The 256660-nt window shown below is 51.0% G+C and overlaps 15 protein-coding genes, 1 non-coding gene and 1 pseudogene across 27 annotated transcripts; 10 read left to right on the forward strand and 7 right to left on the reverse strand.

Moving 5' to 3' along the window:
- Nucleotides 1-29891: 29891 nt before the first annotated feature.
- On the forward strand, nt 29892-29995 carry LOC134374185 (U6 spliceosomal RNA). Its single transcript, XR_010023060.1, has one exon. It is a non-coding gene; the product is annotated as a U6 spliceosomal RNA (small nuclear RNA).
- Nucleotides 29996-36637: 6642 nt separating this feature from the next.
- Nucleotides 36638-61798, forward strand: AGFG2 (ArfGAP with FG repeats 2). The gene is made up of 13 exons (XM_063090469.1): nt 36638-36956; nt 48599-48692; nt 49527-49642; nt 50776-50929; nt 51512-51677; nt 52361-52486; nt 53158-53190; nt 58216-58336; nt 58549-58634; nt 58826-58909; nt 59878-60006; nt 60306-60391; nt 60743-61798. The coding sequence occupies exons 1-13, from the start codon at nt 36736-36738 to the stop codon at nt 60797-60799; spliced, it is 1473 nt and encodes a 490-aa protein (XP_062946539.1). The 5' UTR covers nt 36638-36735; the 3' UTR covers nt 60800-61798.
- A 6723-nt stretch (nt 61799-68521) lies between these two features.
- LOC134372104 (histone deacetylase complex subunit SAP25-like) lies at nt 68522-70369 on the reverse strand. Its single transcript, XM_063089267.1, has 6 exons — nt 69927-70369; nt 69578-69669; nt 69379-69485; nt 69125-69278; nt 68929-69026; nt 68522-68848 (listed from the first exon to the last, which is right to left on the reverse strand). The coding sequence occupies exons 1-6, from the start codon at nt 70070-70072 to the stop codon at nt 68555-68557; spliced, it is 891 nt and encodes a 296-aa protein (XP_062945337.1). The 5' UTR covers nt 70073-70369; the 3' UTR covers nt 68522-68554.
- A 3114-nt stretch (nt 70370-73483) lies between these two features.
- On the forward strand, nt 73484-75253 carry LOC134372502 (insulin receptor substrate 1-B-like; annotated as a pseudogene).
- An 829-nt stretch (nt 75254-76082) lies between these two features.
- Nucleotides 76083-77878, reverse strand: LOC134372103 (histone deacetylase complex subunit SAP25-like). Its single transcript, XM_063089266.1, has 6 exons — nt 77488-77878; nt 77139-77230; nt 76940-77046; nt 76686-76839; nt 76490-76587; nt 76083-76409 (listed from the first exon to the last, which is right to left on the reverse strand). Exons 1-6 carry the CDS (start codon nt 77631-77633, stop codon nt 76116-76118), a joined length of 891 nt encoding a protein of 296 aa, XP_062945336.1. The 5' UTR covers nt 77634-77878; the 3' UTR covers nt 76083-76115.
- Nucleotides 77879-78007: 129 nt separating this feature from the next.
- LRCH4 (leucine rich repeats and calponin homology domain containing 4) lies at nt 78008-89142 on the reverse strand. 3 transcript variants are annotated; one of them, XM_063089262.1, is made up of 19 exons: nt 88873-89142; nt 85339-85483; nt 85051-85177; nt 84752-84857; nt 82388-82524; nt 82145-82257; nt 81908-82007; nt 81541-81631; nt 81374-81450; nt 81201-81262; nt 80958-81089; nt 80760-80828; nt 80579-80676; nt 80371-80454; nt 80061-80146; nt 79759-79896; nt 79589-79666; nt 79106-79295; nt 78008-78336 (listed from the first exon to the last, which is right to left on the reverse strand). In XM_063089262.1, the coding sequence occupies exons 1-19, from the start codon at nt 89090-89092 to the stop codon at nt 78116-78118; spliced, it is 2274 nt and encodes a 757-aa protein (XP_062945332.1). In that variant the 5' UTR covers nt 89093-89142; the 3' UTR covers nt 78008-78115. The 3 variants fall into 3 exon arrangements, with proteins under 3 accessions (XP_062945332.1, XP_062945334.1, XP_062945333.1); XM_063089264.1 differs by lacking the exon at nt 79106-79295 and having other exon boundaries at nt 78147-78336; XM_063089263.1 differs by having other exon boundaries at nt 78249-79295.
- A 2338-nt stretch (nt 89143-91480) lies between these two features.
- Nucleotides 91481-98468, forward strand: FBXO24 (F-box protein 24). Its single transcript, XM_063091646.1, has 10 exons — nt 91481-91567; nt 91808-91906; nt 92002-92185; nt 93145-93383; nt 93604-93838; nt 94500-94658; nt 94928-95049; nt 95304-95435; nt 97600-97770; nt 98115-98468. Exons 1-10 carry the CDS (start codon nt 91496-91498, stop codon nt 98466-98468), a joined length of 1767 nt encoding a protein of 588 aa, XP_062947716.1. The 5' UTR covers nt 91481-91495.
- Nucleotides 98469-99742: 1274 nt separating this feature from the next.
- On the forward strand, nt 99743-104777 carry PCOLCE (procollagen C-endopeptidase enhancer). Of its 2 annotated transcripts, XM_063090900.1 has the most exons (10): nt 99743-99882; nt 100742-100850; nt 101282-101540; nt 101757-101831; nt 102420-102544; nt 103043-103179; nt 103523-103767; nt 103992-104069; nt 104237-104407; nt 104541-104777. In XM_063090900.1, exons 1-10 carry the CDS (start codon nt 99788-99790, stop codon nt 104705-104707), a joined length of 1461 nt encoding a protein of 486 aa, XP_062946970.1. In that variant the 5' UTR covers nt 99743-99787; the 3' UTR covers nt 104708-104777. The 2 variants fall into 2 exon arrangements, with proteins under 2 accessions (XP_062946970.1, XP_062946972.1); XM_063090902.1 differs by lacking the exon at nt 101757-101831.
- Nucleotides 104778-106028: 1251 nt separating this feature from the next.
- Nucleotides 106029-108615, forward strand: MOSPD3 (motile sperm domain containing 3). Of its 3 annotated transcripts, none has more exons than XM_063091374.1 (6): nt 106029-106097; nt 106568-106835; nt 107031-107106; nt 107225-107547; nt 108143-108307; nt 108425-108615. In XM_063091374.1, the coding sequence occupies exons 2-6, from the start codon at nt 106631-106633 to the stop codon at nt 108454-108456; spliced, it is 801 nt and encodes a 266-aa protein (XP_062947444.1). In that variant the 5' UTR covers nt 106029-106097; nt 106568-106630; the 3' UTR covers nt 108457-108615. The 3 variants fall into 3 exon arrangements, with proteins under 3 accessions (XP_062947444.1, XP_062947445.1, XP_062947446.1); XM_063091375.1 differs by lacking the exon at nt 106029-106097 and adding an exon at nt 106147-106216; XM_063091376.1 differs by lacking the exon at nt 106029-106097 and having other exon boundaries at nt 106421-106835; nt 107318-107547.
- Nucleotides 108616-114838: 6223 nt separating this feature from the next.
- TFR2 (transferrin receptor 2) lies at nt 114839-127675 on the reverse strand. Its single transcript, XM_063091858.1, has 18 exons — nt 127643-127675; nt 127120-127372; nt 126829-127015; nt 122882-123022; nt 122703-122814; nt 122474-122596; nt 122010-122126; nt 121743-121882; nt 121208-121371; nt 120323-120442; nt 119816-119898; nt 119672-119735; nt 119509-119576; nt 119339-119415; nt 119183-119267; nt 118867-119094; nt 118346-118486; nt 114839-115123 (listed from the first exon to the last, which is right to left on the reverse strand). The coding sequence occupies exons 1-18, from the start codon at nt 127673-127675 to the stop codon at nt 114839-114841; spliced, it is 2421 nt and encodes an 806-aa protein (XP_062947928.1).
- A 1695-nt stretch (nt 127676-129370) lies between these two features.
- ACTL6B (actin like 6B) lies at nt 129371-140652 on the reverse strand. Its single transcript, XM_063091712.1, has 14 exons — nt 140628-140652; nt 140091-140167; nt 139716-139881; nt 139311-139411; nt 135147-135244; nt 134251-134345; nt 134077-134183; nt 133257-133346; nt 133043-133104; nt 132809-132923; nt 132620-132700; nt 132425-132520; nt 132128-132214; nt 129371-129451 (listed from the first exon to the last, which is right to left on the reverse strand). The coding sequence occupies exons 1-14, from the start codon at nt 140650-140652 to the stop codon at nt 129371-129373; spliced, it is 1281 nt and encodes a 426-aa protein (XP_062947782.1).
- Nucleotides 140653-147367: 6715 nt separating this feature from the next.
- On the forward strand, nt 147368-152595 carry GNB2 (G protein subunit beta 2). The gene is made up of 10 exons (XM_063090318.1): nt 147368-147532; nt 149755-149900; nt 150142-150180; nt 150296-150402; nt 150744-150807; nt 150892-151054; nt 151147-151213; nt 151529-151730; nt 151818-152034; nt 152115-152595. Exons 2-10 carry the CDS (start codon nt 149844-149846, stop codon nt 152219-152221), a joined length of 1023 nt encoding a protein of 340 aa, XP_062946388.1. The 5' UTR covers nt 147368-147532; nt 149755-149843; the 3' UTR covers nt 152222-152595.
- Nucleotides 152596-155136: 2541 nt separating this feature from the next.
- GIGYF1 (GRB10 interacting GYF protein 1) lies at nt 155137-168188 on the reverse strand. 5 transcript variants are annotated; one of them, XM_063089069.1, is made up of 27 exons: nt 168065-168188; nt 163579-163822; nt 162706-162856; nt 162329-162441; nt 162100-162229; nt 161894-161989; nt 161603-161714; nt 161381-161489; nt 160817-160857; nt 160444-160614; nt 159970-160223; nt 159725-159833; nt 159074-159211; nt 158791-158891; nt 158411-158582; nt 158135-158301; nt 157869-157969; nt 157663-157779; nt 157427-157527; nt 157116-157198; nt 156862-157002; nt 156552-156782; nt 156108-156286; nt 155852-156012; nt 155592-155758; nt 155382-155511; nt 155137-155278 (listed from the first exon to the last, which is right to left on the reverse strand). In XM_063089069.1, the coding sequence occupies exons 4-27, from the start codon at nt 162361-162363 to the stop codon at nt 155226-155228; spliced, it is 3099 nt and encodes a 1032-aa protein (XP_062945139.1). In that variant the 5' UTR covers nt 162364-162441; nt 162706-162856; nt 163579-163822; nt 168065-168188; the 3' UTR covers nt 155137-155225. The 5 variants fall into 5 exon arrangements, with proteins under 5 accessions (XP_062945139.1, XP_062945138.1, XP_062945137.1 ...); XM_063089068.1 differs by having other exon boundaries at nt 156108-156289; XM_063089067.1 differs by having other exon boundaries at nt 161381-161507.
- Nucleotides 168189-174190: 6002 nt separating this feature from the next.
- On the forward strand, nt 174191-175374 carry POP7 (POP7 homolog, ribonuclease P/MRP subunit). Of its 3 annotated transcripts, none has more exons than XM_063091639.1 (2): nt 174191-174281; nt 174679-175374. In XM_063091639.1, the coding sequence occupies exons 1-2, from the start codon at nt 174211-174213 to the stop codon at nt 175109-175111; spliced, it is 504 nt and encodes a 167-aa protein (XP_062947709.1). In that variant the 5' UTR covers nt 174191-174210; the 3' UTR covers nt 175112-175374. The 3 variants fall into 3 exon arrangements, with proteins under 3 accessions (XP_062947709.1, XP_062947710.1, XP_062947711.1); XM_063091640.1 differs by lacking the exon at nt 174191-174281 and adding an exon at nt 174288-174450; XM_063091641.1 differs by lacking the exon at nt 174191-174281 and adding an exon at nt 174453-174537.
- A 9004-nt stretch (nt 175375-184378) lies between these two features.
- On the forward strand, nt 184379-186205 carry EPO (erythropoietin). The gene is made up of 5 exons (XM_063092292.1): nt 184379-184391; nt 184946-185088; nt 185337-185423; nt 185707-185886; nt 186050-186205. The coding sequence occupies exons 1-5, from the start codon at nt 184379-184381 to the stop codon at nt 186203-186205; spliced, it is 579 nt and encodes a 192-aa protein (XP_062948362.1).
- An 8638-nt stretch (nt 186206-194843) lies between these two features.
- Nucleotides 194844-226370, forward strand: ZAN (zonadhesin). Its single transcript, XM_063089984.1, is given in 46 exon segments — nt 194844-194920; nt 195942-195994; nt 196487-196633; nt 196828-197099; nt 197282-197369; nt 198086-198238; nt 200305-200469; nt 200798-200889; nt 201071-201149; nt 201251-201397; nt 201895-202166; nt 202461-202586; nt 203005-203890; nt 204582-204766; nt 206610-206751; nt 206914-207033; nt 207571-207695; nt 207971-208116; nt 208770-208919; nt 209229-209336; nt 209449-209618; nt 210189-210391; nt 211608-211749; nt 212073-212320; nt 212577-212757; nt 213043-213154; nt 213585-213679; nt 214006-214182; nt 214982-215190; nt 215467-215611; nt 215981-216222; nt 216322-216486; nt 216690-216814; nt 217163-217482; nt 220241-220452; nt 220984-221125; nt 221522-221769; nt 222392-222521; nt 222732-222903; nt 223159-223338; nt 223531-223605; nt 224122-224275; nt 224277-224321; nt 224421-224559; nt 225038-225178; nt 226261-226370. Coding segments are annotated over 46 exon segments (7815 nt in total).
- A 2909-nt stretch (nt 226371-229279) lies between these two features.
- EPHB4 (EPH receptor B4) lies at nt 229280-245174 on the reverse strand. Its single transcript, XM_063091943.1, has 17 exons — nt 245048-245174; nt 242077-242147; nt 241574-241861; nt 240439-240835; nt 239131-239286; nt 238545-238877; nt 238036-238160; nt 237354-237519; nt 236085-236187; nt 235818-235882; nt 235582-235695; nt 235228-235475; nt 232415-232630; nt 231986-232135; nt 231387-231580; nt 231071-231226; nt 229280-229934 (listed from the first exon to the last, which is right to left on the reverse strand). Exons 1-17 carry the CDS (start codon nt 245097-245099, stop codon nt 229805-229807), a joined length of 2964 nt encoding a protein of 987 aa, XP_062948013.1. The 5' UTR covers nt 245100-245174; the 3' UTR covers nt 229280-229804.
- Between the last annotated feature and the right edge of the window lie 11486 nt (nt 245175-256660).

The following is a 256660-nucleotide window of genomic DNA, read 5'->3' on the forward strand; positions in this document are numbered from 1 at the left end:
TTTATCTTACCTAATGCCCAGGATGTATATGTATTTCTCTAATGATCTCCCAAAGTGTCCTGGTGTTTTAGTCATCTAGGGCTGCCGTAACAAGATACCGTAGACTGGGTGGCTTGAACAATAGATATGTATTTCTCACAGTTCTGGAGGTTCCTGCAGGTTAGGTTTCCTAGAGAGGACCCCTTTCCTGGCTTGCAGATGGCTGACTTTTCGCTGTGTCCTCACATGGCAGAGAGAGAGCTCTGGTCTCTCTTCTTCTTCTCATAAAACTTTAATGCCATCTTGGGGCCCCACCCTCATGCCTCATTTAAACCTAATTAACCTCCCAAAGGCCTCACCTTCAAATACTATCACATTGGACGTTAGGACTTCAACATATGAATTTGGGGGGTGGGGACACAAACATTCAGTCCATAACACCTGGCATGGTGGGTTTATGCCAACTGAGATTCTATCCAGAACCATGCATTGCATCTGATTTTGTTTCTTCATCTCTACTAATGTGGCGCGGTATCTTTGTTTCTTTCATTACCATAAGCTTGACTTGTGGAACAGACCAGGCCAGTTACCCTATAGAATGTGGAAATCCCTGCACCTGCTTGGTTGCTTCCTCAAGGTGCCATCTACAGTTTACAGATACCAGGAATTAGAGCATCTCAGCGCTTACTGTTCAGACCCACATGTCCCTCATGGATGCACCTGCAGACTTGCTCCTCTGCCACCTCCAAACCATCCCCAGGATGGGGTGAGCAGCATGTTGGCTGGGACTCATCCAGCCTGCACAGTCACCTCTGCCACCACCCCGGGGCAATCTTTTGCCGCCAAAAAATGACTGAGAGCCAGAAACCATAAGCTGGAACCACCAGAAATGGTGTCACCACCATTTTAAAAAATTTCCATTGACCAAGTAGTGAACTTATGCTGTTTGTGTTCAACATTCCTGCCTTAAAGCCCAGGGATGGGTGGGACGGCAACATGTACACATTCCAGAAATTTCAGAGTAATGAGGGGAAACTTGGAAAAATTAGAACTAGAGGAAAAAATTTAAATATACGCATTACTTATTTTACTGCCCATTCAGATCCGAAGTCACTTTGCTTGTCTAGTAACCTAAAATGTAGCCTAAACCTAAGTATCACAGTTGGATACTTAGAGATGTGAAAATCTAAAAAAAAACGAGAACACAATTCCCCCCATTTTGAGGTTGGGCTGGGCGAGTGAAAAGGTCTATGGGGAAAAGTCCCCCTCCTCTCCTTTGTTTTTCTTTCTTCCTTTCCCACCTGGGGGGCCTGAAGATGAGAGAATGAAGACAGCTCCTAATAGGAACTTCTTACAGAGGCCAACCCATGTGCCTGGGGCCCCTGACAACAAAAGGGCCCTGAGCTTCTAGAATTTCCTCCTGGGGTGGGGAATGTCCACCCTCTTCCCGGGAAGAGAAGTAGGAGACTGCTCACCCAACCTACTGCCCTCGATTGTTGCTTTGAAAGAGACCTGCCCCCATCCCTCCCTTCCGTAGTGGATGGACGGTTTCCCTTCCTCTAACATTCTGCAGGAGAGGGAGGGGGCCTCTGTAGAGAAGGGACATTGACCCTGTCCACCAACAGACCACCACTCTTTACACCTTAGAGCAGGAGACCACTCAAGCTTTACAGAAGGTATGTGGGGTGGCGGAGGGTACAAGAGAACAGCAGGGAGGCCAGCATTGCCCCAGGAGGGGAATATGAGAAAATGGTGTAGGATTGCCAGACCAGGCACAGGGAGAGCACAGATGGGGCTCAGGGGTTGAGGTGTCCTGCTAAGGAGTCAAGCAGCAGCTGTCCCTCTCAGAGGGTGACTGGGATAAGCCCAGATTGTCAGGAAGTGACCTAGGGATACTTGGCCTCCTGGGTGGGCCCAGTGGACGTGACTCCTTGATCCTGGTGGTATTGCAGCCCAAGAGGAGACTGCAACACTAGGTGATGTGCTAATTGGTAGTTTAGAGCATAGTTCTCAACTGGGGACATTTTGCCCCCGTGGGACATATGGCAATATTACTGGTTGTCATAACTGAGGGTATGTAATTGAGAGGTGGAGCCAGAGATGCTGCTAAACATCCTACAATGCACATGACAGTCCCCACAAAAAAGAAGTACTATCTGGCCCAGTATTAGTCCATATCTGTTGCTAATAACAGACTACCTGAAACTGGGTAATTTATAAAGAAATGAAATTTATTTATTTACAGTTTTGGAGGCTGGGAAGTCCAAGGTCCAGGGAACACATCTGGTGAGGGCCTTCTTCTTGATGCAGAATCCCTTGGAGATACAGGGTATCACATGGTGAGAAAATGGCATGAGCAGGAGAGAGCTAACCTCACTGGCTCTCCTTATAAAGCCATCAGAACCATGCCCATTATTCCATAAACTGACCAATCCATTCACAAGGGCACAGTTCTCATGATCTAATCACCTCTTAATGGCCCCACTTTCCAAATACCATAATTAGATTTCCCACCCTCTTAACACTGTTACAATGAGGGTCAAGTTTCTAATACATGAGCTTTTGGGGGACACATTTAACCTAAAGCAGGCCCAAAATGTCAATAATGTTGAGGTCGAGAAACCCTGAGTTTTGAGGCTGAGAAGCCCTGAGTTAGAGTATCTTAACTCTTAGAACATGACACCCTCAGGTTCCTGTTGTAAAACCTAACAACTGTATTCCATCCACAAGTTTTTGTGGTTTTTTTTTAGTGTGCCAATAAGAAATAAAATTTATTTCCAATAAATTTTGATAAAATCTGATGAAGGCCTTTTTCTTGGTGATGACTCTACAGCAACACAGGGTATCATGTGGTGAATATGGCAGAAGCAAGATAGAGACTCACCTCCTCACTTGCTCTCCTTTTAAAGCCATCAGAACCACCCCTATGACCACCGTTAAACCATCAATGGCTCAATCCATTCACTAGGGCACGGTCCTCACAATAATCACCTCTTAGAGGCTCCACCCTTCAATTAGCATAATAGGATTTCCCACCCTCTTAATACTGTCACAGTGGGGATTAAGTTTCAATCACAAACTTTGGGGGACATATTTACCCATAACAACTTCTTATGTCCATTTCGGACCTGGGTGGGGGAGGGTAGGGGAATTACAAAAAGGCTTTTTTTTTTCTTTTGGTGGAATAGGAAGTTGGCTTTTATTCAGGAATACTGGTGACCTGAGGAGACATGTTAGGTTAACCCATCTCTCCAGTAAACCTGAAGGAGAATGGCCAGGCTAAAACCATCTCAAAGACTTAGATTTACTGAGGGGTAAAAAACCTTCCTTAAATCTAACATTAGTCACTTGCTAACACGTTAAATTTATATTATCTCTTGTCCACAACTGGTTATCGACCCCTGATGCATACACAATGAAAGCTCTGAAATCATATTTCTGTTTTTTTTAAATAAGTTTTATTGAGATATCATTTACATATAATAATATGTACCCATTTTAAGCCTACAGATTGATGAGTTTTGACAACGATATGTATAGCCTGCATCCACAAGTGTTTTAAAAATATGTTTAGGGCCAGGCCATGGCTCACTTGGGAGAGTTTGGTGCTGACAACACCAAGTCAAGGGTTAAGATCCCCTTACCGGTCATCTTTAAAAAAATATATATACATATGTTTAGACTTGTGGAGTAATGGCTAGAAACCACTGGAGTTGATCAGACCCTAGGTTCAGATCCCAGCTCTACCATACACTAAGCCTCAGTTTCCACCTAAGGGGTTACTGTGAGCATTCAATCTATGATATACCTGAAGTATTGAGGACAGTGCCTGTCTGGCACATGGCAAAGTACTTCATCAGCAGTGATAATTATCATGGTTATTTAATGTCCTCACCATTTCATGATATACTTGGTGGAATACACTGCATGTCTTTGTCCCCCCAAAATTCACATAATAAAATCCTAACCTACAAGATGATGGTATTAGGAGGTGAGGCCTTTGGGAGGTGAGTAGGTCATGAGTGTGGAGTCCTCATGAATGAGATTAGTGCTCTTATAAAAGAGACTTCAGAGAGCTCTCTCACCCCTTCTGCAAAATGTAAAGATGCAAACAAGAAGATGGCCTTCTGTGAACCAGGAACTGGGCCCTCTCCAGACAGCAAATCTTCCAGTGTCCTGAATCTGGACTTTCTAGCCCTCAGAACTGTGACACATAAATTTCTGTTGTTTAGAAGCCACTCAGTCTATGGTATTCTGTTATAGCAGCCCAAATGGACTAAGTCACTGCCTAATAGAGTCTTTTTTTCTGTATCCACGTGTCTTCCCAGGATGATCACACCTTTTCCAAGGTTACAATAATCATATATACACATGTGATTCCCAAACCAGTATTTCCAGCCTCATCCCCTCTCCTGGGCTCCAGAAGAACAGGGCAGTTGACCTTAGGCCCACATTGAAACAACATGTCAGCAATTGAACTTATTATCCTCCCTCTCCCCGACCCCTTAACCACCAGCCACGTCTTAGATTGCCCATCTCAGCCAATGGCGTCACATTCAGTCTCCCAAGGAAAAATCTCTATGCCGAAATAACCTGGTTCCTCACTGCATCTCACACACCCTTTATTAATTAGAATATCAGCCGAACTGCTTCACAACAGACCCAAATAACAGTGGTTTAACCTAAATGGGAGGTTATTTCTTGCTCATATAAGTATCTAGACATCAGCAGTCCATAGCAGACCTGGAGGCTCCAGTACATCAGGGGCCAGGCTCTTTCTATTCAGTTGTTTGGTCATTCCTGAGGAGTTGCCTTTGTTCCACAAGGTCTGAGCGGCTTACTACCAGGCCCACTTTTCATGCAGCAGGATGGCACTTGCTTATGATTCAACACACACTGCATTTAATCTTCATACCACCTAAGAGGTAGTGGTTTTATTAGGCTGAATCATATTAAATTAATAGATGACTGGCAATTTTATATAGTTCAACCCAATAGTATCTCTGCTTTACAGATAAGGACTCTGATGCACAGAGAAGTCAAGTAACTTGTTCAAAAACACACAGCAAGTGAATGGCAGAGAAGGCCATTCAAGGCTGGAGCCTCCCTGGAAGCTGGGCCCATGGAAGATTCTTCAGTGAATAAAGTTCAGTTCCTCTGTCCCCCATGCATTTATAAGCTAGTCGAAGGGCACTAGAAATGCCCTTCAACTAGCCAACAGTGTTCAACTATGAACACTGGAAGGCTAAATAGCAGTTGAAGAGAGAAACAGTATAGTTTAATACAGCTATATGAGAATGTTGTAATGCCATAAGAATGTCAAGAAGGTCATTGCCAAATGAGTGTCAGGACAAGATATTATTTTTCTAGAAGTTGTAGAAACAGAGTGGTGCCTCCAGACTAATGTGGTCTGGAAGGTTCCCAAGAAGAGGGGAGATCTCAGCTGGGTCTTGAAAGCAGATGAGGATTAGTTCCATGGTGTGGTGGTGGCAGGGAATGTGAAGTGCTAATAATCTCATCCTGTGCTATTTAACAAAAGTTTGAGATGTTATCTATGAACTTAGGGGGACATATTTACCCATAACAACTTGGGTCCTTGTCATTAACTTGGTTGTGTGTGCACACGTGGGCATATATACTCCTAGAGCATACCTGGGCATTTCTTTTTCTTTTAATATAATGTTATTAATATTATTTTTTACATGCTAGGATGTTGTTGTGGAGCAGCTGGGAAGGAAGAGGAGAGAGGAAAGGGGAAGGAAATGTGACAGAAGAAGGCGGAAGGAGGAGGGGCAGGATTGAGGCCTGTGGCACCCTGGATTTCTTTGTTATGTCTCTCCACGTTTCTCACTTTGTGTTTATGAGTCTGGGTTACATCTTTCCTTGTCTTTCTGGGTATTGGTATTTGTTTCTCCCCTGTCCCTTCCTTCCTTTCTTTATTTCTCTATCACATTCCTTCTCCCAATATCTTTCTCCATATATTCACTCTGTAATTGTCAAATATAAATCTTAAGTATATCTTTTACTATTCATTGCACATATTAAATAGTTTGATGTGCCCTGCCCTTAATTTAAAATGCAAAGGAATGGAATGTTCCACCACTCTACTTAAACCTCTCTTCCATTTTATTGCTCCTTCTCCCTGGCCTTTTATTTAATTAATTTGTTTTTGTTTTTGTCAAGTTAGACATATACATGATTTTTAAAAAGTCAAATTGTACTAGAAGGTTAGTCATAATGAAAAGCTTCCCCACGTCTTTACACTCCCAACTCGCTTCTCAGATTCATCCATTTTCAAGTCTTTTAGCTGTTTCTTCTGGTATGTGTTTCCCTGTTTCTAAATAACATGCTTGAACAACTATGTCTTGGTTTTTTGGTTTTAGATATGATCTATGACTTTTTAAAACAGAAAATGAGAATTTGACTCTTACACCCCCACCCCCACACAAAACTCTTCCCCTTCCTCCATCTTCCCAATACAATTATATCATAATTTTTGGTCAGATCAGAATTCAGTCTCTATAATATTATTATTATATAAATATTATTTATAGCCAAGCCATGTGATAGACTATGATTTATTTTTTCTTAGTTTTCTTTTCTTGGAGTAAGCTGTCTCAATTGTTTATTTTTAAAAATTTTAAAGACAATATACATGAGGAGGTAGCTGTCTCAATCCCATAGGCAATCAATTGGCCTAATCTTTTTCCTGGAGACATTGGTCCCACAGTCCTTATCCTCTTGTGGCTCTCTAGATGGCTTACTCTAGACAGTGGTGGCATGGCTGTCATTCCGGGATCACTTTTCACCTCTCTCCCCAGTTTCACCTCTCTCCCACCTACTCCTGAGTTTCATGCTTCCTCTTCCTTGAATTATTACCTCATTTTATTGGAGTCTATCCTCCAATAGCTTTCCATTAAAGGGTTCTACTGATATCATTTTTTTGAGACTTCACATCTTCTACCCTAACTGGATAGATAGTTTAGCTAGGTACAGAATTCTAGGTTTGCAATCATCTTTCCACAGATTTTCAAAGGCATTGCTTTATTGTTTTCCAGTTTTCAATGATGTTGAGAAGTCTGAAGTCATTGAGATTCAGATTGGGTCATTTCTCTCTATAAACTTACAAGATCTTTGCTCTTTGGCTTCTGTGTTCTGAAATTTCAAGATGATTTGTCTTAATATGGGTTTGTTATAATCCATTGTATTGTGTATACATGGGGCTTTTCCACCTAGATTTTTAGATTCTTCAATTCTGGTAATTTTTCTAGAGTAATTTCTTTGATAATTCCTTCCCTTTTGGATCTCTCTTTATGGAACTTCGGTGTTTTTATGATGGGTCAATCTCCTAAACTGATCCTCTAATTTTCTTATCTTTTTCTCTCCTATTTTTTATATCTTTGTTCTACTATCTAGGAGGCTTTTTTTAAAGCTTTATATTTCAACCTGTCTGCTGAAGTTTTCATTTTAAATACCATATTTTTAATTTTCAAGAGGCTTTTTTGTTCTCTGGATGTTCCTTTTTTATGGACTTTTGTACTTGCTTCAAGGATGAATTATCTATTCCAAACTATCCAAAACCCAACAATATTAATTTTTAAAGCCTTTCTACTTTTGCTCCTGCTTCCTGTAAGGTAATTTTTCTCTGTGTTGTTTTGGTTTCTCTCTTCATTCCAAAGGATAGTGTAACTATCAGCTCCCTATTTATATATCAATACCTGAAGGTCTCTTGGGACCATTACTATAGAGAGGACTCCACCAACCATACCTGGGGGTGGTGGCAAGAAGAAGTAATAATCCTGGCTTCCAGTGTTGCTTTGCCTCACATGGATTTATCCCTCTCTTCCCCTGGGTGATGGAGATGCAAAGGATTACTCAAAGCCCATCTCTTCTGAGCAGTGAGAGACCCCTAGGGGGTTAATTTCCTGGAACCCTCAAGAGAGAGGCATTCCTTCCTTTGGAAATTAACCATGAACTGGGGTTCTTTCCCAGCATTTATTCTCAAAACCAGGAAGTTACAGGAAAAGAACATAGGCGGGGTTATGGCTAAGTATAGTTTAACAATAGAGGCTGGTAATATCAGTGAAACAAGCAAAGTGACATGCCATAATGCAATTTGCAAAAGGTTGAGTCCATCCACCAACAAAAGCTTGATCTTAGCAAACACTGCTTTTCCCTACAGAAAGTTCCCCAGTATTTTACATATCAGTCAAGTAACTTGTCTGTCCTTGAGCCAGCAACTTTGATGGGTTACAAAGACTTTAGCCTGAGGGAAGTTTCCTGTTTTTTGCAAGGTTAACATTTCAATACATAATTCCAAAAGGTTAGGCTAAACCTGAGACTACAGGGCTTTTGAAAATAGGCCCTGTGAGATACATTTGCTTTATAAATGTCAGTATATTCCACATTCCAGCACTTAGAAAAGTGAGTAAAGGGAGAGGGGCTGGCTGGAGGTCTCACTTGCCCTGTTACACACCCTGCCCTCTGCATGTAACTGTGTTATGTTCTTTGGCCTGGAGTTCCTCTTGTTTAACCTCTCCAGAAAGTCAGCATCACACGTTCAGCCTGAATTGTGGGATGAACTGTCATCATGCTCAGGGTGGGAAAGAAAAGCTAAGAATCTGCTTTTTGTAAATTTCTTTAAAATTGTGGTAAAATACACATAACCTGAAATTTATCATCTTAACCATTTTTAAGTGTATAGTTCAACTGTTGTGCAACCAAACTCTAGAACTCTTTTCATCTTGCAAAACTGAAACTCTATACCCATTAAATAATAACCTCCATTCTCCTTTCCCTCTGAACCCCTGGCAACCACCATTCTACTTTCTCTCTATGAATATGACTACTGTAGGTACCTCACAAAAATGGAATCCTACAGTATTTGTCTTTTTGTGATTGGTTTATTTCACTTAGCATCATGTCCTCAAGGTTCATCCATGTTTCCTTTTCAAGGCTGAATAATATTCTATTTTATAGATATACCACATTTTGTTTATCCATTCATTGATCGATGGACACTTGGGTAGCTTCCACCCTTTGGCTATGGTGAATACTGCTGCCATGAACATGGGAATACATATCTTTTATAAACTCTAATTTGATCCCTTTTGTTCATTCCCACTTGCACAACCACTTTCAGGAATACCTGGTATCTCCAGCATCCGAATCTTTCTGGAGTTCCATGACACCAGTCAACTTCCTACTGGACTTCCCATTGCTGTCTCAGGTCTTGGCTTTCTCTGATCTACTGCAAATCAGTTACCACTGTCCATCTGTGTTTCAATGTCAAAATATTTTACTATAGTTTTCTTCTTTCCATCTTCTTTGTACAAGAGATCTTACATCTTAAAAGAAAACCTCTTCTACTATCATTTTAGTGGGGTTTTAGGAGGGAGAAGAAGTAAATGTTAAGTGTTCAATCCTCCATATTTACCCAAAGTCTCTAAATTGTGTTACTTTAGAGCAATATGGTATCTGATTTTTTTTTTCATCTTGTGGATAAGTGGCACTCAATTCAACAAAAAGTTATTACCTTAGTGTAAAATATATGTGATTGTAGAAAACAATTTGGCATTTGCTCAAAAAGTTAAATACAGAATTTACCTTATTACCCAGCAATTCCACTTCCAGGTACATAACCAAGCAAATTATAAACATATTCATGTGTCCACACCAAAACTTACCCATGAATGTTTATAACAGCATTATTCATAATAGCCAAAAAGTGTCATCAACAAATGAGGGGATAAACAAAAGTGGTATATCTATACAGTGGAATTTTATTCAGCCATAGAAAGAAATGAAGCACTGACATGTACTACATCATGGATGAACCTTGAAAACATTATGCTAAATGAAAGAAGGCAGACTCAAAAGGTCATATATCATATAATTATATTTATATAAAATGTCCAGAATAGGAAAAGTCACAGAGACAGAAAATAGATAAGTAGATTAGTGGTTGCTGGGGGATGGGAAGGAGGGTGCAATGGGGAATACTGTTAATGGGTACAGAGTTTCTTTTTGGTGATTCAAATATTCTGGAATTAGATGGTGCTGATGGTTGCATAACCTCGTGAATATACTAGAAAGCAACGAACATTTTAAGATGGTGAATTTTGTGGTATATGGATTATCTTTCAATTTTTAAAATGTATATGGTTAATAACAGGAGTGAGAGCTAGAACAAAAAAAATAAAGGTAAGAGACATGAAACTGCAATATTACACTGAATTCCCTTTCTGTAATGGACTGTAGAGGGGCAGAATGTGAAGATCAGGGTCCACATTGTAAGCAAAACCTCTCTAGATCACACAGTTTTTAACTAACATGCAGCTGGGATTTGCTGGAAGCTGACAAAGGAAGATGCTCCTCTAGGTGGCAGAGGAATAAGGCAGCAAAAGCACAAATAAAAGTGAAAAAGCCAGGTTTCTAGTCTCAACTCTGTCCTGTGTGTTTTCTGTTCTCATCCCTAAAGAAGGAAGGTTGGATTAAATCCTGAGTCCTATCCAGATACGATTTAGTAGGGTGTATTAGTTTGTGTTGCTATAACAGAATCACCTGAGACTGGTAATTTATAAAGAACAGAAGTTTATTTGGCTTATGATTCTGGGACAGCTGCATCTGGCATGGACCTCAGGTTGCTTCTACTCATGGCAGAAAGTGGCAGGTACAAGCAGATCACATGGTGAGAGGAAGCAAGAGAGAGAGAGAGAGAGAGGAGGTGCCAGGGATCTATAAACAACCAGCTCTCACAGGAACTAATAGAGTGAGAACTCACTCATTACTCACCCCTCCCCCAGGGAGAGCATTAATCCATTCATGAGGGATCCACCCCCATGACCTAATCAGTTTCCAACACTGCCACATTGGGAATCAAATTTCCACATGAGTTTTGGAGGGGACAACACATCCAAACAGCATCAGCTGGGCCCTAGAAATATGATTTTTTTTTTTTTAATGTTCCCAGGTGATTTTGATGCTCATCTAGGTTTGGAAGTCTCTTTTTATAAAACGGAGCATTCCAGTGTTTAAAAATTAATATGTCAAACTTACTGAGATTCTTTTCATGAAAGTTCAACAGATTTTTGAACATATGCTAAGTATATTTGCCAGGAAGAGACTCGTAATTATCACAGTTATTCTAGAGCCAAACTGGGTATAAAGTCAATTCATCAGCCTCCCCACCTTCACCTGTGCTGTCCCCTAGGCCTGTAATACCCTTCCAACTTTTCCAGACAATTCTCATGCATTCTCCAAGAGAGTTGAAGTTTCTTTTCTTTCAGAAAGCCTTGTAAACCTCCCCTGTGGAGCTTAGCACCTATTCTTTGCACTCCTTTGGCACTCTGTAGACACTGGCCAGCATTATGTCAGTTATCTTTTGTTGCATAACAAATTACCTTGAAGCATAGTAGCTTCAAACAACAATTTTCACATATTCTAACAGCTCTATGGGTCAGGTGTTCCCGGCATGGTGGGATTGTCTGCTCCACATTGTCTGGAGCCTCGGTTGGAAGACTCGAAGGATGGAGGGTTGAAGTCGCCTGAAGACTTGACTGAGGCTGGAGGATCTGCTTCCCAGATGACTCACTCACATGGAGGGAGAGCTGGTGCTGGTTATTGGCAGCTGGCCTCAGTTCCTCCTGTGCAGGCCTCTCTGTAGGCTGCTTGAGTGCCCCCATGATGTGGTAGCTGGCTTCCCCCAGAATGGGCGATCGAGAAAGAGCAAGGTGCAAGCACATGTCTTCTATGATCTAGCCTCAGAAGTCACACAGGATCATTGCCATCACATTCTATTTGTTAGACGTGAGTCCCTAAGTTCAGCACACATTTAAAGGGAGGGGAGTTAGACCCTACCTTGGGAGGGAAGAGCATCACAGAATCTGTGGACATAGTTTAGGACCACCACACCACTAGCATTACATGGTATTAAATCACATGTTTCTCTGTGTATCCACTACTACTCTGTGAGTACCCACATACAGCAGGGCTCCGATACATGGCCTGGTACCCAAGGAGATGCTCAGTAGATATTTTGCTTGGATATCAGGGAACCCAATCACCCTGACTATGGAGCAGTCAGACCTTCTCTGGCTTCTGAGAATAGGCTCAAGAAACTCAGATGCAGTGGTCCAGGCTGTCTGACCTCTTCTCCAAATGCCCTCGACACTCTCCCAGCAAATCCCTCAGGCTTGGTTAGGACATTTATAGGTTTAAGGTGGAATTTAAGTACAGTACCATAGAGCTTAAAATCCAACATATATCTTAGAGACACATTAAACTCAACATGGCCAAAATATGTGCCTATCCTTTTCCCAAACCTGCTCTTCCTCTGATGTTCATCATCCTAGTGAAGGATATCAAAGATCTGGGCACCATTCTGTATTCCCACCTCTGCTTTTCCCCAGCAACCACTCAGATACTAAGTCCTGTAGATGGGGGGCGGGGACCCACAGAGGAAATTCCCAGTTAGTGCAGGTAGGTATTTGGATCCATGTGCACACCAAGCGTTGTCTGTGGACTGGATAAATGATATTTCATATGTGTATATGTGTGTGTATATACATATATTCAAATATATGTAATTAACATGTTAAAGTACAAATTCACCTAGCAGTATTACTGAATCATCAGAGCAGTCTTTTGTAACTATATTTTTTCAATCGCCAGGTAGCACAACTATCTTCATGATATCAGTGTAACTTTTTGGTGTTAAAAGAGATTTCTAAAATTAGTGCCAAAGATGTACATGTGCAAAATGTAAATAAATTTTGGAACATCCCTATGATGAAATACTAGACAGCATGAAAAGAATAAAGAAGCTCTTTAAGGACTGATATGAAATGATCTCCAAGATATATGAGCTGAAGAAAGCGAGTTGCAAGAGCAGCGGGCTGCAAGTTGTGTATGTGTCCATAACATACACGGAGAATCGAATTACCTTGGTTTCCCCCAGAGAAGGGGCTAGAGCTAGGGACCACACAGTCCATAAAATTAGGGCCAGGAAGAGAGTGTTTTCACAACATATTCTTTTGCACTTTTTGGATTCTGAATCAGATGACCATTGTGCCTATTTTTAAAAAACAAATTAAACTGAAAAAAAAATTTTTTTTTTAAAGATGACTGGTAAGGGGATCTCAACCCTCGGCTTGGTATTGTCAACACCACGCTTAGCCAGTGAGCCAACCGGCCACCCATATATTGGATCCAAACCCGTGGCCTTGGTGTTATCAGCACCGCACTCTCCCGAGTGAGCCACGGGCCGGCCCTTAAACTGAAAATTTGAGAGCCCTCTAAACAGGTTGGAATCTATGGATTTAGATTCTGTCTCTTTGACATCACTCACACCCTACAGGGTTCTCTCATAAAATCCTTGAGTAGCTCCCCGCTGCTTTTTGCATCAATTTCAAATTGATCAACACAGCATTCACAGCCCTGTTGATCTGGCCCTTTGCAGCTTTATCTCTGCCTTCTCTTCCAAAAACTCTGGTTCAGGGTTGCTGATCTTCCAGCTCCCTGCGGGGGCTGGGTTTCTCATACCTCCACTGCTCATGCTTCCTCTGCTTGGAGCACCCTGCCCCCATTAACCTCCCTGCTTATCTCTACCTGTGTTCCAAGATTCCACTCATGTGTAATCTCCTCTAGGAAGGATTTCTTGCCCTTCCTCCAAGGTGAGTTAGACACCCCTTTTCAGTCATTCTTCTGTAAAGATTTGTTGTCACCATTCTGGCTAGGAGCCCTACTAGGTGCTGTAGGTATAGAACTTAGAAACATAGCCCCTTCAGGGTTCAATCCCTATACCTGCCAGCCACCAAAAAATAAAAATAAAAAAGGAAATAGCAGATTAGTGGAAAGGTATCCATCAGGATGAAATCAATGCCTCCTCTCAGAGTTCTAAGCCCTCAGACTGGGAAGTCAACTCGAGTGTGGAATTTTCTCTTTCAATTAACTGAACATCGTGCTCCCTTGCCTTCCTAGGACACTGTGAACGTACCAGCCAGAGTATTACCACATTGTAATACAGAATCCAATTGTCTCCTTTATCTCCTCTACCAGACCATGTGCTCCAAGAGTGGGGAGTACGATGAAAAAAGGGTTACATGAAGATGGTGGAATTATAATCAGGCCTTGAAGAAGGGAGATAATTTCAACTGTTTGCTGTGGATGTGGATGTGTTCCAGCTTGAGGGAATAGGGTGAGCAAAGGAGGGATGTGGCAAGATCAAAGAAGACATGTGGTTCTCTGTGACTATCATGGAGGATGTGTGTATGTGCATGCACGTGTGTGCAGGGGTGGTTGTGGGACAGCTGTGGGAGATACACTGGGTTCAGATTCTCTGAAAGATTTTGGGAAAGAGAGGGACACAATGAGATCTGAGTTTTAGGAAGGAGACTCTGGTTGAGATAGAAAAGATTGATTGAATGGGGGCTGAGACAGGCAACAGGGAGATCTGGTAGGAGACAGCAGGGCTTGGTAACTAACTGAGCATGGGGAGTGACAGAGATTCTTACTGGACCTTTCCCTTTCCCTTGGTCCCCATGTGCATCAAATCATCACCTGCTATTGATTTTAGCACCTCCATTCCCACTGCCACCGCCTCAGGTCAGCCTTCCCCATCTGGCCTCTTCTGTGGGTCACGCCATGCATCTTCATGATGCTGTCTGGTTATACTGCCAGCTGTGTAAAGAACTGCTAAAGAAAAGCAGGCTTTGGGCCTTAAAATTGTTTTGTAACAGGCTTATTGAGATATAATTCACATACCATACAATTCACCCACTTAAAATAAATATTTCAATGGTTTTTATTATAGTGACAGAGTTGTGCAACCATTACTACAAACTGTTTTAGAACATTTTTTAAATCCCCCAAAGAAACCCCATACTCTTTAGCTGTCACTCCTCAACACCCCCATCCCCTCCTAGTCCTAGATGACCACTAATTTACTTTGTATCTCTATTGACTTGCCTACTCTGGACATTTCAGATACATGTAATCATACAATATGTGACCTTTTGTGTCTGGATTCTTTCACTCGGCATAATGTTTTCAAGGTTTATCCACATTGTAGCATGTACAAGTACTTCATTCCTTTTTATTGTTGAATAATATTCCATTGTATGGATATACCACATTTTGTTTATCCATTCATCAGTAGATGGACATTTGGATTGTTTCCACTCTTTGGCTACAGCGCATAATGTTACTATGAACATTCATGTATGAGTTTTTGTGTAGACATGTGTTTTTATTGTCACAGTTATACCCCTAGAAGTGGAACTGTGAGTCTGAGCCATTTGAGTAACTGTCAGACTGTTTTCCAAAGCAAATGCAAATTTTACATACACACCAGGGTGGTTCCAATTTCTCTGCACCCTCACCAAAACGTCTTATTATTTATCATTTTTATTATAGCCATCCTAGTGGGTGTGCAGTGGTATCTCATTGATTCGCAGTTTTGATTGGCATTTCCCTGATCACTAGAGGTGTTGAGCATCTTTTCGTGGCTTATTGGCCATTTGTATATCATCTTCACAGAAATGTCTATTCAGATCCTTTGCCCATTTTTAATTGGGTAATTTGTCCTTAATTATTTTTTTTTTTTTTTTTTTTTTTTTTTTTTTTTTTTTTTTTCTTAAAAGATGACCGGTAAGGGGATCTTAACCCTTGACTTGGTGTTGTCAGCACCACGCTCACCCAGTGAGCAAACTGGCCATCCCTATATGGGATCCGAACCCGCGGCCTCGGCGCTCCCAGCGCCACACTCTCCCGAGTGAGCCACGGGCTCGGCCCATGTCCTTAATTATTGAGTTGCTCTTCCTTTACCAGTGTCTTAAGGTGAAAGGTTGGTTATTGATTTGAGATTTTTCTTCTTTTTTTAATGTAGGAATTATTTACAACTATAAATATCCCTCTAAATACTGCCTTGACTGCATCCAATTAGTTTTGGTATATTGATTTTCATTCATTTCAAAGTATTTTCTAATTTCCCTTGTGATTCCTCCTTTGACCGATGGGTTATTTAGGACTATGCTGTTTAATTTTCTACATATTTGTAATTCCCCAAATCTCTTTCTATTATTGATTTCTAATTTCATTTTATCACAGTGGGAGAACATATGTTGTATGATTTCAATCTTTTTAAATGTATTGAGACTCGTTTTATGGCCTAACGTATAGTCTATCCTGGAGAATATCGAAGTACACTTAAGAAGAATATACTTGTATATTCTGCAGTTGGTAAGTGGAGTATTCTATGTCTGTTTATACTGTTGTTCAAGTCTTCTATTTCCTTATTGACCTTATGTCTATTGTCTCTTCATTATTGAAAGTGGAGTATTGAGGGCCGGCCCATGGCTCACTTGGGAGAGTGTGGTGCTGATAACACCAAGGCCATGGGTTCAGATCCCTATATAGGGATGGCTGGTGTGCTCACTTTGGAGAGTGTGGTGCTGACAACACTAAGTCAAGGGTTAAGATCCCCTTACCAGTCATCTTTAAAAAAAAAAAAGAAAGAAAGAAAGTGGAGTATTGAAGTCTCTTACTATTATTGATTTATCTATTTCCCCCTTCGATTCTGTCAGTTTTACTTCATGAGTTTGGGATTCTATTGTTACTTGCATTATCTGATTATAATTGTTATATCCTTCTGATGAATTGACCCTTTTATCATTATGAAATTTTCCTCTTTATCTCTAGTGACATTTTTGTTTTGTTTTGTTTTAAAGTCTATTTTGTCTGATATTAGTCTGGCCTCTCCATCTTTCTTGTTGCTACCTGCCTCGTAACTTTTTTCATCCTTTTACTTTCAGTCTTGGTCTTTGAATGCATCCTAACTGGACCATGGCCACAGCTGACTGGACTAGGGGCTGCCTAATAGGGATATTGTGAGTCTGAAAATTACTAGCTAACCTAATGAGATCCCCACTGCTTTAGGGGCTACAATGAGACATAGAATAAGGATGCCATGTGAAAGGTTATGTGGATCATGTGAGATAGAAGAGACAATTGCCAACCCAACCTCAGATTCTGAGTAGATTTTCAGTTCTGGCCCACCTATATCCTTACATTATACCCAAACTGTTTTTCCCCCTAAACTTTGCAGTTATCCTTTTTTTTCCAAACAAAATATCAAACTTCCCTAACAAACAGAAGTTTATTCCAGGAGTGTGGTTGCAAGCAACAGAATATTAGAAGAGGTGTGGTACCTTTGTACTAACACAGTGGAGAGGGAGGGAGAGATCATCTCCACATCCCTGAATGGGAAGTTAGAAGTCCATGGATTGATAAAACAGTTAATGAAGTCTTGGTATCCAGATACAATGTCCACTGAAGGTAAAGCATTGACAGATTTTATTGCTGCTCCTTTAGAGCACATTAGAATCACCTGGAGAACTTTTAAAAAGTATGGATGCCTGGGTACATCTCCAGATATTCTGATTTAATTGTTCTGGGGCAGGACCAGGGCATCAGGATTCCTCAAATCTCCCCAGTTGATCCTAATGTATATCAAAGTTGAGAACCACTGCTTGAGAGACATTCTAAGGGAATAAGGAGTATACAGACTGAATTAAATGGATATTTTTCTTTTTCTTTTTTTTTTTTTTTTTTTGCAGCTGGCCAGTACAGGGATCTGAACCCCTGAGTTTGGTGTGAGAACATTAGATAATTTGCATGAAGAAGGAACAAATTTTAGTCCCAGGATGCCTGAGTAGAATCAGATAACAATATTCAAGACCACTCTTTGAACCTGCAACAAGAAACACCTTTTAATGTCAGCCAGAGGTTGGAAACCACTGAAAATTAGATCCCTGAAGTGTTAATGTTTAAATTCTATTTCTTGAGTGGTGAGTTTAGCAGAATTCATTTATTTTTATGTATTATGAATAGCATGCATAATATATATTCTTTGTATATTTTCAAATCTGTTATAAAATTTTTCTGCCAAATATTTTATAATAAAAAGTGATCCTATTAACTGCCAAATTACAGCATTTGATAAGTTCACAACTGTACTGAGTTTCTATGGTTAAAATTAAGGTCTTGATTATCAAGTCTGAAATCATCAGCAGTCAGAATAGCAATATCTTGAGAGGATGGGGTTCCTCAGGCCCCTGGGCCCCTCCAAGTAATTTCTACTGCATTTTTGATTGCCAAACAAATGTGATGAGTCACCTCATAATGAGGAACATCTGGTCACAGGAGTTTGGAAATACCATGAAACCAAAGATGGTGTGCAAAATCCAAGCGGGGAAAAGAGGGAATATAGGCAAAATTTTCTAGGGAGTTGTTGCAGGAGTAACTATGTGGACTTGAATCCTGTGGGTTTGTAATTAAGAAGAAAAGATTAACTCAAGGATGATAGAATATTTATTTCCTTTCTGCCCCTTCCCACCCTTTATTTCTTGTCTCTGTCTATCTGTCTCTCTCCATCTCCAACTCCTCATTTTCCTTCTCTTCCTGCACAGTTTGGTTGATTATACTTCTTTGTCAAGCTGATGCTGAAGAGCCTGTTGGCTTTTGTCATATCATAGGTGAATAAATACCAAGATTGAAGGAGAAAAGAATGACGTGTGTCACCAATAACCAGCTAACTGCTGCCTATCCCCACTTATATCTTTAACCCTGTGTTCTTGGTCAGGACCCAGAAAAATTCACCACTGATGAAAGACTAATTATCAAAGCCCCTTTGTTGTTGGGGGGTGGATGGAGTTGTCCCAGCCAGGAACAGGAAGGAGAGTAGTTAACCACATGAAATTTCTGCTAACACTGGGAAAGAAAAAAAGTAGGTGGTTAGATCTCAGAAGCGGCAGGTGTTAAGCAAAGTGAGTGGATCATCCAGGCTCTCCTGCTTTGCTGAGGTCAGGCTGACATTCTACCTGTGGCCTTACTGGTTGTTGGAATACTGAAAAGCTTGGTAAATTGCTTGGTAAACCAGTTGGTAAACTGTTGCCCAGAGTCTCCTGAGTGCCCTACACACATCTACCTGCCTCCAGGCCACCAGACCTCCCTCCCCTTCGGCAACTAAAGAGTTAACACCCAGCACAGTAGTTGACCTCCAGGAATCTAACTTTAGTGCTAAAGTCAGTGTCTGTTCTAACTGGCTGGTGGCCATGCGGTAACCAGCTGCTAAATATTTTGAATATCACCCCAGGCTGTGGCCACAAAAAAGCAAAAGCCAAGTAGGTGTGGTCAATTTGTTGCAAGAAATAGCCTAAAACACTGAGTTGAGGTTTTGGCTTCTGCTTGAAGTGTTGGCAGGAACAGAACAGATGGGCGGCCCTGGGATCTGCTTGATTTGAATAGCAAAATAATTCCTTAATTTAATGAACAAAGATCTAACTCAGGCCAGCACACTACATAGTCACAGTCCCTGTGGCCATAACTATCCCTGAGTCAGTTTCTAGACCCAGAGCTCCTTTAAGAGAAGGATGAACTCTGGAGGAAGGCTGCTATAACATCATTCAGTTCTCCAGGCTTGTCGTACCAAAGATCAACCTGATTTGAAAATTAATGGTGGATTACTTCAAGCTTAATTAGATGGGTTCTTGCTGTCTTTGATTTGATAAAGGAATTTTTTCTGTTTCTCTTTACCCACACCATCAGAAGCTATTTATCTACAGGTGGCAAGTGCAGCAGTATACTCTCACAGGGACCTAATCCACTTTACCTGGGGTGACCAGCATCTGAGTTTGCTCAGGACAGTTGTTTGGGCACCAAAAGTTCTGCAGCCCAGGAAACACCTGGGTCCCTGGAAAACAGATATGGTTGATCACAACAATTGATTCCTCCATAGGATGTCACCCTAAATCTCCTACATTGATGATATCATGCTGATTTGCCTGGGACATTAGCAAGTAGCAAGGATCCTCCTTGTGTTGTTGAGATATGAATATAATGGGGGTAAGAAATAAAACTTGCAGAAATGCAAGGACCTGCCATATCAGTGAAGTTGTTAGGAGGTCATTGGAATAAAGTATAATAGAATAGCTCCTTCAAAATGAAAGTGGGGGGTGTGGAATAAAGGACAAGTTGCTACATTTTATACCCTTTCAAGTAATAAGGAATTTTGGAAGCTGCATGCCTCTATTTTACAAGGGCTTTTCCACTACAGGAAACAAAGTTTAGTCAATGTAGCTCAAGTAAGAGAAACAGATAGATGAGGGAGACCAAATTTCTTAGATTTGGAGCCATAGTAGGGTCAGGCTTCATATAGATTGAAACCCATGGAAGTTCTGCATCTAGGAAAACTCCACATGCTTCACAATAGGAATTTATAAATTTTCCCTCCAGCTCAGATTGTTAATGTGATTTAGCCACTGTCTATCACTTCTTGGTGTTTGTCTCCTTCTATCTGATTCCACATTTCTCACCTAAAAAGCCCAAGAAAAAGATTATAACTAACTTATCTTTTCTTTTTTATAAATTTGTTTTTTTTTAAGTTTGACATGTATATAATTTAAAGAGTTAAATACTTCCAAAGGCTTGTTAGAAAAAAATAAAAGACCCTTTTCATTCCCCCTCCATTTCTAGCTCCTCAGAAGCAAACACTTTTTCAGTCTCATAAGAGGGCACTTCCAAAAGTTTATGGAAAAATGGAATTAAAAGATAATATGAATTTTTCCATAAACTTTTTGAAGACCCCCTCATAGTTAGTATGAAGTATTTTGGTGTTTTGGTATCTCCATATTTCTAAACAATATGGTTATATTTTTAGCTCTTTTTTTTCAGTCTTTCCCATTATCTATTGACTTACCACTATGGACAATGAGGCTTAGCTCTATTTAACTTCCCAGTCACACACATACTTCCCATATCACTATCCTCTGAATATACGTTTTGCCATTTTAGTTAGAAAAATATTTAGGATTATATTTTTATAACCACGTAAATGCTATTTATAATGGAGCCATATGTTATAACATTACTACTTTTCCATTTGTTTTCCCTGGAGTTAATAATTGCCTTGTGCTTTTGTTTGCCTACTTTTCTAGGTATCATTCCTAATTGAACCCCTAATATATAAATGTCTTCTCATTATATTCAAACATATGGAGTAGACTGTTGCAGGACAGTGAAGATATGTTGCTGCACCTGCCAGGTGAAGGCAAACTATTAGATCTTCTATCATTTCCTCTTCTTGAAGAAATCCCTCCTAGAACCTTCTGACCTTCTCTACTCTGTACTGGCTGCCTTGTAGGCCAGGAACTCAGCTATTGTCTTGGGATGACACTTTCACTATCATCCTAGGGATTCCCTTTATCTTTCTTGCACTGATATCCTCATTCATTGATCCTAAGTCTTCCTCTTTCTTGGTTTTTTTCCCTGCATGTAGGTAGTGTACTCCACCCATAAATTCCTAAGAAAGAGTATTCAGGAAATGTTCAGGACTGTATAGCAGAGACTGCTACTTATTTCACCAATGTCTGTCTTCCTTTCTTCCATACTAATAGAGTTTTTAGCTGAGCACAAGACCATCCAAAATAAAGTCTATATTTCTACATTTTCCAGGCTTCCCTTGTAGCTAGGTGTGGCCATGTGACCAAATTCTGACCAAAGGGGTGTAAGCAGAAGTGTTATGTGGCCACTTCTGAAGAACTTCCTGAAGAAATAGTTGGTAAATGCCCCGGCACATTCTTCATTATCCCTCCCACCATCTGGTGTCTAGCACTCATCCTGGACCATGAGAATGAGGGCCATACCCTTGACATGGCAGAGTAGGGACTGGAATGAACCCAGCTTGCTGAGAGTTTCATGCAACAGGGACACTCTACACTCTACTGATCTAGATTTTTATGTGAGAGAGAAAGAAAATTGTAACTATTGTTTTGGGTTTTCTGTCACTTGCATCTGACCCTTAAATTACTGAAAATGTCTTCATTCTAGAGTAATTCATAATTGTAGATTGGCTATGTATGGAATTACATGTTGAAAATTACTTTCCTGTAGAATTTTGGATGCATTGGTCCTTTGCCTTCTAGCTTTCAGGGTTGCTATTATAAATTCTAATATGGATCATCTGTTTGTACCTTTAGAAACTTGTAAGATTTCTTTTCTATCTTCACTATTCTATATTTCACAAGGATATGCCTTGGTGAGTGTATTAGTCCATTTTTGTTGCTTATAACAAAATACATGGAACTGGGTAATTTATAAAGAAAATGAAATTTATTGCTTACAGTTTCTGACACTGAAAAGTCCAAAGTCCATCTGTTGATGGTGACAGTGATCCAAGGGTCTCACATTGCAGGATGGTGGAAGCAGAGAGAGGAGAGAGAAAGAGAAAGACAGACTCTCCTCTTCTTTTAAAGCCCTCAGAACCATGCCCTTGACCATGATTTTTAATCTACTCACTACTGCACAGTCCTACAATCCAATCACCTCTTTAAGGCTTCACCTTTCAATTACCATAATAGGATTTCCCACCCTCTTAACAGTCACAGTGGGGGCTAAGTTTCTAATACATAAAACTTGGGGGACACAATTCAAGCTTCAGGGAGTTTTGGGGAGACATAATTCAATCCATTACAGTGAGGTTCTTAGTTTTTATCAACTGTGCTGTGGCCCTTGATAGGTCTTGTTAATCTAAAAACTCATGCCCTTCTATTCTGGAAAATTTTCTTAAATTTTTTAGTGATCCTTTGTCCCCCCATTTTTTTCTCTTCTCTCTATTAATCATATATTAGATCTCCTGGGCTGGTCTTTTCATTTCCTCATATTTTCTTTCCATCCCATTTTTGAGCTACTTTTGGGACATTTCCTCAACTTTATTTTCCAACTATTCTTCTGAGGTTTTCATATTTTTAATTGCCAAGATTTTTTTTTTTCTTGTTCTCTGAATATCCTTTTAAAAAGAGTATCCTGCTTTTGTTTCCTGAATAAATGTAGTATCTTATCTCTCCAAGAATATTTAGCATATTACAGTGTTGTGCAACCACCACTTCTGTCTAGTTCCAAAACATTTTTATTATCCCCAAAGAAAACCCTATAGGTATTAAGCAGTCACTCCTCATTCCCCTCTTCCCTAGCTCCCAACAACCACCAATATGCTACCTGTCTCTATTGTAGCATACATCAGTACATCTTTCCTCTTTATAGCTGAATGATATTCTCTTGTATGTATATACCACAATTTCTTTATTTTTTCCTCTGTTGATAGATATTTCGGTGGTTTCCACCTTTTGGCTATTGTGAATGGTGCTACTATGAACATTGACATACAATATTTATTTGAGTAGCTGTTTTCAGTTCTTTGGGGTACATAACCAGGAATGGAACTGCTGATTCATATGATAATTCTATATTTAACTATTTGTGGAATTGTTTTATAGTTTTCCACAGTGGCTGCACCATTTTACATTCCCATCAGCAATGTACAGAGATTCCAATTTCTCTGTATCCTCACCAACAATAGTTGTTTTGTTTTTTTGTGTGTTTTCGGCAGCTGGCTGCTACAGGGATCTGAACCTTTGAACCTTGGTGTTAGCAGCACCACATTCTTTTTTTAAAAAGAAAGATGACCAGTAAGCGGGTATTAACCCTTGACTTGGTGTTGTCAGCACCATGCTTGCCTAAGTGAGCCAACTGGCCATCCCTATACAGGGATCTGAACCCGTGGCCTCGGTGTTACCAACACCACACTCTCCCAAGTGAACCACGGGCCAGCACCACATTATAACCAACTAAGCTAACTGGCCAGCCAACAATTGCTCTTCTCCCCTTTTTTGATTATAGTCATCTTAGTGGGTATGAAGTAGTATCTCACTGTGGCTTTTATTTGCATTTCTTAATGACTAATGATGTTGACCATCTTTTCATGTACTTGTTGGCCATTTGTATATCTTCTTTGGAGATATTGTTTTAGTACATTTGTGTTGCTATAACAGAAATACCTGAGACTGGGTAATTTATAAGGAAAAGAGGTTTATTTGGCTTATGATTCTGGGACAGCTGCATCTGGCATGGGCCTCAGGCTGTTTCTACTCATGGTGGAAAGTGGCAGGCAGCCGGTGGGTACAAGCAGATCACATGGCGAGAGGAAGCAAAAGAGAGAGAGAAGGTGCCAGGATCTTTTTAAGCAACAAGCTCTCGTGGGAACTAATAGAGCAAGAACTCACTCATTAATCCCCCTTCCCCCCAGGAGAGCATTAATCTATTCATGAGGGATCTGCCCCCACGATTCAATCAGTTTCCAACACTGCCACATTGGGGATCAAATTTCCACATGAGTTTTGGAGGGGACAACATATCCAAACCCCTTCATTCCGCCCCTGGCCCCCCAAAACTCATTTTCCTCTCACATACAAAATACAATCACTCCATCTCAACAGTCCCAAAAGTCTTAGCTTGTTCCAGCACCAATTTAAAAGTCCAAAGTCCAAAGTCTCATCTGAGACCAAAAGCAAAAGTCCTTCCATCTGTGAACCTGAAAAACAAAGCCAAATTTATTTACTGCCAAGATAGAATGGTGGAACAGATACTGGGTATACGTTCACATTCCAAAAGGGAGGAATAGGCCAAAAGAAAGGAAAAACAGGTCCCAAACAAGTCTGAAACCCAGCAGGACAGGCATTAAATCTCAAGGCTGGTGAATCAACTGCCTCTGGACACTGGTGTGGGGGTTGGGTCCCCAAGTCCTTGGACAGCTCTGCTCCTATGGCTTTCCTGGGTCTCAGGCCACACTTCTCCTCTCCCAGGCTGGCGTTCCACTCTGGTAGCTCCACAGGTCTGGGGTCTCCATGGCGGTCCCACTCTCACGGCTCCACTAGGCATGGCGCTGTTGGGGTTTCTCTGCTGCAACTCTGACGCCACATTTCTGCTCGGCATTGCTCTAAGGAAGGCTGTCTGTGGTGACTCCACCCCTGACAGATCTCTTCCTGGGCCCCCAGACTTTTCCATACATACTTTGAAATCTGGGTGGAGGCTCCCAAGCCTTCCCAGCTCTGGAATTCTGTGAGCCTGCAGACCTAACACCACGTGGATGCTGCCAAGTCTTCCGGCTTGTATTTTCCAAAGCTGTGGATCCAGCCACACCTGGGACCAATTTAGCCACAGCTGGAGCAGCCAAAACAGCTGGGGTGCTGGTGCTGGAAGCAGCTTCTCGAGGTGGCCCTGGCAGAAAGCCCATGGAGGGTGCCTTGGGCCTGTTCCCCAAGACCATTCTGTCTCCCTAGGCCTTTGGGCCTGAAATGGAAGGGTTGGCCCCAGAGGCTTCTGCAATGCCTTCGGGGCCTTTTTCTCCTTCTCTCGATAATCCCTTTCCTTTGTACTAATCTTCTTAGCTAATGGCCACTGGGCTGCACCATTGCATGCTCTCTGCTTTTCTACCACATGGCCATGCTGCAAATTTCCAAATCTTTACACTCTGTTCCCTTTTTAAATTCTGGCTTTACATCATGCCTATTCTGCCATAACTCAGCATAGGCTGTTAGAAATAACCATGCAGCATCCTTAATGCTTTGCTGCTTTGAAATTTCTTCCACCAGATACTCTGGTTCACAACTCTTCACTCCCACCTTCCACAAAGTCCAAGGGCATGGACACAATGCAGCCAGGTTCCTTGCTATGGTGTAGCAAGGGTTATCTTTTGTCCAATTCTCAATAAGTTCCTCATTTCTATCTGAGACCTCATCATCCACATGGCCTTTACTGTCCACATTTCTATCAGAATTCTGCTTGCCACCACAGAAGTCTCTAAGACATTCCAAACTGTCCTCATCTTTTTATCTTCTTCTAAGTTTTCCAAACTCCTCCAATCTTTGCCCATTACCCAGTTCCAAAGCTGTATCCACATTTTCAAGTATCTGTATAGCAACACCCCACTTCTCTGGTACCAAATTTCTGTTTTAGTCAGTTTCGTGTTGCTATAACAGAAATACCTGAGACTGGGTAATTTATAAAGGACAGAGGTTTATTTGGCTTGTAATACTGGGACAGCTGCACCTGGCATGGGCCTCAGGCTGCTTCTACTCATGTCAGAAAAGCGGCAGATAGCCAGCAGGTACAAATAGATAACATGGTGAGAGAGAGCAAGAAGGAGAAGCAAGAGACAGAGAGAGAGGAGGTGCCAGGGTCCTTTGAACAATCTGGTCTCGCAGGAACTAGTAGAGCGAGAACTCACTCATTAATCCCCCCTCCCCCAGGGAGAGCATTAATCCATTCATGAGGGATCCACCCCCATGACTCAATCAGTTTCCAACACTGCCACATTGGAGATCAAATTTCCACATGAGTTTTGGAGGGAACAACACATCCAAACTCCATCATCTATGCAAGGTCCTTTGGCCATTTTTATTTTATTTTTGAGACATGCTTTATTTATTCAGATTATTTAATATACAATGATGCAACTGTGACCCAAAGTGTGCAAAGTTAAAGCCTTCAACTGCAGCTGAGAGGAGACGGCAGGAATGGTTCATCTGGGGCTGGTGGCAAGTCAGGAAGGATAGGCAGGTGGCCATGACCAGGGCAGTCTTCTCCCCAGGGCCAGGGATGGGGGAGTGGCCTGAGGAGCACGGCCCAAGAGTAGCCTATGGTGAGCAGAAGGGGGCAGAAACCTCCCCCTCGCCCATATCAGAGGTCTAGAAGTGCCACATGGCTGAGGGTGGAGCAGCCTGGGAAAGGGGCCAGAGGCAGGACAAGGAGAACACCATTTCCTGGGGTGGGGGTTAGGGAGGGAAGTACCCTACAGGAGAAGCCAGGAGGGACCACCTGCCCCAAGGGTGGGACCCAGGCCAGACCAGCCTTGGCCATTTTTTAAATTGGAATATTTTTGTTGTTGAGTTTTAGGAGTTTTCTATATATTCTGGATATTAATCCCTTTTCAGATACACGATTTGCAAATATTTTCTCCCTTTCCATGGGTTATCTTTTTTTCTCTGTTGATATTGTCTTTTGATGAACAAAATTTTTAAATTTTTCATAAAGTCCAATTTATTTTTGTTGTTGCTGTTGCCTGTGCCTTTGGTGTCATATCCAAGAAATAATTGACAAATCCAATGTCATGAAGCTCTTCCCTTATGTTTTCTTCTGAAAGTTTTTAGTTTTAGGTCTTACGCTTCAGTCTTTGATCCATTTTGAGTTAACTTTTGTATATGGTAGTAGGTAAGGGTTCAATTTCATTCTTTTGCATGTGGATATCCAGTTTCCCCAGCAATATTTGTTGAAAAAAAATGGTTATTTTCCCATCAAATGGTCTTGACACCTTTGTCCAAAATCATTTGGCCATATGTGTGGATTTATTTCTGGGCCCTCTGTTCTATTTCATTGGTCTAAATGTCTGTCTTTATGTCAGTGCCACACTATTTTGATTACTGTATCTTTGTAATAAGTTTTGAAATCAGGAAGTGTGAGCTCTCTAGCTTTGTTCTTCTTTTTCAAGATTGTTTTGGCTATTTTGGGTCCCTTGAGAGCCCCTATGAATTTTAGGATGAATTTTTCTTTTTCTGCAAAAAACATCATTGTGATTTTGATAGGGATTGCATTAAATCTGTAGATCACTTTGGGTAGTATTGATATCTTTTGTTCTTGTTTCTGGTTTTGTTTGTTTGTTTGTTTTTTGCAGCTGGCCAGCATAGGGATCAAACCCTGGGCCTTGGTGTTATCAGTACCATACTCTAACCAACTGAGCTAACTGGCTAGCCCCTACATTGTAGCAATAGTAAGTCTTCCAATCCATGAACATAGGATGTATTTTCGTTTATTTATGTCTTTTTCAATTTATTTCAGCAATGTTTTGTAGTTTTCATTGTACAAATCTTTCACCTCCCTGGTTAAATTAATTCCTGAGTATTTTATTCTTTTTGAGGCTATAATGGAATTGTTTTTGTGATTTCCTTTTTAGATTGCTCATTGTTCATATATAGAAATGCAACTGATTTTTATGTGAGTCTAATGCCTTTTTAAACTTTCAATTAATCTTGTTTTTAGCCTCCGCATTTACCCCACTTCCAGATGTACCTGCTGCCACCAGTTCTTGAAGGGATCACTTGTAGTTGTATCACAGATCATTGGTGTTCTGTTCATCTGTGGGTGTTTTTCAGTCTTTCATATCCCCATACTTCATTTTCAATAGTTTCTATTGTCATGTCTTCAAGTTCATGATATTGTTTTCTGTACTGTCTAATCTGCTGTTACTCTCATCCACTGTACTTTTCATCTCACACATTATATATTTCATTTCTAGAAGTTAGACTTGGGCCTTTTTAAAATCATCTTTATTTACCCTTATTATGCTCATTCTTTTTTCTACCTTTTTCAACATAGGAAGTATATATATATATATATATATATATATATATATATATATATATATATATATATATATATATATATACACGCACACACACACTTAGGGTTATAAGGCTGTGTTCTAACCAACTGAGCTAACCGGCCAGCCCCAGGAAGTATATTTTTAATAGCTGTTTTGATATCCTTGTCTACTAATTCTATCATCTGTGTCATTTCTGGGTGTGTTTCTACTGTTCGATTTTTTTTTCTTTTTTGGCTCACTATGCGTCATGTTTTCCTTATCCTTTGCACCTATGACTTTTTTTATTGATGCCAGACATTGTGAATTTTACATTTGGATTCCTTTGTATTCCTTAAGTATTTTTGACCTCTATTTTGAGATGCAGTTAAGTTATTTGGAAATAGTTTGTGATTTTTTTCAAGGCTTGCTTTTAAGCTTTGTCAGCAGAACCCAAAGCAGCCTTTAGTCTAGGGCTAAATACCATTTGGCATACTCTCAATGCCTTGTGTATCATGAGGTTTCATCATTCTGGCTGTTAGGAATGTGAACTACTTCCAGTGATGTGTGATCCCCAGAAATTGTTTTACTTGTTCCTTTCTGGTGGTTCATTATCTGGACTTGAGTAGTTTCATCACACACATATGCTAAGTACTCAGCTGAACACTCAAGGGAAACCCTCTAAAGATTTCAGGAGCTGTCTCTCTTTTTTTGTTTTTTCTTTTTTGGTAGCTGGCTGGTTCCTCCCTGTTTCTGTCACTGTCTCTCTTTCTCTCTCTCTCTCTCTCTCTCTCTCTCTCTCTCTCTCTCTCTCTCTCTCTCCAGTACTTTGACCTGTAAACTCAAGTTCTCTTGGTCTCCCTGAATTTTCAGCTGTCTCCTCAACTCAGAGAACCCAATGAGCTCTGCTGACCCAGATGGGGAACTGCAGATGGGGAACTCTCTGCAGGCAGTCAGCTGGGACAATGTAGGGCTGACCTCATTCTTGCCCCTTTTCTCAGAGATCACTGTCCTGTGCTGCCCATTGTCAAGTGTCTGAAAACAATTGTTTTATATATCTTGTCCATTTTTTAGTCATTTAAAGTGAGAGGGTGAATGTGGTCCCTGTTATTCCATCTTGGACAGAAGCTAAAGTCCACTTGCTTGTCTCTTTATATCAGATGACTTCAAAGGCCACAGGCTACCCCATGATTTGCCTGTGTTAGGATCATCTGCTTCCAATCAGCTGTGGCCAGGGACACTTAGAACAAAATTTTGCTGCTACACTGGGCTGCCCACTCAGTAGGACTATGGTAGGTTGATTTCCTTAGAAGAATCTGTGGGCATGGAAGATGCCATGGCCAACATGCACAGAATAGCACTTACTTAGGAGTCCTTTGACTCATTTACTGATTGGCCTGAAAATATTTCCATTTGAGTGGGGAGGTGAAGAAAAAGGAAGTTTTGAAACTAGTCCAGGCTGCAGGGCAAGATGCCCTTATGCCCTTGCTAACTCAGTGGCGCTAGAGGTGAACCTTTGGCACACCCAAGAGACAATCACGGTGGAGGCCCCCAGGGTTTTGAAGCAAGACCACATTTCAGCAGATAATTATTCTTCTTTCAGGAAACATCTCCTAGCTTGCTCCTGAAGTTTGGTGGAAATGTCTGAAATAAAAAGTTACCATGAGTGCTCACTTTGGCAACACATATTCTAAAATTGGAATGATACAGAGATTAGCATGGCCCCTGGGCAAGGATGACACGCAAATTTGTGAAGCATTCCATATTAAAAAAAAAAAAAAAGTTACCATGAATCCTGAACTGAGCATTGCTCACTTCAAAATTGGGTAACCTAGAAGCCTTTCATTATCAAGTAGAATCTAGGGCTGACCAGTTAGCTCAGTTGGTTAGAGTGTGATGCTGATAACACCAAGGTCCAGAGTTCTATCCCCCGCCCCCTGCCAAAAAAAAAAAAAAAGAATAAGACTACTACTAAGTATAACCTAGACCCTGAAGGTCTAAGTAAGCTACCAGAGCAAGCTGTTCAAAGTCTAAAAGTTTCTACCCTCCCCTGTCAAGTGTGCCTTCCCGTGCCCCATTTCTCCCCAACCTAAACTTAAGCCCTTGGTTGCATGGGAGGGCTTCCCTATGATTACTTAGACAAGGGCAAGAAGACTTTAGCCAGGTTTACAGATGGTCTGTGTGGTATGCTGGTACCACCCAGAAGCGGACTGCCTAAGCATTATTACATTAAAAGCCCATGGAAAGTTTTGAAGATGGTAGCACGAAGGCAGCATTTCCCTTTTACCTTCTTGGGAACCATTCAAGAGCAATACAGAGAATAAGAAACAAAAATACAAACCCCAATTTCAGCAAAACAATGAGCTAGCTAAAACTTCAAACCCCAATTCAGGTGGAAGGGCTGCCAAAAGTGGTGGGGTTCTAGCAGAGGTGCATGTGGAAGGAGGAAGGCAAGGTCACAGCTACTGCAGATCTCAAAAAGAGCAGGCGAAATAACTTTCTCAGGGCGAGGGGCATTCCATGAAGTGCAAAAGCCACTATGGCGCCCGTTTCAGGTGTTTGAGACAGGGGAACTGAGTAGAGGCAATGGCAGCAGAAGCTTCCTGTACCTAACTTAGCTCTGAGAAGCAGAAGAGGAGGGGCTGAGTGACAGCAGGTGAGCCATTGCATGAGGCCGTCTCTCTCTGGGGTAGCAAGGTAGAAAGGGAATTCGCATTATGAAAAGCTCCACAAATAAGTGAGGAGTTGGATGACCTTAATAGCATAATTAATAAGTTAGATGTGATATTATCAAACACACCTTAGATTCAGGTACCCAGAGCAAATTCACCAAAGTTGATTGAATTATGCTACAAAGAAAGCCTCATTAAATTTCAGAAGATAGAACTAGTGCATACGTCATTCTCTGATCACTATGTAATACGACTATACATTAATATTAAAACTAAGAAGGGGAAGTGTCCCTCTCTGAAAATTTTTTATTGCTCTCTTTTTTAAAAAAAAAAACTCTTTAGTCAATAAAAAAATACAAATCAAAATGCAGAATATTTAGAAAATAATTTTAAAAACACAACATATCACAATCTATGAGACACAGCTAAAATAATGCTCATACGTTTTTGGCCTTAAATACAGAAAAAATTACAATAAAATAAGTAAGCATCCAACTCAAGAAATTTTTTAAAAAGAAAAACAAAATAAACCTAAGAGAAGCAGAAGAAATAAATTAATAGATACAATCAGAAATTAAGTTAGAAAACAAAAAACGAAACCAGTAGAGCTAATAAATAACATGGGAATAAATGGGTGCTTCTTTAATATGATAATATTTATGTTAACCCAAAAGTCGGCATCATGCTCTATGGGGAAATAAAGATACAGTCCCATTAAAGTAGGGAATGAGAAAAGATATCCATCATTATTTCACTTGTTCTAGACATTCAAATAACTTGATTAGACAAAAGAAAGTAATTAGAGATAGAAAAAAAAATCAAAATGAGGTTAAAACTATCATTATTTGAAGATAATATGATCTCTACTAGAAAAATGAAGAAAATCAACTGAAAAAAGGTATTATAAACAATACGTGAATTCGGTAGGAGGCTAGATACCATCCTGAGGGCCAAAAAGGTCATTGGTTTTCTTGGGAATCTGTCAGAAACCTGGCAGGTAGCAAGTCAACTCTATCAGGTTCCTTCTGTCAGAGAGGATTTATACATTCTGCAAGAAACTTTTATTCTATATTTCGGTTTTCTTCTCCTGCAAATCATACCTCAGACTATTTCACCACCTCTGGAATTACTGACTCCACGTAACACAGAATGGCCCAGAAAAAAATTGTCTCCAACCAAGAAACTTGCCTCAGTTAAAAAAAAATAAGACAGTTGGCCAGCCATGGGCCATTATTATATTTCTCATCCACCAGAAGCAGCTGGCCTTGTAGAACAATGGAATGGTCTACTGAGAACAGATCTAGCAGTATCCGGGAGACCACACCTATGAGGCTGGGATGCTCTCTTGCAGATAGTGATATGTGATCCGAACTGTGCCTGATACACACTGCCAGTTCTCCCTCAGCCAATACAGAGATCCAGAAACCAAGGGCAGGCGGGGTGGGGGTGGGGGGGGCGTGAGGGGTGGGGTGGCAGCTCTCAATATTACTTTTCTCTCTAAAAATATTTGCTTTCCATCCCCCAAGTCACTTATGCTTTGTGGACTTAGCTGCTCAAGGGCTACATGTTCTCACTGGGATACCAAATAAAGATTCCACCTCCCCATTTAGGTCTCCTCTGACACTAGGGCAGCTAGTGCCAAGAAAGGTTGTCCTCATGCTGGCTGTACTCCCCCCGATTATGAAAGGGTAACAGGGTTGTTGCTCTCCGATATGACCTGGGTGGAGTAGAGATGGGAGGTGGATGAGCCCCTTGGTTGCCCTGGCACTGCCACACCCAGTGGCAAAAAACTAACAGAAAATTATCACAGTCTATATTAATGTTCTAATTTTTTTCACTCACTATTTGTGGTAGATAAATTTACCAATTTGTTCAAGGTTTCAAGATGGTAAGAAATAACCCTTGGCTAACAAGAAATTATAGAAGGAATGGGTAGCACTTGGAAATTGTGAACTCTGAAATTCAGAAGGAATGTTTAAAGTGGACTGAGATGTCCCATCTCCATAACTGAATGTGACCTCATGTTGCCTTCTTTTAGGTATGTTGAAATGCATTTGTGGCTGTGGTAACTGGAGAGGTGAAACAAAGTACATTTTGAGGTGCCCAGGGCTTACTCCTGGGCTCTCTTCTGTTCTCTGTCTCTATGGAATACCTTAGCAATCTCATCCAGTCCCATGACCCTAAATAACAACTATATACTGATGACCCCTAAACCTACAATTCCAGCTCTGGCCTCACTTGGAAGTCCAGACTATACATCTACCTGCCTATTTATGAATCCCATGGAGGCCTCACAAGGACCTCAAATCAGCATGACCAAAGCAAAACTACTGACTTCTGGCTATCAGCCTCCCCTAACCTGCTCCTCATTCAGTCTCCCCTTTTTCAATAAACGGCACCGTGAGCCACCCAGTTGCTCAAAACAAAAATATAGAGCTACTCTCTCCAATATAGTAACCACTAACCATATGTAGCCATTTAAATTTAAAATTTAATTAAATAAAATTAAAATTTCAGTTTCTCAGTTTTGCTAGCCACATTTCAAGTGCTCAACAGCCACACGTAGCTATACCTACCATATTAAGGCAGTCAGATATAAAACATTCCATCATCACAGAAAGATCTATGGGACAGCACTTCTCTAGAGAGGTTGCCATTGGTTCCTCTTTCCCTTACCTCCCACATCTAATCCATTAACGAGTCCTGTGGATTTTACCTTCAAAATATTCCCTGAATCAATCCCTCTCTCTCCAACCAACTTCTACTATTCTGGTTTATTCACCATTATCTTTCACCTGGACTGCTGAAACCACTTCTGAATTACCCTAGTTCCAGTCTCATCCACCTATTAACCATTTCTCCTTCAGGTAGACAGAGTGATTTTTTTCAAAACTGAAAATCAGATCACATCTTTCCCCTGCTACAACTCTTCTAACAGTTTCTGTAGCATAGACTGTAGTTTTCTCCTAACATCCCTTCTTTCCTTCTGCCTCTTAATAGAACCTCTGTGTCACCTCTCACAGAGTGACGGAGACGCAAAAGATTACTCAGAGCCCATGAATTCAGAGCAATGAGAAGCCCAAAGGAACTGCACCAAGGGAAAACTCCTTCAAGAGAGGAGAGCCCAGGCACAACCCTGAGTCAGATTGTGCTTCAGTTTTTATTGTAAAGACAAGAAAATTACAGAAGAAACACAGGTGGTTAATCGATCATAGTGAAAACATAAACAAACTGTTTATGTGACAATCTTCATTAAAGCAGATAAAACTTAAAATAGTTCAAGCAATTTACCATCAAAAGGAGTCATAAAATTAAGCTATGTGACGTACAAAAAGAAACAATGGGATAATCACCATAGCACTTAGCTCCCCAAGAAACTCAAAGGAACAGCTTAGGGCGTGATGTGGAACGTCCCCCAAGCACTAACTAGCAGAATATCTTTGAAGATTTTAGCTTACACACTTTCCCATCATTTCTGCACCAAGGGCAAATGCCCCCAGAGCAATCACTTTTTGCTGTGCTTTAATTCTCTTATCTATATCAAAGGCTTCAGTCCTGTGAAAGTTTTCTGGTCTTTTCTAACCTTAGAATTTCTACATGTTTTCCTAAAGGGTTGGGCTCATGGCCCCGTAAGCTACAGGACTTTGATCCTTCTAAGCTATAGGATTTGGCTTAAACTAAGGACTTTGGTCCTTCTAAACTAGAGGACTTTGGTCCTTCTACACTACAGTTAACCTAAGGACTTTGGTCCTTCTACACTACAGGCTAAACTAAGGACTTCAGTCCTCTACACTACAGGACTTTGGTCCTTCTACACTACAGCCTAAACTAAGGACTTTGGTCTTTCTATGCTATAGGCTTTGGCCCTGTGAAATACATGTGTTTTATTTCTATCTCATTAATGTCAATATCCTCCACACCTCTGAAGTTTAGGTGAGCACATGGAAGGCCAAAGAAAAGAATACATTTTTCAGGTCCCTCCTTGTACTTAGGTGTGGTCATGTGACTAAGTTCTGGCCAGTGAGATGAGAGCCAGTGAGGTTGTGTGCAGTTTCTTTTTTTTAAAAGAGCAGGCTCACCCGGGGTCCTGAGACAGGAGCCAAGGGCCAACCCCACACCCCAGCTCCCAACCCTGCAACAACATCTTAGAATATTAAAAAAAAAAAAAAACCCTGCTGTTCCCAGGAGGCAGGAATAGAGATGTACATTTGTCCTACCATGTGTTACCTTCTTATTAATTCCCCCAAAATGTTGTTACATATTTTTAAAATGTATATTAGAATCTACAAGTACATAATATTACTTTAAAAATAAATAAAAGAGCAGGCTCTTCCTACTGCTGTAACAGGCATGATGGCTGAAGCTGGACTAGATCATGAGGTGAATTTGGGAGTGCAGGTAATGCACTATGTGGCAACGAGATAGAAGCAGCCCGGGTCCCTGACGTAGTCTGGGGTTTTCCACTATAATGGGACCTAATTCTAACTAATATACCTTCCCATCACACTTAAAATACAAACTCCTTACCAAAGTCTTGAAGGTCTACATGACCTCGTCCCACTCCAGTATAATCCCCAGTATACTCTCTCCTTACTCACCACACTCCAATCACTTTGGCTTTCTTTTTTGCTGCTTCAACACACCAAGCTTCTTCTTGCTTTAGGGCTTCTGCACTTGCTTTTCCCTCTGCCTGGGATGCTCCTCCTCAGAACTCCTCATGACTGACTCCTTCTTGTTATTCAGGTCTCAGCTTAAATGTCACTGTTTTAGAGATGGTTCCCCTGACCGACCCAATCTACCCAACTCACTCTTTTCCAAGACCATATTTTAATCCTCCGCATAGAATTTATCACTAACTGATGATTGTTTATTTAATTTGGTTATTGTTTGCTTACCCCCACTAGAATGTAAGCTCCACAAGATAAGAATTTGTTCACTCCTGTATTCCCAGCATCTAGAAGGTGCCTCAAACCTAGCAGACACTCACTAAGTATCAAATGAATAATCAAACACTATTCCACCTAGAGGGGTGGTTAAAAGCAGGGTTTCTAAAGTCAGAAGACCCAGATTCCAATCCTGACTGGGCCATGTACCAGTCGTGTAATCTATGGCAAGTTTTTTAACCTAAGACGGTGTAAAATGAGGATTCTATTTAGCCATAGGGTAGGAGTAAATGAAATAGCATTTATAAAGCACTCCCTCTCCTTCTCCCTCTCTTCCCCTGAGAGCTCTCTTCTTTCCTCTTCCTCCTCAGCCCCTCATATGGCCACTTCTCTTGCGCTTTGCGTGTCACTCTGAACAGTCCAGAGTGGGCTTTTGAAATTTGGCGGGAATTATCGACTTCAGTCGGGAGGACGAGAGCTGCGCAGGCGCGGGACATCTCCTCTGTCTCGCGCGCTAACTTTGCAGCCTTGACACCCAATCAGAGCTAGCGTCGGAGCCAGAATGCTGAAGATTCACCAATCACAACTCGGAGGCGGGCCGCAGTGGAGGCAGTGGCGAGAGGGGGCGGGGACAAGGAGAGGGCACGCACAGTTCTCGCTGCCGGGGTCTCCGCCAGCCAATGGAAGAAGCCTGAGGCCTTAAGGCTGTAGGGCGTGGCGTTTGAGGCTCCAGCAACCGGAGGCCGTCCCAGGCCGGGCCAATCACAGTGAGAGGTGGGAGAAGACTAGCCAATCAGTGCGCAGGACAGGCGAGGGGAGGGGAAGGGTGGCGGAGTCTCTCGCGGACGCCGCCGGCTCTCGAGCTGCTGTCAGGAAAGCCGGGTGTGCGGAGGCGGTGGAAGGAGGCAGTGGTTGAAGGGGCAATTCCTGACTTGCGGGGAGGGAGTGGGCAGCAATGGTGATGGCGGCGAAGAAGGGCCCAGGCCTGGGTGGCGGGGTCGGCGGGGGGAAGGCGGAGGCGGAGGCGGCCTCGGAGGTGTGGTGCCGCCGGGTGCGAGAGCTGGGCGGCTGCAGCCAGGCCGGGAACCGCCACTGCTTCGAGTGCGCTCAGCGGGGGGTCACCTACGTGGATATCACCGTGGGCAGCTTCGTCTGCACCACCTGCTCCGGCCTCCTGTGAGTGGACCGACGCGGGCGGAGGACCAGGAAGGAGGGACTAAGTCGGCCTGGGGGACGGCGGGGACCGGGGCGGGCGGGGAGGCCTGGAGACGCGCCGGCTGTGGTGAGAGGGTCGTCTGCCGCAGAGGTGTCGTGGGGAAGGGAAGGGGAGAGAAGGCGAGGCTGGAGTCGCGTTGCGGAGGGAAGGGTGGGGGGTGAGAAGGACACCCAGAGAGGAGTGGAGAAACTCCCTGAAGGAGGCGAGGCAGACTGCGAACGGGGAGGGAGAAAGTGTGGAGAACGGAAGGAAACTCGGGGTGCGGTGGAGGTGGGGGGTAGGGATTTAAAGGGCCAGAAAATGATATATACCTTTGAAGGGAACGTCATGTAGGTGGAAGGCAAAAAGGAAAGAGGTACGCAAAGCTGGCCTCAAGATGAAGGAGTACCTTTCTTCTGGCTCGTGTCCCTCCTGGAGTGTGAGAATGCAGAAGCCAGTTGAATATGGGTAAATTAACCCAGATTGACAGCCTAGAGACAGTGGCAGATAAGGAGCCATGGTTCAGGTTTCAGGTGTACATCTTAATCTTGCAGGACTTTGGAATGCTATCTAGAGGACCGATTTCTTACAAAATCCGATGTTACCCTGGTAGAGAGCTTAACTTTTCCAAAGGTTTGGGGATCTGAATGAGCCGTCCTTAAGTATAATCCTTTACACCTTTAAACTCCTTGATGCTGGTGGTGGCATCAGGTAAACTCTAGATTTGGAAGGAGTGGGGAGGAGGGGACAGGCTTTGTTTTATAATCTGCAGTGGTACCCTTGGCACTCACACTGTATTTGGTCATGCTGGAGCCAATTTAGAGCCATAGTTCTAGCCAAACTCTGATTATATAGTAGGGTTCCCTTCCCAGCCTTAGGGAATTATTTGGTTAGATGCATGATTAACATCTGATATCAGGCCTGGATCTCTGTTTTTTTATAAGTTTGTCGAGGAATTTATTTTGACTAGGTTTTTAATATTATTTTAATACACTGTTGTTTTTGTTTTGTTTTTAACAAGGAAAGCTTTCCTTGTTCTTATGCCTTTAAGATCCAAGGAGTGAGCAGTATTCTTGCATGACAGATGGGAGAACAGAAGCAAAGAGAGGTTTAGTAACTTATCCAGTGCCATGTAACAGTTGTTTTCAGCATTTGTTCTTTGATATTAGTTATGATCACGGCAGACCAGAAATGAGGATACAGGTCTCCTACGATACAATTTGGAATTACTTCTCAGTTTTTGCCCAACTTCTGTTTTATCAACCTCACTCTTGTGTTGTGAGAATGAACTTGACTTTGGTCTAAGTAAAAGCCATTGTGGCCCTTGGGACAGTGATTTAGAACCCTAACAGGAATGTGTCATAAGTTGAGATAGAGATTCAAATGAAGCAAGAGGGTAGAGACTTGAGACCAGGACAAGTACTCAAAGGAGAGAAGAAGCAAAGTTTGGTATAAGGTAAAGTAGAAAGAGAAAGAGCAGATTCCTAAAGATCCTGTTACGAAAAGGGAAATCTGATTATAGAGTCTGGAGAGAAATAAATGGAAGCAGGGGGATAAAATTGATATATCAGAGCTAGGTCCTAGGAGGAAAATGTTAGGAAAGAGTGTTAATTCATTACCACGGTTAGTGGTGATGGCTTGAAACATAAAACTGAGTAAATGGGAAGTGCTGACATCATTATCATTATTTTCTAGATCTTGGTTTAAAGTATCCCACAGATAACATTTCTCTTCTATAATGAAATCCCTCAATCAGGACAGAAGGAAGGCCAAGGGATCTGGGACACATTAAAAACCTGGTTTCTTTTGCTGAAAAAGTTAACTCCTTAAACATCAGTGCACAATGTGCAGAACCTTACCACTTTTCCCTGTGATCCTATTATTAATCTCATTAATGAAAAGTCAGACACTTGTGATATGGTCATGCACTGGATGGAGATGGCTATGGCCTAAGGATTAATTACTTAGTTTAATAGAGAAGTACCGCAAGAGGCCTGGATCTGTCCAGGGTGCATGTACTTCAAACGGTGGGGGATTAGCTCCTTAGGAACTTTAAGTTCCCATAGGACCAAGTAAAAATAATCTACCAGCCCTTTTCTAGATTCAAGAAATTCTAGAAAGGACATTTTTGCTTTAATATTTTGGTAAAGCATTATAAGAATCACTCAGAGTGATTCTTGAAGTGGTAGACTTTAGGGAGCGTATTTTGGTGGCTGGAAAATGAGAAGCTAGGCCAACCCTGTGATAGCAGGACATGAGAGTAGAGTGAAGGATCAGGAGGCTGGGCCAGTAAATAAAGCTGAACCAAAGACACACTGAGATTGTTAAAGAGAGAAATATCAGGAGAAACTTAACAAGAAAGTTGGAGTTTCCCTGGCTGTGACTGCCTGGATTTTGGCAGTACTTCTCATTTGCTAATTGAAATTCTAGTTAGCATGGACTAGGGCAAAGCATATAAACCTTTTAAAGAGGTCCCCCTTTGAGGTACTGTGGGAAGAGCAGGGACCTGGCAGGTGAGCCACATGCAGAATGTGTGAGGCAAGGGACACTTTTTACTGGCTGCAGAGTGAGGAGAGGGCATGCAAAGTCCTGCAGGCAAGGGAGAGGCATGGCTGCATGGTGGCACAGAGACCAGTTAGCATCTTAACTCCATGTGGTCGATTGCCCATAAATTAGGTGGGAAGTGAAAGTTATGGCAGGTCCAGCCTGCACATTCATTCAGTGAGTCAACAAACATTGAGTGCCTATCAAGCCCCAGACATTCCCATCTTCATGTAGCTTACATCCTAGTGGAGGCCATAGACTATAAGTAAATCATTCTATATATAACCGTAGGTAGTGATAAGTGCTATGAAATAAAGTAAAGCTCAGTATGGTTAGAGAGTGATGGGAGCTTATACTGAGATACAATGCAAAGAGAAGAAATATTCTAGGAAAATGAAGAGAATATTGAGGGGGGAAATTGAAATACCCCACTTAGCACCATAGACAGAGAAAGGAGACAGCAGGATTGGCTTTATTTTAAAGGCCAGTTTTCTGTTGACTGTTACAAATCTCTCTCCCTCTCAGGGGGTAGAGTCTTCTGGAGGCAGTGAGCAGAATTACTAGAGTTCCCAGCTGGCTGGTTTGGCTGATTTAGCAAGGTTGACTGTTCCAGCCAAAGTTGAATTTTTTTTTTTTTTTTTTAAAGATGACCAGTAAGGGGATCTTAACCCTTGACTTGGTGTTGTCAGCACCAGTCTCTCCTGAGTGAGCTAACCGGCCATCCCTATATAGGAATCGGAACTAGTGGCCTTGGTGTTATCAGCACCATGCTCTCCCAAGTGAGCCACGGGCTGGCCCCAAAGTTGAATTTCCTAAGATCTGAAGAAAAATTCACATTTTAATATTGGTGGGTGGGTATGACTATTCCTCCATCCCTGCATGTATGAGCTCATTCTCTCTCTCTCTTTCTTAGTGAGAAATATTTTTTCAGCTATAGCCTAAACCTACAGCGTTGGCATGAGGGCCTAAGAAAGGCTGCTAGTTTCTGCTGTTTCTAAATTTACATACAAACTACCACAATTGCAGTTCCCACATTCGACCTAGTTTTATTCATTTGGTTTTCTTCCAGTACCTAATTTCCTCAACCTAGATATGGATCCTTTTAATTTCCCCAATATATATGTATGCTTGTTTGTTTACTTAAATTTCTAACTCTTCTACTAGAGGATAAATCAGCCACTTGAAGCTTAAGATAGGGTAAAAATTGCCACTAAAAAGTCTATTTCCAAAGCAGTGCCTTCAGTGTTCTTTCTTCTGGTTTGCTTCAGTGCTTCTGTGGAAAAAACACTGTTCTTTCAAAAGAAAATGGACATTGAGGCCTGAAATCTCGTTGACATTAGGGATGGGCACTAACTTTGACACCCAGTTTTTTCAGCAAAGTATGACATGCTTCCCTGACCTGGCTGTTTGGGTTCATCCTTTAATCTATCCTTTTTCAGGTCTTGGTAATGGATCCTTGTCTCTTCTACTTCTGCCCAACCTTACTCTGATAGTGGGAGTCAGGATTAAGGTGGGCAGAGTGCTGGGGTGGGTGCCAAGAGATGTGCTTGACAGCTCTTTATTTGTGACAAGTTTCCACCCTCCATGTGCCTTAGTTTCCCTTTCTGGCTTGCTAGCAGTGGTTTCTAGTTGAACCATTTTTATCTCCATAGAAGGAAAGGTATAGTATATTGTTACACTTCCCACTGTGTAACAGAGATGAAAAAAGGATTACTCAAAGCACCGTGAATGCATTGAGAAGCCCAAAGGGTCTGCATCCATCCACAGTATATCGTTGAATAATTCAGTACTTTTCCATCTGTCTGGGTTGGGGAGGTACACTTGTACCTTGCCCCTATTTTAGTCTCATCCCTTGCTCTTCTTCTACCTCATCTTTCATATTCACCTCTGCTAGGCAGAGGTGAACATAGTCTCACTAAATTACAGATTTATGCACTTTATCATAAGGAGCCCATGAACCACTTGAAAATTCCCTAAGGAAGTAATAAATTACCAAAGAGATGGGAGGGAGCGGGGGGTGGGGTGGGGGGTGGAATGTAAAATCGGATTGAGATTGAGCCTGAAGAGGGCAGCTAGTAATGTTATCAGGACTCTACCTGGGTCTGTACAAGAGGACAGCTGTTTATCATTGCTACTGAGGTAGAACACAGGAAGTGGTTTGAAGAAGAATTTAGATTAGGAAGAGGTTTCCTAAAATTAATGAAATGGACCCTGGAGCAGGGTAATAGGAGAGCCCTTCTATTAAGAACTATTGAAGGGCCGGCCCGTGGCTCACTCGGTAGAGTGTGGTGCTGATAACACCAAGGCCCCGGGTTCGGATATTTTAAAAAATATAAAAAAAAAAAAAAAAAAAAAAAAAGAACTATTGAAAATCCCTACTAGAGACTCTTGGTGATTTTTGGGTCCAAGATAAGAGCTAGACTGGTTTAGCAGCTCAGCGGCAGAGGAGTGGAATCCCAGGAGCAAAGAAACAATCTGGAGTTTATGATTTTGAATATCAATATTCAGAGGCAAGGAGTTCCCAAGTCCAAATTTGGCACAGATAAAAGAACTTGGGTGCTGAGTAGAACTGGTTTTTCTCCATTGTTGATCTAGCCAGAACCTTCTTATCTGAGCAGCTGAGCGGATTTGCTGCTTTTATGAAGCAAAATAGAAGCAGAATTTGGGCCAGCTTGAGGTTGATGACCACAGAAAAACAAAAGGTGTGGTATTTGGGGAAATACTAGTATGCTTAATAAAATCAAAGGAGAGGAGGGAGAGAAGGAAAAAGAAAGAGAATTGGGCAGACTTTAGCATCAACACATACAAATGGCTTTACTTGCTGAATAATTCAGAGTACTTCAAATGCTGGTTAGGTGCCCCCTTTTTGTGGGGTGGGTGGTTGGCCTATACAGAGACCCTTGACCTTGGTGTTACAACACCGCGTTCTAATTGACTGAGCGAGCTAACTAGCCAGGCCCCGTTTAGGTACCCTTTAATAAAGAAACAGAAGTAGATAAAGACAAGTCTGGCTGGAGGATTGATTACTAGTAATGTACTTGCTTTCCATTGAAAAAACTTGCCCTATTCTGTCTAATAAATTTATCTGTATTTCTCCAATGCCTGGTTAGAGATAACAGAATGGACTTGCTGTAGTAACTGAAGCCTCTTTCTAGCTCTTACTTCTTTTGCGAAGAACCTGAGAGTTCTGTTGGGGAGACTGGCTGCAAGCTGGAGAGTTGGGTGTGTTTAATTCCAGGCCAATTGCATGACCCTGCTACATACCCAATAAAGTGCAACACAACTAGACTATTTGATTGCAGCTACTGGGAAGAGATGAGTTCTTGCTTCTAAGTTACTTCTCTCAGCCAGCAATGGCCTCTCTATGATTCAGAAAGAGGGCTGGCTGGTTGGCTCAGTTGGTCAGAGCATGGTGTTATAACACCAAGGTCAAAGAGTTCCAATCCCCTTACTGGCCCACCATCAGAAAGAAAGAAATACTATGACTCATAGGTCATGTAACTAGGCCCTCTTCCTGGGCCGCAGAGTGTTGCCTTGTAGAATGTTACACTTCTCTCTGTGTAACAGAGACGCAAAAAGGATTACTCAAAGCACCATGAATGCGTTGAGAAGCCCGAAGGGTCTGCATCCCAGCAACTCCTCTGTTAGGAGGAGAAAACTGGGGTACAGCAGCCATTCAAAGTTAGCTTCTGTCTTTTATTGTAAAGACAAGGAAGTTTCACAAGAAAATTCAGTGGATTCAGTCATTTCTAAAGGACACAAGGACATGGGCAGAGTTACGAAAGTTATCTGTGGCTAAGTATACAATTAGTGAAAAGCTAAGTTGATCAAACTGGCTCATTATCTAAAGTATAAACTCTCCTTAAGCAAAAGTTACATTCTCATGAAAAAATCTAAATACAGTTATCTCTAAAGTTTCTCCCAACAGACAGCTTACTCCTAGCAAACATTTTTTCCACAATTTTCCCTTCAGCAATTCTTAAAATCTCTTAACAGGATTGTTAAAGTATACAATCCCATACCTAAACAGTGGTTACAGTTGATTAGATGGGCTTTTGCCATGCTATCTTTGGGTTATGGCCCCCTACCCAAGGGCTTTTGCCCTATGCATGCATTTACCTGAAAATCCTATTCTAAAATAAAATGAGAATCAAGATTTCTAACCCCTCAACAGTAGAGAATTCTCCCTGCCCCCAAATGTGGCTCTGGTTATACATAATCCCATCTACAGACATCAAGGTCAGAGCAATGCTTTTTGTACTGTGCTGTGGACACATCCTGTTCCATCAGATTCATTTGGTCCAAAGCACCTAAATCACTTCTTATTTTCTCTGCCTTTCCTTCATCCCATCATTCCTCCCCGCCCCCCCCCCAACCCTCCAGTCCAAACTCAGCCATAAGAAGTTCTGTTGTTCTAAGCATCTCCTCTTGATTGATGCCTGCTAGATCCCTCCTCCTCTCCCTAACAAGAAAGCACACCTCCCTGTTTGTACTTTGCTAACAGTTCCTGGTTGTCCTTTCAGGAAATGTCAATGACCTTTTGTGATAGGCTTAGAATCTGTGTTTTTAGTGTAAACAATACGTTTTATTTTTCCTGTGAGCATTTCTCTTCTCCCACTGCTGCATCCTGGAATCACATTCCCCTTGATCCGTCAGTGCCTGACTGAATGCCACCCTACTTCATTGAGAACTACCCTTGTCCAGGCTTCCTGGGTCCTTCTTGTAAGCTCCTGGTGACCGAAGATTAGATCTTATAATTTTTGTAGCCTCCAAGTGCCTACCACAGTGCCTTGTATTTTGGCAAAGTAAATATTTGTTAGTAGGAGGTAAAGGGGAGTACTGAGGTCACAGGGACAGTGAGGTCTGCTCTGGTTAGACTACAGAAAGGCCTGGCATTCTGAGGGGGAAGGGCTTTGTGGTTAAGGTGAGAAAGAGCAAGGGAAAGGGTACAAAGCAGGCTGGCTAGAATTAAAAACAAAACCAAGCCATTAGCAAGAGAGGCTTCAGGAGAGGAAACTGGACTGTCTGAAATGTGATCAAAAGAGAATCTTCAGGGCAGATCAAGTTTAAGAACTTTTGTTAGATATATAGTAACAAAGCCTTGCTTTTGGTTTTTCCTGCACTTATCTTTCCTTGGGGCATCAGTCCTCTTTGCTGTTGCTTGTCTTGTATAAGGATATTTTTAGACCCTTTATTTAAAAGTCTAGAAGCAGAATTGCTGAGAAACGACCTCAACTTTAGTTTCCAGTGTCCTATCCTTTGTTGGATTCCCATAATGAGTAATTTATCATCCAAAAGGGCAGCTGCACTTGACTGTTCACTCCGTACTGTGTCATCTATCCCCCCACCCGCTCCCTGCCCCACCGCCTGCACTTGCACTAACAGGTACACTGCCATTCTTCCAGACTTGGCAGGAGCACTTTTATTCCATGTGTGTACCTGTGAGTGTGAATGTAGAGGTTTTCCCCACCTTCTTTATGCATTTTTAGGATTTCCATTTTGCAAATTTTGTTGTCACTTTCTTTTCCCTTTGCTTCCCTGATGACATCAGCCAGGACACTATTCTAGATATACTTTTATTTTAACATCTAAGTTTGCCCATTTTTTCTTTCTTTCTTTTTTTTTTTTTTTAAAAGATGACCGGTAAGGGGATCTCAACCCTTGGCTTGGTGTTGTCAGCACCACGCTCAGCCAGTGAGCAAACCAGCCATCCCTATATAGGATCCGAACCCGTGGCCTTGGTGTTATCAGCACTGCACTCTACCGAGTGAGCCATGGGCCGGCCTGCCCATTTTTTCACATGACAGTAAAAGTCTAAAGAGACCCCATCAGCTGAGACTGTCTTTCTTGCATATGTCTGTGGTCTTTCACTCCTGGTCCCAAGATCTAGTTTATTTGTTTTGGTTTAGCTAGTTTTGTTTTAATCTGATGAGGGCAGTAGGTCTAGAACAGAGGAAAACTTAAGATGTAAGGAAATCGAGGAACCTAGGAAGCCATGCCTGCCTTAGCCCCAAGCTTCCCCTGTTAGATCACCCTGAGACTGAGCTTCCAGTCAAGATGGTGGAATAGACAGTCCCCAGCGTCACTCTCTCCCACACATCAACCAATTTACAACTATAAAAAGCAACGACAGCCAAGCTGGGGCTGCTAGAGCTCAGGGGAAGAGGAGGAGAGATCTACAGAGTGCATGAAGGCAGGAGAAGCCACGATGAGAGAAAGAAAAAACTGCTCCGACCATTTCGTGCCATGGCTGCTATAAGGCTGGAGCTGCTGAGCGCATGGAACAGGAGCCAGCAAAAGCTGCAGCTGTGCCCTGCAGATGCTTGGAGGCAGCAAGGGAAAAGAGGTCCTTAGTGGCCCCCAGGCCAGCAAGACCACTAATAGGGTTCCCAAGGACCCACATAGGAGCAAGGAGCCACAACAACTGAAAAAAATGAGCCACTCAGAGGCTGATGAGTCATCGCAAAGGATTGGTGCATGGCCCATTCCATGGGAAGTGTTTGCAGCACTGGCAGTGGGGGACACAGGCCCACCAGGGGAACACTGGGGCACAGCAAGGACAGCTGATTGGCACTCCAATCAGTGAAGGACCACTCAGAGGAGACTGGTCAGGAATACAGAATTGCATGGGGTGCAGCAGTTTGATGAAAAGACTCAGGCCCAGATCAGAGTTCTACACAACCCAGGTATACTGGGTCTCTGGAGAGCCAGAGGTACCTTTAAAGTCAACCATAAAAACCTGAGCTGCACAAAAAGCCTTCTTTAGGAAATCAGCAGCAAAGCAGCAATTTAGCTAAACCAAACACCTCAAGTACTGGTCCCCACAGGAAGTTCCCCCATTTTAGAAGTAACAAAAGACAAAAAATTAGTTCAGGCCCAGGCACACTGCCAGTGCCTCGGGGCCCACCCAGGGACATGAGGTATGGAGTGGGGACTGGACCCCCCCCCACTACCAGGCACACCTCCAGTGCCTTGGGGCCCACCCAGTGAACTGAGGCTTGGAGCCCGGGACCAGACCCCCCTTCCACAATCAGGCACACTGCCAGCAGCAAGGAGCATGCCAAAAACATCACCTCCATATGGGTAGCCCACCACAGCCACCACAATAACCATGGCTGCCGCAAAAGTGGCTAGATACCACAACCACTATGCAGATGGTCTGCCAGGCACTGGAGTGCATTGATACAAGAGAGTCACTAGCAGAGAGCAAAGAAAAGAAGAGGATATCTCTCTCCACAAAATTCATTCCAGAGTTACAGAATTGTCTGCTTTATGATTATATTGGGGGACCTGAACACACCTCTCAGCATTGAACAGATCATCGAGGAAACAAATCAACAGAGTAACCATTACTCTTTCAGAAGGAGAGAAGTAATCTAGGGTAATTAGAGCAGGGGAGGGAGAGGGGGATGGGAGAGATTGGACAGGGGGCATAAAGAGTAATTACAATTTGTAACAATATATATGCTAGTAATATTGATTTGATCAACATGTCAGCATTGAAACCCAGAAATATGTATAATCAAATATGATTCAATAAAAATTTTTTTTAAAAAAGAAGGAAAAGAAAGAACATCCCTAGACCAGCTGAGTGGGGCAAGGAAGCCTTCTTTTCTGCTGTAATCTCCACAGGGATTCTGTAGGCAGAACTGGACTCATAGGAGTTAACAGAACACACAGAGCAGGCACAAAAGCATTGCTACAGGATATATATTTCCAGCCCGTGCCAGTCTCATATCTCATGGTTGAACTACTATTTCCTGCTTTATTGAAAGATCTAAGAATAAGAAAGTCTGGAATACTTTTCCCCCAGAGATGCCTTCCTGAAAGAGAGGGACCCTGTCCATCCCTACCACCACTCCACCCTTCCGTGTAGGCAAGAAGAGGGCAGCCAGCCTAAGGACTCTGGTTTTTGTCACCAAATCTTGTCTTTGTTAGTGTTATCAGGAATAGTCATGGGGCTTTCATTTTCTGTCTTCCCTCATGCTTGGGGGATTTGTGTTGTGGGCTCTGGGACCTTGGGGATTTGCCACAGGTCTAAAACAATGATAAAACAGGAAATAGGAGTGTCGCATATCTGAGTTCCTGAAGTATCCCCTTGGCCTGCAAGCTGAACACTGAAACTGGTGGGATCTGAGCCAGGCCAGAGAAGCCTTCTGGATGGGCAGACTCTGCCTTTCCTCTCCAGAATGATGGAGATCACAATATATTCCTGACTCTCTCTTGCCTGCCTCTCATTAGAAGTCTCCAAAATAGTCTGTTTCCCTTCTTCCTGGAAATAGAAAGTAGCTTCAGGTAGGGGTTCTGTCTGAGCTTGGTTTATGTGCTGCTGTTTTATCCTTCCTCCCTTCTCCTCCCATAAAGAGATCTGCAGTGCTAACAGCATTATACTTCTCTTTCTTTTTTTTTTTTACGAATTCATTGGATGGGTTTAATAGCAGACTGGACACAGGTTATAAAATTAGCCAGCTTGAAGACAGGTCATTAGAAAATATTCAAGCAGAATATAAAAGAATAAAGAATAAAAAGTTTTTAAAAGAATAGGACATAAAAGATATTTGAGCTCTATCAAAACACCAATATTCATGTAAATGTAGTGCCAGAAGAGAGGAGAGGGTTTATATAAAGAAATAAGAGCCAAGAATTTTTCTTGAAAGACCATGACCCACAGAATCAAGAACTTCGGAGAACCCCAAGCAGGATAAAACAAAACAAAGCAAAGCAAAACATAACAAAACAAAAAACAATAAACAGCCAAATCAAATCAACAAACAAAACAAAACATCATAGATACATCAAAGTTGAACAGCTAAAATCCAAAGATAGTAGGAAATCTTAAAATTATATAGAAGGTAAGATATGTTACAGTCAACAGAGAAATAATAAGATTGATAATACTTTTCCAAAGAAAATATAAAAGCTAGAAGACAATGGAATGACATCTTTAAAGTGTAGAGGGGGGAAAAAAAACCTGGCAAAGTAGGAAAAAATTCCCCCCAAAATAAAGGTGAAATAAAGAATTTTTCAGACAAACAAAAGCTGATGACAGTCATTATACTTCTCTTTCTATTTCCCACAGGAGAGGACTGAACCCCCCTCATCGTGTAAAATCTATCTCCATGACAACTTTCACTGAGCCTGAAGTAGTATTCCTGCAATCCCATGGAAATGAGGTGAGTGCCACTGATGGAATGGTTAGAAGGCTGTAGTTTCCTATCTGCCCTTGGAGCTTTGCCTCAACATTGTAGAAAAACCCTACAGTTTTCTTTTTTGGTTGAGTTTCTCTTAATTTTTTAGTATGTAAGATTTCTTGTCTTAGGTATATTTGTATATTTATAGAATCTAAGTTACTACAAATTGTGGTTTTTCTAGGCCCCATGTGAGAAAGTCAGGAACATATTGTGATCTCCATCATTCTGGAGAGGAAAGGCAGAGCCCGTCCATCCAGAAGCCTCCGCTGGCCTGGGGGCTCAGATCCCAACAGTTTCGGTGTTCAGCCTAGAATATCTCTGTAGGGGGTGGCGCCTGGGCACTCGGGGGGAAAATGGTAGGAGCTCCACATTGATGAGCATTCAGAACTGCCTGGGCCAACCCCTCTGAGTGAGATCTCTTGGACCTGGCTCTGTTCACTTGAGCCTTTACAACCCAGATTTAAGTCCATGTCACATACTTGAAAGTGAGTTAAACCCCTTCTCCAGCTAAATCTGCTGATTGGAAGTTGCCACCTTTGCTGGTAGCAGTAGCCCTAGCTTACAGGCAATTGGCTTAGAGGATGCCATCAAGGGCCACATTATGTATCACAGTATATAATTATAAATTTATTTTTATTTATCTAAGGCATGGCATCCCCATTAGATTATAAACTCTGTGAGGACAGTGGATCATATGTGTCCTAGGACCATGTCCATTCTCAATAAATATTTACTGATGAATCAATTAGAAGTGATATCTATCATATTTCATGCTTTCTGTTGCAACTCCTCTGTCACCTAACTCCATTCCTTTAGGTTTGCAGGAAGATTTGGCTAGGTCTGTTTGATGCTCGGACATCTTTAGTACCAGATTCCAGGGATCCTCAGAAGGTGAAGGAGTTTCTACAGGAAAAATACGAGAAGAAGAGATGGTAAGGGGGGAGGAAAGAGATTGCTGTGAAGACGTGTGGACAAGACATGCTTTGTCTGATAGGCCTGTTTCCAGAGGGGACTTTGGGATTCTCACAAAGGCTAGACTCGGGTTGAGTTTGCTCCACTCGGATTCAGTTAAGGCTAAATTCTGACTTCAGATTGGTTACATCTTCATGAAAGGACAACTTGTTCTCAGTCACTAACCCTGCATATTTGATGTCCCCTCTTTTGGGGAGACAGTAGACTGATCAGAGTGGGGAGGTGGGCCTGTGGGAGTGGGAGTTTGTTTTTATAGCTCAGCTGATCTTGTGTATGGGGAGAGGTGGGTGGAAGTGCACATCCTGTGCCTTTATACTCTTAATTCGTTGCTTCCTGATTTAAATGTATTCTGTTTTCCTGATGAAGAAAACGGCATCTCCATTCTCTCTTGCCTTTTCTGTGTCCAGGTGTCATGTCCTATTGTTTGATCTTTGGGGTATATGCATTCTGGGGGTTAACTATAGGTGGAGAAGAAAAAGCAGAGAGCAAGGGGATTGACATGGATAAAACCACATTTTGGAGTCCCTCCTAGGCATGTACTCAGGATTAAGAAGATACTTCTATAGTTGGGACTGCATACACTGTAGTGGAAAGGGATTTTATCAGAAGTAGCAGGAGCTTGCAGGATACAGAGATAGATTGTGAACACTTAGAAGATGAGGTGGCAGAGACCTTTTCAGTGGGACTGAGGAGGAATCTGAAAAAACACCCAGAAAATAAAAAAAGGGGGACCTTGAGTAGGAAGTTGGAAAACAGGATCACCTGTCTGTCAGCATTATTGCATGTGTTTTTTACCTGAAACCCAGATGGTTTGAAGTGTCAAAAGGAAGAGGGAAAAAGTAGGCACAAACCTGAGCAAACTAAACATTCCTGTAGAAAAATAAGCATCCAGACACTCAAGGGGATGTTCAAGGTAGGCAGAACTTTGCCAAGTTGCTAAATTCCTTTTACTTCAAAAAAAAAAAGTTAATAGAGAACAAATGAGAAAGGACCTTGATTCCTGTAACCTGTGTTTTCCCAAGCACCTAAGCTGAGCTGAGCATGGTCCAAGGTTTTACTCCTCTCTTTACAGCCTAAATATTCTTTCTCAAAGGTATGTCCCCCCAGACCAAGTCAAGGGGCCCACTTTTACCAAAGGCAGTGCCTCCACTCCTGTGCAGGGCTCCATCCCAGAAGGGAGGCCCCTGCGGACACTTCTGGGTGATCCTGTGCCATCTCTCTCAGTTGCTGCCTCCACCTCAAGCCAGGTAACTCTCATATCTGCCCTTCACGTTTATGTTGAGATTTGGAAGATAGGGGTATCAGTTTCCTAGATCAAATCTCCTGAACTTAGCAGACAACAGTACAGGAACTGTGAGTTGGTTCTCAGACCTTCTCTTACCCATATCTTGCCTTTGTCACCTCTGGACCTTGTATCTTTTGGAAGACAGAACCCAGCAGGAAGTGGTATTTAGGGAAGTCAGAATATCAACTCTAAACCTGGCCATTCTCTCTAAGGAAACAGAAGGGGCTGGGACACTGCTTCCAATACCTGGGAAAGATGGGGAGCTAACAGCTCCAGGGGCACTGTTGGGCACCATTTCTGTACATCTCAGGGTTCCCTTGACTGATGTGCTCTAAAATGTGTGGTTCTGGGAGCTGGTGTACTGAGAAGGTAGAGGATGACATGAGGAATGAGAAGGGCTGAGGCAACTTCTGCCCAGGAAACCTCTCAGTAGAGGGCAGTTACTTGCTCCCTTCTCTCTCCGCTTGCCTATCTGGGAGGAGCCAGGAGGGGTCTGGGTTGTGTCTGGGATTCTAAGTGCCATATGCAATTCCTTCTCCCCAAGTCTGTCAGTCAGTCTCAGGCGCGGACACCACAGGCCCGGAGCTCCCAGCCACCCCCACCCTCCTCTGTCAAGAAAGCCAGTACCGACCTGCTGGCTGACATCGGTGGAGACCCCTTTGCTGCTCCCCAGCTGGCACCAGCTTTTGCTGCATTCCCAGCCTATGGGAGTAAGTGGGACTCGGGATGAGAACCTCCCTACACCATATGTACCTGTAGCACAAGAAATGCAGTCTCTTGGGGTGACCAAGTTTCCCGTGGCTCTAGATCTCTTCACGTAAACAAACATGATGGTCATTCTGAAACAGCAAGGCTGGGAGGGTTGGTGCTGAATAAGCACAGCAGAGATTATGCTTGGGAGTTTGGCCATAAAACATAAGAGTTGGGGACTCCTAGTACTTCCTTTTAGAACAGTGGGAATAGCCTGTTTGTTACTTTCTCTCTCTATTAAAATGGGAAGAGGGAGATTACCATGTGTTCCATATCCCCCGCCCTCTTCCCAAAACTCAGCAATAGTCAATAGAGAGTTCAGCAAAGAGGTAGTTTCCCTTTTTCTTTTCTGAGTCCCTTCCCCTACCCTACAAAAAAAAAATTTTTTTTTCACATGATTCTGCCCCAAACTAGGCCCTGAAAAAAATGTTAATGCTTCATGGAGTAAGGATAAAAGATGGCAGGAAGTGAACTTGCAGGCCTCTGGATGCCCCTGAGTGGGTCTAGCTCTCATAGCCAGGCCCCACCATCTCCTTCTGAAAAGGACCCTATGGAAAGGCAGGTGTCCCATGAGAGTGGCCTTTGGCATTAGAAGCTATATTATCTAGATATGCATGTACATTTTCTTATTTTTCCTCCATAGGTCAGACACCTTCCCATGGGGGCTTTGCCAACTTTGATGCCTTTGCTGGTAGCCCCAGCTCTTCAGCATTTGGAAGCATCCCTCCCATTGGCCAAGCCCCGTTCCAGGCCCAGCCAGCACCCGCAGGTAAATTCTGCCCCACTGGTTTTCTTTCTCTCTTCCACCAGCATCCAGTTGTCCACATCCACACATCACCCTTCATTCATACCGCACCAACCTAAAGAACCATGCGAAGGAGACAAAGCACAAAGAGAAGCAGCTCCAGGAAGGGATGAGAGTGGGCTGACACATTCTTGTCAGGAAGAGGGGTTCCATGTTCGGTTTTTTTCACATAAGGAAAATGGCTAAAATTGCAGGCAAGAACTGTGTAGGTTATGCACGAGGAGATTTCCGACAGGGAAGATGGAACACCTGAGTCCTGGAAAAATTGAGACAGACATGACTTGTTCTCTAACGTGCTCTGATTATGTGGTATACTGCCCCAAAATGTCAAGGGGCTGGGTCAAAGTTCAGGGTAGTCTCCAGAAGTCCACACCCATCACTATAAGAGCAAAAGCCTGTAAACTCTGTGTTGTGTTGTTTAGAAACTGGCCTTCTTAAAGCATTTAGTTCCTCCCTAAGCTCCCAGACCTCGAGTCTTCATAGCCTTTGGGCTGCCCCTCTTCCTTTGAACATCCTGGATGCACACTTGGGCAGCTGGAGTGCTGTGAAGGCCGGACATCTGGGGACAAGCCAGTGACTTACACTCTCTCTTTCTCCCTTCTCTCACCCTTTCCCTTCTACACCCTAACTGCCAGCCAGTCGGATGCTAAGTGGAAGTTACAGCTTTGGTAAGTTATTCTTCCCACCCCACAGCCTACCAAAGGTCTTCCGATCATAGAGTTCTGAGGTCTGGAAGGAATCTTTAAATGTAGCCATTTTACAGATGAGCCATTTTACACATTTTACAAAGTGGCAGAGCTGAGACCAGAGCCCAGAGTTCTTGACTCTCACTGTGCTCACAGCCTTCCCACTGTGCCACTGTGAACTGATTGGCTGCTTTTGTTTTTATTTATTTATTTATTTATTTATTTTGAATGGGGACAAAAGACATTTTATATTGATAAAAGTTAAAATTCACAAAGAAGTTTTCACAATTATGTACTGAAAATAACTGACAATTGTTTTTTGTTTTTTTGTTTTTTTTCTTTTTCTTTTTAAAAGATGACCAGTAAGGGGATCTTTAACCCTTAACTTGGTGTTGTCAGCACCACGCTCTCCCAAGTAAGCTAACCGGCCATCCCTATGTACGGATCTGAACCCGTGGCCTTGGTGTTATCAGCACCACACTCTCCCGAGTGAGCCATGGGCTGGCGCCGTACCTGACAATTGTAACCTTGAGATTCATAAGCAAAAACTAGACACAATGAGAATTTAATAAACCGATGGAGTAGGAGACTGTAATACACTCTCACAAGATTAACAGATAAAGTAGACAAGTAAGAAAGTAGACAATTTAAGTAAGCATTTAACAAGTTTGATCTAATAAATAAAAGTAGAACTTTGTAACCAACAGACAGAATATATATTATTTTCAAACAATATAACCCTTTTATAATTTGACCATTTATTAAGAAACAAAATCTCCATAAATTCTAACAAATAGAAATTGCACAGGTCAAGTTATGTATGATAAAAGATATACTAAACAAAGCCTAAAGGTGTGAAACAGAAGATACAACAGGGAAAACAGACAAAAGTTAATATCCATAAATTTAAACTCTGATAAATAAAAAAGAATAGAATAATGGACAAGAGATACAAGCAGATAAAGCCCAGAAAAAAATATGAAAATATCCTTAACTACTCAGAGAAATACAAACTAGGATTAGATAATTTTGCACATTATATTGGCAAAGATTTTGAAGATTGATAATGGCCACTGTTATGTTGGGAAATGGAACCGTTTGTGCACTGTTGGCAGGAGTGTAAATTGGTACAGGAATATCCAGTTTTGCAAGAGAGATGCGTTCTGGGAATGAGAGCACTAGGTGAAACAGCTTATATAAGTCTGTTTTAAATTGGACCCTTCAGAAATGCACAATGGATTGCTTTTAAATCTACAAATCCTAGCACAATGGATTGCTTTTAAAGACAGAGCTTATGGGGCAGACCCAGAGAGGAGGAAGACCTCAGCCCCACAGCCATCCCAGGCTTTGAAACCTTTGTCCAGTATCCGGTCATCTCAGAAAGCACACAGTCTGCAGGCAAACCCAGAGCCAGCCAGTGTTTAAGAGGATCCTGCCATTGCTAGGTGTTTTCATATAGCATGTCCGTGAGGAAGGGAAGATCTCCACTTGGCAGCTGAAGAAACTGGCTCAGCTTGGTCAGTGACTTGGCCAAACTGAATGCTGATAAATGGCAGACCCCATTCATTTCCCGCCACACCACGATCATGAGGGTGTTCCTGTGAGTGTGACATGAACAACTCTTGGGTATGAAGTAGGAAACTTGAGAAGTGGGTGGCTCTTCTGACAAACTTGGTTTTATTTTTATATTTCTGAGGGGGAGTATGGAGAGGGGAGGTTTCTAAAACTACAGCTTCCCATGAAACTGCTATAAGGCATGTGTACAGATAAGGAGCATTTGAAAAGCAAACCAGATCTGTCACAGGTATTCCTAGTGGCATCAGCCTCCTGTGAGAAAGTGCTGTCTGTGTAGGGACAGACCCCACCTGGACTAGGGACAGCTGTGCCCCCTAGTGTCCACATGGAGGCACAGCATGCCCTACAGCCCCAGGAGGAGCAGTACTTCTCCCAGCATGGTGGGGTTGAAGGCCTGGTCCTCACTGAGGGAGGAGCAGTACTGAAGAATCTGACCCATCTGAGGAGAGGGAGCTGGATTTGCTCAGAAAGTCTACAGATTCTGAGTCAGTCAGGCAGGGGAAAGGCCTGAGGCCTGGAGACTCAGTAGAAGATCAACACCCGCCTGCTGGCTTTCCAGCCTGCCTTACATCCTGTGTAGAGAGATATGCACAGTGCACAGGAGGAAGCTTAGAGCCAGAACTTGTTCCTCTAGAAGGCCTGGGCATTTGGGAGGGAGGTGGCAAAGGAGAGCACTGTCCTGCAAGCACTGACACTCATGAGACGAAGCTGGTCTTCAGGACCTGGCAGCAGGTCAACACTGGGCACTCTCTTCCCTGCCGGATTCTGAGCTTGTCCAAGTTACAGCCCTGGTCGTGTATGCTTAGTGTCTGGCATGTGGAAGAGCCCCTTAAAAAGGATAAATAGAGCTCTTAGAAAAGGAAGAGCATGGAGATTCAAATTACAGTTCTGGGACATTCAGAAAAACCCAAAGCTTTACTGACAAGGAACCAGGCTGTGGTTTTACAGGACCAGGGAGCAATGAAGATTTTAGAACCAGCTTGGCTTTGCCTTTTCCTTGTCTTATGTCTTTATTTTTCTTTTTTCCCTTTTTCTTCCTCTTGTCTTTCCTTATGAGTGTTACACCCCACCCCTGAATCCTTTCCCACTTTCTGCAGGGTTTTGATCCCATCAGCTATCTTATCTGAATTTCACCTCCCCTTTCTCTGGCATATTCTCTCTTTCCTACAAATATGCTTGATTTCCCATCCTACAAGATGTTTCTGCAGTCTTACCCATGCTAGTCTATGATGTCTTGCTTTCTCTTTGCAGCCATGCGTCTGGAAAGAAGAGCCTGTGGTCTGGACTTAATTCATTTGTTATTTTCCTGTTTTCCCTTTTTTTCACATTTTTATGGCATAATGTACATATTGTTCTGCACCTTGACTTTTTTAACTCAGCAGTACTATTAACTCTTTTTTTTATCAGTACATTAAGAGCTTCCTCATTCTTTTTTATAGGTACATAATAGTCCCTTGTATGTACAAGGGTACATTAAAAAGTTTATGGAAAGATTTTTATTATCTTTTAATTGTTTTCCCACAAACTTTTTGAAGTGCCCACGTATGTGCCATAAACTATTTAATCAGTTCCCTATTGATGAATATTTGATATGTTTCCAGTGTTTTGCTTTTAAACAGTACTGCAGTTAATAACCCTGTATGTGTCATGTTTACACATTTGCAAGTTATGTCTGTAAGAAAATCCCTAGAAGGGGAATTGGCCTGGTGGGTACATAATTGATACAAAAATAAGCAAAAGCATATTGCCACAAATATGTCAAATACCATGAAGGAAAAAGACAGGGTGCTCTGAGAGGAGAAACCCAGGATCAGATTCAGATTTTCAGATGAGAAGGTCCATTTGAAAGACATGTTTCTGTTGTGCCTGAAGGATGAATGGGAGTTAGCAGGCCAAGGCCTTGGATGGGGTCTCTTGTTGAAGGTAAAAGCCGGAAGCTGAGGGTTCAGGGGGAGCTCTTGTTCACTTGTTTTTCAGTCTGAAACATCCACTGTGTGTTTCATTGAGACTTGTCTTGTCTCTGTGACCCTGGAGGTAGTTTCTTATATTACAGTTGTATGACAGGTATAGCATATGATACATACCTCATATTTGTGTTTTACTTTACAGATTTTAAAACCCTTTCACTTATTTCAGAGAGTCTTTACAAGCACCCTACGAGAAGGCAAGAAAATAAATGGGCTCAGGAGAGTGAGATGGTTTACCAGAATCAGAGCACGTGGTAGCAAGTGGCAGAGCCACAACTAGATTCCAGTTCTCCTGACTCTACTGATTTAGATATTCATTCAGCAAACAATTACTGAGCACCGTTATGTGGCAGACACTGGGCAAAGTTTGTTTCACTTCAGTAATCTCAAGTCTTTCAGCTCTCATAAAAATAAAGCCTTTTTCCATTTGTGATCTCACTTACCTTTACAGCAGTCCAAAGTGGTCGACAGGGTTCCACAATATAAATGAGACTGTGAAGCATAGATAGAGGCCTTCTTAAAATAACAGAGACTCAGGCTTCTTCCCGTGAGATGAGATTGCCTGGAATTTCCAGAACTCTTGCTCCTCGGGCTGTTTTGTAAAACTTCCACGTGGGGCCTTCCCTTGGTGCTTTTTCTTTGTGGGTATGAAGACGAGGGTGGGCAGGGGAACCTGCAGTTAGCCTGGTCCCATGAGCAGCATGCCCAAGCTCAGGGCATCAGGAGTCTCCTGAGAGAAGGTGGCTCATGGGAGAGGGGACACTGCTGACAGTGGAGACTTGGGCTTCTTAGCTCCAGTGGCACGGCACAGTCCATGAGTCTCCTGAGGGTCTTGAGACTTGCCGTCCTTCTCAGCTCCTCCACCTGCCCCTTCATAGGACATAAGGATAAATGCAAATGGGGGCTGGCCGGTTAGCTCAGCTGGTTAGAGCATGGCCTTACAACACCAAGGTCATGGGTTCAGATCCCCATACCAGCCAGCCACCAAAAATAAATAAATAAATAAATAAATAAATAAATAAATAAATAAATAGAGAGAGAGAGAGAGAGAGAGAGAAAGAAGGGAGGGAGGGAAGGAAGGAAGGAAGGAAGGAAAGAAAGAAAGAAAGAAAGAAAGAAAAACAGACCTTTCCATCTCTGGAGGGGAAAAAGGGACGTGTAAGCCAAACTAGAGTGGGAAGGAAGGTGTCCTGACACAGGAGGTGCTGCCTGTCTCTCAGCACTGGCGGCTTTGAGCACTTGGAAGGTTGAAAAGAGCTGAGTCATCACCATGAGAGTTCTCTGGGGGACAAGCCCTCCTGCACTGGGTGGTCTGTGGGAAGATGAGCTGGCTCAGGGAGCCCCGTCGGTGCCTCTCACACCATCACTCCATCTCCCTCCAGCACACCCCACCTCCATCTCCTTCCCCACCCCTCCCATCCTGGCTCACCCCAGCACTCCCCGTTTTCTTTCCTGTGTTGTCCAGGGAGCAGCCAGGTGGCTCCATTTGGTGCCACTCCTCTTGCACCTGCCAGCCAGCCAAACAGCCTCACAGATATGGGCAGCCTCCTGGGGCACGCGGTGTCAACCGGAGGTATCCGGAGCAGGTAAGTCTAGCCACTGGGACTTTGCCTTAGGGCAGAAGAGCACTGGCCCTGCTGTCATAGCCACTCACCTCCTCCTGGCCTGCTCTCTTCTCCCTCACTCACCCTCCTCTGCCTTCTGAGAGCAGGACAGCTGGCTGTCTCCTGGTCCCTCACTCGGCTCGTTGCCTTGGTCCTGGAGAATGGGCATGCTGACTTCTCTCCCTGTGTTGCAGTGTCTTCGGAATAGCCGGCCAGGTCCCCATGCTCCAGTCTGCCACGACTGGTGGCAGCAGCAGCAGCACAGGGCTTGCTTTTGGAGGTGAGTCCTTCCTGTGGAGACCCAGGGAGAGGATCCAAGGCCAGGAGGAGACTGGGGACTCTGGACAGGGAGGGGAGTGGAGAGAGATGCACACCACGGTTCAAAGGACTGCTAAGTCATCACAGGATTAAGAAAATGAAAAATAAAATAACCATCTGTTTGTCCCACCTCTCCCTTTCCTCTCTGGGCAGCCTTTACCAACCCTTTCACAGTCCCTGCCACCCAGCCCCAGCTGCCTTCCACCAACCCGTTCCAGCCTAACGGCTTGGCCCCAGGTAAGCCACCAGCACTGGCCCTTGGCCTGACCTTTGTAGACTCTCTCTGGGGCACAAATCCCCCCGCAGATCTGTCCTTTAACCCTGCATCTCACATCATCAGGAGGAGTGAGGCAGCCCATCTCCTTCCCATGCCCTGCCTTCCCCAGCCCAGGCCGGATACATTTGTAGTTCCAGGCCTCCTAGTGGGCTGAAAGTAGAATCACCCAAGTCACAGAATCAAAGTTTTAGAATTAGAAAAAACAGACTGCTGCTTACCTGAGCAGGTTCTCATGATTGTTTTAGTGTTGCCTAATAGTGGCAGTGGTTATCCTGTCTCCAGCCCTTAGCCCTTGGCCTCTGGGTACCCAGCCTCTCTCCCTACTGTGTTCCAAGCTTAAACCACCCGAAGCCGTGCCCCTGTTCCCTGCCCTAATTAGCCAGAGTCCTGTGATCCCCTCTCATCCTGGCCTTCCCTAGCTTCTGCTTTTCTCTCCTCAAATTCATGCTCATGCCCACTCCCCCACCCCCACCTCCCTATGGCTCTTTGAAACCTGGAGGCCAGGAAGAGAGAAGAATAATAGCTACCAGAACTGACCCATGAGGCAGGACCAGTGCTGATATCCATTATTTAATTTTCACAGCAGCCCTGTGAGATAGCTACTGTCCCATTTTAGAAATGAGAAGACTAAGACACAGAGAGGGTTGAACATTTGCTCTAGTTTATGCAGCTTAATAGGTAGCAGAAAGCTGGCCCCCATTCTGTGCCATGCCCATGTTCATGACTGCTGTGCTGTCCAGGCCCAGCCCCTGTGGGTGGGGTTGCAGGAGAAGCTAAAGAGTTCCAGGTCTCATTTGGGGTACTTCCACTGGGTATCTCGCATGAGGGAAAAACTATAACCAACTTTTTATCTTGGAGGGATTTAGGGAGAACTTCTCCAGCTCACCTTCAAGAAGTTCTCCTGAGCCTCCTGTCTCTCACTCCACAGGGTCTGGCTATGGGATGAGCAGCGCAGGGCCTGGCTTCCCCCAGACAGCGCCAGCCACCGGGGCCTTTGCCAGCGCCTTACCAGCACCACTGTTACCCCCTCAGACCTCGCTGCCTCAGCAGCAGAATGGTAAGGGAGTCCACATCCTCCATTCTCACCTCCCACTCCCCTCTCTGTGCCTAGACCCCTACATTCTCAGGCATCTGAGCCACCGCCCTTTTCTACTGGTAGGGAGACTAGGGAAGCAACAGGCCTGCCTGTGGACTCTGACTGCTCCCTACCTTTATTCCCCGTATTTAGGAAGGCCCCCTCTTGCTGTCCACCTCGGGATGTAGCGAGTGCCTAACCTACAGGAAAGGGGTGGAGCAGCTCGGCACAGCACAAGGGGCTGGGCTCATGTCAGCTGAGTTATTGCTCTTGCCTCCCAGGCTCTTCCTTCGGGGACTTAGGGTCAGCCAAGCTGGGTCAGAGGCCACTGAGCCAGCCAGCCTGCATTTCCACCAACCCCTTCATGGTGAGTGGCACTGTGGCATGGGACTGTGGGGTGTGGTCTTTCACTCTGGGGGTTGGGAACAGAATCCTTCCAGAAGAGAGTGATGTGAGGTAGAATTCATACCCCCTTCTCTTGAAGTTCTGTGCTGTCCAAGCCTGGGGTGAGTGAATTAGTTATTGGGCCTCAGTTGTTCCAGGCCCTGTCATCTCCCTCATTGCCCCACCTCAACCCCACTGGCCTCTTTTCTCCCTCACTTTCCCACCTCCCCCAGCACAGGAATTTTGAAGGAGAAGGGGGATCCAAAACTATATTTCTTCCATGGCTTCCAACTCTTCTCCTCTGATCTAATAATTTGTTGTTGTTTCTTTCCAGACTGGATCCTCGTCAAGCCCATTTCCCTCCAAACCTCCAACCAACCCATTCTTGTAGTACTGTGTCCTTGGGGGCCTCTGCCCTGCTTTTTGGGGCCGTTCTCCTCCTCAGAGTTCTGGGGACCACTTGCCTGTGGGTATTTCTGTGGGTCTGAGAGCAGAATGGGCCCTGTTTGGCAGGGTGGGGCTGTGGAGATGGTGGATGCTTTGCTTGGGGCTTACCGATGAAAGGCAGGAGGCCCAGGAGGAGTGAAGGCAGGGCCTGGCCTGGAGTAACGATGGTGATGTATTTTTTTCAAATTCTTAGTTATGATGACAACCCTCCTCCTCTCCTGCCCTCACTCCCAGCCCCGTGGGTGGAGGAAGTTGGGGACACAGAGTGACCATCCTTCCCCCATGGGACAGTTCTTCCCCACACCCAGCTCTGCAGCACAGCGCCTCATGCATAGATGCACAGTGGGGAAAGTAAAGATGAGGTGTGGTGTCGACGGGAGGCAGTGACCAGACAACCCTGGGGCCCAGGAGACCTGTGTGGCCCGAATGCCGTGGTGTCCCCCTCCCCGTGGTTTTGCTTCCCCGGCTCCACTCCCTCATCCTGGGCCGTCAGGATGAATAGTTTTACCTGCGTACTTACACACGCCCAACTCCTGTCAAGCACTTTAGTTAGCCATTGGTGTCATGTTTGGATACCAGTGTTTTATATTTATACATAGAGAATTTTCTAATATAGACTATTATATCTATATATACACATACACATACATACATATATATACATATAAACATATGCACACATATACACATCCAGCCATGTTCCCTCTCCCAGACAGCTCTTCAACGTGGAGAATGGGATGAATCCCCTTCTGTGCCTGGACCGTCAAAGCTGGATCTCCAGGTGGGGAGGGGGAGGACAGCCCTCCTGACCACCCCAGAGCTGGGGCTTTTCCAGGGAAAGGTTTTCTGCAATTGGCTGGGGTTTTTTTCTTTCCTTTTTCCACATGCCTCCCCTGCCCCCAAATCTCTGTACCAAAGCTCATCGCAAGCAATGTTGGAAAAGAACCGCGTTTGAAAGAAAAAGAAAATGGCTCTCGTGGTCTTCCTTTGGGCCAGCTTGAGGGGCTGCAGGTTGAGGAACATGACAAGCCTCGATGTGGCTCTGCTGGTCTGGACTGCCTGAGTTGAGGACGATGCTGCCATTGGCCAAGGATAGGACTCACTGCCAGACAGAACCAGTCCCTGTCTGAACCAACTTGAGTCCTGTGCTAGTGATAGGAAGGACCGTGGATAGGAAGGATTGGAGTTCAGTACATGTAGCGAGGGGGCAGTTCCCATGGGGGCTGGTGGCGAGCAAAGGAGGTAGGTGCCCAAGTAGAGATGGGAGCAGACCACTCCTGGGTCTGGTGCATTCACAGCCCCTTCCCAGACAGCTTCCACCTGAGGATGTTGTGTCAACAGCCCTGGTGTCTGGGCTGTTTGTGTGGTGACAAGACAACTGCATGGGGTAAACACCACCTGGCTGAGGAGAGGCCTGGGCCACAGCCGTGCTGTTTAGCCCAAGGCCAAGAGAGGCATCTTCCTTTCCACCATTGGCCCAGGAACTCCTGGCCATTTAGTTGTTCGTTCTTGGGATCTCTCTGGGTTGTCCACAGAGAGCAGCAAAGAGATGTGGGAATTGGGTTATCAGTTTATTTATTTTGCAGATTTTTCTGGAAATATCTCCTGTCTGCTGGTATTTGCCCAGCCAGACCTGGCCTTACCCCCTTTCCAAGAATCAGTACCCATGTTGTCCATGTCTGTGTTCCAGTTCTCCCTGTACCTACCCTCCTTCTGTCTCCTGGTGGGGTCTTCCAGGGTGGACCACTGTCCTCGGTTCCCTAGATTTTTCATGTTCTCTATGTTCCCTTCTCCTGTTATTTTTCTCTGCCACCCTTGATTATTTCTCTGTCCTTTTCCCTATTTCTATTTCCCATTCTTTCCTTTCTGCTTTGAGCCAAGGAGAGGAGGGAAGCTGAGCTCTGTTATAGTGTAGTAGGACAAGGAGCCTTTTATTTTTCCCCGGCTTCCCTCACCCTTTCCTAACTCCAAAAACCCTGAGGTTTAAAGGACTGGGAGCTGAAGAGCCTTTTACAGTATGTTTCACTCACCCCTGTGGTGTCTCCAGGGACTTCCTTACTGCTTGGTGCCTGGGCCCAGGACCTCCTGGCAGTCCTCCCTCCCATCCCAGTCACTCTGTCCAACATGGACTCCAGCCAGCTAGATGGCAGTCGAGAAGTTATGTCTGGTTGGCCTCAGACCCTGGGGCAGGACAATCAAGAATTCCCTGGGTACAGGCTGAGACTAGGCCTGCAGCTGCCTTCCTTGGTGTGGAACAGCCCCAGCACCTCAGGCTCCAGCCGTCCACTGTGTCTCCTGTCTGCAGGCAAGTGGCAAAGAGTGGGAAAATCCCTGGTCTTATAGAAGATGTCTAAACAAATAGGCTGGGTTCCTCCCTGCATGGCCTTGCTGGTGGAGGTAAATCTGAACCCACTGTGCACACACACCATGAGGTGGAGTGACTCACCCAGGCCCACACCAGACTTCTGGCTAAGACCTCACCTCAATGTGTGTCCTGACCAATGCTGTGACCGTGATCTGCAGACAGCAGTCCTCTGGTTTGGCCTGTATTCAGCGGGTCTCCTGCGAGCTGTCCCTGCAAGCGAGGAAGCAGAAGCCAGTCCCCAGGATTCTCTCCGCATTGGAGCCTGCTGGGTCAGTCCTGGGAGCTGTGGGGCATGAGGGGCTCCATTCCCTCACCCCCCCCCAAAACAGAGAAGTAAGAATCGGGTTGGGGAGGGATTGGCACACTGGAACAGCCCAGTCTTCTCCCTGTGGGATCCACCCCCTGATAATGAGAATCTTCCATAGGACCCTAGAACTAGAACATGGTGCCCTGCACCTGCCATGGGGACACAAAGGTAGACCCCTCAGGTTGGGAGAGGCACTCTCAGCTAGCAGTGCTGAGGTTCTGCTACTTCTTGCCTCTGGTTACCAGAGCTACAGGCTAAAAAATGTCTGGGCAGTGCTGTTGCTAGGGCAACTGATGTAGGCCAGTTGTTTGGCTCTAGGCTGTTCCTGGTACCCAGTAGGCCAAATCATCTAGCAGTGATTGCCAGCCCACCCTCCCCCTGTGGCTTGCCCAGACCCTGGGCACTGAGCCCCCTTCTGCTTTCTGCTTTAGCTTTACCCAGCACTCAGGGCTCATGGACACAAGGTGGTTTGGAGCTGGTCTTTGACAGTAGCTGTGATTTTACCAGGACTGGGTTGCAAGGTGACCTGGTTGATGGGGAGCAGGAAGAAGGAGGTATGAAGAGACTCCTTGGGAAGCTTCAAATCAAGCCTGGGGGAGTAAGTCTCCAAGGCGAGGAGCACAGAGACATGGGCCCTGTGGGTGTCCTGCTCCTTGAAGTAGCAGCAAGACTGGGAAGGGGAGGAGAATGCATACATCTTTTGTGTCCCTGCCACCTCACGCACGGTGCCTATAGCAAGGCCCTGGGCCACACTGGGGGCTATGGCCTTGAACATAGTCCTGTTCCATCCATACCTGCCTTTCCCTGGCACACACCCACCACTGGGCAGGCAGCTGCCCCCACTGCACCACCTGAGCTGCAAGTGTCTCTCCTGCATGTGGGGTGTGGGGAGGGGAGTACTTTGGCTGGCCAGGAGGTACCTGAAGCAGGCCCTGGGCACCACCTGCCTGCTGGCCGGATACCTATCCTTGTGATGCTGGTTGGTCCCCTGCATCTCACTCTCAACAGGAGTTTTAAAAAGGTGTTGGAGAATCCAAGCTCCATGCACACGGCACGTTGGCTTCTCTAGTATCCTGACTCACAAACAGGCCCCTTCCCTGGGAATTGGTGAAGCATGGGTAGGAACCCCTGCTCTCCCCTGCTCAGGCTGCCCTGGCCCTTGGAGTAGTCTGAGAAAAAGAACCAGTTTCCCTTGCTTCCATTTTCTTGTTATATCTTGTCCCTTATCTGAGGGAGCACCTCCCCGGGTGCCATCTTTAACAGGGGCTCTGCGTTGGCCCCTTGAGGAAACTTACTTCCCTTGAAAGTGGTATCACCAGGTCCTCCAAGGCCCCAACACGTGTCAACTGATGGTTTATCTTGCAGACCAGCACCATCACCCCCAACCCAGGTGAGTTGGTGGTGGTCCTTGAATCAGAACTCAGGTGCAAAAATACCCAATCCCGACCCCATCTCAAACCTCTCAGGATATAAGGGGCGAAAGCTACCTCCCCCTGGAAGTCCCCACCTCTGAGATCAGAATCTTCACCTGGTCCCCGGGTTGCATTTTTGGGCAGGGGTGGTGAGGAGGGGCTGAGGGCAATGAGGCAGCTGAGGGGGTGCCCCTGAGAGATGGCCTCTTCCTCCACAGGATGTCCTTCGGTGGCCACTTGACTGGGATTCTGGTGGGTATGGTCTGTGCACAGGGTCCAGTCTAGAAGTTTACTTATCCCAAGACACCTATCACCCCAAACCCACAGAGAAACTGAACCTCCATCTCAGAAATCAATCCAGCTCAATGGTCAACAGCGAGGGCTCCTAGGATTACTTGGGAGAAAGAGCACAAAAACATTCGTGGGTGGGAAGAGGGTACACAGGTGGTGGATGACTAGAGGCTGAGTGGCAGAAGCCAGGAGGGGCTGCTGTGCTGTAAGGGTGGCCTTGCTCAGCCAATCTCTAATCACCAGGACCAAGGTTGCTGCTGCCAGTGCCATCAACACTGACACAGTTCACTCACCTCACACTTCCTCAGTGGCCCTGGCCTGTCTCAGCCGCTGTCCCCTGCAGCCCCTGCCACAGTCAGCAGATTGGTAGAGACACCTTTATACTCCCCACCCCTGCAAAGGCTCAGTCCCCGGTGGTGGAGGACACCTCTCCTAGATGGCCTGACTAGACGGCCTGACCTCTGAGGCTACCAGGCAGCCACTGGGGCACACACTGTGCATAGACCCCTTGCCCCAAAATTCGAATCAGGAGCCTGAGAGAGACACTAGGCATCAAGATGAGTCGGAGCCTGCCAGGTCGCAGCTCCCCCTCCCCTAAGCCCACCATCTCAAGCCCACCTCCTGCGGCTCACGGAACCAAGACCTTGCCCAATCAGCCTCTCCTCAGGCCACATTACTGCCTTTAGCCCGCAATGAAGCCAGGAGGCAGCGGCCCCACAGCGAACCCGGAGTCTGAGTCTGCCGAGGTACCCCTAGGATCGCTGCTGCCCTGGGCCTGCCTGGCTGACGTGCAGCTCTGCGGCCACCTGTGCAAGCAGAAGTCCCAGTGCTCGCACTTCCCGCTGCACGCCGACCGGCCACCTCTCGAGAGTCAGGAGAGCTAGAAGTTCTGCAGCGTAAGCCTGGCTGGCGCATGCACCATCAGCAAGTGAGCGGACACGCGCCAGTGCCACCTGATCATCCTCTACACATGTGACGGCAGCCTGGGCATGGCAGCGGCCAGCGAGGCAGAGCAGGTGTGGTACAGCAGCACCGGGCGGCTAGGGGATCCAGGAGGACTGTGGAGTTGGTTTACCTGTAGCCTACCCGTCCCCCAGGTCACCGAAAGTTCAAACATTGTGTTTACATGTCTTCAGTTCTCTGGCACAGTGACTCCTGCCTCTTGAGAGAGCCCAGGAGCCCCCTGTGACCAGCCCATTGTCTTTCCAGTTCCCAGCTTCCACAAGGAGACCTGGGTCCTTGCTCTGTTCCAGGACATCTGGCCCAATGCCACTGCCCAAGGGGCTAGGGCAGATATGAGTCCTGGGCAGTGCTGTCTACCGCCTGTGGCTGGGGTCAGGAGCCCTGAGTCTGCTGTGGAAGCTTGGGGACAGAGGATCCCAAGATACCTGGGCATCACCACCGCTCACTCTGCGCCTGCCCATGCTCAGCGTGCACCACTGAGGCCACGCAGACTTTCTTCTTCCTGGAGTTCGGCTGATCGGCGCCCACGGATCCCGGAGAGCTTTGGCTTCAGGCGCCCGATGCCATGGTGGCCTAAATCACGAGATCGTCCTGGCCGCTGTGATGCAACTCAGAGGCAGTGGTGTCCGTGGCAGGGCTGACCCACTGCCCAGGGATCCCGCAACGAGCGCCTCCAGATCCTCTGTACCCCAACCTTATGAGACCCCGGGTTCCATGTGCAACCAAGCAGCCTGAGCCGTCGGGGGTGCTTGGGTGAGAGGATCGAACAAGCAACGCTCAAGACCCTGGCGAGGCTGGGGGCGGCAGCCTTGTTCCCCAAGGGGTTGGAGCGGGGCAAGGACTATGTAACCGTGGGAGCTGGGAGTGACTACGAGCCCATGGAGGACAGCAAAGCCGGCCCCTTATGTGGTAATGGAGCTCCTGGGACTTCAGCCACTACTAGCGCTGCTCCCTGCCAGCGACTCCAGGACTGGGGGAGCACCAAATACGTGCCCATGAACCGCTTTCTGCCAGGGTCCTTTTCCTCGAGCTCCCTGCCCTGTTCCTACAAGTCCAGGGCCGGGGAGCCTGGACTTGGGCTCCGGGCCACCCATTGTGGAGTCAGGGGCAGCTTGGGACCGGCACGGGCTCAGCCCTGCTCGCTGCTGCCCTCTGAGCTGGAGGGGGAGTATATATGCATCAAGTACATGGCCCCAGACTACATAGGAATAGGCACTGCCAGGCCGCAGCCCCCCAACGGCTGCCTCAACTACGTGGATCTGGACCTGGTCCCTCCTCTGGAGGCACGTGGTGATGTCTCTGGGCTGGCATGCACCACTAGGACAACTATGCAGGCGTCGAGTTCTAGAACCTTTGGGAGGTGCCAGTTAGGGGACCTCCCAGGCCAGCTGAAGGATGGACGGGTGGGGGAACAGGTTAACGTTACAGAATACCCCCCCCCAACACACACACATATCCAGCGTCCTAACCCCACCACCACCATGGCAGAGGGGCTCTAAGGCCCAGACGCTTCCTTGGTCCTGTGACCTCCACAGGCACTGAGCTGTTCATTCGCAGCCTGGGGCCGCTGACTACCCTGTCCCTTCCAAAAGAGGTGCCTCAAAATCTTCAAGAGCTTCCCGAAGAAGGTGTATTCTTTTCAGAGTGAAAATTCTAGAACAACCCCCCCATACCAAAAACTACAAACTTCCTGGGCTCTTTCAGCTGAAGCCCTGATCTGATTTCCTGCAGAGTTGATACAGAATCACTCCAGTCTCAATGGCAACTCCCATATGGACCCTCCTCCCCACCCCCACAAACCAGCAGTGCCTTCTTTGTGTCTCCTTTGAGCCAAAGAACTACCCCACCCAGCCCTACTCATCCCTACCCGGCCCCAGGGCTGAACTCCTGGGGCCCCAGCATGAGAGGGATAGGAGAACCAGGCATCCTACTACTAGTGCCCCTAAAAGTGATGTGCTGCCCCCACTCCGCCCCCACTGGCCTCTCCCAGTGCCAGCCATGTGCTCACACAATACTCCCCCCCATCCCCCACCACCCCCAGAGCTGGTGGAATTCTTGCTTCCTATGCATTCTGCCCTGGCACTGTACTGTGTACCACCCACCCATTAAAGGTGTCCTGCTTCGTCAGCCTGTAAACATCTTAGATCCTTGGATTCTCCTGCTCCAAGACAGGGGGTGGCCAATGAGTAACAAGAATTTGAGGGGAGGGCAGTCAATGCAGCAGTAGAGGAAGAGAGCCCATCTCTGCCTCCATACCTCACTCTGCCACCAGCCACATGGAGCCTTTTTTGCAAACCTGTTTTGCAAATAAACTTTTATTGTCAACAGAACTTGCCTGGGGGCATGGGGGGCCCAGAGGGGCTATGGACAATGGGCACCCGGGGTTTGTGGGAGAGATGGGTCAGTGCAGTGAGCACATCTCCCACTACCGCTGGGGCCTGGGTGGTCAGAGACAGGATCTGGGGGGCCAGCAGGGGGCGTGGGAGCCTCCGAGGAGCTGTGTCTCGGCTCCCCCTGGCTCATCTGCAGCAGGCCAGTGAGTGCAATCAGCTCAGGCCCACTGAGCCAGGCAGTGGAGCAGCCCAGGGACGAGGTGGGAAGGACACAACCGGACATGACAGGGGCTGGCAGCAACAGTTTCAGGGAGCCCATCACCTGCGGAGAGACAAGGGGAAGTGTTTCCTCCCAGGCCCTGCATGGAAGCTGGGGTGAAGCCAGGGAGGAAGAGCTCTCACCTGCTGAGGGGCCTCAGACAGGTACAGGGGAACACGCTGCCCACAGGGTAGCAGAGGGTCCGAGAGAAAGACATCCTCACGGCACATCACTGGGAGCCCTGGGGAGGAGAAACTGCTAAGGTGGTGGTCTGGGGGTTCCCACATCTCCACACTGTTTTCCCACGACTACAGAGACTCAGGGGACCAACGGAAGTACCTGCATCCCTGGGTGCCTGCTCTCCATTCTGACCCCCTGGTGCAGGGGCAAGGGGTCTGAGGCCCCTTCGTGAGGCTGCCTCATACAGCGGCCAGAACGAGGGATGACACAAGGTCCGGCCTGAGAAGGAGCCACCTGACCCGCAGCTGGTCCCCTGTGGAGGGGCAGGAAAGATCACTGGAGCCTCAGCCCTTCCCAGCCCCTCCCCCTCCATGCCCACCTCAGCCAGAGGCATAAGGTCCTCCCCAACTCACCCACACCGCCTGACGTCCTGCTTTAGCCTTGTAGTTGGGGTCCCAGGGTGCTAGCAGGGTCATCCTTGAGGGGGCTACCTCCCAGGCCATCTGGGGGGAAAGGGGTACTGGGGGGGATACTTGAAGAGATTAAAACAGGCTCAGAGTCAGCAAGAGAGGGTCTCAGGGATAGTTCGAGGCAGCAAGGCCCGGTGCCTACCTGGTGCTCCTGGGGACTGCTCATTAGCTGGGCCTAGGGGGTGGCAGGGCAGCAGCAGCTCTCTCTGGGTACTGGGAGACTGGGCCTGAGGGCTGAGAAGGGGAGGAACTGAGAGGCTTCAGTCACGGCCTCCCCCATGCACCTCCTCCCGTCCAACTACCCTGCCCAAATACTTCCTTGAGCACAATGGCAGAGCCAAGACTGCCTGGTGCAGGGAGGCTGATCATACACGTTCTCCAGTGTGGACAGTGAAGATTTTCTTTATCTTACATAAAGCGCCGAGCAAAGGCGTGGAGGACCCCGTAATCGGATGCCCCCCACCACCCGTAGCTCTAGCAGAGCCCCTCACCTGTCCTGCGTGAGTATTCCTGGATCCCCCAGGGCCTCCTCCCCAGAGCTCCAGGCTTCACTCTGGTCACTGCCCACCAAGGGGCCTGGTTCCTCGGGTGCCTCCTCCTCGCCTGCGCGGCATCTCGGAGGCGGCCAAGGCAACATGTCTCGTCTGGGAGAGCGCAGGGCAGCGCCACTGTGCCCCTGCGCCCGCCACCCACCCGGCCCGGCTCAGCCTCCCTCTGCGGTGCGACCTTGCGCCTCCAGCGAGTCCAGGTCGCCGGCCCACTTCTGAGGGCCTCGCGACAAGGGCGGCGCCCAGCGCGTCTCCTGGGCCACGTGGCGGGCGCGCTCCCGCCAGGCTCCCGCGAGCGCCCCCTGGCGGCGGGGATCACGCGCCGGGCCCCGCCCTCAGTTCCTCGGCACCACGCGAACCCGGGACAGAGGAGGGCACCGCGGAACTCGCCATGGAGGCGACATCAGAGGAGGCGACCCACGTCCCCACAATGCCCACGTTCACTCACAGACACACTCACACCTGAGGGCCAACCTAGAGGGCTTCCGCTTCTCTTTATAGCGCTTGACACAACCACCGGCCAGGTCTTCCCCCAGACCCCCCGGCCGCAGCAGGGGCAGATGGCCGGGGCTCAGGGCCAGGCCGAGGCCACCCTCACCAAGTCCTTGTTACAGGGCAGAGCCCAGGCGCGTCTTCTGTGTTCCTGGGGTCCCGGGCGGGGCAGACTCTGCGCCCCTACCTCTACCCCTAAGGCCGTTCCAGCAGTGCGTGGACGACAGCAGCAATGTAGGGGAAGCCCCTTCCCGGGGCCCCCTCCTCTTCCAGGATGTGGTGTGGCTGGCACAGGGACTCCTGAGGGGAGGGGCCCAGGTTAAGTTCTCCTTTGTCACCCCCTCCCCTTGGCTTCCCTGCCCGAGGCCGGGTGCAAGAGGCAAAGGTCAGGAGCATCCTGGGTAGACACTGCAGCCCATGCTTGGGGACAAATGAGAGGCAAGGAAGCTGCCAGCAGTAACAGAAGGGAGATGACACAGGGGGCCAAGGCACAGGGGGCAGGATAGGCTTGTCCTTTCCAGAGGTAAATGCTGGAGATGGCAGGGCTGGCCCTGGTCACGGCAGGAGCGGATGCAAACACACACACAGAGGCAGCCATGGTCTGTACAGTTTATACACAGAGACAGGGACTCAGCCTGGGCCCCTGCTTCCCCTACAAATATAGAGTTCTCTCTACAAAATAGAGATAATTTAGCCCCATAGCAGCCAGTGGGGGGAGGGCAGGTGAGGGAGGGTGCAAGAGGAAGGGAAAGATTCAACCTCCTGCCACCCCTCTGGGGGAACAGAGGGCGGGACAGGGGCAGGAGAAGGATGAAGGCACCATCAGCACTGAGAGGGTGAGGGACATGTGAGGTGCTAAAGGGGGGGGAGCCAGAAGCTGGCAGCACAGGGTCTGGGGGTTGCAGAGTGGGGCCTCTGAGGTCAGTGTTTATGAAGGTGGGTACACTACTGTCTTTGGTAGGGACTGAAGGCACCATCGGTGGGGGGACAGGGTTGAGCAGGAGTCTTATAAATAGAAATAGGAGGAGGGAAAGGAGTTGGAGGGATTGGTGACTTCGGGTCCTAGGTACCCAGGAGCCGAGTGTAGACGACATAGAGCAGCAGCATGACGACCACGTAGAAGAAGATGAAGCCGCCCAGACCAGGGGGAGGCCAGAGGGGTGGGGGGCCTTGCCCCCAACCCGCTTCACAGCCTCTAGTGTGGTCTGCAGCCCCTGGGCGGTGCCCTGGAGGAGATCCGAGGGCCAGCACAGGTCAGCCTGGGAAGGGAGAGTAGGGCAAGACTGGGAAGGGGAGGAGAATGGATACATCTTTTGTGTCCCTGCCACCTCACGCACGGTGCCTATAGCAAGGCCCTGGGCCACACTGGGGGCTATGGCCTTGAACATAGTCCTGTTCCATCCATACCTGCCTTTCCCTGGCACACACCCACCACTGGGCAGGCAGCTGCCCCCACTGCACCACCTGAGCTGCAAGTGTCTCTCCTGCATGTGGGGTGTGGGGAGGGGAGTACTTTGGCTGGCCAGGAGGTACCTGAAGCAGGCCCTGGGCACCACCTGCCTGCTGGCCGGATACCTATCCTTGTGATGCTGGTTGGTCCCCTGCATCTCACTCTCAACAGGAGTTTTAAAAAGGTGTTGGAGAATCCAAGCTCCATGCACACGGCACGTTGGCTTCTCTAGTATCCTGACTCACAAACAGGCCCCTTCCCTGGGAATTGGTGAAGCATGGGTAGGAACCCCTGCTCTCCCCTGCTCAGGCTGCCCTGGCCCTTGGAGTAGTCTGAGAAAAAGAACCAGTTTCCCTTGCTTCCATTTTCTTGTTATATCTTGTCCCTTATCTGAGGGAGCACCTCCCCGGGTGCCATCTTTAACAGGGGCTCTGCGTTGGCCCCTTGAGGAAACTTACTTCCCTTGAAAGTGGTATCACCAGGTCCTCCAAGGCCCCAACACGTGTCAACTGATGGTTTATCTTGCAGACCAGCACCATCACCCCCAACCCAGGTGAGTTGGTGGTGGTCCTTGAATCAGAACTCAGGTGCAAAAATACCCAATCCCGACCCCATCTCAAACCTCTCAGGATATAAGGGGCGAAAGCTACCTCCCCCTGGAAGTCCCCACCTCTGAGATCAGAATCTTCACCTGGTCCCCGGGTTGCATTTTTGGGCAGGGGTGGTGAGGAGGGGCTGAGGGCAATGAGGCAGCTGAGGGGGTGCCCCTGAGAGATGGCCTCTTCCTCCACAGGATGTCCTTCGGTGGCCACTTGACTGGGATTCTGGTGGGTATGGTCTGTGCACAGGGTCCAGTCTAGAAGTTTACTTATCCCAAGACACCTATCACCCCAAACCCACAGAGAAACTGAACCTCCATCTCAGAAATCAATCCAGCTCAATGGTCAACAGCGAGGGCTCCTAGGATTACTTGGGAGAAAGAGCACAAAAACATTCGTGGGTGGGAAGAGGGTACACAGGTGGTGGATGACTAGAGGCTGAGTGGCAGAAGCCAGGAGGGGCTGCTGTGCTGTAAGGGTGGCCTTGCTCAGCCAATCTCTAATCACCAGGACCAAGGTTGCTGCTGCCAGTGCCATCAACACTGACACAGTTCACTCACCTCACACTTCCTCAGTGGCCCTGGCCTGTCTCAGCCGCTGTCCCCTGCAGCCCCTGCCACAGTCAGCAGATTGGTAGAGACACCTTTATACTCCCCACCCCTGCAAAGGCTCAGTCCCCGGTGGTGGAGGACACCTCTCCTAGATGGCCTGACTAGACGGCCTGACCTCTGAGGCTACCAGGCAGCCACTGGGGCACACACTGTGCATAGACCCCTTGCCCCAAAATTCGAATCAGGAGCCTGAGAGAGACACTAGGCATCAAGATGAGTCGGAGCCTGCCAGGTCGCAGCTCCCCCTCCCCTAAGCCCACCATCTCAAGCCCACCTCCTGCGGCTCACGGAACCAAGACCTTGCCCAATCAGCCTCTCCTCAGGCCACATTACTGCCTTTAGCCCGCAATGAAGCCAGGAGGCAGCGGCCCCACAGCGAACCCGGAGTCTGAGTCTGCCGAGGTACCCCTAGGATCGCTGCTGCCCTGGGCCTGCCTGGCTGACGTGCAGCTCTGCGGCCACCTGTGCAAGCAGAAGTCCCAGTGCTCGCACTTCCCGCTGCACGCCGACCGGCCACCTCTCGAGAGTCAGGAGAGCTAGAAGTTCTGCAGCGTAAGCCTGGCTGGCGCATGCACCATCAGCAAGTGAGCGGACACGCGCCAGTGCCACCTGATCATCCTCTACACATGTGACGGCAGCCTGGGCATGGCAGCGGCCAGCGAGGCAGAGCAGGTGTGGTACAGCAGCACCGGGCGGCTAGGGGATCCAGGAGGACTGTGGAGTTGGTTTACCTGTAGCCTACCCGTCCCCCAGGTCACCGAAAGTTCAAACATTGTGTTTACATGTCTTCAGTTCTCTGGCACAGTGACTCCTGCCTCTTGAGAGAGCCCAGGAGCCCCCTGTGACCAGCCCATTGTCTTTCCAGTTTCCAGCTTCCACAAGGAGACCTGGGTCCTTGCTCTGTTCCAGGACATCTGGCCCAATGCCACTGCCCAAGGGGCTAGGGCAGATACGAGTCCTGGGCAGTGGTGTCTACCGCCTGTGGCTGGGGTCAGGAGCCCTGAGTCTGCTGTGGAAGCTTGGGGACAGAGGATCCCGAGATACCTGGGCATCACCACCGCTCACTCTGCGCCTGCCCATGCTCAGCGTGCACCACCGAGGCCACGCAGACTTTCTTCTTCCTGGAGTTCGGCTGATCGGCGCCCACGGATCCCGGAGAGCTTTGGCTTCAGGCGCCCGATGCCATGGTGGCCTAAATCACGAGATCGTCCTGGCCGCTGTGATGCAACTCAGAGGCAGTGGTGTCCGTGGCAGGGCTGACCCACTGCCCAGGGATCCCGCAACGAGCGCCTCCAGATCCTCTGTACCCCAACCTTATGAGACCCCGGGTTCCATGTGCAACCAAGCAGCCTGAGCCGTCGGGGGTGCTTGGGTGAGAGGATCGAACAAGCAACGCTCAAGACCCTGGCGAGGCTGGGGGCGGCAGCCTTGTTCCCCAAGGGGTTGGAGCGGGGCAAGGACTATGTAACCGTGGGAGCTGGGAGTGACTACGAGCGCATGGAGGACAGCGAAGCGGGCCCCTTATGTGGTAATGGAGCTCCTGGGACTTCAGCTACTACTAGCGCTGCTCCCTGCCAGCGACTCCAGGACTGGGGGAGCACCAAATACGTGCCCATGAACCGCTTTCTGCCAGGGTCCTTTTCCTCGAGCTCCCTGCCCTGTTCCTACAAGTCCAGGGCCGGGGAGCCTGGACTTGGGCTCCGGGCCACCCATTGTGGTGTCAGGGGCGGCTTGGGACCGGCACGGGCTCAGCCCTGCTCGCTGCTGCCCTCTGAGCTGGAGGGGGAGTATATATGCATCAAGTACATGGCCCCAGACTACATAGGAATAGGCACTGCCAGGCCGCAGCCCCCCAACGGCTGCCTCAACTACGTGGATCTGGACCTGGTCCCTCCTCTGGAGGCACGTGGTGATGTCCCTGGGCCGGCACACACCACTAGGACAACTATGCAGGCGTCGAGTTCTAGAACCTTTGGGAGGTGCCAGTTAGGGGACCTCCCAGGCCAGCTGAAGGATGGACGGGTGGGGGAACAGGTTAACGTTACAGAATACCCCCCCCCAACACACACACATATCCAGCGTCCTAACCCCACCACCACCATGGCAGAGGGGCTCTAAGGCCCAGACGCTTCCTTGGTCCTGTGACCTCCACAGGCACTGAGCTGTTCATTCGCAGCCTGGGGCCGCTGACTACCCTGTCCCTTCCAAAAGAGGTGCCTCAAAATCTTCAAGAGCTTCCCGAAGAAGGTGTATTCTTTTCAGAGTGAAAATTCTAGAACAACCCCCCCATACCAAAAACTACAAACTTCCTGGGCTCTTTCAGCTGAAGCCCTGATCTGATTTCCTGCAGAGTTGATACAGAATCACTCCAGTCTCAATGGCAACTCCCATATGGACCCTCCTCCCCACCCCCACAAACCAGCAGTGCCTTCTTTGTGTCTCCTTTGAGCCAAAGAACTACCCCACCCAGCCCTACTCATCCCTACCCGGCCCCAGGGCTGAACTCCTGGGGCCCCAGCATGAGAGGGATAGGAGAACCAGGCATCCTACTACTAGTGCCCCTAAAAGTGATGTGCTGCCCCCACTCCGCCCCCACTGGCCTCTCCCAGTGCCAGCCATGTGCTCACACAATACTCCCCCCCATCCCCCACCACCCCCAGAGCTGGTGGAATTCTTGCTTCCTATGCATTCTGCCCTGGCACTGTACTGTGTACCACCCACCCATTAAAGGTGTCCTGCTTCGTCAGCCTGTAAACATCTTAGATCCTTGGATTCTCCTGCTCCAAGACAGGGGGTGGCCAATGAGTAACAAGAATTTGAGGGGAGGGCAGTCAATGCAGCAGTAGAGGAAGAGAGCCCATCTCTGCCTCCATACCTCACTCTGCCACCAGCCACATGGAGCCTTTTTTGCAAACCTGTTTTGCAAATAAACTTTTATTGTCAACAGAACTTGCCTGGGGGCATGGGGGGCCCAGAGGGGCTATGGACAATGGGCACCCGGGGTTTGTGGGAGAGATGGGTCAGTGCAGTGAGCACATCTCCCACTACCGCTGGGGCCTGGGTGGTCAGAGACAGGATCTGGGGGGCCAGCAGGGGGCGTGGGAGCCTCCGAGGAGCTGTGTCTCGGCTCCCCCTGGCTCATCTGCAGCAGGCCAGTGAGTGCAATCAGCTCAGGCCCACTGAGCCAGGCAGTGGAGCAGCCCAGGGACGAGGTGGGAAGGACACAACCGGACATGACAGGGGCTGGCAGCAACAGTTTCAGGGAGCCCATCACCTGCGGAGAGACAAGGGGAAGTGTTTCCTCCCAGGCCCTGCATGGAAGCTGGGGTGAAGCCAGGGAGGAAGAGCTCTCACCTGCTGAGGGGCCTCAGACAGGTACAGGGGAACACGCTGCCCACAGGGTAGCAGAGGGTCCGAGAGAAAGACATCCTCACGGCACATCACTGGGAGCCCTGGGGAGGAGAAACTGCTAAGGTGGTGGTCTGGGGGTTCCCACATCTCCACACTGTTTTCCCACGACTACAGAGACTCAGGGGACCAACGGAAGTACCTGCATCCCTGGGTGCCTGCTCTCCATTCTGACCCCCTGGTGCAGGGGCAAGGGGTCTGAGGCCCCTTCGTGAGGCTGCCTCATACAGCGGCCAGAACGAGGGATGACACAAGGTCCGGCCTGAGAAGGAGCCACCTGACCCGCAGCTGGTCCCCTGTGGAGGGGCAGGAAAGATCACTGGAGCCTCAGCCCTTCCCAGCCCCTCCCCCTCCATGCCCACCTCAGCCAGAGGCATAAGGTCCTCCCCAACTCACCCACACCGCCTGACGTCCTGCTTTAGCCTTGTAGTTGGGGTCCCAGGGTGCTAGCAGGGTCATCCTTGAGGGGGCTACCTCCCAGGCCATCTGGGGGGAAAGGGGTACTGGGGGGGATACTTGAAGAGATTAAAACAGGCTCAGAGTCAGCAAGAGAGGGTCTCAGGGATAGTTCGAGGCAGCAAGGCCCGGTGCCTACCTGGTGCTCCTGGGGACTGCTCATTAGCTGGGCCTAGGGGGTGGCAGGGCAGCAGCAGCTCTCTCTGGGTACTGGGAGACTGGGCCTGAGGGCTGAGAAGGGGAGGAACTGAGAGGCTTCAGTCACGGCCTCCCCCATGCACCTCCTCCCGTCCAACTACCCTGCCCAAATACTTCCTTGAGCACAATGGCAGAGCCAAGACTGCCTGGTGCAGGGAGGCTGATCATACACGTTCTCCAGTGTGGACAGTGAAGATTTTCTTTATCTTACATAAAGCGCCGAGCAAAGGCGTGGAGGACCCCGTAATCGGATGCCCCCCACCACCCGTAGCTCTAGCAGAGCCCCTCACCTGTCCTGCGTGAGTATTCCTGGATCCCCCAGGGCCTCCTCCCCGGAGCTCCTGGCTTCACTCTGGTCACTGCCCACCAAGGGGCCTGGTTCCTCGGGTGCCTCCTCCTCGCCTGCGCGGCATCTCGGAGGCGGCCAAGGCAACATGTCTCGTCTGGGAGAGCGCAGGGCAGCGCCACTGTGCCCCTGCGCCCGCCACCCACCCGGCCCGGCTCAGCCTCCCTCTGCGGTGCGACCTTGCGCCTCCAGCGAGTCCAGGTCGCCGGCCCACTTCTGAGGGCCTCGCGACAAGGGCGGCGCCCAGCGCGTCTCCTGGGCCACGTGGCGGGCGCGCTCCCGCCAGGCTCCCGCGAGCGCCCCCTGGCGGCGGGGATCACGCGCCGGGCCCCGCCCTCAGTTCCTCGGCACCACGCGAACCCGGGACAGAGGAGGGCACCGCGGAACTCGCCATGGAGGCGACATCAGAGGAGGCGACCCACGTCCCCACAATGCCCGCGTTCACTCACAGACACACTCACACCTGAGGGCCAACCTAGAGGGCTTCCGCTTCTCTTTATTGCGCTTGACACAACCACCGGCCAGGTCTTCCCCCAGACCCCCCGGCCGCAGCAGGGGCAGATGGCCGGGGCTCAGGGCCAGGCCGAGGCCACCCTCACCAAGTCCTTGTTACAGGGCAGAGCCCAGGCGCGTCTTCTGTGTTCCTGGGGTCCCGGGCGGGGCAGACTCTGCGCCCCTACCTCTACCCCTAAGGCCGTTCCAGCAGTGCGTGGACGACAGCAGCAATGTAGGGGAAGCCCCTTCCCGGGGCCCCCTCCTCTTCCAGGATGTGGTGTGGCTGGCACAGGGACTCCTGAGGGGAGGGGCCCAGGTTAAGTTCTCCTTTGTCACCCCCTCCCCTTGGCTTCCCTGCCCGAGGCCGGGTGCAAGAGGCAAAGGTCAGGAGCATCCTGGGTAGACACTGCAGCCCATGCTTGGGGACAAATGAGAGGCAAGGAAGCTGCTAGCAATAACAGAAGGGAGATGACACAGGGGGCCAAGGCACAGGGGGCAGGATAGGCTTGTCATTTCCAGAGGTAAATGCTGGAGATGGCAGGGCTGGGCCTGGTCAGGGCAGGAGCGGATGCAAACACACACAGAGGCAGCCATGGTCTGTACAGTTTATACACAGAGACAGGGACTCAGCCTGGGCCCCTGCTTCCCCTACAAATATAGAGTTCTCTCTACAAAATAGAGATAATTTAGCCCCATAGCAGCCAGTGGGGGGAGGGCAGGTGAGGGAGGGTGCAAGAGGAAGGGAAAGATTCAACCTCCTGCCACCCCTCTGGGGGAACAGAGGGCGGGACAGGGGCAGGAGAAGGATGAAGGCACCATCAGCACTGAGAGGGTGAGGGACATGTGAGGTGCTAAAGGGGGGGGGAGCCAGAAGCTGGCAGCACAGGGTCTGGGGGTTGCAGAGTGGGGCCTCTGAGGTCAGTGTTTATGAAGGTGGGTACACTAGTGTCTTTGGTAGGGACTGAAGGCACCATCGGTCGGGGGACAGGGTTGAGCAGGAGTCTTATAAATAGAAATAGGAGGAGGGAAAGGAGTTGGAGGGATTGGTGACTTCGGGTCCTAGGTACCCAGGAGCCGAGTGTAGACGACATAGAGCAGCAGCATGACGACCACGTAGAAGAAGATGAAGCCGCCCAGACCAGGGGGGGGCCAGAGGGGCGGGGGGACCTTGCCCACAACCCGCTTCACAGCCTCTAGTGTGGTCCGCAGCCCCTGGGCGGTGCCCTGGAGGAGATCCGAGGGCGAGCACAGGTCAGCCTGGGAAGGGAGAGTAGGGCAGATGGACAAGGACAAAGGACAGACGTTAGAAGCAGCAGCAGTAAGACAATCCTTCCCACCCCCTGCCCTCATGTGCCAGGCCAGAGACACACCAACATGCAGATGTGCAGGGCAGGGTGACGTGCAGGGCAGGGTGACATGCAGGGCAGGGTGACATGAAGGGCAGGGGCACACTGATGTGCTTCCTTGAGGAGCAGACACCCCCTGCAAATGGAACCCCACCATCAACACAAAGTGATCAGCTGAGCCCAGGATGCTGCCAGCCCCCATACCTCAGGAACCCCCATTTTTCGACAGGCTTCTAAAAAACTCTCCACGTTCTTCCTAGACTTGAGAGCACTGAGTTTTGGCTGGGGGTGGGTGAGAAAAGAAAAGAAGGTAAGGGAGAAGCCATAGGAGTCCCCTGTCCCATCACCTACTTCCTCCCTGGACCCCAACTGACCACAGCAGGTGAGGGCACATGGATGAAGGGCACGGAGCGGGGCCGCAGCTGATTGGCCAGCTGACAGAGGATGACCCCGTTGGCTAGGGCCTCAGCCAGGTCCTCTGGGAGGGGCCGCTGCAGCCGTGACTCAAGAACCTGGAAGGCAGAAGTGAGGTCACGTTCTACAGGGAACTCAGTGTGCCCCTTTCTGTCCTCAGGGGAAGTGCCAGGGTGGGCAAAGAGGGTCCTGAGGGAGGAAACCTGAGGAGATGCCACACTGATTCCAGGCACCTGCCCATGCACATCCTGCCTCTGCTCACCTGGCGCAGTTGAGCTATTAATTCCTTCTCATCTGGAACCTGGGGGAATCGCCGAGGTCTCAAGACAGAGTCTGGTGAGGAAGGGCCTAGGAGAAAAGGAGGGCATGGGGGCTCTCTCCACCACCCACCGTCGACTTTGTAGCTGGATCCCAGTGGGCTGGCACCCACATCTCCTGCCTCTCTGCTTGTGGGATTTTCAGCACAAAGAGTCAGCAGACCCAGAGAACTCCCAGGACAGAAGGGTGACACAAGCCCATCAATGAGTGCTGGTTGGCACTGGGTCAGTACTGGGGAGGGTGGGGAGACCCACCTGAGCCACTCTGAGAGGAGGAACGGAAGAGGAAGCTGTTTGGTCTCTGAATGGAGCCGAGTGGCCGAGGAGCAGGTGCAGTCGCTGGGGGCCAGGGCAGGTGAGAGAAACATCCCCTCAGTGTCCCACTCTTCCCTCAGGCCACCAGGTCCCAACCACCCCCTTCCCTACATAGATCCCCATACTCTTCTCAAAGTCCCCATCCCACCTGGTGCAGCTATGGGAAGGGGCTCCTGGGAGGTGGGGGCAGCAGTTCCCTGACCTCCTGAAGCTCCTAGTTGAGTGGCATTGGACTTAGGTGTGCCGCTGAGGATAGACAAAAACGAAATTAGAGGGGAAGGCCAGGGGAAGGGTGTATAGGGAGAGGACTATACACGGAGGACACCTACTTGTAGGTGGCCTGAGTGGACGAGGCAGCAGCACTTCCTCCAGTAGCCCTGATCCCCAACTTGAGAAAACTGGAAGACCAGGAGAGGTGGGGTCAGCATGCCAAAGGGGGCCCACCAACCCTGGGGGCAGAGAAGCTCAGGAGGGACTTGTTTCTGCCCATTGTCCAGCAGCAGCCCCAGCTGATGCTGTATCCACACCTGTCCTTCCTGGGGGCCCCCCACAGCCCACTCTGCTGCTGCTGCTGCTGCTGCTGCTGCCGCCGCTCTCGCTCCTGCCACAACTGCAGGGTGTCTGGGCGCCGCCGTTCCTCCCCGGCCGGCTCCTCCCGCCTGAGGGGCAAGGACAGCCCAAAAGAGATAGACCCTGGTCAGGAGAAGGAGAGAGTTCCCGGGGGCTGGGAGTAAGGGGCAGAGGTGTTGACTCAAAGGGCTCTGGGATACCTGCTGCTTGGTGCCCTCTCCCCATCCCCTGCCACAGGGCTTAATTCAGGTTGCCGCTGCTCCTGAAGAGAGAACAGCAGACAGGCTAAGGGCAGGCCTGTTCCACCAAGCCTACACTGTCTCCCTCCCTCCAGCTCCCCCTCTCTGGCAGAGGAACATGGTTGGATCCTCACCTCAGCAGCACCTTGCTCTTCATCCTCCCCAGGGAAGTGGCTGTCGATGAAGTCGAACTGCTCAGGGTCTCCATCGGCTGGAGAGGCCAGGGTGCATCAGCAAGCAGATGGGAGCCTGCAGGCCCTTGTCCATCCCCACACCTCCCCAGCCCGACTCCACTACTCACCAGAGCCATCCTCCCTCCTTTCTCTGGGCCCCCGAGGTTCCCGGGCCAGCTCTGAAATCCGGAATGACAGCTCCGAAAATTCATCTGTTGACTGTAGAAGCAGAGAGGCAGAGATGGGAAATGGCCTCTCTGCTGTGCTGGGGGCCCAGAGGGATTCAGGGCCTCTGGGCTCCTGTGTGGGACTTACAATGGGGTCTATCACTAAGTAAGCCCTTCCCCAGGATGCTGGGGAGAGGGAAGGAAGAGGACAGCTCCAGCCACCACCTGTCACTCTGACATTTGGAGGTACCAGGCAAAAGGTCCCCAGCTCAGAGGTTCTCTCCCAGGGCTGACACCCCCCAATCTCCTTTGGAAAGGAAGCCCTTACCTCATTTCCAGACCACCTCTTGCTGCCACTGTCAACGCTGTGGAAGCCTGAGTCCAGCCCGCCATCATACGGACGTCCTGGAAATAAATCCTCAGCAGGGCTGAGGCCAGCCGGGGAGATCTGGTCAGCCCTATGTTGGGAAGCAACATCCTCATCCTCCCAGTGGAAACCAAAGGGTCCCTGGTGCCATGAAGGGACAATAAATATCCAGGGCCTTCATTCCCACCTAGGACTTACCAGGGACTGAAATTCGGGGGGTGGGAAGGGGCCAGGTCCCCCAGTGCAGATCTGTGCCGCCCAGCCTCCGTTGACAAGTACTTGAAGATGTGAAGTTTCCCCTTCAGGCAGATCTGCTTGTGAGGAGGCACATGCCAAGGAGTTAGAGGAGAAAGGTTGGCTCCCCAGATCCTGGTTGAGTACCAAAGAGACCCACCCCCACTCCTGCCCAATCCCATCCCTGTCCCCCGGTCTACCCCTCACCTGGGCAGGGGGGCTTTGCAGGGGGTTGCTGTCCAACAGAATGACCTGCAGGTGCCTGAGACGGCAGAAGGAGACCGGGATGCGGGAGACGCGATTACAGGAGAAATCCAAGCGGACAAGAGGAAGGTCCCCCAGCTCTGGGGGGGTGGGTGAGGGAAGAGTCAGGAGCATGCCCAAGGTTGGGGCCTTGTGCTCACATCTATGCTCTCTGCTCCGGCCACCAGTCAGCCCGGGTCTATCACAGCCTTTGCCCTGGCTGGCTCGGGTCATTCCCCAAGAACAAACTCCGTGCTCCTCTTCCTGCTCAGATCTGGTCCACCTTCTGAGCTGAGCCTCCCCCTAAAGCCTACCTGGACTTCAGCTCCTGCCCAGCCCATACATGTCCTTCCTCGTCTTCTCACCTGCCCGCTGCACACATCAACTGATCCTTCATTCTCAAGGGCTCAACAAAAGACACCAACCAAACTGTGACACTCACTGCTCAAAAACCTCCCATAACATGCAGCCATGGCTGCTGAGGCCGAGTGGGTTGTGCCCTGCTCAAGAGCACCTGTTCAACAGGGGGCTGCAGTACATCTGCCCTGTACTAGCCAAGTCCTGCACCCTGATGGAGACTGCCTGCCCACAGGGAGGGGCCCTTCGGCTAATTCTCAAAAAGGCACAGTCTGGATTCGTGATGGCCCTTGACACAACATAAAAATTACAGCTCCCTGGCCCACATGGTCAAGGCTTTCATGATCTGGCTCCACCCACTTTTCTCACCTCACTGCCCACCCCTCCAGTCCCTCAGCTTCTGGGCCTTTCCAAGTACATTTGCTCAGCTGGAAAAACTCCACCTTCCCGACCATGCATCTTTCAAGGTTCAGCTCAAGTGTCACCTCCTCCATGAATCTTTCCAGACACCTCAGGTTCATGGGATTCTTTGTTCCTTCCTCTGTGTCCCCAGGTCATTTTGCTTGGATCTCTTCTTATGGCTCAGAGAGAGCCCTTAGCAAATGCTCATTTGTATCCCTACTGACTTGCAAGGAAGAGGGCAGGCGCAGAAAGGGGTTGGGGGAAGGCAGAGAAAATCATGACCCTCTGACTCCCCTCTTGTTTTTCAGAAACCAAATTCACATTCTTCAGCATGGCACATGGCCCTTGCTGTCCAGCCCCAGCTTGCCTTTCTAACCACATCCTTGCTGGACCATGCTCCTTCCTGCCTCCATGCTTTATGCATGGGGGTTCCTCTGTTGGATGCAAAAGCATGGAGAATTCTCCTTCAAAGGTCAGCTCCTGCTGCACCTGTGCCTCTGGGGTAAAGTCTTCCCCAGGCTCCCCAAGCAGAGCCCAGTGTTGCCTCCCTGCTAGTTCAAGGGCTCTTTAAACATCCCACCCTAGCACTTCCCTATGAACCTTTGTCTCTCCCCATTAAGCATTAAACCCTAAATATGGCCCCAGATCTTAGTCCCATCACCCACATCTATTGGTCCCTACCTAAAACACAGAAAACACACACACACAAAAACAATGCTGGCTGAATAAAAGAAGGTGTGCCTGCTTTGGAGCAGAGGCTATCAGATGCTGGTGCGTCACAATCAGCTCGTTAAAATGGGGCTGCTTGGGCTCTGCATGTGGCCCCAGGATCTCTGGGGAGAGGAACAGGGCATCACCTGACCCAGGTGTTAGAGAGCTCCTACTGGGGTGAGAGGTGATGCTGGATGATCTTGAAGGCCCCTTCCAACCTTAAGATTCCACACAAGAGTATATGTACTCATCTACCCCTTTCTGTGCCTGTTTCCAGATTTGTAAATAGAGCTAGTAATCCATGTCTTGCCAACCTCAGAGGGTTGCTATGTTCAATACCAAATTAAACCCTTCCCAGTTTGTTTTATATACTGCAAAACCCTGAGCAACAAAGGCATGATTCTCCTTTGAAGAATCCTTACCTGTGACTTCTCCAGGGTAGATACACTGTTATGGACTGAATGCTTGTTTCCCCCCCCAAAATTCTATGCTGAAATCCTAATCCCCAAAGTGATGGTATTAGGAGGTAGGGCTTTGGGAGGTAATTTAGGTTATGAGGGTGGAGCCCTCGCTTTTATAAGATTAGTGCTGTTATAAAATAGACCCCAGAGAGTTCTCTCTCTCTACTCTCCACCACGTGAGGATACAATGAGAAGTCGGCAGTCTGCAACCCAGAAGAGGACCCTCACCAGCACTCAACCATGGTAGCACCCTGATCTTGGACTTCCAGCCTCCAGAACTATGAGAAATAAGTTCCTGTTGTTTACAAGCCACCCAGTCTATGGTGTTTTTGTTATTGCAGGCTGAGCTAAGATGCACACATATACACACACCCCTCCAGTTCTTCACTTTTCTCACCATCAGGCAGAGTGCCGAGCTGGTTCCTCCGAACATTGAGATCCCGCAGGGAAGAGAGGCTACACAGCTCTGCAGGAAGGGACTGCAGCTCATTGCTGCTCACATCCTGGGATTTGGAAAGCAGTAAGGAAGTGCCATAAGAACAGGATCATTAGAAACTGTCCTCCTGCCTCTGGCCACCTCCCTTTAGTCCAGGCCTTTTCCCTAGGGCACTTCAGGCCTTTCCCCAACTTCCCCCCCAAAAGGTCCCTGGTGCCAGTCTAGACAGTCCCTCTTCTCGCCCTATTCCCCATCCTCACAAGCTGTCGTAGGCTTCCCAAGGCACTGATGTCGGGAGGCAGGGTTCCCAGCTTGTTGTTGCTGACAATGAGCACACGCAGGGGCAGCTGGCAGATGTAGGGTGGCAGTGATGACAGCTGGTTTCGGCTGTGGAAGGGAGAAAGGCAGTGGGCTCGCTCCCCAGGCGTGGCATTCCAGCTTAGCCCTCTTTTCAGGGTCACCCGGAGGGTCACTCAGGGTACTGTGCATTGGTCCTTGAGGCTGAGAAGGACAAGCTCCCCACTCTCCCCTGGTCCTGACTTCCCTACCTGAGGTTGAGGTAGGTAAGGGCTGTGAGATTCCCCAAGGCAGGGTTCAGGCATCTTAGGCAGTTGTGGTAGAGGCTTAGGCCCTCAAGGGACACCAGATGGCATGCTGCCTCAGGCACCTCGGGAAACCGGTTCCGGGACAGGTCTAGGGGAAGCAAGTGTCAAGGGAGAGTTGTAGAAAGACCCAACGCTGGACAAGACAACCTTAATCTTCCCCTGAGCCAGCTGCCCAGCTCCCTACCCCTAGCAGAGCTAAAGAATCAGGCCTATAAACCTGGGCTCCCTAGAGAGATAACAAAGCCTTCTGCAAACTGTAGCACATTCCAAGCATGACCAGAATGGCAAAGGGATGGCAAAGGCCTTGAGGTCACTAGGCTGAAGAAGCGTAGACTTGTAGTGGTGGGGTGGGGGGCTGGGAAGAACGCCATGAATACCATCTTCACATACACAAATGAACAGCTACCCTGGAAGGGTGGCTAGATTCCGTAACTCTTGTGGTTCCTATTGTTCTGAGATTCCAGGAGAGGTGGAAGGCAAAAGATCATAGAAGAGGGCTGGTGCTCATGAGAAAACAGTAAGGTCATGGGTTGGGAGGCTCAAGGAGAGAATATGGAAAATCCCTGGGGAAGATGATTAGGGAAGCCTATCCCTCCTCAAGGGCCCTTCCTCCCAACCTCAACCTGTTTTCAGCACAGGAGAGAAACCAAAGGTCACTATATCCCGGCTCTAGAGATTAAGTAAGGTCCATAACACTGGACAACTGTTTTTCATCAGCCCCTAAGACCAGAAAGCCAGGTCCAAGGGACTATGAAATTACAAATTCTCAAGGACTAGGACGGAGAGACAAGAAGATCAAGTTGAAGATGGGAGCTGGAGTCCTCAGGTCCCTCCCATTTGCGCTCCCCTGCCCCAGGGCTGACCTCTTTCCCACCCTCTTCCAGCTCCATCAGCCTTCCTCTACTTCCTCTCTTACTGACCCAAACTTCAAGAGATCAGTGCTTTTGCATGCATCTTGGGTACCATGAGGGGTAGAAAGGGTGGAGAGGAGGGTAGAGTTTATCATTACCCCCTTATCTCAAGCACTGGCTTGCTATCCCAACGCCCAGAGGCAGGCCTTGGGGTTCCCTCCAGTTTGGAGATGTTAACAGCTCAGGCTTCTAGAAGCCTGAGTTTTTGTTTCCTAAGCTCAGGGAGGGGTGAGTGGAAGCTGGGGTATATCCCCCAAGGAAAAGAGTCTTGTGACAGGAAATCAAGCAGAATCAATCTGTCAGGTTCTGGCCCTGGTGGGCCCTGTGTCTACCAGGTGGATGATAGCCTGATACCCCAGGAATCACTCTTTTTCAATCTCTGCCCCAAGCCTGGTGCACACAGGCAGAAGACCTGGTATCAGAGAAGGCAGTTCCGGAGAGGGTGGGAGGACTGCATCTGGTCCTCCCACCCTCGCCCTCCACCTAGCTGCTTTCACTGTGTCCAGAAATGTGTTTTTGTGCCTGTGGATGAAGCGGGTGGAGACTGGGTTTGGATGGGGTAAGTGGGTTGCGGGGGCAAAAGCGAGGAACGGAAGGGAGCCCAGTCTGGAGGAGGCAGGGCATGGGGCACAGGATGTGGTCTGCAAGAGAAGGAGCTACACTTCTCCTTTGCTAGCACGGCCCCTTCCCCCCACCCCAGGATTCTTCCTACTACCAGGCCCCAGGGAACAGAGTTCAAGGGATATCAAGGACTGGAGCCATAGGAAACATGCAGGGAAGACACTCAGAGCTCAGAAAGCAGAAGAGGGTTCACAATATTGGGGTAGCAGAGTGCTGAAGCTTTTAGTCTGGGTTGGAGGGTGGGGAGATGTGGAGGGCAGAGTATGGGCAACTCTGTTTCTTTGTCACTTCCCCTTTCTGCTCCAGGCTATGAGCACCCTACATGGGGAGAAGGGACAGAGGAAAGAGTTCTGGGCAAGATGGACCCTACCTGGCCTAGAACCTGGGCCCTGAAAGGACTGAGGATTCCTGTGTGGAGAGTAGGGCAGAGAGGGGTTCTCAGGAAGCTGGGATTTTCCCGCTTCCCCAACAAGCAAACTTGCAGGAGCCCTGGCTGCACCCTGAGCCGGAATGCTGGGGGAGGAGGTTGGGAGCGGGTAGGAGCTGGGAGGAGCAGGGAGTTCTTGGTAGTTTTCCCTAAGAGTCCACTTACTGAGACAGAGCCCTAAGGAAGTAAAGAATAACATTTGGTCTTTGTCAAAAAACAAGCAAGGGGGGAGGGGAAAGGGAACAGACGGCGAGTGTCACACAGCTGCTGAGGTCAATCTGGAGCTTGGGGGTGTGGGGAGGCAGGACGAGACTGAGGGAATAGGAATGGTTCCTGGGGCTCACCCATTCCCCCAACTCACTCATTGCATAGTGGGTAAAAAAAGTGGAGATGTTTACACTGGTTCTCCCCAAAATGGTAGGAGGGAGAGGATGTGTCTGTGCCAGCCTGAGTGTCTGCAGGTGAGCAGGCACTTGTTTGAGGAGAAATGCACTCTTTCATCCAGCCCCACGTCCCCCACGCTGAAGACGAGAGGAGGCGGCTTAGGCTGGGGTGGAGCCTCGGGAATGCAGTCCTACTTCCCGGTCCTGATCCCCACCCCCCAGCTGCCAGCCGAAGGTCATAGGCTTCCTCCTGAGCAGCTGAGGTCTGACTCACCTGTCACAGTAGAGTCCCTCACCCCCACCATCAACAGACACTAGGGTAAAGGGAGCATGATTAGGGGCATCCAACCCCTAGGAGAGTGGAAGGATCGTTTCTAACTTGCCAGCACTCCACTCCCAGCTAGGAGATAAGATTTCCTGCCATTCAGCAACCGCCTAAAGTCTCTCCCCTGAGGGAAAGCAGAAACCGAAATGGAAATTCTGGGGTCCCTATGAGGTCACAGTGACCTCACACACTCACAATCTCAGATAAGGGGGTCAGGGATAATAGGCGGAAGAGCTCAGGGAGAAAAGAGTCAGAGGAGGTAGGAGATTCGTTTCTTTCCCATAACTAGCTGGCTGGGTAAAGAGTGGAGAGGGCCAGTGACCTCAGGGGGCGGGACTACGCAAAATAAGCAGAAACATCAGCGTTAGGGGCAATCCATAAGAAGGAGATGCCTGGAACAGCTCAGATCTCGGTGGAGCGGGGGAAGGAGTTGGAGACAATGAAGAGGAAGAGAAAGAAGTGGTTAGAGAAGCTCGTGGGGGCTGCTTTACGGAACGATCAGAACTGAGGGTGGCGAGGTCATGCAAATGAGCCAACAAGGTGAGGGGCGGGACCATCCTACAGGTGCGCAGGTATGCAAATAAAGAGAAGCTGGGGAGAGGTCCCTCGCAACGCTCCGCCAGAGACGCTGGCGAACGAGAAGTGCGTTCATTGTCTAGAGGTTCTGAAAGGGGATGCGCGTGGTCGCAGGCTTACGCCGATCGGGAGGGGCTAGAACCCCGACAGCCAGGTGAAGGGGCGCGCCGGCCTGGCGGGGCGGGGCCATGCAAATGAGGGTCCCGCACGGGCCCGGGGCCTGGGCGCACTCACCAGCCTGGGTGATGTCTGACAGGTCGTAGCTGCGGGCCGCGCCCCGGGGGAAGTGCTTCAAGCGCCGGTTAGACAGGTTAAGGGTCCCGGTGGCCACGGCCTCCTCCAGGGCCCGCTCCGCACTGCGGCTCCCGGACAGACCCGGAGACCCTGGCCCGGAAGTCGTGGCCGTCGCTTCCTCACCTCCGGCGGCGAGTGGGGCCGCTACTGCCGCCGCCATCCGCTCCCGGCGGCTCCCGCTGCCTGACTGACGGGACTGGCCGTCCCTCCTTCCCCCTCCCCCTCCTTGGAGCCGCCGTAGTCACCTCAAGGGAGAGGCAGCGGGGTCAGGGATCCGGCAGACCAATCGTGGTCCTAAGACGCGTCAGAAGCGGCTAATCAGAACCCTCGGGGGAGGTGGAGCCTCCGGCGCCGTAGCCAGGCGAAAGAAGGGAGGGGGCTAGAAGGGAGCGCTCGCCAACGGCTGGCGCTTCAGGCCGACCCGCCCCACGCAGCTGCATCCAATCACAATGCTTAGGGCTGGAGATGGAGCCAATCAGGTCCAACCAGGAGGCGGGGACGCCGGCACTCAACCAGAAGGCCTAGAGGCCGAGAGACCGCAAGCCGGGGTAGCTTAGTCCTCATCCAACGAAGACCAATCGCAAGCCAGATACAGGCGAGTGACTGTCAAGAAGGCCAATTAGATCTTCCAGAGGAAGCCTGGCCCGGCCTCTTCACTGAGGGACGGCTCTACCTACCAATAGCATGGGCGAGAAGGCGGTCCCTTCGCCAAGGAGGAGGCGGGTGAGCTAGAACTTTGAGACTGAGGTAAAGGACGTGAGCGCTATGCGAGGACCTGAATAGCGAGTGTGAACTGGACGTGTTAGGGTCTAGCCAGCGTCGAGGGCGTGAAGGAGACCGAGGGGAGCCTGGCGACTGCCGGAGACCAGTGCGCAGGCGGTTGTCGCGGCTGAAAGGGCACGGGGCCATTTCCGGGTGCGGAGGCCGAGGCCCTGCGAGGGTCTCGGGACCCCCGGGCTGGGAGCGAGCGGGAGGCTTCTTAGAGCCTGTAGACTCCAAGCTCATGGAGGAGGGTGTAGGTGGAGGGTTGCCCGGCCTGCCAGCCTCACCAGAGGAGCTCCCTGGGCAGGAATTGTGATAACCGGATCTGGGGATTTGAGAGGCTTGGAAAAGACCTCATCATCACCTAGAACAAGTCTTTCGTTTTACAAATGTGGAAACTGAGGCAGAGGGAAGACAATGAGTTAACAAGAGCAAACAGCAAGTTCCTGACTGCTGGCCCTTCGAGGCCTCAGTCCTCCACGCAGGGCCCTTCCGTGCTTCTTAGTTTTACAGTGGACTTTTTCTATTTGCAACCTCTTGTATGCCTCCTGGGGTGAAATGGAGTGGATAAAGGGGACCCACATGCAAGAGGAAGCAGAAAGTGCTTTTTCTGTCTACTTGGAGATGTTAACATCCTTTGCAAAGGTATAAGGACCTGACATAGTCCACTTCGTACGTTGATAAGATTTGCACACCCACAAGTAACTGAAGTAGTTTTCTCATAAGTCACATCTCAGATGTTGGTATTCCTAAACATTTATTAAATTATTAAAATTCCATCTTAGGTTTCCCAAACTGGCTGTTTACTAGTCACCATCAGTAAGGGAGTTTGACTGGGTGGTTGACAGTGCAGTAAATAAATGGATCTGTTATACGGTTAAGGCTGGTTATCCTCCAGGACTGGATTTCTTTGAGCCCCTGGACAAGCCAGCTACTCCTTGGATTTATTGGTGTAGATCTTCTTCCCCTGCCTGGACAGACACGACTCCAACTCCTGCTGTTTCTCCTCATAAATGTCACCTCACATAAGACAAAGCTAATAGCGCAGATACAGAGAGATATCTTGAGCTTCCAGAATAAATCCATCCCTTTCTCCCACCTTATTAGATTGTCCTTCATTCATGCATTGATGTTACTGTCCCCCAGGAAAGCAGCCTGCTTGTAGATGTGTTTTTCATGAGACAATAAAGAGTTTGTGCTGAATTGTTCCCACTTTGGTGCATGCTTTTCGGAGCTACGTGGTCATTAGCAGGATCACCTTTCCCCCTCACCTGTCAAACTGAGTTTACATTTTCATATTTATTTATGTATTTATTTTTGAGTTTATACTCTTGAGCTACAAATCCCTGAAGCCTCGGCTTGCTAAGATGTGAAGAATTCATCAGTGTTTTTCTACAGAGTTAGTGCTAAAGGGACCTCAAGTGGGAAAACCTCCTGCTACTTCCTGAAAGTAAAGGCTTCATCTACCACTAGTTCACACTCTATTTCTCTAGTAAAATGCATATCCCATGAGCCAATATGTGGCTAAACCAAGCTAGAAACCAGGAGCTGTCTAAGAGATAAAGTTTGGGCGAAGTTAAGGAAAATAGGTCACAGTGGCTGGATAGTGAGGTCACAGAGAGGTTTGTTTGCCTCAGACTCCATGGGGGAGGGGCGTAGGAGGCAGAGGGGCCCCAGAGGTCCCCCAAGCCCAGGCAGAGGACATGGTGTGGGAAAGGCAATGGGGGCCAGGGAGCTGAGTGGAGTGGAGGGCCAAAGGCCCCGGAGAGCTGAGAGCAGGAGCAGGGAGGGAGCAGGCAGGATGGTAAGGAGAAGCCTGAGACAGAAGCTGCAAAAATTCACTGGGCTGTGCCAACAGGAGGAGGGGCTCGGGGTGAGCAGGTGGCGAGGCAAAAGATCAGGGGAGGGACTATCTGAAGAAGTTGGGCCAAGGAACAAGGCAGACAGGGAGAGATGACCTGTGGACCTGGTGGGAGAGATGGGAGGATTTGACAGCACAGAACTGGAGTTAGATGAGCCCCAAGACATGAGTTAATGAAAGACAGGCTGAGAGAAGGGAGCAAAAGAAGTGTGACCCTGATGGAACCCCTGTGTTTCCATTTTCCTTGGGTAGGTGAAGCGGAGCTGCCCTTCTTGTGGCCCAGAGCTTGGGGTTGAAGAGAAGAAGGGGAGAGGAAACCCTATTTCTGTTCAATTGTTCCCCCCAGAGCTGGTGAGTCCTTGGAGGGGAGGTATTGAGAATAAAGGACTGGGGGCCAGACCACTGAGAGACCACCAATGACATCTTCCTCCCTCCTGCCCCCCCAGGTGGAGCATATCATCTCATTCCTCCCAGTCAGAGACTTAGTCGCCCTAGGCCAGACCTGCCGCTACTTCCACAAAGTGTGCGATGCTGAGGGCGTGTGGAGATGCGTCTGTCGCAGGCTCTGTCCGCGCCTCCGAGAGCAGGGTTCTGGGGTCCGGCCCTGGAAGAGAGCTGCCATTCTTAACTGTACACCTTCCCCAGAACCTCCAGTTCTCCTTGCCTCTGTCCCACCTTATTCTGGGATCCCTTCTGCTCTATCCCTCCTGATGACCTCTGTACTCTCTGTCAACCTTCCAGGACCCTTTTCTCTGGGGAAAAACTTGTCAGATTCAGGCATACTCCTTGGAATACTTCCTCCAAGTCTCTAGAGCCACCCTCTGATAGGCGTCCCACCAGCAGCCCCCATTAGCAGCATCCCTGCCAAGTCTCCCTCAGTATACAAACTCTTCCACATCTTACCCTAGATGCATACTTACTCCCCAAACCTGGAGTTTTCCCTCCTCTAAACCAGGATTTCTCAACCTTGTCACAGTTGACATTTTGGGCAAAAAATTCTTGGTTGTACGGGCCTGTCCTGTGCATCATAGGATGTTGAGCAGCATTTCTGGCCTCTACCCACCTGATACCCTAGTTCTGACAATCAGTGTCCCCAGAGGGACAAAATCAACCCCAGCTTGAGAACCATGCTCTAAACCCCATCTCCTCCAGGGAGCCTCTATCCAATTACTTGCTTTCGCATAATGGGAGATTAAGGGAAAAGGGTCCGGATAGCAGATCCAGAGCTGGAGGTGGGGGAAGGTTACTGGCCTTTCTCCATCATTCCTTTTCAGTCCTCTTTCTGCCTCTTTTTTAAGTATTTATTCTTATATTTCACTTGATGTCAGATGCAAAGTTAGACCAAATGAGTGCTCACTAAGCAGCATATGTATGACCCTGGGCTGAGGTGGGGCAGAGAACTAAAGTTCAAACATAGGGTATAATCTAAGCTTCCCACATCTCCTTTGGAAGGGGTCTGTTCCCTAGTCCTGGGAATGGGGAGAAGATAAATACCAGGGTGTCCAAGAAATCTAATGTACCCAAGCTCTGATTCATTTCCTTCACATCATCCCCACTCCCTGAACCTTCCATCTCCTCCTCTTCTCCAGACACGAAGGGCCTGTATTTCCAGGCATTTGGAGGCCGCCGCCGATGTCTCAGCAAGAGCGTAGCCCCCCTGCTAGCCCATGGCTACCGCCGCTTCTTGCCCACCAAGGACCACGTATTCATTCTCGACTATGTAGGGACCCTCTTCTTCCTCAAAAACGCCCTGGTCTCCTCCACCCTTGGCCAGATCCAATGGAAGCGGGCCTGCCGCTATGTTGTGTTGTGTCGTGGAGCCAAGGATGTGAGTAGTAGGACCCTGGCGGCTGAGAACCTGCCCCTCCTTGAGGGACCCAGCTCCCCCACCAGTCCTGAGGTGTCCTCTAAATCTGCCCTCCCACACCAGGAATCTGAAAACAAGTCCTTATTTCCCAGCCCTAGACCCAAGTATTTCATCATCCAATGGCCCAGCATCATCCCATTCCGAGGCCCTAGGTCCCAGACACCTTCATCTTTTCCCACAGTTTGCCTCGGACCCAAGATGTGACACAGTTTACCGTAAATACCTCTACGTCTTGGCTACTCGGGAGCAGCCAGGAGTGGTAGGCACAACCGGCAGTCGGGCATGCGACTGTGTTGAGGTCTATCTGCAGTCCAGTGGGCAGCGGGTCTTCAAGATGACATTCCATCACTCCATGAGTTTCAAACAGATTGTGCTGGTTGGTCAGGAGACCCAGCGGGCTCTACTGCTCCTCACAGGTATGGCCTAAAGCAGTGGTTTGCAAATTGTTTCCTGCAGATTCTTCAGGCCCTGCTGCCAGTGATGGGGAGGAAGCCCTCTCAAACAGGGGTCTGCATGCCACCTCATCCTGGTCTCAATCCAAATAGCTCTGCTTTTATCTGTCTCCTCGTCTAGGACTCTGCATAGTATTTCATATGAATAAAGGGCCCTGCTGCCAAAAAATAATTTAGAAACCACTGCTGTAGTGAATGCCTGATTTTTAAAATTCTGATCTCCCCAATCTCCATGCCAGGCACCTCACTTTATACCCCAAACTGCTCCCCACCTTCCCAGTGTCCTCTATACTTGACTACATCCCCAAGCCTGAGACCCTCTGGACTTCTGAATGTTAGACAGGGCTGTAAATCCCCAGATCTCATTCTTCCCGACAGGCAAATTTGAGTCTGCCAAATCTAACTGCTAGGTTTTCTCTACACTTGCCTCTCGTGCTGAAGTGCTTATTTGTTTTGGGGGCTGAAGTCTAGGAAACTTGAGGTTACCCTTTCCTTTTACTTCCAGCCCCACCCTAGGGCAGTAAATGTTTTATCCCATATGGTTTAGGGAGCCTATTGGGACATTAATATGGATGTTGGAGAGTCCCCTCCCCCACATAATTGTCTGCCACCCCCCATCCCCCAGAGGAAGGAAAGATCTACTCTTTAGTAGTGAATGAGACCCAGTTGGACCAGCCACGCTCCTACACAGTTCAGTTGGCCCAGAGGAAGGTGTCTTGTTGCCTGCCTCACCTGAGTGTGGCCTGCATGGCTTCCAACCAGAGCAGTACCCTCTATATCACAGGTAAGAACCACCTCCCTTCCTCCCAGGACCCCAGTCTTAGATAGACGCTCCAAACATTGACACCCCTTACCCTAATTGCACTTCTGTGGTGAACCCCTTAGGGCATCCTAGGGAAAAGATGTGTTTAGGTTCCCAGCCATCATAACTGATGCGTTTCTGGTGGGTGTGAGACTCCCTGGATCTAGCAGCTTTCGTGCCCGGATGGGGCCTTATCCCTTATAGGAAATGGGTGCCCAAAGCTGCTGAACTGAGGGCTCCCAACCCCCCAGACCAGGGGGGAGTATATTTTGAGGTGCATACCCCAGGGGTGTATCGTGATCTCTTTGGGACCCTTCAAGCCTTTGACCCCCTGGACCAGCAGATGCCACTTGCCCTCTCACTGCCTGCCAAGGTAGGATCCTGGAGAGGCAGGGCAGACTGGGGGGGGGGCTTTAGAGATTAGAAGGTATCAAGGGTCTTAAATATGAGCAAAAATCAAATGAATGATCTGGGAGGGACAGGGGACCTGAGGAGAGGGCCAACATGAAGGGCAAAGCCGAAAGAGATCAGCTGGGGATGGCAGGTTAGCGGTTGGGAGATTCTGGAGCTCACAGTTCCTCTGGAGAGAACTGAATGCCCACCTCCCCTTTCTGTCTTATCTCCTAGATCCTATTTTGTGCTCTTGGCTACAATCATGTTGGCCTGGTGGATGAATTTGGCCGAATCTTTATGCAGGGAAATAACAGATATGGGCAGCTGGGAACAGGGGACAAAATGGACCGTGGGGAACCCACACAGGTGAAATTGTTTTCCAGAAACTCTCATCCCAACCCCCTTCCTCCCAATTCCCTAACCCCTGGATCTGTCCACTTCTCCAATTTCCATAGAATCCACTTTCTACTCCCCAAAGAAAGGTTAAGCCCATTAGTATGTCATGCCTGTGATTGATACACTGTTAGACTGTTGCATGGCTTACCCAGGGTTGGCACTATGAGGTCTGTTCTGTGTGGTGCATGCTGTAAGGGCAATAGGGTTTTACTGAAGGGCTGGGGTGGGGGACCTGAGTGGGCTAGAGCAACTAGAGTGGAGAGGTATGAGCTGGGCCTCATGGGTTAGATAGGATTCAGGTGGGGATAGAGAAAGGCATTCAGTGTCATGGGGATGGGGATGGGGATGGGGATGAAGCTTGCACCTACCTGGAACAGTGCAAAGACTGGTCTAACTAAAGCAGACAGGGTGTACTGGGAATCAGTGAGATGTGAGGCAGTCTAGGTGGGCACAGCCTGGAGAGGTATAGATTTGGGGAAGAGTCATTGCAGGTTCCAGAGGAGGGGAAGGCAACCCCCAAGGGGTGACTGAGAACAGGTCGGCTGTCATAGTACACAGGAGGGCAAGACTGGGAAGCCCACTAGGAGGCTGCCATGTGATGGCAGAACTTGAGTCAAGGGCCTGGAACTGGTACAGGAGCAGAGAGAATGGAAAGGAATGGATACAGAAAGTGTTCTGGAAGAAAATGAACAGGCCTTCAAAATTGATTCGTTTTAAGAAGAGGGGTATAAGACGAAGGAGGCTCTGGACAAAAGACTATATTGCCAACAAATGTGAGAGCTGCAAAAGGGATACTTACTTGAAGAAAAAGAATGTGAATTTGGACTTTTTGCAGTGAAAATAAAACACTAAATTGGAAATGTCTAGCAGGCAGTTAGATTCCAAGTTGCAACGAGTTCGAAAGGACAAAAGTGAAGATAGAGGAGCAGATCTGGGCAGAATCCACTATTGTAGGCAGGGTGATAAAGAAGATATGTCTCTAACAGGAGGCAGGCCCCTCAAAGCCATATCCCAGAAGCCATGGGAGCAAGAATATTCAAAGGGGTATGTGAGAGGGTGGTTAATGGTGACAAGGTGACAATGTAGGAATATATTTACTGACATGAAAAGATGGTCATGGCATATTTTTAGGTGAAAAAACATTTATGAAATAGTTTTCATAGTACGATCCCATTTTTGTTTAAAAATACACAACTTAAGTGTGTTTGTTTGTTTAGGCAACAGCTGAAGAATATCCAGCAAGATGTTAATAATGGGTAGAAGAATTTCCAGTGATTTTTAAATTAATTTTTGCTTGCAAATATTTTGTGATTTTGCTATTATGATCATAAGTTACTTATCTGTGTCTTCAGAATTAAAACACTAACTAGTCTCAGGAGAATGAGCATGCAGGAGAGGCCCTGGGATTTAGCAGCTGGGAGGGCAAGTGCCTTTGGAGAGCATGTCAGTAGCATAGTGAGGAGAGAAGCCAGATCACAAGGAGGTTCACAAAAGACTGGCTGTGGTGAGGAACAAGAATGTGGTCAACCTTAGGGTAGTCATGTAACCAATTCTGCCACTTAAGAGAGGTAAGAAGCAGCAGGAATCAGGTAGAAATGTTTTTCAAAGTAGCGTGGCCATTGTGGAAGATAATGATGTGACAAATTGAAAATGCTAGAGAGGGAAGGGAAGGACAGCGGAAGGAAAGTCCTTCCTCGGGGGCTAATCTGGAATTGCACAGAGAGGGAAGGAGGCTTTAACTCTTGGGAGGAGGAAGGCTGGTCCTCTCCCTAAGGCTGGAACGCAGGATGAGAGGTTGGACTGGCACAGACCTGTGTGTGGGCTGACAATGAAGGGGTAGATGGAGGCCCTGCCCTCAGGCAAGGAGCTTATTTTCTGGGAAGAAAGATGAGGGACCAGCAGAAGTGCTAGACCCCATGTGGTCAGACTGTTGAGGGTTGCAGGGGTAACGAGAAGGGACAGATTGCTAGCAATCTTCATTCAGCAGAGCAGACCTGCTGGGGGTGGGGGTGGGGAGATGCTGGCTCCCATTTCTTCCCTCCCTAGTTTACATTCTGCCCTGAGCCTTCCAGTCAACCTTCTGGAGCCCGGTCCCCCTGTTCCCCTCTCAGGGACCCCGGCCATGTGTCCTCAGGTACATTATCTGCAACGCCCTGTTGCCCTGTGGTGTGGCCTCAACCACTCCCTGGTGCTGAGCCAAGGCTCGGACTTCAGCAAGGAGCTGTTGGGCTGTGGCTGTGGGGCTGGAGGCCGCCTGCCCGGCTGGCCTAAGGGAAGTGCCTCCTTCGTCAAGCTCGACATCAAGGTCAGAGCAGGGTCAGGCGAGCGGGCAACCAGGGAGGGGAAGAGCAGCAGAGCCAGGTAGCCTTCAGTACTGTAACTGGGACTCCTGCAAGGACCCACGGGTTCCCTTTCCCCAGAACCACCCCCACCTCCCTTTCCTGCCACGCACTACAGCTCTCTGCCTTAGCAGACCCTGCTGGCCTTGTCTGACCTCACACAACCCTAGCACTTAGCCAGCTGTATCTCACTTGCTGGCTCAGGGCTGGTTTGAGACGGAGGAACACAGAAGCCAGATTAGCCTGGGCTTCCTGGGAACCCCTTCAGTAAAAGCCCCAATCAGCCATGCTGCCCCTTCTCTCCTCCAAGGTCCCTTTGTGTGCCTGCTCTCTCTGCTCCACCAGAGAATGCCTCTACATGCTGTCCAGCCACGACATTGAGCACCATCCTGCTTATCGGGACCTGCCAGCCAGCAGGGTGGTGGGGAATCCTGAGCCCAGCCTGGGGGCCGGAGCACCTGGGGAGGTGGCCTGGGCCTGTGAGGAGTATCTAAGCCAGATCCACAGTTGCTCCACATTGCAGGACCGCATGGAAAAGATGAAGGAGATCGTGGGCTGGATGCCCTTGACGGCTGCACAGAAGGATTTCTTCTTGGAGGCCCTGGACATGCTGCAGAGGGCTGCTGGAGGAGTTGACCCAGGCTCCCCGACCCCTGAGAGCTGACCCCCCTCTCCTACCCTTACCCCTGGAGGGAGTCTGGGCCTGGGCCAGGGGCTAAGGAGGGATGGAGTGGTAGCAATGAACACTGTGTGTGCATGGGGTTGGGTCGCAGTGGGATGGGGACTGTTAGACATGTCAGGTCAGGCAGGGAACTGTTTTGTAAAATGTTCAGGGGGCTTCCCAGGAGGGGCCCCCAACCTAACTATCAAGGACAAGATATTTGATGGACAAATAGAATAAAAGGCTGAAGCAAGGCCTGGTTTGGAACCCTGGGGCCTAGGAGGGACATGGGGCAGGGGTTGGGGAGCCCAAGGCCTGACTCAGTGGGTGGGAGGCAGGAGCACAGGTGAGGGCAGGCAGAGCACAAGTGGCTCAAGCTCTCAGTTGCTGCAGAGCTGACAGCACCTACGTCCTTCAGCTTGCTTTCCCCTGCCCACCCCTAAGACCCCACCCAGTCTTTTTGACTTGGAAGTCCTGGCCCCAGCTTTGGAACAGCTCAGGCAACATATACTACTTGGTTCCCCTGCTTGGATCCTCTGTCTACCAGACTTATCCCCATCATGAGGAGGCTACTTCCTTCTGACTCCAGAAAGCCTCCTACCCATTTCCCTACATTCTTGTGAAGTCAGCCCCCTCCTCTCTTCCTCTTGTTTACCTCCCAATTCTGTCCTTTTCTCCCCTTTCTTCTCTGTCCCCCTCTTCCTCAGTAAGATGGACACTCCCTTCATCCACTTACCATGCTTCCCTAGCCCTCTCCTGTACCTTCAATTATTTGGAAGAGAAAATGGGGGAGCAGAATTCTTTCTCTTGGCTTAGTCTGGCCCAGGTATGGAAAGAAAGTAGTAGGCATCTGAAGTGGGAAATAAGCTGGGCCAGAGGGTGGTCAGGAAGCAGGTGAGTGGTTAGAGGTTGGGAGTCTAAGGAAGGCCTTCCTGTGGGTGCTGAGGAAGTGGGGAGTGGGGAGGATCCTGGACTGGGGAGTCCTGGGGAAGGACCAGAGGCTGTGTTCACAGGGTGCTGGGTTCCAGATGCCTCGATTACTTGATGCCTGGATTATGGCCTCTGCCCCTCATTGCTCCACCCCCTATTTAGGTCAATATTTATGTGTCCTAAACCTAGAGAGGCCCCTAGACTCGCCACTGTCCAGGCTCTACTCTCCCTGTCCCGCCTTCCCCGCGCCCGCCCCACTGGCCAGTCCCCACGCCCACACACCCAAGGCTGCCTCATCTGGCACTGATTATCCTGCTGCTGCCGCTGCTGCCGCTGCTAAACTCGGCTGCTGCCTCTGTCTTGAGGACCCCAGCGCCTTTCCCCCTCTGGCCATGCTGCCTGCTGCCACAGCCTGCCTCCTGGGGCCCCTCCTCACTGCATGGGCCCTGCTGCCTTTTGCCCATGGCCAGACCCCCAACTACACCAGGTAGGTCTCTCAGCATCATCCAGATAGCTCAAGTGAGCTTCAAAACCCTGATTCCTCGGGAGTAATGCCTGTGGAGCTTGTGGTTCTTTTGCTAACACACCACCCCACAGACTTCCCACCAAGCCCATCCTTCCTTGGCCCCCACGTTCTCCCCCTCTGTTGCAAGACCACAGTCTCCTGCAGGTCGCCACTGCTCCCATTCCTCCACCCTTCATCCTCTACCCTCTCAAGTCTCCCCATCCTCCCAGACCCTTGGCCCCCCATGGAACCTAAGACAGCCAAGACACTGAACTTGCCTAGTAGCTGGACATCTGGATTCCAAGAAGTAATTAGAAATTGTGGGGAGATGAGGGGGCAGTGAATGGGAGACTTGGGAGGCAGATACTCAAGCAGTTAGCTGGAACAGGAGCAGGGCAAAGATTGGGAGCTCAGGGATCCTGGTCTCCAGGCAGTTCAAGGGCCATCGCTGCTGCTGCTCCCCTCATCTCTCCACCCCCTCCCCCCCATCGCCTCGTGGCTATGTCCACATCTGGAAGTAGTTAGGCGGCTCCTGTCCCCGACTGCCAGGCAGGGCGAGGGGGGAGAGTGAAGAAGGGGGGCCAAGGAGGATTCCGGGAATTCCTATTGGGGTGGGGGTGGGGACTCAGGGGGGTTGGAGGAATGGTTGAGTTGCTGGTCCCACTTTTTCCTTATCCTCCATTGGAGTATTTCCCACCCCAACCCCATCCTGGCTGACTGAGGCTGCCCCAGGTCCCTTTGGCCCTGCTCCTTCATACCCCCAGCCTCCCATCCTCAATACCCTATCCCTGTCTCTCCATTACTCCCCCGGCTCCTGACTAACCCCTCTTCTGTTCTCCAGACCTGTGTTCCTGTGCGGAGGGGTTGTGACTGGGGAGTCAGGTTACGTGGCCAGTGAAGGCTTCCCCAACCTCTACCCCCCCAACAAGGAGTGCATCTGGACAATAACGGTGAGAAGGCCCCTCTGGTCAACCCCCTTATCAAAGTCTCCGAGGCAAAGGCCTAACTGCTAAGGGACCCTCCCTACACAAAGCACCACCTTCTCAATCTGGGGAACTCCAAGTCCTCTCCTGGTCACTGAGGGCATCAGTCATTAACAAGTGCCCTCACGCTTGTTAACTCTTGACCCTTAACTTAAATCCTGATTCTCCACTCCCAGTTCTCCTGCCCTTTCTAATCTCTCCAGAGACCTCAGGTCTTGTCCCTTGCACAAGCCACATGCCTGCTGTAGAGCCCAGGCCCTCTGCTCTGCACCCACATGGGGTCCCTTCCCATTCAGGCCCAGTTCCTGTAGGAAACGCTTGGGAAAGGGAAGATGCCCTCTGCCTGGGTTGTGCGTGGGCTGACTTTGTGAGTCTCCCCTCCCCTTCCCCATCCTCAGGTCCCTGAGGGCCAGACTGTGTCCCTCTCCTTCCGAGTCTTCGACCTGGAGCTGCACCCCGCCTGCCGTTACGATGCTCTGGAAGTCTTTGCTGGGTCTGGAACTTCGGGCCAGCGGCTTGGACGCTTCTGCGGGACCTTCCGGCCGGCACCTCTAGTCGCCCCCGGCAACCAGGTGACCCTGAGGATGACGGCGGACGAGGGCACAGGAGGACGAGGCTTCCTGCTCTGGTACAGCGGGCGGGCCACCTCAGGCACTGGTGAGACCTCCCTCACCTCCGCCTTGCCCCTCTCCTGGCCCCGCCCCCGGCGCAGGCCCCGCCCCCAGCCCTAACCTCAACCCAGATACAACCCCCGCGCCCAAGAGCCTAGGGCCCCCATTGTCTCCCTTACCCTTTTTCCTCACTAACTGCCCCTTCAGTCCCTCCTCCCCGTCTTCTCTCCCCACTCCCGCTCCCGCCCACCCCCTCTTCCAGGCCCCCCCCCAGGCGCAAGGCGGAAATGGGTCACCGACCCGCGGGTGGAATGGGCGGCCTGGGGTTACTGGGACGGTGAGTAACTGCCCGCCCCCGTCCGCAATCGGGCTCCCTCACATGGGCGCGAGGGGGCATCCCAGGGCCGGGGGACTAGGTTCCCCCAACCCGGAGCCCCCTACACCCAGCCGTGGGCTCCCGATTGCGGTCCCATCACCCCCTCCTGGCGGCAGAAGTCTCCCTTGAAATGTTTAAGGCAGGAGCCTCCCCAGAGGGGCCTCGGGGCCTGTGCCCCAAGTCGAGGGCACTCTCACAGCGTGGGGGCCCTCCAGCCTACAAAGGGGACTCTTCTGCCGGGCCGGGGAGATGGGATCTCCCAGGGGAAGAGGCGCGGTGTGGCCGCGGGTCCGGGAGGGGCAAGAAGAGAGCACGTCCAGCCAATTCCTCCTCCCCTTCCACGCCAGCCTGGGCGCCCGGCGGTCCGAGATCTCCCTGAGCCCCGCACCTCCCGGCCCGCTCTCTGCTAACCTCCCTCCCTCTTTCCTCCCCCTCTTCTCGTGCCCTCATCCTGAGACCCAGACATCCGGGCTTCCAGCCTAGAGTTCCCCTCGAGCTGACCAAGGATCTCCACTGCCCCCCACCCCCGCTCCTCTCTCCCCTCCCCAGAGCACCAATTTTGCGGGGGGCGGCTGGAGAAGGCCCAGGGAACCCTGACCACGCCCAACTGGCCCGAGTCCGATTACCCCCCGGGCATCAGCTGTTCCTGGCACATCGTCGCGCCCCCGGACCAGGTACGGACCCCCTGCCCGGGCTGCCCTCCGGGACCCAGGCGGCGTCCTCCAGCATGCAGCCAGCAAAGATTTATCGAACATCTGCCTTATCCCGAGCACTGAGCTTGCGCTGGCGGGGAGCAAAAACAGACCCAGACCCTGCTTGCACTCAAACAAAATATGTAAAATTACAACTGTGAGGAGTCTTATGAGAGCGAGGTACACGGTGCTGATACAAACTCTACGTATGTTAAGGGGGTGGAGGGGGTCTGTCTCTTGAGAGTAAGCCAGGACTGGACCTTGCCGAGGACAGCGACCGACGCACCTGCAGGGTCCCATGGGTGTATATGATCCTCCGAGCTGTGGTGTGAATGCTTTAAGGACAGAGAGGTCAAGGGGACCCGGGAAGTGAGAGAGGAGCCCGCTTTACAAGCGTACAGGAGGCGGCGGGGTGGAGGGGGTGAGAGGTGCAGGGCGCATGAGTCCTGCCGCGCAGCCTCCGCCTCGACCCGCCGCCAGGTGATCGCACTGACCTTCGGGAAGTTTGACCTGGAACCCGACACCTACTGCCGCTACGACTCGGTCAGCGTGTTCAACGGACCCGAGAGCGACGATGCAAAGAGGCTGGGGAAGTTCTGCGGTGATACGGCCCCGGGGTGAGGGGGCGGGGGTTGGGTGGGCTGCGGGTCCGGGTGTCTCCAGTGCCCCAGGTGAGACAGCGGGGGGTACCACACTGTTGTTTTGAGGGGTGGGCTTAGCAGCAGGGGCGGGATCTGAGCCCTTGGGCTCCAAACTGGCGGTTGGAGCAGGTAGGCCAGGCAGAAAGAAGGCTTGATCCCCGGTCTGGGGTCTGCAGATCGAGAGGTGAGTGGGACTCTGCGAAGTCAGGAAGCTAGTACAGTCGACGGAGAGGAAGAGGTTAAAAAGGCCACCGGGCTGGAGAAGAAGCAGGGTGCTGGGCCCTTCCTGATGCCTCCCCTAATGCCCCACCGCCCGCAGCCCCATCTCCTCCGAAGGGAACGAGCTCCTCGTCCAATTCGTCTCGGATCTCAGTGTCACCGCCGATGGCTTCTCAGCCTCCTACAAGATCCTGCCGCGGGGTGCTGCCGAAGAGGGGCCAGCCCGGAGCCCGGGTGAAGACGCCCGACCTGGTCCCAAAGTCAAGCCGCCCACCAAGCCCCAAGTCCCACCTGCAGAGAAACCAGAGGCCTCACCTGAGGCCGAGGCAACTCCAGTGGGCCCAGGTGAGTCTGGGAAAGGGGAAGAAGTGGGTGAGGACTGAAGGGAGCTGTTTCATTCATTCATTCACTGATGCCTCCTTCATATCAATAGCTGGTACTGTGTCCCAGGACCCAAATCTGGATAGAGCTCTGAACAAGTTCAAATCAATGAGGCTGATATGGGGAAAGTGGTCCCTCCTACCTGCTGGGTAGATCAACCTTCCAAAACATCCTCCTCTCCCTACTAGATGCACCCAGTGTCCCCTGCCCAAAGCAGTGCCGGAGGACAGGCACCTTGCAGAGCAACTTCTGTTCCAGCAACCTGGGTAAGAAGCCCCATTCTGCCGACCCTGCTCTTTTGGCTTCCCTAACCAGCATACCCCACTCCACCCCAACCCCTCCCGGTTCTGGTTCCAGTTCTGCCCTGGCTCCTGGCTCCTCATCTCCTACCCTGGCTCCTGGTTCCTCATCATTCACCCCTTTTCTCCCACAGTGGTAACTGCAACAGTAAAGTCCATGGTTCGGGGCCCAGGCGAGGGCCTCACTGTCACTGTCAGTCTCATTGGTGCTTACAAAACTGGAGGACTGGACCTGCCTTCTCCACCCACTGACACCTCCCTGAAGTTTTATGTGCCCTGCAAGCAGTGCCCCCCCATGAAGAAAGGTAACAGAGATGTAGGCAAATGGAGAAGGGGTCTTAGCCACACTAAAACGATAGAAGTGTAGAATCTGAATGAGAAAATGTGTTGACAAGGTCTCAATAACATAAGCTCTCAATCCCTCCCTCCTTTACCCAGGATCCAGTTATCTGCTGATGGGCCAGGTAGAAGAGAACAGAGGTCCCATCCTTCCTCCAGAGAGCTTTGTGGTTCTCTACCGGCCCAACCAAGACCAGATCCTTACCAACCTAAGCAAGAGGAAGTGCTCCTCTCAACCTGTGGGGGCTGCTGAGTCCGAGGCCTGAGATCCAGGCCAGCTGCTGCCTCTAGTTCTTGGGTTTCCTTTCTTATCCAAATAAATGTTTAACTGAAGAAGGGATCAGATCTTCATTTCTATGGTTTAAGGGGCTCATCTTGTGGATTTCTTTTAATTAATTAAATCAACAGATGTTTACTATGCAGAATAATCTTTTAAGAATGTAGGGGTCAGGGGCAGGCTCCACCGGCCAGGCCTTAAAGAAAAAAAAAGTCCGATCTTGTAACTCCTTTGCTCAAAACTCCCGTAGTTTCCCACCAGTCTCAGAATAAAATCCAAAATCTTACCATGGGTTCTAAGGCTCTAGGTAATCTGCATCCTCCCTCCCACCTCATCTCATCTCTTACTATTGTCTCTCCCACCATCTGGTCCTGGTCTTGCTGGCCACGCTGGCCATTTCTAGTACACTTCTGCTTCAGGCCTTTGCTGTTCCCTCTACCCAGAATTATTTTCCATAGATATCTCATGGCTCGCTTCCTAATGCAAACCAGACCTCTGCTCAAAGTTCATCTTAGTCACTCATTCGTTCATTCCAAATGGCAGGCACTATTTCCAGTGCTGAAGATAGAAAACAAAACAAAGTCCCAGCTCTTGTGGAGAAGAGAGAACATTCTACTGGAGCAGAGATAAACAATATGATGTCAAGTAGCGATATAAATGCTATAAAGAAGACAAAAGCATGATAAGAGGGGGGGGGTTCTACATATGATAGGGTGCTCAGGGAAGGATTTCCCATATGATCAACTTTGTTTTTGTGTGACCTTGCCAGAGGCTCGAGGTTAATCTGTAAAAGGAGTTGAAGATTCAATGAGACGATGTAAGTGGCAGGGTTTGGCAAATGTTAATTTCCTGTCCAAATGTGAGTGATTTCCCAGGTCTGTGAAGGAAGCAGAAAAACTATAGAATAGTCCTGGGCTGAGATTTAAGTCCCAACTGACAGCATCCTCCAACTAGTACTATAGAAAACAGGGTTTGGTTTGCTGCAGAAGCTTCTAGGAAAGCCTAGAATTGAAGTGGAGAAAAAGGGCTTCGGTGTGGAAGATACAGTGATTTAGACGGTCTCAAAGCATGGAGGAAGGGACAAAGCTCAGCTCGCAGCCCCACCCCGGTCTCTCCGAATTATGTCTAGGCCCAGAGTTCTAGCCAGAGACGCCCACAAAATCCTTTCGTCACTGGGGTCAAGCCAATCGGGACCCCCAGGACGGGGGCGTTCTGTTTGGCTTTTAAGCGCACCAATCGGCATATAGTTGCGGCGGAAACGAGGCCGCCCTGGCCAATGACAGACGTCGTACGGCGGAAGTGAGTGCAGAAAGGGACCGTCGGTGAGATGGCATCCTTGGCCTGGGCACAGGCTGATTGGCTGGTGCTTTGACCACAATGTGAGAATCATTACACGAACGGCCGTTAGGAGGCGAACCCGATGGGGCGTGGGCCCGCGACACAGACATGTCTCCCGGAGAGCGGGAGACATGAAACGGCAGCTCCGGAGGAGGCCGCGGTAGCCGCAGGAGTCCGGCCGGAGAGAGGGGGCGGGAGCCTCGGAACGCCCGGAAGGGGCGGGGCCTGCTGCAGGGCGGGGATTATGGAGTGCCCGAGCCGGGGCTGAAAACCCCGGGGTGGGAGCAGCAGGGGGCAGGCTTTAGCGGGGTGGGCGTGACCATCGAGGTGGGGCTTGGGGGCCGGGTCTAAAGGGACCTGGGGGGCAGAGCTGGAAAGGCGAATAGTTTGGGGGGCCTGGGCCTGCGTCTGTCGGAACCCTATGTAGCGGGGTTCCGAGGCGGCGGCGACATCAGTCCACGCCCTGCCCGACAATCTCATCTTGTCCCCTCTCGCCCCTCGTGCCCCCTAGCCTTAGACTCCACACCCTGTCCCCTGAGCTCTGCCCTCGGATGTCCGACCTCCCAGAGCCTGCATGCGCCGTGGGGCGCCCCAGGACCAGGAGCTGGTGGGGCCGGGGGCCCCTGGACGGGGGTCCCGGGGTGCCCCTCCTCCCTCCGGACCCGTTGTCCCCGTCCTCGTCTTTCCCCCGGATCTAGTATTCAGGGCGGACCAGCGGAGTGGACCCCGACAGCTGCTGACCCTCTATAACCCTACAGGAACTGCGCTTCGCTTCCGAGGTGAAGGGATGGGCGCCTCATGCTAGGCATCTGAGGAATGGCGGCAGGATATTGGGGGGCAGTGTGAGCTCGGGGATGAGTAGGGTCAGATGTCCAGCCTTGGCGGACTGGATGAGTGATGTTCAGCCCTGGGGTAGAAGGCATGCCCACCACGAGCATAGCTTGTTCAAGGTCTCTTTGTATCTTTATCCCCAGTCCTGTGCACAGCACCTGCCAAATACACGGTGTTTGACGCAGAAGGATATGTGAAGCCTCAGTCCTGCATTGACATGTGAGTGAGCTGGGAGGATGGGGGCTGGTGGAAGCCAGGGGTATCTACCATCTGTTGTCTTAGGTCTGAGACTGTCGTCTTTAACCTGTTTTCCCCACCCTCTGTCTGCATCCCTAAGGGAAAAGCTCCTGGGGGGAAGGCCCGGATTTGCTTGGATTACTGCCTCTCACTCACTTCCTCTCAATGGGCCTCTCTTCTACCTTGGAACCAGTGTGATTCGCCACGTGGCCCCCATTCCCAGCCACTATGATGTCCAGGACCGCTTCCGCATTGAGCTGTCTGAGGAGGGAGCTGCAGGCCGTGTGGTGGGACGCAAAGACATCACCTCGGTTCTGAGAGCCCCAGCATCCCCCCTTGAGCTTCAGGGACAGCCTGACCCAACGCCCCACCCAGGACCTCCTGCCTGGTCAGCACCACCTACGGCCAGACACTCCCAGGAGAGTGAGTTGGAGATGGGGATTCTTGAGTTCTGTAGAGAGGGAGGAATTAGCGTTACTGTAGAATGAGCTAAATTGGATTTGAAGAAGTCTCCTGGTTCAGTCTTCTGCCTTTTGATGGAAACATTCCTAGGAGGTGAGATTTTATATCAGGTTAGGGGGAAAAAAGATTTTGCAGTTTTCCAGGTTTCTGGCTTCTACTTAGTGGGAAAAGTCCTTCCTTAGGTCTAAGCATGTGCCCGCTCTATTAAGTTCAATAAGAAACCTGTATTGAGCAATTACACTGTACCAAGTTGTGCGCTGGGTATGAGAGGTAGAGAGAGGTCCCTCCTGTCAGACAGGTGCACAGAAGACGGCAGCAAAAGCAGAGTGAAAGAGCAAATGAACACTGAGGACCCAGCGGAGAGAGGGTTTCCTGTGGCCGTGAGGATAAAGACTCCAGGAGTACAAGACACATGTAGTGTGCCCCTAGATGGTGATAAAAAGTAGATACATCTTCCATGTTCTGTCTCCTCCTGGATCCAGGCCCCAGAGAAAGGGGACCTTGGGCTGGGCAGGGGTGGGGGCTGCAGCTTCTGACAATGAGCATTGTTTCCCAGACCCCCGCCCACAACTGGCCACCAGCTCCTTTCTCCTCTTCTTGCTGACGGGTATAGTCTCTGTGGCCTTCCTGCTGCTCCCACTGCAGGACGAACTCGGCAGCCAGCTGCCTCAAGTCCTACACGTCTCCCTGGGACAAAAGTTGGTGGCAGCCTATGTCTTGGGTGAGCACAGTAGTGGCTGGGGATCCAGGCCCCAGAGAAAGGGGGGCAGGGGCCAGTGGGAGGGCTCACAGCGCCCCGGGCTGCTCATACCTTGCTGTTTCTTTCTGCCCTCCCCAGGCCTCCTCACCATGGTGTTCCTCCGGACCTGAGTTCCCTGCCCCACCCCTGCCGCACGCTCCCCGGGCAGGGACTTGAGGCAGCCACTGTGATGCTCATACCTTGCCTCAACTCCTACTCTCTTCTTCTCCTTCCGGCCTACCCACCCTCTCCACCACCACCCCCCAAAATACGCAGGGATTTGTACTCATTTTCCAAGTTGAATAAAATAAATTTTTAAAATTAAAATGAGAAATGTAGGGTACTTGCCCCTATCTTCCCACTTCTTTCTTAGTACCCAAATGGCCTCCAGTACTTCTTGCCCCCATTCCCAAGGGACCCAGGCTCCTGCGGCAGTGAGAGACCCAGTGAGGATTTAAAAGACCTTAGTTAGTCCTGGTGCTGCATCAAAAAATCCATGTGACCTTGAGCAAGTCATTCAGTTTCTCTGAGTTTCCATTTCTACCTCTAAAATGAAGGCATTGGAGGGCCAGCCCGTGGCTCACTTGGGAGAGCGTGGTGCTGACAACACCAAGTCAAGGGTTAAGATCCCCTTACCAGTCATCTTTTTAAAAAATAAAATAAATAAAATAAAATGAAGGCATTGGGCAAGTTGATTCTTAGGATCCCTTTCAGGCCTAGAATAGCATTCTCTCCCTAAGCCAACCTACCTAACCTAAAAAGAAACAAACAAAAATGCTACTTCATACTGCCCACTGTAGAACTCAAGTCTCACCATCCTGAGCCAAAGGTGCCTCCTGCCAGGTTGCCCGAATGCTTGCAATCCCCAGATCCTTTTTTGCCTTTTTAACCCTTTTTTATCTGTTCTTATTTTGTCTTTCCTTAAGACTTCAATTCCCATGGATCAGAAACACCAAGGTCCCTCACAAGACCGGGGGAAATGGCATTGCCTGACATAACTTTACCTTAACTGTGCAAGATAAATTAAGGCACAGGAAAAGAATAGGATCCTCAAAAGGCGGGTTTCCAGCCCATCTGCCCTCCTTCAAGTGCGGGGTGAGGGGAAAGAAAGTAGAAAGGGGAGCCAGTGACACTGGGCAAATTGTCACTGGGACAAAGAATCAGCAAGATAATGTTAAGATAAACCCAGTCTGTTACACCACGAGAAGGTTATCAGTTGTTCCAGCTTTACTTTGGGGGCCCTGGGACCTGCCCCACTGCTCTGGGAGTCTGGTCCCTTCTATATCCAGATCTGGCCCCAGTGGGGCATGGCCCTGATAGTGTGCAGAGAATGGGTCTCTAGTCTGTGTCCAGGAGTCCAGGGAGAGCTCTTTCCGCAAAGAGCCCAAACCCCTCTCACCAAATTACATGTGTATGGATGATAACCATTCATTCTGAACTGCCTGTGCCCAGGTCCCCAAAATACATTTGTACCACACAGGTTAATGATCCTGCTAGTATTTGTTGTGAAAAGGCCTTTTTCTGGCAGGTCAAGAAGGATTTCTGGAGGCTGGCGGGTTAGCTCAGTTGGTTAGAGTGTGGTGCTAATAACACCAAAGTCAAGAGTTCGGATCCTCATACCAGCCAGATGCTTTAAAAAGAAAAAAAGAAAAAAAAAAGAAGGCTTTCTGAGACACCATTTGGGGGGGTGGGTTGGGACACAGACTTTTTTTAGAAAAAAATCTTTTTAGAAAACTGAGCTTACAGCAGTTGGAGTGAGAGTGTATTTGTTTCTTGTAGATGCTGTAACAAATTATCATAAATTTGGTGGCTTAAAATAACACAAATATTTTTTCTTACAGTTCTGGAAGTCAGAAATCCAAACTGAGTCTTCTGGGGTATCAGCAGGGCTGCATTCCTTTGGAAAGCACCAGGGGAGAATCTATTTCCTTGCCTCTTCCAACTTCTACAGGCCATCTGCATTCCTTGGCTTGTGGCACCTTTCTCCAGCTTTATTTATTTATTTTTAGCAGGTGGCCAGTACAGGGATCAAACTTCTAACCAACTGAGCTAACTGGCCAACACCCTTCCTCCTTATTTATTTATTTATTTATTGCTGGCTGGCTCCTATGGGGATCCAAACCCTTGACCTTGGTGTTGTAAGACTGCACTCTAACCAACTGAGCCAACCAGCCAGTCTCCCTCCGTATTTATTTATTTATTTTTGTGGCTGGCCGGTATGGGGATCAGAACCCTTGACCTTGGTGTTACAAGGCTATGCTCTAACCAACTGAATTAACCAGCCAGCCTATATATATACATATATATAGGCAGCTGCACCCTCCTTCCACCCCCCAATCCAGGATAATCTCCCTGTGTTGGTTTGCTAAACCTACCTTAACAGAATAGCACAGACCGGGTGGCTTAAACAACAGAAATTTACTTTCTCACAGTTCTGCAGGCTAGAAGTACAAGATCAAGACGTCAGCAGGGTTGGTTCCTTCTGTGGCCTCTCTCCTTGGAGACAGCCACCTTCTTGCTGTATCTTCCCATGGTCTTCCCTCTGTGCATGCGCACTCCTGTGTCTCTTTGTGTCCAAATTTCCTCTTCTTATAAGGATACCAGTCAGATTGGATTAGGGCCCATTTCAAATTCAGAGCCTCATTTTAAAGTAATCACCTCCTTAAGGACAGTCACACTCTGACATTCTGGGGCTTTAACATATGAATCGGGGGAGGGACACAATTCAGCCTATAACACCCTCCATCTCAACATCCTTGTTTTAGTCCATTTTGTGTTGCTATAACAGAAATACCTGAGACTGGGTAATTTATAAAGGGAAGAGGTTTATTTGGCTTAGGATTCTGGGACAGCTGCATCTGGCGTGGGCCTCAGGCTGCTTCTAGTCATGGCAGAAAGTGGCAGGGGGCCAGTGGGTACAAGCAGATCACATGGCAAAAGGAAGCGAGAGAAGGTGCCAGGGTCTTTTTAAGCAACAAGCTCTCGCAGGAACTAATAGAGCGAGAACTCACTCATTAATCCTCCCTCCCCCAGGGAAAACATTAATCCATTCATGAGGGATCCACCCCCATGACTCAATCAGTTTCCAACACTGCCACATTGGAGATCAACTTTCCACATGAGTTTTGGAGGGGACAACACATCCAAACTCCATCGTTCAGCCCCTGGCCCCCCAAAATTCATGTCACTCTCACATACAAAATATTATCATTCTATCCCAACTCCCAAAAGTCTTAGCTTGCTCCAGCACCAAATTAAAAGTCCAAAGTCCAAAGTCTCACCTGAGACCAAAAGCTAAAGTCCTTCCAGCTGTGAACCTTGATTCCATGTTCGACTGCCTCTGGACACTGGTGTGGAGGTTGGGTCCCCAAGTCCTTGGGCAGCTCCGCTCCTATGGCTTTCCTGGTCTCAGGCCACACTTCACCTCTCCCAGGCTGGCATTCCACTCTGCTAGCTCCGCAGGTCTGGGGTCTCCATGGTGGTCCCGCTCTCACGGCTCCACTAGGCATGGCGCTGTTGGGGTTTCTCTGCTGCAGCTCTGATCTCACATTTCTGCTCGGCATTGTTCTAGTGAAGGCTGTCTGCAGTGACTCCACCCATGAGACCGATCTCTTCCTGGGCCCCCAGACTTTTCCATACATACTTTGGAATCTGGTTGGAGGTTCCCAAGCCTTCCCAGCTCTGGCATTCTGTGAGCCTGCAGACCTAACACCACGTGGACGCCACCAAGACTTCTGGCTTATATTTTCCAAAGCTGTGGGTCCAGCCACACCTGGGGCCAATTTAGCCACAGCTGGAGCAGCCATAGCAGCTGGGGTGCTGGTGCTGGAAGCAGCTTCTCGAGGTGGCCCTGGCAGCAAGCCCATAGAGGATGCCTCGGGCCTGTTCCCCAAGACCATTCTGTCTCCCTAGGCCTTTGGGCCTGAAATGGAAGGGTTGGCCCCAGAGGCTTCTGCAATGCCTTCAGGGCCTTTTTCTCCTTCTCTCGATAATCCCTTTCCTTTGTACTAATCTTCTTAGCTAATGGTCGCTGGGCTGCACCATTGCATGCTCTCTGCTTTTCTACCACATGGCCATGCTGCAAATTTTCCAAATCTTTACCCTCTGCTTCCTTTTTAAATTCTGACTTCACATTATGCTTTTTCTGCCATAACTCAGCATAGGCTGTTAGAAATAACCATGCACTGTCCTTAATGCGTTGCTGCTTGGAAATTTCTTCCACCAGATACTCTGGTTCACAACTCTTAAGTCCCACCTTCCACAAAGTCCAAAGGCATGGACACAATGCAGCCAGGTTCCTTGCTATGGCATAGCAAGGGTTATCTTTTGTCCAATTCTCAATAAGTTCCTCATTTCTATTTGAGACCTCATCATCCACATGGTCTTTACTGTCCACATTTCTATCAGCATTCTGCTCACCACCACATAAGTCTCTAAGACATTCCAAACTTTCCGTCATCTTTCTGTCTTCTTCTAAGTCCTCCAAACTCCCCTAACCTTTGCCCATTACCCAGTACCAAAGCTGCATCCACATTTTCAGTTATGTGTTTAGCAACACCCCACTCCTAGGGACGAATTTTCTGTTTTAGTCCATTTTGTGTTGCTATAACAGAAATACCTGAGACTGGGTAATTTATAAAGGAAAGTGGTTTATTTGGCTTACGATTCTGGGACAGCTGCATCTGACATGGGCCTCTATTCATGGCACATTGGAGTTTCGCAGGGGACAACACATCCAAACTCCATCAGTCCATCACTTAATCACATCTGCAAAGTCCATTTTGTCATGTTAGGTAACATTCATCCACAAGTTTCAGGGATTAGGACGTGGGCATCTTTGTCAGACCATTATTCGGTCTACCACAGGGATCAAATGGACAGAGTGAGGAAGGACTGAGTAGCTGCTTTTGGATATTGTCCTGGACTGTATGTCAGGGAAGCAAATAGTTGAGGAGGCTTCTGCCCCCAGTTCAGGGTCCCGAGAACCCCCTAAATCAGGGTCAGGAGGCTAAGGAGGGGGCAACTTCATCCCAAAACCCAGGGGCAGTGGCATCCCAAGCCTTAAACTAAGAGCCCTTTACTTCCTGGTGTCCTGAGGAGCTGGGCGAGCCCTCTCACGCTATGCCAGGAGCAAGGGAGGACCAAGTAGCCTGAGAGATGGGCCCTAGGATTTATGCAGCTGCCCTGGGAGTGAGAGCCAGGGCCACAACCTCCGGGAGCTGTGATTAAAAGTAAAGGGGTACCAACATTGTTTAAAATTCCCTGCCCTCCTGTAGCTTGTACCTCAGCGGCGACACCCTCATTGGCCAAAGGGGATCCCCAGGGAGATGTTCCAGACAAGGCCAACCTGACTGGGTGGGACCATTGTGGTCTTATGAGACCATTGTGCTCAGAAGAGGGCTCTGTATTTGGTTTTTAATACTTGTGGTTGCCATCCTGAAACTCTTGAACATTTTATCCCTGAATTTATGTTTTGGAAGTGAAGTCTGATGGGAGAGTGGAGCCTGTGCTGGGACTCCTGCCTCCCCTGGGTGGGTTCTCAGCTACCAGCTCCCCACCCAGGAACAGCTGTCATCCTTCCCCAGCAGGGCCCTGGGTGCACGAATGGAGGGTCATGGCTCATAAGCTCTTCCTACCAAGTTGTAGGGCAGAACCCCGAATACCTATGAGGGTCTGCGCATAACCCCAGAGAATCTCTACACCCGAGGAAGTGTGACATTCAATAGCAAATAAAAGAACATGACAGGTTGAGAGACTGTGGAAGAAAAAAAAGTTTTGTTCCTGCTTTTTGAACAAGAGACTCTGTGTTTTCATTTTGCACAAGGACTTGCAAATCCCTGGCTCCAGAAGGTACAGGGCCAGTCCCCACCCCACAGTGGTCTTTGGAGAAAGGACCTGTGTTATCTCCTTAGGCAGTTTCCTTGGGTAACAGGAAAAGCTCAGTTTTCCCCATGGAGACAGCATTCCCACATGCATCCTTTCTGGTCCCTTCTGCCCAGCTCTTCTCTAGGTCTCAAGGGACGGACAATGGGGTGGGGATGAGGGCAAGGAAGAAGCATGAAGATGCTTATGAATAACAGATGTCACTAGGTGGTTTATTGATGTCCAAACACTATGCCCCTCTCCACAGACCTCCTATTGGCCATAAAGGTATGGTACCAGAGATCTCTCACAGTAAGACAGCTGGCCAGGTCCCAGCAAACCTTCCAGAGTGGTCTCTAGGTATGGGAGACCTTGCTCCTGAAGGGGGAAGGGGCTGTGATTGACAGAAGGGACGCTGCTCTGTGATTAATCGAAAGTATGACCGTCACATTATGGAAGGACCGTTCGCTTACACTGCAGGGCCCAGGGGTGTGTGGGTGTCTGCGCTGGGGTCCAGTCCCCACAAAGAGACAAGAAAGGCCAATAAGAAATCTGTGCGTGGGCTGCCTCCATCACCCTGCATCGCTCAAACGGGGAGAGGAGTTCTGGGCAGGGGGGCAGGGGTATGTGGAGCCCCTTGGCAGTCGAGCCTCAGAAGTTGTTATCAATGTTCCAGACATCCCCGCTAAGCGCGTTGGCTGCCCCCTGCAGAGTCCAGGTGAGCAGGGCCAGCTGGCGCCGGAAGCGGCTCTCCTGGAAGCCTAGGCCGGGCGCCGCCGCTGAGGATCTGGCCCCAGGGACCCCGGAGCCGCCGGTGCGCAGCAGCCGCAGGTGGTCAAGCAGGGCTCCCAGGGTGTGGTCTCCACGGCCCAGGAAGATGTGGCGGAAAGGGGAGTCGGCCGGCGACACATACTGGGACAGGAAGTAGAACTCCACCTGCGCCGAGAGAGACATCAGGTCGGGGTGGGAAACTAAGCTTCGGAACTAGTACCTGCTCAATAAATACGGTTAAGCAGCTTCCTTAAGCTCCACCCCCTTTGGCTGTCCAATCAGGAATAGCCATCCTGTGGCATCACCGGTAGTCGGGTAGGACGCATCCTCCAGCTGTGTTTTGGGTTCCATTCCCTTCTTTTTATCTTTAGAGCCCCTACGACTGCATCTAGGTCCCCCCAGTCTCCCTTCTTCACCCATTCACTTCCCTGGCCAAAGCCTCAGAGAACAACCCATGTGCTGCTGTTCCTCTTCTTAACACACCTCCCCACACTCCTGTCATTCTGTCCCACCTCCACCAATGTCCACAGCCCAGAGTCCAAGGTCAAGGGGACAGCCCAGTCCTAATAAAACGCCTGATTCTCCCGTCGTCACCCTCTGACCCAGATGCTGTTCCCTCTTTCCTAAGATGGCTTTGCTCCTGGCCTAGTTCTCCTCCCACCTTCCTGCCAGCCTCTCTGGTTCCTTCTGCTCCCGCCTGTGGGCAGATCTCAAGGTTCGATCTCACTTTGTTTTACCTTTTTCCTTTCTCCTCCCACCTTCCTGCCAGCCCAGTGGTTCTCAGCTCTGGCTGCATGCTAGAATCACCTAGGAAAGATTTTTAAATTACCATTGCCTGGGTGCCACCCCAGCAAAATCAGAATCTCTAAGGGTGGTCTCAGCCACTCCTATCTTTTCTTTTTTTTTTGTCTTTTTGTGACCGGCCGTACCGCGCTCAGCCAGTGAGCGCACCGGCCATCCTTACATAGGATCCGAACCCGCGGCAGGAGCACTGCTGCACTCCCAGCGCCGCACTCTCCCGAGTGCGCCACGGGGTCGGCCCCACTCCTATCTTTTTAAGGCCTCCATCGTTCACTCAGAACTCATCCATGCCCCTGGCTCCAACCAGGACCTGTGCGGATCTGCTGCTAAATCTCCTCACCAAATCACCCACTGGAATCCTGCCCTCTAGCTTTCTGGACCTCCCCCCTGGGTGAGGGGGCACCTGGACCTAGCCTCACACACGTTGGCACTAACCTCTTCCAAAACCTGAGCCTTGCACCCACATTCCCTCCTGAGCACTAGTCTTCCGCAGGTGCCAGGCTCTCAACCTCAAAGGTGACAGAGAGCACAGGCTTTGGGCTTAGACTGCCTAGTCTCTAATTTCAGCTCCACCACTTACTATATGATCTTGGGGAAGTTACTTAGTCTCTCTCAGCCTCAGTTTCTGTGTACAACATTAGCGACCTCACAGAGTTTGGGGGAGTCCTATGGGAGAAAATGAAGTAAAGCCCCTAGCACATGGCAGCCCTCTATAAATTACAGCTGCTATTATTATTCTCTTCCTCTTCCCTCAACACTCAGTCTGTCCATTTTTTCTTCCAAATGTCTCACATCAGTCTAGTCCCCCCCTACAGGCATTTGCTGCCATCTGCCACCCTCACTCAGAGCTCAGTCTTCATTAACTTCAGTCCCTCACCAAGCCATTTACACTCTGCCCAAAATCCTTCCCAAAAACTCCACTGTGGCCACTAATTTCCTTGATCCCAGACCCCCAAAATCCAAACTTCTTATCCTGGCATTCCAGACTCCTTACATTGATCCCTCACCCACTATTTGGTGCTCCCACCCCCTGCCTCTCCACAGGGCTTCTGTTCTGGCTCTGTTGGTCCACACCTTGCTTCCAAGGGAAGCCAGGCCTGTTTCACTGCCACACCCTTATTCTGGGTCTCTCCACCCTCATATGTCCTCTTTTCTTTGAACCAACCCAGGTTCTGCCCGTTCTTCAAGTCACAATCTAAAGCAGGGGTCAGTAAACTTTTTCTGCAAAAATCCAGATAGTAAATATTTTAGGCTTTGCAGGCCATACTGTTTCTATTGCAGCTACTCAATGTTGCTGCTGTAGTGCAAAAGCAGTCATGGACCATACGAAAACCAATGACATGGCCAGGTTGCAATAAAACTTTATTTACAAAAACAGGCAGCAGGCTGAATGTGCCCTCTGGCTATAGTTTACCAACCCCTGGTCTAGAGCCACAAAGTTCCCTTGGTCTGATCTTGCCTTACGTTTCAGGCTCTGAAGTCCTAAGTCCTTTCCTCTCCAGCCCTGAGCCTGAGGGGTGTGTGGCAACTTTGGGAGAGGATTGTCTTTTCTTGTTGCTGGAGTCTGACACAGCAGGGGTTAAACCAAGATCTGTAAATGAGAATGAGCCATGCCCAATCTCTAGTCTCACCCCAGGGTCACATGTGTCTCAGTGGAGGGGACAAAGGGAGGGGGAAGATGAAAGGAAAAGGAGAGATCAGTAGAGGAGGAAAAAGAGGAGACTGAGGAGGAGAGAATGAGAGACCAGGAGAGAGGAGCGAGGAAAGAGCAAGAGCAACAGGTTTGTAAACAGAAAGAAGGAATGAGTGATGCCAAAGGAGACGGGCAGGGCGCAAGTAGGGAAAAGCAACGGGAAGAAAGCACATGAACCTTCAAGTGGCAGACATGTTCTCTGAAAGTGCATATGTGTGCACACGAGGCTCAGTGTGTACACCCCTGCTCAGCCCACACTCACTGAGGACGGTCCTGCTTATAATTTTGCCTTATAGGTCTTCTCCCATGCCCACAGTCCCTTCCCACGCATTTCCCAAAATCACAGGGTTGAGGGGCTGAGTTCTTAAATGGAAGAGGACAGGTTGAATCTGGGGGCGGGGTGCGGGCTGCAAAGTATTCATAGCTAAGCTGGAGGGATTGGCAACTCCAACCTTACTGGAATTAGATCTTAACTTTCACATAACAGCTCCTCCAGGCAGTTTTTCTGGATTTCACCCATCTCATTACCTACAGGAAGAGCGCTCTCCACGCTCTGAGCAGTGAGAGCTGTGTGTGCAGTAGGAGGGGTGTGCGCGTGTGTGTGTGCGTGTGCGCGCGCGCACGCAGGGTTGGTGGTGTGTCCCATCCTAGTTCTGTCAGGCGTTGGCTAGGCCACTGAGGCCGAGGGGCTGTCCCTCCCTGTCCATTTCATCACTTTGCTAGGCGTGCCTCAGCGATCGCTTAGGCCCTCTAGCCTGGCAGGTCTGTAAGTATTCCGTGTCCAGGACTTGGAGCGCCCAGAGGACAGGGACTGGTCAGCCCAATGAAGGCGGAGGGACGGGAGAATAGCGCACAGGTGGCGCCAGGGCCGGGGGAAGAGGGCGGGGCCTCACCCGCATAATGCGCACGTTGTACATGCGCATCAGCCTCTCGTCGCTTTGCTCCGAGCTGTATATCTCCTTCCGCAGCTTCTCCGCAGCCCGGATGTAGTCCCCCCGCGCAGAGTACACCCACTGCAGAGTCAGCCCGCGGGCCTGAGGGTGGAGGCGTGGGCTGGGGCCGGAGGCAGGGGCCAGGAGCCTGGCCTAGGATGGGGTCAAGGTGCTGGGGAACAGGGCTAGGACCTCGGGGGCGTGGCAGGAGCGAGAAGGTATAGGAAGACAGAGTGCTGGGTGCTGAATGAAGGGAGAGGGGGAAGAAGACCCTGGACCTGTGAGGTTGGGGGTGGGCATATCATAGGGGTCCTCAAGGATCAGGGGACTGGCGGCAAGAGTAAAAGGGCCAGGATGCCAGAGGGGACCTAGATTCCAGGGATTGGGGCGAGGAGGGGCGGGACCCCTGGCCTAGGCAGCACTCCAAGGGCATATAGCGCCACCCACCCCCAGGGGCCGGGAGTGGGGTTGGCATCTTGGACCTTGAGGTCCCCAGAGTACTCGTTGAGGCTGCCGATGTGCCTGAGGACCACTTCCCCGTAGCGGCCAAAGTCCAGGGGCAGAAGGTGATCGTGGCTGAGCCGGATGAGGAGCTGCCCAGCCAACTGGGCCACAGCCTGGGCCACCGCGGGCAGGCGGCCTCGCAGCATTTTGTGCAGGTTCTCATATGTGTCCTCCTTCGTGTGCAGGAACGGGTAGGCCTGGTCGTCCTGCTGGGACGGAGGGCGGGCTGGAGCAGGAGCATGGTGCAAGCAGGCCAAGGGACTGGTGCCATGGGGCAGGGTGAGGAAGTCTCACCTCCATAAAGGAGAACTCCACGGCAGGGACCCCCACAAAGGCAGTGAAGGAATAGGCGCTGCTGTCCATGGGCAGGGGCCGGATCCTGCGGGCGGGCAGATTGGAGGGCTCAGCCTCCCCCACACCACCCCCCAGTTCCCCCTCACCCAGACTTACACCTCAGCATCCCAGCTGGAATTGGTGAACACCAACTGCTCATGGAGGGTCTGTCCACTGTGGTTAGGAGAGTCCACCTAGGGCAGGGTGGGGGACACTGGTCAGGCTCTGCCTACCTCCCCTCTCCCCCGCCCCTTCCCTTCATCCCCCATTCCTGGGTTGGCCCTTGCCTGCTTCAGGATGTTCTCAATAAGGCTGATCAGAAGGGGGCTGGTCTTAGCGTGGAACTTGTCATCCCCTGAAGAGAGGGGAGGGAGGGATGCCAGACTCAAGGCTTAGGCCCAGGGGCGAGGGTGGACCTGAGGGGACAAGTGGTGGCATAGCCCCGCTCACCCAGCACTGCGTTGTCCAGGCTCACATAGACTACGGCTTTGAGGTGCAGCACGCTGAGGTAGCCCTGTGGGTGGGCCAAGTGTGGAGTGTGAACCCCCCCACCTCTCCCCGCTGCCTAACCACCTGCCCAGGACCACACATTACCTCCAGCCACTCTGTGGAGCCCACACTCCCAAAGTCGCCTCCATCCCAGCTGATGAAGAGAAGACTTCTGCGGGGCCGGAATCCTGGGGCGGGGAGGGGTGGGAGGGTAGAGGATGGGCTCAGCTGGGGCCAGGCAAAGACCCCTCACTGCTTTGTTTCCTCTGTCCTGGTCCCCCAGGGCCCCTCCTTCCCTCTCATGAAAACCCCTAGCCCAGCCTGTCTTGCCCTGGGTGTGCCCTCACTCAATTATAATAGTGATGGAGATGGTTTTACATGTAGAATCTCCTGCTTAATCTTCACTCAGATCTGTGGTCAACTATTATTACTTCCATTTTTAAATGAGGAAATAAAGGTGAAGTGACTTGCCCAGGGCCACACAGCTAGGACAAGGAAGAGCCAGGTCTGAGTGACCACCCTCTATTCTGTGCTCCTAACCGCCTCTCTGCCCCAGTCGTGACTCCAGCCACAGCCCCAGCTCTGCCCGCCAAGCCCAGCCCCTGACCTTACCGTTGCTCAGCATGGAGGAAAAGGTCCGCACCAGCTCCAGCAGTATGGCAGTCCCCACAGCAGACTTGGCTGCTCCTGGGCCCCATGCATCCCTTTGGGCCCCGATGACAACATAGTGATCTGGGGTGGGGATGTTGGGGCCCACCTCTTACACTGGTGGTACTCAAAGTCTTCCCCCTGAACTCTGGGAGGGCAAGTACTTCCAGGGCCTTCACCAGCTTCCATCTCTCAGCCCCTCACATCTCAGCAGCCCCAGCCCTGCAATCCCTGTTGTTCCTAAAGAGAGTGCCCCTTCTTCCCTTGGCCTTCCCCAAATGGCCTACTCCTTCAGCGGAATGCCTGGGGTGGGACCCTGTTCCCTCCCTGGCAGCCATGTCCCACTGGTCACGGGGTATTGTTTTAAGTCTCTCCCCAGCCCTTCCCCCGACCCCACTCCCACCAGCATCCTCAGCATAGGCCTCCCTGCGCCTGTCTCTGGGTGCTTATCAGCGCCACACTCTTCTGCCGAGCTGCTCTCATGCCCTGCTCTCCAGCTCAACGATCTACTTTGATTCCCTACCACCACCACCCACATATGCTTGAAAGAGTCATCTATGTAATCTCCGACCTCTCTTTCATGCTTGAGTCTCTGTTACAAACATCATCCAACTATGCTTGCTCTCCGCCAGTGCTCAGGAACTCACTACTGTGAACACTGCCTACTCCATCTCTAGATAGGCTGGAACGTGAAGTCTCCTCTCTGCCACGCCCATCAGTCCCAGTTCAGCCTCAACTTGCTGAGCACCACCCTCCGGGACCTTCTGCACCAGCCCCGTCTCTGGGCAGGGTTCGTGAGCAGAGCCTCCCCTCCGCAAGCTGTGGGTGATGCTGGGCAAGCAAGCACACCTGGCTCTGAGAAGCCCTCAATGCAGCCAAAGATGTTGCTGATGGGGGTGGAAACCTTGTGGTTGTTGACTCCTAGCTGCAGGCCTGGCCCGGGACCCAGGCGATAAGGGGAGCCTGGGAGGTGCCCCTGCCATTCCTGGGGGGCCACAGGGCCTTCAAGCTTCCTGAAGAGGAGTAAGGCAAAAAGGGTTGGAAGTGGCAGAGAGAGGCCCAGGCTACAGAAAAGCCTAAAGCCCCCTCTTCGCTCCTTCTCTCCCTCCAACCCTCTGGCTCCAGATTCCTGCCTCTGCACCCTGCCTAGGGGAGCAGTCCAGCCAGGGCTGCCTTGGACCGTTGTGCCGGTTGTGTCCTGCTCCAGGGTGCCCAGCAAAGGTGGATCTGCAGTCCAGCTGGAACTCCAGTCACCAAATGGTGGGCCTTGGCAAGAGGCTGTGTCTGCCCAGAAGGGTAGCTTTTCTCTAGTTCACCCAAAGCCACTCTATGGCTAGCCTCCCTCTCTGCCTCCTCCTCTCCTGGTCCCCCATCTTCCCCTCACCTCAGCAGGTGGGAGGCGATGTCTGCACTGATGGGCTGGGCTGGGATGCTGGGGAGGCCAGAGGATTCAACTGGAGGGAACTGGGTTTGATTGAAGGAAGGAAAGCCAGGTGTGTAGGGGTCCCCAGTTCCCAGGTGCACCTGTAGGGAAAGAGGTTCCCACCTTGAAGCTGTGAGCTGGGCTTTCAGGAGTAGCTTTGCCAGCCACAACCAAAGAGGTGTGGCCCTGGGCCCGCCAGAAGATGCTGCTGGCTTCCCCCAGACTCACATGTCCATACACAGCCCGGTGGCTGGACAGGCTCAGCTTAAGTGGGTCCTGGGAGAAGTCTGCTGGGTCGGGGTATATGAGCACTCCTCGGGCCCCAAAGTCCTGGGCACTGGCCACCTGGGGGAGGGAAGTGGCTACAGGATTCCTCCTCCTCCCAGAGAAAACCGGTTCATGTCATAAGGGCAGAAGTGAGGAGAAGTGAAATGGCAGCCTCTGATCTGCAACTGTGCCTCCCGCGGAGAGGCCGTGTGCGGGCACCGCCCGGCCCTTGTCTTACCGCTCTCCCACAGTGCGTGGCAGCTCTCAAACCCCACCGGACCCCACAGTCCCCCGGGTTTCTGTTCTCTCCCCCATATGATTTCCCCGAGCCTCCTGATTGTGTTCCCCCCCAATATTTTCTTACGATCCTCGGTTCCCCAGCCCGCAATCGCCCGCTCCACACCGTCCCCAATGCCGGGACTCACCTTCTGCGCAAAGCTGGTCGCCCCCACGCGCACCAGCAGGAGGCGGCCCGCCGGCTCCACGCCCCTGGCGCGCAGCTCCTGCAGATCCTGCGGCCGCCCATAGTTGGCGTACACCAGTTCTCCCTGGGAACGCGGAGGATCGTGAGGCGCTCTCGCCACGTCCCTCCTCCGCCACACGGCAAAGGGCGTGCGCTGCCCTCCAGCCTGGGGGCGGGCAAGGGATGCTCACCGTGGTGTTGCCCGTGGCGCTGTAGGGACAGTAGGCATCGGGGTCCTCCAGCGGCAGCTGCTCCCCGGCCTTTCCGGCCGCATCGACCCAGTGCAGGGTGTTGGGGTGAGCCCTGAGGAGCGGGGGTGGTGAGCGCCCCCCCGCCGCCGCGCCCCCCGCCATGCCCCCCACGCACTCACGGGTCGGGGAACTGCAGCCCCACGTAGTGCGTATCGGTCCACACGTGGTCCAGCTTCTGGCGCGACAGCGCCGCGCTGATGTCCTGAGTCAGGGCGGCCATCCCGGCTGAGCCGGCCACCCGTTCCCGAAGGCTGGTTTGCCTGAACGAGGAGAGGCGGGATTAGGGAACAAGAGGGGAGAAGGCCTGAGACTTGTGGGAGTCTGGAGGAGAGGACGCTAGAGAAGGGCGAGGGGAGTGGGGGGGCGGGGGATGTCTCCCCAGGCAGGGCGGTGGGCGCCTCCTAAGTTTAGGGAAAAGCTCCTCTCCCAGGTGACCCGTTCTCTCCCATCACCAACGGGACTGCGCCCGCCCGAAGGTCTTCAGGGCCTCCCGCTTAAAACGTTAGCTTCCCATAGCTAAAGGTTCTGCCTCTTCCTGGCTCAGGCCAAACTCCCCAACCCATCTAATTTCCCTCTACACACACACACACACACACACGCACACGCACACACACACGCGCACCCCTGTGCTTTGCCCCCCCCCCCCCCGTCCCCTCCCCAGGCACAAAAACGCTTTTCTTCCAAAGGGCTGAGTGGACAGACTCTCCATCTCTTCCATCCCCCATCAGGGTCTCATGGAGACACCTTTCACCAAGCTCCCAGTGGAAACGTTGGATCGCTTGTCTTATTGTAGACCTCACCCTGTCACCACTCAATGAGCAGGTTGTCACCTGAAGTCTCCCTGTTCTTCCATCTCATCTCTGCCATGGGCTGCCCCAGCATGGCCTACCTGTCAAGCGACTCCACCTGTGCCCTTTCCATGGCAAACAAGCTCCCCTCCCCACTCATCGTCATGCCTTGGCGGAAACCTGGCTCTCCCTTGAGAGGCCAAAGGGGACTCTTAAGAAGGAATGGCTCCGGTTCTCATCCCCTGGGACATGGAGAGGAGGCGTGCTCCTGGGCCAACTTTTCCAATTCTGACCATTTCTCTTTGGGTAAAACTCTCTCCCTTTGAAGATGGGTCCACCCAGCTCTCCCATCCTCTCTCCCTCTTCCCTGCTGTTATCTTCTAACCAGTCAGTTGCCTGTCAGCTCTCACTGAGGACTTTAGCATCTGGCTTATCATGTTCCTCTCCACACCTCAGTTGCTATGCCTCCACACTACTTCCACGTGAAGAGACACCTTAGTCTCACGTGGATGAGACACCTTAGTCTCAGCCACCAGCCTCTCAGCTCTTGTAAGGACTACTGCAATCCATGGCTCAGTGCTGTGTCTGTCCCCCAAATCCAGTACCCATCTAGAACCTCAAGTGTTTGCTTGAAACTGCACCTCATCAATGGGTACGTAAAAAATGGTGATGCACACTGTGAAGTCCTGTGCAGCAGCAAGGAACAGTCAACCAGATGTACATACTGCAATAGAGGTCGACCTTCAAACTATTGTGTTGTTTTTTAAAAATTGTCTAAATTAAAAACACAAACTAAAGATAGCTATATCTGAAGAGTGGGTCTTGGAGTGAATATTCTTTTCTTTTTACTTCTTTGCATTTTTCTGTGTTGGTTAAATTTTAAAATAATAAACATAAAGCATTTTACACAGACATTACTGTTTTTAAAACCTACATATAAACATAAAACATTACATATATGTCAAAGCCATCTATGTGTTAAAAGGCACATATCAAACATGTTAGATGTGGGCCGGCCTGTGGCTCACTCGGGAGAGTGCGGTGCTGAAAACACCAAGGCCACGGGTTCGGATCCCATATAGGGATGGCCGGTTCGCTCACTGGGTGAGCGTGGTGCTGACAACACCAAGTCAAGGGTTAAGATCCCCTTACCGGTCATCTTTTTAAAAAAAAAAAAAAGAAAAAAAAAACATGTTAGATGAGGTGCTTACGGAGGAGGGGGGTGGGGAGGAGCCCACAGAGATGAGGGAGGGAAAATTAAATCAGAAGTTCTTTTCACTGACCCATGAGGACAACGAACTATGGACTCAGGAGTATGATGAACTCCATTCTTTACACTGGACCTTAAAAACAAAGTCTGTCCTCCCCTCCCATCTGATCATGATACTTTATTGTTTGAAACTCTTCAGTTCTTTCCTCTTAGAATGAAATCCAAAACAATTAATGTAGCCAGTCAGGCCCTTTAGGACCTGAACAACGTCCACCTCAACAGCCACATGGACCGTCTTTCACTTCCTCCAATAGACCACCATCTTCCTGCTTCAGACCCTTTGCACATGCTGAAATGCTTTTCCACCTTCTCTTAGTCTGGCAAACTACTCATCCCTCGGGTCTCAGCTGTCAGTTCTTCAAGGAAGCCTTCCCTGAACCCAACCTAAATCAGGTCCCCTGATTACAGTCATTTCTCACAGCCTTTACTTTTCTTTCAAAGCAATGATTTCAGTAATAATTATGTAGGCATCAGTGTGTTATTAGTTTGGTATTTATTTCCTCCAAAAGACTGTGAGATCCATGAGGGTAAAGCTCAGACTATTTTGGTTTCTGCTATATCACCACCATCTGCTTAGCTCAGTATCTGCCACATAGCAGGTGTGCAAAAGTATTTGTTGGATAAATGAAGGAATTATCTCATCAATATCATCTCCAATACAGCCACCACTTTCCTGGTCACATCCCGGATCTTGGCATTACCTAGAACTCCACCTCTGGAGTATTTATCCATTGAGGATTTACTGAACACCTACTAAGTGTCAGATACTGTGGTAGGGCTGGAAACTCCAAGATAAATAGGACACAGTTTATCAGATAAATCTTCAAAGTTCCAGAATCCTACTCTCTGACCAGACCTTCTCGGACCCCACCTCACTGCTATACCCTCATGGTACCTGTTCTTCAACCCCATCAAGTACTCCAGATTGTTCAATTTCTCCAAGTGTACCCAATCCTCCTGGTTTTGCTTCCTTCCCCATCCAACCTAGAGCCAGTTCATTGCTCTCTCCTCCCAACTGCTACCTTCTTGTCTCCCTGCCCTGTGATGGCATACACAGTGCCACACCCCACCCCTAGGCCTGTCACACCGTCCACCTGCTCAGCCTGTACCTAGATGACTGAATGCTGCTCAAGAAAATTTTAAAAGCCCTGAATGTTGTCGATGTCACAGATTTGAGGTCTTTAAGCAAGGTAAAAAGATATCGTGATGAAGTTTCCAGCAGCAAATCAAAAGAGTAATAACACACCTTGATTATTTTTAGCATTGAGCTCCCGAAGACAAGGAAATCTATTAATAAATTACTACACAGACATAAAGATGACAAATCATGTGGTCATCCATCTCATTACATTCTGGAAAAATATTTGAAAAAAGTTTCATACTTGTCTTCCTTTCCTGATTTTTTTTTTTTTTTTTTTTTTGCGGCTGGCCAGTACAGGGATCCGAATCCTTGACTTTGGTGTTATAACAGCACACTCTAATCAACTGACCTAACCAGCCAGCCCCTTCCTTATCATTAAAAAAAAAAAAAAAAAAAAAAGTCCCAGTAATCTAGGAATAGAAGGAAACTTCCTTAATTCAATTTTAAAAAGCTGTCCAGAGTCTGCAGTAAAGTTCAGACTCAATGACAAAGTATTATAAAGAACATTCCTATTAAAATCAGGAAGTAGGCCACAGATCCAAACCCAGGCTCCTGGGTGTGGCATTAAAGATTTTTCTGGGTTTGTTCTGCCTCCCATCTGGATGATGGACCCCTCTGTTCTTATTTAGACACGCAGCTCCCTCATCTTCCAGGTGTGTCCCTCTCAGAGCCTGAGCCCCTGAAGTTTAGCGCTGAATGCCTGCCATCCTTCCCAGGACTGCTGAACAGGGGTCCAGAGAGGCAGGTGGCAGGACTCAGAAGGGGGATCCAGACACCAGGGTCTTGGGAGAGGAGGAAAGGAGGCCCAGACTGAGCACATGAAGGGAGGACATTTGAGGGCCAGGAAGGGGGCAGGCTGATCCTTACCTAATGGTGTCTTCCAGGCGCCCCTCCTCCAGGAGCTGCAGGAACATGGCCTGGAGGTCACTCCAGTACAATGTGCCCTGGCGGGAGTCCAGGCCGGACTCATAGTTGACGTCCTCACTGACCACCAACACGGAGTCCCCGCATGCCTGGCAGGACCCTCGGAAGGCCACGTAACCCAGAAGAAAGGCTGGCGGGTGGCAAGATGGGGATTCTCCTTGTGCTCCCCTCTGAACCCTGGAAATGTTACCCCAGCCCAGGCCCTTCACTGGCAGGAAGGGGGATGACTCTCACCCCCAGTGAAGATCAGTAAGGCTGTCAGGACCAGGTAGGGGGCAGCCCTTCGTCCTGCTGCTGCCCAGGGTACCAGGTTTTGCCGCCCTGGTCTATAGCCCAGGGGCTCAGGGCCGGTCAGCTCCATGGGGCAGAAGTGGGCCCGTGCCTCAGGCCCCTCCTCTCCGTCCTCCTCTTCCTCCTCCAGGTGCCCCTGCTGAGTGCCTTCCACACGCTTGTAGATGGTCTGAGAGGGTTGTGGGGACAACTGTTGCTGTGGGGGGCAAGGTGGGCATGAGATTGGGGGACGAGGCCTGGAGGATGGGGAGGGATCTGGCAATAATGGGGTCAGTGACTTTAAGGTGCCAAATGTGCACCAGGCAGTGGGGGAGGGACCTGAGAGGCAGACTGAAGGGGACGGACAGAAGTAGGAGTGGGAGGGGCTAGGACCCTGGCCAGGAGGGGTCAGCGGTTGGGATTTGGGAGGGGCCTGAGGGACCTGAAGAGAAGGTCTAAGGTGTACCCCCAACCCTTCTGGTCTTACCGCTCTCTGGAGTAGACCCCAAAGCCGCTCCATGATCGTGCCCCTTCCTGAACCCTGCAGGCTGACCCCCCCACCAGTGATAAACCGTTTGCAAGAGCCCCAGGAGGGCCCCTTATCAGCCCTGGCAGGCAGCCTAGCCCAGGCCATTCCTTGTCACCCCCCAAGGGTGGGGGCACAGTCCTGGCCTCAGTCCAGTTTCCAGACATAGCCCCCCAACTGTGCCCTACCCTGCCAATCCCTCCAAAGCCCCACTCCTGCCCCCTCCCAGCAAAACAATCAATTTTTCGACCTCAGGGCAGACTTTGGCCTGCTAGTTCCAGTCAGTGGTGGGGGAGGGAAGCTGATGGGGGAGATGGCCGAGATATGGATGTCCCCTCTGCCCTGCTTCCACCACTCCCAGTGTGCTTTCCTTGGGGACCCCTTCCTAAGTTCCCCAAACCCCTGCGGAAGGTTCACCATGAAAATGTCCACTATCTCCCATCTTCTGGTTGCAGGCCCCCCAGTGCCCAGGTTCTGTAATACATGAGCTGCCCTCCCCACCCTGATGCCTGCCCCACTGGGATCCTAAGCTGGAAAGCCTACAGTGGTATGACTTGGGGGGTTGGTTTGGCCATGTGGATGTCTGTCATGTGGAATCAGGCTGAAAGGCAGGTCTCAGGCCCTTGCCAGTTGCTGGGGAAGGTGAGGCATGGGTGTGAGCACATGGTCAGGTGGGCCTAGCGAGTGTTCCAGGATGGGAGTACTGGTGTCAGGGCTCACAAGGCATTGGGGGGGGACAGAGTCATGGCCAAGGCATGGGCAGAACTGGGTAACCTTGGACAAATCATGGTCCTCTCTGGGCACCGGCGCCTCTTTGGTCACCAAAGGATTTGGATCAGACTGGATTCTACCTCTTTTGGGTCTGGGACCCTCTGAGAGTCGTGAAACCTCACCCCAGAAACACATCACAGGCACACACAGCTAAGTTTTAACTACAATTTCAGGGAGGGGACGCAGGTCCCCAAACTCCACCAAGGACCCCATAAATGGCTCTGAATAGAAGGGCTCAGCAGTCTCTCCCCTGGCGACCCCACCTCCTGTCGGGGTCTTCCCTGGGAAACCTCAGCTCCTACCCAGGTCCGAAGAGGAATTCTGAGAGACTTGGGCAATACCCCGTCCCATGACTGTCACCACCAAGAGCCTCGGGAAAGAAGGCACAGCGCAGCCCTGGCTCACCTGAGCGGCAGGTCCTGGAGTTCTCATGCGCTGCTCCCCTGAGACCCGAGGCCCGCGCCGAGGCCCCGCCCACCCCAGGTCTCACCCCCGGCCCCGCCCAGGCTCGGCCCAGGGCTGGCCTGGCTCCGGCTGTCCCTCGCGCCAGGTCCTCGCTGCGCTGCGAGGTCCTCCCTGGGTCGCGTCCTCTCTGAAACCTGAGGAATCCGTGGCTCCTGGGGCTGTGCCCCGGCGGTCACAGTGGGATGCGGCATGAATGTAGCCCTCCCCTCGCCTCCCCCAAGACCCCTGCGTCCCCTCCCCTCCCCCAAGAAGGCCAAACTTTTTTTTCCCTTAAAACATTTTTACTTCTTTCAACCCAGAAACATCACAATCTAAGAAGGCGAGAGGGAAAGAGGAAGGGCCGATGTGGGCACAGGGGTTTAGGGGGCTTCGATCTGCGCGTGTGGGGGCGTGGCTGCGAAGACGCGCCCACACGCAGCGGCGGGCGGGAGGGTACGTGGGGAGGGGGCGCCCTCAGGGGCACTTCCGTTCCACGCACTGCTTCCCGCCCTCCTCGTATTCCTGCTTGGAGATCCACATCTGCTGGAAAGTTCCCTGGGTGGAGGGGGTGACACCGGCGGTCAGGGTGGCCCCGGAGGGAGGGGTGGAAGGGCCGCCCCGCACCCCCACCACGGGCAGGCTCAGCCGCCCAGAAGCCCTTCTTCCAGCCTCCAGCGCCTCTCAGGCCCACATCCTTCCGGCAACCTCATCCCTCCCCGCCTCATTCACCACTTGTCCATCCGTCTGTCCTCTCTTTCATATCCAAAGGGAGAATACCCCCTTCATATCAATCAGCAATGCATTCATTCAACAAGTATTTATTGAGCACTTGTCTGCCCTGGGCCAGGCACTATTCCTGAGCTGGGTGGCGGCATTCACAGCCCCAGGCCAGCCAACCCGCACCCCAACACCCAACACCCAACACCCCCCTCACCACCACCACCACCACACACGGACGCGCGCGCGCGCGCGCACACACACACACACACACGCGCACACACACACACATCCCTCCTCCACCAGGGATCCTCTCCTCACTTCATCAGGGCTTACAAACACATCAAGTGGCCTTCATTCCCAAAGAAAATCTTTCTTCCACCTTCACTATTCTGACACTCTGGCGCCTTACCCCCACCCACCCCTGTTGAAACTTGCCCTTTGTGGGTTGTTTCCATGGCATCTCAGATTGTTCCTTCTCTTTGATGGCTACTCTGCCTCTGCCTGAAGGTCAGGGTCTGTGTGTTCCTGGCTGCCGTCCGTTTCTCACCTTGCTTCACAGAATAGCCTTCCTGGGCTATCTCATCCACCCACCCACTCCCATTCTCTTGTCCCACATCCAAATGTCCAACTGTCTCTTGGACAGCTCCCCCTGAGTGTCCCTCAGGATGTCAAACTCAACATGTCCACACCATCTTTCCCCAGGCCCCACCCAAACCTGCTGCTTCTCTGGCCTTTTCCACCCTCTACACCTGAGCTGTCTGATGCAGTGGTGGCCTCAAGGAGCCACTGAGTCCTCAAGTGGCCATTGAGCACTGGAAATGGGGCTAGTCCAAATGGAGATGTGCTCTAATGGAAATTTTTTTTTTTTTTTTTGTCTTTTTCGTGACTCAGCCAGTGAGTGCACCGGCCATTTCCATATAGGATCCGAACCCTCGGCGGGAGTGGCAGGAGCGTCGCTGCGCTCCCAGCGCTGCACTCTCCCGAGTGCGCCACCGGCTCGGCCCCTCTAATGGAAAATATACACCGGATTTTGGTGACTAAGTTCAGAAAAAATGTAAAATATCTCACTAATAATTTTTTTTTTTACAATGATCACACATTGAAATGATAATATTTTGGATATATTAGATTAAATAAAATATGTTCTTAAAACTTAATTTTGCCATTTTTTGTTGGGCTTTTTTGTTTGTTTTTTTTTGGCAGCAGCTGGCCGGTACAGGGATTGAACCCTTAACCTTGGTGTTATCAACCACACTCTAACCAGCTGAGATAACCAGCCAGCCCTCTTTTTACTCTTTTTAAATGTGGCTACTAGAAAATTTAAAATTACACACGTGGCTGGCATTAAGTTCCTCTTGAACAGCACTGGCCCAGCCCCCACCAGAAACTAGCATCCTGGGTCTTGTCCTTGACACTTGTCTCCCTCTTACCTCTTGTGTGCAGTGTCCACATTCTGTTGGTCAGACCTCCTGATAAGCTCCCAATGCCAGCCACTGATAGCCACTCCTCTGCCACGCCCCAGTTGGAGCAGAGATCACAGCAGCCCTCTCCCTGCCTTCATCTGGTTCCCTTCCATCCACCCTCCACTCTGCAGCCCAAGTGGGCTTCTTCCTCTTTGTCTCATGAGTTCTCCCTCTTCCTGTCTCAGCTTAAATGCTCTTTGGAATCCCTTCAAGACCACCAAACTAGATCAGTTCCTCTCTTGAAGATACACCCCACACTTTGTGGTGACTTTCTATCCAATTGTCTCTGCTTTAGACTGTCCCGGCTCTTGAAGAGAGAGACTGTGTCAGGCTGTCTGTTCACTTCAAGCGCAGAGGAGGCCCCCATAACTGTGTGGCTGACATTCTCCAGCCCCAAGACAAGTCCAGACTGCCAGCCTCTGTTTCTCTGATCCTTGTTTCTTCTGTCATGGCCCTGCTGACCTTTCTGTGTGGCTGGCTGACACTCTCCAGATGCAGGTTGCACCTCCAGCTCTCTGCTCAGCAACTTCCCTCTCTCGCAGCAGCAGATGCAGACTGAGCTCACAACCTACTGCCCCAGAACCAACCTGCCTGCCTCCTTTTCTAGTGCCCCTTGCCCTCCACCCATCCCCACTGCTACCCACAGTATGCCCCCAGGACAATAGAAAGAGCCTCCTTGCAAGGTCCCCTCGATCCCAGCTTACACCCTGACCCCAAGGACTCATTCCTGACAGTCTTCCCAAACATGCCAGTGATCATCACACCACTGCCTTACCCCAAACCTTCAGGTAACCCTCTGCTCACTGATTATAGTGGGAGCTTCACCACAACCTCATTCCGACCAATCTCTCCAGCTTCCTGTCCCTGTGCTCCCTGATTTGTGTCCTAATGGAGCATTCACCCTTCTGGGAGCACTCACTGATTGCCCTTTCTCAAAAATAAATGTTTGTTGAATGAATGAATGTATGAGGAGGTGGGCAAATCAGCAGAGGCTGTCTGGGTCTCCTTTTCCCAAATTCAACACTAGGCCAGGCCCCTTCCCTCTCACCAGTGAGGCCAAGATGGAGCCCCCAATCCAGGGGCTGAACTTGCGCTCCATGGTGCTGTTGCTGGCGATGAGCTTCAGTCGCATGCTCTGGGGGGAAAAAGGGGCTGGGGGAAGCAGATACCTAGGTTCTGGGAAGGGATAGGGCTTGGGGTTGCGGGGGAGACTGGAAAGCCACAGGGGCAAGGGGTCTGCTCTGGGGGCCAGAACACTCGATGTTTGGGGAGGAGGAAGGACTTGGTCCTGAAGGGCTGAGCCAGGACTAGAATCCAGGGCCTTGGGTCAGGGGTGGGCTCCTACCGGTGGGGTCTTCTGGGAAAGCTCTCTATTAAGCCTGTCAGTGAAGCCCTGCAGTAGCGTGTTCCCACCAGTAACAATGACACTGCCATACAGGCCCTGAGAGCAGGGAGGAGGAGTGAGCCTGCAGGCATCAGCTCCTCCTTGCCTCCCCACTACTCCTGCATCCCTTTGCCCAGCCTCAAGCTTGGGCCTCACCGGGCGAATGTCGATGTCACACATGCCGATGCTAGTGGTCACCACGTGGCCCACGCCTAACATGGTGTTCCCCGACAGGCCCTGTGGAGAAAGGGGATCTGGGCTTTGGGCCCCCTGCTCCCCTCTCCCCAGACACCTGCAATCCTTCCCAGCCTCCGCCATACCCCAGTGCCTGCCAACCAGACAAACCTTGACATTTGAGGGATCAAACAGGCCCTCAGGGATGCGGAGTCGCTCAGCGCCGTAGTCTGTGTTGTAGCCATTGGGCATCTCATAGTGCACTGTGGGCATCTGCGCAGCCACCCTGCCCAGAGCAAGACTCTGCCTGGGGTGCTCACAAGGGATGGGGATGGGCAGCCCCAGAGATCCCCCCTGAGCCCCACTTCTGCCCTCACCCCCATCCCTGCCCTGAGCCCCACTCACTGCTCATCGTAGGGGGAGTCTGAGACCTGCAGCACTGAGGCCTGGAAGTCCTGGATCACCTCCTGAGAACCCAGGGAGGGTGAGGGCCCAGCCCGCTCCTCAGCACCCCAACCCCACCCCACCTGCAGGGATCCTATCCCTCCCCTTACTCATGGCGGGGAACCAGGAAGGGGTAGTGGGGGGCTGTTGCAGGGGACCTTCTCCAGTGCCTCACATTGCACATGTAGTTATGCCAGGACTTGGAGACCTGAGGTAGCTTCTCCTTCTTCTTCCAGTTTGGGGGGGCGCCCTCCCGTACGGGCTCCTGTGGGGGCACAGCCTCTGAACATCCTTCCCCAGCCCACATTTGCCCAGTCTACCCTGACCACACCTGCCTCCCTGGCACTCGACCGCTCTGCAGCTAATGGGCCCTGGGGGCTCTGCTGGCTCTGCTCTGTTGCCCAGAAGGGGGTTTCTCACCCTTCCTTGAGACAGTAGAATGTGGAAAGCTTGTCACCATGTGTACCACACAGGCCGTGGGTACAGCTGATCTGAAAGGCCGCAGTCAGAGAAAGCTGAGGCTCAGGAAGTACAGTGGGAGAACAGAGCCTTGAGGGTACGGCCTTTCCCTGGGCCCTGTCCCATGTTGGGGCCCAGGGCAGACCTGTGCATACAGTGCCATTGAACAATCACAGCAGCCCTATGTACTATTGTTCTGCTTTACAGGAGAGAAAACAGGCTCAGGAAGCTTCTATATCATGCCGTTGGTTTCACAGCTCTTGCACAGCAAAGGCAGAACTTGAACCTGGTCTGTTGGATCCCAGAACCCACCACACTGGTCTTCACACATCCTACTGCCAGTTGGTTGTATGACCTTGGCCATGGCCTTCAGCCTGTCCAGATCTCTGATGCTTCAATTGTAAAACAAGAACTGGACCTGGGGCTCTCTGGGGGCCCTGCTGCTCTCCACTCTATCTTATGGGTCAGTGGGCTGACAGTCATTAGGGTGAGTGCACAGGACTCTGATGGCAGGTCTGGGCTCCCAGAGGCCCCACCTTGGCTGCAATCATGTAAGGTGGTATGATGTCAATGGCCATTTCCTGGAAGAGCTCCCGGCACTGCATGGAGATGAAGTCTCCTGCCAGGGGTGACTTGACGATGCCTAGAAGGGGAAGCAGTGTCAGGACCTGGCCCTTCTTAGGCCCCCCCAACCTCTGCCGAGGCCCTACCTTGCTGCAGGACATAGCCGTCGTGCACTGGAATGGCCGTGGTATGGGTGGCCCCACTGTCCAGCACGAGGCCCGTAGAGCGTCCATTGGCAAAGCTGGTAAGGGATTGCTAGGTCAAGGAGACAGCAGCAGCAAGAGAGGGGGCTGGGACCCCAGTCTGGCCTGGTCACTCCCTGCTTTCCCAAGATCCAGCTCATCCCCTGCATGCAAATCTCTCGTTCTGGTTTATGACCCACATTCTCCAGAAAGGCTCCTGAGACCCCAGTTGCTTCTTCCCTGTCTCAATCACAATTTCTTTTTTTTTGTCGTTTTTTCGTGACCGGCACTCAGCCAGTGAGTGCACCAGTCAGTCCTATATAGGATCCGAACCCGCGGCGGGAGCGTCGCCGCGCTGCCAGCGCAGCACTCTACCAAGTGCGCCACGGGCTCGGCCCTCAATCACAATTTCTTGTTCCTTCTGAGCTCCCAGCCTCTTTTTTTCTTGGTTCTGTGTCCTATTGACTCCCTAAAATTAGGGTCCCTATCATCTCAGTGCCTAGCACAGGGTTCAATGCAAGGCAGATACTGAAAAAACAGTCCATGCTGGTGGGCTGTTTGGGAAGGAAACTCCTCATGTCATGCTCCTCCCTCCTCTGTCCAGCCCCAGCCCTTGCTGTGTACTTGCTCAACTCTCTCTGCTCACCCCGATCCATGGAATGGGAAAGGGCCACTGATCTCACCACCCTGGGGTCCAAGGCACTCAGCCCCCTGGGCCTTCTGCACTAGTGGGGCTAAGTGAGGTGTCTGCCCATCCAGGACACTGACCTTGAGAGAATCAGGCCCAGCCCCCAGTTCAATGCATCACATCCCCCAACCTGGCCTTCCAGCCAGGCAGAGCAGCTCAACCCAGAGGATACGCAGTGAGCACAGCCGTCTTGCATAAGAAGAAGGCAGGAATGTTGTACTGCTCGAACATCAGCTCTGTCAGCTTCTCCCGCTTGGCCCGTGTGTTCCACTGGGGAGAAAGTGCAGGAGGGGAGGATTCAGAAAGGGAGACGTACAGGCCCGTGTGTGCAAGCACACACACACACACACACACACATTCACACATGTACTCACACACACCCTCACATGCACACACATATACACATACACTCTCTTTCACACACACACACACACACACACAACTTAGAATGGTGACAGAGGTCAGGCCCCTTGATCCACACAGACCTTTAGAATGTGAGTACTCTTAAGAATCTTAAAGATCAAGTCCAAACCCAGCTGAGAAAAACAAGACCCAGAGAGAGAAAGTTGACTTGCCCAAAATCACACAGAAGGCTCTTGACAGAGCTGGGTCTAGAGTCATAGTCCTTTGGCGCCTGGCCCAGTGCTCTTTATTGTACAACACACACTTCAGGCTCCTCCCTCCCCCAGTACATCCCTCTTCCCCATTCTACTCATCTCAGAAGCAGGAAAGTGGGGGAGGAGGATTTCTGGGTAATAATGGAGGATTGAATACAAACATCTAATTTTATTCCTTCCCAAGATCCCAGGAAAACCATAATAAAAGAGCAGTTTTAAAAGACATAAACCCACAAAAGCCAGTGAGAACCTGAAAAGATGCTCAACATTGTTAGCCATTAGGGAAATGCAAATTAAAAAGCATAATGAGGTACCACTTCATACCCCCTAGAGTGTGATAATAATTTAAAAGCAAACAAACAAACCAACAGAAAATTACAAGTGTTGGCAAGGATGTGGAGAAACTGGGACAAGCACACATTGCTGGTGGGTATGTAAAATGGTGCAGCCACTGTGGAAAACAGTTGGTGGTTCCTCAAAAAGGTAAACACTGAATTACTATATGACCCAGCAACTTCACTTCTACTTATATACCCCAAAGAACTGAAAACAAGTACCCAAACAAATCTTTGTGCACAAATGTTAACAGCAGTACTACCGACAAGAGCCAAAAGGTAGAAATAATCCAAATGTTTATAACTGGATGAATGAATAAATAAACTGTGATATATTGGCACAACAGAATATTATTCAGCCATAATAAGGAATGAAGTACTGATACATGCTACAACATGAATGAACCTCAAAAACATTATGCTAAGTGAAAGAATACAGACACAAAAAGTCACATATTGTATGATTCCATTTATACGAAAGATCTGGTTTAGATATATTCTTAGAAACAGAAAGCAGACTGATGGTTGCCAAGGCCTAGAGGTAGAGGGGAGTGGAGAGTAACTGCTTAATGGGAATATGTTTTCTTTTGGGGTGATAAAATGTTTTGAATAGATAGCCATGATGGTTGCACAACATTGTGAATGTATTAAATGCCACTGAATTGCCAATTTTAACAAGATTAATTTTTCATTATACAATATATGCATGTACTGAAACAACAAATTGTACCCCATAAATATGTATGTACAATGAAAAAATAAAAATAAACATTTTTTAAAAGGTTAATTTTCTTTTATATGAATTTTACCTTAAAAAAAAAAAAGAAGGGAAGAAAGAAAGAGAGAGACATAAACCCTCAGGTTGGGAATAATAAGAAAGAGAAAACAGCAATGGATTTTGAAGGTTGGAAATCATACAGGTGAGTGGTAAAGGACTTAACAGAGTCAAGAATGCTGACTCCTAAGCCAGTAGTGGAAAAAGTCAGGAACAACTTGTATTAAACTGCAGAATCCTGAAAGGGCTCAGGAATTGGTAGTTTCAGGTATCTCTGGAAGTGGAGGTGAAAGGAAAGCTAAAATAAGATTGCTTAAAACTATTTAAGTAGCAGATCCCTAAACTCTCTTTCCAACTCCATGTCATTGATCTATTGTCATTCCTGGCCCCAGAACACTGGAAGTTTATTCTCCATAGAGTAAAACTGAGGATCTCTGAAGTAGTGGGACACTCGACACAGTTGGGAGTGAGAGCATTATACTTAAAACAGGAAATCCATGCATATTTAATGCTGAGAATACCAGTCCCATTCCCTCACTTGGCTTCAAGGAAGGGGGAAAGCAGGACTGTCTTCAGGGTGGAAGTTTGTGGGATTACATCAAAAATCCAAAGAGGCCAATATCAGAGGATGCCCCTCCCCCCCCCAAACATAACAGTCAGATCATTCTATAGCAAAGGTCCCAGTCAACAAGCTGCCTCCTCCCCCCAGAGCTTCTTCCCAGTTTTTTAGTTCCCCACTCTTAAACATAAGCAGACAACCAAGGATTTGCAGAAATCTGAGAAAATCCTCTGAAATGAGATAGAGACTCCCCAAAAATGGCAGAAAAGAAGTCACTAGGAAGAACAGAGATTGTACAGGGAAATGAAAATTTCTAAAACCAAAATCAAAACTAGTAACATACTTAGTAAGATAACAGATGATACTGCACCTATGAAACAAGAAGAGGAAGCTTAAAAAGGAACATTTATGGAACAACAACAAAAGATGTAATGGAAATTAAAAATACAGGAGCCGAAATGAAAAACTCAGTAGAAGAGTTGAAATATAAAGTTAAGGGAGTATCTCAGAAATCAGAGGAAAAAGATAAAGAGTTTTTTTTTTTTTAAGTAAGAGAAAAGATAAGAAAATTAGGGAACCAGTTCAGGGAGCCATAAAATCCAAAATAACAGGATTTTTCAAAAGACATAACAGAGAAAATTAAGATAAATAAATAATTAAATTTTTTTCATTGAATTAAAAGATATAGGTTTCCAGATTGAAGGGACATAAATGCCTAGAGCAATGAATGAAAATAAACCAAGACCAATACATATCATTGTGAAACTGTAGAACACTAGAATGAAGTGAAAATTTTATAAACACAAAAAAGTCACATCAGAGGATCAGAAATCAGATAGTTGCAGCCTTCTTGATGGCAACAATAGATGCTAGAAGGCAATGGAGAAGTGCTTTCAAAATTCTGAAGAAAAATGATGTCTGACCTGAAATGTGATACCTAGCTCAGCTATCAATCCAAGGTCAGACATGCAAGGTCTCAAAAAATTTACTTCCCAAGTCCTTACTAAAGCAGTTACTGAAGGGTCTGCTCCATGAACACAAAGGAGTAAATAAAGAAAAGAAGTTAAGTATAGAAAACTGGACCTCTAATACAGGAGAGGGGCAAAAGGATTCCCCAAGAAGATGGTTAAGGGAGATGTCAGGATGACAGCCATGTCCCTGGTGCAGAGGGCTACTAGTCAAAAATGGGACAGGTCAGTGGGCTCCTAGAGAGATTTCTCTGAGAAAATGAAATTGACAGAATACCTAAGGGAATTAATGTGTTGAGAAAAGATATTGATAACTGATGAATAATTTAGGGTTACATTATTAAATAGAAAAGTGAGCAAAATAAAAAATGAAGACAATTTTAGGGAAACAAAAAGTTGCACAGAAAAGGAAAAGTAACGATTGTTTACTGCCTGGCTCAGCCTTGGTTAGCATACATAGTAATAATAGTGTGAATACTGAATACTGATCTCTTAAAAAGTATAAAATACAACTGTACTTAAAGGTAGGAAATGAGAAATATGTGTGGTATAGGCTAGGGGAAGAAGGAGAGCTAAATGCTCATTTTCTACAGTAGGAAATTTATAGATAATGCCTAAAACTAAAAAATCCACAAGCAGCACTTTCAGTGTGATATTTAGAGCTATGGAGAGAAATACCCCACCCCCCCAAGTTAGCTAAAAGGGAGAAAAGCAGTTGCTTTTGGAAAGGGGAAATGGAAGGAGGGAGTTAAGAACCACAGGCTTTTTTCTTAACATACTTTATAAAGCAAATTGATTCTTTATGTGTATACATAATATTGACAAAAAATTTTAAGTTAAAAGGTCAAAAAAGGACTGGGGGTGGAGAAGGGCAGCAGGGTGGATAGAGCAAGAAGGTGGGGTGGGGAGGAGATGGAGACTAAGCCAGGGAGGAAGGAAAGTGGTTGAAGATGATGAGGCTGGAAAGAAAGTCTGAAGAGGGAGGTGAAGTGACTGATGGCAGTGGCTCGAGGTCAGAGGCGAATGGTGGGCAGGATGTGCTGGGCCTCAGGGCGGAACATGGGGCTGTATGAGGCACTTACCGGGGCCTCAGACATGAGCACTGGGTGCAGATTTGGCTCAGACTTGACATGTTTGCTGTAGGTGTGATCCAGGATGGCTCGGAAGCACTCCCAGTCCTCGACTGGGGCCAGAAGACCAGCATGGAGAGATGCAGGTGGGCAGGCAGAGGTCAGGGACAGGAAGGAAAGGAGGGAGGGAGGCCAAGTCCAGGGGAGAGTGAGTCCAGCTCCAGCAGAAAAGCCCCCCTTCCCAGGAATCTGGTGGGCCCCTGGGCTGGGGACCAGGCAGCTGTGGGAAGCAGTGAAAAGGTCCCTGGGACTTGGGCAGCTACAAGGAAGACTCCGTGGGTGTGGGGTGCTTGTCCTGGGTGGTGGGGACTGGGATCCGGCTCTGTGTCAGGAAGTGGTTAAGTGGGGGCCCCTTACTCATGCCATTCTTGAGGGGCGACATGACCTCTGCTCCATCCCGAGGCACGTGCAGGGCGTTGGTGTCAATGTGGAAGATCTTCCCTTTCTTCTCTTTCTCCCCCTCCAGCTCCAGCCCGCCCCCCTCCTCTGCGGCCAGCAGCCCCACAGTGGTGGGGAAGTCAGCCTGGGAGGGGAAAGATGGGCAGGGAGAGGGATCACCCACTTGTCCCTGTCCAGCCCCCCACATAGAGGGCATCAGCCCGCCCCTGGGTTCATTCCCACGTTCCCGCTCAGCAGAGCTTCTGGGCTGGGCTGTGAGAGCCCTGGGTCACTGGAAAGCCTGGAGGGGAGTCTGGAGCTCCGAGGACTTGGGGAGGAGGTTGGAAAGCTCACCTTGGGACAGTCCTCCCCAGCGTATCCAGCGCGGACTGAGAAGGAACCAATGTCAAAGACCAGCGCTCCCACCTCATCTGTGCAGGGAGACAGGCGTGTGAAGGGACCTCCCCCAAACTCTCTGCCCTGGGTAGCTCCGAAAGGTCAGGGCAGAGCCACAGTCTCGCCACCTTCAACACGGGCCAGGAGCAGGTGGGAGCTCGGTCTGGAGTCCGGGGTCCTGGGATTGGGGTGTGGGGTGGGGGTCAAGCCGCCAGAGTCCCTTCTTGCTCGGTGGCCTTGTTCAGGCCACTCTCCTGGCAGAGGAGGAAGGGGCTGGGGTCGGGTGGAGGTCGGTTGACTGATGGAGAGGTTGCGCCTGGCGAGCGCGAGGAGTTCGGGGAGGTGTGGCGCGGGACACAACCCTCGGGCGGGACACGCTCGAGAGCCGGGGTGACAGGCCCCGCTCTTCCCAGGGCTTAGGTCGTGCGGGTTCGGGCGCGGGGCTTCCGGCGAGGCCGCGCCGGCTAGGGAACCGGATGCCTGAGGCTCGCTCACCTCCGCCGTAGACGCCCCCGCTCATAGTGCCCTTTCAGCGCTGCTCGCGGCCCGTGGGCGTCGGCGGGATCAGCACCGAGGCGGCCGGACAGCTCCCGGGATCCCGGGTGGGGCGGGGCGCGCGGGGGCCAATCGGGAGCCCGGATCCCCCGCCCCCAATGGCACCGCCGATTGGCTGCGAGGAGAGACAATAACCCGGCCGGGGGCCTCTGCTTTAAAGGGGCAGACCCCTCCACGTTCGGCGACGAAGGGAAGGATAGCAAGGACTTAGAGGCCGGCCCTAAGAGATCAGTAGGAAAGAGATGGAGACCCTGTCCATCCGGAGACCAGGACTCTGCAGGGTGACCGATGGGGCCCCTGCTCCCTTACTTTTTAAAATGGGGTCGGGGGAGAGGGTGCCACAGTCCCGAAGAGTCGTCAATCCTCAGGCTCCTGAGCAAAGTTCTGCCACACCCAGGCCTGAATGAAACCACCAGGAGAGGGAGGTACCGGCGGAGCTGTCTCCATGTCTCCCTGTTTCTTTCCAATTTTGTCTTTCTGATGGCCTCTCTTGTCCTCCCCGCCCCCGGTGCCTGGGCCTTATACATACACACGTGTACAAACACGCACACGCGTGCACACATAGGCCCTGGGCTGGTAATCCATCTTTGGCTTTCTGTCTGTCTCCATCCCTCTCTCCTCAGCTCCCAGTTCCTCTAGGAGGCATCTATCAACAAGTGTTTTCTACTGGACGGCTTGTGGGTTCTTCTGGGCTCTGGGCATCACCAGCACAGCAGTTTTGATAGTGAAAATGGAGGAGCAGCTCTGACAGCTGTGAGTGTAGGTGTGTGCCCATATGTATGTGTTTATATGTCTTGGTATATGTATGTGTGCACATGTAAATGTGTGTGTGTAGGAGCACTCCCACCTACTTGTTTGAGGGTGGGAGGATCACTGAGGCCAGACATGGCAGAGGAGAAGGGTACTGTGTAACAGCCATATGTACCCGAAGGTTCTGCTCCATCAGATGCCCACTCTGGAAGACACCCCACCCTTCCCCAGCCAAAGGATAGATGGTTTGAGGTGGCTCATTGGTTAACTACTGGTGACAGTGACATTTCACATGCCCAGGGTTGGTTCTGAGTCCAGGTCTGGCTCCCCAGACTGGAGGGGTCAAGGTTTCAGTGGGAGGGGTGAGCTGTAGGGGAGAGAGCTGACGCAGGAGCTGGGAGATTGAGATTTTCCCAAGTGATCTTAGGTCAGTCACTGACCTCCGTATAAAATGAGGCCTGGATGAATTGGATCGGTCCCTTAACCTCTCTGAGCCTGCATTTCTTTACCTTTAAAAATGCTGAGGTGAGGATTAAAGGAATGCTGGAGGGGAAAGTGATTCTATTCATGGCCTGCACATCTGCTTTTGTTGACATTTAATGATATTGCCTCATTTCCCCTGAAGTTCACCTCGTTGATTCCCACTACCCCTTCTCTCTCACCCCCAGCCATCTCAGATTCAGAAACTTTCCCACCCGAAGAAACCTTATTGATCATGGATCCAACCCCCAGATTTTATAGGGTTTCCCCAGATCGAGGTAGGGCCTTGTCTTGGGTCGCAGCTCCCTCGGGTCAGAGCCAGGACTAGATAGAGCCCACATTTCTTCTTAGCCAGTTCAGATATGACCTTGTTTCACAACACCTCTGTGTTCCTCTCCAAGCTTTGCTGCCCCCATCTGTGGGACAACTGGTGGTGAGAACTCAATCTGATGCCAGAATCAAGTGCCTGGCTGAGAGCTGGGCACACAGGACTATCCAGAAAATAGTGGGTCCCAAGAATGTCCCTGGGGAGCTTTTTGAGACTTTAGGGTTACGCATAAATTAGAAGCCTGCAGTCTATCTGGTAATGAGAAGTGAATTTTCCTCTCATGGTTGGAGGAAAAGCTACAGTCAGCTAACTACAGGACTGCACTTGATTTACCTCCCAGTCAACTGTGGCCAATTATTTGTCATGGGATCTGACATTAAGGTTCTACTGCAATATGGAAGTGGTTAAGGTAAAGTAATACATTTTATTTGTCCATTCATTGATTCAACAAACATCTTTTATGTCTACTATGTGCTAGGCATGGGAGAGAATACTGAGGTGTATAAGATATATACCTGCTGTCAAGGAGTTTTGCAGCAATGGGGAGCTCAGACATGCACGACAATGATGTGAAATGGAGGCCCACAGGAAGGAGGGGCTGCCTGTCTCAGAGAGTCCAGGAAGGCTGGTAGAAGTGAAGTTCAAGCTAAATTGTGAAGGACGAATAGGGGTTCATAGGTGAACAAGGTGGGAAAGATGCAAAGAAGATCCAGAGACATGAAAATTCCAGAATATGTGGAAATAGGAGCTAAACCTAGAATAGGGTTGGATAGGAGCTGATGGCAGAAGCCAGTGTTGGGGGAGATAGACTGGAAAAGTCATCAGAGACAAACTGGTTCACGCCCACAACTCTATTTTTATTTACTTTAAAACATTTACTTTGTGCCAGGCACTTTATAAATGCCTTACAAATATTAAGTCATTTAGTCCTCCTAACAACCCAATTATTATCCCCATTTTGCAGGGGAAACAAATGCATGTAGAGGTCAAGTGACTTGCCCAAGGTCATTCAGTTGTTAAGTGACAAAGCTGACATTTGAACCCAGGTGTGTGAAAAGTCCTGATCCTGAGGCAAGCATTGTCATGCTTTTATCCATTCCATAAATGCTCTCACAGTGCCTGATAGGCACTGGAAACAAAATGGCTCATAGAACTTGATGTGACTCTTGTAGAGTTTAATGTCTATCCAGGAAGATGGATAATTAAACAATTCAATAATGTCATCTGGAGGGTCTCACATTCCATGCCCCCATTCAGGCTGACCATCCTGAACACCTGATAATGATGTCCGGGGTGCTAAGACCAGGCCCAGGCCCTTCAGAACTCACATCTTGGAAATGATTTAGCATCTTGCAAGTGTCTGTCCTTGCTGGCTGAACACTCACCCAGCCTTCTGCCAGATAAACCAAGCACCTTGGCTTCACAGGGAGCCCCAGTGCAGGTGGCAAGTGCCCAGAAACACACAGTCCAGTAAAGACTGCAATAGGAATGGAGCCAGTATTGCAGTGGGGCACAGACGATGGTGTGGTCAGGGAGGCGATATCAAACTAAGCCCTGGAAAATGACCTGAATTTTTCTGGCAGACAAGGAAGTGGAATTGGAGTGGGAGTGGAAGGCATTCTGAATCAAGGGGACAAGACCTAGCCTGTGTGTCATGCAAAGAAGTTGGCCCTTCTCATGGAATCTATGGGGGACTACTGCATTGTTTTAAACAGGAAAGTTATCAACCCAGCTTACATTTTATTTATTTATTTACTGGAAGCTGGCCAGTACAGTACAGGGGCCTGAACCCTTAACCTTGGTGTTATCAGCACCATGCTCTCCCAAGTGAGCTAACCTGCCAGCCCCAATTTGCATTTTAGAAAGATATCTCTGGCAGCTATTTGGTAGGTTGATTAGAGAGGGACTATCCTAATGGCCAGGAAATAGACAAGAACCAAGGTAATAGCAGTTAGCATACAGTAGAAGGAAAGGATTTAATCAATATCTGACAGGTAGCATTGGCAATATTGACAGGTAGTACTGATTATATTTTAGCTGGGTACATTGCTGGAGACTACACATCCCACCCAACTTTCCTTGCATCTGGCCAACATCTGAGCAGAAGTTAGTGGTGTCCTTGAAGTTTCGGGAAAGAACTTGTGCTTCCCACCCCACTCCCTTCCCAATGTATGAGATTCAGATACAATGAGTAGTTGCTGTCTGGGCCATGTTGGACACAGTTGGAAGCCACATGTTGAAGATGGCAGAGAAACCCCCACAGTCCTGGAGTATCTATTTTGGGGCTGTTGCTCAAGTCACTGAATTTTTAGAACTCGTTGTTATAGCAGCTTTGACTATACCCTAACTAATTGGCCATCCTTTAGATATGAGAAATGAGGGCGTGGGAAGCTCCTGGGTGGATGGTGATGCCACTAACTGGGCCAAGAGATTCAGGGAAGGGGTAAGGTTGGCCAGGGTGTAGTGCAGAGAAAGATGAATAATGTAGTTTTGAATACATTGAGTGTGAGATGTCTGTGAACAGTGGCATGCAGTAAATATTTACAACCAGCTCTTTATGTAAGGGGAGACCAGACATAAAGCATTTGCTGATTTTTATGATGTAAATACTCCCACCATGGCTCATTTCAAGTTACTACCATCAATATGACCTCACTGAACAAGGAGTTTGCAAGAGAGGTGTACAATGGGCCCTTGTGAGCTGGTATGAGCTGGCATAAGCTGATGCCAGCACACCACTGTCTATGAGCAACCAAGTAGACATATTCAGTCTGCAGTTGGACATACACCAAGTCTGCACATGGGGAAGAGACATCTGAGCTGGAGATTGAGGTTTGAGAGTTATGAGCAATTGGGGGTAAAGTCACAGTAGTAGATGAAGTCACCAACGAATAGCTTGGGGAGTGAGAAGAGGAGGCCAAAGTTGGGATTCTGGGAAAAACAATATTTGCAAAGTGCCCTAAGGAGCAAGAGATGCCAAGGAGAAGACTGAGAAAGAACAGTTAGAGGAAGAAGGAAGTGTCCTGTGACCCATCAGAGCTGGGACCCCTCATGTGCTCCAGGGCTCCTGCCTTCTCAGACAAATTGGTCAACCACTGGTCATCTGCTGGTTGTCTATCTTTCACCTCTCTCTCTCCTCCTGTCCTTCCCATTATTATCTAAACAAGCTCCAGTATCTCCCATCAAAAAACAAATCCTGACTCCATATTCTCTTTCCACCTTTCTACACCCTCTCCAAGCCAATATTCCCCAAACCTTGGCCACTTTGGTTGTCTTGACTGCCTCATTTCTCACTCACCTTCAGCCTACTGCAAGCAGCCTCTTGACCCTAGCATCCATTGCAAATGCTCTCAACAAAGTCACCAGTGGCCTCCACATTACTCAATCTATGCACATTTCTCAGTCCCGTCTTGCTTCATCTCTCTGCAGCATTCAGCACAGTTGTCATTCCCTTTTTGGAACACTCTTTTCTTTTGGGTTCCAGAACTCCACATTCTCCTGATTTTCTTCTTAGCTCTCTGGCTTCTCCTTTGGCAGCCTGTTCTCTGCCTGACCTCTAAATGTTGGAGTTCCTCAGAGCTTGGTCTTAGGCCATCTTGTCTTTTCTCTGCATCTCTTACTTCATCTTCTCGAATGTGTCACTCACTCTTCGGGCTCTTTTCCAACCCAGATTTCTTTGCTGAGTCCCAGACCTCCTTCTACAGTTGCCTATTGAACATTTCTCCTAGCACCCCTCCTATGCATGTCAAACCTTAAACATCCCAATTTAAAGCTCTTGATCTTCCTCTCCAAATATGTCTCCTCTCAGATGTTCTGCTCTCAGTAAATGGCACTTCCAGGCCATCAGCACTATTATTTCAATGCCCATCTACCATCTGTCTCTCTGTGGATTGTAAACTCCATGCAGACCGAGGATGGTGCAGCGATTGCATTCTCAGTGCCTATGACAGTGACTGAAGTATCGTTGGGGCTTAAAATATATTAGCTGAGTAAGTTAAAACAGGGAAGCGTATTAGCACAGAAACCAAAGTAAGAGGAAGCAGAATCAGATGCCCTATAAAGATTGACAAAATTGGGTTCTAGTCCTAGGCTGCTAGTTTTCTAAGTGACTTTAGGGAAGTCACTGTGCCCATCTGTAGATTGAGGAAATTGAAGGAAATTATCCATAAGATAATTCTAACATTTAATTGACATCTATTATCTGTTGCTAATATGCGGTTCGGATCCTATATAGGAATGGCCGGTGCACTCACTGGCTGAGTACCGGTCACGAAAAAAACAAAACAAACAAAAAAACACATGTGGAAACTAAGGCCTATACTTACATTCTCATCCCTTTATAAGGATGGTCCACTGGGGGCTCATAAAGAGGCTAATATCATATAATTGCTGGGGTAAAGTCGTTAAGGCTGCCTGGGTTCATATCTCAACTCTGCAGCCCTAGGTCTGTTTCCACTACTAGAAAATAGGAATAACAGTATTGTGAAGATTAAACACTCTGAAGTATGGAATTCAATATAGATGAGTTATTACAGTGTCATACGGCCTTGTAAAGGGGTCTAGGAAAGCCCATGGGGCAATGCTGGGGAATTGCCTGGGCAGTACTCTTCTCACCGCACTCCCAATAGTCCGCTCTGACTCCCACCCACTCCTGCTCAGCTGAAACACTGTTCTTTCCTTGTGCCGTCTCCAGGCGGGCCCAGTCCTGGGCCAGCCGCATCTCCCTAGCTCCGCCCCCTGAAGAGGGGCGAGGCCTCACCAGGGGCAAGGGGAGGGGTCAAACCAAGAACTGGGGCGTCCAACTCCCCTCCCGGCCTGAAGTCGCCCAATCCGGGAGGGGCGGGATGTCTATCACGTGACCAGCGAGCGGTTTCACCCTCCCCTATGCCGGTACCACCTCTGTCAGTCCCAGGGGGGATGTGTTACCCCTTTTCGGGAAGCAAACCATTTGTTTTGTTCCAATTTATGCCGAAATAGTGTGGAATGATATCTTTGTTGTGACTGAGTCAGTCTTTGCACCTTAAGTAGTGTTTTCTCTTTCGGCCTCCCCCACCTAAGGAGTTGGTCTCACCCAGTCGGGCCCTGGGCGCGGCGGAGGCGGCCGCGTCACTGGCGGGAGGGATCCCTCCGCTCTGGGGAGAGCAGTGCTGGCCTGTCGACTCTGGGTTACTGAGAAAATCCATCCGCGTCGCCGCCGCCTCCGCCGCGGAGGAAGACAGGACCCCCGACGCTCTTCTAGACCCCCGACGCTCTTCTAGATCCCCTTCGCAGAGTCCCACCGCCACAGGTACCTCCGCTGACAAAAGGAGTCCTTATCCCCCAGCCCCAAATTCCCATGGGGGAACCTCTCTTCCTTCTGTCTCCGCGGTCTGGCCTCTTGGGAGCGGACGTAACTCCCCAGACCTCTCCTCCCTTCCTCAGGCCCTGTCGCTCCCAAACCCGGAAGGGGAACTGGGGGACCCTCACCCTCAGTAATGCATGCGCTCCCTGCACCATCAGTGGCATTTTGCCTGACCCCAGACCCATCCCCGCCCCGACTGCCTCTTGCTCCCTTAGAAGGTGGGGGGCTAAATTCCGGGCTTACTCTAGGCCCTGTCCCGCCCCCTTTCCCCACCACTACCCTTCCGCCTGCCCCTGGGTAGCACCCCTCGTGTCCTCCCGTTTCGCACCCCTGCCAGCATTTGCCTTGCAGAACTCCAGAATCCCGGGAGAGGCAGGCAAGGCCGCGAGGCCATCCTTCCCTTCCTCTCCACCCTACCCCCGGTTTGGGTTCTGACCCTACTACCATAAGCCGGAGACCACCGCACCCCGTTCCTTTTACAAGTCCTAACTCCAAGCCTAGCTCCCAGCCGCCTGCCCCCCGCCAAGCTGTCTTTAGGCAAAATGGAGGTCGTAGGGGCCGGAGGGCCAGGCCCACTGCGCTTCGCAGCGCGGCACCGGCCCGCGCCTTCGAGCTGCCAGATCCGGGGACCCTCCCTTGACCCCTCCCCTTCGCCCCGCCAAACCTGCGGAGGCGGTGGCACCCCGTTTCTCTTTGGGGTCCCGGCTGCTGCATCCCCAGAATCCGGGGATAGCTGAGGGAGCCCTTAAGGGTGATGGGAACTGAGGGCTAGGAGCGTTGCCCCCGCCCCAGCGGCTTCCTCCTGACCCGGGTCTCTGGCGTTGCCGCCAGGCCTGGGCTGTTGGCAGCTGGAAGGAAGGGGCTTTGTCCGGACCTGGGGATGGGGTGGGATAGGGGCCTCTGCTCTCTCCCCTCGCCCCTCTTTTGAGGGGCATCCCTTGGCGCTGGCGTAAAAAGCTGAACTTACCCAGGGGAAATGTCAGTGGGGAAGAAGAACGCCCAACTCCTCGGGGAAGTGGGAGTTGGGTGGGGGACGCCTGGGTCGGCAGAGTGCGGTGTGCACGGCCAGATCACACAGGTGTCCGGGGGAGCAAGGCTCTCGACCATGGAGCAGAGCCAGCCAGGCCCCTGGGGCCCCTGGGGCCCCGGCGCCGAGGCTGTGGCTGCGCTCCTGGGGTCCCCAGGATGCAGGGACCCGGCCGCCTGGGGCCACCCGCCGGCGCCTGGGAGAGAGCAGCTCCGAGCCTCGGGGCCGGGGACCTCTCTTCGGAGCCCTAATTACTCGAGAGCGGCTCCCACAGGCTTTCTGCGAGCGCGGTGGGGCGGGCGGCCTCGGCGCTGGAGCAGCGGCTTGGGGCTGCCATGCCCGCCACTCTGGCCCCCGCCCGCGGTGGACGGCTAATGGGGCGCAGCCGGCCCGGGGATTATCCGGTGTGAGCCGTTCCGAACCTATTAGTGCCCAATCGGCTTTTCCCAAATCTTGTAAACAGCCACCCTGGCCGGTTCTGGGGAGGGGCGGGAGGCTGGGTCGGGTGGGGACGTTGGGGCCGGGGGTGGGGTCACCCACCCTACAGGTCTCTGCCGTGGATGCGGTTGCCTTGGCAACGGGGCTAGGGTGGGGGCACTTCACCAATGAGGTGCTCTCAGTCCGGGTGACGGTTGCCTAGGCAACCCCACGACGAGCCCGGCTTCCCCCTCATATCTCCCCCCACCGTCGAAGCTGGGGGTGTGTGTGGAGGGTGTGCAGCGTGTGGGGGTGAATTTAAAGAGGCACCGCCCCTTTTAAATTTAGGTGTTTGGAGGGCGGTGCCTGTGCAGGCTGGGGCGGACGCCAGGTCTGTTTTCTAAGGGCCTCCCCCCCCCCCCCCAGTTCCTGCCGCGGGTGTCCCGCCCCGGCTGCTGGCCGAGGGAGGGGTTTCCCCTGCGCTTCCTCTTGCACTTCCCGCTCAGTTTCCGGGGAGCGGGGGGGAAGATTGGGGAAGTGCGTTACTCCTCCGCAGCATCTCTCCTGTGCCGGAGACCCCGCTTCTGCAGGAAGGACCGAGGCCACCGCTGTCGCCCCCTCCCCCCTCACGGTGCTTACCCCTTCCGGGCCGCACGTCAACCCCGCCTTTCCCCACTTTTTCCCCGGCGGCCTTGGGGCCTGACGTCAGTCCTGCATCCCCCAGGCCTCGGGCCAGCGACCAGGAGCTGCCTCCCCCAACCCTCGTTCCGCGGCCCCCAGCCGCCCCCAACCCCGCCCCACGGGCTCGGCGCCATGAGTGAGCTGGAGCAACTGAGACAAGAGGCCGAGCAGCTCCGGAACCAGATCCGGGTGAGAGCCTGGCCGGCTGGGATGGGGAAGCTAAGCAGGCAGAACTAGGTGGCCTGTGAAGACTGCTGCCTAGTGCCCTGGAGTGGGCTGAGTGAGGGGTTTTTTTGGGGGGGGGGGATGAGGGGAAGAAGGGTACCCTAATCTCTCAATGTCTCATTGCCTCCACTCCCCGGTCTGCTGTTTTCTTCCCTCTTCTTCCCGCTCCTCCCCCACCTCTGACTGACTCTGCCATCTCTTGCAGGATGCCCGAAAAGCATGTGGGGATTCAACACTGACCCAGGTGAGAGGAACCCAGGGCTGGACTGTGGTGTAGGGAGGGGCAAGGGCTTGGGGGTACTGCTTCATGGAGTCCTGCTGCCTGGACCTCCCCGAACCCATTCTGCCTCCACTTCCAGATCACAGCTGGGCTGGACCCAGTGGGGAGAATCCAGATGAGGACACGGAGGACCCTCCGTGGGCACCTGGCAAAAATCTATGCCATGCACTGGGGGACAGACTCAAGGTGTGTGTGTGGTCGGGTTGGGGCACTGTGCTGAGCTTTTGTGCTCCAGTGTTCATGGGCTGATTTTACAGCTGGCAGAGTGGTCGGAGAGATCAGGGCAGCCTCAAAGATCTGGTGGGATGAACAGGATGTCCATATTGCCAGAGTGTATTTGAGACAACTTCCAAACTTCCCCATGGGACCTGAGCAAAAGAGGCCATACCAACAGGAACTTCTGGGCTGCTGCTGGGGACTGTCTCAGAAGAGCATCCACCAGATAGATGGGAGAGGGGGAGGGTGTCCTGCCTCTAGAGCAGGGTTGCACGTCCTGACTTGTCTGACTCTCCCTGCCTCTCCACCAGGCTGCTGGTCAGCGCCTCCCAGGACGGGAAGCTCATCATTTGGGACAGTTATACCACCAATAAGGTAGAGGTGGTACCTGAGGTGGAAGGGAGCTGGGCTGAAGGGCCCTGGCTGGCTCTGACCCTGGGCGCTGCCCTTCCTCGGTAGGTCCATGCCATCCCGCTGCGCTCCTCCTGGGTCATGACCTGTGCCTATGCACCCTCAGGGAACTTTGTGGCCTGTGGGGGTTTGGACAACATCTGCTCCATCTACAGTCTCAAGACCCGTGAGGGCAATGTTCGGGTCAGCCGGGAGCTGCCTGGCCACACTGGTGAGAGAAACATGGCTGGGTCTTGGGCATTGTAGGGGGAGGGGCTGCGCTGCCCTCCCATTGAGTCCCAGCTGACCAGCGCCTTTCCCCAGGGTACCTGTCATGCTGCCGCTTCTTGGATGACAACCAAATCATCACCAGCTCTGGGGATACCACCTGGTGAGGCCCTTCCAGTGCTGGGCAGTCTGGACTAACCCACATTTCCTGCCTCGGGGGCCACAGGCTCAGTGTTCAGCACACAGTCTCAGCAAGCGAGATGGTCTAAATGCCTAGCCTCCCTCTCTGGGTGGGTGCCAAGGGGTTGGGGAGGGATGAGCGCCTCCCCACCTAAGGCTTTTTCATGTAGGACGAGAGCAGGTTCCTGGAGCCCCTTCCACAGATGCTCTGCTGGGGCCTAGCTCATGTGATGGGGTTGGGAGGCAGGGAATCTGTCTTTCATCTCTGATTCCTTCTTTTTTCCTATCACCTCTCCAGTGCCCTGTGGGACATTGAGACAGGCCAGCAAACTGTGGGTTTTGCTGGACACAGTGGGGATGTGATGTCCCTGTCACTGGCCCCAGATGGCCGCACCTTTGTGTCAGGTGCCTGCGATGCCTCCATCAAGCTGTGGGACGTGCGGGATTCTATGTGCCGACAGACCTTCATCGGCCATGAGTCTGACATCAACGCTGTGGCTGTAAGTTTCCGGGGCAAACTTGGCCAGCCCTCCCTGTTGGGGTCCTGGCCCTGCTCCGTGCCCTTATTCTATTCCGGTCTCCTGCAGTTCTTCCCCAATGGCTATGCCTTCACCACGGGCTCCGACGACGCCACATGCCGCCTTTTCGACCTGCGAGCCGATCAGGAGCTCCTCATGTACTCCCATGACAATATCATCTGCGGCATCACCTCTGTTGCCTTCTCACGCAGTGGCCGGCTGCTGCTTGCCGGCTATGACGACTTCAACTGCAACATCTGGGATGCCATGAAGGGTGACCGTGCAGGTGAGACTGGGTGCTAAAGCAGAGCAGGCAGGGACAAAAAGCCCAGAGCAGATCAGTTTTGATGTCTCTCTCCCTCACAGGCGTCCTTGCTGGTCATGACAACCGTGTGAGCTGCCTCGGGGTCACTGACGACGGCATGGCTGTGGCCACAGGCTCCTGGGACTCCTTCCTCAAGATCTGGAACTAACCACCCTCACTCCAGCCAGGCCCAGGCCGGGAGGGGCCCTGCCCATGCCCACACTACAGGCCGGGAGCTTTGGGGCTGGGGACACACCAAGCCTCCCTCCCTGGGCCATAGGGCCTTGGGTCCCTGATCCCCCACCCAGGTTTGGTTCTTCCCAGGGCCCCCCCATTGCAGAGGTTAAGACGGGGATGGAATGGGGGAAGAGGCGGGGGCAGAGAGCCCTCATCCTTTTGCTGCCCTGGGGTCTGGGCCTCACCCCTCTGGAGGGCCAGAGGCAGGAGGTAGAAACTCCAGCGGCTGGCTTTTTTTAAAACTGGTTTTATTTTAATTTTTATTATATTTTCAGTTTTTCCATAAAGGAACCAATTCCAACTCTGTACCTGGTCTCCACCCTTGCTTGTATCTTCCTTAGTCCTGTTCTCTGCTGCCTGAGGGCAGCCCACCTGGGGATATGGGGCCACAACAAGCAGGAGGGGCCAGATGGAAAATCCCTCTTCCTCAGAGCAAGGCTTAAGTCACAGGCAGGAGAACCTTCCACCCAGCAGGGCCACAGATGCCCATCATGGGCTCCCACAGTGAGGCAGCCCCACCCAGAGCACTTTTAGTTCCCAGGTCTGAGCTATGCCATTCATCCTTGATGCCCCTCTCCCTAAATAAAGACAGCAGCCCAGGTGTAAGGGGAAAACACACACCAAGTTTTATTGGGAGAAGGGGAGTATTTACAGGAGTGGTAAGAAAGGGAAGTCACACAGGTGGAGGTGGGGCTGGGGGAGACTGTGGACACAAGGCAGACAAGGGAACAGAGCAATCCCTGCACCAACCCCAACCCCAGGAAGGGTGGGGGAGCAGCTAGGGCCCAGGAAGACTTGGGGTGGAAAGGGACAGCAACAGGGGGATCTGAGTCCCTGGGCTTGGGGCTCAGGGCTTGTAAACATTGACCACTCTCAGAGGGGATGGGGGTGGGAGAGGGCTCCTCCTAGACTTCCTCACAGGGTTAAGGCCTACTCCAGGCTCATGGGCCCCCTAATTTCAAAGTCTCTTTAGCTTGGGGGAAGGGGCAGGAAGAGACAGGAAGAGTGTCCCCCTCTTCCCCTGCATTGGCTGTAGCAGGGGTTGGGGCAGTTACATTCAGTCACAACAGGAGTCTCCCCCACACCTCCAATGCCGCCAAATACTGGCGAGAGGGATGGGGAACAGGGGCCAGCAGCAGCAAGACATTTCCCCCTGGCCCATCACCCCCTTATTGCTTTAGAGAGAATATTGTCTTTTCACGGACACTAACACTGTTGAAACCAGGGAGAAGCAGTTGGAGGGGTCCTTCCACCCCTAAGGCCAGCTTTATCCCCCAACACTGACCCAGTTGCCACTTTGGTGCAAAAAAAAAAAAAAAAAAAAAATCTCTCCAGGGATGGATGGGGAAAGAAACTGGGGCCACTTCCCATTTCCCCAGGGCAGCAAGGATAAATACATTCATGGAGGGGAGGCAGTAGCAGAATTTTGCCCTAATACTGCACTCTGAGCAATGAGGTTGATGGGAGCAGTTAGATGAGAAACCCAAAAGATAAAACAAACTATTAAAAAACAAAAAAAACGAGAGACAAACCCAGGTAGAGGATTAGGAATAAGAAATGGGCAATAGGAAGGGCAGCCTACCCGACCCAGGAGAGACACACACTTCTATTCTTGACCCCAACCTTACCCAACATTAAAAAATGCATCAAGAGGAGAGGCCGCTTGCTCCTCTCCCATTTGGTCAATGCGCAGAGTAGGGTAGTCCACACCCCACACAGCTGGCTGCAGGTCAGAGGGCCTTTGTGAAAGCCTCCAGCATTACAACCCTGAGCCCCAAGCCACCCCCTTCTTGCCCTTTGAGGCCCCTGGTCTTGCCCCCTTCACAGGAGAAACAACTCAGTCCATCAAGCGGTGCCTTTCTCTCTCTCCAGCTCCTGGAGGGTGTCTCTCAGGGGCGAGGCAGGGGCTTGTAGCCCAAAGAATACATTCATGTGGCAAGGCAGGAGCTGGAGCTTTCAGCTTCACACCCAGGCCGTCCCCCAAAAATGGCAGCGGTGGGGGAAGCCCCTCCCCAGGGCCAAGGTCACAGTCCTGCCGCAGACAGCCAGATGAGGTGGCACTGCCCTGGCCCTTCCCATCTACCCGTCAGCTGGTGCAGGACAGTAGCCTGGGGAGTGATGCAGTTCATCCAATTTGTGCAACTTTCCCCCAAAGCAGCGAAGCTAAGGGGCTACTTTGGCCCCCACCCTAGACAACTCTGCCCCAGTCACAGCAACAGGGAGCTGTTCACAGCAGGTCCGGCAGGCGGGGGGCTCTGAGGGGGCCTCACTGTGCAAACTGCTGACACCCCAGCTTCCAGTTACCCTCCTGCCCCCATATGGGGGGACATTGGGGTAAGTGCAGCCTTGGGGGCCAGGCAGGACAGGTCCATGGGGCCTGTGTCCTCACTGCCCCAAAATAACAGTGTGTTTTTTCTTTCAGCCTCCTAACCAATTTTTTTCATTATTTTTCATCTTTTTTCTTAAAAAAAAACCCAACCCCCCTCCCCGCCCCCCCCCCCCCAAACGAACCTCTGTGGACCTTCCATTTTCACACCCACTAGCCCCAGAGGGGATGGGGTGTTTAGAGTCTGGCTTTTAACAATATTTTTTGTCTCTCCTAACATTTGCTTCAAAGTCATTTAAAATTAAAAAAAGGAAAAAAAAAAAAAAAAATCCCTTTCCCCCGCAATCTGTAAAGTGCCTCGTGGTGGGTGAGTTAAGGTGCATCGTGTCGTTTGTAACAAGTGCTGGGGACCCTGCCCCTGCTTCCTCCTATGCTCCTTGTGGGGAGCCTGCAGGCTGGGGACCCTAGGGTCCAAGCTGCTGCTGCTGCTGCTGCTGCTGCTGCTGCTGCTGCTGCTGCTGCTGCTGCTGCTGCTGCTGCTGCTGCCGCCGCCGCCGCCGCCGCCGCCGCCGCATCTGTCCTACAGCCCAGGGCTGGTGGGACGGGCTGGTCAGTAGTCATCCATGCTCTCGATCTCACCAGAAGATCCGTGCAGGGAGTACCCTGAAACCAGGGAGAAGCTGGGTTGGAGCTCTCTTGCCCAGGCTCCTCCTCTGCCTCATGCTGAAGAGGCACCACTCCTTCCCCGGCCCCACCATAAGCTCACCCAAGATACTGGGGTCTGAGTGCAGCATCAATGCCCGCCTCTTGGCCTTGCTGCCCTCCCCGGGGCCGAGTTTGGTGCTATGGTTGGCCTGGAAGGCTGTCTGCAGGGAGGCACTGCTCAGCCAAGCCTCCTAGGGCAGTGGAAAGGAAGGCAAGTCAGGAGGGCGCCGGGCAACCTCACCTCCACCTGCCGGGTCTCCCAAGACCTCACCTGCTGCTGCTGCTGCCGTTGCTGGCTGGCTTTCTGCTTGGCCCTCCGCTCCAGGAACTGTTTGGCAAATTCTTTGGCTTCCAGCGTGTCCCCCAAGCAGGAACGGATATAATCGTGGACATCATAGGGGGATTCCACCTCCTTGAGGATCGCCACAGCCATGGGCACTATGGGGCAAGGTAGGGGCTGTCAGGGCCCACCCAGTCCAGGTCTGGAGTCCCTGGCCCCAGCCCAGACCCCCATCGCCAGCCCGCCTGTACCGTCCAGGCTGCCCGTGGTGCTAAGCGTGTGCAGCATCTGCTCACACCACTGGGTGAAGCCATCCTGGGGCCTGGGGATGCCCTGCAGCAGCTTCAACAGCTTCTCTTCTTCCTCTGTCTTTTTGCGAACAGGCCGACCTGACAGGTGGCTGTATGAGTCACTGAGGGGCAGGTGAATTAGAGGCAAGAAATCAGCTCAGGTGTTCCGCATCCTTCCATCCCCACCCTGCCCCAGCCTCTCCAGCACCACACCCACCTGAGAGATGGGCTGCTCCGACTGTTCTTCAGGCCAAGGCTACGGACCAGGCTCCCACCGCTCTTGAGGGTGTCCTCCCAGAGTCCCAGGCTACTGCCCCCACTCTTGTCAGGCATGCCCCACAGCGGCCCAGCCTCAGATACCCATTGGTTCAAGGGGGCAGTGCCCAGGCCCCCAAGCTGCTACAGATGGCAGGAAGTCAGAATGGCCCAAACAAGGGCACCTAAGAAAGCTAAGGAGAAGCCTATTTATGTGGCAAAGGGATGAGGGACAAAGTGAGGACCACAAGGAAGAGATTCTTCAGAATCACAGAACCAAGGGGCTGGGGCTGGGGCTGGAAAAGTCTCAGCGACCCCCCTCCATGTCACCCTGGCAGCTGTCTGGAAACAGTTCCCGAGGACCCAAGAGGTTCCAGTCAACTGGAGAGGTGCCCAGCCAGCTCACCACACGGTGGTTGGGGGCCTGCGCCCGCGATGACTCCCGAGGCGGGGGCTGCTTGTGCAGGTGCCGGTCGCCCTCCAACTGCAGCTCCAGCAGCGTCTTCATGGAGATCCCCTGCTTGGCCAGGCCAGCCCAGAGCGGGGGCGGGGAGCTGGGTGCAGGGGGCACGGGGACTGTGGCTACTGCCTGCTGCTGCTGCTGCAACAGTTTCAGCAGCAGCTCCTGCTGCCGCACCTAGACCAGAGAGACGTGGTGAGGGGGAGGGTGGCCACCCCAGGAGGCCCCGAGGGCTCGGCGGGCATTGGGCACCAACCTGCTTGCGCCGAAACAACTCCTCCTCCTCCTGCCGCCGCTTCTGCTCCTCCTGCTGCTGCTGGCGCCGCTTTTCCTCCCGCCGCTTCCGCTCCTCCTCCTCCCGCTTCGCCCTGAGCTCCACTTCTCTGCGCTCTTGGAACTGAGACGTCAACCAGATGAGCGGCCAGGCCTGGGGGCACAGGCCTCGGGACCCTGCCTTGGGCCGCCCTTCACACCCAGGGCAGAGACTCTAGCCCCAGGATGCCTACTCACTTTATGTTGCAGCTGGAGTTGTTCTAGAATTGGACCCTGAGTCGAAGAGTTAATTGGTATGTCCCAAAGACTGGCCTCACCACCTGCAGGAGGCAAAGGCCGCTTCAGAAGGGAACTCAAGCCCCACTGGTCCTGTCCAGCAGCTGTCTCCAAAGCCACCAGGGACAGCTGGAACAGCATGAGGGTGAGGAACTGACCCAGGGCTCCCTACCCACACAGAGACTGCCAACGGGGGAGGGAGGCATGGTGCGATGGGTGGGGCATTAAGGCTCAAGACAGGACCAGGGGAGGGAGAGCTGCCAGACACGCACCTGACTGTGATGAGGCTGAGGTATGTACATCCCAGAGGGGGCCCGAATCTGGCACCGACAAGGACCGGCTCATCGTCGGGAGCAGGTTCTGGTCCCCACCTCTGAGGAGCAAATTACTGATTCTCAGGTCTCCAAATCCATTTCTGGTCTGCCCACCTCCCCACTTTACATCTCCTGAGGGCTCACACACCCATGCAGCCACACAGAGAGTACAACAGACCGACCAGCCCACAGACCTGGGGGGTTTGAGAGCCTGGAGCTGCTGCAGGAACGCCGTGAGCTGCTGCTGCTGCGGCGGCGTCAGGTCCCCCATAGCTGCCTTTTCCCGGAGGGCACACTGCGGGTGCTGGCGGCTGCAAAGATGCAGACAGAGCGTGGGGATGGCAGGCCACACAGAGCCAGGGCCAGGCCCTATCTCTGAGCCCTCCCAGGCCCCCCATACCTGCTGACCAGCTGAAGAAACTGCTGGTGCTGCAGCTGCTGGTACAGGGCTGCCGCCGCCAGCTCCTGCTGCTTCTTCAACCGCTCCTGGTCCATGTTGCCCTGTGCAGGGAGGGGCAAGAACACATCCAGTGCACAAGGCAGGAGAGGACAAGCTCTGCTGGGGTCCCACAGCTGTGACCTGCCCCTGCCATGTACCTCTACTCCCCATCTGTCTACTGGGTCCCACCTGCCCTCCCTGCTCCAAACAGAGAAAAGAATGCTTACCAGTAGGGGGGGTGGCGAGGGCCCTGGGGCAAAGGGTACACGACCCCACATCTTGATCACCTCCCCCAGAGGCTGGAAACCCTCATCACAGCCCCGCTTCACGAGCAGCGACATGGAGAAATAGCCAGCCTGGAACCACTCTGCCATCTCCTGTGTGGTGAAGGGGCCTGGACCAAGGGAACAAAGGGAAGGAGGGGGAGAAAACCAGCAGGGTCAGTACACCAAAGACACCCTGAATGAGTAGCCCGACACAGTCCTCCCACCCTCCACAGGTACCTTGGATCTCCCCCTGCGGGTCCTTGTAGAACCACTTTCGGGCAGCGCCGTGGCTGAGGGGGAGGGCAGTGGCAGCTGCAGAGTGGCGCAAGCCCTGGGTCTGCATGGTGGCTGTGAACTGCTCCTCCTCCAGGGAGCTGTCCTGCAGGGAGGCCACCAGCTTCTCTGCCTCCTGGGAGCCCAGGAAGAGAAGTCAGGCTCAGCCACCCCATTACAGCAACACCAAGATGGGGCTGGGGTGGGGGTCAGGATATCACGTCATGGATGAGGCAGGACAGAATCGGGAAAGGTGTGGAAACTAGGACAGGGACAGACAAAACAATGCCTCTCTGTCCCCTTGCAGTGGAGGGTCCCTGGCGCTTTCTTAGATGCCCCCATACCTGCTGCAGGTGTTTCAAGCCTTCATCATCTTCCAGATCTCCAGGTGGACCAGAAGGGGAGTCCACCTCAGGACTCAGCTGCATTCCCCTCAGGTCATCTCCTAGGAGTGAAGAAAGGAAGGTGGGATGCGGGGGGAGCGGGGGCAGAGAAGGGGACAAGACAGTCCCCTAGACAACCTAACTCCAGAAAAACGGGCTCTTGTTACAGGCTCCCCCCAATACAAATGCCCTCTGCACCCCTTCCTCTCTGCAGGAGGGAGCGCTTTGTCCCCATTCTGTCCACCTTCAGCTGCTGGCAGCTCTTTCTCCACAGCTTCGTCACCATCCCCATTCATCCCCCAGAGTGGGCCCAAAGTGGGCAGTGGAGATGGAGAGCTGGACTTTTCTTCCTGAGGCAGCAGTGGGGTGGGCTCTTTTCCCCCTGAAAGAGAAGGGTGATTACCAGAATTCAAAACCAGAGAGCTGGGAGGCCTTACACACAAGTTAGCACAAATCCTCCACTTGTGGCCAAAACTTGGACCTCTGGCAGTGAGTCCACCCACCTTGTTAACTCAGTCAATTCCACTAATAGCTAAGTGTGAACATGGTGAGTTCAACATCGCAGACTCCACTGGGCACACTGACCCCTGCCCTTACAACATGGCACCCAGCACGCCCATATCACGCTGTGTACACAATACTGCAGATTTAACACCAGGTTCTACAGATTCTTCAAGGGATTTTCAAAGGTCTTTTTGATTTTACGCTTCATTTTTAGCTGACATGCTGCCTTCAAACTGCTGTTCCCAGGTCCTCCTACATGTCTCAGCACGTGCCTCTAGGCAGCCTGATCCAGCAGGCAAGTGGGCAGCAGTGCCCATCCCAGTGCAGGCCCCCTCTGCCTGTCTGGGCTCAAGGCTCTCCCACCTTGTCCTTGTCCCGCCTGTGGGCTCACCTGCCTCAGGCCCCTCCTCATCCAGCCCTTCTGCAGGCTCTTCCTCCTCTTCTTCCAGACCCTGGAAGTCGAGCTCCTGCTCCTCAGGAATGGGCTCCTTGGGGCCCTTCTGCATGGGGTGAGGGGACACGGCAGGGGTGAGGGGGCAGAGAACAAACAGGTGGGAGGGGAGTGAGAGGACCACAGAAGGGTAGGTTCCCACCAACCTCTCATCACAGTCTTCCCCCTCGCCTCCTTACAGATACCTTGAGAGGCAAGAAGGCCCCAGAGGCATCGAAGGTGCCCATTTCTTCGTCCTCATCGTCCAGGCACCACTCCGGGAGCCCATCCTTGTCGTCATCAAAGCCGTCAGGCCGAGGGCCCCTCCGGAGATGAGAGCCGCCTCCCCCACCCCGCCCCTCCTCTTCACCACACCCGCCTCGATCCCCTCGCAAATCAAATTCAAACTTGCGACGCCGGTCCCCATGTTCCCGCCAGCCAGCAGAGCGGGGGCCTCCATCTGGGCAGGAAAAGTCAGAGGAGGAGAAGAATCGGTATCCGTGTCAAGCAGAGTCTCCCCTCTTCTGCCACTCACCGGGACACCCCAGGACCAGCTGACACTTCCAGTACTGCACTCTCCCCCACCCCTGCAAGCTTTCTGCTCCCTCCTCTTGGCCACGGGAGCCCACCCCCATGGGACATTTTTTGCCCCCCACACCACCGTCTGGCACCACTCTCACCAGGGCTGGCTGAGCGCCAGCGGTCACCATCTCGCCGGGGTCCTGCCCCAAGTCTCCAGCTGCCCTCCTCCTCTTCCTCGTGCTCCTCCCGTAGGGAACGCCAGTTCTCACTATCTGAGCGGGCATGTTCCTTCCTTGGGCCAGCCCCTCCCTCCTCAAACCCAGATCGTGCTGGGGGTGGGGAAAGAGACACATCTGGTGGCATGGCAGTCAAGGTCCCTGGAAGACTCTCACTAAACCTTGCTGGGAAATGAGGGGCCCAGCTCAGGCCCTCCTGCCTATACCACCTCCCCCAATGAACACCCCCTCGCTGGCATACCCATCTCAGTCCTCCCCCCACCCCTGGCCCCCACGCCCTCCCCACTCTCCGTACCTCCATCCCTCCTTGCCGACTTCTCAAAGCGCCTCTCACCTCTGCAGGAGGGAAAAGTGCTGGTCAAAAAAAGTACAGCTTGTGGACCGGCCCGTGGCTCACTTGGGAGAGTGTGGTGCTGATAACGCCAAGGCCACGGGTTCGGATCCTATATAGGGATGGCCAGTTAGCTCACTTGGGAGAGTGTGGTGCTGACAACACCAAGTTAAGGGTTAAGATCCCCTCACTGGTCATCTTTTTAAAAAAAAAAAACAAAAAATGTACAGCTTGCCCTCCCCACTCTGTGGGACTGCTACACATCTCTTCTATTCTGCCCTGCGAAAGGCAGAGGAAGGGAAGAGACAGAAAAAACTAGGGAAAAATGGGGCATGGGAGAAGGGCACCCAAGGGGACACACAAAACAGGTGTGTCAGAGAGCACAGAGAGTTCTCCCAAGGGCTTAGGTGGTGGGTCTCTTGTTACCCTCTAATGGCAAAAACCCAAGCCTCCCTCCATGGGGTCCTGAGACCCAGCCCTGGGGCTGCTCCCTGCTCTGCCTGGCTGACACATCCTTCTAGTCCCCACCTGTCGTCCCAGCTCTGGCTACGCTGGATCTCCCGGGGGTTTCGTCCAAAGGCCCCATCACCTTCTTCGATGCTTCTTTGGTAAAAGCAACTGTCACCGCGGCCACGGCCTGGAGAAGGGATGAGACCTGCCAGTGGGTGTGAAACCTGCCAGAGCATCTCTCCATACCCTGGAAACCACGGGCCACCGCTTTCCCACCCCTGCACAAGTCACCACCCCTACCTCGGCTCCGCGTGCTGCCCCTGCCACGGGAGGTGCCAGCCAGGGAGGGGCCAGCCCCTTTCCCCATCAGCCTCAGCACAGCCACACTGTTCACTGACAGGGAGAAGTTTCTCTGAAGAGGGAGCCAGGGGTGGGAGTGAGGACTCAAGCACCTGACCACCCCCACCCCTGAGACCACAACTTCCTCACCTGTCTCCCCAACTCTGGTCCCTCTCTCCTCCCCACCCAAAGTCCCAGCCTACAGCTTCCCCTCCCGGGCCTCTGCTGCCTCAGCACCAGGCCTGGCCCCACCTGCTCCTCCTCAGTCAGAGGCTCCAAGGCCAGGGGTTGCAGTGGCTCCTCCTGTAACACTGCAGCAAACTCCTTTTCCTGTAGCTCTTCAGGGACCTGTCAAATGGAGCAGGAAAGGCAACATACCACAGGCTCTGGGGTCCTCTCCACTGGCTGAGGCCCAATGGAAATGGAGCCATACACCTCCACACCTGCCGCCCACCCACCTTGTTCTCCCTGACATAGAGGGCCAGCATCTCCTCTCGCCCATAGCGATAGTCAGCCAGCTTGTATTTGGGCATGGCAGGGGACGGGGGTGGGGAGGCCACGCTGCCACCACTCGAAAGGGCCCTGAGCCTAGAAAAGGTACGGAAGGGAAGTGGAAAGAAAGGAGTCAGAGCAGCCCTTTCCTCCTTTTCTGGCTTCTCCACCCCAGCCAAAGCACTGCTGACTCACCATTCAGGCCCAAAGTTGAGGGTCTCTGCTGCCATTATGGAGCTTGGAGCGTGTTCTCAAGGTCGGAGGGAAGGAGCAGAGGAGGGAGGACCTGACGTTCACTCTCCAAACACCTGTGGGGCCCAGAGGACACAGGACCTTGGAGAACAACATACTCAGAGAACCTTACAGGGTTAGGAATAGGTCCCGCATCTTGGTGAGCACAGAAATGGGCATCAGGCTACCAGGTGAGTCACTTGGGCTCTAAAAAGACTCACCTAAGCCAGCCACATGGCCACTCACACCATGAGTTAACCAAAGATGAGTCAAGGAGGCAAGGAAACAGGGAAGCTAGAGTCGGCCTCTGCAGGGCCACCCTCCCTCGGCCCCAGACTCACCTGGCAGCCTTGCCCCTGGGAAACAGAAGGGCGGGGACTGGGCTCTCTTCAGGAAAGGGCCAGAGCTAGAGTGAACTAGTGTCCCCAAGCCACTGGATATTGGTCTGACCTCAATAGTGCCCAGGAGGGACCTTCACACCTGGGAAAGATCCTTAAGGAGAAATGAGAAGAATGTGATTAAATTAATTAAATTAACAGGTCACATGGTATCCCTGCCTCCAGCCCATCTCAGTTCTGCATAACTGGAGAGGCCCACGGGTGCCCGGTGAACAGGCAGGACAGTAGATGCTGGAGGTGTGGCAGAGAACACACCAAGCATGGTCTCAGGTCATCAGCGCTCTCAGCGGGAAGCTGAGATGGGAAATGTGGCACAGAATTCAGTAAGGGAGGTGGCAAAGGCAGAGGTATGGACATTCAGGGCAAAGATAAACAAACAAGCAAGCAGAAAAACCACCGGAGCCATAAATATCCTGGAGAGAAAAGAGCAGTTATGGAAAGAAGGATTACAAATAAATCTGGGAGCAAAACTGCTTCCCTCATGAAAAAAATTCAGGGTTGGCTGCTTGGAGGCTAGAATCCAGGACTCGGTCTGGAGAGGAATCCAGTAAAAAAGGAGCAGATTTGGATCCCCATACAGGCCAGCCACCAAAACAAACAAACAAACAAACAAACAAACAAAAGGAGCAGAGAGGCCACTCCAGGGCCCAAGAAGGGGCACAGGCTGAAGGCTCCAGGCAGGCAACACACCCAAGGGCTGGTTTCCCAAACAGAAATAAACCCCTAGTCCTTCACCCAGACCAAGAAGGGCTGATCAAACAAAAAGCCGAGAAGGGAACATGTTCTTATGATGAAAGCTGGGGAAGGTTCCCTCACCATAAAGGACAAAGGTCAGAGTAGCTGAGGCTCGCTGAAGAAGAGGTGGTGGCGGCAGCAGTGACCTGTTCCTCTAAGGAACAATGGAGGAGACTCTTGGGGGGAGGCTCATTCCTGGCAGTGCCAGAGCAGAAGACGAAGGTGGGCAGTGTCCAGGAGCTGCGCGAAGGTGTCTTCACTGGCTGGGAGGGGGGCAGCACCTGAGTGCCTCTGCAGTTCCCATCAACTCCAAGATGCCACAAGTCTGGGAAGGAAGAAGGAAGAGGGTTTCCACCAGTGGGGCCAAGGGCAAGAGGTTCTTTCACCCACAGCTGAAGCAAAACCCCACAACACACACAAGACCCCCTAGTAGAGTCATAGCATCCTAGTGAAATGCAGGTCTCAGAGCCCACCTAGCGCTAGGCTAACCTCCCCACATGGGCCACTCTGCTGTAACAGCCTTGGCAGGACATTCCTGGTGACGGAGCCCTCCACACCACATGAAACCAGCAGAGGAAACAAGTCTGCCGAAAAGCTCTTCCTTACACCGAATTCCAGGAGGCTTCCGGGACAGCAGAGTAAGGCTAATTCTTCTACACTACAACCCTTAAGGAAACTGGCGACTGGATGACCCTTAAGGATGTGACACTAAATGAAACAAGCCGGTCACAAAAGGACAAGTACTGTGTGATTCCTTTTCTATGAGGTACCTAAGAAGCCAAATTCATAGAGATGGAAAGTAGAATGGTAGCTTCCAGGGGCTGGGGGCAAGAGGGAACGGGGAGCTGGTGATGGGTGCAGAGTTCCAGTTGAGGAAGAGGAAGAAGTTCTGGAGATTGATGGTGGTGACAGCTGCACAACAGCGTGAGTGTACTTAATGCCAAAGAACTGCACAGTTAAAAATGGGTAAGGTGAGGGCTGGCCAGTTAACTCAGTGGGTTAGAGCACAGCCTTATTACACGAAGGTCATGGGTTTGGATCCCAGAACTGGCCAGCCACCAAAAAAAAATAAATAAAAATGGTTAAGGTGATAAATTTTGCGTTATGCATACTATACCACAATAATAAAGGAAAAAAAGCTTTAAAGAAAAAAAAGATTATTTGGAGATAACCACTGCATACTTAAGTCTTCACTACTCTAAGAAAAACACTTCACATTCCTTCAAACCTCAGAAGAGACGGTTTGAGTCTCTTCCATTTCATTCCTTCTAGTGGGACAGAAACTAGGCCTGGGGCGTGGAAGAGCTGCTAGGTGAGAGAGGGAAGAACAGAAAAGGGACCAACTCACCCACCCACTGTGCCAGGGGGTGGCAAAGGTAGCACTCCTGGATGCTCCCTGCCTCCTGCCTCCGCCTCTCAGTCCTGGCTGTGAGGAATAAGCAGAGGGAAGGCGTTTGCACAGCGCGAGGAGCTGGGTGCTGCAGAGGTGGGGGCAGGAAAAAGACCATGCCACAACCCTCTTGGGGAGAAACCAGGAGAGAGGTGTCAAGTCTCTGGGCCCAGCCAGAGAAGGGCCTGGTACCAGAAGCAGGAGCAACAAGGCAGCGGACAGGCCACCCGAGCAGCTTCCTTCCCTCCCAACAGGTGTGCGTCTGCCCCATGTGCCACCTTGAAGCCAGCAGCTCTCAACTAGGGGCAACTTTGCTCCCCTGGTGGCTTTTGGAAATTTCTGGAGACATTGTGGGCTGTCACAACTGGGCAGCGGGGCGCTGCTGGCATCTAGTGGGTAGAGGATAGGGATGCTGTCAAACGTCCTACGATACACAATGCAGTCCCCACAACAAAGAAGTATCTGGCCAAGATATCAACAGTGCCAGTGCTGAGACACATTTCTCTACGCTACCAGCACAGGTAAAGCCTACCTGGTGTTTATGGAGAACAATAGAAAACAAGAGAAAGCAAATTTACACTAGTTCATTCACCCCTACGAATGGCAGGGAAATTATTCCCTAACTACACTGTCCCTTGAGAGAAACCTGAAATCCTGCTAGGAGGGAAATCCTTGAGAAAAAAATTAGATTTTTTTTTTTTTAAACTGCCCTAAGTTTGTCTGTCACAAACTCTCAAAGCCAAGCATCTGGATCCCTTTCCAATGAAGAAAAGAGGGGAGAGGTGGCAGGCAAGGACCAGGGATGGCATCCTTTCCTGACTTTTCTTCTTTCCTGGCTGCTTAAGCTAAGGGGCTCTTCTCACAGGCCCATTCAAGATTGTCCCCCACGCCTCCATTGGCCCTGCCTCGGCCTCTGCCCACCTCATCTACTTGTTCCCACCCACCGCTTTTTCTCTTCCCCCAGCCTCAATATACCCTTACGCCCCAGCATTTGAATTATCGCTATTAAGAGGCTGCCCCCTGCTGGAGACAAGGGGAGAAGACACACACGTGTCCTGGATGCTCCCAACGGGCTTGAAGGAGGGAACAGGGGACCTGTTCTCTGGGATTCAGAATTCACTGGAGAAGGAAAAGATACAGGGAATAGGTGGTCCCAGTACACACGAAGTTAAGAACATTTTTTCCTCACTCCATCACCCCTAAAATTAGCCCTAATCTGGAGCAACGTGCCTCGGCACATACCACACCACTACTAACAGAAGCAGAGTCCCAAATTCCCCAACATTTGGAGCAACCACCCAGCCCCAAGCTTGTTGGAAGTGGCTCGGCCCTTTCTCTGGATGGAAAGACTCTCCATGCATGATAGGGTAAGGACTCTGAGGATTAAAAAAGGCTGCGAGCCCGCATTCCTCCTGGCTGGTCAGTTGTCCCAGCTCTCTACTCTCTGAACCATCATGACAAATAACAACAGTACTACTTGGCAACTGTATAGTAATTAACAGTTTTCAAACCACTTTCACACTTTACCTCATTTGATCCCTTGTGCCCAGCCATGGGCTCCAGCCAGGGAAAACAAGGAAAGGAAGCTACAGCCCAACAGGGTACTCCGACGTCCTCAACACTCTCTCCAAGACTGGAGGTGTGCACGGTGGTAGTAGCCATCCCAAACGCTCAAGCATACTTTGTGAGTTTGAAGCCATTTTTAATTCTTTATCAGACTTTTTAAATCCTTCACATAGTCTCCTGTTCTCACCTTTTCTCCTCTAAAGTGGGGCTATTTTTTTCTGTCACAAACTCTGACCACAGATGTAAAAGTGAGGGCAAAGTGGGGTCCTTTATCCATCAAATCACACACAATACTAATATGTCCTCTGGCTGAAAAAGCTAGTCCAGAAGTCTAACTACACAATCCACTTGACTATATTCACCATATGGGACCCTCAAGGCCCCTGTTCCCCAAGCACTGGCAAGAACACAAAGTCCAGATTTGCCCCCAATCCTTCCCAATTACATGACAGACAAAGTAGGAAATAAAACTGGAGCTGGGGTGGAGGATGGCTGGCCTGGAGCTGCAAAGCGAACAGCAGAGGGAAACGAGCCAGAGCCCAAAATCCCAAAGGGGAGCGGCTTACTGGTACTGATGGTGTTTCAGAGGCAAAAGCAAGGGGTTGGGGGCTAAGTTGAAACTGGCATGTCAGCTCGGAGGGGCAGTGGAGAGCTTGCGTGGAGGCTGGCGACCTTTGGAAAAGCAGCACTTTGAGAAGCAAGAGGGGAGTAAGATCCGGTCAACAAGTATTTACTTAGCATCTCCCACTGCCGAGCACCAGGCTGGAACAAACCAAGAAGCTGACTGGGAATTCTAGTAATGACTAGGTATGAGGGCAGAGAGGGGAGGGTCTCTTTAAAGTTACTTGGAAAAAGGACAAAGTGTGAGGGGCTCTGGCCAGGGAGCCGCTGCATCAGGGGTCAGGAACTGAGAAGGGCCTGGCCTGGTAACAAGGAAGACAAGCAGCCCAGGGTACGGGAGGTGTTTAATGCGGCCGGGCAAATGGGAGGAGGGAGACCCCAATGACCAAGCACTAACGTCGCCGGCCGAAAGGAAACGTAGGTGAAGAACCAGGCACGGTGCAGGGGTGCAGGGGTGCAGGGGTAGGTTTCCATGTTGGCCAAAGTCATGGAACGCTTGGACTTGAGGACCCGCAAGGCCCAGCTCGTTCAGATTAAGAATCCAGCGGCACGTTGGGGAAGCCTCCAGGGAGCGCGGGGCATTTGCGTCTGGACCCCCCGGGCGGGCGGGAGGGGCCGGGGGTGGCGACCGTTAGGAGCGCGGGGGTGGGAAGGCAGCGGGCCTGGCCGGGAGGACGGTGTGCCCTTCAGGGAGGGGCACCAGGTGCGCGGGGAGCGGGCGCACGGCGGCCACCCCCCGAACAGGGGGCTGGCCTCCCGGGGCCGCGCCGGGGCCGGCCCGCTACGGGGGAGGGTCCGGCGGCGGGGAGGGGCCGAGGGCGGACGCACCGGGCGGCTGCAGCCTCGGGGAGGAGACGGGGGAGGGTCCGTGCGGGCGGCCCGCGAGCTGGCTCCGGCTCCTGCAGGCTCGGGCGGCCGCTGCGGCGTCGGGGGCGGGCCTGCCCCGGGCCCGGCTGCGGCCCGGGGTCTGGGGAGCCGCCGAGCGCTTACCGCGGGCGGCGCGAGGGTCCGGTCTCTGGGCGTAGACGACGGGCGGCGGGGCGGGCGGCACGCGGGGGCCGGAGGCGGCGGCGGGGGAGGGGGCGCTGGCGCTCCCGCGGCGGCCGCTCCTCTCTGTTTGTGTTTGTAGCAAGATGGCTGCCCGCCTCGCACCACGTGACGCGGACGCGGGGCCGCCCCCTCCGCCGCCGCCTCCTCCCTTCCCGGCTCCGGCCCGCTCGGACCCGCACGGCCTGGCTTCGCCCGCGTGCCGGGCGGAGCGCGGGCCGAACGCCCGCCGCCCCCGACCCCCCCCCCCCCGGCACGTGACCCGGGAACCCGCTGGTCACGTGACGCGGGGCTCGCTGCGGGCCGGGGCGAAGAGTCCCTGGGGTGCTTCCTTCGCTCCTCGAGCGTTCCCTGGCACCAGACGCGCGACCCTAGAGACGGCGGCCGCGGCTAGCGGCATCGGCGGTCCCTCCTGGCCAGTCGGCTCCCTCCTGGAAGCCCGCCTAGTTTGAAAGAGACAAAATAAAAATCCAAAACTGCTCCTCGTCATGGGGTATATAAGATAAGCGAAAACCTAATGGTTTAGAAGCAGTCCGAGGAAGCACTGACTGGGGCGAGCTGAAGTTTCTATCTGGCTCTCGCCACGGTTCACCTCGTTGAGCTTACGAGCCTCAGTTTCTCAGACATGTTAATTCTGCTCTGTGCCCCTCCCTCGACCTATTCCACTTCTTCACGGAATGCTGTAAGAATTAAAGTGAGTGTGAAAGACTTTGAAAAGAGAGAAACTGCTGTGCAAATGTGAGACGTAAACTGAAACCCCTTTGTTTAAAAAAAGGATTTTTCAAGAATGACTTTTCCGACGCTCTGAACTTTTCAGGACGAAAAAGTTGTATGTGCTTCCACCATTTTCTTTGGAAGTCACTTCAGAGTGGCAAGTCTACTCCGCTTTCTAAAACAGCTGTTGCCCAACACATTGTAATCCTCTCAAGACATAGAAAAAGTAAGTTCGTGACTTGGAATTTGAGTGCCTGTGTCTTGCCATAATAGAGTGCAGACCTCAGGAGCTATCTGGAAGTCCCTTTGTTCCTGCACTAAGTGCCGCCAGGCTTCTCTGCACTTGCAGTTTTAGCGTCTGCTTTTTACAGTTCCCTTGACTTTCTTGGCGGTCAGGATTTGTGCTTCCGTGTTGTCAGTCAAGCTCCTTGCTCACAGGTTGGAAAATGGCAGTGGTTAAGAAAAAGTAAGCGTCCTTGTGCTCGTTCCATCCATTACTGACTGTGGCCCTGGGCAACTTAATGAACCAATCTTATCTTTGGATTGCATGGTAAAGCATTTAACGTAGCACTTGGCACAGGGTAGACACATCATAAATATCAACTAATAGGGGCTTCTGGTTCCACGGGGTCCCTGAAACACAGTATTGAAAATGTATCAATGGAATTCAAGCGTGAGTCATAGAATTCTCCTTAGAATAAAGTTTATAAGCTTATAGTAGTTGTTTTTTCTAACTCAGAAGTTTTGTTGTTGCTTTTTGTTTATTTGGTTTTTCTAGTTTGGAGCTGTGTTTTGGGTGGTTGAGGTTACCAGCAGCCTAACCTCTGAATGAGTGAAGTGTTAGCATGTTTTGGGGGTTGTTTTTTTTTTTTTTTTTTTTGCTTTCTGGCCGATGGCCAGTACAGGGATCTGAACCCTTGACCTTGTTGTTGTAACACTGCACTCTAACCAATTGAGCTAACTCCCCAGCCCGCATCTTTTAATAGTTAATAAGCAAATGTTGAGATTGTAAGTTATCATAGATAAATGGTACCAGGAAAAAGGGGGGGGGGCGTTTGAAGCAGTCAGGGATAGTGGCAGCTTGTGCTGACCTGGAGGGAAGGACAGGGTTTGGATAGATTTAGGAAGAGTGGGCTTGGGCATAGCAACAATCCAGGCTGATGGGAGAAGAGGACATGGGAGTGAACAAGTGAAGCTGAAACTTTAGTTGAGAGCCCCAGATGCCACTGTGAAAGTCTGTTTTTGATGGAGAGTAGCATCCACTATAGCTGCAGCATGTCAGGGAGACCACACTGACTCCAGGGTGGAAGACTGGAGGGATCGCCTTAGGTCTCCTGGCTACCAGTTCGTGACACTCGGCAAGTAATCTCCCCCAGGTGTAAAGTGGGAACGCTGATGCTGATGACACCGTAGAAATTGAAGCAGATAAACTCCTTCTTTGAGAAAGGACACTATGAAATCAGAACTTAGTCTCCCACACAGAATTAAAGAAAAAATTATGAAGAAATCACTTGGACCTATAATATTTTTGTTTATTCAGGTGCTGTGCTGCAAAATGTCTTGGTCTATATTTTAAATTTGCAAACTTTTGAAGTAAACAAAGAGATTTGGCTTGATGATTAATTGAGATGAAAGGTCTCAAGAAAGACCAACAGCCAAGCTCTGCCTTTTTTCTTAGTGGCAGATTTCTCTGCAGTGTCTTCCTTCAAGGAAATGCAAAGAGATAAGGACTGTCTTACTGTCAAACCAGTTTTTTACAGAGCCTGGCTTCACTCACCTAAATTGCAATATTTATACATTTATCTATATATCAAAGTTTATAACGCATATTTTAGATATCATGAAATGACACACAACCTAATGTAGTGATAGTTCATAAACTCTGCTTATTGTTAATTATCAGACATAATGGGCCTTAAAATTATTTTATTGCATTTAATTTTATTGCATTTAGAATTACTTTTTGCTGTAAGTTCTTTGGTCACCAAATATAACTACTTGTCAAGTCACCAATGATTTCACATTGCTAAATCCACTGCTCCATTATCTTCCATGACACAGCTGGTCACTCCCTCCTCCAGAAATGCTTTCATCACACCGTACTCCCTTGGTTTTCCTTTTACCTCACTAGCTGCTACTTCTCAGGTCTTTGCTGGTTCTTCTCCTCAACTTCCCAGGGCTCAGTCCTTCAATACCTTCCCATCGTAAGGATAGGGGCCCCATTGCTCGACTTTCCTGTCTCAACTAAGTCATTGCTTCTTCTGGAAAATCTTGGATCCCCCATGATGATACTGACTGTTACTCCTTGGGGGTCCACCAAATCCTGTACATGCCCCCTCTCCCTTAGCATGTGTCACACTATCCTGCTCATCTTATTTGCCTTCCTCACTAAAATATGAGCTGCTTCACATAGTATTATAGAATATAAACAGTATTCTAACAGCCTAACAGGTCTCCTTGATGCAACCCTTACCTCTGCGTAGCACTCCATGGTATGCATATGCCATAGTTTGGTTACCATTCACCAATTGAAATATATCTGGGTTGTTTCCAATTTTTGCCTACTACAAATAAAACTGCTATGGACATTCATGTACAGGTTTTTAAATGCCCGGGAGTGCTCTTGCTGGGTCATATGGTAAGGGTATATTTACTTTTAGAAGAAACTTAAACTATTTTCCAGAATGGCTGTACCATTCTACATTTCCACAAGCAGTGTATGAGATAGCCAGTTTCTCTGTATTCTCATCCATGTGGTATTGTCAGGATTTTGTATTTTAGCCATTCTAAGAAGAGTGTAGTGGTATCTCATCATGGTTTTTTTTTTTTTTTTTTTAAATTTATTTATTTATTTTTTTTAAAAGATGACCGGTAAGGGGATCTTAACCCTTGACTTGGTGTTGTCAGCACCACACTCAGCCAGTGAGCGAACCGGCCATCCGTATATGGGATCCGAACCCGGGGCCTTGGTGTTATCAGCACCGCACTCTCCCGAGTGAGCCACGGGCCGGCCCTCTCATCATGGTTTTAATGTTCATTTCCTTAATGGCTAATAATATTGAACATCTTATGATGTGCTTATTTGCCATCCTTTTATACCCTCTTTTGCAGAAGTGTCTGTTCAAGACTTCTGCCCATTTTTCAGTCGGGTTGTTTGTTTTCTAACTCTCGAGTTTAAGGTTCTTTATATATTCTGCATACACATCCTTTGTTGTATATAGGATTTGCAGATATTTTCTCTCAGTCTGTGGCTTCTCTTTTCATCCTACTAACATGGTCTTTCAGAGAGCAAAAGTTTTTAAATGTTGATGAAGTCCAGTTTATCAATTTTTTTCTTTTATGGATTGTGCTTTTAGAGTCATGCCTAAAAACTCTTCGCCTGACCCTACATCTTGAAGATTTTTTCATATTTTCTTCTAAAAGTTTTATAGTTTCAGATTTTATATTTAGATCCACCATTTGTTTTGTATTAATTTTTTTGCACAGGGCTGAGGTTCATTTTTTTTTTTGCCTATTTTCAACACCACTTGTTGAAAACACCATCCTTTCCCCATTGAACTGCACCTTTTTTTTTTTTTTTTTTTTAAGATGACTAGTAAGGGGGATCTTAACCCTTGACTTGGTGTTGTCAGCACCACACTCTCCCAAGTGAGCCATGGGCCAGCCCCTCTGTTGCACCTTTGTCAAAAATAAGTTGGCTGTACTTGTATGAGTCTATTTCTGGGTTCTCTATTCCATTCTATTGATTTTTGTGTCTGTCTCTCTGCTGATACCACATTTTCTTGATTATTTATATAGTAAGTCTTAAAATGAAGTAGTGTGATTCTAACAACTTTTTCAAAATTGTCTTAACTATTCTACTTCCTTTGCCTTTCTATATAAATTTGAAAATAAACTTGCCTAGGTCTACAAAATAAAATTATTTTTTAGCAGCTGGCTGGTATGGGGATCTGAACCCATGACCTTGTGTTATAAGGCTGTGCTCTAACCAATCTACAAAAATTCTTGATGGAGGGCCGGCCCGTGGCGCACTTGGGAGAGTGCGATGATGATAACACCAAGGCCACGGGTTCGGATCCCTATATAGGGATGGCCAGTTAGCTCACTTGGGAGAGCATGGTGCTGACAACACCAAGTCAAGGGTTAAAATCCCCTTACCGGTCATCTTTTAAAAAAAAAATTCTTGATGGGATTTTCATAGGAATTGCATTAAACCTATAGATAATTTGGAGAGCATTGGTATCTCTACTATGTTGAATCTTCCAATTCAACATAAACCCCAAACTTATGGTTAATGAAAAAATCTGAAGCTAAAGGAGAGAACTGCCAGGTCTAAATGGTGCTGAGAGCAAAGTTCTCAGGAATCTGACCTCTTTCTAACCTTCGACCAAATGGGGTTAGATTCCACCTTAGGCAACTAGAAAAGGGTCTGGGGGGCATGAAAATGCCAACTCATATGTAGGTGTACAATTTATAAGATTACATTGGGTTTCACAACTCAATGGCAAGACAGGAATTATCATAACCATTAGAATGATGAAGATACTGAATCAGAGAATACTTCAACATCCCCAATGCAGGTCTAACTCATTTTCGACGGGAACTGTCTAGAAGCTATACCAATCTGGGCAAAGAGCCTCCTCCCCACCGGCCTTGGGGAGCCACAAACCCAGCGCATGGCCGCCCCGCCCTGCCCGCCAGGGGGCGGCACGTCCCTACTCCTGCGTCGCGGGCAGCAACCGAAGAGTTGGTGGGAGATGGTGTGTGGGTGGGTCAGCGTGCCCCGGGGTGCCGTGAAGGCTAGGCTTACGGCTCAAAGCTTGGGTCCCCGGAGAAGGTCGGGTTCTCGTGAACTGCAGGGGAGTCCTGGGGCGCTGTCTTCCGGCGAGGTCGGGACCTGGCCTTACCACTCCGTCCTTGGGCAACCGGGGTCTTGGGCGGGAGGGCACTCTACCAGCTCTGCCCATGCCTCTTTTGACCAGAGGAACTGCGATGGACGCCGAGTCCACACTTGCCTTCAGGCCCCTTTGCGATCACGGCCTCCTGAACTCACCCCTTTCCTGCTTTCTTTGGGAAGACTCCCACCCCCAAACCTCCTCGCCCCTATAATAACCGTCTCTCCTGGTTTGTCTCCTTCGGGACTCTTCCGCGGACCATGTACTTGGATTGGCCTGTGGAGAGCGACCCTGCCTCTTCCCGCTCCGCCTCCCTCTCGACTAGGTACCCGCCCCCCGCCTCCCCACCCCGCCCCCGAAGCGTACACGTGGTAGATCCCATGACGCCCGGAAGCATCGCGTTACTGAAACACGTCTTGCAATTGCGCGAGCGCTCAGGAAAGAGGCGGGGCCGACGGAGGCCGGGAAGGCGATTCGTGGATGGCGCGGGCCTGGCCGCGGGGGACCGGCGCGCGTGCGTACTCCGCCGCCCTTTCAGGATCCCGGAGCCGGTAAGGTGCCCACAATCTGGTCTTCTGTTGTACGCCGTTTTCTTCCTCTTCCTTCCCTGGGGCCTGGGAGCCGCGGGCAGTGCGCTCTACCTGAGCCGGTCGGGGAACCTTTGAGTGGCCTGGCGGAAGCGGGCCGCGCGCGCGTGGAGGGCGCTGTGGAAAGCAGAGGGTAGGCCCGAAAGAGCGGGGAAAGGGCGTGTGAGGTTGTGGCGACGTGATGAATAAGAACTGGGAGTGGGAAATGTTGGAGCTCGAGGTGAGTGGGAGGGGACAGGGTGGAAGGGAAGAGGGGCGTCGAGTGGCCCCCACCCGGGTGCACCCTTTGTCCAGGAAACGGGGTAGGAAAGGGCGCAAAGTCGCTTGTGACCCCTCTGATGTCGTCCCTTTCCCATGCCAGAGCACACAGCATGGCAGAAAACCGAGAGCCCCGCGGGGTCGTCGAGGCTGAGTTGGACCCGATGGAGTACACGCTTAGGAAACGGCTTCCCCACCGCCTGCCCCGGAGGCCCAATGACATTTATGTCAACATGAAAACTGACTTTAAGGCCCAGCTGGCCCGCTGCCAGAAGCTGCTGGACGGAGGGACAAGGGGTCAGAACGCATGCACTGAGATCTATATTCACGGCTTGGGCCTGGCCATCAACCGTGCCATCAACATTGCCCTGCAGCTTCAGGCGGGCAGCTTCGGGTCCTTGCAGGTGGCTGCCAATACCTCCACTGTGGAGCTTGTCGACGAGCTGGAACCAGAGACTGATACACGAGAGCCGCTGACCCGAATCCGCAACAACTCGGCCATTCACATCCGTGTCTTCAGGGTCACACCCAAGTAATAGAAATGAGGCTTGGCCCCCTTATCCACCTCTACCACCTCCTTTACCCCGCACCCCTCAGCTATGCCCACATCTGGCTCTCCCCAGGCTGAGTACTGTCATGGACCTCCCACCAGAGCTGCGGAAGAAAAGGCCTGTTCCCTCATAGCCCAAAGGACTCTGAATTGAGAAGGGGGGTTGTCTTTTTTGGGCCCAAACAGTGGGTCTTCCTGCATTTGTGTGGTGTGTAACTATTGTCCTATACAATAAAAAGTACCAAGTTGTGTTAGCATACTGCCACTGTTTTCTTCCCTGTGTAAATTCTGTGTGTACCGGAATAGGGAGAGTAGGGAAGTTTACAAGTACTTAGGTGTGGGAGGGTAACCTGAATGTTTCCTGTCTTCCCAGGGAGTGCCGATTATTCTACAGACAGTGTAATATAAAACAAACTGTTTGATACAGGGCAGAAGCCCAACAATCCCAATGTTTGCTTTAATTTTTTCATCCTCAGAGGAAGACTGGGCAGATAAAGTGTACACTCGCCTGCTGAGATACAGCTGGGATAGTTGTATGCTCAGGATGTGTCAGGCTTCTCTCTGGTGATGGTTCCTTTCAGGACCTCCTTTGTGTCAGGCTTTCTGGGAGGCCAGACAAACTGCATTTCATTCCTGGTCCTGTTGGACCTAAACGGCTCCTGGGCAGCCATGGTCCAGAACCCATCAGTCCCTTCTGGCTGGGCTGCTCCAATCAGAAAGGGAAACCTACCTCTGAATAATTAATTGCTAGACACACAGGTTACACATACTTTTTTGTTTGGATATTTGTGAGATGAGCTGGTTTTTCAAATTTATCAAACTAGAGTCATCTAAAGCAATGTTTATGAAAGTGAGTGGTGACCCATTTGTGGGCCTTGACATTAATTTACTGGGTCACAGTCTTTCCAAAAAGCAAGTAATAAAAAGTACAACTTAAATGGTAAGGTTTTATTGAAGCTTCTTCAATAAAAGACTTGTATATACACGTGTACTAGTTAGGATGTAAATTGTGTTTTTACTGTTTAAGGTCACAAGAGTTTGAAAGTCTCTGATCTTGGGGCTGGCCCGTGGCTCACTCGGGAGAGTGCGGTGCTGATAACACCAAGACCACGGGTTCGGATCCCATGTAGGGATGGCTGGTTGGCTCACTGGCTGAGCGTGGTGCTGACAACACCAAGTCAAGGGTTGAGATCCCCTTTACATGTCATCTTTAAAAAAAAAAAAAAAGTCTCTGATCTAAGGATTAGTAACAGAATTTTACTCTAGTTCATGTGAAGGTAGTTTAGTTTGGAGGTCTGAAAATCAGGCTCCTAATTTATGAAAATCCGTTTCTCTGGCTTACATATATGAAATAGCCCCTATTTTCAAAGAGCTCACCATTAATTGGGAAGGTGGGCACACAAATTTTTGTGAATAAGATGTGTTGTGTAAAGAGTAAGAGTGGCCATTATACGGAAACGTGGAGATGGGAAGGTCCAACTTCCTGGTGGGGTCCCAAATGGTTTCACCCTTGACCTAGGTATTGAAGGATGAATAGGAGTTTGCCAGGCAGAAGAGAGGGGAGAGGGCATATCTGGCAGAGGTATCAATGGGAGATTCATGAATAGGCAGGGTGTGTTCTGGGGCCGGAAGGACATGAGATACTGGTAGAAAGCAGGAGGCACTGGGCAGACAAGTCTACCAACATTTCTATTGGGCCACCCCCTCCCCATCAGCCTTGACTGCATCACCCTTCCCCTGGAGCCCCCCAGTAAAGTAGCTCACTCAGCCGGCAGGGAGCTGGATGGACTGTGTGTCTCCCTGCACGTATGTGTTTTCGTCTCTGCGCTCCTGGCCTGGGCTCAGCTGAGGTGGTGGCAGACAGCCCTTTTGTGTTTGGTTTGTTTTGGCAGCTCCCTCTCCCAGCAAATTTGTTTGTTGTTACTACTCCATGTTTTCTCACTGCTTGCCAGTGGGGTTTCCCTCGGTGGCAGTTCTGCAGAAATAAGCCCCTAGATGTTGAAACTGAAAGAAGAGAAGGTCTGAGGACTCACGCTTTAGTGTGTGGGGGCAGGTAGAAGGTGTGAGCAAGGCTCCTCCATCTATTGGAGTTCTGCCTAGGGGGTGGGGCAGGGGACTCTGAGGCCTGGTCTCCTCTCCAGGGAGGCCGGCTCCAGCCTCTGTTCCCCTCCTTCTGTTGGTTCTGCAAAGTGACTTCCATCAAAGCTTGAAAAAATAGGGGAGAGGAAGGGGGACAGAAGGTGTGTCCAAATTCAGTGCCCCTCCTTTTTACTGCACAGTTACAGAGCCCACGATGAGTGGGAAATGACCTCCTACTTCAGAAACAGATCTCCAAAGGCCAGGATTCAAATTTAAACGCTTATCTTGGAGGAGGGTGTAGACATTTGTTTATCAACCATAGCATTTATTGAGCATCCACTAGTTGTGGGGATCTGTGTTAGCACCAAGCCTGCCAGGAGAGGTATAAACTATTGGTCCTGTGAAGTCAGAACTGTTCTAGCAATAGTAAAAGCTCCATAAATAGTAAGCACTATTATTGTTAGTATGAAGCCATTTTGCTAAGAAAAAGTTTTAGTCTTCTTAATGGGAATGAGGAGAAGGGAAGGAAGGTGATTTTGTGTGTGTTTTACTCACAAGTCTGGGTTATTAGTTGAGGTAGGCTTTTAATTGTGGCTCACCTACCAGAGAAAAGGCCAGGCCCTTGGGGCACATTAACTGGTTTAGACAGGCTGATAGCCCTCCTGGCAGAGCCCAGCACTTTGTCCCAGGTGAGTTCCTGGCTCTTGATCAGGAGTTGGGGGAAGAATGGTGTGTTCCACAACTCTCAGACCTCTGGAGGACTTGGACAACAAGTATCTCTTGAATGTAGTTCCATAGGGAACAACTGTCCAACTGCACAGAGAGCTGGGGTGAGACAAAGTTCATACCACTAAAAAAGAAGTCTGTGAAAACAGCCACAGAAGACCATCTTCCTCATCAGGAAGATATGTTTGGGTTTAACTGTATTTTCTGGTTTTTCAATGATCACATATTGTTTTTGTAATAAGAAAAAGTTAATTATTTACAAAGCCTTTTCCTGATTGGTCCTTTGTTCTCTGAGTAAGGTGATCAGGGAGTTATAACTGATGAGATAACTTCATGAAGAAGTCATTTTATTGCCTACTCCAGTAACTAATAAACATCGGGTGAATGAATGGGTAGATGTGTGTTTGGATGGGTGCACAGAAGGACAGCTTGCTGTCTCCTCTGTGACAAGCCTCTGCTCCCTTGAGAAACACCAAATGTCTTGTCAGTGGAAGTATGCAAGCAGAGGGTGGGCTTTCACCTTCACAGGACCTCCTAGGTCCTTTCCAACTCATAGTCTATGAATCTTGTTTGCTGCAAGAAAAATATACATTTCTTTTTTTTTGTGACCGGTAAGGGGATCGTAACCCTTGGCTTGGTGTTGCCCGCACCGCGCTCAGCCATTGAACTCATCGGCCATCCCTATATAGGATCCGAACCTGCGGCCTCGGCACCGCTGTGCTCCCAGCGCCGCACTCTCCCGAGTGAGCCACGGGGTGGGTCCCGAGAAATATACATTTCTGAAAGTACTAAAATTATTTGCTGGTTTATGAACAACAACGTAAGTCAAAGAGCTCACTTGTATACAGATTGGGGAATGCCTAAGAGGTCAAACCAGTTTTTATCATTCGTTAGTTCTCAGTGAACCATGAATAATTTGGGAGCATATTAGCTAAGTTTGGATGTGCATGTCTAAGGCTGCTATGAACTTCCCTCGAGTAGAGCTTGGTCTGTATTCCTCCAAGTAGGAAGAGCCTATAGGGCTGCCCAGTAGATATCATACAAAATCCTTAAAAAGTCAGAGTCCTGTGTTAACAAAATGAAACTTTGTATTCACGACTGTACACCTACAAAGGCCTTACATGGAAGGTAAAAATTCCTCTCTTATATAAATAAACCCAATAGTGGTTTATTTTAAGTTAGGATTTTCTAATTTTATTTTTGCTTTGACAGGAAAGCAACTCTGGTAAATTTACCAGCCCTGTCTTCTGATACTGGGTGGTGATAGGGGAAGGGGCTTAGGAATCTTCAGTCATACTTGTGAGCTAGAGATCTTAGGATATGGTCTGATATTTTTCACAGAAATCAGATCAGGGGTAGGGAAGGAATGGTTCAGGAGGGGCTCAAGGTGGGGGTCTTTAGTGCTCTGGGAATCCTCCTTCAAGGACTCAAGTGTTTGGGGCATTCAGGGAACAAGTAACCAAGGAAGGAGGTCCTGTAATGCTTCAGGGCCTGTCTAGGGTGGACCCAAAGGCCTCACTCAGGCCAAGGTCACTGGGGCTTCTCCTGGCCTCCCCAGAAAGAGACCTACATTGATGGAGCAAGAAATCCCTGGTAGGTCCCAGGCTTGGAATAAACTAAATTTGGACCATCTTGATGTCTGCCTCTTACCCACCCTGACTTCTGCAGTGATGCCATTTCACTCAACTGTGTTCGGGAGCAAGTTTCTCTTAAGTGCAGTCAGTATAGACACCCAGAGACACCTCTGTCCCCCCTGCTATTTTTTTTTTTTTTTTGTCCTTTTTTGTGACCGCGCTCAGCCAGTGAGCGAACCGGCCATCCCTATATAGGATCCGAACCCGCGGCGGGAGCGCTACCGCGCTCCCAGCACCGCACTCTCCCGAGTGAGCCACGGGGTCGGCCCCCCCTGCTATTTTGATGACCTTTTTCAGTGAGTTGCATGGTAGGGGTAGCTGCAATACTGGGTGCATGAATCTGTCCCCAGCTGCCGAGAGGGAACAGTGGGGGATGCTAGAGGAGGGCTGAGGAGTACACTGGAGATTTGGTCTCCAGGCCTCCAAAAAAATGGCAAATAGGAGAAATAAAGCAGCAAGTGTGGTAATATGCCAGGTGTTACATAAGCCCACCAAAGCACTTACTGGGAAGCAATTACTACCATTTTCACCATCCCCATTCCACGGAAACAAGGTTCAGAGATAAAGTTATGAGTCCAGGTTGGGCACCTGGCAAGTCACAGAGCTCAGGCCACCAAGCCAAGCTCTCTTGTTCACCAAACAACCCCATTAAACTACTGGACTACAGAGCTGTTTGCTTAGAACAGAAACCTGGCTGTCTGGTTCTTTTGGGTACTTTGTGGCCAAAAAAGCAGGCTTTGCCTCAATTTCTCCATATTGACCTTGGCAAAGAACTTTTCATTCGTTCTCTGGCAGGAAGAAGGGTGTCCTGCATTCTTCCTTCCTTCCTAATTCCCCAAGGGCAAGGAAGCCCTCCCCACCACATACTCCAAGGCCCCCCGGCCACCTCACTTCCCAGCACAGAAGGTCTTCTGGGCCACTGGCTGAACTCCCGAGCAGAAAAGCCACTACTTGGAAAGGCGGAGGGAGGAAAGGCTTAAGGCCCCCCTCTCCCCAGCTGACTCCAGGCAGCTGGGGCTCTGTGTTGCCTGGGGATCTGGGACAGCACAGGGGGACTGTAAATTTGCTTCTTTGGATTTTCAATCTGAATCAGCTGCCAGGAGAAATCCATGGAATAGAGCCTGCCTTCACCCCCAATATCTCTTGTCACAACCATCCCTTTTCAAACCTGTCTCAATGGCTGCCTGCTCAGGAGGTGGATGGAGGCCTTGCAAGCCTCCAGCATCCTCAGGAGCTGAGTTGACCAGGTGTGGCTCACTCCCATTCTCTGGCTGAGGAGTCCGCAGTGGAGGGATCACATAATGCAATCCATGCAGTAGTGATGGCCACAAACAGGAAACGTGCTGGGTGCTGGGTGGGTACAAAGGCATAGAAGACCGTCCATACGCTTGCTTTTCTTTGCTTGCTTCTCTGAGTACCAGGGCAACTGCACTGCATGACTCCAGAGGGTCTCATTCCCATCAGAGTCTCTATGAACCCCCCCTAGAATTGTGCAGTGCTCAATTGTCAGTTGTCCATGGTGCCCTGCCAGTGAGAGGCCTAAAATGTGTATGTAAATGATGGAAATGCAGAGGAGGGAGATAGCTTTGTGGAGGGGGAATGCTTGCATTTGGGCTTTGAAGAAAAGGAGATAGTGTGGGAGGGTGATCCAGGTGGAAAGCACAGAGTGAGCAAAGAGCAGGAAGCCACAAACCATCTAACTGAGCTCCTGTGACAGAGGGAATGGGAATGAGCAAAGTGGAAGAATAGGCTGGAAAGTTAGGTGGATGGCAGAACATGGAGGGGTCTTAGTTGTGAGGCGATGGGGAGCCATTGCAGGTTCCTGCTCAGGGAGTGATACGAACGAGGGTATTCAATGGGAAAGTTAATTGAGTAGCAGGGTTAGGGATTAACTGGAGGAGTCAGTGAGGAGACACCCTGCAGTGGTCCTAGGACTGGGTCAGTACTGCGCCGGAGGAATACAAGTAGGCAGACGGAGAGGGCACAAGGCGGGGGGGATGGTGGGCATTGGAGGGGGAGCCCCAAGTGCCTTCCTGTTTTCTTCCTGTTCCTCAGGGTCTCCTGCCATTGAGGGCCCTGCTGGTATCCAAGAGCCTCTGGGCTAAGTTGGACCCCAAATCAGCCTCTGCCTTCTTAGCAGGATTACTATAGCTTCAGAATTGGGTATGGGGTGGGCCACGATCCTCTCCTCTACCTTCCCTCCCAAGCTGCAATCACAGCTCTCTCTCCAAAAGCCCCAGGGACGAGTGAGCCTGGCCCCTGTTGAGCTGGCTCCAGCATCTAGAGGCCGGTGCTCATGGCTGTCCCCTTTCCCCTCTGGCAGGCAGGGACCTAACAAGTTGCTGTGAGGGGAGGAGCAGGCCCCACAACCCAAAAGTCTCCTCCCTCTCCTCAGGCTGTGTCCACCCCATCAGCCATCTGTCCCTGGCCCCCTCTCCATACTTAGGTCAGGGCAGTGACGCAGGAGTCAGGGGCCCCCAGAGAGCACAGTCTGGGGGTGGGGGGGTGTTGGGACAGAACACATGTGCGGACGTGTGTGGACGTGAGTGTGCGTGTGCACGTCCCACAGCTGGGTTCTGGGGAGGGAGCAGAACGAGGCTCTGAGGGCTGAGCTGGGAGCCAGGACAGCAGGTTTGGGGAGGGCCCAGGAGCAGGCTCAAGGTGAGCAGAGGGCAGGGGAGCAGGGTCCGGCCCTCATTACCTCCAGCCTGCCTCCCACCCCCACCATTTATCTTTCTAACCCCCTCTTTGATCATGCTCTTCTCCTGCCCCCTCCTGAGGGCTCCTCCTTCCCCTGCCATGAGGTCTTTTATTCAAATCACTTTCTCTGCATGGCACCCCTGACTGTCTCATCTGAAATTGCCACTTCCTGGTCCCCTTCTTTGCCATTTGAGATCTTCTATCTTGCATTTGTTTTTGTGCTCATCGTTGGCCTCCCCACTAGAATGTCAGCTCCTCCGGGGCAGGCGTTCTTGTCTGTGCCATTCACTGCTCCACCCCCAGGAGTACCTAGTTCCAAGTGTAGGTACTCTATCAGTAGTTCTGGAATGAATAAATGTTTCCAACGCTTTCAAAACAAAATCTGAAATCTACAAGTGGCATTCAAGGCCCTTCACAGCCTGACTCTTCCCTAACCCGCGCCCTGGCCTAATCTCCCACCTCTCCTTTCTACACCCTCCCCCAAGACGCCTGACCCTCCATTCATGTTGCTGAATTGGTCTCCACCACCCGCCTCCAGAGTCTCTTCACATTGAAACCCTACTCACTCTTGGAGGCTGAGCTCCTTGTCACCTCCTCCATCAATTCTTCCCTGATTTCCCCAAGCTAGAGGTGCGCTCTCCTTCTTCCAAACTCCTACAGCTCAGATCCACGCACTCCAGTCCTTACCCACTGTCCTGTGTACCCCTATTATCTCCACTTGTAAGCTGCGAACTCCAGGAGGGAAGGAGCTGCAAAGTGTGTAGCCAACTGTCTTGCACAAAGTAGGCACTGAAAGCATGAATAAAATATCTCTAATATTATGGGAGGGAGCGGGTAGCGACTAGGCAGGGCGTGTAGGAATGTATATAACATCTGTGTTTGTAGGATTTTCCCGTGTTTTCTGAAGCCTGAGTGAAGTGAGGCTGGTCCTTCCATCACACTCATTTGACAGCTGAGGGCATGGGGCTCAAGCACCAAGGCCATTTTCTCAAATTTCAGAGGACAGTAAACATTGCACTTCTGCTTGGGGTAGCCTGCCCCTCTGCTCCAGGGCTTCTAGAAGCTACAAAAATTTAGCTGTAAATCCCAGTTCCCATCACTCAAGGGCCCACAGCCCAAAAGGCTTCTCCCTCTCCTCAGGCTGTGTCCACCCCATCTGCCAAGGGATTACTTCTATTTCAGGATTCTTAAGAATCTTGCCACACAGGCTAACCTATATCACAGGTGAAAGAAACAGATGTGAAAGTGCACGTGTCCTGCACAGTATACCATGTGCCTTGTGCCTGAAAAGTTAAGTTTCTGAGTTTTCAGGGTCCTAGAAAGTGAGGAGTTGGGGGAGAAGAATCCCAACTTTCTTGCTTCGTTTGCCCCCATCAAATTCCTCAACACAGAGACACTGGTTTTTAGACCGTGTTCTGGGATTATAAGAAGGAAGGCAACCAAGTTGTTCCTACTAGAAGCTTCTGGGTTTTCAGACCCAGCTACCTCGCAGGAACCCAGAGACCCAGGCTCTGAGCCCCTGCCTACGACTGGGACGCCCCCCAAGGGAGGTATCTGAGTCCTCAGCCTCTCCCAGATGGCACGCCTCTCCCAGGCCCAGGCATCCTGCCCATTCGGCGGGTGAGCACTCGGGTGCGCTGTCTTGCCAGAACCCAGGCGCCAGGGGCAGACTCATGCCCCGCACGTGCGCCTGCAGCAGCTCTACTCCCGCCAGGGCGAGCCCCCGACCCAGGCGTCCTGCCCCCTGCTCTGACCCCGGGTGTCCCCCACCCCCAGCGACCCCTCACGCACACAGCCTCACCCCCACCCCCACACTCGCACGCACACATGCTGATAACAGCCCCGACCCCCGGCCGGAGCCGCAGAGTCCCGGGCCAACCCCGGCCGGTCGCTGCGCCGCGCCGCGCCGTCCTCCCGAACCCTGGCCAGGGCCACGGCTCCCGCTCTCCTCCGACCCCGGGCTCGGCGGCCGCGACGTGCCCGCTCCCCCTGGACAGTGGTTTCCTCCTCAGGCCCCTGGGGCTGGCCCTGTCCCGCCGAGCTTCCCGAGATGAGGGCTCCCAGAGTGTCCCGCCGAGCCCCTGGTCACTGAGGGGCCCCGGCGAGGCGCGGAGATGGGGGTGCACGGTGAGTACTCGCGGGCTGCGGGAGCTGCCGCCGGCCGGGCCCCTGTTTGAGGAGGGATTTACCTCTGCAGCTATTGGCCGGGAGGTGGCCGGGTTCAAGGACCCGAGACTTGCTGAGGACCCAGGAAGGGGGAGGGGGTGGGGCAGCCTCCACGTGCCGGCAGGGCTTGGGGAGTCCCTGTGAATGGCAAAAGCCTGACTTGGAGACGGGGACAAGGTTTGCGGGTTCAGGAAGAAGAGGCGCTGTTCTGTGGGTGGGGAGGAAGCAGATAAGCCGTTACCTGGGTCCTGGAGCAACAACCGGGATCTGCAAGAGGGGAAGCCTCTGTCAGGGCGGGATTGAAGTTTGGCCCGAGAAGGGGATGCCGGTAGCTGGGGGTGGGGTGTGCACACGGCAGCGGGATTGAATGAAGGCAAGGCAGGCAACACCTGAGCGCTGGCAAGGTTGGGGCCAGGAGGGGCTAGCTGAGGGCAGAGGCGCAGGATGAGTGGACCTGCCCCTCCGAACCAACCTTCTCCCCTCCCGGCCTCACACTCAGCCTGGCTCTCTTCTAGAATGTCCTGCCCTGCTGCTGTGGCTGTCCTTGCTGCTGCTTCCTCTGGGCCTCCTAGTCCTGGGCGCCCCCCCACGCCTCATCTGTGACAGCCGAGTCCTGGAGAGGTACATCCTGGAGGCCAAGGAGGCCGAGAATGTCACGGTGAGGCCTCTCCCCAGCACACTCCGCGGAACTCCCTCTCAGGGCTCCAGGGGTCTCCTCTAAGATCCAGGAACCTGGACTCCTTCCTGGCATTCAGTTCAGGATGGAGGTGGGAAGTCACACTCCCTCCCCCCATAAGAATGATAAGGCTGGTGGCCCCCAAAACATACCTGGAAGCCAGGTAACGGGCAAAGCCAGAGGGTCCTATGGTCTGTGGGGGCCCTGACTCCTAGGGCTGCACATTTCAGATGGGCTGTGCAGAAGGCTGCAGCTTGAGTGAGAATATCACCGTCCCAGACACCAAAGTTAACTTCTATGCCTGGAGGAGGATGGAGGTGAGTTCATTCTTTCCTTCTTCTTGGGGAATCTCATTTTACAGGAACTTGACAGGGTGGGAGGGAGAATGATAGAGAGAAGAGATGGACAACAGAGATGAAGCCTGTATGGAATGTGTTTATTCATTCATTCACTCATTCATTCATTCATCTACTCATTCAATCATTTGTTCATTCAACCTTATTGCATGATTGCTGTTTACTCAGCTTGGTGCTTGGGGCAGCTGAGAGGGAGAAAGCAGGTGGCTTGGGCCTGCTGACTCCAAGTCTCCATTCCCTTTAGGTCGGGCAGCAGGCCATAGAAGTCTGGCAGGGCCTGGCCCTGCTCTCAGAAGCCATCCTGCGGGGTCAGGCTCTGTTGGCTAACTCCTCCCAGCCATCAGAGACCCTGCAGCTGTATGTGGACAAAGCCGTCAGTGGCCTGCGAAGCCTCACCTCCCTGCTTCGGGCACTGGGAGCCCAAGTGAGTAGGAGTGGACACTTCTGTTTGCCCTTTCTGTAAGATGGGGAGAAGTGTCCTGCCAAGGAATAGTGGGGCTCTCCCTATCCCCCTCCATTCTGTCCCTAATCCCATTTTCCGCCCGGGCCCCTGGCACTGTGGTAATCTCCTGTTCTTTCCTTGGCAGAAGGAAGCCACCTCACCTCCAAATGCAGCCTCAGCTGCTCCACTCCGAACATTTACTGTTGATACTTTGTGCAAACTTTTCCGAATCTACTCCAATTTCCTCCGGGGAAAGCTGAAGCTGTACACGGGGGAGGCCTGCAGGAAAGGGGACAGGTGACCAGGTGTCCCCACCTGGGCTCATCCACCACCTTGCTTACCACCACTGCCTGTGCCATGCCTTCCTCACCACCACTCCCAACCTCCATCAAGGGGCTGTCAGCTCAGTGCCAGCATGTTCCATGGACACTCCAGTGCCAGCAGTGACATCTCAGGGGCCAGAAGAACTGTCCAGAGCTCAACTCTGAGACCTAAGCATGTCACAGGGCCAGCCTGAGGCCCCAGAGCAAGAGGAATTCAGAGATCAGTTTTAAACTCAGGGACAGAGCCATGCTAGGGAGACACCTAAACTAACTTAGTGCCCTGCAGAACTGTGACACCAGGACAAGCTTTGGAGGCAAATACCTCTTTTTGCACCTACCAAGCACAGACAGATGGACTGGAGAATTTAGGTGGCAAGCCATGAATTCTCCAGGTCTCATGGGGACTCCCATGACCGCAAGAGCCCACTGCACAATGGAGGGGTGGTAACTGTGAAGTTGGGATGGGGGCTGGTCCCTGGCTCTCATGGGGTCCAAGTTTTGTGTATTTTTCAATCTCACTGGCAAGACTGAAACCATTATGGCTCTTGGCTTTTCTGTTTTCCCGGGAGCCCCATACTTTCCTGGTTCTGCCCCCATCCTGGCAGCAGGGCGGCAGGTCTGGGAAATCAGAGGTGGAGAGGGTTGGGCCCTACGTGCTGCTTTGCAGGCCCTGTCTGACCTCTTGACCCTACTGGGCCTGAGGCCACAAGCTCTGCCCACGTTGGTCAATAAGGTGGCCCCATTCAAGGCTGTCCCTCAATAGGCAGCTGCCAACTTGACTGGGACAAGCCTTTAGTGAGCTGCGGCTGCCATCAAAGAAACAGGAGACCCCTTGGGGGCTGGTAGCAGTGCCAACCCTGGCTACTGGACCCTATTATTTCTTGCCTCTTCTCTGTGGTCCCTTCGGCTCATGTCACATTCCCAGCATCAGCCTCCCACCTCAGCAGACAAACCCCTTCTAAATCCAGCTGCCCTCTTTCCTTGCCTGGGGACTGTCACCATAATTTCTCCACCCTGAAACCTGCTGAAGGGGCAGTAGACAGAGGTGCAGTAGGAGCCACCTTCACAGACAGCTGTCTTATTAAGCACTTGCTCTGTGACAAGTGCCACTCTAGGTGGTTCACTTAGGCGACCTCATTTTATTCCTCCCATGACCCTATGAGAAAGTCACTGCTGTCATTCCTATTGTGCAGATGAAGAAGTGAAGTAACATGCTCAAGGCCAAGAAAACAGGGCTCCCCAATCCCCCCACTCACCCCTTCTCTCATCTGCTTATTCCTTCCCTGTAATCCCCCGCTGCTCCCTTATTCCCCTGGGATGGGGGACACAGAACAAACAGATTCAGTTCTTGATTCCTACTTCAAATTTTACCCTTTACTCCAACAATGAATTCAGATTCCTTCCCAGAAATAATGCTTCAGCTGGAAAGGACCACCCAGAAGGGGATCTGTGCAGACAGCAAAAGTTGTCACAAGACTGTATTGGGACCCCCATCCTGACCATCATCCCATATTAGGGGCCAGTCTTTCTGCTTATATCACAAAATGTAAAGTCAGCCTGCGCACCTGCACAGATGCAAAAGGGAGGGAATATTTTGCAGTTTGCGGTGGGTAAAATTACTGGCAGTTTGGGGGATTAGAGGGCATTTGCTAGGTGCATAGGGGGTGGGTGGATGAGGTCAGGGTGGAGCTGCAGTTCTAAGATTCTGCAAAGGGGAGTGTTTCTCCTGTCCAAAAGAGAAATTTTGCTCTGGCTAACCCAGCTCCTGGACTACAGTGCCCTCTTCGGGTCCTAGTGGGAACTGTTAGGGAAACATCAAGCAATAGAATCCTTAAGAGCTCTGACCTGGCACATCTCAGTACAAATTTGTATTGTGATTTTTACATATGACACCTGATTTCTTGCTCCACTGTGAGTCAGTAAGAGAGGAATCTCCCTCTTAGGCTGGTGAACTTGGAGCAAATAAACTTGTTCTTAAGCTCAAAGAATCCAGCTAATAAATAACAGAGCTAGAACCTGAACTTGAGATTTAGGAGCCATAACCCTAAAGCCTTATCCACCTCTCAGCTTGACTTGCTGCCTAAGGCTCAGACATCCCATCATCAAGTAACTGGCTCTTTTTTTCTCCAGGATTCAGGGCCACTGACCTTATTCCTTGACTTCTCTTTAGACTTCTCGGTGCTTTCAATTAAAAAAATATATATATAGTAGTTGTTGAACCTGAACTATATGACCACTTCTGGGCCAGGTATAACAGGCAAGTGTTTAAGAACATTCATGCTACATTTATCAGATGTTTACTGTGTGCCAAGCCTTTGCACTAAATCTTAGGAAACGTGAAATGACACTCAGTCTATGCCACTTATAGCCCAGAGTCCTCTGAAAGCAAGCAGTCCCCTGCAGGCAAAAAGACATCAATTAATTTAGACACAGTCAACTTGGTATGGATGGAGTGCTCAGATGGGGGTGCCCAGAAGCCCGGGAAGGGAAGAGCCTCAGTGAGAGAAGAACCTAGTGAGGCTCAGAGTCCCTGCTGAGGGGCACAGATACACAGGGGGCCAGATTTCAGAGGGGCCAGATTTCAGAGGCTCTTCAAGTGCAGGCCACAGGTGTGAACTTTCTTCTGTACTGTGATCATGATTATGATTAACAACACATTAAATCTCTGGCATGTACACAATCTGCTGAGATTCTCACCATAACTCTGTGAAGCAGAAGTACAATAGGTATTTGTCAGATGGGAAAAATAAGTTCTGCCAGGTAAGTGACCAAGCCAGCTCTTCTGACTTCCTGGCAGGGACAGGAGCCAGCCGTACGTAGCACAGTTCTGAGTCAGCGGGTTACATAACTGTTTAACGGTGATGTCTTCCATGTGTAGGGAGCTTAGTGCTTTATAAATTGCTTTCCTGGGCATTCTCTCATTTGCTCTCCTAACCCCATGAGGAAGGCAGGGACAGGTAGAGGATCCCCATTTTGCAGACTAGAAAACCAATGCCCAGAAAGATTATGGGCCTAGCCTCGGTCATAAGACACTGAGAGGATGGGTCAGGACCAGAACCCAGGCTCTCTGCCTCCAGGGTCCCTCTTCTGTCTGAAGCACAGAATCACCAGTGAGAGGAGAGAGCGGAGGTGGATGGGGTGGATTAAAGAGCTGTGGTCAATGAGGTACAAGGCCTGTCCATTTCCCGCTACCAACTCCTTCCCACTCTGTTTCCTGCCTCCGGCTTCCACTTCCTCCCTGGATGGGCAGCAGGTGCCTGACACCCTCCGCCCACCCAAGCCTCCCAGCACTGCAGGCCATCTCAGCCATCTCCTCCAGCCCCAGCTCTCCATCTTAACTCCAGCCTCTTGCCTTTGGGTACTCTCTGGCTCGAATCCTCTCCCTGGGCCAGAACATCAGGCTGGCCAAATGCACCTGCCTGACCCCAGCTCACAGGTTGAGTCTACTGGACTCACCATGGAGGAGGATTGTTGCTGGAACTGAGTTAGCTAAATGGGGCTTTTTAGACATTGGAATCTACGCTGAATGATAATCATATTATTTCAAACTGGTCAAGACTGATTCCACTAAAATCCCACCATAAAACTGTGACATTACAAAAGATACTGGCAACAGAAAAACAGACAGCAGAACAGTTTCTCAGCTTAGGGGAGTTATGCTCAAATGTCTGTAACCTCCCATCTTGATTTTTAAAAATTAATTATTAAAAATTATGTGACCTACACACATATATGTATAGATTTCTGATTTAAAAAAACCTGGCTTGGCTGTGCTGATTTAGTCTCCCTTACCTTCATCTTACAGATGAAGGTGTTAAGGCCCAGAGAGGGTAAGCAAAGTGCCCAAGGACACACAGTGAAGCCAGGACTGGACTCCAGTTCTCTGGAATGATTTCCAGGGGTTTTCCACATGCCAGGATCTTTACATCTATTCCTGTAGCTGCCAATCTTGTCAAGGCTGTCAGTCTCTGGGCCCTTATCCATTCCTGGCTTCCCAAAATGCTGAGCCCAGGGGTTCCCTCTTGCCAACCTCCCCACTGCCTTTCTGTTTTGCCTTGAGCTCCCAACCCCCACTTCCAGGCAGATTGGAGGCTGTGACCCTCCAGCACTGTGGTGCCAAAGGGAGGTCAGCCAAAGCTTCCATCAGAGGATGTATTGCCCAACGAGGAGGGGCTGCGGATCAATGTCCTTCTGCCGCTCTTCCCTCGGTTAACACTTTCCTGGCTCTGTCCCCTCTGTTGTTAACTTTTCTAACCTGGTACAGAGGAAGGGTGGATAAAGGTTTCGGATGGGCATCCTTTATACCCCCAGATTTAACATAAAGAGGCAGAGGGGCTCTCTCCCCTCAGATGTGACCTCTGCACAGGCCCTGCTGGAGTTCCACGGAGCAGCTCTCCAGCCTCATTTGGTCAGAAGTCACCCTTGGGAATGCAGAAGGGCTTTCTGACTCTTCCTAGACATAGGGTACAAGACTGTGCTGGCCCCTCCCTGACAGCTCAGGAGAATGGCCAGCCCAGGCATCTCTGTCACTTGTCAGGGTCAAAGGCCAGGTACCCTGGGCATAGATTTGATAGTGGGGGGTTGGGGCCTGCCGAGGTGAAGGGAAACCTGAAGTTTCTGAGCACACCTGGGTGTGGTAGGGTACAGGAAACCTGGACTCAGGACAGCTCAGCACACTGCTTGGCCCCAACCCTCCAGCCTAGATACAGCTCTGTGTGACTGGTGGGTGTCATGGTTTTTTTTTTAAAGCAGCAAAACTGCCTTTCTGCTGAAATCTTATATAGAATTGCTATTTATGAAACCAATAAAAGTAGGCTGGTCTGGTTGGGGTGGGCCACCACTGCCATACCTATTTGGATGCCCCCTATGGCCCCCAAGGGGCACCTCTGCAGAGCTGTGGGACTCAGCAGAGCACAGCGTGGGACTGTGGTGTTGTGAGGAAACATGGGCTTTGAAGCCAGCACTTCCTGATGGAAGGCAATTTACTTCATTTCTCTGGAGCTCCATTGCCACACATGGAAAGTTAGGACATTCTATTTGCAAAGAAGAAGACATGAGATTCAGCTAGGTCCGCCCACAAGACCTGTTTCCAGCTCCTCCAAAGCTTTTGATCCACTTGTGGCCCCACTCCCACAGCCCCGACCTTAGCACCCATGGGCACCACCAGCTGTCACCCTCCACAACCTCCTCTCCCAGCTCCCCAGCTCCCACCTGTCCCCGTCCGATCCATACTCCACTGGCTGCCTGCCAGGGTGGTCTTTTGAAAATGCATGTGGGATCAAGCCACCCCCATTACTTACAAACTTTTGGTGGCTCCTCAAAGCTGTGGCATTCAAGGTCCTCCAAGATGGGGCCCCAGCCTCCTCCCAGTGTTACATCTGCACACTAAACACACACATACACACACACACACACACACCATATTATCGTTCTTGCCACTTCTCCAAAACTGCCATGCTCCCCCATCTGGAACATTCCCTCAGCCTGGAATGCTCCTTCCCAGTTTTTGCCCAATTACCATCTATCTTTCCTTTAGAAAGCCCCTCAGGTGTCACCTCCTGCACAAGACTTTCCTAACCAGTTCCTTCCCTTCCTTTTGCTAGTGAGCTGGGGTAGGTTCTCCTTCCACATGCTCCCTCCCTCCCAAAGCACTGTGTGGTCATTGCCTGGTCACTTGTCTGTCCACCAGAGGAACACAGGTTAAAGTGAGGTCTTGCCATTGTAAAGCATGGCTAAGGAGAGGTGGACTGGGGCAGAGAGAAGGGCAGGTTGCCAATTAGCTCAGGCAGGCAGGTGGGATGAGCAGGCTGTGGGCAGGACTGACCCAGAGCTCGCCCGAGATGGGCACTTCTGTGTCTTTTTGTCCCCCTGCCACCACCAGCCTTCTCTACCAGCCTCCTATTTCACAGATAGAATAGAAGCTGCTAAGACACCACTGCCTGCTCTGCACAGCCACTCCCTGCTCCCATTACACACCCAGCTTGTCTCTCCTGCTTCTGTTCTCGACTCTTCCACCCACCTTCTCATAAGTCCTTTCCTCATCTCTCTTGATATTGGACCTGTCTCACAAGCATTTAAACAGGCTCAAATTTCTCCTATCTTGCCCCCAATTTTGCACCTGCTCTCCAAGTCTCCTCTCTTTACAGCCAAACAGCTCTGAAACATTGTCCCCAGCTCCCACTGGGATTTCTTTCTTCAACTTCCATTCCCTCTCCAAATCCTCCAGTTTGGCCTCTCAAATGGCTCTCACTAAGTTTCTAATAATGTCCCAAATCTATTGTACAGGAACTCATTGAAACGTTCTTCCTGTGCAGACTCACACACTCATAAATATGCAGAGCACATGGAAATCACCACCCTCCCCTTACTGGAGGTAACCAGTTACCAGCTTGATATGTGTCTTTCCAGTCCTGTCTCCACACCTCCACCCAAATATACGTGCACAAACACATACCTTTTAGGGGGGATTTTACATAAATGGGATCATACTACACATCTTCTTTTCTATGACTCGCCTCTCTCCAAGTCTGCACAGCCCCTCTTCATTCCCATTACACACCCGGCTTTTCCCTCCTGCTACTGTTCTCAACTCTTCCACCCACCTTCTCAGAAGTCCTTTTCTCATTTCATCATATTTAATAATATGTCCAGGTGTTCTTTCCACCATTGGAATATACAGTCTACCAGTTCTTTTCTTTTCTTTTGAGTCAGAAACGGATTTTAATAAACAGCATCACACTATCAAGTAATACTTTTTAAAGATTATTTTTAATTATGTTAAAATATACTTTACAAAATTTACCATTTACACCATTTTTAAGTGTATGACTCGGCAGCATTAGCATATTCACGTTGTGCATCCGTCACCACCATCTAGCTCCAGGACCTTTTCATCTTGCAAAGCAGAAACTCTGCACCCATTGATGACTAAGTCTCCATGATCCTCTGCCTGGCCCCTGGCAACCACCATTCTACTTTCTGTCTCTATGAATTTGACTCCTCTTGGAACCTCACATAAGTGGAATCAAGTGGTATTTGTCCTGTGACTGCCTTATTTCTCTTAGCATAATGTCCTCAATGTTGTAGCATGTGTCAGAATTTTCTTCCTTTTTAAGGCTGAATAATATTCTGTAGCATGGAAATACCAGGTTTTGTTCATCCATTTGTCCATCGATGGACACTTGGGTTGCTTCTACCTTTTGGCCATTATGAATAATGCTGTTATGAACATGGCAAACAAGTATCTCTTCGAAAACCCTGTTTTCAATTCTTTTGAGTATATACCCAGAAGTAGAATTGCTGGATCATACAGCAATTCTGTTTTTATTTTTTTGAGGGATATCATTCCTTTTAATGCTTGTATAATATTTTTTAATATGACTCAACCACAGATCTACTGATAAACATTAAAGACATCTCAATGATTTTTTTTTCCCCTATGGTAAACAATGCTGCAATTAACATCTTTAAGGTATGTACAATTTGTGCAAATGTACATGTATTTCTTTAAGAAGATTCTCAGAAAGGAAATGCTGGATCAGAGATATGTACTTTTTTTTTTTTTTTGGCAGTTGGCCAGTACAGCGATCTGAACCCTTGACCTTGGTGTTACAAACACCGAGCTCTAACCAACTGAGCCAACTGGCCAGCTCTAGAGATATGCACATTTGAAAGTTTCATAGTCACCATCAAATTGCCTTCTAAAAACTCTTCACCAACATACATTCTTATCATCACTGCATTTGACTGTGTCTACCTGTATCCTGTCCAACTCTTCATACTATCAGTCTTTCAATTTTTTTTTTTCAAGACGACAGTCATAGTTTTGACTGGCAGTTCCCTTACTACTAGTGAAGCAGAACATCTTTCAAATGCTTACTGGCTGTTTGTCTTTCTTCCTCTGTGACATGTCTTTTCCAATTCTTTGCCAATAGGCATTTTCATGCCTTCCTTTACCTGTCCCTCCAGTAGCCTTTACCACTGTTGCCAGTTATAGAATTTTAGGTTTGAAATGATTTTGTTTGGAATTCTGTAGACAATGTTCTGCTGCCTTTTAGAATCCGTGGTTGCTATCGCAAAGCCCGATTCCCTGCTGATTCCTGATCCTCAGTACAGGACCTGTGTTTTTTCTGTCTGAAAGAACTTCAGATCTTCTCTTTGCTCCTGATCTTCTGAAATTTCATGATGTGTCTTCCATGGGTCTCCTAGCACTCATTGTATGAGATGCCTTTTAATCTAAAGACCTGTGTATTTCAGTTCTGGGACATTTTCTTGTGTTCTTCTGTTTTTAAATAATTTCTTTTCCTTTATTCTCTCTCCTTGAACTCTTTTTGTTTGGTGTTAGACTTCCTGGATTGATCCTCCAAGTCTTTCTTTTTTCTTTCTTTCCTTCTCTCTTATTTCCCTTGATCTCAACTTACAACTCTTCCACTGGATTTTAAATTTCAGCTCTCATAGTTTTAATTTCCCAGAACTTTCTCGTGTTTTCTGATTGCCCATTTTTCATGGCATCCTTGGAAGGATGCCAAGCGAGGAGGGTCTGGGGTGTATGAAAGTGGCCAGGGCTCCTCACTGTGCCCTTCCCCTTTCTCCCAAGAGCCACCTCTGAGGTACCTCATGGCTCCTCCAGTCTGGACTCTGGTGCTGCTGGTAGGGGCTACCTGGAGTCAGGGAGACATGCCTGCCCCTGTCTGGTAAGCTAAGCTCAGGGGATAATGATGAACCTGGGGCGACTGAGGAGTGAGGGGCAAAGCTGGAGGGAGCAAGTGGGCTAAGGAGGCCTGGGGAGGAAAGCAGGGAGCCCGATGGGAAGGGAAGAGGGATCCATGAACAGGAACAGGGCTAGCCGCAGTCCCAGAGCCTGGAATTGAGGATTGGGTTCTGGAAGCAGGAAAGAACTGAAATGTGAGGAGACACGGAGGCAGTACAGAGTTGGGGAAACTGAGGCTGGGAGAGGAGGATAGAGAGGTCAGGCTCTCAAAAGATGGACAAAGCGTAGTTGACTCAGCTGATAAGAGAGACTTCAAGTAGGAGACAGCAAGGAATGACGGATGACTTGGTGTCCTGGAGCTTGTGTGTGGGAATTTGAACAAGTAGAACTTGAACAAATAAAACAAAAGGCTATTCTGTGTGGCCCACGCCCCCTGCAGAGGGGTGGCCGGCTTCTCCAAGGAATTTGTAAGGTGAGGAGGAGAGACCGAGGGGCGATCTCTCTGTCACCATTTACATGTTCAGTTGTGCGTAGCTGGGGAAATACCAACACCCACTACCTGGCAACCTGTCCCTATCCTATGGGAAAAACCTGGGCTACACTGCAAAAAGACTTCAACCCAAAGGAAGGAGATCCCGAGGGTGTAAACTCAGGCACTGCGTGAGCATTCTCACACCCGGGGAACCTCCTGGTGTGGGACCCAACAGTGCATGACACCCAGGGTACAGGGGTGGAGGGGACTGGGGGGGATGTGAAAAGCTCAGGGAGGACACTTATCAGGACACAGGTGAAAACTTAAGGTGAGGAGGGTGTGGGTGACTTTCCCAAAAGCCTTAAAGAAGACAAGTAATATATGTTCACTTCATAAATATTAATACAGTATAGATAAAAAGAAAGGAAAAATCATCCTCAAATGACCACTCAGAAAGCTCACAATCATTGAGTCTTATAACTCTTGATAATGACAAGTCTCACATTTTTGCTTTCTCCAAACCACCCCCAAGGAGTGAGAAGGCTCCAGACTGGAAAGCGGTCACTCGCAGCTCCACAGAGGACAGTGAGTTGGAAACCAGGAGGGCTCAGACCACCCCTCCCTCCTCAGAAACCGTGTCCCTAGCCCAGGGGTGGCCATCTCGAGTGCCATCAGTGCATGCACAATGATATAAACCAGAATAAGTGTGCAAAGGGCAGCCCTTAGATAGACACTGGAGGGAACCATGGAAAAGTATAAGCCCTGCCTGAAAGATTCCCAAATTAGAAACAACGAAAACCACAACAAAACGTGTGCTTCCCAGACAAAGCCTCTGTCCAGCTGAATCCAGCCTCCGCACCTCAGTTTACATCCCCCAACCTTGTCATTCGGCCCACCCACCACCCCAGCCCTGAATTTCTCCCAAAAGACTGTCTCTCTCACTTCTGCGCTGGCCCCCAAATCTTGGTGGTGGCCTTCTCTCAGCTCGGCAATCCTGCTGCCTCCTACCTCCCAGTGTGGCTTTGTCGCCTGTCCCGGGCCCTCTCCAAGGCCTCACAGTGGCCCTTTCTTTCCCAGCTGTTCTCACCCAGTGTGATTTTGAGGATGACTCCAAACCCCTCTGTGACTGGTTCCAAGTGACTGGAGATGACGGGGACTGGATTCGAGCCAGTGGGCCCTCCCCCACTGGCACCACCGGACCCTCCGGCGGGTACCCCAATGGAGGTGAGGAGTCCTCGCGCGGCCTAAGGTTTAGGGAGGACAGTGGCAGGGAGGCAGCTGGTGGTGGGCATGGACAGGCCTGGGTGGAGGAGGAAGGGGGACAGCTAGAAGTAGACGCCAGGGCTCTGAGAAGGGGGTGAGTGGGGACAGCCCTAGGGGTGGCAGGGCCTCACTATCCTGGGCTCTACCTCCTCCAGAGGGCAAATACCTGCACATGGAATCGAGCGCCTTCCACCGGGGCGGAGTGGCCCGCCTGCGCAGCCCTGACCTGTGGGAGCAGGGCCCTTTCTGTGTGCACTTCGCCTACCACATGTTTGGGCTGTCGTGGGGCACCCAGCTCAGACTGCTGCAGCTCGCAGGCAGACAGGGCAACCGCCCTTCTGTGCTCTGGAGACACATAAACACCCAGAGCCCATCATGGATGCCCACTGCTGTCACTGTGCCTGCGGGGTTTGCCCTGCCCAGCCAGGTGAAGATGAGGGCAAATCTTGGTGCCCCAGTGGGAATCTGGGTGTCGGGGGCCTGGGAGGGTGGGGGCTATGGCAAGGAGGGAGCCACAATTCAGGAAGAAAACTGGGAGCCAGAGGCAAAGGGACAGGAGGCCTAGCCAAGAGGCTCACAGTTTGGGGGTCCCTTGTCCTCCTCCTGCAGCTGATCTTTGAGGGAGTGAGAGGCAGCAGTGCTTATCTGGACATCTCACTGGATGCCATCTCTATCCATCGAGGCTCCTGCAATCGGGGTGAGTCCCTGTCCCTACTCCTTTCTTTTCTCCCTGCCCCTGCACAACTGCCCAGGGTGGCAGGAGCGGCTTGGGGACCAGGACCCTGGTTTCTCACAGAGTAGAGACTGCTGGCTTCCTTCTGCCTCCACATTCCACACCTATGACTGCTAAAGCAGCCACCCCTGAAGAGAGGTTCTCTTTTAAGATAGAGTTGTGGTAATACCTGTTCCAGAATGACCAACCATCTGGGTTTGCCCTGGCCTGCCCTATTTTAGCACCGCAAGTCTCACATCTCAGGAAGCCCTCATTTCTAGGTAAACCTGGACATTGGTCACCCTAGCTATTACCCTCACCACCATGCTGATCCATCCAGAATTAGCCCTCTAAGCTGATGTAAGAGATTCAAGGGGAGCAAATCCAAGGGCAGGAAAATTCCAAAAGCTGAATGAAAAGAGCTAACATTGAGCACAGGGACTAGACTAGATGCTCCACATATGTGATCTAATTTACAACTTGGTGAGGCGGGCACTGTTATTCCTGGTTTATAGGTGAGGAAACTGAGGCTTGGGCAGGTTGTCATCTGTGCCAGGAACACAGCAGTAGGCAGTGGGCCCACCACCATGGCTTACTACAGGATTCACACTGGAACTAAGAATTCTGACTCAAGACTCAGGCATCTTTTTCTGAGCCACCTCAGAAAAAGGGACACCCTCTCTTTCTTTCTTTGCTCTCAGTCTGCCTGATGCAGATATGCAACTTTGACATTCCAAATGACCTCTGTGGCTGGAGTTGGGTCCCAACTGCCTCTGGAGCCAAGTGGACCCAGAAGAAGGGGTCATCGGGGAAGCCAGGCGTGGGGCCTAATGATGACTTCTCTAGCCCTGGCAGTGAGTAATGTCCATGCTTCTGTCCTTTGACTTTCTGGGCTCTAGTGACCTCTGCAAACCCTACAACAACTGCCTTGTGACAGTCTGGGGGTGAACCCCAGCAGCCTCAGCTCTCTATCACCTCAAGTTTCATGACAGAAAGCAAAGTCCAAGCACACACCCAGTTTCCCACATCACCACCCCACAAGCTCTACCTGGCAAACCCAACACAGCTTGCTCCTTACCTCCTTTCCCTAGTACCCTTCCTTCCTTCATTCCGTCATTCAAGAAATACTTACTGAGCACTTATGATATGCCAGGCACTGTCCTAGGCATTTGAGATTCATCAGTGTACAAAACAGACAAGGGGGGTGGTGTGAGGGGGAGACATCTACCAAAACAAAGAGGTAAATTATATAGTTATAAGGTGAGCAGTGCTACTGGAAAACTAAAAAGTTGAGCAAGGGAAGGGGATTGGAAATGCAAGGGTGGGATGGACTGTAAATTTTAAATAGGGCGGTCAGGGTAGGTCTCATTCAGCTCACATTTGAGCACAAACTCAAAGGAAGTGAGAAAGAGAGGCATGAAACTAGAGCGGGTGGGGGAGAACATTCCAGGCAGAGGGGCCAGCCACGCAAAGGCCCTGAGGTGGCAGTGGTCCTTGTGGGGGAGGGGGGTCTTTAGCCACGTGGCTAGGATGGAGACATGAGCTCAAACTGGACATAGGAGGGGCAGATCATGTGCAGCTTTGAAGGCCGTTGTCAGGATGTGGCTTCTATTCTATGCAAATGGGGAGCCTTTGCAGGATTTTAGCAGAGGAGTGACTTGATCTGACTAATTTGAAAAGGATCATCTGGTTTTTGTCTTGAGAATCCACTGAAGGGAACGGGAAAAGGTAGATACAGACAGGCTGTTCAGGAGGCTTTTGCAACAACCCAGGTGATACTTTCTTCCTCTTTCCGTCCATGTCTGCTCCTAGCTTCTTTTCCACCATCTCCCTGTGCTCTTGGCTGGGCTTTTCTTTCTTCTCCTCCTTTTTCTCCCACAAAACATTCACCACCTCTCTCAATCTCTCGACATTTCCAGTCCTCACGAGGCAAGCATTGTCCGTCAAACTTAGAGGATCATGCTCCCTAATTTCCGAGTTTATACCTTTTTCTCTTTCCCTTCGTATTTCTCCATTCTCAATCCTTTCCTTCCTTCCACCTAATCATTTCCACATTTTCTCTTCATCTTTCCCTCACCCCACTCCAAACATGTCCACTCCAACTTCATGCCCTCTTCCTCTGATCTTTCCTGCCTCCTGAGATTTGTCTTCTAGAAGGGCCTTAAGAAACCCACCCCCGCCATCTTCCTCTTCTTTTTCTCCCACTTCTCTTCTTCCATTTGTCTCCTTGCTTTCTCTTTCACCATTTTCCCATTTCCTTTCCTTCCCCGTCCGTGTTCCTTCCCAGTTGTTTCCCTTCTTCCCTCCCGCTTTCGCCCATCCCTCCCTTTCAGCCTCTCCCGAGCCCACCTGCCCTGCCCGGGTGAGCGCGCTTGCCAGGCAGCATCCAGCGGGAATCGGGCGTGAGCACGCACGCGTGCGCGCTCCCGACGAGTCGGCGCCGGCTTACATCTTCTCCCTGGCTACCAGTTGCGTCACGGAGCGAGATCCAGGCTAATTGGCTGCCTGAGCTGGCGCCGGAGGAGGTGTGGGGTGGGGAGCTGCCTGCTAGTCGGTGTCAGATCGGCCCTCTCTCACCAGTATGTGTGAATCGGCTATGTCCGTGGGTTAGGAGAAGGAAGAGACTATGACTCTAGGGGACCTAAAGAGTCAGCACCCAAAGGACAAAGTTCTGGCTGCTGCCTCTGAGAGGGTGCCCGCGTTTCCTATGGCAGCGCCCGCGTCCTCTCCCTGCCCAAGCACTTCTGGGAGGGTTCAAGGCCTCAGCCAGTTGTGACATGGGTGTAGCCCCCCTCAGCGCCTGATTCTAGGTCGCCGTTGGGGCTCCCCGGGGCCTGTTCCCACCTTCCCAGGGCCCTATCCCTGCTGCCATATTCCCCCAATAGTGGCCACCCCACCTTACTGGCCTTTTCCTTCGCAGGTGGCTACTACATGCTCCTGGACCCCAAGAATGCCAAAGAGAGCCAGAAAGCTGTCCTCCTGAGCCCCCTGAGCCAGTCTTCTGGCTGTCTGAGCCTTACCTTCCACTATACCCTCTGGGGCCAGTCTCCTGGTGCAGCTCTCCTCGTCTATGCTTCAGTCTTGGGTTAGAGTGGAGAATTCATGGGATTTACACTGACCTGGGCACATCTGCCAGGGTTGGGCTGAAGGGGAAATGTGCGGTATCCCTCAGAGTCAGGGAAGTCTAGGGTTTGTGTGAGATTATTTCCTGAATTTGAAATGAGGACCAGGAGTGTACTGGATTTTGGAAAAATAGATAAAGGTGCCAGGAAAGTGAGAGAGAAGGATGTGATTGCAATTGGGGGGATATTCCCCAAGTATTCCCTCTGCCACTCATCCTTTCTGAGTATAGGTTTGAACTCATTTCCCAGTCCCCTTAAGCTCACTTCTCTCTCTGATTCCTTCCATTGCAGGCAGCATCCGGAAACACAGTCTTTTCTCAGGACAACCTGGACCCAAATGGCAGCTTGCTTCTGTTAATTACACAGGACTGGGACAGATACAGGTACAGAGGAGCAAGGGGCAGGTCCTCCCTGCACATGGTAGGCACCCCTGATGTTGAAATGAATTGAGAGTCTGGTCCCGAGGAGCAGGGGGCTTGGGTCCCTGAATGGAGTAAAGTCAGATTGGGGGCTGGAGGTTCGGGCCGTGTGCTCACTCCCAACCCTCTCTCCCTCTCTTTCCAGTTCACTGTGGTGGGTGTGTTTGGAAAGTCCCCGGAGCCAGCTGTGGCAGTGGATGCAATCAGCATCGCTCCCTGTGGGGGTGAGAGCTGGCCCTGGGAGGCCCGGATCTCTCTGAATTGGGGGTGGGATGAGGGAGGAATGGAGAGCAAATTTCTCAAGTCTCCTATTTGGATCCCCTAGAGAGCTTTCCTCAGTGTGACTTTGAAGATGATGCCCATCCCTTCTGTGACTGGCTCCAGACATCAGGGGATGGTGGATACTGGGCCCGGGGAAGTAAAACTATACCCATCCAGGGCAAAGGCTCCTCAGGAGATTCCCCTAATGGAGGTGAGAAGATTAAGGACCCTTCTAACCCGTGAATCACTGAATCCCAGCTAGGGGGTTGGCTGGTGTGATGGATGAAAGAAGTTGTAGGTGGTAAAGATGAGTTTTTTACTGGGTAACTACCATGGGGCCAGAGCTGTGAAGATGACAGAGGCGAGTCAGTTGAGGATTCTAGTGGCTGTGGGATCACCAGAACTCCCAGAAAACCCAGCCATCTGACTTCATGGAGCCCAAGGCTTCAAAATCCACTCTCTCATTTTCAGTCAAGACATTTACGAGTGCAGCTAGCAATGGAATCTGGGTTGCTGGTTTGGTTTTCCCTTTCTTTCTGATCCTGCCTTCTTCAGTTAAAAGTTCAAAGTTAGCAGAAAGAATGGCTATGACGTGGGGAGTTTGGGTGCTTGCTCAGGTCCCCACTTGGAAAGCAAGGCGTTGCTAGAGCAGCCATAGGCCTGTCCTGTGCAGCTTTCTCGTCTTGACCGTTCCCTTCTGTTGCCCAGGAGCTCACTATATCTACCTTGAGGCTGGCAAGTTCTCCCAGGCGGGGCAGTCTGTTGGACTGGTGAGCCGGCCCTTCTGTGCCCCGGGTGACATCTGTGTGGAGTTTGCTTACCACATGTATGGCCTTGGAGAAGGCACCATGCTCAAGCTCCTGCTGGGGAGTCCTGCGGGTAGTACCCCGATTTCTTTCTGGGGCCGCATTGGGTCTCAGAGCCCTGACTGGATGAACACCTCTGTCACCATCCCATCGGGATATCAACAGCCCATGCAGGTGAGAGATGGAGAGAGTGGGCCCTGTATGTGTCTGTTTGGGACGTGGTGAGGGGAACATAATGCCGGGGACCCAGGAGCACAACAGGGCTGAGCAGGCGAAAAGCTAGAAAGGGAGCAGAGAGGAGAGGAACTTAGCGTTTCGAAGTGGGATAGGGGGCGGGGGCAGGGTTGGACTCTTGAGGCTCAAACAAGGTGATATTTTGGCAGAAGACAGACCCCATGCCCAGCAGAGCTTCTGAATTGCCAGAGATTCATTTTCCTTTTTCTCTTCTTTCTCCCTCGTTGCCTTCAGCTGATTTTTAAGGCCACCAGGGGTAGCAACGCTGCCTTTGTTGTTGCTCTGGGTTTCATCTTGGTCAATCACGGGACCTGTCGAGGTAAGATGAAACCCAAGCCCAGAAAGGGGGCCCTGCCTTGGGTTGACCATCTCTTGGGCTTCTCTATATAAACAGCATACAACGCAGGCCCTCTCCTGTGCGCCTGAGCCCTCACACAGCTGGCTTTGTATTCCACATTCTGCCCTCCTTCACCTCTCTTGCACCTACCATCAGGATGCTTGCTTGAGTGAATGTGTCTTTGATGCCATGAATATCTGTGGCTGGATCTAGAACCCCTTACATAGGGATCCTGAAGGCAGGACCCATATCCTATTCGTGTTCATGTTTCCTGTCCCTTGCACAATACTGGACATATATTAGCAGCAGTGTTTATTAAGCGAGGGAAGGTTGAGAGTTGGGAGCAGAAGGAGAGGTGTAAATAAATTACCCCTTTGAACTCACCCACTCCAGTTAGATGTGAGTAAAGAGGGTGGCAGTATGATTTCGATTAAATTCCAGGGATTTTTTTTCTTTGCAGCCTCTGTGCCAATAGTGCTTCCTACCAAATCTCCAGTTCCCCCTTCTGAAACCACTGTCCTCACAGAAAAACCCATAGTCCCCACAGAAAAGCCCACCATGCCAACTGAAAAGCCCACAGTCTCCACTGAAAGGCCCACCATCCCCACTGAAAAACCCACCGTCCCCACCGAAAAACCGTCCATCCCCACAGGAAAACCCACCATCCCCACCGAAAAACCCACCATCCCCACTGAAAAACCCACCATCCCCACTGAAAAACCCTCCGTCCCCACTGAAAAACCCACCGTCCCCACTGAAAAACCCTCCATCCCCACTGAAAAACCCTCCATCCCCACTGAAAAACCCTCCATCCCCACAGGAAAACTCACCGTCCCCACCGAAAAACCCACCGTCCCCACTGAAAAACCCACCATCCCCACTGAAAAACCCACCGTCCCCACTGAAAAACCCTCCATCCCCACTGAAAAACCCTCCATCCCCACAGGAAAACCCACCGTCCCCACCGAAAAACCCACCGTCCCCACCGAAAAACCCACCGTCCCCACTGAAAAACCCTCCATCCCCACTGAAAAACCCACCGTCCCCACTGAAAAACCCTCCATCCCCACAGGAAAACCCACCATCCCCACCGAAAAACCCACCGTCCCCACCGAAAAACCCACCGTCCCCACCAAAAAACCCACCGTCCCCACCGAAAAACCCACCGTCCCCACTGAAAAACCCACTGTCCCCACTGAAAAGCCCACTCCTACGACACCCCACCCCAGCCCTGCAGCAACAATCTTGGTGGTGCCCCCACATGCTCCAAGTGCCCCCACGACCAGCGCAGCTCTGGGCACCACATCAACCCTGAGACCTACTACAGGTATGAGGTGGAGGGAGCGTTGGACGAAGAGCTGAGAGTAAGAGCCAGAGACTAGGAGAGAGAGAGTCAGGGAAAGGGAAGCTTCTAGTAAAAAACTGCAGCCTTAGAGGATAGATGAACCAGTCCCTGGTGACTTTAGGAGAATGATGAGGACTGCCTAGAGGGAAAGGGACAGCAGGGCGGGGGTCGAGGGGGATTGTTGGGAACTAGGATTTCTTTTTATTATTTTTTATTGAGATATAATTCATATACCGTAAAATTCACCCTTTTAAAGTGTACAATTCAGTGGATTTAGTACATTCACAAGTTTGTACAACCACCACTAATACCAGACCTTTCCTCACCCTGAAAAGAAACCTTGTACCCATTAGCAGTCACTCCTCATTTCCCCTCCCCCCCAGCCCCTGACAACCACCAGTCTCCTTTCTCTATCCTTGGATTTGGCTGTTCTGGCCACTGCATATGAGTGGAATCATAATACATGGGGCTTTGTGTCTGGCTTCTTTCACGAGCATGTTTTCAGGGTTCATCTACGTATAGCCTGCATCTGGACCTCATTCTCATTATGGCTGAATAATAGGGGCCTACTTTTTAGAGAAGAACTTGAGTTTGGGGATAGAGGGGAGACAGGAAGCCTCCCTGAGCAAAGCTGTGGAGTGACAGTGTGACGGAGGCTGTGTTTTCCCCTCAGTGAGCTGCCCTCCAGATGCTCACTATGAACCCTGCGCCTGCCCTGCTTCCTGCGAGAGCCCCAGGCCCAGCTGCGGGCTCCTCTGCAGGCCAGGCTGCGTCTGCAATCCTGGCTTTTTGTTTAGTAACAACCGCTGCATCAGTGCCTCTTCCTGCAGTTGCTTCTACAACAACAACTCCTATGTGGTAAGTGGTGAGACCGCCGGGATGCTCCGGCCCCCTGAGGGAGATTAATGGCAGAACACCTGGGTTTTGGCTCCACCTGCTCCCCGGGTGAGATGATCTTGGAACCATGGGATAGTCCCAAGGGACCAGCTCAAAAGCAATGCTTACACCATGGTGGAGTCACTCTGCAGTGTGTGGTTTTTGACGATCCTTTGTTCATGCAGTAAATCTTTATTCAGCGCCTGCTGTGATGCTAGACTGTGCCAAAGAGGCAGTTACCCGTGGTCCTACGCCAAGCGCTCCTTCCAGTCTCAATATTTCTGTAATTACCTTCTTCCAAAGGAATTTACCAATCCCGATGGGTCAAAAAGAGAGGAATTACTGTCGTTGCTTTCCCTACTTGATGGTCTCCTACAGAGATTTGACAGAGTAGAGTCTAAAGGGGCGAAGGTTCTGGTCAGCGCTGTCCAATAGGCATAGCGTGTGAGCCGCACACGTCATTTTACATTTCTTAATAGCCACAAAAGGAAACAGGTTAAGTTCATTCCAATAATCTACTCAGTCCCAAATACTATCATTTCAATGTGTAATCAATAATTTTTTTTTTTTGGGGGGGGGGGTGGCTGGCCAATATGGGGATCCAAACCTTGGTGTTGTAACACTGTGCTCTAGCCAGCTGAGCTAACCGGCCAGCCCTCAACAAAGAATTGATAAGATAGTTTATACTTTTTTCTACTAAGATTTCAAAATCTAGTGTGTATTTTACACTTACTGCATATCTCAATTCAGTCTGGCCACGTTTCAAGAGTCTAGTAGCTGCATGTGGCTCGTGGCCACCGTGTTGGACAGCGTGGGTCTAGCATCAGGTAGACCTGAGCTTGAACCCTGGCTCAGCACTCATTCCCTGGGTGACCGTGAGCAAGTTTCTTTACCTCTTTAAATCAGTTTCCATATCTATAAAGTGTGCACAATAAGACTTTCTACCTCATATAAAGTTGTTGTAAGGATGAAATTAGATCCTGATGTGTACTGATTACTTAGTAAATGTTCTTGCCATTAGCGTCAGAGCTCCTACTTGTCTCTTTGGAGACTACTTCCTCCCCCATCACCTTTAATCAGTCTCCTGGGTCTCCTGGAGTCAGCGTTAGGATTAGCTTTGGCTGCAGCCTGGGCAGAAAGATCTGTCTCACCCATCAGTATCAAGGGTCTCTACCCTCTGCCCTAGCAGGCATATGTGAACTTATTATATATCCATTTATGCATTCAACAAATGTTCATTTAGTACTTTCTGCTCTCCTGGAATTGGGGTCACCAAGAATTGGGCATGGTCTTTGCCTTCACAGTGCTCTCAGATTCAGGGGGGCACATTGGGTCTTGGTTTACTCTTTCAGTTGGCAAGTGTTTATTGAATGAGAGCTTTCTGTTGTGACACGTTGGGGCTAAGATGGTGAGTAAAGACAGACACAGTCCCTCACCTGACGTGCTTACAGTCCAACAATCACAAACATTAACATGAAAGTGCAACTGTGCTAAGTCCTCAGAAGGAAAGGTACCCAGAGCTCTGAGAGTGACCTGGTCATGAAGGTCTGGGAAGTTTTCCTGAGAAAGCCATCCTTGAGCTGAACTCTGCTGGTTGTGTAGGAAAGATTTAGAAATGGGGAGAGAAGAGCATTCTGGGGTGAGAGACCAGCGTGTGCAAATGTCCTGTGGTAGCTGGGAGTATCAGGTAGGTGTTGGGGAGAGGAAGAGCAAGGACAAGGTTAGGTCTTCATGTGGGAGAGCATCCTGTCTCCTGGGCATGGTGGAGGAGAATGGGGAAGGGCCCCAAGAACTATGGCTTTGTGACCAGATCCCTTGCTCCCAGCCTGGGGCAGAGTGGTTCAGCCCCAACTGCACAGAACATTGCCGCTGCATGCCTGGCAGTAGGATCGAGTGCCAGATCTCTCAGTGCAAGACAAACACACTGTGCCAGCTGAAGAATGGCCAGTACGGATGCCATCCCTACGGTAAGATCCCCTCATGCTGTCCCCACCTGTCGGAGCGGGTGTCACTCCAGGATCCCAGTCCCTCCCTCGAGCAGAGGAGCTGGGGACATGGGAGAGCTGGGATGTGGGGCCCAGCCTGGCAGCACAGTTGAAGCAACTTTGCGTGTTCCCCCTTCTCCTCAGTAGGCGCTGCCACCTGCATGGTCTATGGAGACCCTCATTATGTCACCTTTGATGGGAGGCACTTAGGCTTCATGAGCAAATGCACCTACATCTTGGCCCAGCCCTGTGGCAACTCAACAGGTAGGACCTTGCAGATGCCCACCATGGCCTGGGAGAGAAGGCTGAGGTCAGAGCTGCTGGGCTGGGGGCACAGTGGGCAGCAAGAGAGGACGGGGCAGCTCAGGGGGAAGAGGCAAAATTGGAGCAAAATCTCCTGTAAGGTAAGGGTTGAGACGTGTGTCCCAGAAATAGGACTTTCAGAAAATGCAGTTTAAGAGACTTCTCTTTATCAATTGCTTCCTTGGGCAACTGTTACTGAGGGCCCACCTGGCATAGTGGCAATCACCGTAAAAGGGACCAGGGATGGAGCGTGAACACCCGGGAGGACGTCCCAGTCCTCTGAGGGTAGACAGACACACAGCAGTTGCAGGCTGTTGTGGAAGAGGGCAGACAGTCAGGTCCTGCTCGGGTTTGGGTCCTCCTTCTGCTACTGAACCGCAGGGCTGCTGTGCCTGTGGCCCTTCATCCCCGCAGTGCCAGGCTCTGGGCACTGCCCACGGCGAGGGCACAGAAGTGCTTGTTGAATGAGCCCCAGGGCTTTTTCCTCTCCCCACCCAGCCCCATTCTTCAGGGTGACAGCCAAGAATGAGGAACGAGGACAGGAAGGCGTGTCCTGCCTGAGCAAAGTCTATGTGACCCTGCCTGAGACCACCATCACCCTGCTCAAAGGCAAACACACGCTGGTGAGCCCCATCCCCCACCCACCCCTGCCAGGGCCACCAGGCCTGGCTGTGCCTGCTCCCATGGGCTGCAGTGGCCTCATCCTGACCAGCTCCACCAGCCCCCGAATCCTCTCAGGGTCAGACTTAAACAAAACAATGATGGCAAAGCTCCAAACTGCTCTAGGTGGAGGAGGTTTTTAGGCTTTTGTGGAGGATGCTGTGCTGTCCAGCAAGGTGTGTGGGAGTCTACTGGGGTCCCCCTTGACCCTCACTTCTGTCTCTCTGTCTCCTTCCAGGTTGGGGGTCAGCGAGTCACCCTCCCAGCCATGCTTTCTAAAGGCATCTTCTTGGGTCCAGTTGGGAGATTTGTGGAGCTGCAGACTGTGTTTGGTTTGCGGGTGAGATGGGATGGCGACCGAGAGCTGTATGTGACTGTGTCCAGGTGAGGGAGTGTCCCAGCCAGGCAGCTGCTACTTCTCCCTGCTCAGCACCCCTCTCCCAAAACCCTTCCATCCCTTTCCCCTTCCATTCCAGACACCACTACTTGATCGTACCTCCCAATGGGTAGGAAGCACCCAGCTCAAGTGACAAGCCTCCCTTTGGATGGGGGGACAGGAGGAAATGGTTTTAGGGCAGCATGATAAATAACAGGATGTACACAAAATGCTTTGGGAATGTGCTAGAAGGAATCACTAATGGGCTCTTGGGGCTTTCGGAAGAGAAGTCACTTGATCCTATTCTTCAAGGAAGACAGAAAACCAGAGAAAGAGAGACTTTATGGAAACAGTGGACAGCACATGCAAGAATAAGCTGGAGAGTTTGGGGGCCAGCAAGGGGTTTGTTGTGGCTGGACAACAGGGTGGGGGCAGAAGGGGTAGAGGGGAACTGTACAGAGGGCTTGGGGTAAGGGTCTGTGGGGCCCTTGTGTCTGGCGCCTGGCGCCTGGCATGGAACCCTTGTTCTGAGTCCGCACCTCTCAGTCCTCCTCGGGCGTCGGGCCTCAGGGCCTCCAGCTCACGGCCTTCTCTTCACTGGTCCCCGGATGATGGAGGCCCCTCCTCTCCATTAGCACTACCTCTTCTCTGGGTCCCACAGCACCTACTCGGGCACACTCTGTGGCTTCTGTGGAAACTATGATGGCAACAGTGACAATGACAACTTGAAGCCTGATGGTAACCCAGCAGGAGATGAGGAGGAGCTGGGGAACAGTTGGCAGACAGCTGACGACGGGGATGAGGACAAGGAGTGAGTGAGGAATGCCCCGCCAGGGACCTGGGGTGTCCCCTTCCCCTTCTCAGCCCTCTTGCTCCTTCATCTTTTAAGACTGACTGGCATGGCCTCTTTTCTCCTCCACCCTGGAGGCTCCAGGCTTTTCTACCTCCTTCGGGGCTCAGTGTTCAAATGTCTCCCTCCAGGGGCTGCCAAGAGCTGCGAGCCTGCTCTTTCAGCCTCACTGATTGCTGGGTTAGGGGCCCTTGACCTTGAAGCAACAGGCTCTCAGTGCAGGCAGCTTGCTTAGCTTGGTCCTTAGGGAATGTGGGGGGTCTCTTCTAGGTGCCAGAAGAACCTGGTGAATCCCCCGTCGTGTGACGCAGCCTTGCAGAGCAGCATGTCGGGGCCAGAGTTCTGTGGGCGGCTCGTGGACTCCCGTGGACCATTTGAGTAGGAAGGAGGGCAGGCAGGGCCACTGGGGCTGCCAGGAACCTGGGGCCCTCCTAGGTGGAGGCCGGGAGGTGCTGCCCTCTATTGCCTTTGCCTCGGCCTCTCTCTGCAGGGCGTGTCTGCTCCACCTGAAGGCCACTCCCTACTTTGACAACTGCGTGTTCGACATGTGCAACTTCCAGGGGATGCAGCCGATGCTGTGTGCCCAGATGTCGGCTATGACCATGCGCTGCCAGGATGCCGGCCATGCTGTGAAGCCCTGGCGGGGGCACCAGTTCTGCCGTGAGTTGTGCCCAGGAACAGGGCAGAGGACCCTTCCTTCAGATGCAGACAAGAGCGTTGGCACAGGCTCGGGGTGCAGCTGGTTGAACCCCTCACTTCCACACTGGGACAGGGAAATGTGTAGTGTTGGAGACATCCACTGAGACAATCACATAGTCACTGCACACTCAGAAAAGCTGCTTAGCTGCCTGAGGCTGTGTTTAGGGCATGCCCAGGGCCCTTTCCTGGTGCTGTTGCTGTAGTTCCCTGGGGAGGGAGTAGTCAAGACAGCAGACCTGGCTCCAGACCCGCTGTCAACTCCAGACCCATTGTCTTCCTGACGCAAGAGGCACCCTCACTCTTCACTCTGCAGCGGCACTACTCGTGAGCCAGTCTGCTCCCGGGGCAGGTCCACAGTAGCGTCTGAGCAAAAGGCTCTCAGCGCAGGCAGCTTGCTTAGCTTGCAGGAAGCCGGCCCCTCGGCCCAGCTTCTCACAGCCGCTCTCCCCTAAGATCAGTCAGCAGCCTCCAGCTGGGGGCCCTCTGAGCACATTCTTCCCTTTTCTCCCCCTTGTCTGGTTTCGCCACCAGCTCTGGCCTGCCCGCCCAACAGCAAGTACTCCCTGTGCTCCAAGCCATGCCCTGACACCTGCCATTCAGGATTCTCTGGTATGTACTGCCCAGACCAGTGTGTGGAGGCCTGCGAGTGCAACCCGGGCTTCGTCCTCAGTGGCCTCGAGTGTGTCCCCCGATCCCAGTGTGGGTGCATCGACCCCACAGGGAGGTACTTCAAGGTGAGCAGCTGGGGGGCTGATGGGAGGCAGGGGCTCTCTCAGCCCTGCAGCCAGATCCGATTTGTTCCCTGTGTGATCTTGCAGAAGCTCTTCTCAGAAAAGCCCTGGATGAAGGCAGGAGAAAGTGTGTGGTGGGGGAGGGGAGGACAGGGGATTTAGGGCTGGGATTAGGAAAATTTGGGCCCTGATCTAATTTTCATTTCTCTTTCTTCAGCTCTGGTGCTTTTTGTACAGACTGGGATGGAATCCTAGCACAGTTGTTTCCCCACTGCCTTGCAGAGCTCAGACCCTGAGTTCCATCCCCTCCCATCTTCCCTGCTGCCCCCTCTGCCATCACTGCACTGAGTCATTTTGCCCAGATTTTCTATTCTCCAAAGCCTGGAGCATTTCTGTACCTTACCTGCACTCTTTCCAAACACTGTCTTCTCCCAACTAGGGTCCCTCTCTCTGCTGAAGGACCCCGGCCCTACCTGTGCCCCTGTTTTTAGTCCTCTCAGAGGCAGCATTAGGAGGCAGACCCTTGTCCGGGGCACTCCTTTCTTCTTTGTCCAGCCCTCACCCAAGACCTGGGAAAGGCACTACTGTCCAACAAAGACCTCCACGCCTGACATCCCCTGTGGCCCCCTGCCAGGCTGGGCCACTGAATGCCGTTTATCCGAGCCTTGCTCTGGCCTTTTGTTCAGCCCTTTCTTTCCCCCTGCTCTGCCTCCCAGCTACCTCTGCCTGTTGGAATCAATCCTTCACCTCTTTGGAGACCCTGTCGAAATGCTCCCTGCTCCTTGAAGCCCTCCTAATAAGCAACATCAAAAAGCATCTCTCATAGCAAGTGCTTATTGTCTGAGTCCATGGTAGGAAACTGTCTCTGGGTGCCCTGATTGTCTTCTTTGATGCACATCATGTTGGAGCACGTTATTCATTAGTTTACTGCCCACCACTGGATTGTGAGTTCTGTAAGGACAGAGACATTATCCATCTAGTTCCTTCCTGAATTCCTAACACCTGGCACAATACAGACAAATCAATATCTGCTGAAATAGTGAATGATGATCGAGTGACTGAATCCGTGAATGGATGCCAGACTTTTGCAGCCAAGCATGGACCTTCAGAAAGACAAAATGCCTCTGCCTGAATATGCCAGCGAGCTGCATGGTAGTGGGTTCTTGTGTCAGACCTGATAACAAACCACCTTCTCTTCCTCCCCTCTGCCTTCCCTCAGGTAGGAGAGCATTGGTACAAGCCGGGCTGCACACAACTCTGTGTTTGTGAAGCCAGCAACAAAATTCGCTGCCAGCCCTGGAGGTGTAATGCCCAGGAGTTCTGTGGCCAGCAGGATGGCGTCTATGGCTGCCAGGCCCAAAGTGAGCAGTCAGGGTGGAGGAGGAGCAGGGCAGCTGCCCTGTTGGCCTCAAGCAGGGGGGCGACCCTGCCCAAAGCAGCTTCCCCAGAGAGCTGGGGCTCAATCAGGGGCTGTGAGGCAGTTGCCCAGAGCAGGAGTAAAGTTGGAGAGGTCAGTCTCTCTCCTTGACATCTCCAAGCCAAGCCAACCACACTTCCTAGAAAAACACCAAGTCTGTGGATGGGTGTGGCCACCATCCCAACACAGGCCTGGGAAGATGACAATCCTGGGTCAGGGCTTCCAGGGTGTGGGGCACTGAGAGTCTGAGCTCCATCTTCTCCCCAGGTTCTGCCACCTGCACTGCCTCAGGTGACCCCCACTACCTGACATTTGATGGAGCCCTGCACCACTTCATGGGCACCTGCACCTATGCCTTGACCCAGCCTTGCTTCACCAGATCCGGACAGAACTACTTTGTTGTCAGTGCCACGAATGAGAACCGCAATGGGAACTTAGAGGTCTCCTACATCAGGGCCGTCCACGTGCAGGTCTTCAAGCTCAGAATCTCACTGATCAAAGGGCGCAAGGTCGTGGTGCGTGCCTCCCCGCTGCCTCTTGGACGCCACACCACCAGCCTGCTCGGCTCCTCTTCTCTGCTCCTTCTGGCCCACATGTCCACCCGTGTGGCTTCTTAGAGCCCCTGGGGGTACCCCACAGCAGACCCAGCCCTCCTTTCTTGGATCCCCTCCTCCCTCTGTGAAACATCTGCCACCCCCTCCTACTCCCCTAGTTGTCTTTGTCCTGAGTTCCCTCCTGACTCCCCCTACTATGTCCTGCCTGTCTCTGCAGCTGAATGGCCATCGGGTGGCCCTACCCATGTGGCTTATGGGAGGCCAGGTGACCATGAGGCTCAGTGGCTCCTTTATCCTCCTCCACACAAACTTCGGGCTTCAGGTTCGCTATGATGGGAACCACTTGGTGGGAGTGACAGTGCCTTCCTCCTATGCTGGCCAGCTCTGCGGGCTGTGCGGTGAGTTCCCTGAGCACCTGCAGGGAAAGCTGGGACAATGGGCAGATGCCATGGCCTGGTCCTGGTCACCCACACATCCCTATTAGGTGTCCTAAATATTTGTTAACTGGTTAATTGGTTGAGGCTACTGGGCATGAATGAACGTAAGTGTTAAGGGAAGCAGAGATGAAGAAAAAGAAAGCGTTAACCTCAACATGCTGAGTGAAGAGCAGGGGGTGCCTCTTGTGGTCAGGAAGGCAGTGGCCCTGGAACCAGGTCTGCTCTATAGAGTGCTCCCTCCTCCAGGGAACTACAACAACAACAGCCTGGATGACAATCTGCTCCCAGATAGAAAGCCTGCAGGCAACTCACTCCAGCTGGGAGCTGCCTGGAAGATACCTGAATCCTCTGAATCTGGGTGAGCTGGGGATGGGGGAGCCAGGCAAGGAGGAGCTGGGCATGGCGAAGAGCCTCAGGGGGCAGCCTGGAGGTGTCCCCTGTGTGTCCTTGCTCCCTCTGGGCTGTACTCCCTACGGGCTGGAAATAGACCAGGTCTCTCCCCTTTATTCTCTTTGAGATTAGAGTTTGTGAAAAGTGGTCTGACTTCTTAAGCCCATGCCTGCTGATTTCTCCTGTGCTCACTGATCTCTTTGGAGAGCCCACCTGGGACAAGTCCACACTGAGATCTAGCCTTGTTCCTTCCTGCTGCATCTCCCAGCCTTCCCACTTGAGGGCGCCATTTTGTTCTCTTCTCTTACACCCCTCCTCCTTTCCCTCTCGACATTTGCTTTGGTTTTGAAGGATCTTCTGGCCCTAAGTTTCTGTTTTTTCCTCCTCTCCTCATCCAGCTGCTTCAACATGGGTGGCAAACTCTCCAGCTGCAAAAGGGACAACATGGCAGACACCTGGAACAAGAACTGTGAGATCTTAATGAACCCTCTGGGTAAGACACATCCCAGGCTGGCCCTTTTTCTTCCCCCCAGGACAGGAGACCAAGGAGGGAGATCGGTCACGGGGGGTTAGAAAGAGAGAGATCACAAACAGATGGATGGTCAGGAGGAAGGCAGATGGGATTTCAGGGCCAGCTAGCGGTCACTCTCTTGGGAGCTATGACTGACTGGTCCTTCTTTGTGTCTCAGGCAGTAGGCTCTGCATAAATCAGGGTTGTGATTGAAGTGGATGCCGAATTAGCCCCAGAGAAGCCACGTGGTCTTGCTCCTTTTCCAGGCTCAACCTCCTCTCTCCCCATTGCCTTGTCTCATCCTCCAGGACCCTTTTCTCAGTGCCACCAGGTGGTGCCCCCCCATTCCAGCTTCACCAGCTGCGTTCACGGTCAGTGTGGGACCAAGGGCGACACCATGGCCCTGTGCCGCTCCCTGCAGGCCTACGCGTCCCTGTGTGCCCAGGCCGGCCAGGCCCCCGTGTGGCGGAACAGCACCTTCTGCCGTGAGTGACCTGGCTACCCACTCCTGCAGCCCGCTGGAGCCCCCCAGAGCCCTGTCCTCTCTTTCTTCCCTGAAATTCTGCTCCTCTTCTGTTCCCGGCACTACATGGGCCCTTCCATCATCCGTTCTCCACTCCTGCCTCTCTCCAGGCCCAGCCCCCATCCTCTACTGCTCTCCCTGCACGAGGAGCCTCCTCCATCTTATTCTCACCTCACCAAAGAGTTCTGCTTCCGTTTGGTCACTGCCTCCTTCCTCTTTACCTGCACCAGCTCTGTTCCCTTTCTTCCTCTCTTTCCCAGGAACATTTTTCTCTTTTAATTGTGGTAAAATATACAGAACATAAAATTTACCATTTTAACCATATTTAAGTGTACAGTTCAGTGGCATTAAGTACATTCACATTGTCCTGGAACCATCACTACCATCCATCTCCAAAACTTTTTCTTCCCCAACAGAAACTCCCCACCCATGAAACACCCATTCCCCCTGTCCCCTCCCCCAGTCCCTGACAACCACCCTCCTACTTTCTGTCTCTATGAATTTGACTCCTCTACGTCCCTCATATGAGAGAAATCATTTGGTATCTGTCTTTCTGTGACTGGCTTATCTCACTTGGCATCATGTTGTAGCCTGTGTCAGTGTCCTTCCTTTTCAAGGATGAATAGTATTCTGTTGCATGGATAGACCCTGGTGTGTTGATCTGTTCATCTGCGAGTGGACATTCCCAGGAACTCTCGATGCCTCAAGGGCGGGGAGCTGGAAATGCCACTCACTCTTCCTGACATTCTTGTTCTTCTTAGCTCTGAGGTGCCCGTCTGGCAGCAGCTACAGCCCATGCACCAGCCCCTGCCCAGCCACCTGCCTCAGCCTGGATGCCCCCACGGACTGCCCCACAGCACTGCCCTGTGTCGAGGGCTGTGAATGCCAGAAAGGCTACATCCTGAGCGGAACCACCTGTGTGCCCCTCAGCCAGTGTGGCTGCACCGACCCGAGGGGCTTCTACCACCTGGTGAGAGGCCAGACCGCAGGGGGTGCCCTGTCCTCCTCAGCTCCACACGTTTGGGGGCAGAACAAGCTCAGACAAAGCAGCAGGAGGGTTCCAGAGCCTGAGCAGGGGCGGGGCAGGCCGGGGCTGGGTGGGGGAGAGGAAGTCCAGATGCCAGTGGCTCAGGAAGGCTAGAGATGGAGGTGAACCATCCAATGCAGTGAGCCTTGAGGGGGCTCCTGGAGGTCCTCATTTACCTCCAGCTTCTGAGTTGGTGCTACTGATCCCTGTGCCCCACAGGTTGGGGAGAGTTGGTACACAGAGAACACCTGCACCAGGCTCTGCACCTGCTCTGTCCACAACAACATCACCTGCCTCCAAACCACCTGCAAACCTAACCAGATGTGCTGGCCCCTGGATGGTCTGCTCCTCTGCCGGGCCTCAGGTAGGAGGGCCACAGAGCTGGGGAGGACCCCACAGCCACCAAGCTCCCCCAAACTCCCCTCCTGTACTCTCCCCACTGCCTGTAGACTTGGGGTTCATTCACCCATCCTTCTCCGGTAGCAGCCATGAATTTAGATGGGTTATTATAAATCTCAGAATTGCACCCCCTCCACCCCCAAGCCTCACACCACCTCTGCCCTTGGGCTGTGATTCTTTTCCTGAATGTTGTCTTCCTTCCCTCTGGAGGTGCCCTGGCCTTTACCACATCCTTTCTTTTTGAAGGAGGGGGAAACACAGGACCACCTCCTCAGGGGCCCTGTTCTCTCACCAGAGGTGGGGCAATCCCTCTGCCACCTCTCTCTCCTCCCAGGTATGGGAGTGTGCCGGATCTCAGGGGAATCCCAGTATGTGAGCTTCGATGGCAGTCGCCATCCTCTCCAGGGCACATGCACTCACGTGGTGATGAAAGTGTGTCACCCCAGCATGGACCTGCCTTTCTTCAAGATCAGTGCTGAGAATGAGGAAGGTGGGACTGGGGCTTTGCACCTTCGCCAGGTCTACGTTGACATCTATGATTCCCAGATCATCCTGCAAAAGGACCACCAAGTGCTGGTGAGCTGGGTGGGGTGACTAGGGCTCCGGGGAGGAATGAGCTCTGGGGAGAGGACTCTGGTCCTTCTTCCTACTTACAAACCCTGTCCTCCTCTTCAGATCAATGACAAACAGGTCACCCTTCCTGCGGCTTCCCAGATCCGAGGGGTCAATATCTACGCCAAAGGCATCTACACCATAGTCAACATTAGGATCGGAGCGCAAGTCAAGTTTGATGGCAGTCGGTTCTTAGAGATCGAAATCCCTGCAGCCTATTATGGAAAGGCAAGGAAAGAGCCGGCGCTGTTAGCCAGGGAGGCAGTCTCGGGGGACAGGGCAGCATTCACATCTTAGCAGACCAAAGAGCTCCCTTCCCGGAATGGAGGAGGGCTGTGGAGGGAAGTTTTCTATTTAGGGGGGAAAAGGGTGCTCCAACGAAAAATGCTCTTATGCCTCCTTAGCACTGAAAAACTCCTCTCTCCACCCAGGTCTGTGGTATATGTGGGAACTTCAATGGTGAGGAAGAGGACGAGTTAATGATGCCCAGCGATGAGCTAGCCCACAATGACAGTGAATTCGTGAATAGTTGGAAAGATAAGGACATTGACCCCAGGTAATTGTCCCGATAGGCCTTTTTGTAGCAGCAACAGGAACTGGGAAGCTAGACTATAGGGCACACCTGGGATAGGAAGACCAGAATGTTCCTTTACACATGTAATTTGAGTGGGGGTGGCTTCTGGGTCTCAGGGCTGCTGGAATCTATCTGGAGAAATATGAAAGTTTGGAAACTTAGAAGAAGACCAAGGCTGCCTGCAAAGTTGGCTGGAGCTCAGACCAGCCTCCCTGTGACGACGAGAGGTCGGGAGTCCCTGAGAGTTCTCCCAGGGTCAATTGGGAACGCCAAATCATTGTCATAGGTGGGGCAGTGGCTGTTCCTGTGCTGATCCCATTCTTTTCCCAGTTGTCAGAATGTGCCAGAAGAGGCTGGTCCAACTGTTGGCCAGCAGATCGAATCAGAGGAGCAGGAGCACGTGAGTGGCAACTGCAGGCCAGCTGACGTCATGCGGGCCCGGAAGACATGCGAAGCCGTCCTTAAGGCTCCCATCTGGGCCAACTGTGCCTCCCATGTAGTCCTCAAGCCTTTCCTACTGGGCTGTACAATCAATCTCTGTGAATTTGGAGGCCTAACCCATGCCCTCTGCAAGCCTCTGCAAGCCTTAGGGGCTGCCTGTCAGGACCAGGGGCTCAAGCCCCCACTCTGGAGAAACAGCACCTTCTGCCGTGAGTGTCACCTATGGTCACACAAAACCACTCCCAAACCCTGTTTTTTTCTATGTATCCCTTAAAACGTTCTCATTCTCCTTTCTGGTTGATCTGACCTGTTTCTGACCTAGTCTCTCTGACGAGGACTATTTACAATAACTGCTTAATAAGTGCCCCTCCCACCAGCAGAGCTGCTAGCCACTTCTCACTATTCCTTTGCCTATGTTGTTTTTCCTAAGGAGATGTTATTGGGTTACTCCTCTGCACAGCCCTTGCCTGTAAGATTAAGTCCAAGCTCCCTAACGTGATGTCCTGGTTGCACCAGCCCAGCCTCTCTCTCAACTGCACATCAGCCTGCACCAACCACCCCCCCATGCGGGCCCCCACATGCCTCCCTGCCTTGATCCACACTGCTCCGGTGCCTGGAAAGTTCTTTCTTCTCCCCTCCTGGCAGACAACTGGGCATCCTTCTGTAGCTCTTTCTTTAAAAAAAAAAAAAAACGTAATTGCGATTATTTACCTTGCGTAGTATTCACCCCTTGAAAAGTGGTTTTTATTTTACAAGGTTGTATGATTATCACTGCTATCTAATTCCAGAACCTTTTCAATTTAAGGATTAAAGTTTTTTAGTATGTAGCACATTGACATGGTTGAAAAACTTTCAAAGTGTTAAAAGATACTGAGGAAAAGTCTCCCTCCCCCTGACCCCATGGGCCCAGTTCACATCTTAGTATTTTTCCAAAGACCATTTATTTTTGCATATACAAACAAATTTAATTTTGTATTCCTTATTTTCTCCTCTTTTTTTTTCTTGGTGGCTAGTCTGTATGGGGATCTGAACTATTGACCTTGGTGTTATCAGCACCATGCTTTAACCAAGTGAGCTAACTGGCCAGCCCCTCTGCTTTTTTCCTAACGAACAATAACATACTAGACACAGTATTTTGTACTTTTTTTTTTTCATTTAGTCTAGTTTGAAGATCTTTCCATGTCTGATATGTAAAGAGCTTCCTCATTATCTCTTGCAGCTGCATAATATTCCATTAATATTTCGTAATTTATTTATCATAATTTATTTAACTAGTCTCCTTTGGATGGACTTTCTGGTTGTTTCCAACCTTTCGCTATGACAAACAAGGCTGCGGGGCAGTAAACTTGTGCATGTATGATTTTCTATGTGTATAACAATCTGTAAGATAAATTCCTGGGAATGGAATTGTTGGGTGAAGTACTGTGTGCATTTGGCCTTTTGAGAGATGTTGCCAAATGGCCTTCCAGAGGGGTTGAAGAAGTTACATTCCCACCGGCAGCGTATGAGAGTGCCCATCTCCCTACAGCCTCGCCAACACCGCACACTATCAAACTTTTGGATTTTTGCCAATCTAAGTGAAAACTAATGTCTTAAATTTGCATTTTTCTTATTATGAGTGAGGTTGTACATTAGGAGTCATTTGAATTTCTCTTTCTGTGAACCGTTTTTATCTATTCGCCATTTCCACTGGATCTTTATCAAACTGTTTTATTTTTTTATTTATTTATGAATTTATTTTTGGTGGCTGGCTGGTATGGAGATTGAATCTTGGATCTTGGTGTTATCAGCACCACGTTCTAACCAACTGAGCTAACTGGCCAGCCCCTATTGAACTATTTTACAGAAGTCCTTTATCTGTGATGGAAAGTAGCCCTTTATTACTGCTCTGAGTTTTTCCAGTTCTTTATTTTTTTCATCTTTCAACTTTTTTTTTGCCATGCAGGAAAAAAAAAATTTTTGTGAGGTCAAATATATTAATCTTTGTTTTATGGCTTCTGCTTCTTGTGTCATAGTTACAGATGCTGTCCCCACAGAAGTTAAAAAAGAATTTGCCCATGCTTTGCTCTAGAATTTTTATGGTTTTACTTTTTTACATTTAGATGTTTGACCCATGAGGATTTCTCCTGGTATGCAGTATGAGCTGTGAATCAACTTTGTTTTTATTTTTTTCCAGAAGGCTAGCCAGTTGTTCCAGCATTATTATAGTCTGTCCTTCCCTACTGAGATGCCACAATTTAACACATACTAAATTCCCGTATGTATTTATGTCCACATAAATATTTGGACTTTCTCACTTGTGCCATTGGTCCATCTGTATCTGCACGTAGCAGAAACTCAATTTTGTGATCATCAAGTGTTTAAAATGTGTTTTAATTTTTGGTTGGGACATTGACACCTCACTCCTCTTTTTCAGAGTTTTCCTGGCTTTTCTAGTTAGCTTATGTCTTCATCTCAATTTTAAAATCATCTTGTCCTATTAAAACACATGCACACACACACAAAAAACTCCGTTGGAGTATTTTATTGGGATCACGTTAAAGGTATGAATTATCTGAGGGAGAACTGATACCTCCATGTTGCTGACTCTTCCTGTCCATGAACATGGTGTGCATGTCTATTTGTCCACAGCTACTTTCACAGAAAGGCCTTTCTTCAACTCCCCAGACAGAATTAATATCTCCCTGCTCTGAGCCCCCATTACACCATTACACACTGACCGTACACATCAAGGTAATGCTGCAGGTGCTGGCTGATCTCTCACTGCCTTGGGAGAGACGTTCCTATTCCTTTCTCTCCTCATGGCCTGGCATACAGCCCAGGCTCAGTAAATGTTCGCTGAATGAATAAGGAAAGGAAGAAAAAGCCCCAAGCCTTGTTGATCATTCATTCACCCCTAGCCTGGTGTCTGCAGCCCCTGCTCCTCATGGCCTCTTCTATTTACGCCACTCTCCTCTACCCCCGCAGCTCTGGAATGCCCCATGCACAGCATCTACACCAACTGCCTTCCCTCATGCTCACCTTCCTGCTGGGACCTGGATGGACAGTGCAAGGGTGCCAGAGTCCCCTCCACCTGCGCTGAGGGCTGCATTTGTCGGCCCGGCTATGTGCTGAAAGAGGACAAGTGTGTGCCCAGAAGTCAGTGCAGCTGTAAGGATGACCAGGGCAGCTTGATCCCTGTGAGTGGGCACAGGAAGTGGGATTGGGGGCAACACACCTTGAGGATAGCACCTTCTCCTTTCCTCAGCCTCTCTCAGCCCATGACACCCGTGTCTCTATGGCCAACCCTGGGCTGCGAAGGCTGGTGTGAGTGGCACGGTTATCTCCAGCCAGGCCTGGGCTGGGGGTGCTTGGCTTGGATGTGGGATCTGAGGAATCCAAACACTAAGGCACGGCATGGTGTAGTGGAAAAAGCAGGGCCTTAGTGCAGGCTGACATGGGTTTGAATCCTGATTGTACATACCACTGACCAGTTGGGTGATCTCTGTTACCTCTGTTTCCTCACCTAAAATGGGTCCAGTAGTACTTCCCCAACAGCATGCATGAGACAGCAAGAACAAGGCCTTTGGTGGGGGGGGGTACAGGGTCATGAGATCCAAATCGCACTGAAACTTAAGCCATTCAGACAGTGGGCTCAGGCTGGAGGGGTAAGAGGAGGGGGAACCAGCCCTTCCATCCTCACTCACTTCCTCTCCCTGTGGCATCTACAGGCCGGCAAGACCTGGATCTCCAGTGGTTGTACCCGGAGCTGCGCCTGTGTAGGAGGCACCATTCAGTGCCAGGCCTTCCGCTGCCCCTCTGGGTCCCATTGCCAGCTCAGCAGTAACGGCAACAGCAACTGTGTACCCAACCGTAAGGAAGCCGCTGGGGAAGGTGGACAGTGGGGTGCTCCGGAACACGCCGAGGAGGGGCTTAGCCTGGAAAAGTGGTGATGAGAGAAGGGCCAAGTGCAGGCAGGCATGGGGTGGGCAGCTGCAGTCTCAGGAGGCCTGGCTTCTAATTCTGGCTCTCACCAGCTCTGTGGCCCTGTGTGAGTTACCAATCCTCTCTGGGACCCCTTACCTTAGGAGCAGAAAGGGGACTGGATGGGGAAATCCTCTAAGGGTTTTAATCAGGAGGGGGAGTTGAAGTTCAAGTATCCAGGAAGCCTGGGCCTAAGAGGGAGGGGAGACATTAGAGTCAGGGAGGGATTCTGTGGACTGTTCTATCCGGGCAGAATCCCTTCTCAATATTTCCCCTTCTTGGCAGATTTGGTACCTTGCTTGGTCTTTGGGGACCCCCATTACCGCACGTTTGACGGCCTCAGCTACCGATTCCAGGGCCGCATGACCTACATTCTGATAAAGACCGTGGATGAGCTCCCCAATGGGATGGAACGCCTACTCGTGGAGGGACGCAACAAGCTAAATCCGCCTGTGAGCCCAGTCTTCTTGCACGAAGTGATTACCAACGTCTACGGCTATAAAGTTCAGCTCCAGGCTGGTCTGGGGCTTGTGGTAAGAGCCAAGCCAGGGCCTGGTGGGTCTGGCGAGGGAGGCGGGGCCGTGCGACACCACTTGGAGTTGGTGAAGCCAGGGCTCGCCATTCCCTGGGATGTTCCTGACGGGGGCAGGCGGACTATAGATGTCCGAGTCAGTGCCAAGCTCACTTTGTGGGAGAGGCAGAGGAGGGCAGTGGGATTGAGCAAAAAGATGGCAAAGGGCTGGCTGGCTAGCTCAGTTGGTTAGAATGCAGTGTTATAGCACCAAGGTCAAGGATTCAGATCCCAGTACAGGCCAGCTGCAAAAAAAAAAAAAAAAAAAAAAAAAAGCCTACGAGAGACAAGGGGAAGCAAAGAGGAGGACAGAGCACGTGGTGCAGAGTTTGAGCCCAAACTGAAGAAGGACCAGGGCATCCACTTTGCCAATTTTTTGCAAGGAAAAGGTCTGGAATGCAAAAGGAGTAGGCCTGAGGGAGGCCTCTGCCACATGGGATAGCGAACTCCACTGGGGCGTCTTGTTCCACTGAATGGCTACACAGACTGGCACAGAGACGTGTGGGCGAAGGCAGGAACAGGCAAAAGCTGCAGAGGGTCACGTTGATTTGGCACTCCCTGCAGCCCCTGTCTGCCTTCTCCAGGTCAACAACCAGAGGATGGCCATCCCCTATAGGCCCAACAAGCACCTGCAGGTCACCCTGCAGAGCCAGCGGCTGTTCTTGGTCACTGATTTTGAGCTGGCCGTCAGCTTTGATGGAAGGAGCAGTGCAGGTACCTGAGAGAAGGGGAAGAGTGGAAGGGACATTTTTGGGATGGGGGGGGAAGACCCCACCAGAGATGGGCATATCATGGCGAGAGGCCCCCTGCCTGGGATGGGGCCCCCAGCTCTGGAGAGGAATGCAATCCTGGAGGAAGAGGAGTGGGGAGAGGTGGTGAGCAGAGTGGGGAGTCTCACTTCAGGACACCCCCTTCCTCCTGTAGTGATCTCCCTGCCCAGCACGTACCAGGGCCTTGTACACGGCCTGTGCGGGAACTACGACAACAACAGCAGGAATGACTTCATGCTGCCCAACGGCGCCCTGACCCGGAATCCCAACACCTTTGGCAACAGTTGGCAGTCGAAGACTGAAGATGCCCTCATCCGCTCCGTCAGGTGAGAGGACTGTGGCTCGGGGGAGGTGAGCCACGGTGTCTGTACTCCGCAGAGGAGGAACACAGCGGGGGGCACAGAGAGACAGCCCCAGTGTTCTTATTTCCTCTCATACTGACTACGTCGGGGCACCTGCTCCATGGACATCCCAGCCATGCCCACGTGCTACCCTCAGCCTCCCTTCCCAGCTGCTGTCCTTCCTCCTTAAGTTTGCCCTCCTCAAGGTCACACGTGGCCCCTCGGCTGTCTCTGCTCCAGGGCTGTAAATGTACAAGAGCAGGAAGAAGGACGAGGAGGAGAGTTGGGCTTCCACGTGTCAGAATGCAGCCCGGAGCAGCTGGCGCTCATCAACAGCACACAGGCCTGCAGGGTGCTGCTGGACCCTGAGGGCCCGTTTGCTGCTTGTCACCAGGCTGTGGCCCCAGCACCCTTTCAGGAGTGAGTCATGGGCTCAGGTGCCTGCTCTGGCTGGGCTCTGTTGGTTCACTTCTTTCTCCTTATGGCCTCAGTTCCTGTGACCCTCCCTTGACACCCCCTGATGTCTTTCTGTTTGGGGTTTCAGGCCCTCTTCTGCAGTCTTCTTCCCTCCCCCTCTCTGACAATCCTCTCCCTCACCCCCCTCTATCCCAGGCACTGTGTACTTGATCTGTGTGCTGCCCGGGACCCTGAGGAGCAAGAGGAGCTGCGCTGCAGGGTCCTGGGCGGGTACGCCATCATCTGCCAGGAGGTGGGCGCTGCCGTGGCTGGCTGGCGGGACCACACTGGCTGCGGTAAGGCCGCCCTTCCCCACAGCTGGCCCTGTCCCCCTCTGCCATTCTCCCCTCTGCTTCACTCTGTTCCCACCCCTGACCTGGTCTCGGGCTTCCTGTCTTGAGTCCTCCGTCCTTCAACTCTCACCACCTTCAAATCAGCACATCCTTCCCAGCCGGCCCCTCCTCTGTCCCACCCGGGAGCCTCCCCCCACCCCGGTCTCCCCATTTCCCTCCCTTTTGCCAATGACCGTCTTTGCTTATCCAGTTCCTTCACACCCTCTAATGTCCCAGACAAAAAGACCCCCAGATGAAGCTGGGCCACCCAGTCTGGCTTCCCTGCCTATGAGCAGCTCTGCGTTCTGTTGGGCCACCTTGTGCCCCTTCTTACAGCTTTCAGCCCCCTATTCCCTATACCTGTTTGGCCAGCTGAAGCCCCAGCCTGCTTTTGACTGTGACTCTGTCCCTGCAGCCTTGGTATGTCCAGCCAATACCGTGTATCAGAGCTGTATGACGCCCTGTCCAGCATCCTGTGCCCACCTGGTGGCCCCCAGGGACTGTGAGGGCCCATGCACGGAAGGCTGTGCCAGTATCCCAGGCTACATTTACAGCGGTGCCCAGAGCCTCCCCCTGGCCCACTGTGGCTGCAGCAGCAATGGCACCTACTACCAGGTCTGGCTGGGAGTGGGAGGCCCAGGGAGCAGAGGGGCAAAGAGAGCCAGACAAGCATGAAACCAGAACTTCTCCTCCCTGCCCTTCTCCCTTTCCCAGCTGGGTGACAGTTTTGTGAATGAAGATTGCTCTCAGCGCTGCACCTGCGCCAGCTCGGGGATCCTGCTGTGCGAGCCCCTCCGCTGCAGCACCGGCGAAACCTGTACCCTGGGGAACCTCACCCGAGGCTGCTTCCGAGGTAGACCTGGACCCCTGTTTGGCTCCAAGTTGCCTGCACACCTTGGGGTGTCCCTGGACTGAGGATTGTCCCTTCTGTCCCCTTCCTGGGACTCTCCCACATTCATGTCAGGAAGTTTTCCCTCCCTTTTTAGGGAGGGGCAAAGGAAAAGGACCCAGGCACTAAGCTCAGCACTGTGCCAGATCCTTTCTAGCAACAGCTCCCCATGATCTCCTTTAGTACTTAGTTCAGCACTTGGTGGTAAGCATAGCACCCCTATTTTATAGGTAATGAAAACGGAGTTCAGAGAAGTTATGCAATTTCCCCAAAGCCCAGGACTAGGAGGGTAGAGCCACGATTTGGAGCCACACCAGCTGACCCCTGGCCAGTCTCAGATAGCTGCCGTTTGCCCCCCTGGGGTACCAGCGCCCAGCCACGCCTCTCCCAGGCTGTGGGTGTCCTCCCAGGGCCCCCTCTCACAATCCCTCCATCCTTGCAGAAAGCCCCTGTCTACAGAACCCTTGTAAGAATGATGGCCGGTGTCAGGAGCAAGGAGACAGCTTCAACTGCAAGTGCGAACTTGGTTACGGGGGACACCTCTGCACAGAGCCATGGGATGTCCCGCCCGTCAGAAAGCCAGGTGACAGCTGCATCCCAGGCCGATCCCCTACCAATAACCACCTCAGAATTATTCTATATGTATAATATTAACATATAATATCTATTATAGATATTATAATGTTAAAGGTTGTAGGTATTATATATTACATATTATAGTATCTAGAGGCTGGCCAGTTGGCTCAGTTGGTTAGAACATGGTGTTATAACACCAAGGTCAAGGGTTCAGATCCCCATACTGGCCAGCTACGAAAAAAAGGAAAAATTACCTGTATTATAGTATCTATTAATAGATATAATAGAGAATATATTAGTAATGTAGTATATGTTGTAATATATATTCAAATGTATTATATGTATTGATATAATACATATTGCATATAATAGGGATCATGTTATAATATGATCCCTAGAGATTAGCAGGACAAGGATCCTCACTCAGTCCCCATGCCCATCCCCCTGCCACATACTCTGGAGTGTTCTCTTGACTCCTAGCCTGCCCACTTCTGTGACCTCTGTGCCTCACTCCTGCTGTTGTCTCCTCCTCTTGGGTCCCTCTAGGCCTCCCCAATACCATTTATTGTGTTTCCTATCCAAAACTATGATTCCCTTGGGCCTCTGGGCCAGTGGTTCTCCAACTTCATCTGGCCTAAGACTGGTGAAGGGGAGTAGCTTGTTAGTGTGTACGTTCCGGGACTCAGCCCCAGAGATTCCGATTCAGTAGGTCTGGAGTGGGCCCGGAAATCTGCATTTCACCAAGCACCCAGGTAACTCATGGATGGAAGTGACTCCAAGGCTCCTCTTTCAGAAATGCTGGCTGAGTTGACACCCTGGACGCTAGGGGCCCAGCTAGATGAACATCCCTCTAAAACAGCTTATGGGAGCTGTGTCTGGAAACGAAAAGGAGGCTGGGGGTAGCACTGAAGGCTTGGAGTCCCTGGGGACGACAGCCTCCTATAGGGAGAACCAGCCACCCAGAGATGTGGGTGGATGAGTCTCTTAGGGTAGCAACACAGGACCAAAAGGGAGTGTCTCCTCCCCTGCCCCTCGGTCCCCCACCCCTTCCTATCCCACGTCCCTGTTTCTCTTCCCTGCACCCAGAAGCATCCAACTTTGGGGCCATCCTCTTGGGAATGCTGTTGCCCATGACAGTCATAGTGCTGGCAGTGACCAGAGGGTGCATTCACAGGATGAAGAGGAGGAGGAAGATGTGAGTTCTGGGAGGGGGTGAGGAGGGGCAGGCAGGGGCGAGTAAGCAGGAGAGTGGGCCGGGCCAGGGACACAGGGAAGGCCACATGCAGACACGTGTCTGTTTCCCACCACCTCCTAGGGAGAAAATGCATAGCCAGAATAGAGCCAGGCTGGAGGACACAGGTGAGGAGCACCCTACAGCCCAGAACCTCGAGGGCCAAGTTGAGTGTGCCCCTGACATGGGCTTCCTGCCTTCTCTTCATGTTGTTCCTGAACGTGCCTTCAGAGTTGCTCAGTCCTGAGTTGTCCTCAAATAAGGAGATAAAATAAAATTATTTATTTTTGAGATGAGAATTTCCATGTGATTACGGTGGACGAAGTTGAGTCTGTGAGGACAGTCTTGCAGGGAGAAATATGAGAGACAGCTGTGTAGGGGCCGAGGGCTGGGTTCTATGCAAAATGCCCAGGGGGGAGAGGAATCCTGGTCTGAGGTGATGAAGGGCTTGCCCCATAGAGGAAGCCACATGGGGGGGTCCATTAAGCCCTGGGGAGGCCACCATCACTGGAGAGGCAGAAAGGACGGGGAGGGAAGAGGGATGCAGGGTGGGATGTAGCCTCAGACCGCAGGCTTCTGATACTTTTTCTGAGAAAAAGTCTTCACCCCAGGAATCCTAGTTCTTAGAGGAAGAACATGGCTTTGAGCTCCCCACCAAGGGAAGTGAAAGGTGGTTCAGAGAAGTTTGTTTCCAATGATGAGATTAATCGCTGGGTAGATATCCCAAGGGTGAATGGGCCTTTGACCCTCCGGGGAGGCCTCCACCCTCCGCAATTGCCCATTTCTCAAAAGTGCTGAGGGGTTACTCTGCGCACTGAGGGTGAGATCTGGGGCAGGCTTGCTGACTTCTGGCCTCCCCACAAGCCCCAGCGACTCACTCACCCCAGCCTGAGGCAAAGGTGCAAATATCTTGCCCCCTCCCCACCGGCTGCTGCCTCCCATCAGACATGTCCTTGCTTCTGGGAGGGGCTGGGACATCCTGCTTGGGCTGTGAGGGAAGGCAGGCTGCCAACTGGGCAGGGGGAGGGTCAGGATGCAGGACCCCAAGGGGAAGGCAACTTGGGTTTAGGGATGTCAAAGCAGGCAGGACACTGGGTTCGAGAAAGGTATTACTACTGTGTGCTTACACTCTGAGATGAGCAGCCCTGAAGCTACCTTTGTGAAAGGTGGTGAGGAAAGGGTCCTGGGCAGGGAGGGGTGCCCCTGGCCAGGCCACCTGCCCAGCATGGCAGGAAGGCTCTGGGCAGCCTCTGGAACTGGGCTGGGCATCCAGGGCTCCTGCTACCCGCCTGCTTTGACCTGAGCTCCCTATACTTGGTCTTTACTCTTTGCCTGTCCTATCTCAGTCCTGCTCCCTTAACCTTTGCTTCTCCCCTCACCAGCTCTCCAAGGCAACTGATCTAGCCTGGATGTCTAGTTGGTAGAAGGAGGTGGGCTTGGGCTGGCATCCTGTGAAGGGACTCCCTCCTTCCTTGGCAGGACGGAGTCCCTCCCACCTCCTCTTGGGGGTACAAAACATGGGCGATAAGTCACCAAGGGAGAGAGGGGACAGAGAACTCAAGAGTATTAGAGACTCCAGAAGAGGGCTGCAGAGCTAGGAAACTGGGGACAGGATCACTGCCTGAGGCTCCCTGGGCTGAGGGGCGAGGCTGTGATTTGGGGTCCTGGCACCACAGCAGGGGGTAAGCGAGGGCAGAAATGGAAAAGGCTGCTCCAGCTCAACCAGTCTGGACCGTGTTAAGGCCTGCCCCACAGGTGTCCCAGAGGGAGGGCAGACACCTGGAGGAAAGAAAGAACCAGAAGGAAAATGGGGCAGTTGGAGTGGGGGACTGACCACATCCTCGTCTTCCAGTTTGGGAGGGAGTGAGTTGAGTGGCGGGGAAGACATTCAGGTGGCTCTCCCTCCCCTTCCCAAGAGGCTGGGAGAACCTGCCTGGGCAGCATCTTGAATGGAGGAATTGTCCTCCAGCCCAGCCCAGCCCAGCCCAGCCAGCCGTCTGTGTGTGCATGTGGGGGGTCCCCCTCTGCCACTCCCCACTCTCCCCCACCCCACAGCCAAGGCCGACACTCTCCCCCATTGCCTCTAAACCAACCCCAACTGTCAACATCTGGCCCACACCTGTCTCTAGACCCCCTGCCCCAGCCTGTGCTCCCTCCTCCCTTTCAGGGCAGGACTGTGAGCTCAAGGCCTCCCCTCCCTCACACCCTCACATAGCCCCCTGCCATGGCTAAGGAAGGGGGGGGAGGGCAGCCCCACCCAGGAGGTGCCCCAGGCTCTTGGCAAGGCCAGCTGGAGCCGTTAGATGCAGCTGCCAATGACTCATCTCCCACGGCCCCCACCCCACCACCTCACACACACCCTAGGGCTGTGAACCAAGCACCCAGCCCCCCCCAGAGCCCTGCTGCCTCCAGACCTCTGACCCCCATCAGTCGGCCATAAAGCATTCCACACCCAGGCCCCACTCTCCTCAGAAATCTAGTCATGCCCAGGTCCCCATCACCCCCAGAGCTGGGATACATCCCACTTTCTTTTATTTATACAAAAAAAAGTTTTTAAAAATATAATTTAAGAACCCCTCCAAGCACCGGTGTCTGTCTCTGGTTTCCACCACTACCTCACTGCCCCTTTCCCTGCCTCACTCCCCCCCCCCCGCCCCTCATGGACACAGCTTGGGGGTACTTGGGGGTCAGGGACATGTCAGGGATTCTGACGTGACCAAGGCACTGCTCTGGAAATAGACAGAACGATGGGTCCCTGTTTCAACTTGGGCAAAGAAGGTGACAGCGAAACGGGTGCCCTCCAACACAAAGTTATGACAAGGACCGTAGAAAAACAAAACAAACAAGGGGAGGAAAAATAAGACCGAAAACAAAAAATAAAACTCAAAAACCTTCAATATGAAGGCAGCAGATGGGGGAGGGGCATTTACAAGGGAAAAATGATCGAGTTTGGTGGCTACAGCAGCAAGTTAGGACATCAAAGTCCAATGACTTTGTCACTGGGCCATGACACTCCTTCCTGCCTCCTGGGACAGCTCTCCACTCCCAAGCTCGCAGGCCAGTCACCCTCTCTTTGGTCTGCAGGAACATGCCCACGAAGGTGAGGGGAGCACTGGGGAGCCCTCTGGGGAGGCTGGGAGATTCTGGGCGCTTCCTTTCCCTTTGTCACACCCAGTCCTGAGGGAAAGGCGCCCTCACCCTCGGTCTGGGGTTCCCTGCCTCGGGGAGGGGGAGGGATGTAATTTCTCCACTCCCATATGGCACAACCCCCAAATCCTGTTTCTCCAAATTGCCAACTCCCCACCCCCATGGTTTCAAAGTGCAATCCAGTGGGGCACAGGGATGGGGGCCTCTGTGAGTCCCCACCCGACTCTGCCCTCCGTGGCGGGTATTTCCAGCAGGTCAGTACTGTGGGGCTGGTCCTCCTGTCCCGCCCGGGGCTCCGGGCTTGGCCTGGGCCTTCATGTGCTGAACACTGGCCAAGATTTTCTTCTGGTGTCCCGCCAGAGTCACTCCAATTCGGAGCAGGTCCCTGCGGAAGAACAAAAACTCAGTGACGCCAGAGGTACCAGGTGGCTGCTCTCCTTGCTTAACTCCAGACCCCCGACCCGCCAATCAGGAAGGCCAGCGGGAGAGGGGAACTAACTACGTCACTAGTTGCGGGGCAGGTTCCGGAGGAGTTAGAAGCCGGCAGCCATCCTTCTGCGCAGCTGCAGTAGGGGTGGGGCTAGATGTCTCGCGAGCTGGGGCCGAGGGGGTGTGGCCACGAGAGGCGGGAGGTGGGGGCTAAAAGACAGAGAAAGGAGAGAGAAAAGCAAAATGAGGTTGGGGGAAGAGGCTGCACAGATTGCTTTAGAGGGGAAAGGAGAAGCGAGAAGGAAAAGGCTATAGAGAGAGAGGAAGGGCTGGGTGGAGAGGAAGGGGAAGCTTCTGCCGCCTGGATGCAGAGAGATAAGGGGAAAGTAGAGGTGGGAACAGAGGAGGAACCTATGTCAAGGAGAGGCTGGGACAAGTCGGGAGGAGAGCGAACAGGCTCAGGAGAGCAGACTGGCTAGGGACTCTCCAGTTCCAAATTTCATTCCTTCTATTTCTGTTATTCAAACCTGGGGCGAGAGGAAAACCTGGAAGAGAAATGAGGGACAGGAAAGAGGGGTACCAGGGAGAGGCCAACCAGGGAAAAACAGTATTTGAGAGGTGATGGAATTATTAAACCATTTAACATTAAAGCTGGAAAGGATCTCCAAAACCTAGTCCAATCTTCTCCTTTTATGGATGAAAAGCAGAACCAGAGTTGACACATTGTTAATGTGAGAGCCGGTCTGGAATGTAGATAGATGCACAAAGATAGATACAGATAGAGATGGGAAGAGAGATGACCCAGGCTGTGATGTCGCCAGGAGGCGAGGTGGGCACAGCTGACACAGAACAGTCCCTAGGTCCTCAGCCCCAGCAGCTCTTACTGCCTTGGGGACTCTTCTGGGCATGGTATATAAAAACTTTCTTAGCAATGCTCCACTGAGAAGACAGAGTTGGCACCAAAAGTAGACCCCAAAAGCCCTTGCTGAACCTGGGGGTTGGACTCTGACCCCCGTGCTCACTGTTCCAGGAGACCCTCTGGCTGCCGTGCTGACCCTCTGGAGCTGTGCTCCAGCTCCTGCCACCACTTACTCAGCAGAGATCTGGCTGACCAGCTCGAAAGAGCCAAATCCAGCTGCTGCAAAACTTTCTTCGTATCTTCCCATCTTGATGGCTCGAAGCCACTCGCCCACAGAGCCAAAAGCTGAGTAGTGAGGCTGCCGCTGATCCAGGAGTGGGTGCGAGGCCCTGGGGGGGCAAGGATGGGGAGGAATGCTAAGTACCAGGCCTGAGTCAGGGTGGAGGAGCTAAGCCCAGCCTTGGAGAGGCAGGCAGAGACCTTCCCACGTACCACCAAAGGGATGGGTACTTCTGGGCGGGGAGGGGGCCCATTCTCTGTAGTCCTCACCCGCTGTTCTCCCTGGCCACGATTTTCAAGCTGGCAGGGTTCCGGATCATCTTGTCGAGGGCACTGACCACCTGGGGGAAGCGGGGCCGGGCATTCCGGTCCTTCTGCCAGCAGTCCAGCATGAGCTGGTGGAGGGAGGTGGGGCAGTCTGGGGGTGGGGGCAGTCGGTAGTCCTGTTCGATGGCATTGATCACCTGGAATTAGGAGAAGCACTGTGAGGGCATCCGGAGAGAATGAGGATGCCAAAGGGCCTCAAGGAAATGTTGACTTCGCAGATGCTGGGACAGGAGCCTCAGTCCCCCAGAACCACAGATCTGGGAATCCTCCTGGCTGAGGCCAAGGCTTGCTGTGGCTTGACGCCCCAGCAGCTCCTGGGCTATGATCTAGACATGTAACCTCCAACCCTGCCCTCTATCTCTGTGTCCTTCCATGACCCAAATATGCAGTGTCAAACTCTTTGATGCAAAGATCAAGTCTTCTTTGTGCCTGCCCACCATCTAAAGGACCCAGCAATGATGACTCTGGGAACCCCACCCCCATCCCATATCCCACTTGAGAGAACATTCCAGGAAAGCTTGGTATGGCTACAGGCCACTTACGTCCTGATTACTCATGTCCCAGTATGGCCGTTCTCCGAATGACATCACCTCCCACATCACAATCCCATAACTCCAGGCATCACTGGCAGATGTGAACTTTCGGAAGGCAATGGCCTCAGGGGCTGTCCATCGGATAGGAATCTTTCCTCCCTGCGGAATGGGGGAAAGGTAAGCTGAAGGACTCACTGGACCAGGCACGCCGCACCCCCCACTTTGCCTTTTTCCCCTAGCTCAGCCCTCCTTTCTTTCTTGGACCCAAGCCCCCAACTCCCACCTCTGTTCTTTTCCTAGAAACTGGAAGTCAGGTTCCCTAAGCTGACTGCCCACTCCATAGCCTGCTCCTGTATCCTCCCCCTGGACCAGAGCTGCCAATTCCCCAGCCTCCCACCTGGTCCTGACACTAGCTCATCTTCTGGCCCCCATTCTTACCAGAGAGCTTGTGTAGGTGGGATCAGAAGAGTTCTCCTCCAGGAATCGGGAAAGGCCAAAGTCAGAGACCTTGCAGACTAGGTTGCTGTTGACCAGGATGTTGCGGGCAGCCAGGTCTCGGTGGACATAGCTCATCTCAGCAAGGTACCGCATGCCTGAGGCGATGCCCCGCAACATGCCCACCAGCTGGATGACAGTGAACTGTCCATCATTCAGCTAGAGAGTGGACAAGGTAGAAGGACTTGGTTACGACAGCCTACCCACAGTTCCCACTCCCTTCCACTTCCTAAACCGTGCCTGTCACTTCCAGACCCATCTCACAACTCACCTGCAGGGCAGGCCCACCAAATTCCCCAGGTGAGCCCACCCTCCTTTCTCTTACCCTGAGCTCTCTTCAGCCTTACTATAGTGTTATAACACGATGCTTACAGTTATAGATACGTAGTCAATCTCCCTCGATTAGATTATAAGAAAATGATTTAAAATTTTTTCTTCCACTTTACCTAATACAGTACTTTACATCTAGTAAATACCCAACAAATGCTTTTTATCTAATGTGCTTCATATATATATATATATGTGTGTATATATATATAAGAAAAAAAATATTAAAAAAAAAAAAAATATATATATATATTTTTTTTTTTTAAAAGATGACCGGTAAGGGGATCTTAACCCTTGGCTTGGTGTTGTCAGCACCATGCTCAGCCAGTGAGCTAACTGTCCATCCCTATATAGGATCCAAACCCATGGCCTTGGTGTTATCAGCACCACAATTTCCCATGTGAGCCACAGGCTGGCCCTCGTGCTCCTTATATTTGACAGCCACAGAGTTCTTCTATCAGTTAGGAGTGTGCTCTGAGTTACCTGTGTACAGGGGGGGATCCATCCATAATGTCACTCAGCCCCCCTAGACCAAGTGTGCTTTGTTTTGCAAGAGAACAGAGAGGAACTGGGGCCACAGTGCCAAAACCAAGGTCTAAAGCTCAAGCTGACCTTTACAGTTTGCTCTCACCAGGTAAACCAACCAGTTATGGACAGTTAACTAATCCCATCTTCTGGGTACAGCTAGGATGCAGGGGACCCTCTGCAGCACTGCAGGGCCTGGGACATAGAGTCCAAACACTGCTTTTTTTTTTTTTTTTTTTTTTTGTGGCTGACCAGTACGGGGATCCAAATTATTCCATGATCTAACCAACTGAGCTAACCAACCAGCCCCCCACAACTGAATTCTGATTCCATCCTTTAACCTGTGCCTCCCATCTCAGTTTGTGGAAACACCACTTAGCAGGTGAGCAGGGTGTAGACCTCAGTCTCCTGTGATTCCTTCTCTCCCTCGCCTGCCACTTACAACCCACCAGCAAGTTCTGCTGGCCCTGCTTCTAAAATATGTCCCAAATCCAACCATTTCTCCCCACCCCAAGGCCTGAATGACTGCAACAACCTCCTCATTAGCTCCCAGCTTCCATTCCTGCTCCCTGACACCCAAACACAGGGATCTCCTTAAATCATTTCACTCTCCTGCTTAAATCCCTCCACAGGCTTCCCCTCGCACCCCCACCTCATGATCCACCATTGCTCCTTTGCTCACCAGGTTCAACTGCATTGGCCTTTCTGTTTCCTAAACATGCAGAGTTCCAGCTTACTCTGGGTCTCCAATCTCTGCCCCAAACACACTTACCCCAGCTTCTCATGACTAGGTCTTTCTCTTCTATCTCATCTAAATGTCATTTTTTCTCCCATCTACTCCCTCCCCACCCTGCAATGGGACCTTTGTATGGTGCCAACACAACAACACAGACTCCTGTGTCCACAGGGGAGGAGTCAGGTTGTCCTTGCACTACTCTGGGGTCTGTCTCAGCATCACTCATGGTGGGAGCCAGATAGCACGTGTCTCCTGGTATGAAGTACAGGCACCCACTGATGTAGTAGAGCCACATTTAATTTCAAACCAATGAAAACGTCAAACAGCTGCTCTTACAGGAACTACAGAGAAACAAGCTAAATGTCCCAACAAGGAAAAATGCCATAAATCCAGAAGGCAGAAATTTGGGGAGAAAAGCCCCGCTCTTCAGCAGGTCAGCATCATGACAAGGAACTGTTTAGGATTTAGAGAGGCTCAAAAAAATAATAAGCAGGTGCAATGCCTGGTCCCGAACTGGATCCTGGTTTGAATAAACCAGCAGTAAAGGACATTTTGGGAACAACTGGGTATTGATGATACTAAGGGATCATTGTAATTCTATTAAATGCAATGTTATTTTGCTATGCACAATAACATTTTGATTTTTTTTTAAAAAAGATGCTCTGTAAAGTTAAATAATGAAATTCACTAAAGCCCTTCACATTGACAAAAATAAGCTCTTCCCACCTCATCTCCAGCCACTTTTCCAGGATCCTGTTTGATTTTTTTCACATCTGAAATGATCTGCTTATTTTTTTAAAAAGGGCATTTGTTTACGTGTTCATTCTCAGTCACCCTCATTAGACTCTCTGCTCCCCAAGAGCAGAAATCCCATCTGCTGTGTTCATGGCTTTGTTCCCAGGGCCTGGGACAGTGGCTGGTGTGCAGGAGGCGCTCAGTAAATATTTGTCAAAAGAAGGAACGACAACCCCTCAGCTGTGTGGGTCAGCTGGCACCACACGAACCCGACCTTGCCTGAATGAAGATGAAGGGCAAAGGAGCAGAGCACAGCCAGAGGGGGTGATGATGTGAGACCCACTGTCTGTCCTGGGTTCTCAGGCCACCTGGCTCTGTTTTTTGGCTGCTCTGGACAGCAGGGTGGACGTGGGAGACCGGGGCAGGGGCTCACCCGCAGGAAGGAGTCCAGGGCGCCGTTCTCCATGAACTCTGTGAGGATCATGACTGGCACACTGTTGGTGACCACACCCTCAAGGCGGATGATGTTGGGGTGCTCGAACTGGCCCATGATGGAGGCCTCGCTCAGGAACTCGCGCCGCTGCCGCTCCGTGTAGCCGCCCTTCAGGGTCTTGATGGCCACGCAGCTTTCCTTCTTCCCAGGGGCCTTGAGTCGCCCTCGGCACACCTCGCCGAACTCACCTGCAGCAAGGAGGCCCAGGGTCAGCTTTCCTCTAGCCCTGGTGCGGCCCTGCCACCCGCCCTGCCCCCATCACATCCCTAGGTGCTCAAGCATCTTTCTTCTTACCTGCGCCAATCACTTCTTCAATCTTGACATAGGAGACATCGATCTCTTTGGCAAATTCCCTCACAGCCTCATTAGGGTCTTCATAAGTGAAGGGGTCAATGTAGACCTTAGTACCTGAAGAATTAAGCAGGGCCCTGTTAGCCAAGGAGTAACTTCCACTAGCCTTGGAGGCCCCGATTCTTGACTCACAATTCTTGCCCCCAGCCCCCCGTGTCCTACAGGATAGGGGAACCCACCATGCCCGATGAGATACTGTCCATGTTTGTCCGAGTATTCGACTTCTCTCCCATTGCTCTGCTTCCTGTAGCCAATGAGAAAGAAGTAAAAGGTAAACTGAGTTGCACATCTCTAGGTCTCCATAGAGGAACATAGGGAAGGGAGGAGTGGGGATTGGAGAAGATTCCAAGGGAAAACAGGCTGGCGCAGTACCCAGAAAGGCTTGCCCTGCAGCACGCGGGCAGGTGGCTATCTGTACAGGGCTTCCAGGTGCTCAGAGCCCTTACCTGAGGCAGAGAACGGCAATGACAATGACCACCAGGACCAGCACCACGCCCACAACCGCTGTGCCTGCAATCAGGGCCAGCTGCTCCCGCCAGCTCTCACTCTCTGGAGGAGGAAAGGCTGCAGATCAGGGGAACCCGACGGCCCCCGCAGGCCCTAGCTTCAGCCTCTTGCCATGAGCTGTGGTCTCTCGAGAACAGGCCCCCCAGCACAGTGTGACAGGTGGGGGAGACGACACAGGCAAGGCTTCGCGGGAGCAAACAGCGGGTTTCAAACTGCTCTCCATGGGCCCATGGGCTCCTCTGAAGTCCCTCAGGGCATGGGAGGAAGTTTCCCAACCTTGTTACCACCAAAGAGGTTATGATTTGTTCTATTATAAATACTGGCATCTACAAAAAGTCTTATTTAATTGAAAGGTTCCAAAGGCCCAAAATTAAAAGATTAATAGCCAAAATGTGGAAACAATCCAAATGTCCATCAACAAACGAATGAATAAACAAAATATACCCTACCCATACAATGGACTGCTATTCAGCCACAAAAAGGAATGAAGTCCTGACACATGCTACAACATGGATACACCTTGAAAATGTTATGCTAAGCGAAAAAAGCCAGTCACAAAAGACCACACATTGTATGGTACCATTTATTTCATTTTACCTTATTTTTTATTTTGTGTATGGTACCATTCATATGAAATATCCAGAATAGGCAAATCCACCAGAACAGAAAGTAGATTAGTGTTTCCCAAGGGCTGGGGGACAGTACGAGGATTGGGGGTGATGGCTAAGGAATACAGGGTCTCTTCCTGAAGTGCTGAAAATGTTCTAAAATTAATTGTGGTCATGGTTGCAAACTCCATGAATATATTAAAATCTTCTGAATTGTACACTTTCAATGGGTGAATTGTATGGCATGGGCATTAAGCTGTTAAGAAACAATACAAGGTTTAGAAAACCTTATTATCACCCACAAGTGCATTGTATTAAAACTAACGTGTTACCTCATTTAATCCTCAAAGCCCTTAAAAGTGGCTTCACGATCTTCTCATGTCATTGGATGTGGGACTTGGGGCTCACAGGTCAAGTTGATGCTAAAGGTCACACAGCTGGTGAGCTGCCAGGCCGGACTTCACACCCAGCTGTTTGTTGGTTTTGGATTCTACATCCTATGCTCTCCTCACTAGGCCATGCCATAGGAGCATGAGGACATGACTCTGGAGGTCCTTAGAGGGGCAGTGATCCCGCCCTCGCGCTGTCCCGCAGGCTCACCGTCCAGCTGGGTCTGGCTGTGGTGCTCCTGGCCGAAGGGACCGTAGCCGGCCTCCGAGCGTGCCCGCACCTGGACCAGGTAGCTGGCTCCCCGCTTCAGCCCCCGCAGCTCTGCCCGGTTTTCTGACGTCTTCAGGAACCGTACACTGCTGGGGCCCTCCGTGCCCTGTCCAGGAGGAGGAGGGGGCTGACCTTAAGCCAGGGCCCCCAGGTTCTGCTGCTCCTCCTGTCCTCCCCCCACCCTGTGCCCCACCACTAGCATCTTGGTCCTGCTGTGTGGAAGGTGAGGACATTGAGCTCAGTTATGTATGCACTGTGCCTGTGCCATGTGTTTTGCATCTGTTTTATCAATTAATCCTCGCAGGGCTGGCCAGTTAGCTCACTTGGTTAGAGTGCGGTACTGATAAAACCAAGGTCAAGGGTTCAGGTCCCATTGCACAGGCTAGCCACCAAAAAAAAAATCTTTACAGCAATTCTGCATGGTTGGTAATGTTATCATAACTATTTTACAGATGAGAATTCCGAGGCACAGAGAGGCTAAGGAGCTGGCCCAAGTTTGCACAGCTACTACGTGGCAGAGCTGTAATTCAAATGCCTGCCAGATGCCTGCAATTCAGGTATCTGGGCACCAAGTGCACGGCCATTGCCCATGCCGACGTCCAGAGCCAGAGCTTGGTCTCACCTTCTCGTGGTACTTGACTTCATAGTCCAGCACAGCCCCACTGGGTGCCTGGGGAACAGCCCATGCCAGGCTCAAGCTACTGGGTGATGACCGCGTCACCCGGATGTCAGACACTGCGGGGGGCACTGTGAGAGACAGAGACACGTGAGTCCTTCTGCGTGGCAGGTCTATCCCTTGTCTTTTCCAACTCTTCCTCTGCTGGCTACACTTGTCTTGGTCCTCCAGCTGTTTCAAGAATTCTTCTGACTCTCTCTAACTGTCTCTGCCCCCAGCCCTCCTGGGAGCATGCCCCATCCATAACTTTCTAGGCTGCCTTTATGTCTTCTTTACTCTCCCTCTGCCTCTTGCCCTGCCAATCTTGACCCTCCATACTTCCTGGGGACCCCACTCCCCAGCCCCCTGCCTCTTCCTCTTCAGGCCCTCACAGCCCATCTATACCCCTTGCTGGCCTTTCCCACTGACATCTCTCCCATCTGACCATGGGCTGTCCCCTGCCCCCCCAGTCTCACCCTCGCGGTCAGTGGTGACATTGACAGGCTCAAAAGGAACAGGTCCCGTGGCTAAGGAGGACACCCCGTTCAAGGCGATGACCTCAAAGGTATAGGTGAAGTCAGGACGCAGCCCTCGAATTGCCACCCAGGGCTCCACCAGGTCTCGGGGGCCGGGGTCGAAGGTCAGGTCTCCCCCACAGGGTGTGCAGGAGCCCCCTGGGCGGCACTCTCGGCAGCGGAGTGCATAGGTGAGGTCCTCTCGACCACCAGACTCGAGGGGGGCGCTCCATTCCAGGCGCAGGGAGGAGCCATTCAGGTAGGGAACCACACTTCGTGGAGCTGAGGGAGGAGCTGTGGGAGACCAGGGAGTTAGGCAGAGGCCTACCTGATCAGCTGGGCAGGGAGGGGGTGGCAGGAGGGACAGGCAGTCATGCTGACCTCTTGCCTTGGAAATGGTGTGTTTCACCTGTTCCTCTGGGCTGGGGACCACCACGCCAGGGTCAAAAGGAGAAAGCCCAGGGAGGATGCAGGCTGCGGTGGGGGGTCCACCCCAAGGGTCTGCACTTCCTCCCTAATGAACAACACTTGGTCGCTGGTCACTTACTGGTGCAGGGTGCACCCCGGGGGTCGGTGCGGGCCCGGAAGTATCCGATGCGGCACTGGCAGACAGATGATCCGATGGTGTTAGTAAGGCTGTTGGCTGGGCAAGGCTGGCAGGATCCCTCCCCTGACAGGGGCTTGAAGGTGCCCTGGACACAGGCTGAAAAATAGAAAGCATTCATCAAAAACATGCACCAAAAACATTCAGCTGCTTTTAAGGTTGCATGAAGTACTAAGGCAGGAGAACAGAAGAAGGATCTCAGAAACCTCACTTCTAAGAGAAAGGAGACCCTCCAGAGCAGGGGTCTTAACCTTTTTTGATCCTGACCTTGGTCATCTGGCAAAGCCCACAGACTCCTGCTCAGAATAATGATTTTAAGTGCACAACACAAAATATATGGGATTACAAAGGAAATCAACTAAGCTAAAATACAATAATCAAAACAGTAAAGAAATGGGCCAGCCCCGTGGCTCACTCGGGAGAATGCAGCACTGGTAGTGCCAAGGCCGCAGATTCGGATCCTAGATGGCCGGTATGCTCACTGGCTGAGTGTAGCACAGAAAACACCGTGCCAAGGGTTTGGACCCCCTTACCAGTCAGAAAACAAACAAAAAAAACAGTAAAAAAATAAGCTCACGATATAGCAACATCTACTTTTCTTATTAATAAGATATTGTGGCAGGTCTTATAACTTACATAATATTGGAATTATGTTCAACAAAAACAGTATTTTGACATTCTTGTGGCACCTAGAATGGGCTGTAAATACCCACAATTGGTATAGTTCTCAAATATCAGGCTCTGCTACGAATGCTGGGCTGTTGTGGACATTCCATGTGGGATAACTGGCCAATTTCAGGTGGAGCTTTGTGAAAATAAAGTCATTTTTCGTCTCCACCAATAGAATGTAGATCCCCTACATTCTATCTACAAAACCCAGGTTAAGAAGTCCTGCTCTAGAAAAAGAGCAAAGTGAGAACTCAACATCAGTAAATTAGAAGAAACCCACAATGAACAAGTATGGAGACTATGATGCCTTTGTCCCATGCCCAACAAGGCATCCCCCCTCCCAGGACAGTCCTGCATCCCAGACCAGCTCTCATGTCCAGAAAAAAGAGAAGGTGGATAGGCCTGGGGGAAGAGTCTGGAAGTGAGGAAGAGCTCAGAACTCTGCTGGGCACTCTGAACACAGGCCCTCTGGCAACTGAGTGCTCAGAAGAGCGAAGAATGTCCAAAAGTGGGTCCAAGAGTGGCGTGCAGGACCCTTCCTTATGAATGGGCTGGCCTCGCGGGGGAAGCTCCAGCCCTCACCTCGGCACTTGGTGCTCCCCTCAACGGCCTCAAACCCCGGAGCACAGCTGCAGCCCGTAACTGGTTGCTCAGCCCACTGGCCATCTTCCCGGCAGTAGAGGCTGGGGCTGGGGCCAGGGGCGGGGACGGCATCGGCCACACAGCTCCCTGCTACCGGCACCACAAGCTCTCGAGGCACAGTCTCTGGGAAGTGGGTCAGGTTCACAGTCAGCTGAGCGCATTTCTTGTAGAAGAGGTGTAGAGACAGCAGGGCCATGCAGGCACCCTGGTCCTGGAAGGCCAGGTAGAAGCCGGCCTTGCTGAGTGGACCCAGACGCAGTGTCTTGACGTTCACCTTCCCAGTGGCCTCGGCCCCAGGACGCTTCCGGGTCAGATGCTCAGCAGCCACTGTGTCCACCTGCCAGGTCAGGGAAGACTTATTACCACTGTCCCAACTCCCCTGAGGACGTGGTGGACTCTTTTCTTCTCAGCTTACCCTCTCCCTGACCTCCTCAGTTCCTGTTCCAGAACCTTTTCTCTACCCTCCCTAGTGCTCACTTTCCTGCAAGCCAACACTGTCCATTAATCCTTGCTGAGCTTCTACAATGTGTCCATTCTCTGTCCTGCACCACTTCCCCGTTCATTCACTCATTCTACAAACATTCATGGACACCATGCCAGGCCCTGACCTCAGAGCCAAGGAGAGAGAAATGAATGAATCACAGCGAAGTTACAACAGGCATGTGAACAGTGGTGTGGGACTTACGGCGGGGAGAATCAGTCAAGACAGCATAGGTGAGAACTTGGAGCTAGAGCTTAGAGGACAAGTAGAAGCTGGATGGAAGAGGCAGAGAATAGGCATCCGAGGCCAGGCACGAGCTGCTGCAAAGGCTCAGGGCAGTGAAAGGGCCAGGTGTCATCAGAGAATGGGAGAAATGTGGTGTGGCTGAGTGACCAGAGAAGCAGCCTGAGCCCACCTGGATCCTGCTGCCCCACCCAGAAGACCACCTTCTTCCCTCCCCAGATGTAAACCTCTTGCTTCCACCCCAGCACACCTCCCAAAGGCCTTGAACGCTCAGCCGTTGACCTCTAGGCCACGCCTGTCAGCTGGGCCCCCACTTTGGCCGTGGTTGATCCCCCCAGGGCGCCTGGGTACCTTGATGTAGGGGTTCTCCATCCAGGCTGGTGTGAGGGCCGTGGCCGTGTCAGCATCGCTCTCGTAGTAGAAGACGGTGAAGGTCTCCTTGCAGGAGCGCCCAGCCCGCGGCAGGGACAGGCACTCGAGCATGGTGAAGCGCAGTGTGGCATACACGTGGACGGCGTCCCGCCGGGGGACCCAGCCGGTGCGCAGCCACTGTACCAGGCCCGGGGCCCGCTGCACGTTGCACACCTCATACGTTCGCACGCTGTGCTGCTCCTCATCCAAGCCGCTCACCTCCTCCCACTGCAGGGAGAAGGGGGTCAGCTGGGGGTTGCCAGGGAGGGGGCTGCCTGGGGTGTTTTCTCTAAAGTGAGGAGGGACCGAGGAAGGAGTCACTAATATGGGGAGGGGCTCAGAGGAACATCCGCTCAGGCTGCTGCCATCTGGGGGGTGGCATGAGAGCCCCCCTCTGCCCTCAGTTTCCCTCTGGTGACCCAGCCCCTGGGTCCAGCTCTTACCTGTCCTTCCACCTGAGGGAACGTCACCCACTTCAGATCGGCAGTTTCCAATTTTGTGTTCAGTAGGGTCTCTAAGACAGACAAAGAGAGACTAAGTCAGTCCCTGGTGGGGGGGACCAGGAAGATCACATCCCCGGGAACTGAGACAGGCAGATCCTCTTAGCGCCAAGCTAGAGAAGTCAGGAGGCAGGAGAGGAGGAGGGGGCAAGCCCTGTCCTCTACACCCCCTCTGATTTGTTGCCTCTTTTTCTGAGTGCCATCCCCCACCCCTGACAGCTGGCAGGCACCCGCTGCCCCACAGGACTCTCCCAGAATGGCTGTGCCCTAGAGGAGGGAGGAAGACAGAAATGCTGGAAGGGGAGAAGGGTCAACAGCTCAGAAGGGGTTAAAACAAGAGCCCTGCCCTGGTTCTGACCCTGATCCCACATGGGCAAAAGGCTGCTGGCATGGGAACACACCTCCGCATGGGGCCTGTCCCAGCCTCCACATACAGTTCCTTCCTCAAAGTCCCAAAGTGGGCCTCCCCACCCCCCAACTCTTCTTCCAAGTCCTCACCCTCCTTTCAGACCGAACACCCCAGTCCTTCCCTCCTTTAAGGTGATGTTCTGTGCCTCAGGCACAGCCCTGGCCCCCCTCTCCCACAACTTCCCTCCCCACCAGTTCGCTGCCTTCGGAGGAGGAAGTGCTGGAGGCCAGGACGCTTGGGTTCCTGCCCTGGCCCCCACAGAGGCCTCACATCTGGATTTGGTTACGAGAAGGAAAAGAGGAGGTGATTTTAGGTGTGTGCCTGTGTGTATGGAGGGGGGACACACCTGGCTCAGCTCCGGCATCATGAGGGGAGGGACAGGGTGCTGGCGGAAGGCGGGGATTAGAAGAAACTACACAGCCCCTGGCAGTAGAGAGTGGAGGGAGGGTAGGGGAATCCCCTCGGAGGCCAGGGCAATGTGGGGGGCAGGAGGCCCAGGCAGGAGGGAGAGGGGGCTCCCAGGGAAGCCAGCAGAACACCTGGGACCAGAATCCCCCTCCCCTGTGGGGGCTGCAGGAAAGAAGGGAAGGCGGGAGTGGGGGGGTGAGTGGGGCGGGGCAGGGGTCAGGCGGGAATTCAACCAGGCTGAGCTGAGGCCCAGGGCCCCCATGGGTGGTGGGAGACAGACCAGCACCTTGGGGACAGGATGCCCGGGTTCTGGGAAGCGGGTGGATAGAAGCTGCCGTCTCCACCCTCCATTGTTCCAGCCTGGATAGTGTTTTCCTGTCTCCAATTTACACACTGTCTCTGCTTCAGGGCTGTCCTCCGTGCTCCCAGTGCTGGCTCACTTTTTCTCAGCCTATCTCAGACTTGCCTGCATCGGCCCTCTTTGATCTGCCTCTCACCTCTCTCTTCAGCTCTCTGTCCACCTCCATTTCTCTTTCTTTTTTTTAAGAAGATGACTGGTAAGGGGATCTTAACCCTTGACTTGGTGTTGTCAGAACCACACTCTCCCAAGTGAGCCAACTGGCCATCCCTATATAGGGATCCGATCCTGCAGCCTTGGTGTTATCAGCACCACACTCTCCCAAGTGAGACATGGGCGGTCCAGCCTCCATTTCTCTGACTGTCACTATCTTTTCTTTGTTTTCTGTCTCCCACCTTCCACTTTCCTTGGGGCACATGGGCTTGGATAAATTACCATTTCTAAGCCTCAGTTTCCTCATCCGTAAAATGGGGGCAATAATATCTAACACCCCCAGTGCTGCTGGTTAAAAACCATACTTGTAAAGCTCTCAGCACAATTTTCCCGTAAGGAAGCACAGGTAACAGGCATTAGAATAAGCTTCCTCTTTGCTTCTCTTTCTCTCTCACCAAACTTGGTCCTGGTGGGTTTTCTGCCCCTGTGGCCTTCCTCTTCCCCTTGTCCACAGCTCTTCACCCCTTCTTTCTCTCAGCTGGGCAAGCCTCCCCTCCCTCTCCCCCCACACCCAGCCTTTGATCCCCAGCCCAGAGCAGTACTGGCCAGCCTTGGGGAGAGGGGTTTTCCAACTGCCTTGATTCCTCCCCTTCAGCAGCCCCCCATGGCCTACTCCCCAGAGACCTCTTTGATTCCAAGAAGTGAAAGGGGGTGGGGGGAAGGAGACAGCTCATTGAGAGGAGATTAGGGACATAGGAGGGTTTACAGGGCTCTTGGCTCCCCCTCTAGGGGACAAGGAAGGGAAAGAGATTCATGGATGAAGAAACATTTGGAGGGGAATATAGAAAAAATAGAAATTTGGAGAGACTAGGAGGTGTTAGTTAGGCTGAGTTAGGGCAGCGGGGGGCCATGTAGGTCAGTTTCTACTGGCTCACAGGACTGGAGAAAAGCCTAGGACTCAGGCAGGGCTGGGGTCTTGATGGCATTTAAAGGGGTGGGGAGCAGTCTGGGGAAACCAGGGAGGGGGCTGCTCTGCAGCAAGGGCAGTGGCTTGGAGAGCGATTTGAGGGTATGGAGTGTGAATGCAGAAGGTGGCTTTCCTGACAGAGGAGTGAGGAATTGTAGGATCAAGGTGTGAATGCTAAGGAATTGGCCGCGGGGGTCGTTTTATGGCCTAGCACAAAGTTCTGCCTTGTCTGCAGTCTGCAGTGGTTCCTCCAGAAACGTTTCCTCATGTTTGGCGAGAGGTGGAGATTGGGACAGAAACTTTGGAGATAGTTTTCGAGTTTGGGGTAGGGAGGAAAGGAAAGGCTGCCAAGAGCTTTTGGAGTCAGGAGGGAGAGTTTGGGGAGCCGGGGGAGGGGAATGTCCGGGGTCGCAGCTCGATTCCATCTCTTTCCCAAACAAAAGAAAACTCCACTCCCCGGCGGGCCGCCTCCTCCCCGCCCCCCTGCCGTGCGAGCACTATTGGTCCGAAGTGTCTGGGGTTGGGGTGCCCGGGAAGGGGCAGAGAGAGACGGGCCCCTCCACTCCGAGGCCCAACTTTGAGGGCCCCAGGTGTGACGGGTGACCCCAAGGAAACTCACCTTCTAAAGCGGCGGCGAGCGAAACCCAGCAGAGCAGCGCCCGGAGCTCCATGGCGCCGCTTCACTCCGGTTGGATCCGATTCGAGTTTGGGGGGCCCTAGCCCCCCCAGTTCTGACCCCCCCCCGAGCGGGTGGACGCCGACTCCCCTCGTGGGACCCTCGGCCGGTGCCCTCAGCGCGGGCCCATGCGGGCGCACCGGGCACCGGCGGCGGCGCCCAGGTGTGGCCCCGCGTCTCTGCCGCGCGCGGGCGGCCGGCCGGCCGGGGGGCGTCCTGGCAGTAGCCGCGCCAGGCGGGTGCACCGCGAGACGTGGCTGGGGTCGGGGTCCCTCCGGGGCCTCGGGGTCCCGCCCCGCCTGACTGGGCGTGGGCTGGCCACGCGCGGTCTCCCCCCCTCCCTGAAGTGGAGCTTCTCGCGTCGCCGGGCCAAGTGCGCTCCGCGCGGGCAGGGAGGGTGGGAGCCCGAGCGGGGACCGAGCGGGAGGGAGGGAGACTGCAGCGCTGGGTCGGGCGGGCCGGGCCGGGGAGGGAGGGGCGCGCGGCGGGCGGGGGCGGCTCCCCCCACCCTGGGCTCGGTGAGGGGGCCCGGGCGCGCTGATTGGAGCGCGCGCTGCTGAATAATTCATGAGGGAAGCGGAGCGGGGCGCCGAGCTGAGCAGGTCGGGAAGTTGGGAGAAAGTTTGGAGAAGGGGGAGGGGCGGCGGGCGAGGAGCCCGGGGACCGCCCGGACGTGCACAGTGCCCGTGCGCCCTGCCCCGCACCGCGCGTCTCGGGCCCGGGCCCAGGGACACCCGAGAGAGGTCCAAACCCGGCAGGCACCTGGGAGCAGAGAACACAGCCAGCACCACGGAGGGCTGCACTGGCGTGCGTTTAAATGTGCACCACACACACAAAGCCTGCTCTGACCTTGCTGCAGACTTGAGATTCCACCCCTGGATGTGCCCACGACCCCCTAGTGGCGCAGGGGACTGCTTTTGGGAGAAAGGGAAGGAGAAGAGAGAAGCTTTTAAGGATGGAGTGTCGCCCAACGGTCCCCAAGGCAGCAATCCCAGCTCAGACAACCCTGGAGCGAGCGTTCGCAAAGTCATTTCATAAACATTAACTACTGGAGACCTACTGTGCGGAGGGGTGGGTTGAGATGGGTAGGAGTGTAGAAAACTGTGCGCAACTGGGATGAGATGCGGAGGAGTGTAGAAAAATCGAGGAAGCAAGGGTAAATAAAAGGTCCTAGAGGGCGAGGGGTCCGGACCTCCAAATCACCTTTCTCACTCTCACTCTCAAGTTTTGGGGGGCTCTGTCGCCTCCCGCGGCCATGACCCCTGGGGCTGGGACTGGGGCTGCTGCCGCTGCTGCCTTTCCTGAGGCTGTTTCCCGTCTGGCTTCTGGGGGCCCTCGGGATGGCTGGGAGGGGCCCTTCCTCTCATCGCCAACTCTCCCCCGCCCCCCACCAATCCATCAGTTAGGGAGGAGGGTCCAGGAAAACCGTGCTCCTCCCACCAACCCCCTTTCTACTCAGGGCACCTATAGTGTGGGTCGGGGTGGATGGGTTGGTGGGTGATGGAGGAATCAGCCCCTGGAAGAGCTGGAAGGAAAGGGTCAGACCAGAAAGTAATTACGGGGGACAGAGTCTGGAGGAGCTGAGGAGCCCAGAGGGAAGGAGTCGTCCAGGATGCTTGGAGGGCTGCCAAGCACCCTGGTCTCCCCGCCCAGGACAGCCGGGCCTGCAATGACCTCCTGTCCCAGCATACTTATCTTCCTGCCACAAGAGGTGCTCCCCACACCCCTGCCCTTCCTCGTTGCCCTGCCTGGGTCCTGCTCCGGGGTGGGGAGGGTCACCGAGGGCAGGAAACAGCCGGTTTTGCTGGAGCCAAGCAGACCAAGCTGGAGCTGGGAATCCCCTCCTCCCTCCCTGATCCAGGTCCAGTCTCCCCTTCTTTTATTCTGCTTCTCCCTCCAGGTTATCCACAAGACCCCCTCCCACCCCCCGCCGCCTTTTGCTGCTCTCACTTTGTACCCAGATCCGCTAGCCTCTAAAAGTTATGTCTTCTCTCTCCTCCTGGGCTCGGCCCTCACCGCCCCCCCTCCAGCCCTTGATTGCTTGAATTTTCTCATTTAGTGGGAGACGCAGTTCATCACTGGGGCGGGGGTGGGGGTGTGTGTGTGCAGAGAGGAGTCACATGCCTGAACGGTGGAGAGACAGGAACGCACAGAGAAATGAGATAGGGTGGAGTGAGAGGCTGATGAGGCAGAGGGGTGAAGAGGTGAGACAGCTCACTTCAGTCTGGAACCCTGTTTACTTGACCCCTGGGGACCAGGCCCCCTCAGCTAGAGGGAAGAGAAGGCCCTAGGTTAGAAAATACCCAGCCTATTTCATATCAGGTCATCAGCTCCCATCCCCCAGCCTGTAATTCAATTCTTAGTATCTAGTATGTACCAATAAAGAATGAATTTTAAAAATCTTTAGTGAGCATACACTATGTGCCGAGTGATCATGGTGCTAGTTTTCAAGATTTGTAAAATATGGCTTCTGGCCTCAAAGATAATCTGGTTAAAATTAATATAATTTTATATATAACCTGGTGAATTGTAATCTGGTGAACATCCCATGACTTCCTCTTTCTGTAGAAATGACATCTGAGATTTTCACTCGAATGCTCGGGAACCACTCTTGGTCTATCCTGTGGGTGCGAGGTCATTTCCTCCACCCTCAGACCACCTAGAACCACTTTCCAGGCAAGTGAATTCAGCATTCACTGAAGTACATGACAGAGTGAGCATTCATGTGGCTACCTGAATGAATGCTTGTTCCGCAGACCCAAACAAATCTTAGGACCCTCCTGTCCTCATCATTAGAGCACCTAGAGCCCTTCAGTGTCCCCCTGCCTGGAGCAATATGCTGCTATCACATTGCCATGCTAGGACTTGTGGGGAGCACCCCTGAACAGTGGTAGGGTTTTCCTTTTGCCATTCAAGTTGTTTTGAGCAGTCTTAGGGTTAGGACTTTTCCTGTATGTAATAAATAACAAACAGCAAATCACCCCTTTTCTCTGTTAATGGTTGAACCTGTCACTTCTCTTTCCATATTCCAGCCTCCCCTCTTCTGGCCCACCTAACCCTGTCAAGTCCAAAGTTCAAGTCTACCGCAAAGCTCATGAAGTTTAAGCTTCAGTGCCCCTCGCCTGCCTGGCTTCTTCCCTGGCTCTGGTTAATGAGTGCCATCATTTAAACAGTTTATAAGGTGATTCACAGCATGAGAACACTTGAAGTGACCTGAAATCTTACAGCTGTTATATGAAAGGAATTTGGTAGAGGTTTTAACATTACCAATAATAAGTTACAAAGCTCAAAGAAATTTTTACAAACCCTCAATAATGAAAGGAAAAAATTCAATCATCCGTACTAGAGGAAAGACAGATACAGAAAGAATAGAAAATATTACAAAATCATTATTCTATGAAGAAGTGGTCAGAGTACACATCTAAGAAAAAGATAGGAAATGAAGGTATTACAGAGGTGTATCAGGCTTACTTACTACAAATATTGGTTTTTTTCCTAGATTTTGCAATATTTATGGTGTCACCTTTTAAACATTTGCAGTCAGGGGCTGGCCAGTTAACTCAATGGGTTAGAGCATAGTGCTGATACACTAAGGTCCAGGGATCTATCCCTGTACAGGCCAGCTGCCAAAAAAATAAAAACTAAACACTTGTAACTGGTTATGATTTCTTTTCTTAACCTAAATACATTAACTTTTATACCTAGTTTTATATTTATAATTTTGTTTTTGCTTTTTTAAGGAGGGTCACCCAAAACCTGAATTCACCCCTAGGCTGACCACTGCAAACCTTCCAGAACATGTCACATACAAAGTTGTAATAGATATGCAGGGCTGGCCAGTTAGCTCAGTTGGTTAGAACACGGTGTTATAACACCAGGGTCGAGGGTTTGGACCCCCTTACCAGCCAGCCTCCAAAAAAAAAAAAAAGAAAAAGCATGTTTGTATAAGGCTTTATTAACTTATTAGCGATTGTATATTTACTTGTATGTGGCTTTACCTTTCAGGAAGACATGTAAACATATGCGTGCTCAGCATTCTAAGTCCAGGTCTGGCCCATAGTAAGTGCTCAGTGAATTTTTGTTGACTATGTATTCCTTTATTGACTGGTCATTCTTTCGTTTATTTAGCAGTTATTTGTTCAATATTTACTATGGGCCAGAATGGAGGGTACAAAGTCACCCTCTGCCTTCCAGGACTAAACAGCCCAGTGGCAGAAACAGCCATAAAACCTAAACAGAACCCAGGAAGTTAAGTGCTGAACACCTTATCCTGAACTCCTTGGGGAGCCACCAAAGGGTTTTAGGCCAAGAAGTGACATTGCTGGATTTGTAGAGAAAGAGCGCACTTGTACAGCTTTGGGGAATGGATTGAAAGGGATCAAGACTGAACATGGAAAAACCAGTGCAGTATCCAGATGACAATGTAGAGGGAGGAGGGTGCTGGCCAGTTGGTTAGAGCACGGTGCTGATAACACCAAGGTCCAGGGTTCAATCCCAGTACCACCCAGCTGCTGCCAACAAAACAAAACAAAAAATTAAAAAACTAAAAAAAAGACCATATGGGCTGGAATCAACACAGGGGTGTGTGCATGCTAGAGTAGGCAGGGCTTGGAGCCTGGCCTTGGGTGACTGAAATCAAGGGTAACTCAAGTTTCAAACTTGGGCATCTAGGTAGGAGCCAGTGGAACAGGGACTGGGAACAGTGGGGAAGATGATCGATATGTTAAGTTTGAGATCTCCATGCACCTTCTGGGCAGCAGGTCCAGAAATCAACAAGACCTGAGCTCCGTGGGTCTGGAGCTTAAAGACAGCTTTCCAGCTGGGGACAGGTTTGGGAGTTATGGCATACAATGGTAAGGGAGGCTGTAAGGGGAGTGGGAATGGTGGGTGTGGAGGATACTGCACAGATTGGGAAGACTGAAGAAAACTTCGTTTCTCCAAACAAACATGATCATATTTAAATCATCACAAGAACCTTGTTAGAGAGGCAGGATGGGCATTTATGACACCCGTTTTAAAGATGAAGAGACAGGTTCAGAAGGCTAAGGGACCTGTCAAATGCACTCAGCCAGTGGCCCGCCAGGCGGGCTGGCTCCACTGCACTCAGCATGCAGAATGGATCCCATTCCCGCCTCCAAGGACCTGTCAGATCTCTCAGGTCCTTCTCTGCCTTCCTCTCTCTCTCACTCACAGGGTCCAGGCCAGGCATGGAAATTTCCCTCCCTCTGCCCAGCACCTTTTCTCTTTCTACTTTCCACTGGTCATTAACGGGATGCAATTTACCCCCTAACGTTCCACAGAGACTTTCCCACCCTGCCCCCAACCTGGCACTGTGGATAGAGGAAGGGACCGTGAGAGAAAGGCTAGGAATGGGAGAGCACCAGTTGACTGATAGGAATGGGAGTAGGGGAAGGGCAGAGCTTGCAGCAGAGGCCAGGGATACCAGAGGGCATGGAGGTGGAGAAGAGGGAGGCTAAGGGTCTAGGGACCAGAGCTAATGGGGAGGGGTGGGGGAGAATGGAAAGGTAGGGGGAGGAGGGGAGAGGTGGTGGGAGGCTCATTGTCCCAGCAGGGGGAAGTCTTTTGTTTCCTCTCTTCCCCTGGCAGCCTGACAGGATATGAGGCCAAGCCCCCCCTCCCCACAATGCCAGCTTCCCCCCCACACACTGGACATGGCCTTTCCCTTACCATTGAGTCCTTGAGAGGAATGGGGGTAGGGACAGGCAGAAGATGAGTTCTAGGAATAAAGGATTTTTTGTGGCTAGGGGCTAGGCTACTAGGGATCTGAAGGGACAAGAAGCCACTGGGCTAGTTAGTGGAGCTTGGCAGGGAAAGTCTGTGTGTGGGGAGGAGCAGGAAGCCAGGCCTGGGTGGGGCCAGCACAGAGGGTAGCAGGTCAGGCCAGGGGGAGGTAGGCTGGGCCCCAGAGGAGATGACGCAGGGCTTCAGGCCTCTACCAGCCTTCACCATTCCAGCCTGGGGGCCAGAGAGCTCACCTGAATCCCAGTTCCCCCACCCACCCCCTCCATTCCCTAAGGTTGACATCACCCCACCAAGGCGAGGATCTGTTAGAGCCCAGCAAACCCAGGTATCCTGCCTGGCCCCTCCACATCCAGTTCCCTAGATGCTCTCCCTCCTCAGGATCCGGGAGTCTGGCCTCCACTGCTGTCCTCTAGGAACGCTGGAATTTCATCCCTCCCCTCTGCTCCCTCCTGGGCCATTTTGCTCCATCAGCTGTTCCTGCAGGAAGGGCGCCCTGCTCAGCCTCGCCTCTCTTCCCAAGCCTTTTGTTTGCCGGGTCTGCAGGAAATTGTAGGGGCGGTGGCCAAGGGCTCATCTGCTCCAGGGACCTGAGGGAGGGGGTCCAGATTCACCAGATTTAATCCTGGAGAGCACAGGGCGGGGGTTGGGGGTGGGGGAGGAGGATCGCCAGGGAATTAGCAGGGATTTAGCATTTAAGGCCTAAATGCTAACTAGTCCTCCGGGCGGACTGGACGTCCTTGTCCTCAGAGGGACGGACCGGGTATGTGTGTGTTCGGGGATCCCTAGAACTAGAGGCTGGGCGGACACCCGGAGGTCACCTAATAGATTGACAGGCGGATTGACACTAGGGGAGAAAAACCCAGTTGCTAAATCCCACAACCTCGTCCTACACGCCTCGGATCCTGGGGATCCCAAGAGCTGGGAAGGCAGCAGGCAGATCAGATCAAGCAATTTCTGAGACCTCGTTTATTTATTTATTTTTTTCCTTAAAAAATGGTGGGGAGGAGGACCAGCACGTAACCCCAGAATTCGCGCCTTCCCATGACGCAATCGCAGAGAAGGCGCCGGCGTGGACGCTCTAGCAGGCCGGCGTCCTCTCGTTGTTTGCCCTCTCTCTGAAGCTATCCTGGGCGCCGCCATCTTCCCTTCCCTGCAGGTGGGGCGGGGCTGCTGTGGTCACGTGAACAGTAAGCCAGAGGCGATGAACTGCTGACCGTCGGATGGATCCCGGAGGGTTCCTACAGCCACCGTCAATGAGTAGTTATTGAGGGCCACCGGAGTGCTAGGGACTCTGTGAGGCGTCAGAGCTACAGCAGAGCTGAGAACAGAAGCTCCTTTTTTGTGGACTTAACTTTCTCCTGGGAGTAGTCAATGAACAAGATAAATAAGTAAACAAGATATATTAGCTAGATATTTGCTTTAACAGCATCACTCTAACTGCTCTGTTGAGAATAGATTATAGGGGCAAGTGCAGAGCAGGAAAGCCAGTTAGGGGACTATTGCGATAATGTAGGGAAGGGTGGCTTGGACTAGAGTGGTTGCATACTGGTTATATCTCAAAAGTAGAGACAAAAGGAATTGCAGGTTTTGAGTAAAAATTATCAGAGGCCATTGTTTTGGACTAAGTTCCTGCACTAGGCCCCAACAGACCAGACTGAAAAATCAAAATGGAATCACCCCTGCTAAGTTCCATGTCACTTAGGTTGTGGTCTGACCTTCTGAGAAGCCAAGAAAAGAGATAACAGCCAATTTCCAGAACAGGCCAGTTTAAATCTTCAGTAGGAGGCCTGGCCGGTTAGCTCAGTTGGTTAGTGTGCAGCTTTTATAACACCAAGATCATACCCCCATACCGACCAGCTGTGAAAAAAATAAAAAGAAATTTTCAATAAGTCTGATAATGAAGTTCCCTCTGCTTTAATCCTTATACAAGTGGGCTGGCTGGTTAGCTCAGTTGGTTAGAAGGAGGTGTAACAACAAGGCCAAGGCTCCCATACTGGCTAGCCACCAAAAAGTAAAATAAGTAAGACATATTCATCAAAAAAAAAAAATCCCTGCATGAAAGAGAACCTAATGTTAACTAATCAGTTACTTTTCCATTGTTCTGTCTTCCTGTCCACAGCTTACAAGGAAAGTAACTTTGGAATAGCCATACTCTTGTTGTTCTTGGTTTCTGGTTTCTTCAGCCTTTTCTGTCTATAAAGCCTTTGTTATTTGTAATAAACTTGGGAGTATTTCTTTGACTGTCAGATGGGTTTCCTGGGTTGCTCCTCACATTTTGCTCCCAATAAACTTTACAAAATTATTTCTGTCTTGACGACCGTAATTTCGGTAGACAGTGATCAGTTGGATGTTGGGTGTGAGACAAAGTATTCAAGCATAATCCCAAGGTTTTTGGCTTGAGCAACTGGAAAGATAGGAAGACCACAGGAGTAGGTCGTGGGGGTAAGTTGAGGCATTTGATTTTGAAAATAGCAAATTTAGTTGCCCATTTGATGTCCAAGCAGGGATGTTAGTAGGTTGTTGGACATACAGTCTGAAGTTCAGAATAGAGGTCTGGCCTGGAGATACACCCTTGGGAGCACTACTATATAGATGGAATTTAAATCTATGAGATTGGTTTGGATCCCCATACAGACCTGCTGCCAAAAATAAGAAATAAAATAAAACTATGAGATTGGATGAGCTCACCAAGGGAATGGGCTGTACATGGTGAAAAGAAGTCTGAGGACTGAGCGTCCACTCCTCAATGGATCTGCCGGAAGGATTTTGCTATAAGAAAGAACAATAAAGAAACACTGATAGTTGGTGGGGGGTGGTCAATGGAGTCAAGAAAATCTTTTTTTTTTTTTTTCTTTTTTATAAAACAAGAGAAATAAAGCATATGTGTATACTGTTGGGAATGATCCCATACAAAGAAAAAACAAGATGATGAGTTGGAACCTAGTGCACAAGTTGCAGGTTAACCATAGCCGGAAGCATGATCAGTTGGTCCCTAGTAACGGGGGTGGGGGGGGGGCAAGCGGGTAGGTGGGTGATGGGTGCACAGGAGCATTTTGAGTGTCTTCTGATGGCTTCTATTTTCTTGATGGACTGGGAAGCAAGGCAATGAGCCACGGGTGAGAATGGCAGAGGAAGCACTGGAGATCTAAGAGAGAGGTGAGGATTTGAATCCAGGAGTGCGGGAGAGTGATGGACTAGAGAAATGAAATGCTGGGTGGCATGAAGGGCCCACTTGAGGTTCACACTCATGAATTCGAAATGAGACTGGTTGCCATGGTCAGGTGTTTTCTCCAGCCACATTTGGCTGTTTGGGACAGGCTGAATGAGTTTATCAGGGCTCTGGTTTTGCCAGACAGGTGTAATAAAGTGACAGAGGGGCAAGGGAGTTGAGGGTGTATGCAAGGAGTGCTTATAACTGACCTTTAAAATTTAAGCTAGATAAGAAGGGAAATGAGCATGTGGAGGAGGATGGGTGGGGGGAGTAGAGGAACAGTGGAAAGAGAATCAGTGGATTGGGGGGTCCAGTGAAGTGGAGGATTGTTGGAGTTGGGCATAACAATGACTTTCTCCTTGACCAAACTTTAGTCAGGCTCCTCTGAGTCCTCTTCTTTAGTAGGCCCCAATGCTGGCCTCCAGCTTGCGGGGCCTACCTAGCCCAGTTTAGGCCTACCCACCCTTGATAGTTGGTCACTTTGGGCTGCCTTCAGCAAGAATCCTTTTAAGTTGATTTAACAAGAATTCCCCTACTCTTGCTGTCTCCCCTTAGTAATTTTCCATCCACTGACTTCCACATTTTGCTAGTTGGCTATAAACCCCCAAGTGTCTTTGCTGTAATTAGAGTTGAGTCAGATCTCTCTTTCCTCGTGCGACAATCTTGACTCCAATCAAAACTGTCCCGAGTAAAGTCTTCCTTACTGTTTTAACTAGTGTCAGATTAATGTTTCCTTTCTTTTTTTGGTGGCTGGCTGGTGCAGGGATCTGAACCCATGACTTTGTGTTACCAATACCATGCTCTAACCAAGTAAGTCAACCGGCCAGTCAGATTTTTTGTTTAACAGGCATACTAGAAGTGAACCGAAGAGGAGGGCTGTAGTTATTGGTAAAGGCAAGATCCAGGGCACAACCACTGGAGTCATTGGGTAGGGTTGAGGGTGAGATCTATTGGAGAAGCAGAGTTAAACGACTGACAGGCCAGGGTGTTGGCGGTCTCATCAGTGTGGATATTGAAATCACAAAAAATTGTGACAGGAGCGTGAGCAGCAGAGATGACCACTGAAAATGTCAAAGTTGAAGTGTTCAGGAGATCTCTCCTGGCAAGGCCACATTTGGGCTGGTTTGGTCCCTTCCTCTCCTAGGGAAATGTTATAGCCAGAGAACAGTGGCAGGAAAAGCCGAGTTCATTTCCTGAGGCTGAAATGACAGTGTGACCATCAAAAACCGTATAAAAGTTAGGAGTACTGCTGTACCAGCTGGGGGGAAAATGTTAGGAATGTATTACTGAAGCTCTCCTAGCTTTAATTTCCTAATCTGAGAAATTGAAATAATAGGAGTACCTACCTCACACAGTAGTTATGCAGCTTCATAGTACCGTATGCAAAGAATAATTTATTGAACATTTCGGCATTGTTCTAAAGTGCCTATTAGCTTACTGAACTCTCACAGCAGCCTTAGGAGGGAGGTTCTAGTTAATCTCTATTTTACAGATGAGGAAACCTTGACAGGCGGTGCTGCTGTAGATGGGACCTGTAAAGAATGAGGAGGGACGGCCAGCTGCTGCCCCCCACCCCCAATTTATTTTTTCCTCCAATTTTAACCTCTTAGATGATCTTGGATTGCCATGTGAGAGACTGCTGGTGACAAGGAGAGGGGAAAAAGAAGCCTTCCTTTCTTGAGTTTTCCTATTCAAATGATTTTTAGCTTTGCTTCCCATTCAGCTATTTCAAAGGGGGCCACAAAAAGGAAGGTCTGATCGTGGCAAAAAACTAAGATGGTGCCTACCTTGCCTATTTTGTTCACAGAAGCCTTAGCCGTGATAATATAATCCAACCTTCTCCTTGCACAGATAGGGAAATAGACCCTCTGGAAGTTACAGGCCAGGCTTGGGCGGCATGATGGTTTTAGTCCTTAAAGACAACGCTGAAAGAATTAAAAAAAGGCATGAGGAAGCTTCTCAGGAGGTGTTACATATAGACCTGTTATACAGAATCTGGATTCTTTTCTGGCTTAGCATTCGGTTGTGAGCTTGTGTGTCTGGAGAATAGTTCCAGCGATGATGTTGGAATGAGCAGGACTGAAGCCATATTGGGACCTAAAACCACATGGGCTCTAAAAGATTTTTAGAAGACACTATTTTTTTCCTTTTTTTTCTTGGCATACACTCCTCTGACTTCCTTCTCTCTTCTCCCATGATTATTTGATATCTCGGACCTCGATTACGGGGCAAGATGACATGATTTAGATGACTATAAAGTAGTTTACCAGCCAGCCTGGAGTTGGAGACCTGCGCGCAACTCTCAAGCTGGGTTCCAGGTTCTATGAGATCTGTTGAAGGAGAGAACGCCGTGCGGGGCGGCAGACGAACGAAGCCGAGCCCGGATCGGCGGCCAATGGCTCCCTCCGGTGGCGGAGGCGAAGAGCGCAGCCGGTGGGCTGATCGGGCGCGAGAGGAGAGAGGGTCCGCACGGGGGTGAGGAGTGAGGTCGGGACCCGGTGGACGTTCCCGGGCTTTGAGAGGCTGAAGGGCTAAGACCCCGAAAGGGGCCAACCAACGCGGCCCGGAGTTCCCGGCGACAA

Source organism: Cynocephalus volans, chromosome 3 (genome assembly GCF_027409185.1).
Source record: "Cynocephalus volans isolate mCynVol1 chromosome 3, mCynVol1.pri, whole genome shotgun sequence".
Taxonomy (NCBI): Eukaryota; Metazoa; Chordata; class Mammalia; order Dermoptera; family Cynocephalidae; genus Cynocephalus; species Cynocephalus volans.

What these genes read in the sequence shown, in the direction of transcription:
- AGFG2 (XM_063090469.1), top strand. Translation starts at nt 36,736, where the DNA reads ATGGTGATGGCGGCGAAGAAGGGCCCAGGCCTGGGTGGCGGGGTCGGC. An exon ending in AAGTGGAAGTTACAGCTTTG is followed by an intron (nt 53,191 to 58,215) that starts GTAAGTTATTCT and finishes TGTGTTGTCCAG; the next exon opens with GGAGCAGCCAGGTGGCTCCA. An exon ending in ACCGGAGGTATCCGGAGCAG is followed by an intron (nt 58,337 to 58,548) that starts GTAAGTCTAGCC and finishes CCTGTGTTGCAG; the next exon opens with TGTCTTCGGAATAGCCGGCC.
- LOC134372104 (XM_063089267.1), bottom strand. Translation starts at nt 70,072, where the DNA reads ATGTTGCCTTGGCCGCCTCCGAGATGCCGCGCAGGCGAGGAGGAGGCA. An exon ending in GGAATACTCACGCAGGACAG is followed by an intron (nt 69,670 to 69,926) that starts GTGAGGGGCTCT and finishes TCCCCTTCTCAG; the next exon opens with CCCTCAGGCCCAGTCTCCCA. An exon ending in CAGGACGTCAGGCGGTGTGG is followed by an intron (nt 69,279 to 69,378) that starts GTGAGTTGGGGA and finishes GCCCCTCCACAG; the next exon opens with GGGACCAGCTGCGGGTCAGG.
- LOC134372103 (XM_063089266.1), bottom strand. Translation starts at nt 77,633, where the DNA reads ATGTTGCCTTGGCCGCCTCCGAGATGCCGCGCAGGCGAGGAGGAGGCA. An exon ending in CAGGACGTCAGGCGGTGTGG is followed by an intron (nt 76,840 to 76,939) that starts GTGAGTTGGGGA and finishes GCCCCTCCACAG; the next exon opens with GGGACCAGCTGCGGGTCAGG. An exon ending in GCAGGCACCCAGGGATGCAG is followed by an intron (nt 76,588 to 76,685) that starts GTACTTCCGTTG and finishes TCTCCTCCCCAG; the next exon opens with GGCTCCCAGTGATGTGCCGT.
- LRCH4 (XM_063089262.1), bottom strand. Translation starts at nt 89,092, where the DNA reads ATGGCGGCGGCAGTAGCGGCCCCACTCGCCGCCGGAGGTGAGGAAGCG. An exon ending in AAGAGCAAGGTGCTGCTGAG is followed by an intron (nt 81,263 to 81,373) that starts GTGAGGATCCAA and finishes TTCTCTCTTCAG; the next exon opens with GAGCAGCGGCAACCTGAATT. An exon ending in ATGTGCCCTCACCTGCTGTG is followed by an intron (nt 79,667 to 79,758) that starts GTCAGTTGGGGT and finishes ACCCACCCCCAG; the next exon opens with CCAAAACTCAGTGCTCTCAA.
- FBXO24 (XM_063091646.1), top strand. Translation starts at nt 91,496, where the DNA reads ATGGTAAGGAGAAGCCTGAGACAGAAGCTGCAAAAATTCACTGGGCTG. An exon ending in AATTGTTCCCCCCAGAGCTG is followed by an intron (nt 91,907 to 92,001) that starts GTGAGTCCTTGG and finishes CTGCCCCCCCAG; the next exon opens with GTGGAGCATATCATCTCATT. An exon ending in ACCGTGGGGAACCCACACAG is followed by an intron (nt 95,436 to 97,599) that starts GTGAAATTGTTT and finishes ATGTGTCCTCAG; the next exon opens with GTACATTATCTGCAACGCCC.
- PCOLCE (XM_063090900.1), top strand. Translation starts at nt 99,788, where the DNA reads ATGCTGCCTGCTGCCACAGCCTGCCTCCTGGGGCCCCTCCTCACTGCA. An exon ending in AGTGCATCTGGACAATAACG is followed by an intron (nt 100,851 to 101,281) that starts GTGAGAAGGCCC and finishes CCCCATCCTCAG; the next exon opens with GTCCCTGAGGGCCAGACTGT. An exon ending in TCGTCGCGCCCCCGGACCAG is followed by an intron (nt 102,545 to 103,042) that starts GTACGGACCCCC and finishes ACCCGCCGCCAG; the next exon opens with GTGATCGCACTGACCTTCGG.
- MOSPD3 (XM_063091374.1), top strand. Translation starts at nt 106,631, where the DNA reads ATGCGCCGTGGGGCGCCCCAGGACCAGGAGCTGGTGGGGCCGGGGGCC. An exon ending in GGCCAGACACTCCCAGGAGA is followed by an intron (nt 107,548 to 108,142) that starts GTGAGTTGGAGA and finishes ATTGTTTCCCAG; the next exon opens with ACCCCCGCCCACAACTGGCC. An exon ending in GGTGGCAGCCTATGTCTTGG is followed by an intron (nt 108,308 to 108,424) that starts GTGAGCACAGTA and finishes TGCCCTCCCCAG; the next exon opens with GCCTCCTCACCATGGTGTTC.
- TFR2 (XM_063091858.1), bottom strand. Translation starts at nt 127,675, where the DNA reads ATGGAGCGGCTTTGGGGTCTACTCCAGAGAGCG. An exon ending in TTGAGAACATCCTGAAGCAG is followed by an intron (nt 119,416 to 119,508) that starts GCAAGGGCCAAC and finishes ACCCTGCCCTAG; the next exon opens with GTGGACTCTCCTAACCACAG. An exon ending in TGGAGTTCTCCTTTATGGAG is followed by an intron (nt 119,095 to 119,182) that starts GTGAGACTTCCT and finishes CCGTCCCAGCAG; the next exon opens with GACGACCAGGCCTACCCGTT.
- ACTL6B (XM_063091712.1), bottom strand. Translation starts at nt 140,652, where the DNA reads ATGAGCGGGGGCGTCTACGGCGGAG. An exon ending in CGGGGGCGTCTACGGCGGAG is followed by an intron (nt 140,168 to 140,627) that starts GTGAGCGAGCCT and finishes CTCCCTGCACAG; the next exon opens with ATGAGGTGGGAGCGCTGGTC. An exon ending in GTGACATCGACATTCGCCCG is followed by an intron (nt 132,521 to 132,619) that starts GTGAGGCCCAAG and finishes CCCTGCTCTCAG; the next exon opens with GGCCTGTATGGCAGTGTCAT.
- GNB2 (XM_063090318.1), top strand. Translation starts at nt 149,844, where the DNA reads ATGAGTGAGCTGGAGCAACTGAGACAAGAGGCCGAGCAGCTCCGGAAC. An exon ending in GGGATTCAACACTGACCCAG is followed by an intron (nt 150,181 to 150,295) that starts GTGAGAGGAACC and finishes CTCCACTTCCAG; the next exon opens with ATCACAGCTGGGCTGGACCC. An exon ending in GGAGCTGCCTGGCCACACTG is followed by an intron (nt 151,055 to 151,146) that starts GTGAGAGAAACA and finishes GCCTTTCCCCAG; the next exon opens with GGTACCTGTCATGCTGCCGC.
- GIGYF1 (XM_063089065.1), bottom strand. Translation starts at nt 162,363, where the DNA reads ATGGCAGCAGAGACCCTCAACTTTGGGCCTGAATG. An exon ending in TTTCTTCAGCTGGTCAGCAG is followed by an intron (nt 157,780 to 157,868) that starts GTATGGGGGGCC and finishes GCATCTTTGCAG; the next exon opens with CCGCCAGCACCCGCAGTGTG. An exon ending in CTCAGCCTCATCACAGTCAG is followed by an intron (nt 157,199 to 157,426) that starts GTGCGTGTCTGG and finishes TGCCTCCTGCAG; the next exon opens with GTGGTGAGGCCAGTCTTTGG.
- POP7 (XM_063091639.1), top strand. Translation starts at nt 174,211, where the DNA reads ATGGCGCGGGCCTGGCCGCGGGGGACCGGCGCGCGTGCGTACTCCGCC. An exon ending in CTTTCAGGATCCCGGAGCCG is followed by an intron (nt 174,282 to 174,678) that starts GTAAGGTGCCCA and finishes TTCCCATGCCAG; the next exon opens with AGCACACAGCATGGCAGAAA.
- EPO (XM_063092292.1), top strand. An exon ending in ATGCCTGGAGGAGGATGGAG is followed by an intron (nt 185,424 to 185,706) that starts GTGAGTTCATTC and finishes CATTCCCTTTAG; the next exon opens with GTCGGGCAGCAGGCCATAGA. An exon ending in TTCGGGCACTGGGAGCCCAA is followed by an intron (nt 185,887 to 186,049) that starts GTGAGTAGGAGT and finishes TTTCCTTGGCAG; the next exon opens with AAGGAAGCCACCTCACCTCC.
- EPHB4 (XM_063091943.1), bottom strand. Translation starts at nt 245,099, where the DNA reads ATGGAGCTCCGGGCGCTGCTCTGCTGGGTTTCGCTCGCCGCCGCTTTA. An exon ending in CAGCCAGACCCAGCTGGACG is followed by an intron (nt 236,188 to 237,353) that starts GTGAGCCTGCGG and finishes TTCCTCCTCCAG; the next exon opens with AGAGTGAGAGCTGGCGGGAG. An exon ending in GTGGCCAGGGAGAACAGCGG is followed by an intron (nt 231,227 to 231,386) that starts GTGAGGACTACA and finishes TTGCCCCCCCAG; the next exon opens with GGCCTCGCACCCACTCCTGG.